We start from the raw sequence: 288,358 nt of genomic DNA, 5'->3' as shown, positions 1-288,358 counted from the left end.
GTTATCTCGTCCTGCAGAAAATAATCCATCATATAGCTCCACCGGAGGAAAATAACAATGTTACGGGGCTCGGGAAATGGAGAAACTGCTCCAAAAATGTTTCTTTGCAAACCTCAGATTTTTTTCTCCACTAAAAGAATAATAAAAACTGGACATGTTTGGTGTTGCTGTAATCATAGTGATGAGGAGAATCATATTACACGGTCAATTTTACCACAAAATGTACAAAAACAATTCACAATAAACAATGTCAGAATTGTTTTTTTCACAATTTCACCGCACTTGGAATTTTTTCCTCGTTTTCGAGTACACTATGTGGTAAAATTAAGGGAGTCATTGAAAAGTACAACTCGCCCCGCAAACATCAAGCCTCATATGTCTATGTGGACAGAGAGATAAAGAGTTATGGCTCTGGGAAGAAGGGAAGGAAAAAACAGAAACAAAAAACGAAAATGGGCAGCAGCATGAAGGGGTTAATTGCGCCTTTCTGCCACTTACAGGGAAAGTTAGAAATTAGTTGTGTCAGTTCAGCGTTATGTTCATGGCTTCTGATTTAGAGGAGTTGACTATAAAATTCCTTCCATGGCCGAATTCTCCGAATTCCTTTATTACAGAGGGAAATGAGATCATTGGTGTGAAACATAGAGCCACAAGTCACCTGTGTATAGAGCGAGTGTATAGAGCTGTGAGCCTATAGTGACCCACTAATATCGGGATTTATACGTAATGCCACCACTAAATGCTCCATCACCGGTGTGTATAGGAGAAGTGATGAGGGGCGCCCTCGCCCCGTCCCATTATTAATAGATGATGTGTCAGATAGAAGGCCGTCTCCCCTAATTATCAGTTTAGGGTCAGTGTATAAGGAGAGAATGATAGATGATATCAATATGTCGTAGGGTGACCTTCAAGAAAGTCCGGGCTCTGTGTCCAACGCTTCTTCAGTGTCGGCAGAAACAAGGCACATTCGGATCCCGGGGTTTCCGCATGTGACATTAATAACAATGTTTTCTCACGAGCTTCTCTGTCCTTAATAAAGCCAACCTGATGGTCGGTAACAATTGGGGCAGGTAGTGGGAGAGCCGGGCTGTAATCACTGTAGAGAATATTTTCACATCTACAGTAATTAGTGATATTGGATGAAAATTAGGGCAGACATTTGGTTCTTCTCCAGGCTTTCAGTAACAATGTTATGTCAGCCTCAAGTAATTAAGGGGCAGAGAGGGAGTCTTCTGAGATATTACTGAACACTTTTCCTAAAATGGTAATAACTGGGGTGCAAACATCTTATAAAATCTATTATTGCCTCCATCCGGCCCAGGGCTCTTCCCGATAGGGAATGATGTAATGGCCTCTCCGATCTCTTCCTCAGTGACAGCTTTGTCTAGTTTCTCCTGCTCAGGGGTCTGTAAGGAAGGAAGAGCAGCGTCCATAATATATTTGTCAGTTTTTCTTTCCAGAATATTAGGTGGCATGTCGTGGTATTATCCATGGATATTATAGAGCGAGCTATAATAGCAACAACATGCCTCAGCTATGTCAGAGGGGTTATGAATTTCTGGCCCGGGTGCCCCTTTTATTTTGGATACATATGTCCCTTGCATACATGGATATAACCTCCTTGTCAATGAGCGACCACATTTATCTGTGAATTCATACGAACACCTTCTCATGTGATCTTGGTATTTTCTATTGTTTCATCTATTAACCACTTTACCGCCTTTCTTTTTTTTCAATCGGATAAATTTTATTGAACAAAACAAAGAATTACCAACATTTTGTTTTTCATATACAAACACTGTGAGAAAAACAATAAAAAAAGAAAAAACAGTAAACAATACAACAACCTGTTACAATGATATAAATCCCAATTTTGCTCTATAGTAGAGGATTTACAGCAGTCAATAACGCTGTGCATCCTCTGTAGTCTCAGAGCGTCTCTCCCAAACCCCCCTCCAGCCCCCCTCTCTCTTTCTCCCTACAGTCAGGTTAGAAGTTGAGAGTGAGGGGGGATGGGACGATTACAGCACAGCAGAGATCAGAGCAGGGCCAGGAAGATGCCTGCAGCCCTGTGTGTCTTTGTCATCTCCTCCTGAGTCCTCATCATGGCTGCTCGTAAAGCACTGTCCTGGGAATGGATCTGTACAAGTGAAACCACAGAATCTGGTAAGTATACATGTATATGTGTATCTGTGTGTGTACATGTGCAATATATAGTGTGTGTGCCTGTATATGTGTATATAGTATGTGTGTGCATATATATATAATATAGTATGATTGTGTATATCTGTGGTGCATGTGAGTTTATATATAATATATATATACATGTACATACAGTATATAGTATGTGTATGTATATTATATTTGTATACTGCATGTGTGCACGATATTGTGTATATATATAAGCTGTATATGTATGTGAGCATACTGTATATACTGTATTCCCAGTAAAATATTCAAGGTCACTTCTTAACCATAATAGGGGAGTTAACCCCATAAGCCCAATCTACCACCTATGTAACCAGTGCATATGTATAATCCTTAATTTGTAGCCACTTAGATCTCCAATACCCGGTACCGGCTGTGTCCCACTCAGGCAGTAAATGAGAAAAAGTAAATGGATTAGCACTTACATTGGTGGTGGTCTGCTGTGCGTGGTCTCCCCAAGCTCCCCAACGTGCATTTCATCTCTTCATCAGGAGGTGAACGCTAGGGGGAAGGAGTGGGTGCCTTAAATAGGACAAGCGGCTAATGGCATGCGTGCTCTCAGATCTATAAGGGGTTCCGTGTCATGTCGGGGTCACTTCCGGTACTTCACTGCGCGTGCGCTCCCAACATCACTCATCCATCAGACGTCATGGATTGCGGCCGTGGAACATAAGCACAACATGGGCCGTCATGGAGATTGCGCATGCGCCTTGCCCCCAATGCCCGCTTTCCATAGCGTCAGTGAATGTGACGGCTTTGCACACGGCATAGCAGGAAGTGAGGAGTTTCATCAGTAAATAATGTGAGATCATATATATTAATGTAAAGAATAACCAAAAAAAGTGCATAATGACATATACTAGTAGTGATGCATCATTAATGCAATATTTTTACTGCTCAAGTAAAGTAAATAAGATGTAAGTGTAAAGTGCCCGGTATGAAACATAATAGTATACCCTAAATAAATGATAAAGTAAAAATAATGTGCTAACAATGCAGTAATTATCCCATTTAACAGCATAATTTTACATAAAACAAGACTATATTGAGTAAACATACATTTATAGTAAAGTTATATATGTAGAAATAAAGTGCATATAGTGACATAAGGTGTCCAGTGCATACCATACTAATATCTCACAATTAGTGTATAAACTAGTGCATATCACCAATAGCACACATAACACATGATAAACTATGAATAACCCCACAATTGATAAGAAAATCCCATCCTGTGACCCCACATGTCAGACTGCGTTCCATAAGGAAAAGAACAGCTGACTAGGCCACAGAATGTTTATGATGACTGCGTAGTCCTTACTAATTTTGATCCTCTTTTGCTTATTAGAATAAATCTTGTCCCATATAGGTCAGACCATATCCAGAAGTGGATCACATGCCGAGAGAGCCAAAAGGCTACCCAACCACAGTTAATAAATGGAACCTAGAATATGGTACAAAAGGAATAAATCATAGGCAAATCCCAAGACCAATTGGTTAAAATATACGAAACAATCATAAACCCAAAAAGATCACCCCCACCCACCCATAGTAAAAGAGACAAATCCCTCACAGAAAAGAACACACTTGCCATTGGCCACTTGTCCTATTTATTGCACCCACCCCTTCCCCCTAGCGCTCGCCTCCTGACGAAGGGACAAAACGTGCGTTGGGGTGCTTGAGTAGACCACACACAGCAGACCATCATCAATGTAAGTGCTATTCTGTTTATTTTTTCTCATTTACTGCCTGAGTGGGACACGGCCGGTACCGGGTATTAGAGATCTAAGTGGCTACAAATTAAGGATTATACATATGCACTGGTTACATAGGTGGTAGATCGGGCTTATGGGGTTAACTCCCCTATTATGGTAAAGTAGTGACTTTGAATTTTTTACTGGGAATAACTTTCTATTACATGTGTATGAATTACTCGGATTGAGTTTAATAAAGGTTATATATTTTTATACTGGCACGCTATACTGGACTTTCTCTTTTTGTGCTGATTGTTATCTCTAAAAGTAACAAGATTCCCCTTTTGCGTGAGCTTCTTTACTGACAGAAGATTGCTTTCAAGGCTGGGAACATAGAAAACATCCTTTTGTCATGATCCAGGTCTTGGTTTGTTTCTTGTTATTCTCTCCCCGGCCTGTTCATGAGGGGGTTAACTTTCTCTGCCTCGTTTTGGGATCTGTTGGGCTATTTCAGTCCACTGCTGCCTGCAGGCAGCGTCAGTTATAGTTCTTGCCCCTGGCTTGAGTGGCTGACCCCGTTACACCCTGATTTGTTCTCTGCCTGTTTACTGAGTTCCCGTGTCTGCCCACTCCTGTTACACCGCTCGTCTTAGTGTTTGCTCCCTGTGCTGTGACCCCTTGGTATTTGACCCGGCTTGTTCTCTGACCTGTTTGACTGTCTCATGTCTCTGGCATCTCTGCTCCCGACCACCTCCAACTTCTCTGGCTTGTATAAGACCATGTGTATTGCTTTTTCCTCTGGTACTGCGTTCCCTGTCCATTACTGACCTGGCTTCTATGACCACTCTTTCACCACCTAGTGGCACCTGCATTGCTGCACTGTGGTGGTACGCTGTGAGTTCAACCTTTTTTTCATCGCCAGCACCCCCTAGTGGAGGTTGCACGCTACTGCGCTGCAGCAGCTTTATTGAATCATAGAATCATAGAATCATAGAATCGTAGAGTTGGAAGGGACCTCCTGGGCCATCTGGTCCAACCCCCTGCTCAAAGCAGGATTCGCTAAATCATCCCAGTCAGATGTCTGTCCAGCCTCTGTTTGAAGACTTCCATTGAAGGAGAACTCACCACTTCTCGTGGCAGCCTGTTCCACTCATTGATCACTCTAACTGTCAAAAAGTTTTTTCTAATATCTAATCTGTGTCTCTTCCCATTCAGTTTCATCCCATTGCTTCTAGTCTTTCCTTGTGCAAATGAGAATAAAGTTGATCCTTCTACAATGTGACAGCCCTTTAGATATTTGTAGACAGCTATTAAGTCTCCTCTCAGTCTTCTCTTTTGCAAACTAAACATTCCCAAATCCTGCAACCTTTCCTCATAAGTTAGGGTTTGCAGACCGGTCACCATTCTGGTCGCTCTTTTCTGAACTTGCTCCAGTTTGTTGATGTCTTTTTTAAAATGTGGTGCCCAAAACTGGACACAATATTCCAGATGAGGTCTGACCAAAGAGGAGTAGAGGGAAATAATGACTTCACGTGATCTAGACTGTATGCTTCTGTTAATACATCCTAGAATTGCATTTGCCTTTTTTGCTGCTGCATCACACTGTTGACTCATATTCAGTCTGTGATCTATTAGTATACCCAAGTCTTTTTCACATGTGCTGTCACTTAGCCCTATTCCTCCCATTCTATATATGCTTTTTTCATTTTTATTGCCCAGATGTAGTACTTTGCATTTCTCCCTGTTAAAAACCATTCTGTTAGTTGCTGCCCACTTCTCCAGTTTATTTAAATCTTTTTGAATCCTCTCTCTCTCTTCTCTAGTATTAGCTATCCCTCCTAGCTTTGTGTCATCAGCAAATTTAATCAGTTTACCCTCAATTCCTTCATCTAAATCGTTGATAAAGATGTTGAACAATACAGGGCCCAGGACAGAGCCCTGTGGTACCCCACTTGAGACATTCTTCCAACTGGATGTGCAGCCATTTACGACCACTCTTTGGGTCCGATCACTAGGCCAGTTATGAATCCACCTAACAGTTGCCTTGACCATTCCATACTTAGTCATTTTTTCAATAAGGATTGTATGAGAGACTTTGTCAAATGCTTTGCTGAAGTCAAGATATACTATATCTACAGCATTTCCTTGATCCACCCAATCAGTGATACCGTCATAGAAGGAAATTAAGTTAGTCTGACATGACTTATTAGTTAGAAACCCATGCTGACTCTGTTTAATCACTTCATTCTTATCCAGGTATTGACATACATGTTGTTTAGTAATTTGTTCAAAGATCTTTCCTGGTATAGAAGTCAGACTCACCGGCCTATAGTTGCCTGGGTCCACCTTCTTCCCCTTTTTGAAGATAGGAACAACATTTGCTCTTCTCCAGTCTTCTGGCACTTCTCCTGTTCTCCAAGAATTTTCAAAGATTATGGAGAGGGGTTCAAAAATTTCTTCTGCTATCTCCTTCAGTACTCTGGGGTGTAATTCATCTGGACCTGGAGACTTGAATTCATTTAGGTTAGCTAAGTGTTTCCTCACTATCTTTCTGTTTATAGATATCCTGGATTCTTCTATTCCCTTAATAGGACAGTGAATAACAGTTGATGTTGCATTTCCTTTCTGAGAGAAAACAGATGCAAAATAGGAATTTAAAAGTTCAGCCTTCTCAACATCCTGTCTTACCATTTCATCATTTTCATCCTGTAAAAATCCTATAGCATCTTTGACTTTTCTTTTACTTTTGACATATCCCCAAAATCCTTTATTATTGCTTTTGACATCTCTTGCAAGCCTCAGTTCATTTTCAGCTTTAGATAATCTGATTTGTGCCCTGCAGGTTCTGCAGACAGCATTATATTCTTCTTTAGATATGCCTCCCTCTTTCCATTTTATAAACATTTTTTTCTTCCTTTTTAGCATGTGCTTAAGTTCTGTGTTCATCCATCCTGGTTTCCTTAAATGCTTCCTATTCTTCCCTCTTTTCGGAATTGTTAACAACTGTGCTTTGAGAATTTCATTTTTCAAGATTTCCCATCCTTCCTGGACATTTTTGTCTTTAAGGATATCCAGCCATTGGATCCCTCCAATTCTCTTTCTGAATCCCTTAAAATCTGCCTTTCTGAAATCTAACCTTGATGTCTGAGTCTTCACAGGTCTTCCACCTCTAGTAATCCAAAATTCTAAAATAGCATGGTCGCTACCTCCTAGGGTCCCAGCCACTTTTACCTCCTCAACCATTTCCTCCCTGTTTATAAGGATTAGATCCAAGGTAGCAGTTCCCCTTGTTTTCTCCCTTACCTTTTGGAAGATAAAGTTGTCAGCAAGAGAGGATAAGAATTTCCTTGACCTGTTAGTTTTGCCTGAGAGAGATTCCCAACAAATGTCTGGATAGTTGAAATCTCCCATGACAACTATGTCATATTTTTTGGAGAACTTGGCCATCTGATGCATAAAGAGTTCATCTATATCTTCGGCTTGCACAGGCGGCCTGTAGTAAATGCCTACAATGGTGTCCTTTCCATTGTTCTGTCCTTGTATTCTTACCCAAACAGTTTCCACAGAACTCCCAGTCTCTGAAGCTTCAATCTCTGTGCAGATATACGCGTTTCGAACATACAATGCGACACCCCCTCCTCGTTTATCAAGTCTGTTTCTTGCAAATAAGTTGTATCCTTCTAGTCTTGTATTCCAATCATGTGTATTGTCCCACCAAGTTTCAGTGATTCCAATGACATCATATTTCTTTTCCTGTGTTAGTAGTTCCAATTCTCCTTGTTTGTTGCCCATGCTTTGTGCATTAGTATAGAAACATTTTAGTTTGTGATTGGTTTCTCTTTCTCCAATATTTTTATTAATTAGATTCTTTCGTCTTTGTTCTTCCTTTCCACTTCTAATAGCAGAGTTCTCAATAGCATTTGTCAGGTGTATGGCTTTTTCTGGTCTTTTGCTTCCCTTCCCATGTTGTTCTAGTTTAAAGCTCTCCTTACAAGTGTAGCAAGGCGACTTCCAAATACATGCTTTCCAGTCTTCGTAAGGTGCACCCCATCTCTAGCAAGTAGTCCATCGTATAAGTAGTTCACTCCGTGATCCAGAAATCCAAATCGTTGCTGACGGCACCATCGACGTAGCCAGTTGTTCACCTGCAGAATCTTATTCCACCTCCTTGTTCCATGGCCATCCACTGGGAGGATGGAAGAGAAGACCACCTGCGCTCCCAGTTCTTTCACTTTCTTGCCTAAGTCTTCAAAGTCTCTGCAGATGATTTCCAGGTCGTTTCTTGCGGTGTCATTTGTCCCCACATGTAGTAGCAGGAATGGGTAGTCATCTGTAGGTCTGAAGAGTCCTGATATCCTGTCAGACACATCTTTAATTTTTGCACCTGGAAGACAGCACATTTCTCTTGTAGTTATATCCGGTCTGCAGATAGCGGCCTCTGTTCCTCTCAGCAGGGAATCCCCCATGACCACCACTCTCCGTTTCTTCTTCACAACATTTTTCTTTCTCCATCCAGGAGGACTCTGAGGGCGTACAAGGTTGCTGTTTGTTGGCAAAGTCTTATCCTGATGTATTTCTTCATCGTTTTCCTGCGTGAGAGCCTGGTACTGGTTCCTGAGCAGTATGGGTGCTGACTGCCTCCTGATCCTCCTGCTTCTCCGGGTCACATGTCTCCATTCCTCTGTTTCTTCAGGTGCACTTCGAATTTCTTCTCTTTCTGTAACATGAAGAGATAATTCTGCTCTGTCCAAGAACTCTTCACCTTCCTTAATGATCTTCAACGTAGCTAACCTCTCTTCGAGATTTTGCAACTTTTCCTCCAACAGGGACACAAGCTTGCATTTGTGGCATGTGAAGTTTGGCTTTTCCACTGGTAAATCTGTGAACATGTAGCACGAAATGCAGCTCACCAAATGGCTCCTGGCCTCTTCCATCTTGAGATTTCTTAAAAACGATGAAAGATGAGCCAAATTTCGGCGCGCGGTTTTTCCGATTTCCTGTTTTCAGCTGCAACGGCCAAAACCCAGTGATCGCTGAGCTCGCGGAGACTCTTCACTTATCCCAGAAGGCACTGGGAATATGCAAATGATCTCCTCAAGACTCTTCCCCTGGTTTTCCGATTTCCTCTTTTCAGCTGCAACGGCCAAAACCCAGTGATCGCTGAGCTCGCGGAGACTCTTCACTTATCCCAGAAGGCACTGGGAATATGCAAATGATCTCCTCAAGACTCTTCCCCTGGTTTTCCGATTTCCTCTTTTCAGCTGCAACGGCCAAAACCCAGTGATCGCTGAGCTCGCGGAGACTCTTCACTTATCCCAGAAGGCACTGTGAATATGCAAATGATCTCCTCAAGACTCTTCCCCTGGTTTTCCGATTTCCTCTTTTCAGCTGCAACGGCCAAAACCCAGTGATCGCTGAGCTCGCGGAGACTCTTCACTTATCCCAGAAGGCACTGGGAATATGCAAATGATCTCCTCAAGACTCTTCCCCTGGTTTTCCGATTTCCTCTTTTCAGCTGCAACGGCCAAAACCCAGTGATCGCTGAGCTCGCGGAGACTCTTCACTTATCCCAGAAGGCACTGGGAATATGCAAATGATCTCCTCAAGACTCTCCCCCTGGTTTTCCGATTTCCTCTTTTCAGCTGCAACGGCCAAAACCCAGTGATCGCTGAGCTCGCGGAGACTCTTCACTTATCCCAGAAGGCACTGGGAATATGCAAATGATCTCCTCAAGACTCTCCCCCTGGTTTTCCGATTTCCTCTTTTCAGCTGCAACGGCCAAAACCCAGTGATCGCTGAGCTCGCGGAGACTCTTCACTTATCCCAGAAGGCACTGGGAATATGCAAATGATCTCCTCAAGACTCTCCCCCTGGTTTTCCGATTTCCTCTTTTCAGCTGCAACGGCCAAAACCCAGTGATCGCTGAGCTCGCGGAGACTCTTCACTTATCCCAGAAGGCACTGGGAATATGCAAATGATCTCCTCAAGACTCTCCCCCTGGTTTTCCGATTTCCTCTTTTCAGCTGCAACGGCCAAAACCCAGTGATCGTTGAGCTCGCGGAGACTCTTCACTTATCCCAGAAGGCACTGGGAATATGCAAATGATCTCCTCAAGACTCTTCCCCTGGTTTTCCGATTTCCTCTTTTCAGCTGCAACGGCCAAAACCCAGTGATCGCTGAGCTCGCGGAGACTCTTCACTTATCCCAGAAGGCACTGGGAATATGCAAATGATCTCCTCAAGACTCTTCCCCTGGTTTTCCGATTTCCTCTTTTCAGCTGCAACGGCCAAAACCCAGTGATCGCTGAGCTCGCGGAGACTCTTCACTTATCCCAGAAGGCACTGGGAATATGCAAATGATCTCCTCAAGACTCTTCCCCTGGTTTTCCGATTTCCTCTTTTCAGCTGCAACGGCCAAAACCCAGTGATCGTTGAGCTCGCGGAGACTCTTCACTTATCCCAGAAGGCACTGGGAATATGCAAATGATCTCCTCAAGACTCTTCCCCTGGTTTTCCGATTTCCTCTTTTCAGCTGCAACGGCCAAAACCCAGTGATCGTTGAGCTCGCGGAGATGCTTCACTTATCCCAGAAGGCACTGGGAATATGCAAATGATCTCCTCAAGACTCTTCTCCTGGTTTTCCGATTTCCTCTTTTCAGCTGCAACGGCCAAAACCCAGTGATCGTTGAGCTCGCGGAGACTCTTCACTTATCCCAGAAGGCACTGTGAATATGCAAATGATCTCCTCAAGACTCTTCCCCTGGTTTTCCGATTTCCTCTTTTCAGCTGCAACGGCCAAAACCCAGTGATCGTTGAGCTCGCGGAGACTCTTCACTTATCCCAGAAGGCACTGTGAATATGCAAATGATCTCCTCAAGACTCTTCCCCTGGTTTTATTGGGATCTTTCTGCTTTGTGCTGAGGAAACTGGACAGTGGAGGTAGCCATATACTCCTTCTGAAGTTATGTAGTGACCATTAGCTAAGATGACCTTTTCTGACTTGCTTTCATTTAGGTCAGTGAAGAAATCCTTATTATTTGTCATATTGCTGCTTGAACCAGAATCTATACACCATATACACTTTGCAGATGAGCTTTTTCTGGCATTAAATACAACTTCAGGACATGCAGAATCTTCTTTTACAGCTGTTTTAACCCTTTGATGACTGTTCTGCTTTTTAAGCTGACTCATTCTTTCTTTCCAAATTCTGCAGTCTGCTTTAAGGTGGCCGGGCTTTTTACAGACAAAACATTCACAAGTTTCTCTTAGATTGCTCTTATATGTAGGGAAATCCTGTGTCTTTAATGCTGTTTCTGCTCTGGATTCATTACTGCTGCTTACATGCTGTGTTTTTCTCTTGAATTCATGCACAAGTTTGCCTTTAACATACTCTAGTGTCAGCTCATCATCTGGCCGTGCATCTAGTGCAGTCACGAGTGTGTCATAACTCTCTGGAAGACCACTTATTAGAAGTGCAGCAGCATGAAAATCTTTAATTTCTTCTCCAATACCCCTGAGACGGTTGTATTGCCAACTGTTTAGCAATAAGGTTCGGATACGGCTTTAAAGAAGGCTACTACTTGGATATAACACGATTTTATTATACAATGATTATAAAACACCAAATTAATGGAATGGCAGATATAATATTACCCTGTCTTGTTTACATAGAGAAATAAGCATCAATACATTACCAGGTAGCATTGCAACATCACTTCTCCACTGGAGGGACCCCACAGTGTCAGTGAGAAGGAAAATCTTGTCATCACAGAAACCGTGCACCCACGATAGCTTCTGGAAAATGTCCCTACCTCACTGACACAGGTCCACCTTTTTATACACAATATTCCCACATTCCCTCTGTGCAGTATGCTGAGTCATCAGAATCTGGAAACTGCACAAGACTTCAAGGTCTGTTTGCTATAGCCTCTTAGTGTGTTTGCACCAACCAGAGATTTGTTTGCCAATAGTATGTCAACCTAGACTCTGTTTGCCTCTGGTCAACTTGTCAAAGTTGCAAAGTTCAACATATGTTGCTTGTTGCAAAGTTAACTCTTCATGCTCATAGCATAATGCTCTAAGATGGTGGCATGACTTCCATAATCACCTATTCTGAAAACTGGATACCTATGTAATTCAGACACACACTCAGTCATGTCAAGATATGTATCACAATCGTTCCTCGATTATGGATGTCATGCACCACCCAATATTGACTATTATTGAGCACAAGACTTCCTTGTTCAAGCAGCATAAATATTCATTATCTATACAGTTGTTATTCCTATTGTCCTAGCTTATATGTAAGAATATACCACACAACTCTTATATTAGAATACCACACAGAATTAGTTGGAAAGCTTCTTTCCATCAACCACCCCCAAGTGAAGGTATTCACTCAAAGCAAATATCACTTGTGTGCAAATCAGGATAAGGAATCTTTGAAACACAGAGCTTCAAAGACCACAGTGCAATTCCTTGTCTTACGGTATTGACACAGAGCAAACGCTTTGTGTCTCAGTATCAAAAGTCCAGATTACACCCTAGTATTGCAATATAGTGTTTGGATTCAAGCAACCATATTTCATATTTGCAATACTTTCTACCCTTGGTCTAATGACCACACTATATCAAAGCATATAAACAATATATTACAATATGTAGGCTATAAGATATCCATATTTCATATTAGCACCACAACGGTCCACAATCTCTAGGGTGTTTCTTATATAGTCCTGCATATTCTTTCCATCATTTAGCTTAGACTGATACAGCTTTCTCATGAGATAAAGCTTATTGCTGAGATTTGATCTTTCATGCACTTTCTGTAACTCATCCCACATCTCTTCTGCAGTTGCACACTTGCACAATCTGATTATCATCTACACTGAGGGAGATCGTGCTTTGTGCTTTCTGATCTTTCTCATCCTTCTCTAGCCAATCATCTGGTAATGGATGAGGCACTTGATCCTGAGTGTATTTCCATGTACCTTCTCTTATGAGCATCTTCACCTTGAATTTCCAGGACTGGTAGTTCTTGTTAGTGAGGCTTGGCACTGAGAACTTGACAGGATTGCTGCTAGTGGACATCTTCTCTATTGCTCCGTGCTGCTTTTTCTTTGGGCTATAGCTGCTGTGTTACAGTTAAGCGTGTGACAACAGAACTTGTTTTTTCAGGAACAATATATGATAAGCTTAATAGATCAGGAATAAATCATTTGCGTGTCTCTATCTGCAGCATCTACAACAGGCTGCTTTTCTCATACACAGACACAGCAGGAAAACAGGAAGTACAGTCACATGCTCTTCCTGTCTCTGGGAGTTTTTTTTTTTAAACTTTATAAACAGCATACAAATCTAGCAACTAAACACTCATAGACTGTAACAGAGTTGTTGCACTAAACATATTCCAACAACTTGTGTAATGAGAGTGATGGAGATGGCAGGATTAGAGTTGATCATAGATGGGACTTCTCCATCTGTCTGTGACTTTTACAATATTTGTTTCAGGGTGAAGATCTGACCCATATTAATACTACAGAGACATATGTGAGAGATGATGAGTGGTGTAAAGAGGAGATTCCCACATATGACTACCCAGGTGAGTAGTAACCACTGAATGCAGAGAAGTCACAGATTCCTCTCAGTCACCGGCTGTGGCTGCTTTATCGGTGGTGTAGTCCAGCCGTATTACCATGGTCACCATTTTGCCTCTAGACCACAACATTAATAATAATAATTTTATTTTTATATAGCGCTAACATATTCCGCAGCGCTTTACAATTTTGCACACATTATCATCACTGTCCCCGATGGGGCTCACACTCTAAATTCCTTATTAGTATGTCTTTGGAATGTGGGAGGAAACCCACTCAAACATGGGGAGAACATACAAACTCCTTGCAGATGTTGTCCTTGGTGGGATTCGAACCTAGGATTCCAGCGCTGCAAGGCTGCAGTGCTATTCTCCTCTATCCAAAACTGTTCAAATGAGTTTGGGCATTGAAAGCCCTTTTTCTATAGAACTTACAACCTGAAGGATCCATCTACCTCAAAATGCTGACCGTTGCCTGCCCAGATCTGTAACTATAAAGCCAATTGACAGCGTACGTAGAATGTGCTGACAAGATAGAAAATCACTTGAAGAAAAATCTTATGCTGGGCCTGTAAGAGAAAGCGGAGGGTAACGATGCTGTTGGCTTCCTAGAACCCTGAGATATAATTTCAGGGCTGAAATCTCATCTCCCGAGATCTTGATACAGAGATCTCCATCTGTGCATGCGCCACCCCCCGGCGGCCATGTTCACGGACATGCGGCGGGTTCTGGTCTTTCACGAAATGTCGGCAGATCCCCCTTGCAGCGGTTGACATCCTGGGCGGCAGCAGTGGTGGTCACCCCGGGCAGCAGCAGCGTCCACTCCGGGCAGCAGTGCCAGGCACCCTAGCAGCACCAAACACACGCAGCGGCGCACTGCACATCGCAGCACCCCCTCATCCCACCCAGAGGCCAGCAGCATCACCCCACTCCTGCCTCCTCCAGCAGCAACCCTGGGACCCTGCTTCACCACAGCAATAAGATGCATGGATTATAAAAAGCACCACCATTTTATTAAAAAAAAAATTTTTTCCTATTTTTCTCCTCAAAATTTGGGGTGCGTCTTATAACCCGGAGCGTCTTATAATCCAAAAAATACGGTAACATGTTTATTTCCTCTTAAAACTCATCTGACAGAAAATATTGGCCCTTACAATAGTTTAGATTGCCAAGAGCCACCGAGCCCCATACTCTAATTACCCAGAGAGTTTTCACCACGATAATAGGAAACAAATGGACCTTACAAATTATTCTCCAATGTCTCCTGAATCCAACAATCCCCTATATATGGTTGTACACTACTTTCTGGGTACATGGTAGGGTTAAGAAAGGAATGAGCGCCATTTAGCTATTCATACACAGATCTTGATGGAATAGTTTGCAGACACGATGTATTGGGAGCACTGTTAGTGATCACCTGGCAGATCCAAAGATGGCCACCGTGAGAAGGCTTGGCTCTATCTACTCTATTTTCCAGATCCCATGATTGCCTTGCTCATCATACTTTAACCCCTCTACATGCATCTGGACTTACACAGAGACCCCTAGGCTTGAGCCATGGTGTTACCCGCTATTCTGTGGAGTGAGATGGCAAGAAGAATAGTCAGGTAGCTGGGTCATAACCAGGAGGGCAGAGAAAGTACAAAATCAGAAGACACAAGTGTAGTCAGTAAGCGGGCTGGGATTACACCAGGAAACAAATACACCAGCTGAGCACAGAGGACTGAGCCAGAGGAGAACAAGGCTGTATCTGGCAGATTCCGGGAATAGGCTTCAAGCTTTAGGAGGGTTTGGTGATTTCTAATTGGCTTAAGCAGGTAGCAGATTGCTACCAGATTGCTGGACAGCACACAAACCCATACTGCCAGGCTGGATGAAACTACTGGTCTCAGGCTCCCTAATCTTAGTGGCTGGACAGAGCCAGCGCCACCCAGAGCTTCTGGTTTTGACATCTCTTCTATTACCAGCAACGCCTACACCATAAATAAGGCGCTGCTTGGTGATGGAATCAAACATCACAGGAGCAGATTCCAGTGGAGAGGGGACACACCATCTGCAGATGCCCTAATATAACAAAATTACAGGAAACTAAAGCAGTAGAAATCCCCATAAAGTGGCTCCATTATGGAAATTATAACCCTCAGTGAATTATTCTATGGGAGTAGTGACACTTTACGGAAATTAGCTCGCACTGGATGTTGCAACATGAAAATTGCACATTTGCCATTTTATTACCCAGCACATAATGCCCAGATTGTGCTCCAGGAAACACACACCGTAAATTAAGTGGGTTCTTCTCACTATAGTAATGCCCAATATATGGATGCTAAATATGGTTTGGGTGCACTACAAGGCTCAGAAGTGAGTGGATATTTGACTTTGGGAGAGCGGATGTTGCTGGATTGGTTTATGGAAGCCATGTTGCTTTTCAAGAGCTTTTGAGCCACAAATATTGTGGAAACCTTTTGGTTTTCCTCTGACAGATGATGGACCTTAGTGGTGTCTTGTGTTTCCGTGAGATAAATAGAAGCTTTATTGGTATAATTTTCACCTATATAACATTGTTTGTTGGCTTTTTATTCCATGTTTGGGAAGCAAAATGAACAAACCATTGAACCCCATGATGCACTGGTTCATGCTATGAGGCTTTCGATTAGACTGAACTGTCATTGTCTTGGTGAATAATTCAATATTTTTAAAAAGCTTGTATTTTTTATGAATATTCTGAATTGAGAGTCCTCAGTGGTTGATACCTTTTAATGGCTAACTGAAAAGATGGTAACACATTGCAAGCTTTCGAGACTACTCAGGTCTCTTCATCAGGCATAGACTAATACAAAATCTGAAGAGTCACATATTTATGAACAATACGGCACATAAAAAATGCAATAGATGAGACAAGTGACGTGAAGCACAAATGATTATGGGAGAGGGAGAAACATAAATATTGGACCAGTTCATAGATAAGGAGTCTGGATGTTTTATTGAATTCTGAATATTTTTCTATCTACTGGCTAACACGGTACAAAGATATACATCTTTCCTGTATTTTTTATGGACAGCTTAAGTAGAAATCTTCAAAAGTATAAAATTTGAGGATATTTTATTCAAAATTATTAATTGGTTTTATTTTTAGCAGATGACTGTACCAGGAGATCAGAGGGACAGCTGACATCTTCAATTTTTAAATCTGATGATCTTGAGATATCACAGGATACAACTGAAGTTAATGCCATTACTCCAGATATACCATCATCCCTTCATAGCCAAGATCTGTCATCTGATACATTGAACCAGGTCCCATCTTTTGGTTCATTACCAACTACTAAGGAAAATCAAAGTCACAATATAAGCATTAAAAAATTAATTGATTCTAAAAGAATATATATTTAGCTCTGGTTGGGATAGCACGCGTGCAACAGATATTAAGTGCAACGGGATCAAGTGTTTTGCAGTTAGACAATGCATTGAAGCTGATGTTCCTCTCTTCTCTTCTTCACACAGGTATTTCATTCCATCATCCATGTATGCTGTCTGACAAGTGTGAACTGCATCATATATTGCCAGATATTTTTATGGTATTTCATTCCATCACTCCTGTGGTGGGTCTTTATTTTTTTTTTTTTAACTATTTGGTTTCTGCTTTGAAGTGTAGAAAGGTTTTTTCCCTTTCTCTGTTTGATGGCCTTGTCCAGCGTTAGTTATTTACCCTGCATAGTAATGCCTGCTCTGGCCTTGTGCTAATTGGTTAATTACTGATTGTGGCCTTTTGGTGGCTGAAGCTAGCAGACATTTCATTTCATATATATTTAGCTCTGGTTGGGATAGCACGCGTGCGGGCTCACGCGTGCAACAGATATTAAGTGCAACGGGATCAAGTGTTTTGCAGTTAGACAATGCAGTTGGACAGGGCAGGAGACAGGTAAGGTGCATAAGTTTTTCATGCACCCATGCTTCTTGGTCAGTCGTACTACATTTGCATTGATCATATCAACCTGCTGCTTTTTTGTCTTCACCTCTGCTTTCTAACAACTCGCCTGCCCTTTTACACATTCTGTGCACTCTCTGCATATCCACCCCTCTCTTTTCCCCTCTCCCATGTATAACTCTGAGGCTCTATTGACATTTCTTACCCACACCAAACCATCCAAAACCTCCATGCAGCACTCAAAACGTTCATACAAATCATCCCACCACCTGCTTTTTCTGTTTTTTCTCCTTTTAATAGTTGCAGGTGACATCTCCCCCAACCCTGGGCCTCCCTCCACCAGCATACGTTACTCTCCTCCATCTTCATATAGAAACCCTGCTAATCTTATTAACATTCAGTGCATGCCTTCTCCTCTCACTTTCCAATGTGCTCTCTGGAATGCACGGTCTGTGTGTAACAAACTGACTTACATTCACGATCTTTTTCTCTCTAATTCCCTTAACCTTCTGGCTATTACAGAAACCTGGATCCAGCATTCAGACACCACCGCTGCTGCCGCTCTCTCGTTTGGTGGGCTAAAATTTTCACATACCCCCAGACCTGAGAACAGACAGGGTGGAGGTGTTGGTTTGCTCCTTTCATCACAATGTGCTTTCCAGGTCATCCCCCCGGTTCCCTCACTTACATTTCCTTCCTTTGAAGTCCACGCCGTCAGACTCTTTAAGCCCTTCTCCTTACGAGTGGCGGTCGTTTATCGCCCTCCAGGCTCCTCCCGCCAGTTTCTAGACCACTTCACCACCTGGCTTACTCACTTTCTATCCTGTGACATCCCCACCCTCATCATGGGAGACTTTAACATCCCCATCAATGATCCGCTCTCCCAGTCTGCCTCTCATCTTCTTTCTCTAACTTCTTCATTCGGCCTCTCACAGTTTACTAATTCTCCTACACATGAGGACGGGAATACTCTGGACCTGGTTTTCTCCCGTCCCAGCTCGCTGCACGACTTTACTAATTCACCCCTCCCGCTCTCGGACCACAACCTTCTTTCCTTCTCTGTCAAGAATTGTCTCCTCACCCGGAACACCCCCACTTACCACACTTATCGGAATACACGTACCATTAATACCCAACAGCTTAGGGGCAATCTCCACACATCTTTAGCCCCCATCTCCACCCTCTCCTGTCCAGACATAGCATTGTCACACTTCAATAATACACTGAAGAATGCCCTAGATGAAGCAGCACCTTCTATATGCAGAAAGACCCGACACAGACAACGGCAGCCCTGGCACACAACGCAAACACGCTTTCTTCAGCGCTGCTCAAGGTGTGCAGAGCGGCAGTGGAGAAAATCTCTCTTAGCAGAAGACTTCATCCACTATAAGTTCATGCTCAAAACCTATAACTCTGCCCTTCATCTGGCCAAACAATCCTACTTCACCACCCTCATCACCTCACTATCCAACAACCCAAGACGACTTTTTGAAACCTTAAACTCCCTCCTGAAACCTAAAGTACAGGCCCCCATCACCAACCTCAGCGGTGAGGATCTGGCCACTTATTTCCTAGAAAAAATCAACCACATCCATCAGGATATCTCAGCCCTATCTCCTCAGTGCCTGGATCCCCTTCCCTGCCGCACCTCAAGCTCACTAGACATCTTTGAGCCTGTTTCAGAAGAAGAAGTTTCCAAGCTCCTCGCTTCTGCTCGGCCTACAACCTGCAACAGTGACCCTATTCCTTCACAGCTCCTGCAGTCTCTCTCACCAGTGGTCACCACTCACCTGACTAAAATATTTAACCTCTCTCTTTCTTCAGGTATATTTCCCTCCTCATTTAAACATGCCATCATAACCCCTTTACTTAAAAAGCCATCCCTGGACCAGAACTGCACTGCTAACTATAGACCTGTCTCTAACCTTCCCTTCATCTCTAAACTCCTGGAACGCCTGGTCCACTCCTGTCTAATCCGCTATCTCTCGGATAACTCTCTTCTCGACCCCTTACAATCTGGTTTCCGCTCTTTACACTCTACTGAAACTGCCCTCACTAAAGTCTCTAATGATTTAATAACAGCTAAATCGAAAGGTCATTGCTCCCTGCTGATTCTCCTGGATCTCTCTGCCGCATTTGACACTGTGGATCACCAGCTCCTCCTCACTATGCTCCGCTCTATAGGCCTCAAGGACACAGCCCTCTCCTGGTTCTCCTCCTACCTCTCTGACCGCTCCTTCACTGTATCTTTTTCCGGCTCCTCTTCCTCTTCTCGTCCCCTTACTATCGGGGTCCCGCAGGGCTCAGTCCTAGGCCCCCTCCTCTTCTCTTTATACACTGCCCCTATTGGACAAACAATCAGCAGATTTGGGTTCCAGTATCATCTCTATGCTGATGACACCCAATTATTATTATTATTATTTATTGTTATAGCGCCATTTATTCCATGGCGCTTTACATGTGAGGGGGGTATACATAAAAACAAGTACAATAATCTTAAACAATACAAGTCATAACTGGTACAGGAGGAGAGAGGACCCTGCCCGCGAGGGCTCACAATCTTCAAGGGATGGGTGATAATACAGTAGGCGAGGGTAGAGCTGGTCGTGCAGCGGTTTGGTCGATCGGTGGTTACTGCAGGTTATAGGCTTGTCGGAAGAGGTGGGTCTTCAGGCTCTTTTTGAAGGTTTCGATGGTAGGTGAGAGTCTGATATGTTGTGGTAGAGAGTTCCAGAGTAGGGGTGATGCGCGAGAGAAATCTTGTATGCGATTGTGGGAAGAGGAGATAAGAGGGGAGTAGAGAAGGAGATCTTGTGAGGATCGGAGGTTGCGTGCAGGAAAGTACCGGGAGACGAGGTCACAGATGTATGGAGGAGACAAGTTGTGGATGGCTTTGTATGTCATGGTTAGGGTTTTGTAATGGAGTCTCTGGGCAATTGGGAGCCAGTGAAGGGATTGACAGAGGGGAGAAGCTGGGGAATAGCGGGGGGACAGGTGGATTAGTCGGGCAGCAGAGTTTAGAATAGATTGGAGGGGTGCGAGAGTGTTTGAGGGGAGGCCGCAGAGCATGAGGTTGCAGTAGTCAAGGCGAGAGATGATGAGGGCATGGACTAGGGTTTTTGCAGATTCTTGGGTGAGGAATGAACGGATGCGTGAAATATTTTTGAGTTGAAGTCGGCAGGAAGTGGAAAGGGTTTGGATATGTGGTTTGAAGGAGAGATCAGCATCAAGGATTACTCCGAGGCAGCGAGCTTGTGGGACTGGGGAGAGTGGGCAGTCATTTACTGTAATTGATAGGTTCGTAGGGGGGGTCACGTGAGATGGGGGAAAGATGATGAATTCTGTTTTGTCCATGTTGAGTTTCAGATATCTAGTGGAGAAGAAGGATGAAATAGTGGACAGACATTGAGGGATTCTGGTTAGTAGGGAGGTGATATCTGGTCCAGAGATGTAGATCTGTGTGTCATCAGCATAAAGATGATACTGAAAGCCATGAGATTCTATGAGCTGTCCCAGGCCAAAGGTGTAAATAGAGAACAGCAGGGGCCCTAGGACTGAACCTTGTGGGACTCCGACAGATAGGGGGCGAGGTGAGGAGGTGGTGTGTGAGTGGGAGACGCTGAATGTCCGGTCTGTTAGGTATGATGAGATCCAGGAGAGGGCCAAGTCTGTGATGCCAAGGGATGAGAGGGTCTGTAATAATAGGGAATGGTCCACTGTGTCAAAGGCAGCCGACAGGTCCAGGAGGAGGAGGACAGAGTAGTGTCGCTTGCTCTTGGCAGTTAAGAGGTCATTGGTGACCTTAGTAAGGGCAGTTTCAGTGGAGTGGTGTGACCGGAAGCCAGATTGTAAGCGGTCGAAGAGGGAGCAAGAAGAGAGATGGGAGGACAGTTCAAGGTAGACGTGTTGTTCCAGTAGCTTGGAGGCGTATGGGAGAAGTGATATAGGGCGATAGCTAGATACAGAGGATGGGTCAAGAGAGGGCTTTTTGAGGATAGGTGTGATGGAGGCATGTTTAAAGCTTGAGGGGAAAACACCAGTTGTTAGTGATAGGTTGAAGAGATGGGTTAGGGTTGGGATGAAGACTGTGGTGAGGTTTGGGATGAAGTGGGATGGGATCGGGTCGAGTGCACAGGTGGTGAGATGTGATCTTGAGAGTAGAGTGGAGAGTCGATCTTCTGTAATGGTGGAGAAGTTGGTTTTGAAGGTGGAGGGCTGGGAAGTTGGGAGGAAGGGCTCTGGGGGTTGTTGACCAAAACTGTCCCTGATGTTATCAATTTTCTGCTTGAAAAATGAGGCAAAGTCTTCAGCTGAGATGAGTGGGGAGGGAGGAGGTGCTGGGGGGCGGAGGAGAGAATTGAAGGTGTTGAATAACTGTTTAGGGTTGTGAGACAGGGAGGATATGAGAGATGAGAAGTAGGTTTGTTTAGCTGTGGCGAGTGTGGTCTTGAAAGTAGTGAGGGACTGTTTGAATGCGATGAAATGCTCGTTGGAGTGGGATCTTTTCCATCTGCGCTCAGCAGCCCTGGAAGCTCGCCTCAGCTCTTTGGTCAGGCTGGTGTGCCAGGGATGTCTGTTGATTTTGCGAGTTTTGGTATGTGTAAGTGGGGCAGCGGATTCCAAAGCTACAGCTATTGTGGTGTTATATAGAGCGGCAGCGTCATCCGCATTGTGTAAGGAACTTATATCTGTAAGAGGGAGGAGGGATTCGGAGAATGAGTGTAGGTCAAGGTGTTTAAGATTCCTGCGAGGGTGTGAAAGTTTGTGGGGTGGGGATTGTAGACATGGAGTGAAGAGGGAAGAGAATGTGAGCAGGTTGTGGTCAGAGAGAGGAAGAGGTGAGTTAGAGAGGTTAGATAGGGAGCAGAGGCGGGTGAAGATGAGGTCCAGTGTGTGGCCATCTTTGTGGGTGGCTGTAGAAGACCATTGAGTGAGGCCGAAGGAGGAAGTGAGAGATAGAAGTTTAGTGGCAGCTGAGAGGGAAGTGTCAATGGGGATGTTGAAGTCGCCCATGATGATAGTAGGGATGTCCGCGGAAAGGAAATGAAGTAACCAGGTGGTGAAGTGGTCAAAGAAGGTGGTGGCTGGCCCTGGGGGGCGGTAGATGACAGCCAGTTGGAGGTTGGAGGGGGAGTAGATGCGCACAGAGTACACCTCAAAGGAAGGGAGGGTAACAGAGGGTGGCAGTGGGATTGGGGTGAAGGAGCAGGTATCTGACAGGAGAAAACCAACTCCTCCACCATGTTTGCTGCTGGGGCGGGGGGTGTGAGAAAGGTGGAAGCCGCCATACGAAAGTGCAGCAGGAGAGGCTGTGTCAGAAGGGGTGAGCCAGGTTTCGGTGATGGCGAGGAAGGAGAGTTTGGTAGTAACAAAAAGATCATGGATGTAGGAAAGCTTGTTGCAGACAGAGCGAGCGTTCCACAGAGCTCCTGTTAGTGGGACTGGGGAAGCGGGTGCTGGGTGAATGGGTATAAGGTTGGAGAGGTTACGGAAGGTTGTGATAGAGCGTGGATGGGAGGTAGAAATGACTGTGGGAATGTGGTGAGGAGGACCAGGATTTGGAGAGATATCACCAGCAGTGAGAAGGAGCAGAGAAAGTGTTAGCAGGTGGGAGCAGGAGAGGGCATGAGGGGGCTGTCTGTGTTTGGAGACAGAGGATTGTATGTTAAGGAACAGTTTTGAGGCGGAGGTGAGGTGGATGGGGAGGATTGAAGAAGAGATGAACAGTTCCTTACTAGGAGTAGGGATTAGGGGAATTAGCAGAAAGTGAAGGATTATTGGGGTGAAAGTGAAAACAAACAGAAACATTGTTTACAGTGACTGTGTCCAGTTCCCTTCAGTTCCAATTCTGGTTTTAATTCTTAAATTAATCTTCACACTTCTAGCACACACTTATAGCAATCACAATGCAGACTGAAGTCTATGCAGACTTGTACTCTGCAATATATGTACAACTAAGTGCAGTCAGGTGTGAAGCAGAGAGGAGTGGTCTCTGCTCATCTTGGCCAGACAATTAAGAGTGGACCAGATGTATATGATCAAGCCAGAGTAAACAAGGTCATAAATAACACTGGGGTTAGCTGAAAGGCATACCATGTGAATGCTAGGTGCAGAGGCAAGTCTATGTGCAAAGCTGGGTGACGCACTGTGTGTCCTTCATAGACAGACAGCAGGAGAGCAGGAGAGCTGGGTGGATGGACATACCATGTGAATGCTAGGTGCAGAGGCAAGTCTATGTGCAAAGCTGGGTGACGCACTGTGTGTCCTTCATAGACAGACAGCAGGAGAGCAGGAGAGCTGGGTGGATGGACATACCTGTCGGAAGAATAGAGATGCTTGTTAGAGTGCGATGGTGGCAGGTAGCAGGGCACAGTCTGTATACATCCTTCTGGTTTTAATTCTTAAATTAATCTTCACACTTCTAGCACACACTTATAGCAATCACAATTATACACTTCTTCCCCTGACATCACCCCTACCCTAATTCAAAATACCAAGGATTGTCTGTCTGCTGTCTCTAACATCATGTCCTCCCTCTATCTGAAACTAAATCTCTCTAAAACTGAACTTCTTGTGTTTCTCCCCTCTACTAACCTCACTCTACCTAACATCGAAATAACCCTGGAGGGTTCAACCATAACTCCCAAGCAGCATGCCCGCTGTCTTGGGGTCATATTCGACACTGAACTTTCCTTTACTCCGTACATCCGATCACTCAGTCGCTCTTGTCACCTGCATCTTAAAAACATCTCCAGAATCCGACCTTTTCTCACCTTTGAAACTGCTAAGACTCTTACTGTCGCTCTTATTCATTCTCGCCTGGACTACTGCAACTCTCTTCTGATCGGTCTCTCTCTTACCAAACTTTCTCCTCTCCAATCCATCTTGAATGCGGCAGCCAGGGTCATATTTCTGTCCAGCCGCTTCACCGATGCCTCCATCTTGTGCCAGTTATTACACTGGCTACCTATTCGCTACAGGGTCCAGTATAAACTCATCTCTCTCACCCACAAAGCTCTCCACTGTTCTGCACCGCCTTATATCTCCTCTCTCATCTCTGTCTATCGCCCTACACGTGCCCTCCGTTCTACAAATGACCTAAGACTAACATCCCCCGTAATCCGAACCTCGCACCTCCGCCTCCAAGACTTCTCTCGTGCTGCTCCAGCTCTCTGGAATGCACTTCCCCAGGCAATCAGACTGATACCTAGCCCTGACCTATTCAAGCGCGCTTTGAAAACCCATCTCTTCAAACAAGCCTACCACATCAACTACCCAGCAAGCTAACTTTGCCCTGTTCCCTTCTTCCAAATATTATTCTGAATCTGCACCCTACTATTCATCTGTCTCCACACCCTTCATGCACATGATAACTGCACTTGATACTTGTCTATTGCACTTAAACACACGGGCTGATGACCGGATCATGCAGCTTTATATGAAAATCCCTATTATAATTGCCAGACCTGAATTAACAAGCATTTTTCACCTACTGTGTCCCCCCATTTCCTTGTAGATTGTAAGCTTGCGAGCAGGGACCTCACTCCTAATGTCACTGTTTGAATTGTCTTAACTTGTATTGAATTTATTGTCTGTACATGTCCCCGCTTAATTGTAAAGTGCTGCGGAATATGTTGGCGCTATATATATAAATAAAAAATTATTAATTATTAAAAGAAAGGAGCCATTATCATATTCAGAATATGCAAATCGTTTTTATAAAAAGACTTTTCTTAAACAAGAAAAAATTCACATAACAGAGAATAGATTTTCCTGTTCAGAATGTGGGAAATGTTTTACTCAGAATTCACATCTTGTTACACATGAGAGAGTTCACACAACAGAGAAACGATATTCATGTTCAGAATGTGGGAAATGTTTTAACGAGAAATCAAATTTGGTTAGGCACCAAAGAACTCACACAGGAGAGAAGCCTTTTTCATGTTCAGAATGTGGGAAATGTTTTACCCGTAAATCACTGCTTATTAATCACCAAAGAACTCACACAGGGGAGAAGCCTTTTTCCTGTTCAGAATGTTGGAAATGTTTTATCCAGAAATCAGATTTGGTTAATCACCATAGAACTCACACAGGAGAGAAGCGTTTTTCCTGTTCAGAATGTTGGAAATGTTTTATCCAGAAATCAGATTTGGTTAGGCACAAAAGAACTCACACAGGAGAGAAGCGTTTTTCCTGTTCAGAATGTGGGAAATGTTTTACCCGTAAATCACTGCTTATTAATCACCAAAGAACTCACACAGGGGAGAAGCCTTTTTCCTGTTCAGAATGTTGGTAATGTTTTATCCAGAAATCAGATTTGGTTAATCACCATAGAACTCACACAGGAGAGAAGCGTTTTTCCTGTTCAGAATGTTGGAAATGTTTTATCCAGAAATCAGATTTGGTTAGGCACAAAAGAACTCACACAGGAGAGAAGCGTTTTTCCTGTTCAGAATGTTGGAAATGTTTTATCCAGAAATCAGATTTGGTTAAGCACCAACAGAACTCACACAGGGGAGAAACCTTTTTCCTGTTCAGAATGTGTGAAAAGTTTTACTGAGAAATCAACTCTTGTTACACATCAGCGAACTCACACAGGGAGAAGCCTTTTTCCTGTTCAGAATGTGGGAAATGTTTTAACTGGAAATCAGATTTGTTTAAGCACCAAAGAACTCACACAGGGGAGAAGCCTTTTTCCTGTTCAGAATGTGGGAAATGTTTTACAAAGAAATCAGATTTGATTAAGCACCAAAGAACTCACACAGGGGAGAAGCCTTTTTCCTGTTCAGAATGTGGGAAATGTTTTGTGAAGAAATCATCTCTTCTTAGTCACCAAAAAACTCACACAGGGGAGAAACCTGAATCATGTTCTTAATGTGGGAAATTTTTCTACTGAAATCAACTCTTAATAAACATCAGGGAAGTCATGCGGGGAGAAACTTTTTTCATGTTCAAAATTTTGGAAATATTTTAACTCAGAATTGTATATTCTTAAAGGTGTTGACCACTACTAGGAAAACCCCTTGTCAGTCCTCATGTTTGGCCATGTTACAATAAAAGCACTCATTGTACGAGAATGATCAGTACTAAATATATTGAACAGCCATGTCGGACTGAGCTGCCATCTTGGAAAAACTTTTGCTAACTAACTTTGCAGCTAATGAGATGACCTTATGGGAGCTCTAGCCAGAATGGAGACATAAAATGATATCAGAGCCATTAGCAGGTATGGTTGGCATACACAAGGGTTAATAGGGGTAGCTGCAGGGCATTGTGAGAGTAAATAATGGTGTCATATGATAGTAAGTAGTGTCTGTGATGAGGACAATGCAGTAGCAATATGTGAAGAGTTATGTGAGTAACAGCATTAGTTAAAAGGGACTGTAAAATATCAGTATTTCTATGATAAAAAAAATATATACCGTATTTTTCGCTTTATAAGACGCTCTGGATTATAAGACGCACCACAATTTTTGAGGAGAAAAATAAGAAAAAAATATTTTTTAATAAAATGGTGGTGCCTCTTATAATCCTTGCATCTTATTGCTTACCGGGGTTGGTGGCTGCGGTGTAGAGGGGTCCCAGGCTCGCTGCTGGAGGAGGCAGGCGTGGAGTGATGCTGCAGGCCGCATTCAGGGATGAGGGGGGGGCTCCGATGTGTGCTGTTGCTGCTGCAGAGTCTTGTGCTGGTGTCAGGTTTCTCCACTTGTCCGGCGGTTGGAAGCCGGTGCTGCGGGTGCTCCGGTGCGGCGTTGTGTGCCCATCGATGCCCGGGGCTCTGCCGACATTGTTCGACAGACCAGAGCCCCAGCATTTCCTCGGTTCCCTGTATATGTGCGCTGAAGTGCCGGTAAAAAAAAAATGGCCGCCGGCGCGTGCGCAGATGGGATCTCGGGACCAGTTCTCGAGAGATGAGATCTGAAATCTCATCTCTCGAGAGCTGGATCCCGAGATCCCATCTGCGCACGCGCGGCGGCCATTTTTTTGCAGGCACCACCGCGCGCACACAGGGAACCCAGGGAAAATGGCTGCCGGCGCGTGCGCAGGTGGAATCTCGGGACCCACCTCTCGAGAGATGAGATTTCAAATCTCATCTCTCGAGAACTGGGTCCCGAGATCCCATCTGCGCACGCGCCGGCGGCCATCTTTTTACCGGCACACAGGGAACTGAGGAAATGCCGGGGCTTTGGCCTGTCGCACAATGTTGGCAGAGCCCCGGGCATCGACGGGCACACAACGCGGCACTGGACACACCCGCAGCAGCGGCCAGCAACCGCCGGACGCCCCCGATCACAGCCTAGGTAAGGCATGTCCGCTTTGTAAGACGCACCCCTGTTTTCCCCCCAAATTTTGGGGGAAAAAAAGTGCGTCTTACAAAGCGGAAAATACGGTAGATTAAATTCTGACATACAAAGTCTAGTCCAGCCAACAGGCTCTGCTTAGTTTAGAGTATGACTGAGTTATTCTGAGTTCCTTGGTTCATACTTTTGTTCCTGCGTGTCAGATGTATAGGTCACTTGTCAGAACTGTCAATATGTGACTATTCTGAGATGATGGATGATTCTCCATAGGTTTAAGTTTCTCAGACTAAGGTAATGCATAAATAACTGTATGCATATTGTTAAAATAACTAGGGTTCACTTAATATGGAAGAAGTTATGAACATAGAGGCAAGCCACCATATGTGGTTGTAGTTTATAGGTCAAAATAGTATATAAAGCTGACCTAACTCTGTTCAGTCAGATCTCATATCCCTTGAGATTCTCGAACACACACAGAACAGCTGCTCAAGACCATATGTAAGAACCAAAATGCTTCTTTTTCTTCTTTTAAACTAACATTTGTATTTTGTGTGCTATGAACTTACTTTTCTTCATTTTTGTAATCATTTTTTGAATGAACTATTAAACAAGACTTATTTTATCCTCAATTCAACATTGCTTTTACTTTTTATCCTCACCGTGCACTTACTTGAAAGTAAGTAAGGGATATATTTTTCTTCATTTTGGCGAGCCTTAGCCAGACTGCTCTTTTGTGCTAATTTTGGCTGGCATTCCTTCCTCGATTGTACAAGGGGGGAGCACTAGAACTCTGCTATAAACACTTGTTGTACAAGCCTCCTCAGGAATTCCACTATTTCACGGCACAAGGATCAGACTGAACCTAAAGACGACGGGTGAGGATCGTACAGAGCTGCATGCGTCCTATCCAGACGGAGATCTGAGGATCACAGAGGACCATCCATTGATGGGAAAGACTCTCCATAGGTGAGAAAAATGGATTTTATACATGATTATTCTAAGAAAAGTAACATAGATTTCAAGTTTGTTCATAATCATACGGATGCCCAATTATGGTCTAGTTTGTATAATCAATGTGAGGCAGAAAATGTTAGAATTGACAAAAGGTTTTTCTCAGTAAGAAAATTACAAAGGAAACTTCAGAATGTTATGCAGCTTGTCCATGTGTATAATAGCTTAGTCTTTGAGAAAACGGAACCCAACACTTATAAAACATGCATTGTCACACAAGAAACTGATCACACCGACACACACAATGACACACAAGAGTCTGACGGGGATTACTTTGATTGTCCAAATTGTTTGATATTGTCAGAACATATTGAACAATTGGAAGATCAGATTGATACTCGGACAGAGTTATTGTCCAAATTACGACAAGACATAAAAAGGGTTTCTGCTAATAGAAGATCAACAGGTAAACAGGAGGACAGTGCTGCTCCCTCATCATTTGTACCAGACACACAAGATCCAGATGTCACAGTAGAGGATTTATGGGCAGATGACATACAACGGAAAAAATTACATGACAGAGCAGCACGCATTAATCTGAAAATACACGATCAGTTAATGAAAATTGTAAAAGACATTCCAAATTACAGCGATCAGATGGACGCCTTTTATAATGTGGACATTTTTTAATCAAACACAGACAAATTCAATCTTAATGATGAACAAAAAAATAAGATATTCAAAGTATGGCTACCTTCACATATGGGAAAAAGATTACAGATCACACCCAGATTAAATGATGAGAATGAAACACATAGTACAAAAGAAGACAGACTTAGACAATTGGTATTGTTTACAACCGGAGAAGACATGCCTACAGTTGATATTTTAGGGAGTTTACAAACAAATATTTCTGAAGACCCATTCTCTTTTTTGGTAAAATTTGAACAGGCCTATAGGATGGTAATGGACCTTAGACCTCACGAAGAGCCAGCATACATGATAAGATTTTTTGTAAAAAAGTTCAAGTACTTGGATCCTGCCTCAGTGCAATTGGCTAACACTCAGCCATCATTGCAAGAAGCAGCAGTTTTTATAGACAAAGTAAGGAGAGCCATGAAACAAAATCAGGTCAAGGTTAAAATAGCGGTAGTTCATGAGAAAGAAGTCAGCTGAAACCTAGATCCACAGTAATCTCCAAGAGTAGGGATTACATTGAGCATAGAGGTAAAAATACTACACAAAGGAACAATATCCATTGTTATTTTTGTGGTATACCTGGACACTTAAAGTGGCAGTGCAGGAAATTTTTGAGAGCAGAATCAGAGATGGGTACAAAAGGAACAGGTAAGCTTGGAAGGGAAAACGGACTCATGCCAAAATCATACACCACACCTTCTGCACCTGCATTACAATTATCTGCACCTGCTCATACTGCCAACAGACAAACACAGTCACCATATGCACCATTAATCAGACAGATCAGAGAAATGACAGTGAAAGAAACAGAGTCAAGGGATAGAATTCCAAGGTCTTTTAAAAAGGACACTGGTCTTCTCCCATCTCCTTCATCTTTCTGACAATCACAGACTATTCCTGTACCACATCCATTGGAATTTGTGACTCGAGTTACATTGGATGACTGTGGAAGACCATTTATCAAAGTAAGTTTAGCAGGCCAGAATGTTGTATTTCTCATTGACACAGGAGCTCAGTTAAGTGTTACAAACCTTGATTTGAAGCTAAACCCAGATTCACCAGTTTGTACAATTGTCGGTTTCAGTGGAAAAGGTGGAACTAAAGCGACCTTAGTTCCCAATGTGATTTTGGAAATACCTAGTTCTTTCAAAACAGAAATTGACATCTGGTATTGTCGTGATTCTGAAAATATACTTGGCACAGATTTTATGCAGAAATTCGGATGGGTAGTTGACCTAGGAAATCAAGTGATCTGGAAAGATTCCAATGGTTGTAAACCGGTAGTCATTGATCCTAATGATTATAGCCATGTTGGAAGTATTTGCTTGAATGATGTGGTGTCATCTGACCATTTGTGGCCTGACACTAATGATGACGAGGTATTGACAGAAATTGTACAGCTTTTTCCTTCTCTTTGGGCTCAGTTCAGGAATCAGGTTGGAACAATGAAAGACGTTATCGTGAATGTGGAGGGGCGTGATCCCCCGCCACAGCGTCAGTATAAATTGCCTCCAGAATCAATTGACTCTATGTCAAAGATCATACAGGAATTGTTAGATCAAGGTGTTATCCGAAAGGCTAATTCTGTAAGTAACAATCCTTTGTGGTGTGTTTTGAAATCTGATGGTTCTTATCGAATGATATTGGATTTACGGATGTTCAATAAGCATACACCCAATGTCGCACCAATTGTGGCAGATACTCATGACATGATGGCAAGGTTAAATGCAAAGGCCAAATACTTCTCTGTACTGGACATTAGCAATGGTTTTTTCAGTATACCTCTTGAAAAGAGTTGTCAGTATAAGTTTGCATTTACTTTCTTGGACGAGCAATATCTGTTTTGCAGGTTACCTCAAGGAGCACATTTGTCACCTAGTGTTTTTCATCAGGCATTGGCAAAGGTATTATCCAGATTTTCGAGGCCTGATTGCATTCTGCAATATGTGGATGATATTTTATTGTCTACAGAGGATAAAGAGACACATGTTTCTCTTCTGACAGAATTGTTTGAGTTGCTGCATGATGCAGGGTTGAAATTGAACACCAAAAAGGTCAAATTAATGCAGACTGAGGTCAGATTTTTAGGGGTGCTGTTGAGTCCAGGAAAAAGGCAGCCACTGCAGGAAAGAATTGAGGCAATTGCTTCCCTACCAATTCCGACATCACACAAGGCATTGAGACATTTTTTAGGTCTTATGAATTATTCAAGGGATTTCATTGAGAATTTTGCAGACAAGGCCAGATCTTTATATGATCTTTTGAAAGGTGAAAACAGTGATTACTTTGGTCCTTGGGGTGATGAACAGCAAACCTCATTTGAACAATTGAAAATGAATTTACAAAATGCACCTGCTTTGTCCACAGTAGATCCTTCGGCTCCATTTGCTTTGCAAGTGCATACATCAGGAACATCTGTTTCTGCTGTATTGCTGCAATTACAGGGAGAAGAGTGGAGAATTTTGGGCTATTTTTCAAAACTTCTCTCACCTGTTGAAAAAGGTTTTGAGACCTGTGCAAGACACTTGGTAGGTGTGTACTTTGCAGTCAAAGCAACCGAACATATTGTCGGGTTCAACAAAATCATTTTGCAAACTCCTCACTCTACACTAAAACTTCTCTTTGAGAATAATATCCCAGGTGTGTCACATCAGAGATTTGCTCATTGGTTATTGTCATTGTCTCCCAAACAAATTGAGGTAGATTACAAGGCCAAATATGTTCTTCCTCAGCTGATGCAATATGAAGGACAAACTCATGATTGTTTACAGTCTTTTCAGGATCCAAGTCCATCACTTTTCAGACGGAAAGCAGAGGTAACAGACGAACCAATTTTTGTAGATGGTTCCAGATTCTATTCAGATGGGCACTATTATTCAGGATATGCCATTTTTTATCCCAACAGAGGACAGGTTGTGAAGCACAAATTACCGAGTCATTTTTCAGCTCAAAGAGCAGAGCTAGAAGCAGTAAAAATGGTACTACAGCTGAATGAAGCAGATGATCAGTGTCCCATTGTGATCTACAGTGATAGCTCTTATGTTGTAAGATCACTGACAGATTACTTGTCAGTTTGGGAAAAAAGAGGTTATGTAGATTCATCTAATAAGACTCTTGTTCACAGTGACACACTGAAGACAATTTTCAGGATAGCATCAAAAAACCCTAATGGTTTTGCTATTGTCAAGGTTCCGGCCCATAAAAAATCTGATGATGAATTATCTGTTGGAAATGCAACCGCAGATATGCTAGCCAAAGAGGCAGCCCTGACAGGAGAAGAGGTGTTTGAACCTGAACCTCTCGAGGTTTCAGCAGTTCAAAGAACAGACACGCATATCCCTTCTTTTGCGGAAGAACAAGAAAAAGACTCATCTCTTGTTGCTTCCCGGGTTGATCCAAAACCTCCCTTTGTTTGTGAAAACGGGGTTTTGTGTCATGAATTAAACGGGGAGTTGCGTCCTGTTGTCCCAAGACATCTACAGGTTGAGTTCACAAAATACAATCATGAAAGTTTGGGTCATTTGGGCCAACAAAAATTGTTAGGCATTCTCAGAGAGAAATTTTACTGGGAAAAGATGGAAGAGACAGTGCAAAGTGTTGTTCAATCATGTCTCATTTGTGCCCAAATTAATCCAAGACCAAAAGGACAGAAACCGCCACTACTCCGAATCGCACCTGCAGATGGTCCATGGTCTACGTTACAAATCGACTACATTGGACCGTTACCATCAGGTAAAAATGGTCTCAGGTATGCATTGGTTGTGGTAGATGTTTTTTCTAAGTGGGTTGAAATTTTACCTGTCAGGAAAGATGATGCTTTGTCTACAGCTAGAGCATTAGTTAATCATGTCTTTTGTACTTGGGGGATCCCAAGAATGATCACCTCTGATCGAGGAAGTCACTTTACAGGAAAAATCATGCAAGCCGTTTGTGCTATTCTAGGGGTACGACAACAGTTTCATGTACCCTACCATCCACAGTCTGCTGGTATTGTGGAAAGGATGAATAGAACAATAAAATCCAGAATTGCCAAGATGTTATTGGACAAAGGCAATACTTGGGTTGATGCAGTACCTTTTGTACTGTTGAGTGTAAGAGGAACAACCTCTGCCACAACTCAGTTTACTCCTTTTGAACTGATGACAGGAAGAAAAATGCCATTGATTTTTCCTCATGAACCATTTTTGTCTACACCACAAAAAGATGCTGTTGCAAGGTCCAAATGGTTGCAATTGTTACAGGAAAATTTGAAAACGATTCTTCCACATGCTGCATCAAGAATGCAGAGAATGGAGCCACCATATGTATCCAAATTCAAGAAAGGGGCTCTAGTGATGATTAAAACTTTCAGGAAGAATGGACCTTGGGAAAGTAATTGGGAAGGTCCCTTTGAAATTATCGAAACCATGGGACAAGTGATGATACTTGTGCAACGAGCATCTAAGGTGGTTAAAAATACCCGCAGACAACAAAAATTGTGGGTACATGTTGATCAATGCAAACTGTATATTGCAAAATAATGATACTGCATTTCTTTTAGGAAGAAATGGATCCCAATAAGAACTGGAATACGAAACTCCACGTCCTTGATGGAAGGGATTCAACACCAATCCTTCAGGAGAAAAAGAAATTTCCCAGGAAAAGCTACTATCTGATGGGAATCACATTTCTGCTGTTTTGTACTGTTTCAACTGTGATCTACGCTGAAGATATTTCACACCATGGAACAAATACTAGTGAAGTGAAGGAACTTTTCAAACGAACTTTACATCCAAGGAAACCAAGAGGAATGAATCTACAAAGCTTAATAGATGAGGACATACCGGACGATTCAGTAGATATTACTGGAAACATTTGCATGGGTTTTGGTGCAAAATGCTGTATTGAGCTACACTTCATACATGACACTGACATAATATTACATGCAGCCACAGGACCTAAGACGAAGTTCACACAGTTACAAGGAGATTATATACACAATAATAAGACAGGCACATGGGAATGTAGTCCTACAGATGTGTTATTCTGGAATATAGCGATAAGAGGTGAAGAGAGAGCTGTGTGGTCAGGCGACATTACAAATGATATGATCGCAAAAGGGAAAGTTGAAACATCCAAAACAGATGCTTTGTTAAAGACACAACTTTTTGGGAAAGTTTTAGATTCTTCATTTCTTTCTATTACAGAAGGAGACGAGGATTGGGTAAAAACATGGAATTTTCAGATAACCAGAGAACCAGTACAAGTACAGGTATCTGTAGTTTTTACAGCATCAAATACTATAGCTCCAGAAGTAAGGGTTACACCACAAGCAGTATATAGTCAAGAAAATATGTCTCCTTTATTACTAAAATGCAGCACGAGGTTAGAGCTACCTTCAGAATCTTTGTTAATATGGACCAAAGATAAATCATTTTTGGGAAGTTTTTCAAATGGTCCAACAAATGTTATACACAGAGGTCAATCCGGTAACGTGAGATGGTTAAATAAGGATTTTATTTTTTCTGTAGATAATCCATCTACTAAGGATTCTGGACTTTACCAATGTTGCATTTTAACGAAATATAACTACAAACAATGTAGAGATGTAAAGGTAAATATATGGTCAGCAGTAGATAATGTATGCACACAGACAAGATTTCAACCATCTACTCCTTTTCAGATCAATCAGTTCCAAACTAAACCTCTGTTACGAGATGGAGTGTTTCTAACCATGGTATGGACCTTTAACATGTCTAACTGGAAAATCTCTTCTAGATATCCCCAGTGTCAACCACATCTCACTAACATGGAGATGGGAATAGAACAATGGTTTGGGAAAAGAACTTCAACACAGGTTAGAAGTAAGAGGGGAGTGTTAGAAGGTATTTTGGGGGGATTAGGAACAGTAGGAAGTTTAATTAACACTATGGACATTCATACACTTAAATCAGATCTGGAAAATATTGGGTATATTGGAGGAAAAGGGGTAAAGATTCAGAAAAGCTTGAATCAAGTCCTTGAAAAGATGGTTTTGAACACTGCTACTGTATTGGGATCTTCTGTATCACATCTTCAGGATGCTACTTTAGCTTTAATGGAAAGTGAACAGGAATCTCAAGTGGCCAAAACATGTCTAGAAATTCAGATTGAATATTCCACCAATCTGACAATGATTGCACAAGCCTTACAAAGTGGAATTACCCCTTTAGGGCTAATAAGAAATTTGCCCATAGAATATAACTTTGCGTTAAACCATACAGATTTGTGGGTAAATAAGTGGTTAGGATGTGAACAGAACATTTGTGTAGGAACATCATTGATTCCAGTGTCAGGAAGAGAAGAAACCCTGGTTCCTATAGGTGTTCTGGGAATTCCTGTCAGCCCTACACAATTGCTATATTATCAATTACAGTACACAGATTTTGCATTTGATGGTACAAACATTGAACAATTAGACATTTCGTCATGCTTAAATTTTGTTTCCAAGGTAATGTGTCTACCTGGACAGGATAAAGTCATTTATCATTCATGTTTCCATAATCATACTTCTTGTTATGCCAGAGTTGAGAATGTCCACACGATACATGACTTGGTGACACCAGTAAGCGCTAACAAAACTTGTTTCCAAGTCATGTCAGGAAAAGAAGCAGTTTCTGCATTCTTCTCATCTTGTGTACATGTCGAAAATCTGACAATGGGTTTATATTGTCTTGAGGGAAATGTTAAAACTCTCACAAAGAAGGAAGGAAGTAGTAATATTACGTCAATAGGCTCAAGACGTCTGAAAATCCTTCCGATCCAGTTCAATTTGTCACAAGTCAATAAATTCCCTTGGGATTTGTGGACAAATGAGATAAAGAAAGACAAGGGTTTATTAAATCTGCTGACAAAACAATTAAAAGAAGCTGAAATTGTATTTAGACATGAACAAGGTAATCTAAATGATATTGAACATGAATGGACGAGTATGTCAGGCTCATCTTGGTGGAGAAATTTAGGAAAATCTGTAACTAGTTGGTCACAGTCTTCAGCGAAAATGGCAGCAGGAAATGTATTGTCTAATCCGATTGTTATTTTATTTATCATAGTTTTGCTGTGTATAATATATCAAATAATTATTATGTGTAAAATTAGGAGAATTTATAAGAATATAAAGATAGAAATGAAAAAGGAAGATGATATTTTAAGAGAGATGTTAAAACGAAAAAATATAACTCTCTGATCTAATTTTTGTTTTTACAATAGGTTTGAAAATTCAGATGACATTCAGGGCAGATGTTGATACAAGGTTTTCAGAATAAAGAATGAATGTGATACGAATGGTGAGAGAATGAGTTAGGATTGATTATGATATTTCTCAAATCATAATCGGGGGGACTGTAAAATATCAGTATTTCTATAATAAAAAATATATGGATTAATTCTCTCATACAGAATCTAGCTAACAGGCTTTGCTTACTTTAGAGAAGTGACTGACTTATTCTGAGTGCCTTGGCTCACACAGCTGTCTCTCTCTTGTCAAATGTATAGGTCAAGATAGTCAAAGCTGTCAAAATGTGACTATTTAGAGATAATGAATGGTTCTAAAGATCTCAGACTTTAGGCTTAAATATCTCAGACTAAGGTAATGCATAAATAACTGTATGCATATTGTTAAAATAACTACGGTTCACTTAATATGGAAGAAGTTATGAACATAGTGGCAAGCCACCATATGTGGTTGTAGTTTATAGGTCAGAATAGTATATAAAGCCGGTCTAACTCTTGTTCAGGAGATCTCATATCCCTTGAGACTCTCGAACACCCGGACAGCTGCTCAAGACTATATGTAAGAACAATGCTCGTTTTCTCTTCAAATAATTATTGCATGTCATGAACTTACTTTTCTTCATTTTTGTAATCACTTTTTGAATGAACAATTAAAAACAAGATTTATTTTATCCTCAACATTGCTTTTACTTTTTGATTCTCAACCGTGCAAGAAGATATATATATATATTTTTCTACACACACTATGTGTATGACCTGTATACACCATACACTACACTATATACCGCACACGATGTGTATGACCTGTATACACCATACACTACACTCTATATACCACACACGATGTGTATGACCTGTATACACCATACACTACACTCTATATACCGCACATGATGTGTATGACCTGTATACATCATACACTACACTCTATATACCACACATGATGTGTATGACCTGTATACACCATACACTACTCTATATACCACACACGATGTGTATGACCTGTATACACCATACACTACACTTTATATACCACACACGATGTGTATGACCTGTATACACCATACACTACACTCTATATACCACACACGATGTGTATGACCTGTATACACCATACACTACACTATATACCGCACACGATGTGTATGACCTGTATACACCATACACTACACTCTATATACCACACACGATGTGTATGACCTGTATACACCATACACTACACTCTATACACCACACACGATGTGTATGACCTGTATACATCATACACTACACTCTATATACCACACATGATGTGTATGACCTGTATACACCATACACTACACTCTATATACCACACACGATGTGTATGACCTGTATACACCATACACTACACTTTATATACCACACACGATGTGTATGACCTGTATACACCATACACTACACTCTATATACCACACACGATGTGTATGACCTGTATACACCATACACTACACTATATACCGCACACGATGTGTATGACCTGTATACACCATACACTACACTCTATATACCACACACGATGTGTATGACCTGTATACACCATACACTACACTCTATACACCACACACGATGTGTATGACCTGTATACATCATACACTACACTCTATATACCACACACGATGTGTATGACCTGTATACACCATACACTACACTCTATATACCACACACGATGTGTATGACCTGTATACACCATACACTACACTCTATATACCACACACGATGTGTATGACCTGTATACACCATACACTACACTCTATACACCACACACGATGTGTATGACCTGTATACATCATACACTACACTCTATATACCACACATGATGTGTATGACCTGTATACACCATACACTACACTCTATATACCACACACGATGTGTATGACCTGTATACACCATACACTACACTATATACCGCACACGATGTGTATGACCTGTATACACCATACACTACACTCTATATACCACACACGATGTGTATGACCTGTATACACCATACACTACACTCTATACACCACACACGATGTGTATGACCTGTATACATCATACACTACACTCTATATACCACACACGATGTGTATGACCTGTATACACCATACACTACACTCTATATACCACACACGATGTGTATGACCTGTATACACCATACACTACACTCTATATACCACACACGATGTGTATGACCTGTATACACCATACACTACACTCTATACACCACACACGATGTGTATGACCTGTATACATCATACACTACACTCTATATACCACACACGATGTGTATGACCTGTATACACCATACACTACACTATATACCGCACACGATGTGTATGACCTGTATACACCATACACTACACTCTATATACCACACACGATGTGTATGACCTGTATACACCATACACTACACTCTATACACCACACACGATGTGTATGACCTGTATACATCATACACTACACTCTATATACCACACATGATGTGTATGACCTGTATACACCATACACTACACTCTATATACCACACACGATGTGTATGACCTGTATACACCATACACTACACTTTATATACCACACACGATGTGTATGACCTGTATACACCATACACTACACTCTATATACCACACACGATGTGTATGACCTGTATACACCATACACTACACTATATACCGCACACGATGTGTATGACCTGTATACACCATACACTACACTCTATATACCACACACGATGTGTATGACCTGTATACACCATACACTACACTCTATACACCACACATGATGTGTATGACCTGTATACACCATACACTACACTCTATATACCACACACGATGTGTATGACCTGTATACACCATACACTACACTCTATATACCACACACGATGTGTATGACCTGTATACACCATACACTACACTCTATATACCGCACACGATGTGTATGACCTGTATACACCATACACTACACTCTATATACCACACACGATGTGTATGACCTGTATACACCATACACTACACTCTATACACCACACACGATGTGTATGACCTGTATACACCATACACTACACTCTATATACCGCACATGATGTGTATGACCTGTATACATCATACACTACACTCTATATACCACACATGATGTGTATGACCTGTATACACCATACACTACACTCTATATACCACACACGATGTGTATGACCTGTATACACCATACACTACACTTTATATACCACACACGATGTGTATGACCTGTATACACCATACACTACACTCTATATACCACACACGATGTGTATGACCTGTATACACCATACACTCCACTCTATATACCGCACACGATGTGTATGACCTGTATATACCATACACTACAGTCTATATACCGCTCACGATGTGTATGACCTGTATACACCATACACTACAGTCTATATACCGCACACAATGTGTATGACCTGTATACACCATACACTCCACTCTATATACTGCACACGATGTGTATGACCTGTATATACCATACACTACAGTCTATATACCGCTCACGATGTGTATGACCTGTATACACCATACACTCCACTCTATATACCGCACATGATGTGTATGACCTGTATACACCATACACTACAGTCTATATACCGCACACGATCTGTATGACCTGTATACACCATACACTACACTCTATATACCGCACACAATGTGTATGACCTGTATACACCATACACTCCACTCTATATACTGCACACGATGTGTATGACCTGTATATACCATACACTACAGTCTATATACCGCACACAATGTGTATGACCTGTATACACCATACACTCCACTCTATATACCGCACATGATGTGTATGACCTGTATATACCATACACTACAGTCTATATACCGCTCACGATGTGTATGACCTGTATACACCATACACTACAGTCTATATACCGCACACAATGTGTATGACCTGTATACATCATACACTACACTCTATATACTGCACACGATGTGTATGACCTGTATACACCATACACTACACTCTATATACTGCACATGATGTGTATGACCTGTATATACCATACACTACAGTCTATATACCGCTCACGATGTGTATGACCTGCATACACCATACACTACACTCTATATACCGCACACGATGTGTATGACCTGTATACACCATATATTACACTCTATATACTGTACATGATGTGTATGACCTGTATACACCATACACTACAGTCTATATACCGCACATGATGTGTATGACCTGCATACACCATACACTACACTCTATATACCGCACACGATGTGTATGACCTGTATACACCATATATTACACTCTATATACTGTACATGATGTGTATGACCTGTATACACCATACACTACAGTCTATATACCGCACACGATGTGTATGACCTGCATACACCATACACTACACTCTATATACCGCACACGATGTGTATGACCTGTATACACCATATATTACACTCTATATACTGTACATGATGTGTATGACCTGTATATACCATACACTACAGTCTATATACCGCTCACGATGTGTATGACCTGCATACACCATACACTACACTCTATATACCGCACACGATGTGTATGACCTGTATACACCATATATTACACTCTATATACTGTACATGATGTGTATGACCTGTATACACCATACACTACAGTCTATATACCGCACACGATGTGTATGACCTGTATACACCATACACTACACTCTATATACCGCACACGATGTGTATGACCTGTATACACCATATATTACACTCTATATACTGTACATGATGTGTATGATCTGTATACACCATACATCACACTCTATATACCGCACACGATGTGTATGACCTGTATACACCATACACTACACTCTATATACCGCACACGATGTGTATGACCTGTATACACCATACACTCCACTCTATATACCGCACACGATATGTATGACCTGTATACACCATACACTACACTCTATATACCGCACATGATGTGTATGACCTGTATACACCATACACTACACTCTATATACCACACACGATGTGTATGATCTGTATACACCATACACTACACTCTATATACCACACACGATGTGTATGACCTGTATACACCATACACTACACTCTATATACCGCACATGATGTGTATGACCTGTATACACCATACACTACACTCTATATACTGCACATGATGTGTATGACCTGTATACACCATACACTACACTCTATATACTGCACATGATGTGTATGACCTGTATACACCATACACTACAGTCTATATACCGCTCACGATGTGTATGACCTGCATACCCCATACACTACACTCTATATACCGCACACGATGTGTATGACCTGTATACACCATATATTACACTCTATATACTGTACATGATGTGTATGATCTGTATACACCATACACTACACTCTATATACCGCACACGATGTGTATGACCTGTATACACCATACACTACACTCTATATACCGCACACGATGTGTATGACCTGTATACACCATATACTACACTCTATATACTGCACACGATGTGTATGACCTGTATACATCATACAATACAATCTATATACCACACACTATGTGTATGACCTGTATACACCATACACTACACTCTATATACCCCACACAATGTGTATGACCTGTATACACCATACACTACACTCTATATACCGCACATGATGTGTATGACCTGTATACACCATACACTACACTCTATATACCACACATACTGTGTATGACCTGTATACACCATATACTACACTCTATATACCACACGCGATGTGTATGACCTGTAAACACCATACACTCCACTCTATACACCGCACACGATGTGTATGACCTGTATACACCATACACTACACTCTATATACCACACGCGATGTGTATGACCTGTATACACCATACACTACACTCTATATACCGCACACGATGTGTATGACCTGTATACACCATACACTACACTCTATATACCACACGCGATGTGTATGACCTGCATACACCATATACTAAACTCTATATGCTGCACATGATGTGTATAACCTGTATACACCATACACTACACTCTATATACCGCACTCGATGTGTATGACCTGTATACACCATACACTACAGTCTATATACCACACACGATGTGTATGACCTGTATACACCATACACTACACTCTATATACCACACACGATGTGTATGACCTGTATACACCATACACTACACTCTATATACCACACACGATGTGTATGACCTGTATACACCATATACTACACTCTATATACTGCACACGATGTGTATGATCTGTATACACCATACACTACACTCTATACACCGCACATGATGTGTATGACCTGTATACATCATACACTACACTCTATATACCGCACACGATGTGTATGACCTGTATACACCATACACTACAGTATATACTGTATACACCACACATGATGTGTATGACCTGTATACACCATACACTACACTCTATATACCGCACACGATGTGTATGACCTGTATACATCATACACTACACTCTATATACCGCACACGATGTGTATGACCTGTATACACCATACACTACACTCTATATACCACACACGATGTGTATGACCTGTATACATCATACACTACACTCTATATACCGCACACGATGTGTATGATCTGTATACACCATACACTACAGTCTATATACCTCACACGATGTGTATGACCTGTATACACCATACACTACACTCTATATACCACACACGATGTGTATGACCTGTATACACCATACACTACACTCTATATACCACACACGATGTGTATGACCTGTATACACCATATACTACACTCTATATACTGCACACGATGTGTATGACCTGTATACATCATACACTACAATCTATATACCACACACGATGTGTATGACCTGTATACACCATACACTACACTCTATACACCGCACATGATGTGTATGACCTGTATACACCATACACTACACTCTATATACCGCACACGATGTGTATGACCTGTATACACCATATACTACACTCTATATACTGCACACGATGTGTATGACCTGTATACATCATACACTACAATCTATATACCACACACTATGTGTATGACCTGTATACACCATACACTACACTCTATATACCGCACACGATGTGTATGACCTGTATACATCATACACTACACTCTATATACCGCACACGATGTGTATGATCTGTATACACCATACACTACACTCTATATACTGCACACGATGTGTATGACCTGTATACACCATACACTACACTCTATATACCGCACACGATGTGTATGACCTGTATACACCATATATTACACTCTATATACTGTACATGATGTGTATGATCTGTATACACCATACATCACACTCTATATACCGCACACGATGTGTATGACCTGTATACACCATACACTACACTCTATATACCGCACACGATGTGTATGACCTGTATACACCATACACTACACTCTATATACCGCACACGATGTGTATGACCTGTATACACCATATACTACACTCTATATACTGCACACGATGTGTATGACCTGTATACATCATACAATACAATCTATATACCACACACTATGTGTATGACCTGTATACACCATACACTACACTCTATATACCGCACACGATGTGTATGACCTGTATACACCATACACTACACTCTATATACCCCACACAATGTGTATGACCTGTATACACCATACACTACACTCTATATACCGCACATGATGTGTATGACCTGTATACACCATACACTACACTCTATATACCACACATACTGTGTATGACCTGTATACACCATATACTACACTCTATATACCACACGCGATGTGTATGACCTGTAAACACCATACACTCCACTCTATACACCGCACACGATGTGTATGACCTGTATACACCATACACTACACTCTATATACCACACGCGATGTGTATGACCTGTATACACCATACACTACAGTCTATATACCTCACACGATGTGTATGACCTGTATACACCATACACTACACTCTATATACCACACACGATGTGTATGACCTGTATACACCATACACTACACTCTATATACCACACACGATGTGTATGACCTGTATACACCATATACTACACTCTATATACTGCACACGATGTGTATGACCTGTATACATCATACACTACAATCTATATACCACACACTATGTGTATGACCTGTATACACCATACACTACACTCTATACACCGCACATGATGTGTATGACCTGTATACATCATACACTACACTCTATATACCGCACACGATGTGTATGACCTGTATACACCATACACTACAGTATATACTGTATACACCACACATGATGTGTATGACCTGTATACACCATACACTACACTCTATATACCGCACACGATGTGTATGACCTGTACACATCATACACTACACTCTATATACCGCACACGATGTGTATGACCTGTATACACCATACACTACACTCTATATACCACACACGATGTGTATGACCTGTATACATCATACACTACACTCTATATACCGCACACGATGTGTATGATCTGTATACACCATACACTACACTCTATATACCGCACACGATGTGTATGACCTGTATACACCATACACTACACTCTATATACCGCACACGATGTGTATGACTTGTATACACCATACACTACACTCTATATACCGCACACGATGTGTATGACCTGTATACACCATACACTACACTCTATATACCGCACACGATGTGTATGACCTGTATACACCATACACTACACTCTATACACCACACACGATGTGTATGACCTGTATACACCATACACTACACACTATACACCACACACGATGTGTATGACCTGTATACACCATACACTACACTCTATATACCGCACACGATGTGTATGACCTGTATACACCATACACTACACTCTGTATACTGCACACGATGTGTATGACCTGTATACACCATACACTACACTCTATATACCGCACACGATGTGTATGACCTGTATACACCGTACACTACTCTATATACCACACACGATGTGTATGACCTGTATACATCATACACTACACTCTATATACCACACACGATGTGTATGACATGTATACACCATACACTACACTCTATATACCGCACACGATGTGTATGACCTGTATACACCGTACACTACACTCTATATACCGCACATGATGTGTATAACCTGTATACACCATACACTACTCTATATACCGCACACGATGTGTATGACCTGTATACACCATACACTACACTCTATATACCGCACACGATGTGTATGACCTGTATACACCATACACTACACTCTATACACCACACACGATGTGTATGACCTGTATACACCATACACTACACACTATACACCACACACGATGTGTATGACCTGTATACACCATACACTACACTCTATATACCGCACACGATGTGTATGACCTGTATACAACATACACTACACTCTATATACCGCACACGATGTGTATGACCTGTATACACCATACACTACACTCTATATACCGCACACGATGTGTATGACCTGTATACACCATACACTACACTCTATATACCGCACACGATGTGTATGACCTGTATACACCATACACTACACTCTGTATACCGCACACGATGTGTATAACATGTATACACCATACACTACTCTATATACCGCACACGATGTGTATGACCTGTATACACCATACACTACACTCTATATACCGCACACGATGTGTATGACCTGTATACACCATACACTACCCTCTGTATACCGCACACGATGTGTATAACATGTATACACCATACACTACTCTATATACCGCACACGATGTGTATGACCTGTATACACCATACACTACACTCTATATACCGCACACGATGTGTATGACCTGTATACACCATACACTACCCTCTGTATACCGCACACGATGTGTATAACATGTATACACCATACACTACTCTATATACCGCACACGATGTGTATGACCTGTAAACACCATACACTACACTCTATATACCGCACACGATGTGTATGACCTGTATACACCATACACTACACTCTATACACCACACACGATGTGTATGACCTGTATACACCATACACTACACTCTATATACCGCACACGATGTGTATGACCTGTATACACCATACACTACACTCTATATACCGCACACGATGTGTATGACCTGTATACACCATACACTACACTCTATATACCGCACACGATGTGTATGACCTGTATACACCATACACTACACTCTATATACCGCACACGATGTGTATGACCTCTATACACCATACACTACACTCTATATACCGCACACGATGTGTATGACCTGTATACACCATACACTACACTCTATATACCGCACACGATGTGTATGACCTGTATACACCATACACTACACTCTATATACCACACACGATGTGTATGACCTCTATACACCATACACTACACTCTATATACCGCACACGATGTGTATGACCTGTATACACCATACACTACACTCTATATACTGCACACGATGTGTATGACCTGTATACACCATACACTACACTCTATATACCACACACGATGTGTATGACCTGTATACACCATACACTACACTCTATATACTGCACACGATGTGTATGACCTGTATACACCATACACTACACTCTATATACCACACACGATGTGTATGACCTGTATACACCATACACTACACTCTATATACCGCACACGATGTGTATGACCTGTATACACCATACGCTACACTCTATATACCACACTCGATGTGTATGACCTGTATACACCATACACTACACTCTATATACCGCACACGATGTGTATGACCTGTATACACCATACGCTACACTCTATATACCACACATGATGTGTATGACCTGTATACACCATACACTACACTCTATATACCGCACATGATGTGTATGACCTGTATACACCATACACTACACTCTATATACCGCACACGATGTGTATGACCTGTATACACCATACGCTACACTCTATATACCGCACATGATGTGTATGACCTGTATACACCATACACTACACTCTATATACCGCACACGATGTGTATGACCTGTATACACCATACGCTACACTCTATATACCACACATGATGTGTATGACCTGTATACACCATACACTACACTCTATATACCGCACACGATGTGTATGACCTGTATACACCATACACTCCACTCTATATACCGCACACGATGTGTATGACCTGTATACACCATACACTACACTCTATATACCGCACACGATGTGTATGACCTGTATACACCATACACTACAGTATATATACCACACACGATGTGTATGACCTGTATACACCATACACTCCACTCTATATACCGCACACGATGTGTATGACCTGTATACACCATACACTCCACTCTATATACCGCACACGATGTGTATGACCTGTATACACCATACACTACACTCTATATACCGCACACGATGTGTATGACCTGTATACACCATACACTACACTCTGTACACCGCACACAATGTGTATGACCTGTATACACCATACACTACAGTATATATACCACACACGATGTGTATGACCTGTATACACCATACACTACACTCTATATACTGCACACGATGTGTATGACCTGTATACACCATACACTACACTCTATATACTGCACACGATGTGTATGACCTGTATACACCATACACTACACTCTATATACCACACACGATGTGTATGACCTGTATACACCATACACTACACTCTATATACTGCACACGATGTGTATGACCTGTATACACCATACACTACACTCTATATACCGCACACGATGTGTATGACCTGTATACACCATACACTACACTCTATATACCGCACACGATGTGTATGACCTGTATACACAATACACTACACTCTATATACCGCACACGATGTGTATGACCTGTATACACCATACACTACACTCTATATACCACACACGATGTGTATGACCTGTATACACCATACACTACACTCTATATACCGCACATGATGTGTATGACCTGCATACACCATACACTACACTCTATATACTGCACACGATGTGTATGACCTGTATACACCATACACTACACTCTATATACCGCACACGATGGGTATGACCTGTATACATCATACACTACACTCTATATACCACACACGATGTGTATGACCTGTATAAACCATACACTACACTCTATATACTGCACACGATGTGTATGACCTGTATACACAATACACTACACTCTATATACCGCACACGATGTGTATGACCTGTATACACCATACGCTACACTCTATATACCACACACGATGTGTATGACCTGTATACACCATACACTACACTCTATATACCGCACATGATGTGTATGACCTGCATACACCATACACTACACTCTATATACTGCACACGATGTGTATGACCTGTATACACCATACACTACACTCTATATACCGCACACGATGGGTATGACCTGTATACATCATACACTACACTCTATATACCACACACGATGTGTATGACCTGTATAAACCATACACTACACTCTATATACTGCACACGATGTGTATGACCTGTATACACCATACACTACACTCTATATACCGCACACGATGTGTATGACCTGTATACACCATACGCTACACTCTATATACCACACACGATGTGTATGACCTGTATACACCATACACTACACTCTATATACCGCACATGATGTGTATAACCTGTATACATCATACACTACAGTCTATATACCGCGCACGATGTGTATGACCTGTATACATCATACACTACACTCTATATACCACACACGATGTGTATGACCTGTATAAACCATACACTACAGTCTATATACCGCACACAATGTGTATGACCTGTATACACCATACGCTACACTCTATATACTGCACACGATGTGTATGACCTGTATACACCATACACTACACTCTATATACCGCACACGATGTGTATGACCTGTATACACCATACACTACACTCTATATACCGCACACGATGTGTATGACCTGTATACACCATACACTACACTCTATATACCGCACACGATGTGTATGACCTGTATACACCATACACTACAGTGTATATACCACATGTGATGTGTATAACCTGTATACATCATACACTACAGTCTATATACCGCAAATGATGTGAAAATAGTCATTTTTCATTAAGCTGGGGCTATATGTTGACTTTGGCCATGAAACAGCGGCTTCTATAATGCAGGTGAATGGGGTCGCATTGTGACCCGCTAGGTACCGCCACAAAGAATCAGAACCAGTTGGATTTTTTTTTAAACTTGATTGTCACAGTTGCAATACCTTGTGGGTCATAATGCGACCCCGTCAATGGAGCAGCAGCCTAGAGCAATTTTTGGCCGTTTGTGTCACAGTCAATGTCACCTTCTTTGATGTAAGGGACGTGAAAGGTATATAAATGCTATTCAAAACAATGTACATATTTTTTATGACATTTTCTTAGTAAATATTAATATAAAACTGATTAGCTGTGGTGCGGGGGGGGGAACCAACTTTAGGACCCCTTAAATCCCCAAATAGTCACTCTACATTATGGCTATGTGCCCATGTAGCGTTTCCGCAAAATTAATGAACATGCTGCGTTTTTTCCGCTTAGCGTTTCCGCAGCGGAAAACCGCACCATTAGCACAACATGTGCGGATCCCATTATGTTACATTGGATGCCTTTCTTAAGCGTTTCCTCAGCAGAAGCGCTTGTCTAAAAGCACTGCAGAAACGCTTAAAAAACGCAATGTGGGCACACAGCCTAAAAGAGAGATATATGACTGAACTGCAATACCAGACACAGCCCATAGACAAGAGGGCGCTAACAAAGCAGAACTTTTCACAATACCATTAATGTGGTGACCTCATATGTGCAGCCACTGGGAATGGAGAACCTGGTACCCCATGGATGATGGGGTCCTTAAGCCTCCTGCATGACCTAATATTAGCTCAATTATTGATCAAATCTAGCATCACAGATTAGGATTTAGTTCAGAAATAGCCACAAGATGTTCTGCAGCAGCTTGCACCTGCAAACCAAACCATATCACTAAGTAGAGGATATGGAGCATAGTCCTAATAGTCCAAAACTTTACCTACAACCTCTTCAACTTTTTTGGGAATATTTGCTGAATATGTCAATATTGGCCAAGATGTTCTGCAGCAGCTTCCACCTTTACAAAACACACACTGTATCATCAGGTTGAGTTGAGGCCAGGCCTTATAGTCCTACTTGGTAAAATATTGCATCATTTCTATCTGCAAACTGCAATTGTTCAACTTCTATGGGACTACAAGTCCCAGTACATCAAACACTACATGTGGCCAAGATGTTCTGCAGCAGCCACTCATCTACATTTACCAGCATGTCATAAAAAACTTGTCAACTAGACACAGTTTGCAAACCTCATAAAGTGCAACCTTGCCAAGATGTTCTGCAGCAGCAACGCAAGGTAACAATTTGTTAGCAGTCCAAAAGTTACTGTTGTGGGTCTATAATCCCCAGCAGGTTTCAGGTAAAGAGTAATAAGCTGTAGCTGCTGGAGAACTAGAAGTCCCAGCATATAAAGCTGGATTGATAGGGAAGAGTAGAAGTGCCTGTGGACTACAAATCCCAGGATATCTTAGATTCACTAGATGCATAATTTGGAGCTAACCATAGGGACCCTTGGAAGATGTTCTGCAGCAGCAACAAGGTAGTAGTACTCACACAGCTCTGCCAGAATGTCTCCTCCAGGATCTCCTGCTGAACATGGTCCTAAGGGAATGTGTGGGGATCTCTTGGTGCCCGGAGGTCCCCTGTCCTGCTCTCAGCTCTCTGGCTTCACACAGTCACCTGGAGGCTTCAGACAGCGTTCAGAGGCGTGTTTACATAGCACGCTGTACATGACAGCCTCTAAACCCTGTCTGAACTCCGGCACGCTGCTGGGTGCCATAGCAACGCCAGGGGTCTCAGCCTGCTCTGCAGTGTCCCGCCCGCCCCCTGTCAACTGTGTGTGGCCGCCTGGCCTGCCGGCCGCTCCCAAAGTTCTACTTCTTTCAATGTGCGCCCCTGCTTCTAGGGGGGCAGCTGCCCCACGGTGGGTACGCCCATGGCTGAGACTGGGAGTTCTAGTTCTCCCTGTGCCTCTGTTGCATAGCAATTATCTGACTGCAGGGGGTGGCGCCGCGCTGCAGCCCCCTCTCTTCAGAGACTGAGTCCCGCCTGAGCTGATTTCTCAACTTGGTTCATGGATGATGAGTATCACACAGGATAGCATTAGATATACAGCTCAGCAGACTGTATCACACAGGAAAGGATTAGATATACTGCTCAGCAAACTGTATCACACAGGATATGATTAGATACACAGGTCATCAGACAGTATCACACAGGATAGGATTAGATACACAGCTCAGCACACAGTATTACACAGGATAGGATTAGATACACAGCCCAGCACACAGTATCACACGATAGGATTAGATACACGGCTCAGCAGACAGTATCACATAGGATAGGATTAGATACATAGCTCAGGAGACTGTATACCACAGGATAGGGTTAGATACACAGCTCAGCAACAGGATGTGCCAAAGGAGAGGACATTTTCATATCAAGAATTCCACTCATTCCATCTGATTTGCCTTTTGATTCTAAATGCCTCCAGTTTCCAGTTCGACTGTCATTTGCAATGTCCATTAACAAGGCTCAGGGACAGTCCTTGAAAGTAGTAGGGATCGATTTGCAATCTCCATGCTTTTCTCATGGTCAACTTTACGTGGCCTGTTCAAGAGTTGGAACTGCCAAAAATCTGTTCATCTTTGCACCGAAAGGAAAAACCAAAAATGTTGTTTATCAAAAGGCTCTTGAATGAGTTGAAAATAAAATACTATCAATAGTTGGGTAATCATTTAATTTGTTTGGCAAATCTGTAGTGTTGAATATATGATGTCAAATGTTTTTATGTGCAATATAATCATTATAATTTGTTAAAATTACCCACAGTTAATTACTATGCCCAGGCAACGCCGGGCTCTTCAGCTATTAAAATATAAATAAAGTAACATTTTCACCTACTCACCAGGGCATTGGTCTAACTGTTACTAATATATACAGCTGTGTTCACAAGTTTACATACCCCGGTCGAATTTTTGCTTTCTTGGCCTTTTTTTTTTTTTTTTTTTTTTTTTTAGAAAATAAGATTGATAACACTAAAGCTTTTTCTCCACTCTTGGTTAGTGGTTGGGTGAAGCCATTTATTGTCAAACTACTGTGTTTTCGCTTTTTAAATCAGAATGACAACCCAAAACAACCAAATGACCCTGATCAAAAGTTTACATATACTGGTGATTTTGGCCTGAGAACATGCACAGAAGTTGACACAAATGGGTTTTGAATGGCTACTAAAGGTAACATTCTCACCTGTGACCTGCTTGTAATCAGTGTGTGTGCACAAAAGCTGAGTGAGTTTCTGGAATCCAGACAGAATCTTGCATCTTTCATCCAGCCACTTTTCTGGATTGTCATGGAGAAAGCAAAAGAATTGTCAATGAATCTATGGGAAAAGGTAGGTGAAATGTATAAAGCAGGAAAGGGATACAATAATCTATCCAAGGAATTGATAATGCCAGTCAGGAGCGTGCAAACTGTGATTAACAAATGGAAAATCAGGGGTTCTGTAAAAACAAAACCACGGTCAGGTAGACCAACAAAAATGTCATCCACAACTGCCAGGAGAATTGTTCGGGATGCAAAGAAAAACCCCAAAATAACATCAGCTGAAATACTGGGCTCTCTGAAATCTAGCAGTGTGGCTGTTTCAACATGCACAATAAGAAGGCATTTGAAGAAAAATGGGCTGCATGTTCGAGTCACCAGAAGAAAGCAACTACTGATCAAATTCATCAAAGTATCTTGCCTACAATACGCAAAACAGCACAGAGACAAGCCTCAAAACTTCTGGAACAAGGTAATTTGTAATAATGAGACCAAAATTGAACTTTTTGGCCACAACCATAAATGTTACATTTGGAGAGAGGTCAACAAGGCCTATGATGATGAAAGGAACACCATTCCTATTGTAAAGCATGGAGGTGGATCACTGAAGTTTTAGGGATGTATGCTCTACAAAGGCACAGGAAACTTGGTCAAAGTTGAAGGAAAGATGTTTTCAGCATGTTATCAGCAAGTACTGGAGGCAAATTTGCAATCATCAGTCTGGAATCTGCGCATGGTACGTACTTGGACGTTCCAACATGACAACGATTCAAAACACAGTGCCAAGTCGACCTGTCATTGGCTACAGAAGAGCAAAGTGAAGGATCTGGAGTGGCCATCTCAGTCTCCTGACCTCAATATCATTGAGCCACCCTGGGGAGATTTCAAGTGCCCAGTTTACTGGAACTGGAGGCTTTTTGACAAGAAGAGTAGGTAGCTTTACCATCTGAGAAAATAAAGAACCTCATTCACAACTACCACAAAAGACTTCAAGTTGTCATTGATGGTTGAGAGGGCAATACACGGTATTAAAAAATGGGGTATGTAAACTTTTGATCATGGTCTTTTGGATGTTTTGGGTTTTCATTATGATTTAAGAAGATAAAACACAGTAGTTTGACAATCAATGGCTTCATTCAACCACTAACCATGAGTGGAGAAAAAGTTTTGGTGTTATCATTCATATTCTCTGAAAAAATGCCAAGAAGGCAAAAATTCTGCAGGGGATATGTAAACATTTGAGCACAACTATATATACAATAGATAAAAGACAGTTTTCTAAATAAGATCCTGCTTGTTGGTTGTTTAGGGTTTTAGGGTTGAAATTTTCACAGTCCTCACACAATTTCACGGAGGATGACAAAGCCCTCTTGTGTACTACTCTGCCAGACTTGATTCAGTTGCACGTGGAGCATCACCCTGCATGAGAGCCATGATTGCAACCCACCTGTTGTTGGATAAGACATCTGACATCATTCTGGGCCACCAGCTGAAGATAATGGCACCCCATGTTATTACTTCCATTCTGACCCAGAGACAGCCAAAACACCTGTCTGCCGCCCGCCACCTACGTCTACAATGCTCTCTTCTGCTCTCAGACAATGTCACCATCTCCAGATGTGCTCTCCTAAACCCTACTCTCCTACATGTGCCAAGGTGGGAAGAGGATGAAGATCACATGTTTGACTCACTAGTGGAAGAGGTAGTCGACTCTGAGATGGCTCAACACGATTGTCTCTCATGAGGCAAGAAACCTCCGCATATGACTCAGCCACTGATGTACCTTTGGAAAATCCTGACCTGATGCTCTTTGTGGATGGATCAAGGCATGCAGACCAAGAAGGATGTTTCCACACTGATATATCAGTAGTCACAGAAGATACCGTGCTGCTAGCAAAACCATTGCCTCCATCCTTCTCTGCACAGGAGGCAGAACTGTGGGCCTTGACAGAAGCATGCAAGAGGTCTGCTCAGCGCAAAGCTACAATATACTCCGGCTCACGCTACGCTCATGGCATATGTCACGACTATGGATCAATCTGGAAGGGAAGAGTCTTCATCATGGCTAATGGAACACCTGTCAGGCACCACAAAGCCATACAAGAACTGATGAAGTCCTTATTGATGCCAGAAAGAGTTGCAGTGGTGAAGGTTAAGGCACATACTGGAGAAACCCCAAGGAAAGCAGTGGGCAGCAGACTGGCTGATGCAACAGCAAAAGAAGCAGCAATGCTACCACTTGACACAGAAACATCTCATCTGTACTCTAATGTATCCAGAAACAGAGGAAAATAAACAATCCTGGGAGAAGATACTCTCAACACTACAGAAGCAAGCATCCAAAGAAGCCAAAGAAGAAAAGGAGAAATGGACCCAAGATGGAGCCACACAGGATGAAAGACACCTAATGATGAACAAAGGAAAACCCTGCCTCCCAAGAGTCCTCTACCCTATGGTGGCCAAATGGGTCCATGGCACAACCCACGAGTCCAAAATCAAGATGCACAATCTTGTGCAACAGTACTACCATGCACCAGGTTTCTCAACAGTTGGCACAAATGTCACAAAGGGATGTCTTGTCTGTGCCCGCTGCAATTCAGGCAAAATAGGAAAGACACCCCAAAAGTGCACACCCAGACCCCTATACCCTTTCCAGCGCATACAGATAGACCACATACAAATGCCGCACTCAGGGGGGGTTTGAGTATGACTTAATGGTGGTAGACATTCTTAGGGTGGCCAGAAGATTTTCCGATGGAAAAACAGTGAGCTAAAACCACTGCAAGGAAGCTCCTTTCAGAGTTAGTGTGCAGGAATGGGCTCTCAGAGACCATAGAAATTGACCAAGGGCCTGCATTCACAGCCAATCTCGCAAAAGAAATATGGGAAGCCCAAGGGACAGGGTTAGCCCTACACACTCCATACCATCCACAGAGCAATGGTGAGGTTGAGAGGTTAAATGGGAGACTAAAAGGAAAAATGCTTAAAGCAGCACAAGAGATAGGGAAGCCATGGCATGAGTCTTCCCCTCGCACTGTTTAGTGTCAGACACACACCAGTTGGTCCAACCAAACTTAGCCCACATGAGATCCTGTTTGGAAGCACTCCCAGGCTAGGATTGTACTTCCCACAGCAGTTGTCTATGCAAAATGACACTATGACTAAGTTTGTGATTGAGCTGACCAAACACCTAACTAAAATACATTCTCAAGTTTTTTCATCATTCCAGATCCTGAGGACCTACACCTAGAAGGAGCCCACCAAATCATGACCAGTGACTGGGTCCTCACCAAGAGGTTCAACAGATGTACCCTCGAGCCCAGTTGCGACTGCCCGTTCCAAGTCCTGTTGACCCCTGCCACAGCAGTCAAGCTCGAAGGAAAGCCCACATGGATCCATGCTTAACACTTCAAGAAGGTGCCAGATCCAGAGGCCAGTGGCAGCTTTCACTCTTCATCCATCTAACACTTATCCTTTATCTAGCCCAAGGTGTAGCCAGTCACCAGAGGGCAGTCACCCATGAGGAGGGTATAGTGACCTTCTGGTACAATGTCTCTACTAGTGATGAGCGAGTATACTCGTTGCTCGGGTTTCCCCAAGCATGCTCGGTTGGTCTCTGAATATTTTGGCAAGCTCGGAGATTTAGTTTTCATCATCTCAGCTACATGATTTTTGGCTGCTAGACAGCTTGAATACATGTGTGGAATGCCTGTTTGTTAGGGAATCCTCTCATGTATTCAGCCGACGAAAACTAAATCTCCGAACACACCAAAATACTCGGAGATCACCCGAGCATGCTCGAGGAGACCCGAGCAATAATGCTACTCGCCCATCACTAATCTCTACCCCAAGAGTAACATATCAATTTGACTATTGCCTCATAGTAGAATGCCCAGGCCCCATGGCACAGTTTGACATCTCGTTAGGCACACAATTCATCTGTGTCACCGCTACTGAACCAGGGGACGGGTCAAACTGTGAGGATTGGTCACTTGTTGGGTGGCAAACTGGTGAAAGTGACTGGGGATATCAACCAGTCCAGGCCCTGCAGCAAAGAAAAAAATGGGGAGCCAGCCAATTAACCCACATGACTGACCAAAGCCCCTTTTAAGGCCAGAGGGGCCTTCCGGGTTTAATGCTCCCCATCCCTGCCATTCATTGCCCCAAGGAGGGTTGAATAGATCTGTACCTCACAATTGACAATCCCTCGGAGAATGACCAAGGGTTAAATGTACTAGGCTCAAGTACTAAACTTGGTAGGGATGGAGATAATCGAAATTGACCCATTTTGTCACTAAGAAACATTGATTCCAGGCACATCTCTGACACACAAACTGAAGATGTAGATGAACTGTTACAAGGAGCCCTTGTAACAAGGAGTCCTTTTAGATTTGACCTATGGGGATAAACTGCTCATAGAAACAGGATTCTCTGACTGCAACGTCTGGCTAGAATGGGTAAAATATACTGTCAACAATGCAAATCGCTCCTCCTGCATAGCCTGTACCACTGCTTGACCTCATTTAGACACAGTGCCTTTCCCAATAGACCCATTGGTAGATGAAGAGGGATTCACATGTGCACTATCACATGAATAACCAACCAGGTAACTCACAAAAATGCCAAGCTGTATCCCAATTATACCCACCTAATCAAGATAAGGAACCAATTGGCCATGGGATCACCCACTATCCAGGGAATTACACCTGTTTTGAACTTGAGGCTCCCAGGGTACATGTAGATAAGTTACCATCTGACTACTGTAATCATGTTATCCAGGTTCAGGAAGTAATCCCATACAATGATTCCTCGTTGGTAGGCCAAATTTACCAATTGCTTGAAGTGTATTGGCTTTGTGGTGACATGAAAATTAGGCCCAGACTGTACACCCATTGGAAAGGACGATGTGTTATGATAAAAGTCCTTATGCCCTTCCATATATTTGATCTACGCAGTTGGGATCAAGTACTCTGAGATGACCACCTACTCCAGAAGGTAAAAAGGGAACTACAAGGTTCTTTTGACCCCCATATCTACATAGAAGCCATTGGGGTCCCACAGGGAGTCCCTAACGAGTTCAAAGCTAGAAATGAGGTAGCAGCTGGAATTGAATCAATCATCCCTATGATTAGGATAAACAAGAATGAAAAATGGATAAACTACCTATTCTATAATCAGCAAAGGTGTGTTAATTTCACTAGAGATGCTATAAGGGGACTCATTGAGCAACCAGACCCCACATCCATCATGGCCTTCCAGAACAGGATGGCCCTAGACATGATCCTGGCATAAAAAGGTGCAGTTTGCAAAATGATAGATACTAGCTGCTGCACCTATATACCTAACCAAACAGCTCCAAATGAGAGCATAACCAGAGCACTTAAAGGCCTTACTGACCTATCAAAAGAACTAGCCCAAAACTCTGGGGTAAAGTATCAATGGGACACCTGGTTTGGGTGGTGGAATGGTTGGCAAAGAGCACTCTCAAAATTTGTAATAGCTATCCTATGTATTTTGATTTTATTAGCGTTAATTCTATGATGATAGCTCCATGCCTTAAGAAAATGATGACGAAAGCCATAGAAACTATGGTGATGACCATGCATGCCGACTTCGATGATCTTCTGGATGAAAGATGCTGCTGTGAAACCATGATAGGAATGCCATATTTACCTCCCCCGGAATATGTCTGCCTGAAACATGCCAATGAGGGAGAGAGTAGGATCTGACTTCATTCTGTACAGGTCCGTAAAGAGGGGGTCCATCTACTAGAGATGAGTCGTCTCGTAAGTGGTGAAGAAAACCATCGGTGCACTAGGACAGATCGTTAGGCTCGATGAGATTAGGGTTTTGATTTTGCTTATCTCCAAAGGGGGACTGTTAAGGATATGTATCCTGATTAAAGACTGAAGATATCCAAAAATGGACGCGCACAGACAAAATGGACGCTTTGCTGAATATGTATAAGAATCACAGATATTAATTAATGTGTGTACGTGCTCCAAGTCATACCTGTCATACCTGTCAACAGGGTTCACAACACTCAGGTGGACTCTAATATGACAACGTGTCCACTCAGCTAATAAGGAATGAAGTAATACTTAGGAGAAAAATAGAATCATAAAAGCTAATTAAAGCCCTCCCAAAAGATGGAGGACTTGGGGGTTTAACCACAGATTTACATTGATAATTGATAACCTATAAAACGATGTGCCTTCCGATCAATAAACGGATTTGTTGCTAGTGACTGTGTCGTCAATCACGAGTGGTTTTTCTCCATGCACCTAAAATATCTCTCAGAGATATAATTTGGCCACAGACAATCAAGAAGATCACACCCTAGTGAGACCCCTTGAGCAGTCCTGATGAAGACATCTGCAGCACTTCGAAATGCGTTGACTGAATAAAGGAAAAACTGCAAATACTTTCTGTCTGAACTTGGATCTATTATATGTGATACCAGCAGTGCAGATTATCCACAAATTCTCGTTATCTGTGATTTCTTGGTCTGATGATCTGTTGGACCTGCAGTAGCTGGATTTATAAGCCATGGAAATAGTGTTTATACACAACTAAATCAGATTAGCATAACCTTATTTAACATCTTCATCTCCTTCGGATAAAACCCTATTGCGCTGTTTTTCTCCTCCTAGTTTTATCCACATCCCCTTTGGGAACTGCTTCTGGAACGTCTGCTTCTGTCAACAGATGCCACCTTATTCATTCTACAGGCAGCGCTGGTAATGGAGGAGATGTCAGAACCAGAAGCTCTTGGCAGTGCCGGCTCTGTCCAGCCATTAAGATTAGGGTGCCTGGGACCTGACGTACCATCCAGTCAGGAGGTACAGGTGTGTGTGCTGTCCAAGTAACCAGCTCCCTAATTCCGCCAATTGGAGAGCACCACACCATATTATAGCTCGTAGCATATTTCTGAAAGCTGCCAGATACAGTCTTGTTCTCCGTTGCTTCAGTCCTCTGTACTCAGCTCCCAGCTTGTGTATTTGTTTCTTGTTGTGACCTTAGGCTTTTACTGACTACTTGTGTCTTCTGAATTTGTATTTTCTCTGCCCTCTTGGCTCTGACCCGACTACCTGACTATTATTCTTGTCGCTTCACTCCATAAAACAGCAGGTACCACCATGACCCAAGCCTAGAGGTCTCTGTCTAAGTCCAGATCCATGTAGAGGTTAAAAGGTGATGTGCAAGGAAATCCCTGGGATCTGGAAATGGAATATATAGCGCCAAACCTGCTAGTGGTGGCCATTTTTGAGCTGCCAAGTGACTACGAACAGTGCCCCCAATACATTATGTCTGCAAACTGTTCCAGCTAGATCTGCATTCAAATAGCTGAATGGCGCTCCTTCCCTTCTGAAGTCTGCCATGTGCCCACACACTAGTGTGCAACCGTCTAGAGGGTATTGTCAGATTCAATAGAAGTTAGAAAATGATTTGTAAAGTCCATTTGTTTCCTATTGACTTTGGAATTCTTCACAAAATACATCACCATAAAGTGACACGTCAAATTTGAAAAATGGCCTGATTAGGAATACAAAAAACCTGTGACTATAGACAATAACACATCTACTGAAATGATCAAACTGAACAGTCTTCATCAGTAAATAATGAGTAACTAGTGGTGAAACCTCTCTGGGGTAATTACAGTATGGGGCTCGGTGGCTCTTGGCAATCTAAACTATCAAAAGGGCAAATATTTTCTGTCAGATGAGTTTCTTGAAGAAATATTGGACATTTAGAGAAAACTTTCTATAATAGTGCAGAGCTGAGATGTCTTGAATTTAGATCTTACAGTGGCATTTAAAAGTTTGGGCACCCCTGGTAAAAATTACTCTTATTGTGACTAGTTAAGCAAGTTGAAGCTGGAATGATCTCTAAAAGGGCTAAAGTTAAAGATGACACATTTTCTCTATATTTTAGGCCAAAAAAATTATATATTGTCATTTTTTACATTTTAAAAATTACAATAAGTAAAATAGGCCAATGCAAAAGTTTGCATAGTTAGTACCTAGTAGCACTCCCTTTTAAAATATCACAGCTTGTAAACGCTTTTGGTAGCCAGCCAAGAGTCTTTCAATTCTTGTTTGATAGATCTTCATCCATTCTTCCTTGGAAAATTCTTCCATTTCTGTGAGATTCCTGGGTCGTCTTGCATGCACTGCTATTTTGAGGACTAGCCACAGATTTTCAATGATGATTGAATCGGGGGACTGTGAGGGCCATGGAAAAACCTCTAGCTATCGCCTTTTGAGGTAGTCTATTGTGGATTTTGATGTGTGTGATCATTATCCATTTGTAGAAGCCATCCTGTTTTCAAATTCAGCTTTTTTACACATGGTGTTATGTTTGCATCAAGAATTTGTTGAAATTTCATTGACTCCATTCTTCCCTCTACCTGTGAAATGTTCCCTGTGCCATTGTCTGCAACACAACTCCAAAGCATGATTGATCCATCCCCATGCTTAATGGTTGGAGAGATGTTCTTTTCCTGAAATTCTATGCAATTTTTTCTCTGCACATACCTTTGATCATTGCGACCAAAGAGTTTTATTTTAACTTCAACGATTCACAGGACTTGTTTCTAAAATGCATTGGTCTTGTTTAGATGTTCTTTTGCATACCTCTGATGCTAAATTTTATGGTGATGGTGCAGGAGAGGTTTTCTTCTGATGACTCTTCCAGGAAGGCCATATTTGATAAGGTGTCTCTGAACAGTAGAACAAATACCACAACTCCAGAATCTGCTAAATCTTTCTGAAGGTCTTTTGCAGTCAAGTGGGGGTTCTGATATGACTTTCTAGCAATCCTACAAGCAGCTCTCTCTGAAATTTTGCTTGGCCTTCCAGACCTTATCTTGACCTCCACTGTTCCTGTAAACTGCTATTTCTGAATTACATATTGAACTGAGGAAAGGACAACTTGAAAACGCTTTGCTATCTTCTTATAGCCTTCTCCTGCTTTGTGGGCCTCCACCATTTTCATTTTCAGAGTGCTAGGCAGCTGCTTAAAAGAACCCATGGTGGCTGTTTTTTCGCACAAGGTTAGAGTAGGCTATGTCTAAACCTGTGGAATCTGCATCAGCTGGCCTTTTCTAACATTGAGGGTGAACAAGCCATATCCCTTACAGGCAAATTAAGGTCTGAAACCTTGGTCAAAATTATCTGAGCACACAAATCTCCAAAGGTGCCCAAACTTTAGCATCGGACCATTTTTCTTTTTGTAATTTTTAAAATGTGAAAAAATTACAATGTGTATTACTTTTTAGCCTGAAATACAAAACAAATGTGTCATCTTTAACTTTAGGCCTTTTAGAGATCATTTTATCTTCAACTTACTTAACTGTTCACAATAACAGTAATTTTGACCAGGGGTGCCTAACCTTTTGCATGCCACTGTATATGAAAATAAAGTCCGTGGAGCCTCATTTAAGAGTCTCAAACACGGGACTAGCCAGATCTTCTCCAGGGAAGGACCCAGCCAAGGAGTGGCTCCTTTCGGAAACCACCATTACCACCATATTAAGTGGCCCTTTAAGTCAATATCCAGCTCTTTATGAGTTTACAGATATGACAAGGGAAATACCAAGGCCATCTGTACCTGAGCCCTGGACTGTACCTGTGTAAGGGGGTGAAGCACCGAAGGAGCTGAGGGGGAGTTGCAATCTTAGCTCCGTGCCCGGAACCATCGAGCAGGGCATTAGGTTCCCTGGGGGATGCTTTAGGGGACTGGACTAAAACCAGGAACAGGAAGAGGTCAGGACTGGGAGCGGGAGAACTGCGCCCGCTTTCAGCAGAGCAGAGAGAAGAAGCGGGAGGACACTGACGCAGGAGGGGAGAGGAGACGGGTGCAGCGGCTGGAGACTGAGAGACCGTGGACACAGGCGGTGGGCAGTGAGTACGTGAAGCCTGTCACCAATGGCAGGAAGGCTGTTGACTCCCCTCCTTGAGGAGACCTTGCCCCACAGACAGACCGCGTACCTCGACAAGACGCTCCCTTGCAGAGAGACCGGAACATATGCTGAGACGCTCCCCTGTGACCAAGGGGCGTTCAGTAACGAGACACTGACCTGCAAAGAGAGACTGTGTGAGGCAGGGCCCCTGACCCCGGTGGGAGAACACCGCTGTCGTAGCAGAGGCAAGGACCTTGAGCACAGGGGGATAGCGCCATTCTCATACCCCTTGGGCTCCCGCGTAAACCCCCCATACTACAGCTCGACTATTTCAAGGACCCCAGAGACAGAGGACATCAAGCACCGCTGATGCCTCGGTGCCAACGTGGGCCAAGAGTGATCCCTCCAATCAAGATCCCCAAGAACCGATAAGTTTTGCCTCATAAGAGAATAACTTTCCTACTGTTTGAACCCCGTATATTTCTCCTGCTGTCGCTATAACCCGATCACATTATTTTCTCTACTATACTGTAAGTTTTACCAGTATTATCCCCTGTAAATAAACCTCCACTTTTACTGTTGGTCTGCCTGTTCCGTGGTGACATATATATCTCCTGCACATTATTACACTTGGCGTAGTCGGCAGGATGTCACACGAAGACGCGGACAGAGCGGACCAAGCGGTCAGGGAAGGCCCCAAGACTAGCATCTCCCTGGGAGCCATGTTGCATAATCTGCCGAGGTTTATGGGGAACAATGTGATGTTATGGAACTGGACTGAGAGAACTCAGGGGTTACTGTGGATGCACCGCTTGGCCCCAGCAGTAGAGGAAGAAATAGCATTAATGACCTTGGAGGGGGAGGCCCAGGTCTCTGTCATGCATAGACCCCCCCAAGAAAGGGATACATTGGAAAAGGTGCTACGTATTCTAGAGGAGACACATGGGGACCCTACTGAAGTAGGGGAACTACGTATGCGACTGTTCCATCGGGTGCATAGACAGGGGGGGGACCATGACCCAGTTTATGAACGCCCTACAAGAGCTGCACACTGCTATTAAAAGAAACAATGGGGTAGGTGTAGGGTCAGTAGACGTGGTGCTCAGAGACCAGATGGTGATGGGGTTACGTGACGGAATGATGAAGCAGGCTATGCGAGAGCGCCTGCAGGTGAAGCCAGGCATGACCTTTTCTGAAGTAGGTAGTGAGGTGCGCACACGCGAGCAAGAGCAGGATGTGACAGGCTCAGAGGGAAAGGTGCGGAGCGGGGAGGCAACTACCACTGAAGACAAAGTCCCCTCGATGGGTGGAAGACCTGAGGATGGAAGTCAGTCAGTTCCGAGAAGAAATGGCGACTTCCAGGAGAACCCAGGCAGAGGGGCCCGGGCCACGGATGCGGGGAAGAGGAGCTGTTCCCCGAAGAGAAGCTGCAGATACCCTGAGAGGACGTCCCCTCACATGCTATATACTTGTGAAGAGCCCGGTCATATCGCCCGGTGGTGTCCCCAGCGGAGCCGACTATACCGCGGTTCCCGTTAAACTAGGGGGCTCCGAGCATGAGGGACACACTGCCCGGAGCGTGAAGAGCAGAGGAGGAGTGAAAATAGTCCCACCAGCCTTGTTTCCATGTGCCCCTTGGTCTGGGCCGAAATCATGGGAGAGCTGTGCGATGCCTGGTAGACACCGATTCGCAAGTGACCACCATGCCTGAAAATTTTTTTCGTAGACACTTCACAGATGTAATAAAAAAGAAGAAGCGGGCGGCACCGCTGTTACCGTGCTAGGATCCGTGGCTTGCAGCAGGTGGTGAGCTCACATGGAGGATTCCCGGGTGCTTGACCTCATAACAAATCACTTGTGGTTTCCAAAGAAAGAAGGTCGCACTCTGCGAGATAATAGTGAAGATTTATTGACACATAATTACATGTCACGTCGGGGATGTGATAACAAGAGTGTCAAATGGCTGACAATGACCGTTTCACGCTACTCGAGCGCTTCCACGGGTCAAAGTGCAGGGGGAAATGACGGATTCTTAAGCAAATCATGTCATCCAGTCACTCCTCCTACCTCAGCCGCTGTATAACTAACAAGTAAAACAGACAGGTGCTCAGTGCAAACATATAAAAAACACACATATTTCACCGCTGCAGCGGGAACAATAATCTTACATATAAAGACAAATATTACAAGGACTATTGAGTGATTATCAACATAACTAAAGGACCCCTATTATCAAATTAACCCTTCTGGGTAATCTGTTCCAAAGGAAACAGCTTATTAATATAAATCCGAGAGCTGCATGATACTAAATCCATAGGAAGTGTGTGCTTCCATACATTATGATCTAATCAAGATATATATATGCAATTTTACCATGGCTCCAGCAATTAAAATAAAAAATTACTGACACCTATCTTTTGGCCATTTATGTCACAATGATGTTCTAAGCCCATTGTATTGTCCTTGTTAAAACGATTTTAGGGCAAATTATACCGCATGATTCAGAACTAACCAATTAAGGAAATACCTATATATTTTTTTAATTATATTTTTTTATATTTTTTTATGAGATATGTATTACTTAACACCAATAATTTACATTATCCCCTAGATATTTGTCTATTTGTCCTTAATTTATAACCTGCCAGTATTTACGGAAAAAGAAATGCATTATTTAAATCAGTTATCACAAAAAAATGGCCATATCTATTTTATCATTGAAACCTATGGGACCAGTTGCCCGTGTATCCATAATCCATTTGGATTCCCGCTTCAATAATAATTTATTCAAATTCCCTCCTTGTGGGGGTAACATGACTTTTTCAATACCAGCAAAAGAAAGGACACCTGGATCCATCCCATGTACAGTCCTAACATGATCAATAAGATGTGGCACTCCTTTTCCCGTTGTTATCGACTTGAAGTGTTCCCGAAATCGAACATAGAGTGGACGTATTGTCTTTCCTATGTAAAAAAATCGACATGTACAGAAGATGACATAAACCACATGATCGGTCTTACATGTAATTAGACTGGACACTGTATGTCTAACCGCACCTATTTGTAGTATATGGTCAGTGCAATGATATCTACAATAAGGACATTGTCCACATTTATAATTTCCCTTAGGTATTCCTTGATTCAACCATGTATCACGTGGAGTTATTAATCGGTTCTGCACTAGAACATCCCTAATCCTTGTACTACGTTTGTTAGAAATAAGTGGTCCTCTTGACACTATATCAAACAGCTCTCTATCTTGTTCCAAAATGTGCCAGTGTTTCCTAATTACCGATCTAATCTGCCTATCCATCGGACCATAACGGAAACAAAAGGTGAATCTCTTTTCCTTCTTACTCTCTTTACTCTGTTGATAAACTACACAGCTCCTACTGTCATCCCAATGTGATCTCACTTGTTGAAGTGTGGTGTCCAATAAATGGTCAGGATATCCTCGTTGCCTCAATCTCTCATATAGTTCTCTGGATTGTCGTTCCCGACCCTCCACTGTATTATTCAAACAAAATATTCGCAAAAATTGACTATATGCTACTGAATTAACGGTATGTGTGGGATGATAGCTATCAAACCGCAATATGGAATTGGTGGCTATAGGTTTCCTAAAAACCGAAGTACAAATAGTATCATCTTTGATCTCCAACAGGACATCTAAAAACTCTAATTTAACACCTCCGAATTTATGGGTGAATACCATATTCATTTGGTTCACATCATTGAGATAATTAACAAATTCCACAAATATATCTTCTGTACCGTCCCAAATTATGAACACATCGTCCACATATCTGAGGTATAGTCTAATATGTCTAAAATATTTTTGCATGTTGTAAATATATTTCTCCTCGAAAGCTCCCAAAAACAGATTCGCAAACGTACAAGATACTGGTGTACCCATCGCTGTTCCCACATTTTGACAATACCATTTTGAATCAAAAGTGAAGACATTGTGTGTTAAAATAAAACTCAATGCATCACAGACAAAATCAATAAAACACAGATGTGCTGCGGCCTGAGTGAGGCCCAGTCATTAAACTTACGGCGGCCAATCAGCTACCCATCCCAGTCGCAGGGGTGGTGTGGCTGAACATAGAAGTCTGTCGAAAAGATGTGGGGAGAAAAGGAGTAATAGTAGATGGAGAAGCTGCTTGGGATCATACTGTAACCTTGGGCATGAACGTGCTTAAAGACTTCGGAAACCTACTGCTCAACCAGATCAATTCTTACGACAGTGGAGTGACCAGACTCCACAGAAGAAGGTCTTTCAACAACTGATTCGGGCAGCACGGGTCCGGGAAATATGCAGCAGTGGAAAAGAACTAGGCAAAGTCATCGTCCCTGCTTCCTTGAACTGAGTGTTACCCCCGTGACAGACTGTGCTTCCCCTGCCGGTGCGAGCAGGAGTCCCACTAGAGGGAGCGGAGGTACAGGTGGAGCCTAGCCCGGCTGATCAATTGCCGTCAGGGATACTAGTTGCACTGACCCTGGCCACTGTGCGAAACGGCACCGTCCTCGAGCGCTGTGTGAACTTGGGAGAGACTGACATGACCCTGGCTCCCCGAGCAGAGTTGGCCCACATTCTAGGTGTACCGGACGAGCTGGTGCCCTCCGAAACAGTGCAGCTGACTGCCAAAGCAGAAGACCCATGGTTGGTGACTGTAAAAGCGGAGGTCGCCCCGGATCCCAGGGTGTTACAAGAATGCCGACGGATACTTGAGCAAATGGAAGGTAAAGGAAACTGCACCCTGCTGTGTCTTCTGAATCATTCCTGCGTCACCTGCCCTGCACCACACTCACCACCAACATCACCTTTATCATCCTAGCTGCCCTGGGATACAGCTCTACCCATGGAGAGCATTGCAGCGTTGGTTCCCTGACCGAATACCACGGGTGGCGTCACAAACACTTTATTACAAACTTTATTATCCCTTTTTCACTATCCCTTTTATAGGACGCCCAGGGCCACAGACCGGGTCACTGCTGTGATACTTCCCCTTTAAGAAGCGGCCTGGAACCAAGTATCCCCACTGCCCTGGTGGGCGAACCATAAGCACTTGTCCTTAGAACTTTACCAACAGTATAGCACGTTGCACTTTATCTAAAGCCAATTCTGAACATGCACTGCTGAGACACACCAGTCACTAGGATTAAAAATCCTTCCTAGTGATGCTAAGCCCCCTGCTGTTGTTAACTTGTACCTTGCTACTTCATAAAGCCTTGTGTTTAAACTTTTAAATATAAATCTTTTTAAAATAATTTCAATAAAATATTTCATTTTATAATATCCATGTCTATGCCTCACTATCCCTCCAAAACCATTGTTTGGGATTTTTTTTGAGTAAACGTGAACAAATGTATATTACAGCCATTAACCACGCACAGCTAGGAGATATATCATTGTACAAAAAAAATGATAATGGAAAACTCTTGTTATCATCTATAATATAATGCTGCAAGCGTCACTCTGTCCAAAGCCTTTATAGACTGCGCAAGCGTGACGCGCCTGCGCAGTCTGGCTCCAGACAGAATGAGGCAGCCAGTGGTGAGGAGTGTGTATGGCGTCGGAGATGGCGGTACGCATACACACTGCATACCGCTATGTCCGGCGCCATACTTACCTGACCGGGAGGAGCGTTGCCACGGCGCTTCTCTTCGGCCGGAGACCGGGGCAGGAGTGCGACCGGAATTGCGCATGCGCATCGTGCGATCCGGCGCCATTTTACTGAAGACACATTTGCAGTGTGTCTTCAGCAATATGGCGCCGGACAGCGCTATGGGCATGCGCGTACTCCGGCGCCAGACTCCTCCCCCGGCCTCCAGCAGAACGTGACATGCAGCGCTGGAGCACAGTGAAGAAGGGTGAGTATAAATGTTTTTTTTTGTATGTGTGTAGTTTAATAGGGGTGAGGGGGACCATGCATACAATGAAAGGGGGAGAGGGGACCATGCATATCACAAAATGGGGGTGAGGGGACCATGCATACCATGAAAGGGGAGTGAGGGGACCACGCATACCACGAAAGGGGGGTGAGGGGACCACGCATACCACAAAAGGGGGGTGAGTGGACCACGCATACCACAAAAGGGGGTGAGTGGACCACGCATACCAGGAAAGGAGGGTGAGGGGACCATTCATACCACGAAAGGGGAGTGAGGGGACCATGCATACCACAAAAGGGGAGTGAGGGGACCATGCATACCACGAGAGGGTGAGGGGACCATGCATAGCACGAAAGGGGGGTGAGGGGACCACGCATACCACGAAAAGGGGGGTGAGGGGACCATGTATACCATGATTGAGGGGCGAGGGAACCATACATACCAGGATTGGGGGCGAGAGGATCATGCATACCAGGTTTGGGGGGTGAGGGGTAGCATGCATACCAGGATTGGGAGGTGAGGGGTAGCATGCATACCAGGATTGTGGGTGAGAGGACCATGCATACCAGGATTGGGGGATGAGGGGGCCATGCATACCAGGATAGGGGGGTGAGGGGACCATGCATACCAGGATAAGGAATAGTGTGCCATGCTTACCAGGATTGGGGGGGTGAGGGGACCATGCATACCAGGATAGGGATGAGGGGTACCATGCACACCAGGATAGGAGGGGGCAGCACAAACCAAGATGGGAGACCATATACCAATAAAAATGCCCGCCACCCAGGCGTAGAACGGGTTCATAGCTAGTGTATAATATAACGCTGTAAGCGTCACTCTGTCCGAAGCCTTTATAGACTGCGCAAGCGCGACGCACCTGTGCAGTCTGGCTCCAGACAGAAGAAGGCATCCAGCGGTACAGGGAGTGTATATGGCACCAGAGATCGCGGTCCGGGTAGACACTGAATGCATACCACGATCTCTGGCGCCATACTTACCTGACCGGGAGGAGCGCTGCCGCAGCGCTTCTCTTCTCGCCGGAAACCGGGGTTGGAGTGCGAGTCAGAATCGCGCATGCACATAGCGCTATCTGGCGCCATTTTACTGAAGACACATTTGCAGTGTGTCTTCAGCAACATGGCCCCGGATAGCGCGGTATGAGTATGCGCATACTCAGGCGCCACACTCCTCCCCCCGGCCTCCGGCATAAAGGGACGGCACTGGAGCACAGGAAAGAACGGCAAGTATAAATGTTTGGGTTTTTTTTGTATGTGTGCAATTTAATAGGGGTGAGGGGGACCATACATATCAGGATAGGGGGATGAAAAGTAGCATGCATACCAGGATAGGGGGTGAGGAGACCATGCATATCAGGATTGGGGGGTGAGAGGTAGCATGCATACCAGGATAGTGGGGTGAAAGGACCATGCATACCAGGGTTGGGGGATGAGGGGTACCATGCATACCAGGATAATGGGGTGAAAGGTACCATGCATACCAGGATTGGGGATGAGGGGACCATGCATACCAGAAATGGGAGGTAACGGGTGCCATGCATACCAGGATTGGGAGGTGATGGGACACCATACATCCTACAACAGGGATGAGGGGGGACCTTGCATACCAGGATTGGGGGTGAGGGGGCTATGCATACCAGGATTGGGGGATGAGGGGTACCATGCATACAAGGATAGGGGGATGAGGGGTACCATGCGTACCAGGATTGGGGATGAGGGGTCCATGCATACCAGAATTGGGAGGTAAGGGGTGCCATGTATACCAAGATTAGGGATGAGGGGACCATGGATACCAGGACTGGGGGATGAGCGGGTACCATACATCCTATGATAGGGATGAGGGGGGACCATGCATACCAGGATTGCGGGGGTGAGGGGACTATGCATACCAGGATTGGAGGTGAGGGGACCATGCATACCAGTATTGCCGGGTGAGGGGACCATGCATACCAGGATTGGGGGGTGAGGGGACCATACATACCAGGATTGGGGAGAGAGGGGACCATGCATACCAGGATTGGGGTGTGAGGGGACCATACATACCAGGATAGGGATGAGGGGATACCATGCATACCAGGATAGGGGGGGTGAGGGGAACCATGTATACCAGGATAGGGATGAGGGGTGCCATGCATACCAGGATGGGAGGGGGGCAGCACATACCAGGATGGGAGACCATATACCAATAAAAATGCTCGCCACCTGGGCGTAGAACTGGTTCAATAGCTAGTACAAATATACTTGCACAAAAAACAGAGGAATACACCGGTAAGTGGAGGATGGGGAAAAACCAAAGTAAGAGAAGAAGGGGAATTAGCACACAACCTAAACTACGCAACTGTTATAGATAAACCCACCAAAAGCTTTCTCAAATAACCACCTACCAACAATCTCCAGTTAGGCAGCAAACGCAACTCTGACAATGAGTGCTAGCCAGGGCCCAGATTATACAGGAGATGGAAGTGGCTAACGGTGCACAGCTGAGCCTTAATGCATGAAAGCATCCAGGAGCTCTCAACTGAGCAGATTAACCCTTGCACTGCTAAAAGAAACCTGCACTGTTTAATATGAAGGTGACGTGCTTCTAATCAGTGCAGGAGTAAAAGAAATCATATGCTGCAGTCGTCTGAGTCCTCCCATGTAAACCCATGACTGTACCCCCCTTCAAGGGACCTCCAGAATCTCAGAACCGGGCTTATCAGGGTGTGCCACATGAAATCACAGAACAACCTAACACTATCAAATTGCATAGGATCAGAGAATATAGCGGCTTTAGAAGGCTGGGGAAGTATCAATCTTTGGAAGGATGAAGCCAGACATGATGGTTTCCTCTCATGCATTAGCTCTCTTGTCCGTTCCTGAAGCCTGACGTCGATCCGGGAGACCTGCACGGCGTTCACAGGCCCAGAGAAGCAGGAAGCATCAGCAGGATACAGAGACACAGCCGAGTGGCCGGGGCGGTGAATATGACGGCATCCCTGCCGGGAGAATGGAAAAGCACCATGTACGCTGGCATTGCTGTTACAAAGGCAATAAAATCATTACCTTCCGCATTCTCTTAGTGACCTATCATAATATTTTTTTCAAGTGATTTTAAACTCGCCACTACATTATACGCACGCTGACACTTGGTTTTGAAGTTTACAGATCTGGGCAGATAACGGTCAGCATCTTTTAATCCCAGAGGGTAGGTGGATCCTCCAGGTTGTAAGTTCTAAAGAAAAGGGCTTTTAATACCCAAAGTCATTTGAACAATGTGGGGTGGAGAAGAATGTTCTGGTCTACAGTGAAAATGGTGATCACACTATCGTGATACCACCGGACTACAAGACCAGTAAAGCAGCCGCAGCAGGTAGAGAAGAAACTGTGACTTCTCTACATTTTGTGGTTACTACTCACCCGGGTAGTAATGTGTAGGAATCTCCTCTCTACACCGTTCATCACCCATCACATATGTCTCTGCTGTATTAAAATGGGTCAAATCTTCACCCTGAAACAAATATTGTAAAAGTCACAGACAGATGGAGAAGTCACATCTATGATCAGCTCTAATCCTGCCATCTCCACTGTTCTCATTACACAAGTATAAAACATATAATAATGGTGGATAAAACAAGACTGAGCACAAGACCTTCACAGCCGTCTACACATCATAGGGGAGGTCTCATGACACCTTCTCTCCATCTACCTGATGATCCTGAGGAACGCTAGGATCTTCTTGCTTACAATCCTTTGGAAGAAGAGCACGGGGACATCTCTCTGGTGTTGTCCTCATACTGGATAGATCTGGAGGAAACACATACAGAATCTGAATTCATTCTTTACATACAGATAATTATAGGCCATGTGCATTTAGTCCTGTCTATTACCTGGTGATGTGAGGGGCTGGGGAACCTCCATCATGACGTTCTTGTACAGATCTTTGTGTCCTTCTAAATACTCGCACTCCTCCATGGAGAAATAGACGGCGACATCCTGACACCTTATAGGAACCTGACACATACAATGATACCATCATCCCCCGATCCCTTCAGAGTGTTACTGTATAATGTCCCAGCATTCCCAGCAGTGTCACCTCTCCAGTCAGCAGCTCAGTCATCTTGTAGGTCAGTTCTATGATCTTCTGGTCATTGATGTCCTCATGTAAAAGGGGGTGAGGTGGAGGCCCCGTGATTGGGCTCAGGGGTCTTCCCCATCCCTCAGACACAGGGTTCTGACAGCGTTCAGTAGAGGTCTTCTTCACCACTGTGTAATCCTGGTTATGGAGAGACACATTAATAAATCTCACTACAGACATTTCCAGAGTCCTCACCTCTCCAGTTCTGTCCATCTGTTATTCCCATAGATAAGAATGATGTAATGTGACGTCATCATAATCTCTCACCTCTCCAGTAAGCCGGAAGAGGATCTCTAGGGTGAGGTGTAACATCCTCTCCGCCATCTTGTCTCTGTCCATATCCATCTTTGATGGGTAAATCAGGAAAATTCTCTTATACAGAAGATCTTCACTGAGAGGATCCGATATTGTAGAGACCTGAATGAGAAGAAGATGAGCCGATGTAACATCATAAAAATCCTGTGTAATAATACAATTACTGGAGATAATAAGGGAAACATATGAGGACATTTATTATTTTACCATACATGTATTTAGCTTTCTTCTTTACACCTACTAATAAATCCTACCGTATTTTTCAGACTATAAGACGCACCTAGGTTTTAGAGGCGGAAATTAGAAAAAAAATTTAAGCAAAAAATGTGGTCAATTCTGTACTAATATTCCCTATCCTGGTATATATACAGCATGGCTCCCTCATCCCCATCCTTATATGCATGGTCCCCTCATCCCTAGCCTGGTAGGCATGACCCCCTTATCCCTAGCCTGGTAGTCATGGCCCCCTCATCCCATTTTCTTTTTCTTAATTTTATTTTTCTCCAACTTTAAAGAAGCCTATATTAGACCCGCATGTACCCACTTTGTTTACGTGGATCCTGCTGTTATACCATTGTATGAAAGTGAACTCTCCTTCTCTTCTGTTGATTTTTTAGGAATTCTTCTCTTTATTGCACTGGACCTTACTTTTGTGTTATCTATGATTCCCCCCATACTTGGATATGACATCTGTGTAGTGTATGCCTCGCACTTGGGGTCCTCTAATGGAACAAAAGAATTACCCTATATACCAGCCTATGTTGGTGTGCATCTTTATCGTATATATACTGTACATTGGATGGCTATCCTTTTGAATTTTCATATTATCAGACACGAAAAAAATTCTTATAGTGTTTGTTTATGTACTTAAAGGATTTATTATGGTGACAAGTGTCACCTTTCTGTATCTATTAGGCATACAGATATTTCTTGAAAAAGGCTCCACATGGTCGAAACGTTGAATGAATACTGTCTGCTTTCCTTTTTGGATGAACTTTATCTCATTTTCTGGGTCTTTTGATTAAAGTATTCTTTACAAATCATATTCTTTGAGTGCCAAAGTTTATCTATTTATATGAGAAATAACTACTTCATGATGAGGACGACATCTTCATCTTCTACTACGGCTCTAGAAACATATTTGTCCAGAGTCGGTCACTGACTCCATCCCCACCGACCGTCTATATGAAGGTTTCCCGTCTTCCCCGCACTGTAAACTTCTATCACGTTAGATCTCAGGTCTGAGTCACACACAGAAGTTTGAGGCTTTTATAAAAGCTTGTTTGTATAATGTTTTATTTTTAAAATTTTTGCTTTAGCTTCTATATATTACATGAAAAACACAAAAAATAAAAAAAATTGGGGATAGCGGTACTGTGGGAACATTATACTGTGTGGGAAAACCACGAAAGAGGCTGTAAGGCATCAAGAATGGGGATAAGTGAGGATTTATTATCTAGTGGTTTGGATGGTAGCATATTGTGTTGGGCATCTTGTAAGATCATAATGTATGTTGGGGATGGTGGTACTATGGGAACATTATACTGTGTGTGGGGGGGATGGTGGTACTGTGGGAACATTATACTGTGTGTGAGGGATGGCAGTACTGTGGGATTATACTGTGTGGGAGGATAGCAGTACTGTGTGCACATTATACTGTGTGTGGGGGGATGGCGATACTGTGGGAACATTATACTGTGTGTGGGAGGATGGTGGTACTATGGGAACATTATACTGTGTGTGGGGGGATGGTGGTACTGTGGGAACATTATACTGTGTGTGGGGGGATGGCAGTACTGTGTGCACATTATACTGTGTGTGGGAAATGGCGGTACTGTGGGAACATTATACTGTGTATGGGGGAAGGTGGTACTATGGGAACATTATACTGTGTGTGGGGGGATGGCAGTACTGTGGGAACATTATACTGTGTGTGGGGGATGGCGGTACTGTGGGAACATTATACTGTGTGTGGGAAGATGGTGGTACTGTGGGAACATTATACTGTGTGTGGGAAATGGCGGTACTGTGGGAACATTATACTGTGTGTGGGGGATGGCGGTACTGTGGGAACATTATACTGTGTGTGGGAAGATGGTGGTACTGTGGGAACATTACACTGTATGTGGGAGGATGGCAGTACTTTGTGCACATTATACTGTGTGTGGGAGGATGGTGGTACTGTGGGAACATTATACTGTGTGTGTGGGGATGGCGGTACTGTGGAAACATACTGTGTGTGGGAAATGGCGGTACTGTGGGAACATTATACTGTGTATGGGGGATGGTGGTACTATGGGAACATTATACTGTGTGTGGGGGGATGGCAGTACTGTGGGAACATTATATGGTGTGTGAGGGATGGCAGTACTGTGGGATTATACTGTATGTGGGAGGATGGCAGTACTGTGTGCACATTATACTGTGTGTGGGAGGATGGCAGTACTGTGTGCACATTATACTGTGTGTGGGGGATGGTGGTACTGTGGGAACATTATACTGTATATGGGAGGATGGCAGTACTGTGTGCACATTATACTGTATGTGGGAGGATGGCAGTACTGTGGGAACATTATACTGTGTGTGGGAAGATGTTGGTACTATAGGAACATTATACTGTGTGTGGGGGGGTTGGTGGTACTGTGGGAACATTATACTGTGTGTGGGAGGATGGCGGTACTGTGTGCACATTATACTGTGTGTGGGGGGATGGCGATACTGTGGGAACATTATACTGTGTATGGGAGGATGGCGGTACTGTGGGAACATTATACTGTGCGTTGGAAGATGGTGGTACTATGGGAACATTATACTGTGTGTGGGGGGATGGTGGTACTGTGGGAACATTATACTGTGTGTGGGAGGACGGCAGTACTGTGTGCACATTATACTGTGTGTGGGGGGATGGCGATACTGTGGGAACATTATAATATGTGTGGAAAGATGGTACTATGGGAACATTATACTGTGTGTGGGGGGATGGCAGTATTGTGTGCACATTATACTGTGTGTGGGAAATGGCGGTACTGTGGGAACATTATACTGTGTGGGAAAACCACATAAGAGGCTATAAGGCATCAAGAATGGGGATAAGTGAGGATTTATTATCTAGTGGTTTGGATGGTAACATATTGTGTTGGGCATCTTGTAATATCATAATGTATGTTGGGGATGGTGGTACTATGGGAACATTATACTGTGTGTGGGGGGGATGGTGGTACTGTGGGAACATTATATTGTGTGTGAGGGATGGCAGTACTGTGGGATTATACTGTGTGGGAGGATGGCAGTACTGTGTGCACATTATACTGTGTGTGGGGGGATGGCGATACTGTGGGAACATTATACTGTGTGTAGGAGGATGGTGGTACTATGGGAACATTATACTGTGTGTGGGGGATGGTGGTACTGTGGGAACATTATACTGTGTGTGGGAGGATGGCAGTACTGTGTGCACATTATACTGTGTGTGGGGGGATGGCGATACTGTGGGAACATTATACTGTGTGTGGGAAATGGCGGTACTGTGGGAACATTATATTGTGTGGGAAAACCACATAAGAGGCTGTAAGGCATCAAGAATGGGGATAAGTGAGGATTTATTATCTAGTGGGTTGGATGGTAACATATTGTGTTGGGCATCTTGTAATATCATAATGTATGTTGGGGATCAATCAATCAATCAAATTTATTATCGCCAAGTACATATTACATATATACAAGGAATTCTTTGTGTCAAAGAGGCAACATAATATATAACAACAGATACAACAAGTAACATCTAACAAGACAGATACAATATATAGTCTACACATGAAGATTTAATTGTTGAACAGAGAGTGGATAGAAGCTGTTCATATGGCGGTTGGTGCTGCATTTGGGGACTCTGAAGCGACGTCCTGAAGGGAGTAGTTGGAATGAGGAGTGTCCCGGGTGAGAGGGATCGGATGAAATTTTCAATGTGTGGGATCGAATATTCTTATCATAAAGATCCTGGATTTTAGGCAGGGGGAACCTATAATTCTCTCTGCTGTTCTGAAAGTCCTTTGTAAGTGGAGTTTGTCATGCGCAGTGGCTCCCCCATACCAGACTATCAGAGAGGAACAAATCACAGATCTGATGACAGCATTAAAGAATAAGATCAGCAGATTCTTAGACAAACCATATCTTTTCAGCTGACGCAGGAAGAACATCCTCTGTTGTGCTTTTCTTATAACAGCATCCACGTTTTTCCCCCATTTAAGATCATGAGAGATGATAACACCAAGGAATTTGGTCTCTGTGACCCTAAGAACCACTTCGTCATGGATGTAGATTGGAAGTATCTCATGTTGATCTTTCCTAAAATCCACAACCATCTCAGCAGTTTTTTTAGTGTTGAGTACAAGATTATTGGCTTTACACCAGTCACATATTCTTTTCACCTCACTCCGATACAAGTCTTCAGCATTTCCCCTGATGAGACCAATCAGTGTCATATCATCGGCAAATTTCAAGATTTTTACTGAGTCTGCTGAAGAGATGCAATCATTCGTATAGAGAGAAAACAGTAACGGGGACAAAACACACCCCTGAGGTGCCCCGATGTTTGTGACCAAGGTGTCCGAAGTGAATGCTCCAACTTTTACACTCTGTATCCTGTCTGTCAGGAAGTTATAAATCCACAAGCATAAGTTGAGAGGGACTCCAAGAGCTACCATTTTCTTATGAAGTAAATTCGGATTAATGGTATTGAACACTGAGCTAAAGTCCATGAAAAGAATCCGGACATATGAGTGCAGTTCATCTGTATGATCCAAAATGTACTTCAGTGCCAGATTGACAGTGTCGTTTGCCGAACGATTCTCCTTATAGGCAAACTGAAGCGGGTCCCATAGCTTCTGCGTGAATTTTATCAGGTGGGACATCATAATTCTTTCGAAGACTTTCATAGCTACAGATGTAGCTATGGGATGGTGGTACTATGGGAACATTATACTGTGTGTGGGGGGGATGGTGGTACTGTGGGAACATTATACTGTGTGTGAGGGATGGCAGTACTGTGGGATTATACTGTGTGGGAGGATGGCAGTACTGTGTGCACATTATACTGTGTGTGGGGGGGATGGCGATACTGTGGGAATATTATACTGTGTGTGGGAGGATGGTGGTACTATGGAAACATTATACTGTGTGTGGGGGGGATGGTGGTACTGTGGGAACATTATACTGTGTGTGGGAGGATGGCAGTACTGTGTGCACATTATACTGTGTGTGGGGGGATGGCGATACTGTGGGAACATTATACTGTGTGTGGGAGGATGGCGGTACTGTGGGAACATTATACTGTGTGTGGAAAGATGGTGGTACTATAGGAACATTATACTGTTTGTGGGGGGGATGGTGGTACTGTGGGAACATTATACTGTGTGTGAGGGATGGCAGTACTGTGGGAACATTATACTGTGTGTGGGAGGATGGCAGTACTGTGTGCATATTATACTGTGTGTGGGGGGATGGTGGTATTGTGGGAACATTATACTGTGTGTGGGAGGATGGCAGTACTGTGTGCATATTATACTGTGTGTGGGGGATGGCAGTACTGTGTGCACATTATACTGTGTGTGGGAAATGGCGGTACTGTGGGAACATTATACTGTGTATGGGGGATGGTGGTACTATGGGAACATTATACTGTGTGTGGGAAATGGTGGTACTGTGGGAACATTATAACATTATATTGTGTGTGGGGGATGGCGGTACTGTGGGAACATTATACTGTATGTGGGAGGATGGCAGTACTGTGTGCACATTATACTGTGTGTGGGGGGATGGCGGTAGTGTGGGAACATTATACTGTGTGGGAGGATGGAGGTACTGTGGGAACATTATACTGTACGTGGGAGGATTGCAGTACTGTGTGCACATTATACTGTGTGTGGGGGGATGGCGGTACTGTGGGAACATTATACTGTGTGTGGGGGATGGAAGTACTGTGGGAACAATACACTGTATGTGGGAGGATGGCAGTACTGTGTGCACATTATACTGTGTGTGGGGGAATGGCAGTACTGTGGGAACATTATACTGTGTGTGGAAGGATGGAGGTACTGTGGGAACATTATACTGTGTGTGGGAGGATGGCGGTACTGTGGGAACATTATACTGTGTGTGGGAAATGGCTGTACTGTGGGAACATTATACTGTGTATGGGGGATGGTGGTACTATGGGAACATTATACTGTGTGTGGGGGGGATGGCAGTACTGTGGGAACATTATACTGTGTGTGGGGGATGGCGGTACTGTGGGAACATTATACTGTGTGTGGGAAGATGGTGGTACTGTGGGAACATTATACTGTGTGTGGGAAATGGTGGTACTGTGGGAACATTATACTGTGTGTGGGGGATGGCGGTACTGTGGCAACATTATACTGTGTGTGGGAAGATGGTGGTACTGTGGGAACATTATACTGTATGTGGGAGGATGGCAGTACTGTGTGCACATTATACTGTGTGTGGGAGGATGGTGGTACTGTGGGAACATTATACTGTGTGTGGGGGGATGGCGGTACTGTGGGAACATTATACTGTGTGTGGTGGGATGGTGGTACTGTGGGAACATTATACTGTGTGTGGTGGGATGGCGGTACTGTGGGAACATTATACTGTGTGGGGGGGATGGCGGTACTGTGGAAACATACTGTGTGTGGGAAATGGCGGTACTGTGGGAACATTATACTGTGTATGGGGGGATGGCGGTACTGTGGGAACATTATACTGTGTGTGGTGGGATGGTGGTACTGTGGGAACATTATACTGTGTGTGGTGGGATGGCGGTACTGTGGGAACATTATACTGTGTGGGGGGGATGGCGGTACTGTGGAAACATACTGTGTGTGGGAAATGGCGGTACTGTGGGAACATTATACTGTGTGTGGGGGGATGGCGGTACTGTGGGAACATTATACTGTGTGTGGTGGGATGGTGGTACTGTGGGAACATTATACTGTGTGTGGTGGGATGGCGGTACTGTGGGAACATTATACTGTGTGGGGGGGATGGCGGTACTGTGGAAACATACTGTGTGTGGGAAATGGCGGTACTGTGGGAACATTATACTGTGTATGGGGGATGATGGTAGTATGGGAACATTATACTGTGTGTGGGGGATGGCGGTACTGTGGGAACATTATACTGTGTGTGGGAAATGGCGGTACTGTGGGAACGTTATACTGTGTGTGGGGCATGGCGGTACTGTGGGAACATTATACTGTGTGTGGGAAGATGGTGGTACTGTGGGAACATTATACTGTATGTGGGAGGATGGCAGTACTGTGTGCACATTATACTGTGTGTGGGAGGATGGTGGTACTGTGGGAACATTATACTGTGTGTGGGGGGATAGCGGTACTGTGGAAACATTATACTGTGTGTGGGGGATGGTGGTACTGTGGGAACATTATACTGTATGGGGAGGATGACGGTACTGTGGGAACATTATACTGGTGTGTGGGATGACGGTACTGTGGGAACATTATCCTGTGTGGGGGATGGTCATACTGTGCGATCATTATACTGTGTGGTGGATGGCGGTACTGTGTGAACATTAAACTGTGTGGGGAGATGGCGGTACTAGGGGAACATTTTTGTTCAATTTTTATTTATTAAACATAAAAAAGGAACAATCATACAGTAATAAACTGTAGAGAACATTACAAGTTATAGGCATACAGACAGTGCAACTTTTCAATTTCCTTAGCTCCGTCAACTTAGAGGAAGTGCACAACTATAGAGTTATAATAAGAGTCCTGAGTATTTTCACGATTTCACTCAACAGTCCACAACTTTTTGTAGCAGAACCCTCTGTAGCCGGATACAGGACTCCACTATTGTTCCAATTGCATTTAAAGTATTTAGGAAGTCCTCCGTATCTGTTAAACTTATTAAATAAGGGAACAAATTAGTAGTCATAGCGGAGCTATAAATAAGCCTCTCGGTCAAGTCCCTCAACATTTATCAAAAGAAGAGGGTGCGAACCTTATTGTAAATCAGAAAAACAACTAAAACATCTTAACATCTATATTTACCTATGGAGAGCGAGAGATTATACAAAGCATACCAGGAAACATGATAAAGAAGAGTAGAGAGAATAGAATAAGAAAAACAAGGGAGAGAGAGAAAGCAGGAAAAAAAAGGAAGAAAAAAAAGGGGGGGGACCTCTCTACAGCATACTGAGCGGGTTAATTTTTGTGAAGTAGATCTCTGTGAGATGATCAAAATCAAAAGGGAGTGGATTTAAGTTCAGTACAGGTGAACTTACACTATCCAGATACAGTTTGATCTAGGGGTGCCTCAAATGCTTCATTAAATCTCGGAGAATCAAGAAATAGGACCCATTGACTCCAGGTACGAAGCAATCCATCCCTGGCACCAGTCATCTCCATAGTAAGGTCTTCCATCTTGTAAATCCGACCCATTTCTTCACAAGGGGAACATTATAATGTGTGTGGAGGGATGGCAGTACTGTGGGACCAATATACTGTGGGGGGATTATGGTACTCTGGTACATTATACTGTGTGGGGGGATGGCGGTACTGTGGGAATAATATACTGTGTGTGGGGGGATGGCGGCACTGTGGGAACAATATACTGTGTTGGGGGATGGCGGTACTGTGTGGGGTATTATACATACTGCATAAGGGTATAATGGGGGCACTATACTGTGTGGGGCCAAGAAAGTGGCCTTGTACTATGAGAACTGTGACATGCAGAAGTAGTGCTGACTGCTCTTGCTTTAAAAGCATCCAGCAACTAGAGGGGTTAACACAGTCACAGGAAACAGGGAGTGGTTAGCAGAGCCCCAGTGGGATTGTGGGGAACTTGACTTTCTGGCAGCAGCTGATGGGATGAGTGGTGTATGATCTGTCTCACAAAAGTTCAGGCAAGTGAACTATTGGGACACAGGAATCCATTACAGAGTGGAGCTGGGCTAACCCCTGTACTGCTAGTTGAGAAAGTCTATCAGGAGCAGGAAGATAAGTCAAGGATTTTGTCACAGAGATCAACTCCCTCAGCAAACCCTCCCCCTCCATCTCACTGTGTTAGAAGGAATGATGTGTACTACTGTGCCTTTGTAAAGAGTCTTGATCTGTGCTGAACTGTGCTATTAAAAGGAGACTGTTAGCCAATGTGCCTCTAAGAAGCAGCTGTACTGTTTATGAAGCCTGTGCTTAAGAGACTTGAATTGTAGTGAAGGTAGTATGATATTAAACTACACTGTTCATCTGCTCACGAGGACGCTATCAATTGTATCTGTGTGAGCAAGTGGATCCATCTTGTGCCTGAGGGAGCTGCCTTGCATGGTCGCCCTGAGTAACAGTTCCCCCAGAGTTCCAAAGAATTCATGGAACCTGTTCTACCCCTATCTGAATCTAGCGGCATACACGTACTATTGGTGGCCCGTACAGTGAATTCTGAGCGGGAATTAACACGTAGAGGAAAAAGAGGCAAAGTGACTAGAAAATACAGCAGCACAGCACCTTCAGTTAAAGGGGACCAGCCCTAAAGAAAACTCACTAGCAGCAATGGATGTAGAAATAAATATGGACAGGATCAGTGAACTGCTTCTTCAGTTAACATGTGAAGAATTGAGAACAGTAGCAGAACATATAAAGATGTCAGAAGAACAGATCTCTAATGCACGCTCCCGCAGACAACTTGTAGCCACCATTAATACACAGATGAGCTGGGGAGAAAGAAGCTGAATATGTCATGGGGAGGTTTCTCCAGGAGATAGCACAGTTTTTAACCCGTTTGGAAGATGAAGGGGCGGCGCCAATTACCAAGAGAGGGAATCTCCTCCGCAGACAGAACTACAGGAATTGAAAGAACAACTTAAAGCCTTTACAACAACCCTGCAGAAATCTACCCAGCCCTCTGAAGGTGTGACAGACTCTGACAGAGCCTTTAACCTGCATGGGTTTGATAAATCAGGAAAACAGTACTCTCCAACACCACAAATCACCATAAAGAAAGAGTTCAAGATCCTGGGACAGATTGGAGAGTGTGAGCAGAAAGAGCAACTATCTTATAAGAACTTGTTGCACCAGATTAATGCAGGATTACAGAAAAGCTACCAGCCAGAGGAAATCTTTGAGGTGGTGGTGAAAGCGATCAGCCCAGGACTGAACCTCCGCAGCATGCTAGAGATGAAAAGTCAATTGACCCTACTACAGCTGAAGATGATTTTAAAAGATAAAGAAGAGAGTACTTCAGAATTACTTCCAACCACCAAATGAGTCAACTGAAGTAGGAGACCCCCGGTTGCCAGTCCAAAGATCATGATTAGAACCTTCCAGTACCACCGCCAAGAGTGAACCTTAAACCACCAACAAAAGGGAGGACAGACAGAGCTGACTGGGAAAAAGTAATAGGAGAACTGCGAGCTGAGCTGATGGAGGTGAAAGAGTTGATTTGCTCCAGGCCAAAATCTGTATCTCTCAGACTCAGGAGTGGGTTCCAAAACAGAAGATACCCAGCTTGTGAGGCATGCCGTTCATCAAATCAGAGTGTGGTATGTGTCCACTGTTTAAGATGTGGTGAGGAAGGACATTATGCCAAGGAATGCCAATGGTCACAGTCATTTTGGGTTAAAAGACAGGAGTTTGCCAGTGTGGGGCGACTGGTATCCATGCCACGTAGGAGGCCCCAGAAGCAAATCCAAATCCCACCTGCCCCCAGAATGGCACATGAGGTTAAATGGCTGCTTCAACACTATCCCCAAGTATGCTCCTGTCTACAACAGCTGCAAGAGAGACAGGGGCATCAGTTATGTTAGACCTCTGCCCGGTACAGAGATCTAACATCATACTCCTGGGAGCAGGATTCCTCGGTCAGTAAAGATGGTCTCATCAGCCTAATCGGTGAAAGGTGCTATATACAGTGCCAGCTAGATGGACTCTTCGTAAAAGCACTGTGGGACACAGCCTTTAAATGCCTTTTAAATGAAGAAGGGAGAAGACTCCACCTGCCACATCCCTGCCTTTGGTTGCTAAAGGAACTCTTAGGACCAGTGTAAATGCATGGCAAAGCCATCAACCAGACCGAAATTTCTTTCATAGGCTAGGTGGAAGTGACTTTCCAACTCAGGGCCATGAAGGACAGTAACACCATTGAGCTTTTGGTACCTTTTCTCGTGACCAGTGATCAGAACATGGCAGAGGATACTATCCTGGGTAATAATGTAATCAGTGAGGTCATTACGAAACACAAGTCAGGGACACTGATGGTGAATGCAATTGCCACATCGGTCGCCATACCTAATGCTGTGGCATAAAATGTGATTCATAGAGTAAAGAAAGCACAGAATACAATGGACCTGAAAGAAGTAAAGGTAAGCCTGCGTCCAACTATCATCCCTGCAAACTAAATTGTGGGAGTGAGGTGTGAAGTCCGGGTGGAACCGGGAAGAAAAGTCCAGAAGAGACTGTTTGTGCCAAAAGACTCCTCTGAACTTCCAGAAGGCCTAGTTTAAGGTAAAACTGTGCTTTCGATCCCTACTGGTGGGTTTGCCTGAGTGACAGTGAAAGTGATGAATACCGCGGTACACAAAATTAGACTGGATCCAAAGACTGTGTTACGTCACATCAAAACTGTCAAAGCAGTAAATCCAGCCATGTGAGACTTGCCCAGTGGTCTACTGTGAATTCAATCCCCCACCAAGGGGAGGAAATTGTTCAACCCACCTGGGATCCCCCAGTACCCCTAGAACACTTGTATGCTGAAGATCTAGCAGTGGCAAACCAGATGCTGAGAGAAGAGTGTCATGCATTCTCTAAAGATGACTCTGATATAGACTGTAGTCCATCGTTGCAGTTGAAAATCAATTTGAAAGCTACGAAACCAGTAACCAAAAGTTACATGTCGGTGCCGAAACTATTACACCGTGAAGTGATAGAGTATTACAAGATCTAATCAACAGAAGTTGGCTCCAAAAGTCGAAGTCGTCTTATTCCTCACCTATTGTCTATGTTAGGAAGAAGGACGGTATGTTGAGACTGCTGTGATTACCGTGAACTAAACCGAAAGTCAGTACCTGATCGACACCTGATACCAAAGATCCAAGATATGTTGGGTAGCCTATCAGGAAGTACCTGGTTCTCTGTCCTCGATCAGGGTAAAGCATACCACCAAGGGTTTGTTGAGTAGTCCAGTAGACCCTTGACAGCATTCATCACACCAAGGTGATTATATGTGTTACACCGCTCCGTCATACTCAATTGGCCTCCGCTCCCACGCCGCAGCCGGCCTCCGCTCCCACGCCGCAGCCTCTCTCCACCAGACAGCCACGGCGGTCACCTCTGAAGGGCTCGCGGCCGACGCCATCCCTGCATGCAATGCGCATGCGCCATAGGCCGCGGCTCCCTGCTGCTTCTTGTGCTCCGGCTGTGCCCTGACCCGGAAGCACCTTCGGACCAATGGCAGACCAGACGGGCTATATCAGGCCGCTTCCCCCTGAGGGAGGCGCCTGATCTTTGTGTTACCTTGCACACTGGGCCCTGCTTCCTCCTGTGCTCTCTACAGTCTCTCGGTGCCGTCCTCAGTGTTTCCTGCAGCAGACTCACAGCCTGTCTTCCGTGTTCGCTAACAGTTATTCTCAGTCCTGCTCCAGTGTTCCTGTTTCCTCCGTCTCCTGCCTCCGGTGTTCCTGATCCATCCTGCTCCAGTCCTGCTGTCCTACTCCAGTCCTGCCTCCGGTGTTCCTGTTCCATCCTGTTCCAGGCCTGCCGTCCTACTCCAGGCCTGCCTCCGGTGTTCCTGTTCCATCCTGTTCCAGTCCTGCCGTCCTACTCCAGTCCTGCCTCCGGTGTTCCGGTTCCATCCTGTTCCAGTCCTGCCCTCCTACTCCAGTCCTGACTCCGGTGTTCCAGTTCCATCCTGCTCCAGTCCTTCCGTTCTCCTTTATTCCTGTCTGCTGTGTTCCAACTCTGTCATGTCATCTACACTTAAGTTCCTCCACGTTCCAGTCTATAGTCTTACTCCATTCCTGTCTCCTGTGTGCCAGCCCTGTTCTGTCATCTACACTTCAGTCCCACTGTCCTACTCCAGTCCATCCTGAGCCGCCCCTCTCGGTACCGGCTACTGAGGTACTCAAACCCCTGGGCCTGCTCCTAACGGTCTCTATATAGGGGTCGGTTCCACCTGGCAGCTCGCCCGGGGCCCCTCGGTGCCACGGTCCAGAGGGTCCACTCCTGGAGATTCTGGCTCCTGACCACCCACGCTAACAATATGAGTGGATCTGCATACCATTTGGGCTCAGTTCAGCTACAGCAGAATTCCAGAGGAGCAGCGAGACATGTTTAGAAGGATTGAGGGATGACATCTGCCTGCTGTACTTGGATGACAATGTGATACAAAGCAAAACCCTCCAGGAGCATGTTGAAAACGTGAGGACCGTACTTCAGCAGTATCAACAACATGGAGTTAAGTTGACCCCAAAGAAGTGTGGAACTGTTAAAAAGGCAAGTCCGATTTCTAGGGAAAATTGTGTCCAGAGAAGGATATACCATGGACCCAGCAGAAATCGCTCCGGTACTGGCCTTAAAAGACAACCAGCCCTCTACTGTCGGGGAGTGAGGCAGAGCATAGGATTCCTCTCCTACTATCGCACTTATATCTGGAACTTCTCCAGGATTAACGCCCCACTATATATCCTCTTGGGGGGGACAACAGAGTCAACAACACCCATAGAGAAAAAGAAGAATGTGGACAGGACCGGACTTAAAAGAAACAATGACATTTCGTCTCAGCAGCCTATTCTCTGGACAGACCACCAGGAGGTATCGGATGAACGAGTGGACTACCTGGTAAAACCACCCATATTGGGATAAATTGTTCTTCATTGTAATGCTTCTCAAGTTGGACTGGAAGCTGCCGTGTATCAGCATCAAGATGGAAAATTGAGAGTTATTGGTTATGGTTCCAGAACATTGACAGATGCTGAGAGGAATTACCATCTACATACCGGAAAATTGGAGTTCTTGGCATTGAAATTGGCTATTATCTCTATTACAGCAAAGAGTTTGAGGTTTACATAGACAACAACCCCTCGACCTATGTTCTCATTACAGCCAAACTGAATGGGATGGGTCAGAGATGGGTAACTCAACTAGCTGACTTCAATTTCAGTATTATATATAGCCCAGGGAAATGCAATGCGAATGCTGACAGATTGTTGAGAATGCCACTAGAGCCTGAGGAGTAAATGCAAGAATGCTCAGAGGAAGTCAATCTGGAAGCTATTGAGAGACCTACCCAAACAGTACAAGCTCATTAAGAGGAAGAAACACCATTGTGGTGTCCGTTGATGGTGGAAACCACTGTAAAAGAACAAGATCACACCCTGTCCATTCAACAACTACCCAAAGGAACAATCCATAGTGCACAACAAGATCAGATAAATGGCAGAATACTACCTTATGTGGACCAAACTCGGTTTCCAAGTAAAAGAGAGATAATGAGTCACCAGCAGTATCAATTTTAAATAAAGAATGGACAAAGCTCTACTTCAGTGAAAGCAGTATCCTGTATCGTAAAAGAGGACAAAACCAGCAGTTGGTACTACCCACGGTGTTCTGTAGGTTGGTCTTCAAAGAACTCCATGAAAACATGGAACACCTGAGAGTGGAAAGAACAACAAACTTGATCCGTGAACCTTTCTTCTGGCCGTACATGCAGAGAGGTACGTGACCAGGGAGTGTGGGTGTCTGAAAGATAAACATCCCAACACATCAACCCGGGGATCTATGGGCAACATCCAGACTACGTATCCATTTGAGATGGTCTCAATAGACTTTTTACATCTCGAGACGTGCAAGGGAGGTTACGAATACATCGTGGTGGTGATGGACCATTTTACTCAATTTACTCAAGCATATGCTACCTCTAATAAATCTGGTTGAACAGCGGCAGAGAAGATCCTCAATGAATTGCGCCTTTTTGACGGTGCGCCGACGCAACCAAACTGCAGCAGGTTGCGTTTGGCGCAGGTCGGCGCACCGTCAAAAGGACGCATGCGCCGCCAAACGCATACTGCGCATGGCCTGCGCCCCCTGTGATAAAGATAGGGGACGCATGGCGCATGCAGCGTCATGCGCCGGTGGGCGGAGCTACCGGCGGGGGTGCGGCAGGGGTGGGGCTTAGTGGCGGCCTTAGAAGTACTATGATCGAAAATGTTATGCAGCAGAATTAACACCGGGAAGATGGGTGCTAGTCATGAACAAACGTGAAAAAGGTGGTCCAGGAAAACTTTGTTCATACCGGGAAGACAAGGTGTGTGTGGTCGTAAGGAGCAAAGCCGATGACAGTCCAGTGTATGAAATCCGATTGGAAACGGGGGACAAGAAAACCAGAATAGTCCATCGGAATTTACTACTACCCTGTGATTATCTCCCAAAACAACAAGTCTCCCCAGAAGTAGACCAACATCGACCAAGATTAACTAAGGAACTACCACAGACTGAAGCTCCGAAGGTGGATAGTGACCCTGAGAGTTCCCATGAAGAAGAGCACATTGTTGCATCTCTCGGCCCGGCAAGGAGAGGGATGTACTATCCTCAGGAGAGTAAACTAAGTCTAGAGGCTCCAGAGTTTGTACCAAGAATTACAGATGAAGTCCAATTCTGTTCTGATGATCGAACACCGATCACTGCAGAGACCAGCGACACTCAGGAGGAGCGGTATTTCCAGACTGTGTGGAAACAGATGATTCCGGAGAAGCACAGGAACTTACAGAGGCAGAGTGGAGCTGGGCTAACCACTGTACTTCTAGTTGAGTACAGTGTGGATAAAAATCAATGTTTTTTTTAAAAAAATCAAAAAAATCGGATTTTTTTTATTTAAATCGGATTTTTTTTATTTAAATCGGATTTTTTTCAATAAACTGCTTTTTGGAGGAAAATATTTTACCATCCAAAGGTTCTTCCATCATGAGATAAAGCTGAGTTGTTTAACTCAGTAGAATAAAGGCTGTATATGTGTAACATTCACAATGCCATGCTCTTCCAGAGGTTTCTGTAGGATTAGTGGGCAGTTTCTCTCCTATATTATCACAGACGCTCGCTTTACTTACGCAGTTCTCAAAACTGAATTTGACTCCGCAGAGGTCCCAGCCTCTTCTTCACGGCAAAAATGTTACAACATGAACAGAGTTGAGAAAAAGACCTTAATCCTATTGTTCTACAAACCTATGAATACAGAATCAACCCCTTCAGTGCCAAGTCCAAGAAGTTAGACAATATGTTTCTGATTGTTTGGAGTGGAATAGATCTGCACAATACAAGAAGAATGTGAATCTAAGTGTGAGGAGGAGGAAGGGCAAGCAGACAAGAAAATGAAAGTGAAACTTTGAGCACAATACTGCAGCATAGCCACAGACAGACAAGTCTGGATCTGTTTGTGTGTACGATCTGAGGTTTATTACATTCTTTCCTTATAATGGCAGCAGGCCGTAAAAGAGACCCAGTTTGGGAATATTTTAATGAAGCTCCTTCGCCTATCGGTAAGGCAGGCATGCGTGCAAAATGCAAACGATGCAACAAAGAGATGCAAGGCCTGGTGGCGCGAATGAGGCAACATCATGAGAAGTGCGGTGATGAAGATGACCAAAGAAACACTTCTGAACAGGCAGGATCTTCAGGTTGGTAAACATTTTTATTGAATCCTATTTCTAAAGACTGAACTGTCATGTGTGAGAAAAATTATATTTCTTATTATTACTGCATGTTACTGTCATTTGGTACAGTTATGAAGAAAAACAAATATTCCTTTTGGGGCAGGGGCAGTGATGTGTTGTGTACAATAAGCAGAAATTGTATAAACAATAAAATAACAGCATTGACTTTTTTTGTTTAGGGGAAATGGAATTCATGGATTCTGGAAACTATCCACCTCCAAGATCACCATCATCCTGTTCTACAGTTTCAGAGTTATCCATCCAGGATAGTGCTTCATTAGCAGCAGCAGCAGCATCATCATCAGACACCCACAGCCACATATCACCATCACCCAAAAGGAAGAAAAAACCTTTACCTCCTGGAACCACCATAGATAGGTTTGTGATAAGAACTAGCAGATTAGAAAAAGAGTTGATTGATGAAAAAATTGCCCAGTTTATTTATGCAACAAACTCTTCTTTCCGTCTGACTGAGAACCCACATTTCATTAATATGGTTCAGTCACTGAGACCAGGATACAGTCCACCCAGCAGAGCTGATGTTGCAGGGAAACTGCTGGATCAAGTGTATGACAGAGAAATGGAGCAATGTGCAACAGCTCTGGAGGGTAAAATTGTTAACCTAAGTATTGATGGGTGGAGTAATGTCCACAATGATCCTATTGTATGTGCTTGTATAACAACAGAAGAAGGTAAAGTCTTCCTTGCACAAACAACTGATACGTCAGGGAATGCACACACAGCAGAATACTTACAAGAAGTGGCAGTAAAAGCTATAACGACATGTGAACAAAAATTCAAATGTCTAGTATGCAGTTTGGTCACTGACAATGCTGCAAACGTATCCAAGATGAGAAGAGATTTAGAAGAGCAGGGAGGGAATACAAAGCTGCTAATAACATATGGTTGCAGTGCTCATTTGCTGCACCTCTTAGCCAAAGACTTAAGTGTTCCAGAACTAAAGGCTAATGTTGTTGAAATTGCTAAATACTTACGTAATAATCATTTTGCTGCAGCAGCTCTGAAAAGGATGGGTGGAACCAAGCTAACGCTCCCACAAGATGTTAGATGGAACTCTGTGGTGGACTGTTTTGAGCAGTATATCAAAAACTGGCCTATTCTGATGACACTTTGTGAAGAAAATCGAGATAAAATAGATGGCACTGTCACGGCCAAAATCCTCAACATTGGGCTTAAGAGAAATGTTGAACATATGCTGAGCTTCCTGAAACCCATCTCTCAAGCTTTAAACAAAATACAGAAAAATAGCTGTTTTATTGCGGATGCTGTTGAAATTTGGAAGGAACTGAGTGAACACTTAAAAACAGAACTACACATGGACAGAATTAAATTACAAGCAGTAAACAAACGAATGGGACAAGCACTGACTCCAGCTCATTTTTTGGCAAATATTGTCAATATCCAATATCAGGGTCAAAACCTAAGTGCTGAGGAAGAGGAGTTAGCTATGACATGGGTATCCAGCAATCATCCATCTTTAATGCCAACTATAATAAACTTCAGAGCTAAGGGGGAACCATTCAAGAAATATATGTTTGCTGAAGATATTTTAAGGAAGGTCACACCAGTAAACTGGTGGAAGTCACTTAAGCGCTTGGATTTAGAGACTGTTCAAGTAATGATTTCACTTTTAACAGCAGTAGCTTCTTCTGCAGGCGTTGAAAGAATATTCTCTTCCTTTGGACTCATTCATTCTAAACTGAGAAATCGGTTGGGACCCAATAAAGCAGGAAAGCTTGTTTTTCTTTTCCAGATTCTGAATAGGAACAAAGAAGAAGATGATGATGAAGATGACGACAAGTAAACTACAGAGGACAGCAGGGACAGTAGTATTTAAGTTTTTCATGTGTCGGCTGGGCTGACAGTCTAAGTTTCTTAAAATATATATATATTTTGTTTAGCGAAATTAGTTAACAAACATGGATGTTTGTTTAAGCAAATAACTTATGCTGTAATGTTGTTATTGTTTCAGTTGAATAAATCTATTTAAATTGTTATTAAGGTCAGGATTATTTTTCTCCTTCCTAAGTACAACAGAACAGTGGTGTCCAAATATGAATGATTAACCCATTAAACTGGGGAGAAAAACGTCATTTAAAAAGTGATTCTAAAAATCTTCATTTACTTGCATGTTAAAGTAGCAAGAACTAGTTTAGGTAGAAACTTTGATTTAAATCACTGATTTAAATCAAGCCTTACTGACTAGTGATTTAAATCGTGATTTAAATCGTGATTTAAATCAGTTAGATTTAAATCAAATCCACCCTGGTTGAGCATCTGAGGAAGTACGAGAAATGAGTGAGGTGAAAGAAACTCCTGCAACCAAAGAACCTGTGGTATCTGAGGAACAACTCACCAGGAGAATGTTGACTTGAGAAGTGAGTAGGTCTGTGATGCTGATGTATGAGACACTTGGTAAACCTAGTCAAGTGCCAAGGACTATCGATTAGAAACAGGTATCTTTGCCCATGGAACAGGTATGTGTTGTGAGTTCATTTTCCCCTTCACCATTGAGGTCTGATGAACTCCCTCTTCTGGTGAAGGAAGGTAGTGAGGCTGATTACCAAGCATCTGGGCAGGATGATGATGACTGGATGACGGGAATTGCTGACTGGATATAAGGCAGCCGACGCCCTTCTGCCTTGCTGGTGATCTCTCTGAGGGATTCTAGGAGACCAGTCTGATTCCTGCTCCTCAAAAGCTAAGTTTTCTGCTTTTGTGTTTTGGTTTTGTTTTGCCTTGTTTTTCTGGATTTCTGCCCTTCCCTGCTGGGGTGAGCTGAATTCCTTTTTGCTCTGTCTTCAGAAAATACCTGAGTACTGATATAGTCTTTTTGAAGCCTAGCGTCTTCAGGGCTTTTTTCCCTATCAGCTGTTGGCTCTTGTTTTGATAGGGTTTTGGCGGATTACAGACAGCAGCTTTTCTATCCTGTCCTATGTAGTTAGCTTGGGCCCCATCGTTTGCTCAGCCTATCTTTCTATCTGTGAGTGTTTTTTCATCTTGCTTCACCGTCATTATGTTATGACTGTGCAATTAAACTGAGCCCGGGGTGTAAATTTCCCAAGGGTCGGCTCTTCAATTTATCTGTACCCGAGCACAAGGCTATGCGATCCTATATGAAGGAAGTGTTGGAGAAGGGTTATATTAGACCATCCTCTTCACCCTTAGGTGTTTTTTTTTTTCGTGGCGAAAAAGGATGGTTCATTAAGGCCTTGTATTGATTATCGTGCCCTCAACAAAATTACTGTTAAATATCAGAATCTGTTACCCCTGATTTCGGATCTATTCTCTAGAGTTAGAGGTGCTTGCTGGTTTACCAAGCTTGACCTCAGGGGGGCGTACAATCTTATCCGCATTAAGCAGGGGGATGAATGGAAGACGGCGTTTAATACTCCGGAGGGACATTTTGAGTACCTGGTGATGCATTTTGGGCTCACTAATGCCCCTTCTGTCTTCCAGTGCTTCATGAACGATATTTTCCGAGACTTTGTGGATAAATTTTTGATTATCTATCTGGATGATATTTTGATCTTCTCCAAGGATTGGGATTCTCATGTGGAACATGTTCGGACTGTGTTCCGGATCTTGAGGGAGAATTCCCTGTATGTCAAAGGATCGAAATGCCTTTTTGGGGTACAGAGGATTTCTTTTTTGGGATTTATTTTGTCTCCGTCAACTATTGAAATGGACCCGGCCAAGGTACAGGCCATTTATGATTGGGTTCAGCCCACTTCTTTGAAGGCCCTCCAGAAGTTTTTGGGTTTTGCTAATTTTTATCGGAAATTTATAGCAAAATTTTCTAGTATTGCCAAGCCATTGACTGATCTGACTAAGAAGGGTGCTGATGTGTTGAATTGGTTTCCGGAGGCTGTTTCTTCCTTTCAGGAGCTGAAGCAAAGATTCACTTCTGCCCCGGTTTTGCGGCAACCTGATGTCTCACTCCCGTTCCAGGTAGAGGTGGACGCTTCTGAGATTGGTGCAGGAGCTGTTTTGTCCCAAAAGGATCCTGTAACATCTAAAATGAATCCCTGTGCTTTCTTTTCCCGAAAGTTCTCTCCATCTGAACGTAACTATGATGTGGGGAATCGGGAACTTTTAGCCATGAAATGGGCATTTGAGGAGTGGAGACATTGGTTGGAGGGAGCTAAACATCAAGTCGTGGTCCTCACTGACCACAAGAATTTGATTTACCTGGAGTCGGACAAACGCTTGAACCCTAGACAGGCTAGGTGGGCCTTGTTTTTTACACGTTTTGATTTTGTGGTCTCTTTTCTTCCTGGCACTAAGAATGTCAAGGCTGACGCTCTCTCTAGGAGCTTCTTTGCTGATTCTCTTGTGGTGACCAAGCCTGCTACCATCTTAGGCGAAGGGGTAGTTCTTTCTGCCATCTCGCCCGATTTGAGACATGCTCTGGAAGAGTTCCAGGAGGACAAACCTGAGCGTTGTCCCAGTGGGAAGTTGTATGTTCCTGACCAGTGGAAGAAGAGAGTGATGTCTGAAGTTCATTGCTCTGCATTGACTGGTCATCCAGGTATTTTTGGTACTAGAGATCTGGTGAGTCGGTCTTTTTGGTGGCCCGCCTTGTCTCGTGATGTCAGGAATTTTGTGCAGTCCTGTGGGACTTTCTCCCGGTCTAAACCTTGTTCTCGCTCTAGTGGGTTGTTGATGCCTTTGCCGGTCCCCAGGAGGCCATGGACCCATATTTCAATGGATTTCATCACTGATATGCCTGTCTCTCAGAGAATGTCTGTTATTTGGGTGATTTGTGATAGGTTCTCTAAGATGGTTCATCTTGTACCACTCCCTAAGTTGCCATCTTCCTCTGAGTTGGTGCCCCTGTTTTTGCAACAGGTGATTCGCTTGCACGGGATTCCTGAGAACATTGTATCTGACAGAAGAGTTCAGTTTGTGTCTAGATTTTGGAGGACTTTCTGTTCCAAGCTGGGAATTCAGTTGTCCTTCTCCTCTGCTTTTCACCCTCAGACCAATGGGCAGACGGAGAGAACAAACCAGACCTTGGAGTCGTATTTGAGATGTTTTATTTCCGCTGATCAGGATGACTGGGTTTCATTTTTGCCCTTGGCCGAATTTGCTTTAAATAATAGAGCTAGTTCTGCCACTTTGATGTCACCTTTTTTTTGTAACTTTGGGTTTCATCCTCGATTTTCTTCAGGGCAGGTGGAGCCTTCTGCCTGCCCAGGTGTTGACACTGTGGTGGAGAGAATGCACCAGATCTGGGACCAAGTGGTGGATAAGTTATCTCTCTCCCACAAAAAGGCCCAGCAGTTTTCCAACCGACATAGGACCATTGGTCCCCAGTTTAAGGTTGGTGATATGGTTTGGTTATCATCAAAAAATATCGCTATGAAGGTGGCTTCTCCTAAGTTTAAGCCAAGATTTATTGGACCTTACAAGATTTTGGAGATTCTTAATCCGGTCTCTTTTCGTTTGGCTCTTCCTGTCACATTTAAAATCCATAATGTGTTTCATAAGTCCTTGTTGAAGAGGTTTGTTGAACCAGTAGTTCCTGGGGTGGCACCTCCGGACCCTGTATTGGTTGAAGGTAACATGGAATATGAGGTAGAGAAGATACTGGATTCCTGTCTGGCTAGACGGAGACTCCAGTATTTGGTTAAGTGGAAGGGTTATGGTCAGGAGGATAATTCCTGGGTCTCTGCCTCTGATATTCATACCAAAAGATTGGTGCGTGCATTTCATCGGGCTCACCCTGATCGCCCTGGTGGCGTGGTTGAGGGTTCGGTGACCCCTCCTCAAGGGGGAGGTACTGTTGTGAGTTCATTTTCCCCTTCACCATTGAGGTCTGATGAACTCCCTCTTTTGGTGAAGGAAGGGAGTACTTGAGTACCGATATAGTCTTTTTGAAGCCTAGCGTCTTCAGGGCTTTTTTCCCTATCAGCTGTTGGCTCTTGTTTTGATAGGGTTTTGGCGGATTACAGACAGCAGCTTTTCTATCCTGTCCTATGTAGTTAGCTTGGGCCCCATCGTTTGCTCAGCCTATCTTTCTATCTGTGTGAGTGTTTTTTCATCTTGCTTCACCGTCATTATATGTTGGGGGCTGCCTATTGCTTTGGGGTCTGCTCTGGGGCAGCTTACATTTCCCTTTCTGTCTTTAGGCTATGTAGTTCTCCGGCTGTGATCGAGGGGTCTAGGGCACCGTAGGAACCCCCCACGGCTACTGCTAGTTGTTGTTGATAGGTTCAGGGGTCTGTAATCCGACAGCTGCCAACTTCTCTGGTTTTCTGGACTTAGCTAGTATTTCTGTTTTTGCCTCCTATGGTGACTCATTCATAACAGGTATACCCACTTGAGTGGTATTCAGTACTGAAAGGCAGTAAGGAAGATGTTGCCTGGTGGAAAGACTTGTTTTCATGCTCTGATTTTTGTTAAAAGACTTTGTAGAACCAAAAAACTGTTAAGGCCTAGTAATAGAGAGAGAGCTGGTTGAAGACATACAAAAAGCTCCAGCTGAAGAGATGCTGTTTTTTTTCTTATAGGAGTCCTACAAGAAAAAGGTTGCGAGAATATATTGTTACTAATGTTTATGAATGTTATGCCAATATGTATATGAAGTGACACGATGCCCACTACTGTCTTAGAATTGGTCAAATCGATAGATTGAGGCAAATGTTAAAGACCACATTCAAAAAGGAGCGAAGAGTGTGACATGCAGAAGTGCTGATTGCTGTTCCTTCAAAAGCATTCAGCAACTAGAGGGGTTAACACAGTGACAGGAGACAGGGAGTGGTTAGCAGAGCCCCAGGGGAATTATGGGGAACTTGTTTACTAATCTGGCAGCAGCCTAAGGGATGAGTGGTGTGTGATCTGTCTCAGAAAGCTTCAGGCAATTGAACTATAGGGACACAGGATTCCATTACAGAGTGGAGCTGGGCTAACCCCTGTACTGCTAATTGAGAAAGTCTATCAGGAGCAGGAAGATAAGTACTGAGGGATCATCTCCCTCAGCAACCCCAGTTCCTCCGTCTCACTGTGCTAGACATAATGCTGTGTAACACTGTGCCTTTGTAAAGAGTCTTGATCTGTGCTGAACTGTGCTAGTAAAAGGAGACTGTTAGCCAATGTGCCTCTAGGAAGCAGCTGTACTGTTTATGAAGCCTGTGCTTAAGAGACTTGAATTGTAGTGAATGTGCTGTGATATTAAGCTACACTGTTCATGGAGGACTCCATCAATTGTATCTGTGTGAGCAGGTGGATCCATCTTGTGCCTGAGGAAGCTGCAGTGCATGGTCGCCCTGAGTAATCGTTTCCCCAGAGTTCCAAAGAATTCATGAGACCAGTTCTGCCCCTATCTGACCCTAGCGGCCTACACGTAACAGAACAATCCGTTTCCTCCCTTCCTGTCTTCCATAGCTGAGTCATATGTATCTATGAAACAGAACAAAAAGGCAACGATTCTTATAAAGAGGCAACGGAAACACCAAGAGGGGTTAATGCTGGAGGGGTTAATGTCCCCCGCGCTCAGTAATGTGGAATCTCCAGCACTTACCTCCACCCGCAGAGCCGCACTCCACATAGAGAATAATGGAGCCTCCAGCACCGACCTCCACCCGCAGAGCCGCACTCCACATAGAGAATAATGGAGCCTCCAGCACTGACCTCCACCCGCAGAGCTGCACTCCACATAGAGAATAATGGAGCCTCCAGCACCGACCTCCACCCGCAGAGCCGCACTCCACATAGAGAATAATGGAGCCTCCAGCACTGACCTCCACCCGCAGAGCCACACTCCACATAGAGAATAATGGAGCCTCCAGCACCGACCTCCACCCGCAGAGCCGCACTCCACATAGAGAATAATGAAGCCTCCAGCACCAACCTCCACCCGCAGAGCCGCACTCCACATAGAGAATAATGGAGCCTCCAGCACCGACCTCCACCCGCAGAGCCGCACTCCACATAGAGAATAATGGAGCCTCCAGCACCTACCTCCACCCGCAGAGCCGCACTCCACATATACGGCTGCTCTGTGCGCACAGGACCTGTGATGAGGTCACAGGAGGGGAGGAGTCAGGGGTCACATGATCAGGGGCCTCAGTGAATGGTTGTGGTGGTTTAATACTAGACCTGGTGGTCACACATTCAGCAGTTTCCTCTGTGACAGGATGTGCTGCAGAGGACTGGAGAAGCGGGAAGAAGGAGAGAAGAGCCCTAGATGTGAAAAGTCACCATGGTATCTGGACAACATGGAGACAAAAAGAAAGAAACTACTCAGAGAGGAAGTCGCCTTTAAGGTACCTAGATATAAGTGTTTAATTGTTGATTCTCTGTCTCATCAATACTGTGGCTCTTGTGTGGTCCACAGTCTGATAATGGCTGATAACAACTCCCAGCATCACCTTACTATTCTTAAGGACATACTGAGAGTTGTAGGTTCATGAGATACTAATGTATATGGACCTGACTTGACATTACAATTGATTGCTGTACTAAGCATGGTGATGTATTCATGTACTGATGGTGGTTCCGGTGATGTATTCATGTACTGATGGTGGTTCTGGTAATGTATTCATGTACTGATGGTGGTTCTGGTGATGTATTCATGTACTGATGGTGGTTCCGGTGATGTATTCATGTACTGATGGTGGTTCCGGTGATGTATTCATGTACTGATGGTGGTTCTGGTGATGTATTCATGTACTGATGGTGGTTCCGGTGATGTATTCATGTACTGATGGTGGTTCTGGTGATGTATTCATGTACTGATGGTGGTTCCGGTGATGTATTCATGTACTGATGGTGGTTCTGGTAATGTATTCATGTACTGATGGTGGTTCTGGTGATGTATTCATGTACTGATGGTGGTTCCGGTGATGTATTCATGTACTGATGGTGGTTCTGGTGATGTATTCATGTACTGATGGTGGTTCCGGTGATGTATTCATGTACTGATGGTGGTTCTGGTGATGTATTCATGTACTGATGGTGGTTCTGGTGATGTATTCATGTACTGATGGTGGTTCCGGTGATGTATTCATGTACTGATGGTGGTTCGGTGATGTATTCATGTACTGATGGTGCTTCCGGTGATGTATTCATGTACTGATGGTGGTTCCGGTGATGTATTCATGTACTGATGGTGGTTCTGGTGATGTATTCATGTACTGATGGTGGTTCTGGTGATGTATTCATGTACTGATGGTGGTTCTGGTAACTTATTCATTTAGCGATGATGGTTCTGGTGATGTATTCATGTACTGATGGTGGTTCTGGTGATGTATTCATGTACTGATGGTGGTTCTGGTGATGTATTCATGTACTGATGGTGGTTCTGGTGATGTATTCATGTACTGATGGTGGTTCTGGTGATGCATTCATGTACTGATGGTGGTTCTGGTGATGTATTCATGTACTGATGGTGGTTCTGGTGATGTATTCATTTCGCGATGATGGTTCTGGTGCTGTTTTTATGTACTGTTGATGGTTCTGGTCATGTATTCATGTACTTATGATGATTTTCATATTATATTAATGTATTGATAGTTCTTGTGATGAATACAGCACCAGAACCATAATCATTACATGAATACCTCACCAGAACCATCAATACTACATGAATACAGCACCAGAACACCTATCACTACATAAAGAGGTAAACACAATCGCCATCCATACAGGAATATGAGAGCAGAACCACTGTCCATAGAGGAATATGGCACCTAAACGACAATCAGTTTAGTTACAAACTGTATTTGTTGCATGATTGGGTCTGTTTATCTCCATTGGATTATCCACCAAATGCTGCCCACCTAATTGAAATCAAATAGCCCCAATTACAATTACGTAATATTAGTTTCCATGACTGTCCATGAGTTTGATACTTAACCCCTTAAGCCCCAAGGGTGGTTTGCACATTCATGACCGGGCCAATTTTTACAATTCTGACCACTGTCCCTTTATGAGGTAATAACTCTGAAACGCTTCCATGGATCCCGGTGATTCTGACATTGTTTTCTCGTGACATATTGTACTTCATGTTAGTGGTAAAATTTCATTCAAATAACTTGCATTTATTTGTGAAAAAAATGGAAATTTGGCGAAAATTTTGAAAATTTCGCAATTTTCCAACTTTGAATTTTTATGCCCTTAAATCACAGAGATACGGCACACAAAAAACTTAGTAAGTAACATTTCCCACATGTTTACTTTACTTTACATCAGCACAATTTTGGAACCAAAATTTTTTTTTGTTAGGAAGTTATAAGGGTTAAAAATTGACCAGCGATTTCTCATTTTTTCAACACCATTTTATTTTTAGGGACCACATCACATTTGAAGCCACTTTGAGGGGTCTATATGATAGAAAATACCCAAAAGTGACACCATTCTAAAAACTACACCCCTTAAGGTGCTCAAAACCACATTCAAGAAGTTTATTAACCCTTTAGGTGCGTCACAGGAATTTTTTGAATATTTAAAAAAAATGAACATTTAACTTTTTTTCACAAAAAAAATACTTCAGGTTCAATTTTTTTTATTTTACCAAGGGTAACAGGAGAAATTGGACTGCAAAAGTTATTGTGCAGTTTGTCCTGAGTACGCTGATGCCTGACAGGTGGGGGGGAACCACTGTTTCGGCGCATGGCAGGCTTCAGTAGGGAAGGAGCGCCGTTTGACTTTTTCAATGCAAAATTGGCTGTAATTCATATCGGACGCCATGTTGCGTTTGGAGAGCCCCTGATGTACCTAAACAGTGGAATCCCCCCAAGTGACCCCATTTTGGAAACTAGACCCCCCAAGGAACTTATCTAGATATGTGGTGAGAACTTTGAACCCACAAGGGCTTCACAGAAGTTTATAACGTACAGCGGTACAATTAAAAAATCATATTTTTTCCACAAAAATGTTCTTTCACCCCCAATTTTTATTTTTCCAAGGGTAACAGGACCCTAAAAGATATTGTGCAATTTGTCCGGAGTGTGCTGATACCCCATATGTGGGGGTAAACCACTATTTGGCGCATGGCAGAGCTCGGAAGGGAAGCAGCACCATTTGATGTTTTTGGCTGGAATTGAGATCGGACACCATGTCGCGTTTGGAAAGCCCCTGATGTACCAAAACAGTAGAAAGCCCCCACAAATGACACCATTTTGGAAACTAGACCCCCCAAGGAACTTATCTAGATGTGTGGTGAGCACTTTGAACCCCCCAGTGCCTCACAGAAGTTTATAACGCCTGGGCGTGAAAATAAAAAAATCGTATTTTTTCCACAAACATGATCTTTTAGTCACCAATTTTTTCATTTTTTCAAGGGTACCAGGAGAAATTGGACCCCAAAAGTTGTTGTCCAATTTGTCCTGAGTACGCTGATACCTCATATGTGGGAGAAAACTACTGTATGGGCACACGTCGGGGCTCGGAAGGGAAGTAGTGACGTTTTGGAATGCAGACTTTGATGGCATGGTCTGCGGGTGTCATGTTGCTTTTGGGTAGCCCCTGATGTACCTAAACAGTGGAAACCCCCCACAATTGACCCCATTTTGGAAACTAGACCCCCTAATGAACTTATCTAGGTGTGTGGTGAGCACTTTGAACCCCCCAGTGCTTCACAGAAGTTTATAACGACCGGGCGTGAAAATAAAAATATCGTATTTTTTCAACAAACATCATCATTTAGTCCCCATTTTTTTTATTTTCCCAAGGGTAACAGGAGAAATTGGACCCCACAAGTTGTTGTCCAAATTGTCCTGAGTATGCTGACACCCCATATGTGGGAGAAAACTACTGTATGGGGACACGTCGGGGCTCGGAAGGGAAGTAGTGACGTTTTGGAATGCAGACTTTGATGGAATGGTCTGCGGGTGTTATGTTGCCTTTGGAGAGCCCCTAATGTACCTAAACAGTGGAAACCCCCCACAAATGACCCCATTTTGGAAACTAGACCCCCTAAGGAACTTATCTAGATGTGTGGTGAGCACTTTGAACCCCCAAGGGCTTCACAGAAGTTTATAATGCCCAGGCATGAAAATAAAAAAATCGTATTTTTTCCACAAACATGATCAATTAGTCTCCAATTTTTTTATTTTCCCAAGGGTAACAGGAGAAATTGGACCCCAAAAGTTGTTGTCCAATTTGTCCTGAGTACGCTGATACCTCATATGTGAGAGAAAAATACTGTATGGGCACACGTCGGGGCTCGGAAGGGAAGTAGTGACGTTTTGGAATGCAGACTTTGATGGATTGGTCTGCGGGTGTCATGTGCGTTTGGAGAGCCCCTGATGTACCTAAACTATTGAAACTCCCCACAAGTGACCCCATTTTGGAAACTAGACCCCCCACGGAACTTATCTAGATGTGTGGTGAGCACTTTGAACCCACAAGTGCTTCACAGAAGTTTCTGGGCGTGAAAAAAAAAATCATTTTTTTCCACAAAAATGATATTTTTGCCCCCAATTTTTTTATTTTCCGAAGGGTAACAGGAGAAATTGGACCCCAAAAGTTGTTTTGTAATTTGTCCTGAGTAGGATGATACCCCATATGTGGGGGTAAAACACTGTTTGGGTGCATGGCAGAGCTTGGAAGGGAAGGAGCACTGTTTGACTTTTTCAACCCAGAATTGGCTGGAATTGAGATCAGACGCCGTGTTGCATTTGGAGAGCCCCTGATGTGCCCAAACAGTGGAAACCCCCCAATTATAACTCCAACCCTAACCCCAACACACCCCTAACCCTAACCTGAGCCCTAACCCTAGCCCTAACCCTAATGGGAAAATGGAAATAAATACATTTTCTTTTAATTTTATTATTTTTCCCTAACTAAGGGGGTGATAACGGGGGGTTTTATTTACTATTTATGGCGGTTTTTATTTTTGGCAGCTGTCACACGCTAAAAGACGCTTTTTATTGTAAAAATAGTTTTTGCATCACCACATATTGAGAGCTATAATTTTTCCGTATTTTGACCCACCGAGTCATGTGAGGTCTTATTTTTTGAGTTGACATTTTTATTGGTACCATTTTCGGGCACGTGACATTTTTTGATCGCTTTTTATTCCGATTTTTGGGACGCAGAATGAACAAAAACCAGCGTTTCATGAATTTCTTTTGGGGGGGTGCGTTTACACCGTTCCGCGTGCGGTAAAATTGATAAAGCAGTTTTATTCTTCGGGTCAGTATGGTTACAGCGATACCTCATTTAGGTCTTTTTTTATGTTTTGTCGGTTTTATGCAATGAAAACTATTTTATATAAAAAATAATTATTTTTGCATCACTTTATTCTGCGAGCTATAACTTTTTTATTTTTTCGCTAATGATGCTGTATGGTGGCTCGTTTTTTGTGGGACAAGATGACGTTTTCAGCAGTACCATGGATATTTATATGCGTCTTTTTGATCGCGCGTTATTGCACTTTTTGTTCGGTGGTATGATAATAAATCATTATTTTTTGCTTCGTTTTTTATTTTTATTTTTTAAGGGGTTCGCTAAAGGGGTTAACTAATGAGACAGTTTTATAGGGCGGGTCGCTACGGACGCGGCGATACCAAATATGTGTACTTTTATTGTTTTTTTTTTATTTTGAAAAAATGGATTTATTGGGGAATATTTTGGGTTTTTTTTAACTAATTTATTTGGCGATTTTTTTAAAATTATTTTTTAACACTATTTTTTTTTTTACTTTATTACATAGTCCCAGGTGGGACATCACTGTCCTGTGACAGATCGCTGATCTGTCACATCACAGATCACTGTGACAGATCAGCAATCTGTCACAGGCAGTCCTGCAGACTTCCTCATGCCTGCGCTTTGCAGGCAGTGAGGAAGTCAGCTCCCTACAGGCCCCCGAAGGCCCCCGTCGCCATCTTGGATCCGGGGGCCTGTAGGGAAGGAGTCCCCCGCAGCAGCGCTGCACATTGCGCTGCCGTGGGGGCTCAGGGGAGCACGGAGGGAGCCCCCTCCCTGCCGATGCTTCCCTTTAACCCCCGGTACACCGCGATCGCGTTTGATCGTGGTGTACAAGGGGTTAACGTGTCAGGGGCGGTCCGTGACCACGTGGGCGCCGCTGATCGCATTAGACGTACTATCCCGTCCCTGGGAATTAAGTCCCAGGGCACATGGACGGGATAGTACGTCTAATGGCAGAAAGGGGTTAATATATAGAATGTGTGAGGCAGTGACAGGAGTCATATGTGAGGGTGGCTATGTGTCCCCCAGGACACGATCAGAAGCGTATTAGATCCGCTGGAGTGCCTTGTCATCACAGCAGCCTGCCTGTGAGTCACAAGGCAGAATAAAAGTAAGTTTGAACCTGGTCTGTTTCCTCCAGCCCAGATCTTATAAATGGCTTATGGCCACAGATTGGCGTGAAGGGAAAAAACCCTGTAGGAAGAGTTTGGATGTTTCAGTTTTGGTCTTGCAAGCAGACAGAGCAGGTGGTCTGAAGAGCACTCCCTGTGTGAGGCAACATAGGGCCAAGCGGAGCCAAAAGGTCTGGCACTCCCTGCAAACACGGCTGTACAGTCGCTCACAGCAACTAGCCCGACTGTCTTTTTGTTTTTTCCGGCTGCAATCCGGAGGATACAGTGTGTGTGCACTGTGTGAGTTTTTGAACATTAAGCACGTTTTGTTTTTGAACTTGCTTGGTTACTGCCTCATCACTGCACATCGTGGACACCACTTCTTTACATATGGTGGTGAACGCAGGCAGTGTGAACTGAGGCATACCCAAAGTGTGCTGCATGTCGTATATTAGGCCTGCAATGCTGCAGCTTAAGCCAACTGATAAGATGGAGGAAATAATGAGACAGTTGGCCACCTCTCATGTGCGACAGCAGAAGTTGCAGTAGTAACAGCAGCCAACCAACAATTTAATTCTCAGCAGATTGTGGCTCTAAGAGAGGCACGTTCCCCAGCAACCATATACCGATCTGAAGCCCGGTACAAGGTCCGCTCAGCGCTGAGAAAGATGGCACCTGAGGAAGACATGGAAGCTTTTCTACCCATCTTTGAATACACTGCAGAGCGATAGAGCTTGCTGGTGGCTCAGTGGGCTGAGGTGGTGTCCAACTTCTTGACAGGAGATGCACAGAAGGCCTACCTGGACCTCATTCGGGACGATGCCCTGGACTATGGGAGGCTGAAAGTTGAAATCCTTGCCCGACTGGGGGTTAATACATATGTGCAGGCCCAACGGGTGTTCTAGTGGTCCTTTTCTGAGACTCGCCCTGCCCGATCTCAGGCATATGACTTACTGCAACTGGTTAAAAAATGGCTCCAGCCTGAGACTTTAACCACGCTCCAGATGGTAGAGAGGGTGGTGGTTGACCGGCTGGTGAGGGCCCTGCCAGCAGCTATACAGCTTTGGGTGGGGCAAGGACACCCGGACACTCTGGACAAGGTGGTAGGACTGACTGAGCAGTATACTCAGGACTTTATACGGGACACTGCCCCACTTTGGCTGTCACATAAGACCCTGTCAGCTAAGGAGCCTGGGAAAAGTCCACAACCCTCCACCGGGACCAAAATGGATCATTCCCTTACTGAGGGGATATCTCGAAAGGAGAGTGTCAACGCCCCTGTGTCCCCTAAATTGGCCCCAAGGTTCCCTCCTGCCACAGTTGTTAGGTGTTGGTGAAGCCAAGAGCCTGGGCATGTGGTTGCTAATTGCCCCCTAACAACCGAACCCATGGACTGCGGGTATACCTGCCGTGTATCTATGTATGCCCAGCCAGTCTGCACTGCCACTACAGACCCTGCTGGTACCGAACCTCAGCTGTGCGAGGTGCTCATTAATGGATACCAAACGGACGCTCTCTTGGACTCGGGGAGTTTGGTGACCCTGGTACACGGGTCCCTGGTTGCTGGGGAAAGGAAGGTGGGGGTAGTGTGCATGCATGGGGACCTCCGAGAGTACCCAACTGAGGAGATCAAGTTCTCCACCCCGTGTGGGGAGATAAAACTGGAGGTGGGAGTGGTAAAGACTATTCCATATGGGACTGTATTAGGAAGAGATTTTCCTCTGTTCTGGTCCCTCAGGGAGACCAGGGTTAACCCTCTCAGGGTAAATAGTATTCCAGGGGCAGAACCCGAAGATTCCAAGTTAGGGATACCTAACGTAGGGGTCACCAACATAGGGACAAAGTGTAACTCCGATAGGTTTCCCCTAGAGGTATTGGCAGGAGAAGTTGAGGAGAACCCACCAATTCCTGAGCTGGAGGTGTCACCTGGTAAGTTCGGGACTGCCCAGCTCCAGAATCCCACTGTGACCCAGGCCAGGGAAAAAGTAATTGAGGTGAACGGGGTGGGTCAATGACCAGGAGCAAAGAAGGAGTTTCCCCAGATGATGATCAACCATAAGTTACTGTACAGGGTTGATAAAATCAGGGATGAGGTGGTAGAACAACTGGTAGTGCCTCAATCCTATTGTCGGGTGGTGCTCGACATGGCTCACACTCACATGCTGGGAGGGCATTTGGAGGCCATAAAGATGCTAGAGCGCATATTGCATGTTTTTTTTTTTTTGGCCAGGTGTCTACGTTGAAGTCAAAAGGTACTGCAACATCTGTCTGGAGTGCCAACTAACCTCACCCACCAAGAACTACCGGAGTCCATTGGTGCTGTTGCCCATTATAGAGGTACCTTTTGAGTGGATTGCGATGGATCTGGTAGGACCATTAGTAAAATCTGCCAGGGCCACCAGCACTTATTAGTAGTCATAGACTACGCCACCTGGTATCCAGAGACGATACCACTCCGCACACTTCGGCTAAACTAATAGCCCAGGAACTGTTTACCATGTTCTGTCGCCTTGGGTTACCCAACGAGATCCTTATCGATCAAGGAACTCCATTTATGTCTAAGGTGACCAGGGAGCTGTGTAAGGCTAGTTTCACACTAGCGTATGGAGGAGCTGCGGACGGCTGTGGGCTTCGCCCCCTGCCGCGCCTCCTCCATTCAGCTCTGCCTCTGTCGGCATGCGGCCTGCGTACCCTATCTTTAGCATTAGGTACGCAACCCATGCAGATGATTGCAGATGCCTCCACATGCGTCTTTTTGATGGTGCTGCAACCTGTGCCAGACACAACGTGTTGCATTTTGGTGCGCTCGCCGGACCATCAAAAAGACGCATGCGGAGGCATCTGCTTTCATTGGCACAGCCTGCGTACCTAATGCTAAAGATAGGGTACGTAGGCCGCATGCCGACAGAAACGGAGCTGAACGGAGGAAGTGAAGCAGGGGGCGGAGCTTCACGGAGGAAGCCCGCAGCCATCTGCAGCTCCTCCATACGCTAGTGTGAAACTAGCCTAAGATACTCCAAATTAAACGGCTACGTACGTCGGTGTACCACCACAAACCGACGGGTTGGTGGAGAGGTTTAATAAGACCCTCAAAGCCATGCTAAAAAAGGTGGCCGGCAAGGATGGGAGGGATTGGGACATGGTACTGCCCTATCTGAAGTTCGCCATCTGCAAGGTACCGAGTGCCAGAATCTCAGAGGCAACCAAAGCGGCTGAAGTGAAGCAAATGCTTCAATTGGGAGTCATTGAAGAGTCCCGGAGTGAGATGGGCTAGCCCCATTGTGTTAATACCTAAACCGGATGGGTCGTTTCGCTTCCGTAATGACTTCAGGAAGTTAAATGAGGTGTCAAAGTTTGACCTCTATCTAATGCCCCGGGTGGACGAGCTAATTGAAAGACTGGGAAAGGCCCAGTACTTCACCATGCTCGATCTCACCAAAGGATGCTGGCAGGTTCCCCTGACAGAATCAGCTAAAGAGAAGACTGCATTTATCACGCCAGAGGGTCTGTTTCACTATGTCGTCTTGCCCTTTGGGTTACATGGGGCTCCGGCCACATTCAAAAGGCTGATGGACATAGTGTTAGAACCGCATCAGAAATACATATCGGCCTATTTCTGTAACTGTCATAGAGGATAGATTAGTGAGCAATTGTGTGCGTTTTCCATTTAAATCAACATGGGCCATGATTGTCAAGCGTACGGTGCGTCCTGTCGATCTCCAGCTCCTTATCAACATGATCACCTATGATATTGCTGAATAATATCCACAGTGTTGGCATAATCGCTTGTGCATTGATGCTTTTAGGTATACCCCTTATCCTGATATTATTGTTATTTTCTTGGTCATCAACCACATTAAACAGACTGTTTATTTGCTGGCTGTGAAGATATATTTTTTGTGGTTCCATGACAATTGTGTACAAGATAATTGTGTACGGACAATTGTGTACAGAAAATTGTGTACAGGCCAATTGTGTCCAAGGACAATTGTGTACAAGGACAATTGTGTACAGGGCAATTGTGTACAAGGACAATTGTGTACAGACAATTGTGTACAGGGCAATTGTGTACAAGGACAATTGTGTACAAGGACAATTGTGTACAGGGCAATTGTGTCCAAGGACAATTGTGTACGGACAATTGTGTACAGGGCAATTGTGTACAAGGACAATTGTGTACAGACAATTGTGTACAGGGCAATTGTGTACGGACGATTATTTACAGACAAGTATAGGGAAAACAAAAAATTAAACGTCCAAAAAAAGAAAATACTATATTCATCATTGATTTTAACGTAAGATTGCTTATTGAATAACAGTTTCAAAGCTTCTTCTATTCTTATTCTACAAATATTGCTGGTCTTGTCTATCGTGCCTGCATGTTGCTGATCGCTCGTAGATACCGCAGCTTGTCTCCTTGATTGTGATAATCAGCCACTTTCACACGCAGTCGTTCAGCTAGCTGGACATACTTGCTTCGTGGATTCTCAACATTCAGTACCTCAGCATTCTGGGCTGTAAAGGGCATGTCACACTAAGAGATATCGCTAGCAATATCGCTATAACTAGTGACGTTATAGCGATATTGCTAGCGATATCTCTGTGTCTGATACTTACCAGCGACCGGCTCCCCCGCTGCTTATCGCTGATCGCGCGAGAACGTCCAGGACTGTTTCTCGTCGTCAGCTTCCTGTGGCGCTTCCTGCTGTGAGGACGAGCGACGCGTGGAGCCGGGCGGGAGGACGCAGGATCGCCTGGTGTGACAGGTAAGTAGCGATCCCCGTCCCCAGCGATGTCGCTAGTGAGATCTGCCTATGTGGCAGCTCACTAGCGACCACTTAGCGATGTACCAGCGATCCTGACCGCGTCATATCGCTGGTCGGGATCGCTGGTACATCGCTAAGTGTGACAGTACCTTAAGTCTATGAATTGCCATGTCACTAATGAGTCCGTTGAACAGTTTCCACACGGTAGGATGAGCACAAAGAAAGAGTGCTTGTAAGGCGTTATGAAACCCCTCGCAGCAATTCGTGGTCTTGGGGGCAGAGGCCAAAGCGTCAGCATAATGATTCCAGACCTCTGGAGTAAACCTTGCGTTTCGAAAGCGTCCATCTACTCCTGGCCCCCTAACGTAGGTATGCTCAAAGTAGGAGAGGAGCTGATTGGTAGCATCATCATCAGGGAAGATTTGGGCTAGTTCGTCATACCTTGCACTTACTTCGGCTGGTGGGACAAACGCCAAGGAGGCCAAAGATTTTACCTTGAGATTGAACTCTCCATCCTCAGCCTCAAATTCAGCCTTTAGGCCCAGCTCATTGACCTTTCGAATAATGGACTGGCTCAGATGAAAGAAGCAGCCAGAAATCGCTGCAGCTGGAAACTCATCTTGGAAAGCTGACATTGCTGCCATCTCAAAGTCAAGAAGAATTTTCTGGGGATTTGCACCTGGCATCAACCCTTTGAGCGCCGTGATCATTCGACGATAGGTTGGACCAGTCTTGTTTGGCAGCAGGCAGTAGATCAGGGGAGGATAGGAGTTGCCGACTTTTGCATGGAGAGAATACAGCTGAAAGAACATGGTTGGCACCACCTTGAACGTTCCATCGCCAAACCATGTGTCTCCTCTTTCGAAATAAGGCAACAGTTCATTGCTACCAATGACAAGAATCCTTTGGGGGTCATCTCTTGCAGAGTCATATAAAATGATGTCGCTGTATTCCTGGGGGATAGCAAAATTGATGCTTTGAGGAGGAGCCAGCATGGTGTTTGCTCGCTGCCTGACCCGACGTGTATTTCGCTCAACGTCACTTCGCTTGGGCATTCGAGACAACACATCATCAGACCTGTCTCGAAGAACCTGTCCAACAATGCTTCTAGTAGATGCTTGAGAGCTGATTGCTTCTTGTCTCAGAGCAGCCATTGTAGCTCTGGCTTCAGCTTGAACTGGATCTGCAGAGTGACTGTGCTCAGTCGGCTGTTTAACAATCGCGGCTCCAGATGTGTGCATGCGTGCGGGACTCTTGAATTTGTTGACTTGCCTGCACCGCCATTCTTTGATGCTGTCATCACGTGTCCTGTGCAGGATATACTCGTGTCCCCCAAGCCTAAGGACATCTTTGTCTTTTTCAGACTTGCTCATAGTAAAAGTCATGGTGAAAGTTGCAAGGGGTGAGTAATGAAACCGAAAGTAAGCGTCAGTGTGAAAGTGGCCTGTACAATTATCTTTGTCTTTTTCAGACTTGCTCATAGTAAAAGTCATGGTGAAAGTTGCAAGGGGTGAGTAATGAAAGTGAAAGTAAGCGTCATTGTGAAAGTGGCCTGTACAAGTGGCCTGTACACAACAAGTAAAAGTCATGGTGAAAGTTGCAAGGGGTGAGTACTGAAACCGAAAGTAAGCGTCAGTGTGAAAGTGGCCTGTACAAGTGGCCTGTACACAAATAATTGCCTTGTACACAATTGTCCGTACACAATTGCCTCTTGTACACGGTTCCATGACCTTGTACACAATTGCCCGTACACAATTGCCTTGTACACAATTGCCTTGTACACAATTGTCCGTACACAATTGCCTTGTACACAATTGTCCGTACACAATTGCCCGTACACAATTGCCTTGTACACAATTGTCCGTACACAATTGCCTTGTACACAATTGTCCGTACACAATTGCCCGTACACAATTGCCTTGTACACAATTGTCCGTACACAATTGCCTTGTACACAATTGCCTTGTACACATTTGCCTTGTACACAATTGCCTTGTACACAATCGCCTTGTACACAATTGCCTTGTACACAATCGCCTTGTACACAATTGCCTTGTACACAATCGCCTTGTACACAATTGCCTTGTACACAATTGTCATTGTACACAATTGGCCTGTACACAATTGTCTGTACACAATAGTCCGTACACAATTATCTTGTACACAATTGTCCTGTCACCATTTTTTGTTTATGAGTGTTATGATGGCCAAAAACTTGTACGACACCATCCTCCTCTAATCGCAGTACCTGGTCAGTAAGTTGTGACAGACTAGAAGTGAGGGAACATATTTCATTTTTCTATGTGGTCTCCAGCGTTTGTATATATTGCACCATGCCTTATATAACAGGGATAGACAGAATATGTTTCAAATCAATTATGGAGTTCTCCATATCAGAAGCCCCTGTGGTTGGTGTGGGAGAGTTTAATTCCCCTCTGAAGTAAGCATTGCTCAGTATGTAGGCTTCAATGAGAGGATAGGGAGATTTGTGGAACCATTTTAGTGTGAGGTCGAGATTAAGAGAGGAAAAGTTGGTGCAGGATTTTCAGGTCTGAGTTGTCTGCATCATGAGAGTTAAAACTGCTTTTTCCATGCTGAGGTAAGGCAGTAATGGCGTCAGAGTAGGAAGATGAGTCCATCTGTAAGAAACGCTGCATACCAGATGTGCTAACAGAGGTGGAGGACCTCAGATTAACCTATGATCTAATCTTATTTTTTCCCATAATGGACAGCATGTTGGAGGCTGTAAATTGCTTAAAATTCCCACCAGAACACAGTCTGAATAGAGAGTTCTAAGTGTTTGCATCTTCCCGGTGTGATGTCCAGGCTGCGCTACTCCTGCTGATGTTCAATACGTCCGAAGGCGGAAACAGTGAAGCCAGTGCTGATTGGGTGCAGGGCTAGTGTGATGTAACAACATAGGTGAGCAATGGTAAGGTGAGACCTGACACTGCTACAACAGCACCTGCATGGAAGTTGAGTAAGAGTGTTTTTATTTTAAGGAGGCCAAACATTAGGAATGACAAGAGGTTACCTAGTAGTTGCCAGCTCCTTTAAGAAGATACATTTTTTTGGTTAAAACATTGACATTCTGAACATGAAAAAGGCTTCTACCCTGGGTGACTGCTTAGGTGACCAAGAAAAGATGATTTCTTCACAAAACATTTCCCACATTCTGAACATGAAAATGAAAAAGGCTTCTCCCCTGTGTGGGTTCTCTGATGATTATTAAGAGTTGATTTCTGAACAAAACATTTCCCACATTTTGAACATAAAAAAGGCTTTTCCCCAGTTTGAGTTCTCCAATGGTCATCAAGGTGTGTTTTCAAGTTAAAACCTTTCCCACATTCTGAACATGAAAAAGGTTTCTCCCCTGTGTGAATTCTCTGGTGGCTATCACGAGCAGATTTTTTTGATAAAACATTTCCCACATTCTGAACATGAAAAAGGCTTCTCCCCTGTGTGAGTTTTCTGATGCTCATTAAGATTTGATTTCCGAAGAAAACATTTCTCACATTCTAAACAGGAAAAAGGCTTCTCCCCTGTGTGAGTTCTCCAATGGCTATCAAGATTCACTTTCATTTTAAAACATTTCTCACATTCTGAACAGGAATAAGGCTTCTTCCCTGCGTGGGTTATTTGGTGAATATCAAGAAGTGATTTCCATTTAAAACATTTCCCACATCCTAAACAGAAAAAAGACTTTTCCACTGTGTGTGTTCTCTGGTGGCGATAAACATGCGCTTTTGTGTTAAAACATTACCCACATTCTGAACATGAAAAAGGTTTCTCCCCTGTGTGAATTCTCTGATGGTTATCACGAACCGATTTTTTGATAAAACATTTCTCACATTCTGAACATGAAAAAGGCTTCTCCCCTGTGTGTTTTCTGATGCTCATTAAGATTTGATTTCCGAAGAAAACATTTCCCACATTCTGAACAGAAAAAAGGCTTCTCCCCTGTGTGGGTTCTCTGGGGGCTTTCAAGAAGCGATTTCCAGTTAAAACATTTCTCACATTCTGAACAGGAATAAGGCTTCTTCCCTGTGTGGATTATTTGGTGACCATCAAGAAGTGATTTCTGTTTAAAACATTTCCCACATTCTAAACAGAAAAAAGTCTTTTCCACTGTGTGTTCTCTGGTGGCGATCAACATGCCCTTTTGTGTTAAAACATTTCCCACATTCTGAACAGAAAAAAGGCTTCTCCCCTGTGTGGGTTCTCGGGTGGCTATCAAAAAGTGATTTCCGGTTAAAACGTTTCTCACATTCTGAATATGAAAATGGCTTCTCCCGTGTATGAATTCTCTCATGCATAACAAGATCGAATTTCAGGTTAAAACATTTCCCACACTTAGAACAAGAGAATCTATTCGCGGCTGTGTGAATTTTTGGATGTTTAAGAAAAGACTTTTTGAGAGAAAAACTATTTCCATATTCTGAACGTGAAAATTGCTTCTTTGCATTAGAAGCAGTTCGTTTTTTAATGCTTATATTGTTACTTTGATTTTCCTTTGTAGTCGGTAATGAATCAGAAAACAGGACCTGTCTGAAAGGATCAGATGACAGATCCAGATATCTGGAGTAATGGCATTCACTTTAATTAAATCCTGTGGGATCTCAAGATCATCTGATTTAAAAATTGAAGATGTCAGCTGACCCTTTGATCTCCTGGTAGAGTCATCTGCAAAGAATAAAACTAATTATCATTTTTGAATAAAATATTTTTTAACATTTCTACTTAACCTGTTTGAAAAAGCAAGATATGTAAACAAATTTAATTATTCACCAAGGCAGTGATAGTTTATAGTCTAATAGAAAACCTCATAGGATGAACCAGTGGATCGTGGTGTTCAACTGTTTGTTCATTCTCCCTCTCAAATATGAGAACAAAAAGCCACCAAACAATATGATGTTGGCAAAAATAACATCAATAAAAACTTTTACTCGTCTGACAAAAAACTCATTCAGGTCCATCATCATCTATCAGTATAAAAACAGTTTCACACTTTATCAGTGGCTAAAAGGCTTTTGAGAATCAATATGGCTTCCATAAACCCTTCCAGCAATATCCTCTCTTCCAAAGTCAAATCTCCCCCTCGCTTCTAAGCCTTGCAGTGTCCAAAACTACATTTAACATTCATGTATTTGGCATTACTATAGTGAGAAGAACCCACTAAATTTACAATGAATGTGTCTCCTGGAGCACAATCCGGGCACTATGTGTTGGGCAATAAAATTTGTAATTTACACTGAGGTAGCACTGTCATTCAGATAGGGGATTTCCTTACTATGTTCCTCACAGTGGAAACTGACAGGTTAAATCTCTGAGACAACTTTTTGTATCCTTCCCCTAAAAAGCTATGTTGAATAATCTTTGTTTTCAGATCATTTGAGAGTTGTTTTGAGGAGCCCATGATGCCACTCTTCATAGGAGAATCAAACGCACCAACCAACCAATCAAAGGACCTCTTAACCATAAAGAACCAGACAGGGTGTATTTATTAAATTATATTTTATTTTATTTATACAGGTGGTTACATTAAAACCAATTAAAACCAAAAAGAGTGCACGTATAGGAACAGTTTCCACAAAGTTGTAAAATAATGAGACCCAATTTATATATATATCAAATATGCATACCCCACATGTTATAGAATAACAATTTGAAAAGGATTGTAAAAAAGGTGCAAAAGTTACATAAAAATTATTATAATACATAAAAAATAAAAAACAAAAAAAGTGCAATGTGCAAAATTGTCACACAGTGAATCATATATAAGAAAAAATATTTTAAAAATAAAAAACACATGAACACATATGCTTTTAAACATCAATTGTGTATATTCACAAAGCTTCCATATATCCAAAGTAAAGTGCAGAGTGCCTGTGCAATAGAGTCATGCACAATATGTGAAGCAACCAGTGCCACCTTTTCATTAAAGAATTACAGCTCTTTACATATACAGAGGTATGCCATAGATAGATCCTTTACCTATAAGGGTCACCACGTTCCTATTACACGCTCCCCGACGCGCGTTTCGGAATCCTTCCTTCATCAGGGGGTGGCTACATAATGGATCCGGAGGTTTTTATATGTGGAAGCTTAATCACGCCAATCTGCTTATTGGCGCTGATTATGATAGCGGTGCATCGGGTGTGGGGGTGGCGCATGCGCAGTCCGGAGGTCCCACAAACCCGAGCGCCGGACCACGTGACCGGAACACACAGGCACTAAGCCCGGCGTTGCCAAGGTCATGAGGATGCAGCAGATCAGGACGTGGGACACGGAGCACGCATGCGCACCACCAGGAGCAGCGCATCAAATGTGATAAGGCAGAGATTCCACCATCAATCCATTATATTATATCCCTCAATTGATAACAAAGGTTACCATACACCGTACAAAAATATAAATATATAGATTCCAATACATTATATAATAAGAAAACTTTTATAATATACAAAAATAAATAATTGAACAAATTAATAATATAAATCCATCAATAAATATAGAAGTGTATATATATATATATATATATATATATATATATATATATAATATTACATATACAATAACAATAAAATAAAAAATAAATAAAGATAAAAAATAATAAATAAAGAATAAAAATAAACAATAATGATAATATAATAAATATAATATGATAATTAATAATTAAAGAATAATTAAAAAATACAAAAGGACATAATGTATAGTATATAATAATCCTAACCAGTAAATAATATATAATCATAATATATATATATAATTGCACATTCAATATAAATACAAAAATAAAATTAAATAATAACTAATATACACACAATATAATAAAAATTAATAATAGATAATTACACAACCAAGTAATTTTTAGAAAAATATTTTTTATATATATATAAGTCACATAATAAATAATGAAAATTATACAATAAATTATATAGTCCAATAGTATCGGAAAAAATTGAGATATGAATATCCAACAGGTAAAATCTTCATGACAGCTTCTTAGTTCCACAAAGTATCCACGAATCCAGAGAAGCATTACTTTTAGAAGATCAAGAAATATAAAAGATCACCTAGTGAAGAGTCACTACGTATTTACTCCATCCCCTGTTAACTTTTTATCGAGTGTAAAAAAACCATTGGGTTCCAAACCATGTGGGAAATGCGTGGCATGCCCCAATATGAGTAGGGCACTAAATTTTTCGAATTCAAAGGACACATTGACGTATGGGATTAAACATTCGATAACTTGTACAACTAGAGCAGTTATCTATTATGCTACGTGCCCTTGCTCTTTAATATATGTTGGAATGACCATACGTCAATTGAAAATCCGTGTTAGAGAACATATATTGGGGATAATAGCCGCTAAAGAAATTGATGACATTTCAACATTAAAAACTATCCCTAGACACTTCAAGGCTTACCATAATTGTGATGCTTCATTATTAAAAGTGATAGGGATAGACATGGTACAACCTAATGAGAGAGGAGGAAAAATAGGAAATCTTTTAGCCAAAAAAGAAATTAGGTGGATTTGGACATTGGATACTGTGTCTCCCAGTGTTTGAATGAGAATTTGAATTTTACTCCTTTTTTGTAAACCTTGCCTATTTTAGTTTTTAAACCAATTTTAATTAATAATAAGTCGTTTCGTTTTTAATTATTATGTTATTTATTTTTTTATAGATTTATTTTATTCTATATACGGTCAAATAATATCCTGGCTGCAATGATAATAAACTTCTTTGGATTCGTGGATACTTTGTGGAACTAAGAAGCTGTCATGAAGATTTTACCTGTTGGATATTCATATCTCAATTTTTTCCGATACTATTGGACTATATAATTTATTGTATAATTTTCATTATTTATTATGTGACTTATATATATATAAAAAATATTTTTCTAAAAATTACTTGGTTGTGTAATTATCTATTATTAATTTTTATTATATTGTGTGTATATTAGTTATTATTTAATTTTATTTTTGTATTTATATTGAATGTGCAATTATATATATATATTATGATTATATATTATTATTTACTGGTTAGGATTATTATATACTATACATTATGTCCTTTTGTATTTTTTAATTATTCTTTAATTATTAATTATCATATTCATATTATATTTATTATATTATCATTATTTATTGTTTATTTTTATTCTTTATTTATTTTTTATCTTTATTTATTTTTTATTTTATTGTTATTGTATATGTAATATTATATATATATATATATATATATATATACACTTCTATATTTATTGATGGATTTATATTATTAATTTGTTCAATTATTTATTTTTGTATATTATAAAAGTTTTCTTATTATATAATGTATTGGAATCTATATATTTATATTTTTGTACGGTGTATGGTAACCTTTGTTATCAATTGAGGGATATAATATAATATAATGGATTGATGGTGGAATCTCTGCCTTATCACATTTGATGCGCTGCTCCTGGTGGTGCGCATGCGTGCTCCGTGTCCCACGTCCTGATCTGCTGCATCCTCATGACCTTGGCAACGCCGGGCTTAGTGCCTGTGTGTTCCGGTCACGTGGTCCGGCGCTCGGGTTTGTGGGACCTCCGGACTGCGCATGCGCCACCCCCACACCCGATGCACCGCTATCATAATCAGCGCCAATAAGCAGATTGGCGTGATTAAGCTTCCACATATAAAAACCTCCGGATCCATTATGTAGCCACCCCCTGATGAAGGAAGGATTCCGAAACGCGCGTCGGGGAGCGTGTGATAGGAACGTGGTGACCCTTATAGGTAAAGGATCTATCTATGGCATACCTCTGTATATGTAAAGAGCTGTAATTCTTTAATGAAAAGGTGGCACTGGTTGCTTCACATATTGTGCATGACTCTATTGCACAGGCACTCTGCACTTTACTTTGGATATATGGAAGCTTTGTGAATATACACAATTGATGTTTAAAAGCATATGTGTTCATGTGTTTTTTATTTTTAAAATATTTTTTCTTATATATGATTCACTGTGTGACAATTTTGCACATTGCACATTGCACTTTTTTTGTTTTTTATTTTTTATGTATTATAATAATTTTTATGTAACTTTTGCACCTTTTTTACAATCCTTTTTAAATTGTTATTCTATAACATGTGGGGTATGCATATTTGATATATATATATAAATTGGGTCTCATTATTTTACAACTTTGTGGAAACTGTTCCTATACGTGCACTCTTTTTGGTTTTAATTGGTTTTAATGTAACCACCTGTATAAATAAAATAAAATATAATTTAATAAATACACCCTGTCTGGTTCTTTATGGTTAAGAGGTCCTTTGATTGGTTGGTTGGTGCGTTTTATCCTTAGTAGTGTGTAATCACTAATTTTACTAACACTGGTGGTATATAATTTTTATTATCATTATTATTTTTATGGTTACTAAGAATTGATTGGTTTATTATATTCCAGTGCTGGTGTGTTTTTTCATAGGAGAATCAAATAGGAGAACTACTTGCAAGTGGCCACCTTAAATATCTTTTCTCATGATTGGATACACCTGGCTATGAAGTTCTATGCTCAATGAGGTTACAAAACCAATTTAGTGCTTCAGGAAGTCAGTAAAAAGTAGTTAGGAGTGTTCAAATCAAGAAAATGATAAGGGTGCCCATTATTTTGCACCGGTCAAATTTTGTTTAAATGCAGATTGCACATTTTCTGTTAGTACAATAAACCTCATTTGAATCCAGAAATATAACTGAGTCCATCAGTTATTAGATATATGAGACTGAAATAGCTGTTGCAAAAAACAAAATGTAATATATAAATAAGTGTTTAAAAAAAAATGCATTCACAACAATGCCCTCTATCACCATAATTATAAATGCATAAATTGTTTAGTATAAACATATGGACAATTTGCAGCAATAAAGTCCGATCAGTCTAATAGTCACTTGTAGGTATGTAAACAATCCCAATGATTACCATGCAAGTCCATAGATGAGGGAAGGCAATTGCTGGATCACATGAAAATTACCTAAGCATACTCACACTGCCCACAGAACCCAACGCGTGTCCCTGCTAACCTGCAGCTTCATCAGGGGAAGTAGCCAGGAATGATATCAAGTCCCCTTTATAGTATAATTGCAATTGTAATCACTACAGCGCATGCCGACACCTGAGTGCAGCGTCAGCTGTGTGATGAAGATAACCTGAGTCCAGAATGAGTCATGACGCCTGCGCAGTAGATAGCATTGTATTCCTGAGAGATTGTGAACAAGACACTAGCAGTTCAAAAGCCAGAGACCAGGAACCAGGAGGTGCCCCACATGTATAAAGCTGCTGCTCTGTAAGCCAGGCAGGGAGGGGGGAGGGTGGTTTTTAACTCTTTCTCCTCACATAGCCCAGCACCCAAGAATGACATCAGTGCTCCATAGCATAAACTTATGCTATCAACCTGGAAAACTAAAGTGATAATAGAGCGCCAGTACCTTGCAGCAGTGTCCATGCTCAGAATCACATGTAATGCAAAAATCAATGGAAATACTAAAAAAAAAACCAATATATAATAATAATAATAATAATAATAATAATAATAATAATAATAATAATAATAATGCACTAATGACATGGAAACTGCACCTAAAAAACTGCAGCGTTGGTTGCTGTGAATATTTTTTCATCTTTGATATTTTCCCTACTGTTTATATTGGTTACCTGATTGTTGTAATCCATGAAACTGCATTACCCTTTTGATGTATTTAAAGGTATATATATCTCTTACTGATTGTCTGCGTTTCCACCATTTTAGGATACATTGTTCACATGCTGCAGTTTCCATGTCATTAGTGCATTATTATTATTTTTTTCTTTTTTCTTTTTAGTATTTGCATTGATTTTTGTATTACATGGGATTCAGAGCATGGACACTGCTGCAAGGTACTGGCGCTCTATTATCACTTTATTTTTCCAGGTTGATAGCATAAGTTTATGTTATGAAGCACTGATGTAATTCTTGGGTGCTGGGCTATGTGAGGAGAAAGAGTTAAAAACCACCCTCCCTGCCTGGCTTACAGAGCAGCAGCTTTATACATGTGGGGCACCTCCTGGTTCCTGGTCTCTGGCTTTTGAACTGCTAGTGTCTTGTTCACAATCTCTCAGGAATACAATGCTATCTACTGCGCAGGCGTCATGACTCATTCTGGACTCAGGTTATCTTCATCACACAGCTGACGCTGCACTCAGGTGTCGGCATGCGCTGTAGTGATTACAATTGCAATTGTACTATAAAGGGGACTTGATATCATTCCTGGCTACTTCCCCTGACGAAGCTGCAGGTTAGCAGCGACACGCGTTGGGTTCTGTGGGCAGTGTGAGTATGCTTAGGTAATTTTCATGTGATCCAGCAATTGCCTTCCCTCATCTATGGACTTGCATGGTAATCATTTGGATTGTTTACATACCTACAAGTGACTATTAGGCTGTGTGCACACGCTGCGGATTCCGCTGCGTTTCCGCAGCGGTTTTGGCCGCTGCGGACACGCAGCAGTTTTAGCTGCGGTGTACAGTACCATTCATTTGAATGGGAAAAAAAAAACCGCTGTGCCGACGCTGCGGAAAAAACCGCGCGGATTTGCTGCGGCTTTGAATCCGCAGAAAGAATTGACATGCAATTCTTTCTGCGGAAACCGCTGCGGGTTCCTATCTCCACCATTGTGGAGATAGTGAATCCGCAGGACCAAACCGCAGGCAAAACCGCAGATAATCCGCAGGTCTTTGGACCTGCGGATTATCTGCGGTTTTTGCAAAATCCGTGCGGATTAATCCGCAGCGGATTCCGCAGCGTGTGCACGTACCCTTAGACTGATCGGACTTTATTGCTGCAAATTGTCCATATGTTTATACTAAACAATTGTATGTCAATAAAAGCCTTTTTCACTTGGACATTCTGCTGTTGCGTGCATGTTATCCTGTGTCTCTTTTCTTCCTTTTTTTCATATGATCTGACAGCCGCGCTCCCCCTCCCCCGCCGAACCCCGGGACAATAACTCGAGTATAAGCCGAGAGGGGCACTTTCAGCCTCAAAAAATGGGCTGAAAATCTCAGCTTATACTCGAGTATATACAGTAATTATAGACTTTGTCTTTGTGACCAGGACAATGAAATATTCAGTTTTATGTATTTGCATATAGAAATCGAAATTATTCATAATTTATTTTTGCTGATACAGTTACAAAAACATTGTATATGCGTTTAAAATTGGCCAAGATGAGCAAGAGTGGTTTAGAAGTGAGTAGCTTTTGTCGATTTACAATTATACTGCAAATCACTTTCATGAATCAACCCCCAAATATAGTCTAGTCTCCCATCATGTTCTCGGTACACTGTCCTTGGTAGCTTCGTTCAAAGTCCTTTATATCCTGATGAAAGCGCTCGCCTTGCTCTTCTGAGTAAGCCCCCATGTTTTCCTTGAATTTGTCAAGATGAGCATCCAAAATATTTACTTTGAGAGACAGCCTAGATCCCATTTTTCCAAAGTTCTTTATCAGAGTCTGAACCAGTTGCACATATCTCTCATCCTTGTGATTGCCCAGGAAACCATGCACTACTGCAGCAAAGCTGCTCCAAGCGGCTTTCTCTTTTCTAGCCAGCTTCTTTACAAATTCTTCCATCTCTAAAATCTGCTTGATTTGTGGTCTGATGAAGGTACCAGCTTTTACCTTTGCCACAGACAGCTTAGGAAAGAGATCTTGTAGGTACTTGAAGGCTGCCAATTCTTTGTCGAGAGCTGTGGCAAATTGTTTTATCAGGCCTAACTTGATGTGCAGGGGTGTCATCAGCACTTTCCGTAGGTACACAAATGGCTCCCACTTCACGCTATTATTTCCCACAGAAAACTCAGTCCTCTGTGGCCAGCGTTTGACTTGGTGAGACCAAAGTCTCTGATGAGATTATTAAGGTCTTTTTGGTTGGGGTAGTAAGGTGTTCTTTCTTTTTCAAAACTTTATTCTGGATCTGCATTGTCTTCCTCACTCTCACACTGCCTACATTGTCCTGAAGATGGCTGAACTACTTCTGGAGAAATGGGTACAGGCGGCTTGGGGCAGTGTGAAACTGGAGCAATGGAGGAAGGAATGTCTGGATAGGTGATAGGACGCACACACTTGCCAGTTTGACGTTTGGATGGGTCCACCATATAGAAGTAATAGTTGTTGACGTGGTCAGAAGGCACTCGCCAAATTCGTGTGATAGCCAACTTCATTGCCCTTTTTTCTCCTCTGTACCAGCATGTAAGGTATTAAACATAAGAATAAAATATTTGTGCATTGAACTGTATGATATACAATTATACATGTTCTTCTATAGCAGCAAAAAATTTAAATCTTGATGTCTTAGCTATCAACAATTGTTCACCTTACCCTCAAGAGTTCTCTTGCAGTATTCACATGTGAAATGAGGTGCCCATGGTTTGTCTTGATCCCCTACAGGCATGCCTAAGTAGGTTCTGTAGGCTTCATATATCTAAGAAGATGCCGCCACGTTGTATCTTTTAGCTCGTGTTTTTATAAATTCGCTACAAATGTAGAAAAATGCATCAGCCGGATACTTACAACCTCTTGATGCCATCTAAATTAAATGCAGGTATGTATCGACTGTAACACAAAGAGAAATAGACAATTAAGGATCCTATATTTATATTACTTATAAGGCTGGCACCTTGGCAGGTTGGCGTGAGCGAGGGGGTTGTGGCCCCACTGTGCCACAAACCAGACTACCCTGGAAGGGGTGTAACTAATGCAGCTACCTCGGTCTGGAGCCTCTGATGGTGAGGTCAGGCTTGTGTGGCAGGTAGCTGCCAGGTGCCACTCCAGGCTGGTGTCTGGCTGTGGCTGCTGATCCCACTGGGGAACAGGACACTAGGACAAATGCGGGTGACAGGCACGACTGGCAGATAGGCAGGTGAGCACAGCAGGCACGGCTGGTACTCTGGCAAGCGGGCACGGCTGAGACACAGGCAGGCACGGCTGAGACAAAGGGACACGGGCAGGAAGGAGTGGTGTATAGCAGGGTTCCCCAACTCCAGGCCTCAAGGCCCACCAACAGATCATGTTTTCAGGATTTCCTTTGTATTGCACAGGTGAAGCAATTATCACCTGCGCAATACTAGAGACTTGTTCACACAGGAGGTGCAGTGTTATGAATGAGTCACCGGAGGAGGAAAAAACAAAAATGCAAGCTAAGTCCAGAAAACCGGAGAGGTTGGTAGCTAGCAGATTGCAGACCCCTGATCCTATTCACAACAACCAACAGTAGCCGTGGAGCGTTCCTACAGTGGTCCTAGATGCCTCTTCACAGCCGGAGAACTAAATAAGCCGAAAGAAAGGGGAAATCTAAACTGCCCCAGAGCAGACCCCAAAGCAATAGACAGCCCCCAACATGTATTGTCGGTGAAAACAGATGAAAACACAAACACAGACAGAAAGACCGGCAGAGCAAACGATGGGGCCCAACTAACTAGATAGGAAAGGACAGAAAAGCTGCTGGCTGCAATCCGCAAAAACCCTACCAAAAATGTCCCAACACGTCTGATAGGAAAAACGGCCCTGAAGTCACTAGACTTCAAAATCCTGATATCAGCACTCCGATATATTCTGAAGACAGAGCAAAAGAGATTTAACTGATCAGGGACAAAAAATGGAAATTCAGCAGATTCCCAGCCGGGGCTGGCAGAACACAAAACTAAGCAAATCAGACAAAATCTCATGGAACAATAACAGAGCAAAACTTAGCTTTAGAAGACAGGAACTGAACTGGAGGCCAGAGCTCAGAGCAGAGAAATCACCAGCAAACCTACAGGGCGTCGGCTGCCTTATATCTACTCAGAGATTCCGGATGTCCAATCGCAATCCACCTGTTCAGGTGACAGGTTTCTCCCATCCAAATCAGTTTCACCACCTCCTTTCACCAGCAGAGGGAGTTCATCGGACATCAAAGGTGAATGAGAAAATGAGCTTGCAACAGTGCAGGTACTGGCAAGAAGGAGTGTATGAAGGAACAGGTTTGGACCTGTTCACATTGGAGAAGAATCGCAAAACTGTGGAGAGGAGTTGCAGTTAGCAGCAAGAGGTACTGCAGCAGCATCAGAAGCAGAACCAGCAGAGCCACAAGGGTACGGAGCACAGGCAGAGCCGCAAGAGGGCAGAGCATCGACAGAGCTGCCATAGTCTAGAGCACAGGCAGAGTCGCAAGGCAGACAGAGAGGACACAAGGATAGACAACAGGGAAAGGAGCCACAGACAAGGAGACAGACAGACAGAGATAGGACTGAGTACAGACAAGGTAACGGTATGAGACAAGGTACAGGAACAAAGACACAGAGACCCGGATATACTGCCTCCTGGGAAGCAGAGAGGACAGGTATGAGACAAGTCAAGGAACAATAGCGTAGGGACCAGAATATTCTGCCTCCTGAAGGGCGGACGGACAGGTACAAGGTAAGGCTAGGAACAAGGACACAGAGACCAAAATATTCTGCCACCTGAAAGGCAGACGGACAAGTACAACACAAGGCTAGGAACAAGGACATATATATATATATATATATAGTAAAGCAGCGTTGTCCACGCTGTGCAGTTATGAGGCAGTGACCAAGCAAGTTCAAAACAGAAAGATTTTTAATGTCCAACAAAACTAATTCAGTGCACAGCATGCTGTATCTTCTGGATCGCAGCTGGGTAAACAAAACGCCAGTCCAGGGCAGTTGCCATGAGCAACGTACTGCCGGGTATGCAGGGAGGGTTGCCAATACCTTTGGCTCCACTGGCCCTGTGTTAACTCACACAGGGCGTGCTCTGCAGATCACCTGCTCTGTTTCCTCACCAGAGCAACACTGACCAAATCAACCCTTCCTGTAGGGTTTTTTTTCCTTTTCCAACCTGTGGCCATAGGCCACTCATAAGACCTGGGATGAAGGAAATGGACAAGACCCCACTACCTTCCTGCAGTCTGTTTAAAAAATAAAAGCCCATACCGGGTTTTTCTAAACAAACTCCTTGGTCCAAATAGCTTGACCAGGTCCGAACTTACTTTTTATTCTGCCCTGCGAGTCACAGGCACATTGCTGTGATTACAAGGCACTCCGGCGGATCTAATACATCTCAGAGCACATCCTGGGGGACACATAGCGACCCTCACATATGACACCAGTCACTGCCTCACAATAAATATATATATATATATATATACTGTATATGATTGCATGTATGACATTTACAGTAAGTTTCTTGACTTAGAAACTCTATTCAGCTGACGTACTGTGAGGACATAGGTGTTACTTTTGTGAATGCTTAGTTGGTTTTCCTAGTCTAACGTACAAATAAAGGAATCATCACTTTCTCTTCTCTGGTAACGTAGATAAGGATTGCTGACAGTTAAGCATATTCCAACATATGTACTATTTTCATAATAACACTATTATGGTAACAAAAAAATCAAGAAAGAATTGGTACCAAAATCATGGTACCAATAATCATGCTTTATTGAAATATTAAAACAGAGTGCGCAAGAAAGATAGTGGTAATATAATGAGGGACTGGAAGTCCCTCTGCCCCGATGCGTGTTTCTTCAGTGAAGCCTCCCGAAGAAGCTGTGCGAAACGTGCGTCGGGGCAGATGGACTTCCAGGAATCTTCCCCAACACATATTGGTATGTAACCATTTAGAAGCTGTGCGAAACGCGCGTCGGGACAGAGGGACGTCCAGGAATCTTCCCCAGCACATATTGGTATGTAACCATTTATTATATACTCCATTTCTTCTCATTTTATATGGGTCAGCACTTTTCAATAGGGTTATTTGGGAGTGTTTAACATGCTAGGCATATTCCAATCACTTAGATACAGGTACACCCATTGTGGGTACATGGTTTATTAGGGAATATTTTTGTAGCTGTTTTTCTTCCCTCAACCGATTTTCACGGTTGCTGTCGGTCTTAATATACCCATCCCTAATTTTGATTTAATGATCATCATATGTTTTACTATGGAGATATCTCACAGTGCTGTGGGGTGAGGTTCTATGGACTCCCAGTCCTTCATTATATTACCAGTATCTTTCTTGTGTACTCTGTTTTAATATTTCAATAAAGCATGATATTTTTACATTGTATACACCAATTCTTTCTTGATTTTTTTGTTACCATAATAGTGTTAGTATACTGTGGTGTATCACCCGTTAAGGGATTGAAAGTAATCATTTGGCCAATATTTGTGATTATATGCACTATTTCGCAAACTTTGTATTTTGAATGCCCTTCTGTTGTTCTATTTAAACTCAAAGAATCTGTATTGGAGCAGACAGGTGACTGCTCACATCTGGTGCACCCGTCATTCTCTTTCCATGTCGGCGTGATCAATAAAGAACTAATCATCTTACTTATTCAGGTCTGGACGATTTCTAATTGGAAGACTAAAACTCCACTGACAGAAAATCTACTCCCCCCCCCACTTTCCCAAAAAAACATATTGCTAGCGCATCCCCAAATTGCACAAGTCACTTCCCTCTCCCCCCTCAGGACGTCCAATAGTCTTGGGGTTGGGTTCACTGACTCAGCCCCTGTCGCGGTATGTGGCCTGGCTCCTGAAGGATGCGCCTTCATATATGAAGGATAGAGGCGATGTTTTGAATTCTATTAGGGATATTGGCTGGCGGGAGGACTATGCATTGGCTTTTATAGATGTGGAGAGCCTCTATATGAACAGTCCTCAGGAATACAGGGCTCCACACACACACAGAGTGCCACATACACAGGGCTCTGTACACACACAGAACTCCGCACACACACACAGAGCTCTGAACACATTGGACTGTACACACACAGAGCTCCACACACAGGGCTCCTTACACACACAGAGCTCCGCAAACACAGTGCCGCATACACAGGAGTTCGTACACAAAGTGGTCTGTAAAGACACAGAGCCAAACACTCATACAGCTCTGTACACACAGGACTCCATACACACACGGCACTGCACAAGTCCTACATACAGGGATCCGCTCCGTACACCTCGTACACGCGCGGCTCCACTCCGTACACCTCGTACACAGATGGCTCCGCTCCGTACACCTCACGCACACGCGGCTCCGCTCCGTACACCTCGTACACAGATGGCTCCGCTCCGTCCACCTCGCGCACATGCGGCTCCGCTCCGTACACCTCGTACACACGCGGCTCCACTCCATATGCCTCGTACACAGGCGGCTCCACTCCGTACACATCGCGCACACGCGGCTCCGCTCCGTACACCTCGTACACATGCGGCTCCACTCCATATGCCTCGTACACACACGGCTCTGCTCCGTACACCTCGTGCACACGCGGCTCTGCTCCGTACACCTCGCACACACACGGCTCCGCTCTGTACACATGCGGCTCCGTGCCATAAACACCTCGTACACACAGAGCTCCGCTCTGTAAACCTCATACACACAGGGCTCCGCTCCGTACACCTCATACACACAGGGCTCCGCTCCGCACACCTCGTACACACGCGGCTCTGCTCCGTACACCTCGTACACACGCGGCTCTGCTCCGTACACCTCGTACACACACGGCTCCGCTCCGCACACCTCGTACACACACGGCTCCGCTCCGCACACCTCGTACACACGCGGCTCCGCTCCGCACACCTCGTACACACGCGGCTCCGCTCCGCACACCTCGTACACACGCGGCTCTGCTCCGCACACCTCGTACACACGCGGCTCCGCTCCGTACACCTCGTACACACACGGCTCCGTACACCTCGTACACACACGGCTCCGCTCCGTACACCTCGTACACACACGGCTCCGCTCCGTACACCTCATACACACAGGGCTCTGCTCCGTACACCTCATACACACATGGCTCCGCTCCGTACACCTCGTACACACACGGCTCTGCTCCGTATACCTCGTGCACACGCGGCTCCGCTCCGTACACCTCGCACACACACGGCTCCGCTCTGTACACATGCGGCTCCGTGCCATAAACACGTCGTACACACAGAGCTCCGCTCTGTAAACCTCATACACACAGGGCTCCGCTCCGTACACCTTGTACACACACGGCTCCGCTCCGCACACCTCGTACACACGCGGCTCCGCTCCGTACACCTCGTACACACGGCTCCGTACACCTCGTACACACATGGCTCCGCTCACCTTGTACACACGCGGCTCCGCTCCGTACACCTCGTACACACACGGCTCCGTACACCTCGTACACACACGGCTCCGTACACCTCGTACACACACGGCTCCGCTCCGTACACCTCGTACACACACGGCTCCGCTCCGTACACCTCGTACACACACGGCTCCACTCCGTACACCTCGTACACACACGACTCCGCTCCGTACACCTCGTACACACGCGGCTCCGCTCCGTACACCTCGTACACACACGGCTCCGCACACCTCGTACACACACGGCTCCGCACACCTCGTACACACGCGGCTCTGCTATATCCACCCTGTAAAGCCTCCTGACCCCACACAAACTTCCCCTCATCCAGCACCATGACAACCAGCACAGCAGAGTCCTACATACACTGAGGCCCCTGATCATGTGACCCCTGACTCCTCCCTTCCTGTGACCTCATCACAGGTCCTGTGCACACAGATCAGCCATAGAATTGTCCACACACACGGAAGTCTCAAATCCCTTTCTTGCAGGGGCCGCATTTCATCCTAGATCCATAGAGCTGAATGGAGGAGCGATGTTCCTTCTGTCTGATGTTAATTGATGGTGATCTTTGTCCAACGTCCACTTTACCGAGTAAATCCCACCAGGACTGCAGCAGGTAAAGACCCCGATATCCACAGGTGTCCCTTCTAATTGAGGGGAAAGTGGCAAAAAAAGAGCAACTTATCCAGAGGGAAAAACCACTGTACATGGAGACATTGGCCTCATATATCTCCTGTCTTGTTCTTACAAACAATCTTTTCTAAAAGCCTCAAACTTCTATGTGTGACTCAGACCTGAGATCTAACGTGATAGAAGATTACAGTGCGGGGAAGACGGGAAACCTTCATATAGACGGCCGGTGGGGATGGAGTCAGTGACCGACTCTGGCCAAATATGTTTCTAGAGCCGTAGTAGAAGATGAAGATGTCGTCCTCATCATGAAGGAGTTATTTCTCATGTCGCGTGTAATGAATATCTCCTGCAGTATTGCTAATGCCGATTCCAGTGTCGGTAAATGAGACGAGAATTAGCGTTATGGAAGATGAGTCTATGAGAAACATTTTTAGCTGCCGACTCCGAGGAAGAAACTGCTTGTTGTCTGTGGCCTAAATATATAGGTTTTATTAGTAAATGTAAAGAAGAAACTAAATACTGTAAAATAATAAATCTCCTCATATGTTTCCCTTATTATCTCCAGTAATTGTATTATTACACAGGATTCTTATGATGTTACATCGGATCATCTTCTTCTCATTCAGGTCTCTACAATATCGGATCCTCTCAGTGAAGATCTTCTACATAAGAGAATTTTCCTGATTTACCCATCAAGGATGGATATGGACAGAGACAAGATGGCGGAGAGGATATTACACCTCACCCTAGAGATCCTCTTCCGGCTTACTGGAGAGGTGAGAGATTCTGATGACGTCATATTACATCATTCTTATCTATGGGAATAACAGATGGACAGAACTGGAGAGGTGAGGACTCTGGAAATGTCTGTAGTGAGATTTATTAATGTGTCTCTCCATAACCAGGATTACACAGTAGTGAAGAAGACCTCTAGTGAGCGCTGTCAGGACCCTGTGTCTGAGGGATGGGGAAGACCCCAGAGCTCAATCACGGGGCCTCCACCACATCCCCTGATACATGAGGAGATCAATTACCAGAAGATCCTAGAACTCGCCTACAAGATGATTGAGCTGCTGACTGGAGAGGTGACACTGCTGGGAATGCTGGGACATTACACAGTAATGCTATGAAGGTATCAGGGGAATGACTGTATCATTGTATGTGTCAGGTTCCTATAAGGTGTCAGGATGTCGCTGTCTATTTCTCCATGGAGGAGAGGGAGTATTTAGAAGGACACAAAGATCTATACAAGGACGTCATGATGGAGATTCCCCAGCCCCTCACATCACCAGGTAATAGACAGGAATAAATACACATGGCCTATAATTATCTGTATGTAGAGAATGAATTCAGTCCCTGTATGTATTTCCTCCAGATCTATCCTGTAAGAAGACAACACCAGAGAGATGTCCCCGTCCTCTTCTTCCACAGGACTGTAAACAAGAAGATCCCAATGTTCCTCAGGATCATCAGGTAGATGGAGAGAAGGTGTCATGAGATCTCCCCTATGATGTGTAGACGGCTGTGAAGGTCTTGTGCTCAGTCTTGTTTTATCCACCAGTATTATATGTTTTATACTTGTGTAATGAGAATGGTGGAGATGGCAGGATAAGAGCTGATCATAGATGGGACTTCTCCATCTGTCTGTGACTTTTACAATATTTGTTTCAGGGTGAAGATCTGACCCATATTAATACTACAGAGACATATGTGAGGGGTGATGAGAGGTGTAAAGAGGAGATTCCCACATATGACTACCCAGGTGAGTAGTAACCGCTAAATGCAGAGAAGACACAGATTCTTCTCAGTCACCGGCTGTGGCTGCTTTATCGGTGGTGTAGTTCGGCCATATTACCATGATCACCATTTTGCCTCCTGACCACAACATTCTCCTCCACCCAAAACTGTTCAAATGATTTTGGGCATTGAAAGCCCTTTTCTATAGAACTTACCACCTGGAGGATCCACCTACCCCCTGGGATTAGGAGATGTTGACCGCTACCTGCCCAGGTCTGTAAACTACAAAGCCAAATGACAGCGTATGTAGAATGTGCAGAAAAGTTAGAAAATTACTTAAAGAAAAATATTATGATGGGTCTGTAAGAGAAAGCGGAGGGTAATGATGCTGTTGGCTTCCTAGAACCCTGATATCTTATTGGATGAATGTAGCTTCTCTCCCTTCTGTGCTGCTGAATGTGCTCATATGGTCCCTACAAGACCAGGTCCAGTCTTTCTGGCCAAACTTTACTTTTATGATCAACTACATTAAATGTGCGGTGAGGCCAAGTGTGAATTTCCCTTTATCCTGACTTTTCAATTTGTATTAACCCCTTCACTACCAAGGGTGGTTTGCACGTTAACTACCGGGCCAATTTTTACAATTCTGACCACTGTCCCTTTATGAGGTCATAACTCTGAAACGCTTCCGTGGATCCCGGTGATTCTGACATTGTTTTCTCGTGACATATTGTACTTCATGTTAGTGGTAAAATTTCATTCATATAACTTGCGTTTATTTATGAGAAAAACGGAAATTTGGCGAAAATTTTGAAAATTCCGCAATTTTCCAACTTTGAATTTTTATGCCCTTAAATCACAGAGATATGGCACACAAAAAAGTTAATAAGTAACATTTCCCACATGTTTACTTTACATCAGCACAATTTTGGAACCAAAATTTTTATTTGTTAGTAAGATATAAGGGTTAAAAGTTGACCAGCGATCTCTCATTTTTGCAACACCATTTTATTTTTACGGACCACATCACATTTGAAGCCACTTTGAGGGGTCTATATGATAGAAAATACCCAAAAGTGACACCATTCTAAAAACTGCACCCCTTAAGGTGCTTAAAACCACATTCAAGGAGTTTATTAACCCTTCAGGTGCGTCACAGGAATTTTTTGAATATTTAAAAAAAATTAACATTTAACTTTTTTTCACAAAAAAAATTACTTCAGGTTCAATTTTTTTATTTTACCAAGTGTAACAGGAGAAATTGGACTGCAAAAATTATTGTGCAATTTGTCCTGAGCACGCTGATACCTGATATGTGGGGTGGAACCACTGTTTCGGCGCATGGCAGAGCTCAGAAGGGAAGGAGCGCCGTTTGACTTCTTCAATGCAAAATTGGCTGGAATTCTGATCGGACGCCATGTCGCGTTTGGAGAGCCCCTGATGTACCTAAACAGTGGAAACCCCCCACAAGTGACCCCATTTTTGAAACTAGACCCCCTAAGAAACTTATCTAGATATGTGGTGAGAACTTTGAACACACAAGGGCTTCACAGAAGTTTATAATGTACAGTGGTACAATTAAAAAATCATATTTTTTCCACAAAATGATCTTTTCACCCCCAATTTTTATTTTCCCAAGGGTAACAGGACCCTAAAAGTTATTGTGCAATTTGTCCTGAGTACGCTGATACCCCATATGTGGGTGTAAATGACTATTTGGGCACATGGCAGAGCTCGGAAGGCAAGCAGCGCCATTTGACTTTTTTGGCTGGAATTGAGATCGGACACCATGTCGCGTTTGGAAAGCCCCTGGTGTACCAAAACAGTGGAAACCCCCCACAAATGACCCCATTTTGGAAACTAGACCCCCTAAGGAACTTATCTAGATGTGTGGTGAGAACTTTGAACCCCCAAGTGCTTCACAGAAGTTTATAACGCCCAGGCGTGAAAATAACAAAAAAAATTTTTTCCACAAAAATGATATTTTTGCCCCAAAAATTTTATTTTCCTAAGGGCAACAGGAGAAATAGGACCCCAAAAGTTGTTTTGCAAATTGTCCTGAGTAGGCTGATACCCCATATGAGAGGGTAAAACACTGTTTGGGTGCATGGCAGAGCTTGGAAGGGAAGGAGCACCATTTGACTTTTTCAACGCAGAATTGGCTGGAATTGAGATCAGATGCCATGTTGCGTTTGGAGAGCACCTGATGTGCGCAAATAGTGGAAACCCCCAATTGTAACCCTAACCCTAGCCCTAACCCTAACCCTAGCCCTAACCCTAATGGGAAAATGGAAATAAATACATTTTTTTTAATTTTATTATTTTTCCCTAACTAATGGGGTGATAACGGGGGGTTTGATTTACTATTTATGGCGGTTTTTATGTTTGGCAGCTGTCGCACGCTAAAAGACGCTTTTTATTGTAAAAATAGTTTTTGCATCACCACATATTGTGAGCTATAATTTTTCCATATTTTGACCCGAGTCATGTGAGGTCTTATTTTTTGCGGGACGAGTTGACGCTTTTATTGGTATCATGTTCGGGCACGTGACATTTTTTGATCGCTTTTTATTTCGGTTTTTGGGACGCAGAATTTACAAAAACCAGCGTTTCATGAATTTCTTTTGGGTGGTGCGTTTACGCCGTTCCGGGTGCGGTAAAATTTATAAGGCGGTTTTATTCTTCGGGTCAGTATGGTTACAGCGATTCCTCATTTAGGTCGTTTTTTTATGTTTTCGCGCTTTTATGCAATGAAAACAATTTTATATAAAAAATAATTATTTTTGCATCGCTGTATTCTGCGAGCTATAACTTTTTTATTTTTTCGCTGATGATGCTGTATGGTGGCTCGTTTTTTGCGGGACAAGATGACGTTTTCAGCGGTACCATGGATATTTTTATGCGTCTTTTTAATCGCGTGTTATTACACTTTTTGTTCGGCGGTATGATAATAAATCATTATTTTTTGCTTCGTTTTTTATTTTTATTTTTTAAGGGGTTCGCTTAAGGGGTTAACTATTGGGACAGTTTTATAGGGCGGGTCGTTACGGACGCGTCGATACCTAATATGTGTACTTTTATTGTTTTTTTGTTTTTTTTTTTATTTCCAAAAAATGAATTTATTGGGGAATATTTTTTTTTTTTTTTTTTGTTATAATTTATTTGGCGATTTTTTTTTTTTTTTTTTTATTTTTTTTTAAATTATTTTTACACTTTTTTTACCTTATTACAATGTCCCAGGGGGGACATCACTGTCCTGTGACAGATCACTGTAACAGATCAGCAATCTGTCACAGGCATTGAAGAAGGCTTCCTCATGCCTGCGCTTTGCAGGCACTGAGGAAGCCAGCTTCCTGCAGGTCCCCGGAGGTCTCCGTCGCCATATTGGATCCGGGGACCTGCAGGAAAGGAGCCCCCGGCAGCAGCGCTGCACATTGCGCTGTCGTGGGGGGCTCAGGGAAGCAAGGAGGGCGCCCCCTCCTAGCCGATGCTTCCCTTTAACCCCCGGTACACCGCGATCGTGTTTGATCGCGGTGTGCAAGGGGTTAACGTGTCGGGGGCGGTCCGTGACCGCCCCTGACACATTGTGCCGGGTGTCAGCTATGATAATTAGCTGACACTCGGCCGCGATCAGCGGCGCTCACCACGTGGGCGCCGCTGATCGCGGTGGCGTAATATTCCGTCCATGGTAATTAGGTCCATGGTCACATGGACGGAATATTACGTCAATTGTAGGTAAGGGGTTAAAACTAAGTAATTTCAAGGAAGATTGTGATAAACTACAGGACAAACAATCTTGCACCTGCGCATAGAACAGCTTTAGCTTTGCCTCCCCCATGTCCCTCCTCTTTCATTTTCCTCCTTTGGCGTTGTCTGATGAGCTGAGCGGTTGACTGGCAGTTCAGCTCATAAGATACTGCCAAAGGAGGAGGGTGATGGGGGCAGGAGCATATATAGATGCTCACTGCGCAAGTGCAAGATTCCCAGCCCCGCAGTGTGAATACATAATAACACACTGCGGGGCGGGATCAGGGGCCTCCAAAACACGCAGGCTTCATAGCCTGATGTCAGTTCCCGGGCAGTGCGCACTGTGCATGCCCAGGAACTGTTGGAACAACGCAGGCACCCCCCCGGCATCCAACACAGGAGGAGGCAGTGGTGGGACGCTACAGGGGGCTTGATGGACAGCTGGGAGGCGGCTTAAACAGAGGCACACACCATACCTCTTTGTCTGAATCCAGGTATGAGGACCTAGGTATAAAAGTCAATATTTCGCTGTTAGTGGGGATTAGAAACAGAAGAGCCACCTTCACAGAATGCAGCCTTAGTGCTGCTGAAGGGGGCTCTTTTAGTTAAAAACGCCCTGGGGGGGAGACAGGTTCCCTTTAATGTGAGTAATGTATGTGAGGGGTATTTGGAATAGCTGGCTTATACAGATAATGGGTTCTAAACTTTATTGAGATAGTACTAATTATATGGACATTTGAACCTTACATAATTAACCCCTTAACTCCCAAGGGTGGTTTGCACGTTCATGACCGGGCCAATTTTTACAATTCTGACCACTGTCCCTTTATGAGGTTATAACTCTGAAACGCTTCCATGGATCCCGGTGATTCTGACAATGTTTTCTCGTGACATATTGTACTTCATAAACAAACATTTTCGGGCCAATATACCATGACGGCGCCAAAAATCATGAAGAGATCCAATATGAGAATAAAATATCAAATTTTATTGAAAAAACATTAAAAATATTATAAAATTACAAAAATGCCCAACAGGAGGCGCTCAAAACATTCATGTGCGTGTTTCGCACTAGCTGCTTCTTCTCTTGTTGGAAATTATTTATAATTACTTATGTGCAAGGATGCACATTTGTCTGTGTGACTATAATAACTAATGGCATGAATGTTTTGAGCAGAGTCAACTTTTGTGGTCCAATTTCTCCTGTTACCCTTGTGAAAATGAAAAATAGCGTGCTAAAAAATTATTTTTTCTTTTCACTGCTCTGCGTTATAAACTTCTGTGAAGCCTCTGGGGGTTCAAAGTGCTCACCACACATCTAGATGGTGAGATTGGGTATTAACCCTTTGAAGGGGATGTTCACCTAAATATGGGTAATATCTTGGGGTTATTATCCTTGTTCATATGTATGTACCAGACATCGCTTATTTTATATTGTTTATCTCTGAGCCATATCCATGAGCCGACATGGATGAGAGACTTTGTGATATACGATCGCTATTATTATGATGCTGTAAATCATGAATGTTAAATATAATGATGGTCATATGACCGGAGTGCAGGATCCCCGAGACCGGAAGTGACGTCGGTCACGTGATCGGAGCCTGTCCCGTGACTTGATAGAGTGCCTGGGGCTGAGGTGTGGAACGCATGCCAGCGTGGACCGCAGATGGAGAGGAAGTGGAGCATGTAATAACAGCACGACCCGAGTGTGTTTACCGCCGATTATAGGTAGGCGGAGCCTGATAATGGGATTGATTAAACAGGGGTTATTTAAATCCCCTGTCTAAGAGCGCCGGTTATGCCTTATATCATCATGGCATCCGGCATGATGAACTGTGCAAACGGGGAAACGCGTCGGGGTGGCCTAAACATACGCTAAGTTCCAATTATTTGCATCATTGTATATTGCTCTATTTTTCAAGGCCTTATGTCCCTACGATTGAGGGGCTACCTATTGGTATTACCATATGTGAATAAGTCTTTTATCAATGAGGGAGACCATTGCTCCCTGGTTAATGAATATGCCGCTATGTGTGTAGCATTTTTTGAGGTGGCCTAAATATATGTTAAATTTCAGTCATTTGCATTATTATATATGGCTCTAATTCAAAGGCCTTATGTCCCTATGATTGAGGGGCTGTTACATTGATATTATCATATATGAATAAGTCCTTTATTTATGGGGGAAAAATTGTTGCTCCTAGGATGTGAAAATGCCGCTGTGTGTTTAACATTTTTTCTGGATTTGGATCATCGTGGCAATTATGGGCCTTAATGTTGTTTGGCCTTTTTTGTTGCCTGCTAATTCTGGGTGTGAACCTACTAAATGAAATGTTATATATTGTGTAAGGATCTATTCCTTTCATTTCTTTTCTTTGCTATATTGTTTTCCCTCCTATATTGATAGGGTGATATTAGCGGAGAGAGGGACAGTCCACGTTGAGTGGGGGCGCCAAAAAATCGTTTCTTAGGGTGCCAACCTCCACGGCAAGGAAGGAGTCAGTGAGGCATATTGCAGGGTTATTGCAGGCAATTTTTGTGTGATAATATTGTGGGTTATATGGGTTTTTTTTTTTTTTTACCCTATGCGTTTGGAAAGCCCCGGATGTACCAAAACAGTGGAAACCCCCCACAAATGGCACCATTTTGGAAACTAGACCCCCCAAGGAACTTATCTAGATGTGTGGTGAGCACTTTGAACCCCCAAGTGCTTCAAAGAAGTTTATAACGCCCCGGGGTGAAAATAAAAAAATCATATTTTTTCAACAAACATGATCTTTTAGTCCACAATTTTTTTATTTTCACAAGGGTACCAGGAGAAATTTGACCCCAAAAGTTGTTGTCCAATTTGTCTTGAGTACGCTGATACCCCATATGTGGGAGAAAACTACTGTATGGGCACACGTCGGGTCTCGGAAGGGAAGTAGTGACGTTTTGGAATGCAGACTTTGATGGAATGGTCTGCGGGTGTCATGTTGCCAAGGGCTTCACAGAAGTTTATACCGCCCGGGTGTGGAAATTAACAAATCATATTTTTTTTCCACAAAAATGATATTTTTGCCCCCAATTTTTTATTTTCCTAAGGGTAACAGGAGAAATTGGACCCCAAAAGTTGTTTTGCAATTTGTCCTGAGTACACTGATACCCCATATGTGGGGGTAAAACACTGTTTGGGCGCATGGCAGAGCTTGGAAGGGAAGGAGCACCATTTGACTTTTTCAACGCAGAATTGGCTGGAATTGAGATCAGACGCCATGTTGCATTTGGAGAGCACCTGATGTGCCCAAACATTGGAAACCCCCAATTCTATCTCCAACCCTAACCCCAACACACCCCTAACCCTAATCTCAGCCCTAACTCTAGCCCTAACCCTAATGGGAAAATGGAAATAAATAATTTTTTTTTAATTTTATTATTTTTCCCTAACTAAGGGGGTGATAACGGGGGGTTTGTTTTACTATTTATGGCGGTTTTTATGTTTGGCAGCTGTCACACGCTAAAAGACGCTTTTTATTGTAAAAATAGTTTTTGCATCACCACATTTTGAGAGCTATAATTTTTGATGTGCCTAAACTATTGAAACTCCCCACAAGTGACCCCATTTTGGAAACTAGACCCCCCCATGGAACTTATCTAGATGTGTGGTGAGCACTTTGAACCCCCAAGTGCTTCACAGAAGTTTATAATGCCCGGGCGTGAAAATAAAAAAATCATATTTTTTTCCACAAAAATGATATTTTTGCCCCCAATTTTTTATTTTCCTAAGGGTAACAGGAGAAATTGGACCCCAAAAGTTGTTTTGAAATTTGTCCTGAGTAGGCTGATACCCCATATGTGGAGGTAAAACACTGTTTGGGCGGGCGCATGGCAGAGCTTGGAAGGGAAGGAGCGCCGTTTGACTTTTTCAACGCAAAATTGGCTGGAATTGAGATCAGATGCCATGTTGCGTTTTGGAGAGCACCTGATGTGCCCAAACAGTGGAAACCCCCCAATTATAACTCCAACCCTAACCCTAATCTCAGCCCTAACCCTAGTCCTAACCCTAGTCATAACCCTAGCCCTAACCCTAACCCTAATGGGAAAATGGAAATAAATACATTTTCTTTTAATTTTATTATTTTTCCCTAACTAAGGGGGTGATAACGGGGAGGTTTGATTTACTATTTATAGCGGGTTTTTATTTTTGGCAGCTGTCGCAGGCTAAAAGACGATTTTTACTGGAAAAATAGTTTTTGCATCACCACATATTGAGAGCTATAATTTTTCCATATTTTGACCCACTGAGTCATGTGAGGTCTTATTTTTTGCGGACGAGTTGATGTTTTTATCGCTTTTTATTCTGATTTTTGGGACGCAAAATGAACAAAAACCAGCGTTTCATGAATTTCTTTTGGGGGGTGCATTTACACCGTTCCGCGTGTGGTAAAATTGATAAAGTGGTTTTATTCTTCGGGTCAGTACGGTTACAGCGATACCTCATTTATGTCTTTTTTTATATTTTGGCGCTTTTATGCAATAAAAACAATTTTATATAAAAAATAATTATTTTTGCATCGCTTTATTCTGCGAGCTATAACTTTTTTATTTTTTCGCTGATGATGCTGTATGGTGGCTCGTTTTTTGCGGGACAAGATGACATTTTCATCGGTACCATGGATATTTATATGCGTCTTTTTGATCGCACGTTATTGCACTTTTTGTTCGGCGGTATGATACTAAATCATTATTTTATGCTTGTTTTTTATTTTTATTTTTTAAGGGGTTTGCTAAAGGGGTTACCTAATGGGACAGTTCTATAGGGCGGGTCGTTACGGACGCGGCGATACCAAATATGTGTACTTTGATTGTTTTTTGTTTTTTTTATTTCCAAAAAATGAATTTATTAGGGAATATTTTTTTTGTAAAATTTATTTAGCGATTTTTTTTTTTTTTTTTTTTTAATTATTTTTACACTTTTTTTTTTTTTTTTAACTTTATTACATTGTCCCAGGGGGACATAACTGTCTTGTGACAGATCGCTGATCTGTCATCACAGATTGCTGTGACAGATCAGCAATCTGTCACAGGCATTGAAGCAGACGTCCTCATGCCTGCGCTTTGCAGGCACTGAGGAAGCCAGCTCCCTGCAGGCCCCCCGAAGGTCCCCGTCGCCATCTTGGATCCGGGGACCTGCAGGGAAGGAGACCCCCGCAGCAGCGCTGCACATTGTGCTGCTGTGGGGGGCTCAGGGAAGCACGGAGGGAGCCCCCTCCTTGCCGATGCTTCCCTTTAACCCCCGGTACACCGCGATTGTGTTTGATCGCGGTGTGCAAGGGGTTAACGTGTTGGGGGCGGTCCGTGACCACCCCTGACACACAGTGCCGAGTGTCAGCTGTGATAATCAGCTGACAACCGGCCTCGATCAGCGGCGCTCACTCTGCATGGCTGAGTGCCCCTGGCGGAGCCAATGAGCATTGCCACGCGGCTTTGGTGCGGAATTCAAATCCCCTGCCGGCTGAGCCATTGAGCGGTGCCGTGCAGGATTTGAATGCATGTATGGCCCTCTCACCGCCCTATCCTGGTATGCATGGTCCTCTCACCTCCCTATCCTGGTATGCATGGTCCCCTCAACCCCCTTTCCTGGTATGCATGGTCCCTTCACCCCCCTATCCTGGTATGCATGGTCCTCTCACCCCCCTATCCTGGTATGCATGGTCCTCTCACCCCGCTATCCTGGTATGCATGGTCCTCTCACCCCCCTATCCTGGTTTGCATGGTCCTCTCACCCCCTTTTATGGTATGCATGGTCCCCTCACCCCCCAATCCTGATATTCATGGTCCTTTCACCTATCTTGGTATGCATGGTCCCCTCACCCCTGAATCCTGATATGCATGGTCCCCTCACCCCCCTATCCTGGTATGCATGGTCCTCTCACCCCCTTTCCAGGTATGCATGGTCTCCTCACCCCCCAATCCTGATATGCATGGTCCTCTCCCCCCAATCCTGGTATACATGGTCCCCCTCACCCCCCAATCTTGGTATGCATGGTCCTCTCACCCCCTTTCCTGGTATGCATGGTACCCCTCACCCCCCTATCCTGGTATGCATGGTACCCCTCACCCCCATATCCCGGTATGCAATCTACCCCTCACCCCCCTATCCTGGTATGCATGGTCCTTTCACTCCCCAGTCCTGATATGCATGGACCCCGAACCCCCCTATCCTGGTATGCATGGTCCTCTCACCCCCCTATCCTGGTATGCATGGTCCTCTCACCCCCCTTTCCTAGTATGCATGGTACCCCTCACCCCCCAATCCTGGTATGCATGGTCCTCTCACCCCCCACCCAATCCTGATATGCATGGACCCCTCACCCCCTATCCTGATATGCATGCTCCTCTCACCCCCCTCTCCTGGTATGCATGCTATCTCTCAAACCGCATCCTGATATGTATGGTCCTCTCACCCCTATTAAACTGCACACATACAAAAAAAATAAAACATTTATACTCACCTTTCATCCCTGTGCTCCAGCGCTGTCACATTCTGCCAGAGGCCAGGGGAGGAGTGTGGCGCCGGAGTATGCGCATGCCCATACTGCGCTGTCTGGCACCATATTGATGAAGACACACTGCAAATGAGTCTTCAGTAAATTAGCACCGGATAGCGCTATGCGCATGCGCGATTCCAGCACCACACTCCTGCCCCGGTCTCCGGTGAGAAGAGAACAGCAACGCTCCTCCCAGTCAGGTAAGTATGTAATCCCCCGCCCCACAACGTTCATTAGCTCAGCCGGCAGGGCGGGGGATTTGAATCCCGTGCCGCTCATTGAATCCCGGCCGCCATATTGGAATACCCATAACTTGGGTGTTTCAATATGGCAGTGCCATTTTTTTCACAGCTTCCGTTCGCCGTGCATTGTGGAAGCGACACAAGCGCCGGAAGTGTGCGACAGAGTCTATTGATAATTATATATTAGACTCACTGAGGGTTATAATCGATACACAAATGGTCAAAATTGTTGGTTCCCCTCATTTAATGACAGAAAAACCCACAATGGTCACAGAAATAACTTGAATCTGACAAAAGTAAAAAAAAAATCTATGAAAATGAAGAAATGAATGTCAGACATTGCTTTTCAACTATGCTTCCACAGAATTTTTTAAAAATAAAACTCATGAAATAGGCCTGAACAGAAATGATGGTACCCCTGAAAACAATGTGACAAAAGGGACATGTTAAATCAAGGTGTGTTCACTAATTAGCATCACAGGTGTCCACAATCTTGGGATCAGTGAGTGGCCTGTATAGAGGCTACAGATACTCACTGTGCTGTTTGGTGACATGGTGTGTATCACACTCAACATGGACCAGAGGAAGCAAAGGAAAGAGTTGTCTCAGGAGATTAGAAAGAAAATTATAGACAAACATGTTAAAGGTAAAAGTTATAAGGCCATCTCCAAGCAGCTTGATGATCCTGTGACTACAGTTTCACATATTAATCAGAAATTTAATATCCATGGGACTGTAGCCAACCTCCCTGGACGTGGCCGCAGGAGAAAAATTGATGACAAATCAAAGAGACGGATAATATGAATGGTAACAAAAGAGCCCAGAAAAACTTATAAACAGATTAAAGGTGAACTTCAAGCTCAAGAAACATTAGTGTGAGATCGCACCATCCATCATTGGTTGAGCCAAAGTGGACTTCATGGGAGACGACCAAGGAGGACACCAATGTGGGAAAAAAAATCATAAAATACCAGACTGGAAATTGCCAAACAACATGTTGACAAGCCAGAAAGCTTGGGAGAATGTCCTATGGACAGATGAGACAAAAATTGAACTTTTTGGCAAAGGACATCACCTCTATGTTCACAGATGGAAAAATGAAGCATATCAAGAAGAGAACACTGTCCCTACTGTGAAACATGGAGGAGGCTCTGTTATGTTCTGGGGCTGCTTTGCTTCATCTGGCATAGGATGTCTAGAATCTTTGCAGGGTGAAATGAAATCTCAAGACTAAAATTGTTGGTTTCTTATCTAAATGCAAAAAGGAGAATCTAATTCCCAAAGGACTCTGGATTACAAACCCAATTCTTCATACCTACAATACCCATTATGCACAAAACCTTTGTCACAGGACTTCTGAGAGACTAAGGAACCACCTTTTACATGTCTGCTACAGCATAAGGAGTAAAGTCCAGGGGCAATTTGAAACTCTGAGGAAAACACTAACAGAAAGCACAGAGCAAAAATTACAACAATACTACAACAAACTACGGACCTTTCTGGTTCATAACAAGGAAAAGAAACTACACAGACTGTGTCTCAATTCAGGACTGTATACAAACAGATACAAAACAAATCCAAAACCTGACAACTTGGACAACCACTCCATTCCATGAACATAAGGATGAGTGACCTCATGGAGATCAACATCCAACACTGCGGAGACACCATCACATGTTTCTCAACGCAGTGATCTAGAGCAATGCCCCCATCCCTTATGGGAAATATGCAAAAGCATGTAAATCAACAGCCGCGGAGACACCATCACATGTTTCTCAACGCAAGCAATGACTAGCCAGGTCTTTCCCCGGGAAGGAACAACCACGGGAAGGGCAGTCTCCAATAAAGGAAACCACCTATGCCAAAACATGGTATCCATCCACAGACAGCTGTTTCGGGGTATTGCCCCTCATCAGTGTGGAGTAGGAAACTGGCTAGTAGGAGCAATGCCTAGTGAAAGGCTATGAACATAAGGATGAGTGACCTCATGGAGATCAACATCCAACACTGCGGAGACACCATCACATGTTTCTCAACGCAGTGATCTAGAGCAATGCCCCCATCCCTTATGGGAAATATGCAAAAGCATGTAAATCAACAGCCGCGGAGACACCATCACATGTTTCTCAACGCAAGCAATGACTAGCCAGGTCTTTCCCCGGGAAGGAACAACCACGGGAAGGGCAGTCTCCAATAAAGGAAACCACCTATGCCAAAACATGGTATCCATCCACAGACAGCTGTTTCGGGGTATTGCCCCTCATCAGTGTGGAGTAGGAAACTGGCTAGTAGGAGCAATGCCTAGTGAAAGGCTATGAACATAAGGATGAGTGACCTCATGGAGATCAACATCCAACACTGCGGAGACACCATCACATGTTTCTCAACGCAGTGATCTAGAGCAATGCCCCCATCCCTTATGGGAAATATGCAATAGCATGTAAATCAACAGCCGCGGAGACACCATCACATGTTTCTCAACGCAAGCAATGACTAGCCAGGTCTTTCCCCGGGAAGGAACAACCACGGGAAGGGCAGTCTCCAATAAAGGAAACCACCTATGCCAAAACATGGTATCCATCCACAGACAGCTGTTTCGGGGTATTGCCCCTCATCAGTGTGGAGTAGGAAACTGGCTAGTAGGAGCAATGCCTAGTGAAAGGCTATGAACATAAGGATGAGTGACCTCATGGAGATCAACATCCAACACTGCGGAGACACCATCACATGTTTCTCAACGCAGTGATCTAGAGCAATGCCCCCATCCCTTATGGGAAATATGCAAAAGCATGTAAATCACTCCATTCCAGACACAAAAGCATCTAACTGTGTCATCAATCTCTCAGATTATAAACCCAACAAAGTGGAACTGGCCGAGCTTTCTAGAGGACTCTCATTTTGTCCCACTAAGGCCCTAGATAAAACTGAACTCTGCAGTGATATGGAACAGTATTTCAGGAGACTGCGCCTGAGGGAATATTTCAATGATACAGAAGATTCAGAAAACACTCAGACCGAAGGAAAAGGGATCGTAACAACTAGGAAAAGGTCAGACTGGACACCTCCACCTGGACGCAACCCTCATTTGGATAAATATGTAGACTCCTTCAGACATTTGATAAAATCCACAATCATAGACACTAACAGGAGACAAGCATCCAACATCAGTGCCCAGGAGAGAAAGGCCATACAGTCTTCAAAAACCAACAAAGAAATCATCATTAAACCTGCTGACAAGGGAGGTACAATAGTCATGATGAATATGTCAGACTACATGAAGGAAGCAAACAGGCAACTTATGGACACACGCTACTATAGAAAATTGGAGTCGGATCCTACACAGGACTATTACAAGGAACTAAACAAGTTGGTTTCTTGTCTGCCTGACCAGTCCATAAGAGCTGGCGATGACCTGATACCAGAGACTCCAAGAATAGGGACATTCTACATGCTTCCCAAAATCCACAAATCTGGAAATCAAGGAAGACCAATTATTTCATGTGTGGGCACCCTCACTGAGCAGGTATCTGGATGGGTAGAGGGTATTCTTAAACCACTGGTGAAGGATACATCCAGCTACATTCAGGACACAACTGACCTATTGAATAAACTAGCAGCAATAGGTCCTCTACCAGAAGGAACCATCCTGGCCACCATGGATGTGGAATCTTTGTACTCTAATATCCCACACCAAGATGGTTTAAATGCCTGCAAATTCTTCATGGAAAACACAGGGACTGATGCTGATGCTGTGGTGAAACTTATAAAATTCATACTCACCCACAATTACTTTGAATTTGACAACAGGATCTATCTACAGGAGACTGGCACAGCTATGGGAAGTAAAATGGCTCCACAGTATGCAAATCTTTTCATGGCCAAGCTTGAAAGTGACTTTTTGTCCTCATGCCCCATCAGGCCCCTGGCCTACTACCGCTTCATTGATGATATTTTAATCATCTGGACGGAGTCTGAGCAACAGCTAAAGACGTTCCACGAACAGTTTAATCAATTTCATCCCACCATCAATTTAACACTCAACTACTCCAGTAATGAGATTAATTTTTTGGACACCATCATTAAGCTAAAAAACAATGAAATAGAGACATCCCTGTATCAGAAGCCAATCGACCGTCCAACATACCTTAAATGGGACAGTTTCCATCCAAAACACATAAAGAACTCTATTATCTATAGCCAAGCCATCAGATACAATCGTATATGTTCCAACCCCATGGATAGAGACAAACACCTTGGTCGCCTCAAAAAGACCTTTTTGAATCAGGGTTACCATCCAAGAACAATTGAAAACCAAGTTACAAGAGCCACCAGATTGTCAAGGAATCACCTGCTACATTACAAAGCTAAAGAAGAAAATAACCAAGTGCCTCTAGTAGTCACCTACAACCCAAATCTGGAGGTGCTAAGGGGAGCTGCATGGAAATTACAACCTTTACTACAAAAAGATGCCCGATTAAAATCCATTTTTCCAGACCCCCCACTGCTGTGTTTTAGGCAGCCCCCAAATTTAAGAAGCATCATTGTCAGAAGCTCCCTGTCCTCTCCAACAGCTGCCAGAACCTTTCCTTGCAACCAGAAAAAATGTAAAACCTGTCCATTTATAATGACCACGGACAAGATAAAGATCCCCAACTCACATCAGGACTACAAGATCCCAGGTACATTCACCTGCATTACATCTAATGTGGTGTACTTAATTATTTGTACTAAATGTCCAACTGGAGGTCTGTATGTGGGGGAGACAGGGCAAAAGCTTAGAAAAAGGATGAATGCTCATCGTCACACAATAAGAGAAAAAAGAATGGATCTACCTGTGGCAAAACATTTCTGTATCCCTGATCACAGCAGCGTGGATATGAAATTACTGGTATTGAAAGGTAACTTCAATTCTCAGAGAGAGAGACGAGTTTGGGAGTACAAATTTATGACAAACTTTGACACTCTCAGTGCTGGAATGAATGTGTCGCATGGATTTATGTCTTTTTACATCAATTAAGGAATTTCCTTTTAAAACCTTGTGGGGGCATTACAACACAGAACTAGACCCCAATCAGAGGACCATAAAACATCCGGACTCCTTATCTATGAACTGGTCCAATGTTTATATTTAGGTTTCTCCCTCTCCCATATTAATAGTTCTGCTTCACGTCACTTGTCTTATCTATTGCATTTTTTCTAGGCTGTATTGTGCATAAATATGTGACTTCAGATTTTGTATTAGTCTAGCCTGATGAAGAGACCTGAGTAGTCTCGAAAGCTTGCAATGTGTTACCATCTTTTCAGTTAGCCATTAAAAGGTATCAACTACTGAGGACTCTCAATCCTGAATATTTTTCAAGACTATCAAGGGATTCTAGAGAGAAATGTGCTGCCCAGTGTCAGAAAGCTTGGTCACAGTCTCAGGTCATGGGTCTTGCAACAGGATAATGACCCAAAACACACAGCTAAAAACACCCAAGAATGGCTAAGAGGAAAACATTGGACTATTCTGAAGTAACCTTCTATGAACCCTGACCTAAATCCTATTGAGCATCTTTGGAAAGAGCTGAAACATGCCGTCTGGAAAAGGCAACCTTCAGACATGATGGAGCAGTTTGCTCTTAAGGAGTGGGACAAAATACCTGTCGAGAGGAGCAGAAGTCTCATTGACAGTTACAGGAATCATTTGATTGCAGTGATTGCCTCAAAAGATTGTGCAACAAAATATTAAGTTAAGGGAACCATCATTTCTGTCCAGGCCTATTTCATGAGTTGTTTTTTCTTTTTTAATTCTTAGGAAGCATGGTTGAAAAGCAATGTCTGACTTTCATTTCTTCATTTTCATAGATTTTTTTTATTACTTTTGTTTTTTTTCAACCATAAACTTTTTATTAATTTTAAAGTCATATTTAACAACCATTTAGCCTCCAATCATTGTACATTGTTACAGAAATTTCCTCAAAACATTAATCGGCTAAATATAATAATAATTTAAGATAGTTAAAAATAAATATACAGTTTATGGGCAGTTACAATCGTTTATACAGTCTTCCAATCTGTTATCTTTAATATTAATAGTAAGCAATTATCTCTTTTCTGGTTTCAGGTTTCAAAATTTAACAATCATTATACAACATTGAAACCCCAATGATTGAGCCTCCCTCTCTACACCAGACAGCTTGAACTCCTATAAGCCCCTTGACTTAATCTCGCCTAGAATCAGAGTAATCCAGCCATTTCCCCCAAGTAACTTCAAACTTATACCCTTTATTATTACTGATTGCTATCATCTTTTCCATACTACAATTATATCGCATCTTAGCCCTTATTTCTTGAACAGTAGGAACCTGCGAAGTTTTCCATTTGCTCGCAATACATCCTCTAACCACAGTCAAAAATTGTACAGTTATTATTGCATCGTTATGATCCATATCTTTCAGGCCTATGGACAGCAATGCAGTTTCGGGCCCCATCTCCACACCATAGCCCAGTATCGAGCTTAAACATTGTTGTGTCTCCGCCCATACAGGCTGAATCAGCTCGCACTCCCACCAAATGTGCAGCAACGAGCCCGACTGTTTATTACACCTCCAGCACCGGTCTGATAATTGAGGATAAATTTTCTGTAAACGCTTTGGCGTATAATACCATCTATATAAAATTTTTCTTGATATCTCCAAATGATTAATACAATGGGACATTTTTTTGTGTATTTGGAAAGAGTAATCCCATTGTTCTTCCCGAAAATGTGTTTTTAAATCAATTTCCCATTTCTCCACAAATGGTAGGGAGCGCGAACCGCCCACGTCATTCAAGACCTCATACGCCCTAGATATTCCCCCTTTTGTATCTTTGTTGACTTCAAAGAAGTTTTCGTATGGTGAGACCAAATCCTGATGATCTGTTTTAATACTTGTTAACAGGTGTCTAATTTGGAGGTATTTATAAAAATCCCTCTGATGTACCCCGAACATTCTAACTAGATCACTAAACGGTCTAAGGACCGAGTTACTCATAATATCTCCAACTTTTAATAGTCCCTTCTCAATCCAGTCTCCCAAATCCAAATTTTGGATCAAGTTACCCACTACATTCATAGGAAGCTTATGTATTCTTGTAGGGAGTAATTTTTGTCCAATCGTCTGCATTAACCAGGCGTTTGCTCCTACTCGTATCGTAGGGTGACTTGGCAATTGCACCTTTTTGGCCAGTCTGAGATGCTACATATACGAGGCCATAGAGGGATGCCCCACTATTTGCGTTTCCAATTTTACCCAAGCCTTTGTAGAGTTTTCATCCCACCAACATCTTAGCTGATCTATCAACGTAGCCCGATAATATGCTCGTACACATGGGCAACCCAGCCCCCCCCTTCTTATTGGCAAATACAAGAATTTCGCTGATACTCTTGCTTTCCGTTGGTTCCATATGTAATTCATAAAAACAGACTGGATTTTTTGTAGTGTGTGCAGTGGGACTTGGACAGGCAAGTTGCGAAAATAATATAAAATTTGAGGTAATACCATCATTTTTACCACTGAAATCATGCCTAACCAGGAAATCATTGCTTTGGAGAATGATTGCAACTCCTTATGGATATTCTGCAGTAAACGTGTGTAATTTGTTTTTCCAAGATTTTTGATTGGGTAGGTTAATTGAATCCCTAAGTATGGAATTGAGTCAGCTCTCCATGTCAAAGGATATTGTTCCATTAGTTTCTGCTTTGTAGTCTGTGGGATACCCATGTCAAGGATTAAACATTTACTTAAATTAATTTTGTAATAGCTAGCTTTTCCGAATTGGGTAATGAGTCTAAATATGTGGGGCAGGGATACTTCAGGATTCGTGACACATAATATAACGTCATCAGCAAATAGACCTATCTTATTTTCCATAGTACCTACTTTGATCCCGGAGATTTCTTTCTCCAATCTTATAGCCTGTGCGAATGGTTCCATCAATAAGATGAATATCAGTGGGGAGAGAGGACACCCCTGCCTCGTTCCGTTTGTGAAAGTAAACCCAGGAGACAGATACCCATTTGCATATACCTGGGCCAAAGGCCCAGAGTATAAAGCCATGATGGAAGACATAATGGGTCCCCCGAATCCAAAACATCTAAGCCTCCTTTCCATAAATCCCCAGTGGATTCTGTCAAACGCCTTCTCCGCATCCAATGACAGGAGCAGAGAAGGCACCCGACTCCCCTCCACCTCAGCAATCAGATCTATAAGGCGTCTGGTTCTGTCACTTGTTTGTCTATTTTTGACAAATCCAACCTGATCCCAGTGGATCAACTCGGGAAGGATGTCCAGAAGTCTCAAGGATAGTACTTTAGCAAATAGTTTAACGTCCATGTTCAAAAGCGAAATTGGTCGAAAGTTTGCCGGAGTATTTGGATCCTTTCCTGGTTTGGGTAGGGTAATAATATGAGCCTTCAGCATTTCTGCTGGAAAGGCACCATTCTTGGTGGCTTCTTTGAATACTCTCGCCAAGTAAGGAGAGATCAGATTTTTATATTTTACGTAATAGTTGTTTGGGATGCCATCTGGTCCAGGGGCCTTATTTAGCTTCAAAGTATCAATGGCTCTATGAATTTCCAATATTATGAATTCCTGGGATAATTTTTCTATCTGTATGGGTGATAACATGGGTAAGATTATTGAATCTAAAAATCTCCCTATTTCTGCATCACTTGGTTGGTGGGTTTGAATATCTCCTTTTAAATTGTATAAAAATTCATAATAGTTGGCAAATTCGTTTGCAATTCTCTGAGGATCTATTATTTTTCCCTTATTGGGGCCGTTTAAATATGGGATACGGGATTTTGCTACACGTATTTTCACCTGTTTGGCCAATAATTCCCCAGATTTATTTCCATGCCAATAATATTTCATTTTGAGTTTTTGAAGGGCTTTCTCGTATGTATGTAAATTAAGCTCATGTAGCCTTTTGTGAAGGTCTGAAATCTCAGCCGCCCTTGTTGGAGAGTATGATCTTTTGTGCAATCTATGTAATCTTCCCAATTTGGTTTGAATATCATATACTGTATTTTGCGTAGATTTTTTATAATAGGAAGCCTGCTTTATAAAATGCCCCCTCATGACTGCCTTATGTGCACACCATAGTGTTGCGTCCGACACTTCTCCATTATCATTTTGTATAAAATAATCTTGAATGGGTTGTAGCGTTTGTGAAGCATAAGTGGGGTGGTTCAGGATATAAGTATTGAGCCTCCAAATTGGGGATCTATCTATGACATGCTTCTCTTCTATTTCCAATGTGATAGGAGCATGTTCGCTCCAGGTTATAGTACCTATATTAGCGGTTAATACTCGCGGGATTATTGTTTTATCAACTAGAAAAAAAACAATTCTCGTGTACGTATTATGCGGGTGAGAAAGAAAAGTATAATCTCGTGTAGATGGGTTTTTAAGTCTCCAGATATCATACAGTTCTTGCATGTGACACAGTTTGGCAAGTGGGCTGGGATTGAGTTTATTTGATCTGGTTATAGTATCCATATTGGGCCACAACGCTACATTAAAATCCCCTACTATTATAAGAGAACCTTGCTTGACTTTAATAGCTTTTGCTATTATTTTCTTAATGTGAGTATATTGTCCTGTGTTGGGGGCATATATGGTTACCAGTGTGTATGGGATGTTGTTGATTAAACACTGTAGTATAATGTATCTTCCATGAGAATCTATAATTTGGTTAGTTAGGGAAAAGGCCACCGTGTCCCTTATTGCAATCGACACCCCACCTTTTTTCCTATTTGCCGGTGCTAAGATCAGGGCTGTGGAGTCGGAGTCGGAGTTAGTTTTGGTTGGAGTCGGAGTCGGTAGAAATGTACCGACTCCGACTCCAGCTTTAAAAAAATGTATTAATATTTCATAATTGAACTTTCATATGAATTTTATAAATGTTACTCAAATATATATGTTCTATCAAACTATGAACAACAGTGATAAGCAGTTCTGCTGGAGATAGAGACATTTCTTACTTCTTGTGTGTCACTGTTCTCCACTGCCCTTATCTAATCTTATACTTGGTTAACCTCATGCTGCCCCAACCCCCCTACTTACAATGTATGAAACTGAAAGTGAAAATGTGTTGCAAATTCTTAGTAGTAAAGCTCCTCTAGACTAGATCATACTAGGTGTGCGTCTTCCAAGCATCTCACAGCTGCCTGCTACTCAGAAGAGGAAGACTGTAAGAAGTATTATCCTTTCAATAAACTTTGCATCAGTTAACTGTGAGTACATGAGGAATAATAACAGTATTACTGACCACTATATCAGTTGTACGACCTGGCAATAATTTTGTACAATTGTTTTTAGGAAAAACAATTGTCATTTGGATTGTGAATGCAGAATTAAAAACCTGAGAATGTCAAAGAAGCATCACATTAAATCAGCTGTATTTGAACATTTCACCATCACTCAAGATAGAAAACATTATGTCTGTCAGTGTATGACAAATGATCCAGACGAAAACAAATGCTGTGAAGCCAAGATGAGTGCATATTCAGGCAAAGATAAAAATGCTCCTACCAGAGCTTCTAATCTAAAGAGACATTTACAGCGCTTTCATCCAGAAGTACTGAAAGCAGTGGATGAGAGACTGCATCCAAACCAATGAACCAGTGCCCAGCTCTTCCAGCCAAACAAAGGAGCAGAGAACTTTGCAGCCATCAGTTGCAAGATATTTTGTCAGTGACAAAGTTACTGTGACAATGACAGTAGATACATTTAAAAAACAGATCATAGAGCTTGTTGTAAAGGATAGTGTGCCTATTTCATTATTTTCATAACCAGCTTTTATGTGTCTAAATGGGGAAATGGCCCGCAAGCTTGGTGTTTCTCTGGAGAGAGAGAGAGAGTATTAGAAAATTAGTAATCGAAGAAGCTTTTAAACAAAAGGAAGAACTTAAAAAAACTCTCAAGGGACACTCTCTGTTTCTTAAAATGGATGCCTGCACACGTCACAGAGTGAACTATTTTGCCATCAATGTCCGATTTGTTTGTGACAAAAATGAAATAGTTACCAAGACATTGGCAGTAAAAGACACCAAAGCTCATCACACAAGTGAGTTTCTCCAGGTCTTGGTGGAAAAGGTTCTGCAAGACTATGAACTTAAAAAAGAGCAAGTTCTTTCTGTCGTAACTGACAATGCTTCAAATATGATAAGTACTATTAAGCTAATGAGAGTAATGATGGTGACCAGCAGCTAGAAGAACATTCTGGGTCCACAGACACAGAAATGTTTGAAATAGAGGAACACAGTATTGTAACTGAGGAGCAAACTGAAGTTGCTTCAGATGAACAGCAACATGATAGTTTAGATGATCTTGTTGAAACTGTGTCAATATGTTCTTTCATTCATCACATGCGCTGTGTTGTGCATACGCTACAACTGGCTATAAGAGACAGTCTGCAAGAAGGACATGCTGCTGCACTGATTGGCAAGGTGAGAAAATTGGCTACTGTTGCCAGAACCCCTAAAGTTGACTCAATTTTGAAGAGACGTGCTGGAAAAGGGGCAATTATTGATCAAGCCACACGATGGGGCAGTACTTACTTAATGATTCAGCGCTTGGTTGAACTGAAAACCTTTCTTGTAGACATAGCTAACCCTCAACTGACGCTAAATGAAAGTCAGTGGAATCAGGTGACTGAGCTGTAAAAATTGCTAGAGCACCCATTTACAGTGACTAAAAAATTACAAGCAGAGGACTTAACTCCAGGTATTTTCTTAAAGGAGTGGAAGAACCTGATGTTTCGCCTGTCCCAAAGAGGAGGGTTAATTGCAAGTGGCATTGCTACATCAATGAAACAGAGAGAGGAGCTACTATTACAAAATAACATTCTTTTGGCAGCTGTTTATGTAGACCCAATGCATCGGATTCTTCTAGATGATCAACAGCTAAGTAAAGGAAAAGAAGCTCTGTTTGAAATAGCAGTAAGGATGAAAGGGTTGCAGAACAGTCAGGAGGAACAAGAAGAATTTGGTCGTCCTGCCACATCTTCACCCTCATCATCAACTGATGAAGAATTTAATTTCGAAAAATATTTGGATCACAAGGACCGTGCAAAGCGTTCCCGCATAGAAGAAGAGTCATCCCCATCAAGGAACACAGCCAGTACATTTCAGCAGAATTTTTCATGTGCACTAAAAGAAATTGAGAAATTTGACCGTTCATCAAAAATAACAGTGCAACAAGCGATTCCTCTGTATCCTGACATTGTCAGAGATGTTGCCCGAGTGGTTACTGCTTTGCCACCAACACAAGTTAGTGTAGAGAGGTTGTTCTCTGCTCTCAAAATAATTAGATCAGATTTGAGGGCATCCATGAAGGAGGATCTGACAGAGGCAATACTTTTTCTGAGGACAAATTTATAGATTTCTTCTTATTAACTGCATAAAAGTGTTTATTGCATATTTACTTACAGTTTAGAAAAGTTTCTAAAAGTTATTTGCTATATTCTAATTTATTCTAATAAATGTAGTTTTTGCTCTAAGTGGTCTGATTACTTATATGATGGTGAGAAACTGAATAAGCACAATGTTTAATATTTTACAACAGTAAATTTGTTGTTATGAATTGGCCATTTATGAAGGAGTCGGAGCCGGAGTCGGAGCCTGATAAAAGCCAGGAGTCGGAGTCGCAACTGTGGCTTACCGACTCCACAGCCCTGGCTAAGATCACATGAGGGAATCTTTAATGTTTTAATCTACTCATATCTTCACTGTTTAAATGAGTCTCCTGTATACACAATATGTCCGCATTGGACCTCATTGCCTCCTTCCATAGTATTGACCTCTTATAAGGGGAATTTAAGCCATTGACATTTACAGATAAAAACTTAATCACCATCTATGAGTGTGACCAAGAATGCTAAGTGCCGCTGCTGTGTATAAGGTATACTGGTGGGACTAACCAAACATACCATAAAACATCCAAACTCATACTTATCCTGGGCAATGGCGCCCGCTTGAACAAATTGCTTCTCACCCCTTTTCCCCACCTCTGTAGATCCAACTGTGAAGTACTGCCACTGTGAATGCAAAAAACAGTAAACACAAATAACATTCAAACTAATAACAATGCCCTCTAAGGCACACATACAGAGAGCCTTTGTAGGCTGCCTGTCAACGGTATCGGGGGGCCCAGCATAAGCTTAATAGGCCACAAATAGCCTGGGCCCTGACATAAGACCCAAACTTGGACCAGTACCAGAAGAAGTACCAAATTTGGAGAAAAACAGCACAAAAAAACCAGAAAATTTGGGAAGCAGTAAAAAATCAAAAAGGCTGCATGAAAAATCTCCATATAAGGAAAAAATAAAACAAACACAAAACCAAAAGCCAGAGTTCCAAAGATCCTGGTGAATGATCCATGTCGAAGTCCCGATAGCCGTAAGTTATGGGGTCCTGCCATAAATGACCCCCGGCTTCTCAGACCCGGAGAGTCCTACCCCAACAGGTTTTACTGCTCTCAATTTGTATAACCAAAAAGAACGAAGCCATCAAAGTTCCCCTGATAAATATCAACCACCAGAGGACCTCCTCCAGATTTCCGTTTTCTGTTCCAGAAGACTAAACCAGTTCCTTGTTGCATGCTGCTCACTAGGGTGACCGCAAAAAATCGATGTCGGAATTTTGTCCGTCTGGACCCCACAAAACGATTCCCCTTTCCAGATATTGAGAGAGCCAAAATTTGAGCTTGATCAAACGACGTTAACCCGTGCCGCTCGTCGCTCAAAGTTTGAAAAAATCCAAATTGAGGTATTTTAAGATTTAGGTATTTTGCATAGTCTGTTAGACTATAAAGAATGTGACAACAACATTGCAGAAATAGCCCTGACCAAATTTTTGAACCATTTGTGGTATTTGAATGCAGAGTTGGTGGGATTATCGTTTTTTGATCCCACCATTACAGACAATGAAAAGTTGTTAATGGCTAATAAGTTGCTCAGTAGCACAGATGAACCATCAGAGCACGCTAGGGTTGTAAATCCAAAAGTTAGGAAAGAAAAATTAAAAGAGGTAGGAAGTAACCGACTTTAACGACCTTCTGACAAAAGATGAAGAACAAAAGCAATATGTCCTGCAAGTTGTAAGCAAATGCCGAGCATTATATTCTGACATTTCAAAAACTACTTTAACAAAAGCTCTAGAATAGATTAGATAACTATGTAAAATTATCAACTCATGTAGGTTAGCATGCTCTGATGGTTCATCTGTGCTACTGAGCAATTTATTAGCCATTAACAACTTTTCATTGTCTGTAATGGTGGGATCAAAAAACGATAATCCCACCAACTCTGCATTCAAATACCACAAATGGTTCGAAAATTTGGTCAGGGCTATTTCTGCAATGTTGCTGTCCCATTCTTTATAGTCTAACAGACTATGCAAAATACCTAAATCTTAAAATACCTCAATTTGGATTTTTTCAAACTTTGAGCGACGAGCGGCACGGGTTAACGTCGTTTGATCGAGCTCAAATTTTGGCTATCTCAATATCTGGAAAGGGGAATCGTTTTGTGGGGTCCAGACGAACAAGATTCTGACATTTTTTTCCCCCCCCATATGAGATCCGGTCACCCTACTGCTCACGCTTGAGACCATTCCTCCAGGATTGGTCGTAGAAGTGTGTTTTTCCCCCTCAGCTCCCCATCTTTGAGAGGGAGATTCCATTCTTTACAAAGGCGCAAAGCTTGCTCCAAATTGTTCGCCACATGCTTGCGTCCATCTTTCGTTATTACCAACTTCACTGGGAACCCCCACTTGTACGGGATATTATGCTCTCTTAGGATCCCCGTGCATGATGAAAATGTTCTCCTGCGTGCTAGAGTGAAAGCTGACAAGTCCGCAAATATAATTATGTCTTTAAAGCGGTCAGGCAGAGATGGTGGACTTCGAGCAGCTTCCATCACCTTTTCTTTTATATGAAAAAAATGGATTCTTACTATAACATCTCTCGGTATTGCGGTTGGGAGTCGGTTTGGCTTGGTCAGTCTGTGCGCCCTGTCCATAATCAGATCGAGCTGTGAGGTCTCCGGCAACAGACATGAGAAAAAGTCAGTAAGAAATTCTTTAAGGTCTTCAGTCTTCACCGTTTCCGCAATGCCCCTCAAACGGACGTTGTTGCGGCGAGATCTGTCTTCCATATCTGCTATTTTCAGTTTTAATGCATCCACCTCTTCATCCGTGGACACCACTGTGTCTACCACCTCATTGTGCGCAGCGGTTAACTCCGCCATCTTATCTTCTATGTGGGACGTGCGTTCCTCCAGAACATTAATGTCCTTTTGCATAGATCTAAGCATATTTTGCATATCTTTTTTAAAGGTAGACATTATTTCAGACATAAGTTGTCTCATAGTGTGCTCGTTTAGTGGTTCTCCAGCAGAGGTAAATACATTGCTTTGTCTGAATTCTTTAGAGACGCTTGAGGCCCTTGAGCCACTTCCATGAGGGGAAGCCTGGCGCTGGATTTCTGATTCCTCCCCACCGCTTCCATCCCTCTGCGCCGTGGAGTTTCCAGAATCAATCCCCTCCCGGTCCTCCCTGCTATACTCGGGTAAATTGCTCGCCTTATTTTCCCCCTCCGCATGCCTCCGTGGGGCTTCTCCCACCTCTCCCCTTATGCGTGGGGCGGATGAGCGCTGTGTCTCTATGCCGCGTCTGTGCTTCCCAGCGCCATTTTGTTCACTCTCCGCCGCCGGGTAAAACTGGTTGAGTTTGAGGGGGCTTTTCCTACCCTTTCCTCTGTTGCTGCGAAGGTCCTTCATGGCCCCACACTTCCCACTGCTATCCGCAGTCTTTCGGGTCTGGAGCCGTTGCTGTACAAAGCTGTGTGCCGCTTTATGGGGTCAGTATGCACCGGAGAAGTTCTACTCTGCTTCTGTCTCCATGTGCAGCAGGCCACGCCCCCCATGACGGCAGACTTTTATACCCGTGTATTACTATGAATAGCTCTATTACCTGTCTATAACCACAGTATTTAGTCTGAAGGATCGCCAGCTGTCCCATCTCCTGAGATATGAAGTTGTATTATCAGTGGATGAAGCAATTATCTTCTCTGATAATTGTCATTCACCAGTGCTATGATCTCAGTCAATGACCGACATTTGGAGTTTTTCCAATACCCTGCAATTTTAATTCTACTAGCTATGAGGATGTGTGTAATCACTGTCCTGAACTCGTGTGGAATTAAATCCAGGTCAATGGCCAGAAGGGCCTGCTCTTTCCCAATTTTTATTGGGATGCCGCTAATTTGAGACACTAAATGGGAGATTGCGTCCCAGAGCTGCTCTACTTTACCAGACATGTAACATATCTGCGTTGGCGTCTCCGCTCCTCCAGCACACATCTGGGGTGTTGTGGTAGATCTTAGACAATCTGTATGGTGTGAAGTACCACCTGTACAGCAGCGTTCTGGCATTCTCCAGGTGATTGGTGCACTTAGGGACACACTCTATCATTGAGAAGGACATTTGCCGTTGACCCGGGGTGATCCCACACTACAGATCAATCTGCCATTTGTGGAGATACGAGTCCAGACAGGGGAAGGTCTCCTCCAGCATACGCTTATAGCTTATGGACAGCGCTCTTACTTGCCGTGCTGGGGCGAGGAGCATTGCATATAATTTGGAGGGTTATGAGAATATTATATATTTTTTTCTCTGTAGAAAATGTCTTATTTGTAGATATTTATAATGATCTCTATGTGGTTGCTGATATTTCTCTCTGATCATAGAGAAGGATAACAATATTCCTTCCTCGTACATGTCTCCGATCAGTAGGACTCACAGTGATTTCCAGGTTTGAATTTGGTGGTCTGGAATACACCGCTCCAAAGTCTCTATGGGGGCTTTAGAGAGCGCCAAATTGATAGTGTGCATTTTATTGATTAGAAGGCTCCACACTCCCAGTGCCGCTTTCACTGTTGGTGGCAGACACAATTTTTTAATATCACCAGGGTTAGGCCCGGTAAAGATATCAGTAAAAAAACAATGCAACAATTGGGGATTTTATGAGATGTTTCGCGATTTCTATCCAATGTCTGTTATCCTTATCATTCCACTTCAACCTCAGTTATTCAAATATGGCTGCCCTATAATACCTCACCACTGAGGAGCAGCCCATTTCCTCATCTTTTATTGGGATACATAGTATATCTGCTTTAACTCTGTGCTGTTTGTGACGGAGTCAGTTTCTGCTGAGTTGATTTCTAGAGTGGACCCTCTGGGTCGTGGCACACACCCGCCTAGAGCGAGCTGACCTTGTGAGGAACCACCCCCTATACAGGGAGTGTCAGGGGCAAGACCAAGGGCATTGCTAGAACCAGACGGCCGGCTCAAGGAAGACACAAGTGCGAGTGTCTGGCAACAGGGAACATGCAGGGTGTCATGATCCCAGTGCAGGTTTTTGAGCTGCACGTCAGGGGTTAATGTTGTGAGTTCATTTTCCCCTTCACTACTGAGGCCCGAGGAACTCCCTCTTCTGGTGAAGAAAGGTAGTGAGCCTGATTGTCAAACACCTGGGGCTGATGATGATGACTGGCTGAGTGGAGTTAATGACTGGATATAAGGCTGCCGACGCCCTTCTGGCCTGCGGGTGATTTCTCTGTGGACTTCTAGGAAACCAGTCTGATTCCTGCTCATCTAAAGCTAAGATTTCTGCTTTGCCTTTTTGCATTAGTGTTTTGTTTTCCTTGCTTTTCTGGATTCTGCCATTCCCTGCTGGGGTTAGCTGAATCTCCTTTTGCCTGTTGCTCTGTCTTCAGAATATTCCTGAGTACTGACATAGCTTTTTTGAAGCCTAGCGTCTTCAGGGCCTTTTTACTGTCAGTTTGTTGGCTCTTATTTTCATAGGGTTTTTTCACGGATTGCAGACAGCAGCCTTCCTGTCCTTTCCTATCTAAGCTAGCGTGGGCCCCATCTTTGCTCAGTCTATCTTTCTGTCTGTGTTTTGTTCTTTCTTCTTGCTTTACCGTCATTATATGTGGGGGGCTGCCTTTTACTTTGGGGTCTGCTCTGGGGCAGTTTAGATTTCCCTTTCTGTCTTTAGGCTATGTAGTCCTCCGGCTGTGATCGAGGGGCCTAGGGCATCGTAGGAGCCCCCCACGGCTACTGCTAGTTGTGTTGATAGGTTCAGGGGTCTGCAATCCGATAGCTGCCAACTTCTCTGGTTTTCTGGACTTAGCTAGCATTACTATTTTTGCCTCCTACGGTGACTCAATCATAACAGAATCACCCGCCATACCGCAGATTCTAGGGTACTCAATAGCAGGAAAGAATTGTATAAAAAAAAAAGAAAGTGTGTATATTTTTTCCTCTATATCTCTGAGGCCGTAGGGGGAATTTCTTTTTTTTTTTTTTCTCTCTCAATGGAGATAAAGCAATTGTCTGATCGTGTGGAGCAGCTCGCTGCGGAAGTGCGGGGAATTTCCGCCTACCTTGCTCATTCACATGCTGCTGAACCAAAGATTCCTACACCTGATGCATTTTTTGGGAATCGGTCTAAATTTTTGAATTTCAAAAATAATTGTAAATTATTTTTTGCCTTGAAGCCTAACTTGTCAGGGAGCTCCGCGCAGCAGGTTAAAATTGTCATCTCTTTGCTGCGTGGCGATCCCCAGGATTGGGCGTTTTCTTTGAAACCAGATGATCCTATTCTGACTAATGTGAACGCATTTTTTCAGGCCTTGTGGTTGTTGTATGACGAACCTAATGCCATTGATCATGCTGAAAAGACCCTGCTGGCATTGAACCAGGGTCGTGATTCTGCAGAGTTGTACTGTCAAAAGTTCCGAAAGTGGGCGGTACTTACTACCTGGAATGATAATGCCTTGGCTGCTCTCTTTCGGAAGGGGTTGTCAGAAGCCGTAAAAGATACTATGGTGGGATTTCCTGTTCCCTCTGGTCTTGACGATTCTATGTCTTTAGCCATTCAGGTTGATCGGCGTTTACGCGAACGCAGAGCTGCACGAGAGGTGTTGCCACCTGTTGAACAGATGTCTGAACCTATGCAATGTGATAGAGTTTTTTCCAGAGAGCAGCGTCAGGAGTTCAGAAGGCATAATAAGTTGTGTTTTTTCTGTGGAGATGCCTCGCATATTATTTCTGTCTGTCCTAAACGCGAGAAACGCTTTGCACACACGTTTTCTGTTGGTGGTGTTCAACCTAAGTTTCTTCTGGCTATTACTCTGATCTGCTCCTTGTCCACATTTTCCGCCAAGGCTTTTGTGGATTCGGGAGCAGCTCTAAACCTAATGGACTTGGATTTTGCTAAACGTTGTGGATTTCCGATGGCACCTCTGCAGACGCCTATCCCTTTGAGGGGGATTGATGCTACTCCTTTGGCTAAAAATAAACCTCAGTTTTGGACCCAGGTGGTAATGTGGGTCGCCCCAGACCATCAAGAAAATTGCAGGTGTTTGGTGTTACATAATCTGCATGATACTATTGTTCTGGGGTTTCCCTGGTTACAAATTCATAATCCAGTTTTGCATTGGAAATCTGTGTCTGTGGTGAGTTGGGGTTGTCGGTGTGCCTTTAGTGAGGCTCCGGTGTTTTCCACCTCTCCTCAGTCGCATGATGTTCCTGATTATTTGGCGGACTTTTATGATGTATTTAGTGAGAATGAGTCTGCGTCTCTGCCTCCTCATAGGAGTTATGACTGTGCTATTGAACTGAGCCCGGGGTGTAAATTTCCCAAGGGTCGGCTCTTCAATTTATCTGTACCCGAGCACGAGGCTATGCGATCCTATATTAAGGAGGCGTTGGAGAAGGGTCATATTAGACCATCCTCGTCACCCTTAGGTGCCGTTTTTTTTTTTTTTTGTAGCCAAAAAGGATGGATCATTAAGACCTTGTATTGATTATCGTGCTCTCAACAAAATTACTGTTAAATATCAGTATCCGTTACCCCTGATTTCTGATCTATTCTCCAGAGTTAAAGGTGCTTGCTGGTTTACCAAGCTTGACCTCAGGGGGGCGTATAATCTTATTCGCATTAAGCATGGGGATGAATGGAAGACGGTGTTTAATACCCCGGAGGGACATTTTGAGTACCTGGTGATGCCTTTTGGGCTCACTAATGCCCCTTCTGTCTTCCAGTGCTTCATGAACGATATTTTCCGAGATTTTGTCGATAAATTTTTGATTATCTATCTGGATGATATTTTGATCTTCTCCAAGGATTGGGATTCTCATGTGGAACATATTCGGACTGTGTTCCGGATCTTGAGGGATAATTCCCTGTATGTCAAAGGATCTAAATGCCTTTTTGGAGTACAGAGGATTTCTTTTTTGGGATTTATTTTGTCTCCGTCAACTATTGAAATGGACCCGGCCAAGGTACAGGCCATTTACGATTGGGTTCAGCCCACTTCTTTGAAGGCCCTCCAGAAGTTTTTGGGTTTTGCTAATTTTTATCGGAAATTTATAGCAAAATTTTCTAGTATTGCCAAGCCATTGACTGATTTGACTAAGAAGAGTGCTGATGTGTTAAATTGGTCCCCGGAGGCTGTTTCTTCCTTTCAGGAGCTGAAGCTAAGATTCACCTCCGCTCCGGTTTTGCGGCAACCTGATGTCTCACTTCCGTTCCAGGTAGAGGTGGATGCTTCTGAGATTGGTGCAGGAGCTGTTTTGTCCCAAAAGGATCCTGTAACATCTAAAATGAATCCCTGTGCTTTCTTTTCCCGAAAGTTCTCTCCATCTGAACGTAACTATGATGTGGGGAATCGGGAACTGTTAGCCATGAAATGGGCATTTGAGGAGTGGAGACATTGGTTGGAGGGAGCTAAGCATCAAGTCGTGGTCCTCACTGACCACAAGAATTTGATTTACCTAGAGTCGGCTAAGCGCTTGAACCCTAGACAGGCTAGGTGGGCCTTGTTTTTTACACGTTTTGATTTTGTGGTTTCTTTTCTTCCTGGAACTAAGAATGTCAAGGCTGACGCCCTCTCTAGGAGCTTCTTTGCTGATTCTCCTGTGGTGACCAAGCCTGCTACCATCTTAGGCGAAGGGGTAGTTCTGTCTGCCATCTCGCCCGATTTGAGACGTGCTCTGGAAGAGTTCCAGGAGGACAAACCTGAGCGTTGTCCCAGTGGAAAGTTGTATGTTCCTGACCAGTGGAAGAAGAGAGTGATGTCTGAAGTTCATTGCTCTGCTTTGGCTGGTCATCCAGGTATTTTTGGTACTAGAGATCTGGTGAGTCGGTCTTTTTGGTGGCCCTCCTTGTCTCGTGATGTCAGGAATTTTGTGCAGTCCTGTGGGACGTGCTCCCGGTCTAAATCGTGTTCTCGCTCTAGTGGGTTGTTGATGCCTTTGCCTGTCCCCAAGAGGCCATGGACCCATATTTCAATGGATTTCATCTCTGATATGCCTGTCTCTCAAAGGATGACTGTTATTTGGGTGATTTGTGATAGGTTCTTTAAGATGGTTCATCTTGTACCACTCCCTAAGTTGCCGTCTTCCTCTGAATTGGTGCCCCTGTTTTTACAACAGGTGGTTCGCTTGCACGGGATTCCTGAGAACATTGTATCTGACAGAGGAGTCCAGTTTGTGTCTAGATTTTGGAGAACTTTCTGTTCCAAGCTGGGAATTCAGTTGTCCTTCTCCTCTGCTTTTCACCCTCAGACCAATGGGCAGACAGAGAGAACAAACCAGACCTTGGAGTCATATTTGAGATGTTTTATTTCTGCTGATCTGGATGATTGGGTTTCATTTTTGCCCTTGGCCGAATTTGCTTTAAATAATAGAGCTAGTTCTGCCACTTTGATGTCTCCTTTTTTTTTGTAACTTTGGGTTTCATCCTCGATTTTCTTCAGGGCAGGTGGAGCCCTCTGCCTGCCCAGGGGTTGACACTGTGGTGGAGAGAATGCACCAGATCTGGGACCAAGTGGTGGATAAGTTATCTCTCTCCCAGGAAAAGGCCCAGCGGTTTTCCAACCGACATAGGACCATTGGTCCCCAATTTAAGGTTGGTGATATGGTGTGGTTATCATCAAAAAATATTGCTATGAAGGTGGCTTCTCCTAAGTTTAAGCCTAGATTTATTGGACCTTACAAGATTTTGGAGATTATTAATCCGGTCTCTTTTCGTTTGGCTCTTCCTGTCACATTTAAAATCCATAATGTGTTTCATAAGTCCTTGTTGAAGAGGTTTGTTGAACCAGTTGTTCCTGGGGTGGCACCTCCGGACCCTGTATTGGTTGAAGGTAACATGGAATATGAGGTAGAGAAGATACTGGATTCCCGTCTGGCTAGACGGAGACTCCAGTATTTGGTTAAGTGGAAGGGTTATGGTCAGGAGGATAATTCCTGGGTCTCTGCCTCTGATATTCATGCCAAAAGATTGGTGCGTGCCTTTCATCGGGCTCACCCTGATCGCCCTGTGGCATGGATGAGGGTTCGGTGACCCCTCCTCAAGGGGTAGGTACTGTTGTGAGTTCATTTTCCCCTTCACCATTGAGGTCTGATGAACTCCCTCTTCTGGTGAAGGAAGGTAGTGAGGCTGATTACCAAGCACCTGAGCTGGATGATGATGACTGGGTGACGGGAATTGCTTACTGGATATAAGGCAGCCGACGCCCTTCTGCCTTGCTGGTGATTCTCTGAGGGATTCTAGGAGACCAGTCTGATTCCTGCTCCTCAAAAGCTAAGTTTTCTGCTCTGCTTTTTGCATTTGTGTTTTGGTTTTGTTTTGCCTTGTTTTTCTGGATTTCTGCCATTCCCTGCTGGGATGAGCTGAATTCCTTTTTGCTCTGTCTTCAGAAAATACCTGAGTACTGATATAGTCTTTTTGAAGCCTAGCGTCTTCAGGCCTTTTTTCCCTATCAGCCTGTTGGCTCTTGTTTTGATAGGGTTTTGGCGGATTGCAGACAGCAGCTTTTCTGTCCTGTCTTATTTAGTTAGCTTGGGCCCCATCATTTGCTCAGCCTATCTTTCTATCTGTGTTAGTGTTTTTTCATCTTGCTTCACTGTCATTATATGTTGGGGGCTGCCTATTGCTTTGGGGTCTGCTCTGGGGCAGTTTATATTTCCCTTTCTGTCTTTAGGCTATTTAGTTCTCCGGCTGTGATCGAGGGGTCTAGGGCACCGTAGGAACCCCCCACGGCTACTGCTAGTTGTTGTTGATAGGTTCAGGGGTCTGCAATCCGATAGCTGCCAACTTCTCTGGTTTTCTGGACTTAGCTAGTATTTCTGTTTTTACCTCCTACGGTGACTCATTCATAACATTTGACCTGCACACCTGGGGTTAATGATTGTGGCCTCTTTTTGGTTCTGGGAGAGCTTCTTAAACCCCTGGGAAGCTCCAATCCCTGCCAGTTATACTTTTACCTTTGGCCGAGTGTGCTGACCTCTGTGTGCCTGTGCCTGTTCGTTGTTATAGCTTGTTTATATGGTTCTGACCCGGTTCTGTTTCCCATTGTGAGTTTGCCTGTTGATTCTGTACTGCGCTACTATCTCTGTGTATGACTCATTGCCTGTGATCTGAAAACTCTCTGCTCGCCCCTCTTGTACCTTGCAGCTATCTCTGTGTATTACTCATTGGCTACGTCCTGACTATCCTCCCTGTCTATGCCCCTTGGTAACTTTATCTTGCAGTTACCCTGCTAGGAGTTCTCTTGCAGCTCCTAGCTCTCTGGAGTTTAGGCCACGCCCCTAGCAGTCAAGTGCTTCAGGTTCTGCTGTTCTGAAGTACGCATCTACTCGGCTGCTGCCCGCTCCACAGGTATCTTTGAGCACAGTTCGCTTTACTCAGGACACGCGCACTGGCTCAGTGAGCAAGTTCAGTGCTGTGTTCCTGACACAGGGTACAAGACATAACAAAGCGTGGTCACAGGGTTTCTTCAATAAAGCGTGGTCTTAGTGTTTAATCAGGAACAAGACATGATAACAAGGAAAAAGTGATATATAGCAAGGTGCGTGCGTGGACATGCCGAGGTCCAAGGCATGATTCGTGCTAGGTGGCACGCCAAGGTTCCAGCAAGGGCTAGATGGCATCGGACTCCAGACATCTGGCAACGATCGACAGGCTCAGGACATCAGGCTGTGGACATCAGCTCCGAACATCAGGCCGCAGTCATCAGGCTCCGGACCTCTGCCAGCGATTGGCAGGCTTCGGGCATCCGACAGGCAAGCCAGGTTTCAGGCAAGGAGGCACGCCAGAGTTCAAGACATGGTGTGTGTTAGGAGACACGCCATGGTCCAAGGCAGGGTTCAAGGCAGGATGCTTGCTAGGAGACACACCAGGGTCCAAGGCAGGGTTAAAGGCAGGGTGCGTGCTAGGGGGCACACCAGGGTGTAGGCTAGGCCCTGTGCATGCTAGGTGGCACGCCAGGGTTCATGGCAGGTCCTGCGCATGCTTTAGAGAAGGACGGGGAGGTATGCCAAGGAGCAGGCTAGGGCTTGCATGTGCCAGGAGGCATGCTAGGGTTTAGGCTAGGGCCTGTGCGTGCTAGGAGGCACGCCAGGTTTCATGGCGGGACCTGCGCGTGCTTTAGAGATGCACAGGGAGGTATGCCAAGGAGCAAGCTAGGGCCTGCGCATGCCAAGAAGGCACGCAATGCACATTGCAGTGACAGCGTGAGTGCAAGGAAGCACAGAGAGCATGGCTGGGGCACTGGCTAGCTGGTCGGGCTGAGGCTCAGAGAGGTGGGCAAGACTGAGGCGAGCATGGCTAAGGAACAACAGGCGGACACAGCTAAGTCACTGGCTGACGAGCACGGCTGAGGCACAAGCAGGCGGGCAGGCTAAGGCGGGCACGGCTGAGGCACAAACTGGCAGATGAGGCAAGGCCAGGGGCATGCAAAGGGCACGTGGAGAAACTATGCAAAGTAAAGCACAGAACAAGGAGCAGAATGTAGGCTGAAGCACAGAGCTTGGTACAAGAAAGAGAAGCAAAGCATAAGCTAGAGCCCAGAGCCGGGTCAGAAACATAGAGCAAAGTACAGACAGGTAGCATAGCGTATGCTGAGGCACAGCCGGGGACAAGGGAAAAGTGGAGCATATGCCAGAGCACAGAGCCGGGTATATGGCAAAGAACAGAGTACAATACAGGGCTTGTGCTAAAGGAGCACGGGAAGGCAGAATACAAAGATAAGGCATAAAGCAGAGTACATGGCCAAAGCGCGTACAGACCGTACAGTGAGGCACAGTACGGAAACAGGCTTGTGCAAGAGAGCACGATAGGACAGGGTGTAGGAGAGAAGCAGAGCTTGTGCTAAAGTAGCGCAATAAGACAGAGTATAGAGAAAGCACGCAAGGCACAGGACACGAGGCAAGATACAGGACTTGAGACAAGGTACAAGATATCAGACGAAGACAGGACACCAGAGGAAGAACAGCACAAAGGACAAACACAGGACACTAGACAAAGTACAAACACAGAGCGTGTGCGAAGAACCACAACAGGGCAGAGGGCAGGGGCACAGAATACAGGGAGCGGTCTGATATTGGGTATTAGTACCTGGACTTCCGGATCAGGACCATGAGTGGCACTTCCGGGTCAAGTCCTCCAGAACCATAGAGCGGATTGCTGGATCAGGTCCTCCTGGACCATAGAGCCGATCACTGGGTCAGGTCCTCCTGGACCATAGAGAGGATCACATGGTCGGGTCCTCCTGGACTATAGAGAGGATTGCTGGGTCAGGTCCTCCTTGACCATAGAGAGGATCACATGGGCGGGTCCTCCAGGACCATTGAGAGGATTGCTGGATCAGGTTCTCCTGGACCATAGAGCCGATGACTGGGTCAGGTCCTCCTGGATCATAGAGAGGGTCACATGGTCCGGTCCTCCTGAACTATAGAGAGGATTGCTGGGTCAGGTCCTCCTGGACCATAGAGAGGATCACATGGTCGCGTCCTCCAGGACCATAGAGAGCATTACTGAATCAGGTCCTCCTGGACCATAGAGAGGACTGCAGCAGGCAGAGCAGAGACGGGCACGCACACAGCAATGGCATGCAGCCATGAGGTAAAGCACACATGCGCACAGCAACGGCATGCACACTAGCGATGTCGCACAGCCATGAGATGAAGCACATGTGCGCACAAGCAATGGCGTATATCCATGAGGTAGAGCACGAGTGTGCACCAGCAACAGCAGGCAACCATGAGATGAGGTGCGCATGCACACTGCTCCAGGGTTCATGCAGCATTACAGACCTGACAGGCATAACAGTGAGGTGCGCGTCCACACTGCTCCAGGGGTCATGCAGTATATCAGACATGAGGGGCATGACACTGTTTTTCCTGCCATATTTATTTTAATATGATTGTAACTCTGAGTATTTTCATGGGGACAGTGATAGGGAGGTTGCGGAATACATACAATATCTGGGGGACTATGAACATTTTTACTGACGTTATTCTTCCTAACCAGGACATGTGTTTCATGCCCAGCATGTCGCCTTTGATCTTTTCTCTGAGAGTCTCATAATTTAATGAGAGCATTCCATCTACTGAGGGGGCCAAGCAGACTCCAAGATATGTTATATTTTCATTATCCCACTTAAAAGGGTACTTAGCTTTAAGGTAAGTTTTACAGGGTGGGCAGCACGGTGGCTCAGTGGTTAGCGCTGCAGCCTTGCAGCGCTGGGGTCCTGGGTTCGAATCCCACCAAGGACAACATCTGCAAGGAGTTTGTATGTTCTCCCCGTGTTTGCGTGGGTTTCCTCCGGGCACTCCGGTTTCCTCCCACACTCCAAAGACATACTGATAGGGAATTTAGATTGTGAGCCCCATCGGGGACAGTGATGAAAATGTGTGCAAACTGTAAAAAGCGCTGCGGAATATGTTAGCGCTATATAAAAATAAAGATTATTACAGGGTGTGGTGCGAGGGTGTAAGATTTAGAATTTGGCATTTGGGGAGATTTAATTTATAGTATGATACTTGGGTAAAAGAGTCTATCACTTCCCTTACGCTATTGAGCGACTCTTCGGGATTAGTAAGGGATAAGATAATGTCCTCCGCGAATAGCCCGATTTTGTGCTCTACATTACCAGTTTTAATACCGGTTATCCCAGGGTGTGATCTAATTTTTTCAACTAAGGGTTCGATTGTTAGTGCAAATATTAGAGGAGCGAGTGGGCATCCCTGCCTCGTTCCATTAGTGATATCAAATGTATCTGACATCATGCCAGAAATGAGGACTGACGCCGACGGGTTAGAGTATAAAGGGGTGATTGCTCGAAGTATATTATCATCAAACCCAAATGTTTACAGCACTTTGAACAAGAACCCCCAATGGACTTGATCGAACGCCTTGCCAGTATCTAAAGAGTGGAGCATAGAGGGAGTCTGTCTCCCTCCGGTTATATGGATGGTATCAATCATCCTCCTTGTGCCATCCAGGGTCTGTCTAGATTTAACAAATCCCACTTGGTCTTTATGCACTAAGGCCGGGATTATTTCTGAGATCCTATTAGCTAGGATTTTGGAATAGATTTTAACCCTTTCCTACATTAGACGTACTGTTCCGTCCATGTGACCTGAGACCTAAGTCCCAAGGACGGAATAGTATGTCATAGCGATAGCTGATCGCGGCCGGGTGTCAGCTTATCAAAACTGACACCTGGCACTGTGTCAGGGGTGGTCACGGAACGCCCCGGCACGTTAACCCCTGGCACACCGCGATCAAACATGATCGCAGTGTACCGAGGGCATAGGAGGGAAGCGCGCAGGGAGTGGGCTCCCTCCGTGCTTCCCTGAGACCCTCGGAGCAGCGCGATGTGCTGCGCTGCTCTGGGGGCCTCCTTCCCTATAGCTCCCCGGATCCAATTTGGCGGCGGGGACCTTCGGGGGCCTGCAGAGAGCCGGCTTCCTCACTGCCCCCAGAGCGCAGGCATGAGGAAGCCTGTGCAGTGCCTGTGTCAGATCGCTGATCTGTCACAGCAATCTGTGATGTGTCAGATCAGCGATCTGTCACATGACAGTGATGTCCCCCCTGAGACAGTGTAATAAAGTTAAAAAAAAAAGTGTAAAAATAATTTATAAAAAATCGCTAAATAAATTTTAAAAAAAAATATTCCCTAATTCACTTTTTGGAAAAAAAAAACAATCAAAGTACACATATTTGGTATCGCCACATCCGTAATGACCCGCCCTATAAAACTGTCCCACTAGTTAACCCATTTATTGAACCCCTTAAAAAATAAAAAACGAAGCAAAGAATAATGCTTCATCATCATACCATCGAACAAAAAGTGCAATAACGCGCGATCAAAAAGACGGACATAAATAACCATGGTACCACTGAAAACGTCATCTTGTCCCGCAAAAAGCGAGCCACCACACAGCGTCATTAGCGAAAAAATAAAAAAGTTATAGCTCGCAGAATAAAGTGATAGTTTTCATTGCATAAAAGCGCCAAAACATAAAAAAAGACATAAATGAGGTATCGCTGTAACCATACTGACCCAAAGAATAAAACCGCCTTATCAATTTTACCACACGTGGAACAGTGTAAACGCACTCAAATTCATGAAATGCTGGTTTTTGTTCATTCTGCTTCCCAAAAATCGGAATAAAAAGAGATCAAAAAAGTCACATGTCCGAAAATGATACCAAAAGAAACGTCAACTTGTCCCGCAAAAAATAAGACCTCACATGACTCGGTGGGTCAAAATATGGAAAAATTATAGCTCCGTTTTTTTCACAAATAAACGCAAGTTGTTTGAATGAAATTTTACCACTAACATGAAATACAATATGTCATGAGAAAACTGTCAGAATCACCGGCATCCATGGAAGCGTTCCAGAGTTATTATCTCATAAAGGGACAGTGGTCAGAATTGTAAAAATTGGTCCGGGCATTAACATGCAAACCACCCTTGGGAGTAATGGGGTTAAGATCCGTATTCAATAATGATATCGGCCTTAAATTGACTGTTCGGTCAGGGATTTTTCCTGGTTTGGGGTTGGGTATTACTGTTGCCTGTATTATCTCTTTTGGAATTTTTCCAATTTGCTTAAATTTTGGAAAATTGTCGTCATGTGAGGGATTAGTATAGTAACATAGTTATTAAGGTTGAAGGGAGACTTTAAGTCCATCTAGTTCAACCCATATCCTATCCTAACTTGCCCTAACATGTTGATCCAGAGGAAGGCAAAAAAAAACCATGTGGCAAACAGTAAGCTTCACATTGGGGAAAAAAAATTCCTTCCCGACTCCACATACGGCAATCAGACTAACTCCCTGGATCAACGCAATATTAAGGAAACTAGTGTATATACCCTGTAATATTATACTTTTCAAGAAAGGCATCCAGGCCCTTCTTAAATTTTAGTAGGGAATCACTCATTACAACATCATATGGCAGAGAGTTCCATAGTCTCACTGCTCTTACAGTAAAGAATCCGCGTCTGTGAGTATGCTTAAACCTTCTTTCCTCCAGACGTAGAGGATGCCCCCTTGTCCCCGTCACAGGTCTAAGAGTAAAAAGATCATTAGAAAGGTCTTTGTATTGACCCCGCATATATTTATACATTGTAATAAGATCACCCCTAAGCCTTCGATTCTCCAAACTAAATAACCCCAAGTGTAATAACCTGTCTTGGTATTGCAGACCCCCCAGTTCCCTAATAACCTTGGTTGCTCTTCTCTGCACCCGCTCCAGTTCAGCTATGTCTTTCTTATACACCGGAGACCAGAACTGTACACAGTATTCTGTAAATTCTTTATTTTAAAATTTTTGAAGTTTTTGAACATCACCATTAAACACAACACCAATTCTCAGGTACAGTTGGCGACATATTAAATAGTGTCTGGTTTAGGGTGAGAAGGGAGGAGAAAATAAGGAAAAAATAGGTAGGGGAGGAAAGGAAAAAAGAAAGGGAAGGGGAAAAGGGTACATATTCATATACAATATCAACAACATTAACAATAACAACATGTGGTTGACAACATGAGCACAATCATTGAATCATTGAATGGGTGCACTTCAGAAAATAACGCATCTCCAAGTATTACAATTGGGCTATCTAATATGGTGTAGTGAGGCTAGGAGCCCCAAAAACAGAAGCCACCTAATTCAGTAGAACTTAACAAAACAAAAAACTCTAAAATGTTCCTAAAGAGGGTTGTCTTCTAAGTATCTATTCCAAGGGGCCCAAGTCGACACGAAAGCTCTATGATTATAAATTTCCCAGCTAGACAGCTCCTCTAAACGATAAATCTGATTTATTTTCGCATACCATTCTCCCAACGTGGGAGGAGCTACATCCTTCCAATGGGTAGCTATCAACTGTCTCGCCGCACTCAACATCAGTGGAAGAAGCCCATGTTTTTTTGGTAAAAAATCTTTTGACGGGCATGAAAGGAGAGCTTCCGTGGCTCTAAGATCAACCTTTATTAATCCTAATTTTTTGAGAACTTGCTCAACTCCCTCCCAAAAAACTCGCAATCTAGGAAACTGTACACAGTATTCTAAGTGTGGTCTCACTAGTGACTTATATAGAAGTAAAATTATGTTCTCCTCATGAGCATCAATGCCTCTTTTAATGCATCCCATTATTTTATTTGCCTTTGCAGCAGCTGCCTGACACTGGCCACTAAATGTGAGTTTGTCGTCCACCCATACACCCAGGTCTTTTTCAGTGACAGTTTTGCCCAGTGTTTTACAATTAAGCACATAATTATACATCTTGTTCGTTCTACCCAAGTGCATGACCTTACATTTATCCCCATTAAAGCTCATTTGCCATTTATCAGCCCAAGCTTCTAGTTTACATAAATCCTCCTGTAATATAAAATTGTCCTCCTCTGTTTTGATTACCCTGCAGAGTTTAGTGTCATCTGCAAATATTGAAATGCTACTCTCTATGCCCCCTACAAGGTTATTAATATGTTAAAAGCGGGCCCAAAACTGACCCCTGTGGTACCCCACTGCTAACCGTGACCCAGTCCAAGTGTGCTCCATTAATAACCACCCTTTGTTTCCTATCCCTGAGCCAGCTCTTAACCCACCTACACACATTTTCCCCTATCCCCATTGTTCTCATTTTATGTATCAACCTTTTGTGTGGCACCGTATCAAAAGCTTTTGAAAAGTCCATGTACACCACGTCCACTGCATTCCCTTGGTCCAGTCCGGAACTTACCTCTTCATAAAAGCTTATCAGATTAGTCTGACAGGAACGGTCCCTTGTAAACCCATGTTGATATTGGATCATAAGGTTATTCTTCTCCAGATACTCCAGTATAGTATCTCTTTGAAAAACCTCCAGGATTTTACCCACAGTTGAGGTTAAACTTACTGGCCTATAATTTCCAAATTCAGTTTTTGTCCCCTTTTTGAATATTGGCACCACATTTGTAATACGCCAGTCCTGTGGTACAGACCCTGTTATTATGGAATCTTTAAAGATTAAAAATAATGGTCTATCTATGACTGTGCTTAATTCCTCGGGGGTGTATCCCATCCGGGCCCAGGGATTTGTCAATTTAATGATTTTTAGACGCCGCCGTACTTCCTGCTGGGTTCAGCAGGTGAAATTTAATGGAGAAATTTTATCCCTGATCATGTTATCCGTCATGGGATTTTCTTGTGTAAATACTGTTGAAAAAAAGTCATTTTGCATATTGGCTTTTTCCTCATCCTCATCCACCATTTCACCCAGACTATTTTTAAGGGGGCCAACACGATCATTTTTTAGTTTCTTACTATTTTTGTAGTTAAAGAATATTTTGAGATTATTTATACTTTCTCTGGCATTGAGTCTCTCTGTCTCAATCTTTGCTGTTTTGATTTGCTTTTTACAGAATTTATTTAATTTTCTGTATTTATATAATGCCTCATCACTACCTACTTGCTTTAATGTATGTATATCTTGTAATTTTTGTAATATTCGCTCGTTAGTCCATCAGTGCCGGGGGACTTGTTATTTGTCATAACTCTCATTGTTTGCTGTATTTCTCCTTGGGATATTGGTTGGTTTCATATATGTAAAGTGTTCTCTGGTATCTTAGGAAATTTTATGTGCTCCAAGAATTGATTTATTTGTTGGGTGGTGGTATTGTGGTATTTTCCTGTAGATTATAGAGGGAGGAATAGTAATGTGAGAAGGTATTGGCGATTTCCTTGGGGTTATATATTATACTTTTTTGGTCATCCTGTATGTGGGATAATCTTTGTTTTGTCATTTTGGCTTTAATTTTGTTGGCTAATATTTTCACTTTGTTTCCCTTCCAATAATATTTTTGTCTTTGCTTTTCCTTAAATTATGCTCACATTTGTGCTGGAGCAGTTGATATAATTCATACCTTAGATTTTGTAATTTTTGGAGAATTGTGTTTGTGGGGCTACGTTTGTGCGTCTCTTCTGGAGCGGCTATATTTTGACTAATTTCCTCTATTTGGTGTAGTCTCGATTTTTTTTTTTTTTTTTTTTTTTTAAATTTTGGGACGCTATTTGGAGCAGTTTATCCCGGATGTAGGCCTTGTGAGCACACCACACTGTAGATACGGACACATCAGGTGTGTCATTAATTGCAAAGAATTCTGTCAGTACATACTGTAGTTGGGGCCTAATTTTATGGGAGGTAATTAGGTAGTTATTTACCCTCCATGGGGAATATATCGGGTAGTTGTATCCCTCTATAATTTGGCAGGAAACCTGGGCGTGGTCCGACCAGGTGATGTTCCCTATCGTGGCTTTTTGGATGTCCTGCAATAACCATTTATCTGTGAACATTAGATCGATTCTGGAGTAACCTCTGTGTGAGTGTGAATGGAAGGTGTAATCCCGCTCGGAGGTGTACAGAACCCACCAGATATCATATAATTTTTTCCGCTAGGAGGATCTGAAAGAGTGATCAGGTATTTTCTTTCTTTTGAGAGGGTATCGATTTATCAATGTTGGGACAAGGGGTGATGTTAAAGTCCCCGCAAATTAAAAGGATGCTTTTTTTTTTTTAACCTTTGCTACTACCGCCAGGGTGTCCTTAAGAAAAAAAATTTGCTTGAAGTTAGGGGCGTAAATAGAGACAATTGTGTAGGTTTTGTTGTTTATGGTGAGGACTAGGATGACGTTTCTGCCCTCATCGTCCACGCTGGTGATTAGCTGGAAGACGACGGTGTTCTTTATCACCATTACTACTCCTCTTTTTTTATCAATTGCATGGGAGTGGAATACGTTTGGGAAGTTTCTATTCTGCAATCTATGGGCATCAGTGCTGTTTAGGTGGGTTTCCTGAACACACAATTCATCTGCTTTAAGGGATTGGGCCTCTTTCCATAAATGGGATTTTTTTCCATCATCCATGATGGCACCATGAGAGAGAGCATCCGGTTTCAGGATAGGAAACCTTCAAGATCAAAGGGGCGGCTACTCTCCACATCAGTTGGTTTCCTGCCCTTGATGGGGAACCCTCAAGATGAAGATCTTGAAGAAAGAGTTTGCCTGGGTTGGATGGTTTTGGCAGGCGTTGGTCTGCTGCATCCATCACCAGCTGCCGGTAGTCACCTCGGCGGTCATGTCTCACCATGTCCCCCTGAGCGAAGCATGGCTACAATGTCCGGGTGAAGTTAGGAGCCTCGGCGGAGACATTTGTGTTCCCTCCCTGATGCCGGCAACCCACAAGATACTTTGAGGTCCTCGGAGGTCACATTTAATGTGCCCTCACTGTTCGCAAATGGTGGCCATGCAGCCTGTGAAGCACATTGGTGCCCGGGCAGAATAAAGCTCCTCAGAGGCCACGTTTATACCCTCCCTGTTGATTATATAAAGCCAGACACCATGAAACTGCCCTGTAGAAGAAGTATCTGCAACAGTAGTTTCAGGGTGGCGTTGATGCTTCCTCTGGTGAGAACAGGTCCATGTGGGGCCACAGGTATGATGACGGCAGCGGTGCTCAGCCTGGACATTCTCTCGGTCTGGTGCCGCTTCTCTGCAGCGCAGTGGCGATGTCTTGGCGGGGATCATGGCATTGGTGGCATGGGAATGCCGGGAACAGGACACAGGTGCGCAGTGGAAGAGATCCGGACGCGTACCAGAAGTGAAGGCCAGGTGCGTGCAGGAAGCGCGTACACCCGGATGGTAAGGAGCCGGGCATGTCAAGAGCAGGCATCCGGAGTGTCGGGAGGGAGCGCGCAACGGATGTAGTCCGTTGCGCTCCGGAAGTAAACCCGGGTGCGTGCAGTCCTCAATGCGCGCGCACCGGAAGGAGCCTAGCGCGCACTGGAAGTGGTTGCTGGGTGCGCACCCAGACGCATGCGTGGGGTATTATGAGCCCAGTAAGCTCAAGCGGCCGGAAGGTGCAGTGATCAACCAGGTGATCAATTAATCAAAAAAGGAAAAAAGAGGAACGCTGGATATTTAAGTGGTCAAAAGTGTTGGTGTGGCGAGAAAAGATGGAGCGCTTTTCACCAGAGCACTTGCAGCCACACCAGGAGGTGCAAGAGAGGCGGACGCACTCAAAATAAAAGAGCCAGACAGGCCACAGCAGCAGTGGGAGCCGCTTGGGCAGCGTACAGGTGGATCATCATGGTTCTAACAAGGAGATGTCCATAGTCTTGCTGGGAGACATTGTGAAGACCATTCAGCCTCCGGGTCCGGTACCCGTCTTTTGAAGCGTCCAAGTGGTGAGTGAGATTTGAGCAAGTTCAGCATGCTAATGTCTGTTCTTTTTCTCTTCTCTTGTTTCCAACTCTCCCCTCTTTTACATACATTGGTGGGGTGGAGTACAGGTTGTCCTTAAGAAAAGCAAGTCTAAAACTAAGAATAAGGAATGTCCCCTATGTAAAAGTCACTTAAGAGCATCCTGGGATAAGAGATTGTGTCAGGACTGTATTGATGAGACAGTAGCAGAGGAGACACCCTCTTTCACTGAAAACCTCCACAGGATCAGAGGAGGATTCAGATAGATCTCGTTACTCGGAAAGTAGCTCAGATGTGGAAGATACATTTCCAGTGGAAGCTACAGACAAGACTTATAAAAGCAGTCCGGTCTACCATGGAGCTGGTAGATGAGAAAGCAAAAAAAGACGGTCCAAGAACTCGTGTTCGGTGGTCTGCAAAAGAAAAGACGTAAAGCCTTCCCTATTAATGAAAAACTGCAGGGGCTCATAAAAAGAGAATGGGAAAAACCAGAAAGGAGGACCCAAGTTATCAATTTTCTAAAGAGGAAATACCACTTTGAGGAAGTGGCATCTTCATCCTGGGATAGAGCTCCAAAAATTGATGTAGCAGTCTCAAAAGTCGCCAGAAAGTACTCTCTACCCTTTGAGTATTTGGGTTCCCTAAAGGAACCTCTGGATAGAAAGCCAGTTGTCTTAAGATGGCCTGGGAGGCCTCGGCAGGAACATTAATGCCGGCCTTTGTGGCCACTTGTGTAGCTAGATCCCTAAAGATATGGGTTGATAACCTGGAGGATCAATTAGATCAAAGAGTTCCAAGGGAGACTATCTTAGAGGCAATAAAGGCCATCAGGGCAGCGGCAGTATTTCTGGCTGGAGCTTCAGTGGATTCTGCAAAGCTGGCACCAAAATCAGCAGCATTGGCTAATGTGGGACGCCGTGTGGTATGGCTTAAATGCTGGCCGGGGGACAGACAGGCAAAGATGAAACTTTGCTCTCTGCCGTGTGAAGGAAATTTCTTGTTCGGCCCGGCATTAGAATCATAGAATGGTAGAGTTCGAAGGGACCTCCTGGGCCATCTAGTCCAACCCTCTGCTCAAAGCAAGATTCACTAAATCATCCCAGACAGATGTCTGTCCATCCTCTGTTTGAAGACTTCTATTGAAGGAGAACTCACCATCTCTCGTGGCAGCCTGTTCCACTCATTGATCACTCTGTCAAAAAGTTTTTTCTAATATCTAATCTGTGTCTCCTCCCATTCAGTTTCATCCCATTGCTTCTAGTCTTTCCTTGTGCAAATGAGAATAAAGGTGATCCTTCTGCAATGTGACAGCCATTGAGATATTTGTTGACCGCTATTAAGTCTCCTCTCAGTCTTCTCTTTTGCAAGCTAAACATTCCCAAATCCTGCAACCTTTCCTCATAAGACAGGGTTTGCAGATCAGTCACCATTCTGGTCGCTCTTTTCTGAACTTGCTCCAGTTTGTTGTTGTCTTTTTTAAAATGTGGCGCCCAAAACTGGACACAGTATTCCAGATGAGGTCTGACCAAAGAGGAGTAGAGGGCAATAATGACTTCACGTGATCTAGACTGTATGCTTCTGTTAATACATCCTAGAATTGCATTTGCCTTTTTTGCTCCTGCATCACACTGTTGACTCATATTCAGTCTGTGATCTATTAGTATACCCAAGTCTTTTTCACATGAGCTGTTGCTTACCCCTATTCCTCCCATTCTGTATATGCTTTTTTCATTTTTATTGCCCAGATGTAGTACTTTGCCTTTTTCCCTGTTAAAAACTATTCTGTTAGTTGCTGCCCACTGCTCCAATTTATTTATATCTTTTTGAATCCTCTCTCTCTTCCCTAGTATTAGCTATCCCTCCTAACTTTGTGTCATCAGCAAATTTAATCAGTTTACCCTCAATGAGGTGTTGGAAAAGGCCGGCGACACGAAGAGAAATTTTCCAAAGCAGCCATTTCAGGCATTCCGGAGCTCCTTTCAGAAGGGCTCGAAGTTCAGAAGACAGCAGTATAGAAATCGAGACAAACAACTCTGACAAGTGATCCAGAGGAGGGAGAGGTTTCTACTTCGGGAGCCCTCCAAAGAGACCAAAAAATCCTCCCAGTGACTGTCCTCAGGTGGGAGGGAGGGAGGCTCTCTCACTTCCTCTCAGCCTGGAAGAGGATTTCACCCAGCATCTGGATCTGACAAATTGTGGGATCGGGTCTGGAGTTAAGGTTCCAAAACTGGCCACTGCAAAGATATATGCAGACCCCAGTACAGCCTTCACAAGAAAAACAACAAAGCCTGGAAGAGGAGGTAATCTCGCTCCTAGACAAACATGTCCTGGAAGAGGCTCCGGTAGAAAAAAGAGAGGTTTTTACTCCCCCCTATTTCTTATAATAAAAGGACAATTCTAAATCTGAAAGGCCTCAACAGGTATCTGATAATCCCGTCGTTCAAGATGGAGACGATAAGATCAGCAGTAAAGCTCCTCTTTCCTCAGTGTTATATGGCAGTCCTGGACCTCAAGGACACTTATTACCACGTCCCGATCCGGCAACAGGATCTGGCAGGTTTCTCAGGGTGGCAGTCCAGATGGGGTCACAGTTATGTCACTTTCAGTACAGGGCTCTGCCCTTTGGATTAGCGATAGCCCCTCGAGTATTCACAAAGTTGATTGCAGAGGTCACAGCGCATCTCAGATAAAAAGATACTCTGATAATACCTTATTTGGACGACTTCTTGATAGTAGGAAGAAATTTCCCTCACTGACAAGAACAAGTCAGAATAGTGATGGAGACAATACAGATGCTGCGATGGCAGCTGAACCTCAAAAAATCCAAGCTGTAACCAGCATTGGTACAGAATTTCCTGGGGCTAACAGTAGATTCAGTGGTGCAGGAGTGTCGCCTCCCAAAGGAAAAGAAGAGAATCAAACAGTTAATTATGACAACAATAAAGAAACTGGAAATTATGCTAAGAAGAGCAATGTCATTGTTGGGGTCTCTAACCTCCTGCATGCCAGCGGTGAAATGGGCCCAGTTCCATACAAGGGAACTACAATGGTGTGTGCTGCAGACCGACCTAAAACTTCAGGGGCAGTTAGAGCGAAAGCTTATCCTCCCGGACTCTGTGCTCCAATCACTCAGGTGGTGGTTACAAATAGTTATCCCCAGTCTAATCTCTATCATCTTTGAATATCAAAAGGCTCTTTGTTAATAGATATACAACAAATGACCGGTCATTTACATTCCTTTGTAAAAGAAGGAAAAAGATGCAGCACTCACCCAGATTTGCAGTGCAGTGTTTCTTTATTCAACCATTAAAGGTCACACAATAAAGGACGGGCAGATAACATGAGGCATGCGGTGCTCAGGGACCTGTTGAAGCGTCTGTGTACGCGAAACGGCTGTTGTCCGTCTTTTTCTCCGTCCGCATGCCTCATGTTATCTGCCCGTCCTTTATTGTGTGACCTTTAATGGTTGAATAAAGAAACACTGCACTGCAAATCTGGGAGCGTGCCGCATCTTTTTCCTTTTACAAATTTAGCATGTTTTTTCTGATGCTGAGCACCGTTATTCCCAGCAGTGTTTTACACACTGTGTGCCTGTGATTGATCCTCGACTTGTTGCTGGTGGATTAGAGCCTTGGTGCCGTTCATCTGGGCTTTCTTTGAATTGAATTTACATTCCTTTGTTCAATGGGCCATCTGGTTGAACATTTAAGTTTCAATGACCTTCTGCTAACCTCCCTGAAAGTAAGGATTTATATAATTAGCATTGATTAATTGTAGTGTTGAAACCATTAAAAATAACTCTTACTATACAATTACTCAACACCTAGTTCCCAGAATGTGCTTCAGGAGATACCCACAGTAAATTAAGTGGGTTCTTCCCACTTTAGTAATGTGCTTTGGGCACACTGCAAGGCTCTGAAGCGAGGAGATTTGACTTTGGGAGAGCAGATATTATTGGATTGGTTTATGGAAGCCATGTTGCTTTTCGATAGCCTTTGAGTCACTACTACTGTAACATGGAAACCTCTGTTTTTCCATTGAAAGATGATGAGCCTGAGTAGAAACTTTTATTGGCATAATTTTCACCTACATAACATTGATGGCTTTTTATTCCATACTAGCTGAAGAGCCCGGCGTTGCCCGGGCATAGTAACCAACTATGATTAATTATAACAAATTTTAATGATTATTTTGCACATAAAAACATTTCACATCATATATTCAACACTACAGATTTGCAACACAAATTAACTAAACGATTACCCAAGTATTGATAGTATTTTATTTTCAACTCATTCTAGAGCCTTTTGATAAACAACATTTTTGGTTTTTCCTTTCGGTGCAAAGATGAACAGATTTATGGCAGTTCCAACTCTTGAACAGATCACGTAAAGTTGACCATGAGAAAAGCATGGAGATTGCAAATCGATCCCTACTACTTAAATCGATCCCTACTACTTTCAAGGACTGTCCCTGAGCATTGTTAATGGACATTGCAAATAGCACTTGAACTGGAAACTGGAGGCGTTTAAAATCAAAAGGCAAATCAGATGGAATGAGTGGAATTCTTGGAATGAAAATGTCCTCTCCTTTTGGCACATCCTGTTTCTGACCTGTGTATCTAACCCTATCCTGTGCGATAATGTCTGCTGAGCTGTGTACCTAATCCTCTCCTGTGTGATACTTTCTGCTGAGCTGTGTATCTAATCCTATTGTGTGTTACTGACTGCTCAGCCATGTATCTAATCCTATCCTGTGTGATACTGACTGCTGAGCTGTGTATCTAACCCAATACTGTGTGATACTGACTGCTGAGCCGTGTACCTAATCCTATCATGTGTGTTACTAACTGCTCAGCCGTGTATCTAATCCTATCCTGTGTGATACTGACTGCTGAGCCGTGTATCTAATCCTATCCAGTGTGGTACTGACTGCTGAGCCGTGTATCTAATCCTATTCTGTTTGAACTGGAAACAGGAGGCGTTTAAAATCAAAAAACAAATCAGATGGAATGAGTGGAATTCTTGGAATGAAAATGTCCTCTCCTTTGGCACATCCTGTGTCTGGGCTGTGAATCTAACCCTATCCTGTGTGATAATGTCTGCTGAGCTGTGTACCTAATCCTCTCCTGTGTGATACTTTCTGCTGAGCTGTGTATTTAATCCTATCCTGTGTGATACTGACTGCTGAGCCATGTATCTAATCCTATTCTGTGTGATAAGGTCTGCTGAGCTGTCAATGTAATACTATTCTGTGTGATACTGTCTGCTGAGCCGTGTATCTACTCCTATCCTGTGTGATACACTGCTCAGCAGTCAGTATCTAATCCTATGCTGTGTGATACCATCTGGTGAGCCGTGTATCTAACCCTATCATGTGTGATACTGACTGCTGAGCTGTGTACCTACTGCTATCATGTGTGTTACTGACTGCTCAGCCGTGTATCTAATCCTATCCTGTGTGATACTGACTGCTGAGCCGTGTATCTAATCCTATCCTGTGTGAAATTGACTGCTGAGCCATGTGTCTAATCCTCTCCTGTGTGATACTGACTGCTGAGCCGTGTATCTAATCCTCTCCTGTGTGATACTGACTGCTGAGCCGTGTATCTAATCCTATCCTGTGTGATACTGGGTTCCCCCTGCAGTCTGTGTCAGAGAGTGGTCTGTGGTGGCATGGTAATAAATTGTGTTATTTGCAGCTTTACAGAAGGACAATAAAACCATAGAAATGATAATAATAGGCAAAATTTTTTGGTTAATTGGAATGCGCGGGGTTAAAATTTGGCCTCACAACATAGCCTATGACGCTCTCAGGGTCCAGACATGTGACTGTGCAAAATTTTGTGGCTGTAGCTGCGACGGTGCAGATGCCAATCCCGGACATATACACATACAAACATACACACACACTGAGCTTTATATATTAGATTTGGAAGGCAGAATGAACAACAGTTGATCACCATGCTCTACTAGTTCATTCTTCGAGGTTTTCTATTAGACTGTGAACTGTCATTGTTTCAGTGAATAATTCAATATTACATAACTTGCCATATTTTACAGACAGTTTAAGTAGAAATGTTCAAAAATTATAAATTTCAAGGATATTTAATTCAAAAGTAATAATCATTTTTTTGCTTTGCAGATGACTGTACCAGGAAATCAGAGGGACAGCTGACATCTTCAATTTTTAAATCGGATGATTTTGAGATTCCACAGGATACAATTGAAGTGAAAGCCAGTACTCCAGATATATCCTCATCCCTTCACAGCAAAGATCTGTCATCTGATCCTTTGAAACAGATTAAGTCTTCTGATTCATTACCGACTGCTAAGGAAAATCAAAGTCACAAAATAAGAGTTAAAAAACTAACTGCTCTAAAAAGAAAGAAGACATTTTCTCATTCAGAATATGGAAATAGTTTTCCCATTGAAAATTCTTTTCTTAAACATCAAAAAATGAACACTGCAGAGAATAGATTTTCTTGTGCCAAGTGTGGGAAATGTTTTAACAAGAAATCAAATCTTGTTAGTCACCAGAGAACTCACACAGGGGAGAAGCCATTTTCATGTTCAGAATGTGGGAAATGTTTTAACCAGAAATCAAATCTTGTTAGTCACCAGAGAACTCACACAGGGGTGAAGCCTTTTTCATGCTCAGAATGTGGAAAATGTTTTAACCAGAAATCAATTCTTATTAGTCACCAGAGAACTCACACAGGGGAGAAGCCTTTTTCATGTTCGGAATGTGAGAAATGTTTTAACCAGAAATCAGATTTTGTTCAACATAGGAGAATTCACACAGGGGAGAAGCCTTTTTCCTGTTCAGAATGTGGGAAATGTTTTAACCGGAAACAGCATCTTGATAGACACCAGAGAACCCACACAGGGGAGAAGCCTTTTTCCTGTTCAGAATGTGGGAAATGTTTTAACCGGAAATCGGTTCTTGATTACCACCAGAGAATTCACACAGGGGAGAAGCCTTTTTCCTGTTCAGAATGTGGGAAATATTTTACACACAAATCAAATTTTGTTAAGCACCGAAGAACCCACACAGGGGAGAAGCCTTTTTCATGTTTAGAAAGGGAAAAATGTTTAAACCAGAAATCAGATTTTGTTAAGCATCACAAAACAAACACTGTAGAGAAGCCTTATTGCTGTTCAGAATGTGGAAAATGTTTTAAACAGAAATCAACTTTGGTTACGCACCAGAAAATTCACACAGGAGAGAAGCCTTTTTCCTGTTCAGAATGTGGAAAATATTTTGTGAAGAAATCATCTCTTCTTAGTCACCAAAGAATTCATTTAGGAGACAAGCCTGTTTCATTTTCTTAATGTAGTAAATGATTTACACAAAAATAGACTCTTAAACATCAGAGAATTCACACAGGGGAGAAACCTTTTTCCTGTTCAGAATGTTGAATATGTTTTAACTGAAAATTGTGTTTTCTTAAAGTGGTTGTCCGCTAGTAGGACAACTCTTTGTCATTCTTTATGTATGGCATTGCTAAAACAAAACCCTCAAACTCACTTTCCTTGCTAGCTCTGTTCCCGCGGGGTCAGCACTTGTGTTTCTGAGGCTCACTTGAGGTTGCTAAATTACATGAACCCTTCGCCCAATCAGTGCCAGCTTCACTCTCCTTTTCTGTAGAAGTATTGAACATCAACAGGAAGCCAAGGCTACGGCGGCTTTCTGCCTTCTTCCTGATGTTCGATTTGTCCAAATGTAGGGACAGTGATGTCAGCGCTGATTGGGCACAGGGCATATTTGATGTATCAAGCTCATATGAGCTCTGGGAACACAAGTGCCGACATTGCTGAAATGGCACCAGCATGGGAGTTTGAGTGTTTTTATTTTAACAGAACCAATAGTGATGAGCGAATGTGCTCACCACTACTCGGTACTCGCTCGAGTATCGCTGTGCTGGGTTGCAATGCACCCTGATAGCCTTTTGCAAAGGATTATGGTTAGTTAAACCCCCATTTTTCCTCCAGTCCACCATTTTCCTTCTGCCTGCATTCAGGAAGTATCTCATTTCTCTTCTCCCCTTGTGACAACATCGCTGGTATGTTTCCTGTATCCAATTCCTGTCTCATACCAGCCTGCTTAGTTAGTTCTCCCCTGCTCAGCTAGTAGTGCAGATGTTGATTTATTATGTATATACGTATTCCTATGTACCCCGTACTGACTAAGTGTATATATGTTTGTATTGTAGTTTCACAGTGCCAATATACCATCACATTCAATAAAGCACATATTCAACCTACAGTTTTCTTATTGGATCCCCGGTATAGCAGTTTAGCTGCCTGTATAAGCTACATGAATTCTGCTTCATTTAGTGAGGACAGAACAATGAAACAGTGGCCATCCAGCTAGTCAGAACTCAGAGAAAGAAGAGTCTTCCATCCTGCAGGGCCAGTAAGACAGCCTTCCATCCAGCATTCAGGAACTAGTGAAACTGCAGCCACCCACCTAGTGAGACTGTCTCCTCAAAGACTGTATCCATTAGCAGCACAGTTGCCATTGCCCGCGCAAATGCTGAAGCCGCCAAAATGCGAGAAAGCTTTGCTGTAGAAGAGATGGAACTTAAATTAGAGAACGCATGCTTAGAAGACCAAGAGAGAAGGTCACGCATAGAAAGAGAGAGGATCAAGAGAGAAGGTTATGCTTAGAGAGAGATGAGTGAGAGACAAAGACACAGAGAAGGCACGGTTGGATGCGGCCTTAGAGACCCTAGCAGTAAAAAGAGAAGCTGCAGCAGCACTAGCTGAGGCAGACTCACTAAAAGCCATGCACAACCCTGAGCTGCATAGCCGAAGCAGTACATCAAGCCTGAAGTTGCCATTGCATGATTAGCCACAAAGCACATCTCAGTATGTTAATGAACTTCCTGATCCAAACTAGAACCAAGAACATGACACATCCAGTGAAGCGAGTGAGAGTCATCATGAGGCTCAGCTCCAGGAAAACGGGGAGCAAAGCAATTCGGCTAATGACTACCTTGCCCCTCACCAGGTAACCAATGTGAATCAACTTGCTGACACACCACACGTCAGACCGAAGCAATATGACACTGGCTGGTGCCACCCTGAGGATGCTAACAGGTATGAATGCACCTTGCATCACTAGGTGACCTACCTTGACACAGCCAAAGGTGTTAACTCTATAGTACAAACAGCAGATCCCATACAATAGATCTGAAATACCGATGCCAAATGTGGCAATCCATCACACTCACTTGAAATGCATAGCACATCTTATACCAGAACTCGACCATCAGGCCCAGATAATACTGCTGTTGGGAAGAGAATATCCTACAGGTCCATAAAGTGAGATGTCATATCAATGGGCTCCACAATGCTCCCTATGCCCAAAAGCTAGACCTAGGATGGGTCATAATAGGAAACGTATGTGTCATGATCCAGGACGGGGTTTCGCTTTGGCCCGTCCTGGTCAGACTGGGGGTTAATTGTTCTGCCTCTCTCTGGCAGAGGGCTGCTATTTAATGTTCACTGGACCTAGGTCCGGTGTCAGTTATACTCCTGCCCTCGGCTGAGTAAGTTGACCTCTTGTATACATGTGCCTTGTGCCTGATAACTTGTTGCTTGTTTGGTTGTGATCTGGTTCTGTCTCTGTTACGAGTTCTGCCTACCCCTCTTATACCGCACCGCTCTCTCGTGTTTGACTCTCTGCTTGTGACTCGACTGCTCTCTGCTCGTCCCTTTGGTACCGCACCGCCCTCTTGTGTATGACCTTTGGCTTTGTCTGATCTCCCGTCTGTTTAACCCTCCTGTACCTCGTTTGCCCGTACTGTGTATGACCTCCGTTTTGCCCGACTCTGAGTTTTCTACCTTCTCTGAATGCAGGACACTAAGCCCCGCCCCCTAGCAGTCACATGACCGTAGGTCCTGTGCCGGCTTGTTAAACTTCAGCATTCAGGTCCTGTGCATCTGTACTTTCAGGCTGTTCTTGTCCCCAGGGGTCCCTACAGTGCGGGTGAGTCCCTGCTCAGCGGAGGCTGTACGCCGGCGCTGTCAGGATCTTGATATTATGCTTGTTACATATGTACGCCCCATCTTCTGTGACAATCATGCTGACAAATACATTGGAGAAAGTACGCCCATCTCTGTTTCAACCTTGCAACAACAAGTTCCATGTCAAGGAACTACCACACAGTATTCAACTACCCAATCATTTAATAGACTTTACTCATGACAACAGTATGGTGTCAGGAAGCTATGAAGATCAGTTGGGGTGCACAGTATTCCAGAGAACTAAACAAGATAACCAAGTAGCAATGTTGGTAGAGGACGTTGTTCTTAGAGGTAATGGACAAGGGACTTGTTAAAGATGAGACCAACTGCTGGGTCGCACCTCTTCCCTTCATAACCCACAGTCCACATCTACTGAACAACAGAAATCAAGCACTAAAACGTTTCTCCTCTCTTAAACATAATCTGCAAAAGAAACCAGAGATGAAAGATCACTTTTTCTTCTTCATGTCAAAGATTTTTGAGAACTGCCATGCAGAACTAGCTTCCACTCTCAAAGACTCTGAAGAATGCTGGTTCCTACCCATGTTTGGAGTATACCACCCCAAGAAACTGGGCCAGATTAGAGTGGTGTTTGACTCCAGTGCTAAGTTTGATGATGTCTCCCTGAATGATGTACTACTGACAGGACCAGACCTCAATAACAAACTGCTGGGAGTACTTATGCGCTTCTGTAAGGATTCAATTGCCATCGTCGCTGACATCTAGCAAATGTTTCCTTGTGAGAGAGAGAGACAGGAACTTCCTAAGATTCCTTCTGGTACAGAGACAATGATGCTACTAAAGAGGTCACAGAGTATCGCATGAGAGTGCACATCTTTGGCAATAGTAATTCACATGCAGTTGAAATTTATGGACACAAAAGGTCAGCTCAAGAAGGAGAAATAGAATACTGATCAGATGTCAGACAATTCATAGAAAAAGACTTTATGTTGATGACTGTCTGAAAGCCATGCCTTCAAATGAGAATGCCATCAGTCTTCTCAGGAGAGCCCAAGAGATGTTTGATTGATCTAATCTCAGGCTTCGCAAAATAGCCTCAAACAGCCAAGAAGTCATTAAAGCATTCCCTTCACAAGACTTGTGTAATGATCTCAGAGACCTGGACCTGGGGTCAGACCCCACACCAATGCAATGCAGCCTCTGGCTTCTCTGGAACCTGCAGTCAGACACTTTCACCTTTCAGGTCAGCCAGGAAGAAAAGCCTTTCACACGCAGAGGTGTTCTGTCTACCATCAACAGCCTGTACTATCCCTTGGGTTTTGCAGCTCCTGTTACTCTACAAGGCAAAGCCATACTAAGAGGCTTAACTAAGGAAACATCTGACTGGGATGCACTTCTGCCACCTGATAAGAGAATCCAGGGCTAAGTATGGAAGAACTCTTTAGCAGCCCTCTCCAACCTGAATGTGTCAAGACCATACACCCCTGTGCCATCTACAGAAATACAAAGCCAAAGATTGTATGTATTTGCAGATGCTTCTGTCAAAGCAATTGCTGCGGTTGCCTATCTCAAAACTGTAGACTCCAAATGTCAGAGCCACATTAGATTCGTTATGGTGAAGGCCAAACTTGCTCCACAGCCAGAGCACATTATAACAAGGTTAGAGCTTTGTGATGCAGTCTTAGCCGTCGAGTTAGCAGAGTTCATCGCATCCGAGATGGGCATTGACCTTACACAAGCCAAGTTCCACTCAGACAGCAAAGTAGTCCTGGGATATATCCACAATGAAACGAGACGATTTTACGTTTATATCAACAACAGAGTGCTACGAATTAGGAGATATGTTCAACCAAAACAGTGGCATTATATTCCCACGGACCAAAATCCTGCAGATCACGCAACTAGAGCAGTTGACACAAGTCGACTAGGAAGCACAACATGGCTCTCAGGACCAAAACTATTGCACACTGAGGAACGTTGTCCAAACACCTTTGAACTAGTAGGAGAGGACTCAGATGCCACCTGATAAGAGAATCCAGGGCTAAGTATGGAAGAACTCTTTAGCAGCCCTCTCTAACCTGAATGTGTCAAGACCATACACCCCTGTGCCATCTACAGAAATACAAAGCCAAAGATTGTATGTATTTGCAGATGCTTCTGTCAAAGCAATTGCTGCGGTTGCCTATCTCAAAACTGTAGACTCCAAATGTCAGAGCCACATTAGATTCGTTATGGTGAAGGCCAAACTTGCTCCACAGCCAGAGCACATTATACCAAGGTTAGAGCTTTGTGATGCAGTCTTAGCCGTCGAGTTAGCAGAGTTCATCGCATCCGAGATGGGCATTGACCTTACACAAGCCAAGTTCCACTCAGACAGCAAAGTAGTCCTGGGATATATCCACAATGAAACTAGACGATTTTACGTTTATATCAACAACAGAGTGCTACGAATTAGGAGATATGTTCAACCAAAACAGTGGCATTATATTCCCACGGACCAAAATCCTGCAGATCACGCAACTAGAGCAGTTGACACAAGTCGACTAGGAAGCACAACATGGCTCTCAGGACCAAAACTATTGCACACTGAGGAACGTTGTCCAAACACCTTTGAACTAGTAGGAGAGGACTCAGATGCTGAAATCCACCCTCAGGTGTCTACACTTCATACAATGACTTCTGCTATCCATCTTGGATCCCACAGATTTGACAAATTTTCAAGGTGGAAGTCACGTGAGCCATTACCTGCCTGATTCATATAGCTCGCTCATTCAAGATCACCAGAGCTTGTGACACAGAAAAATTTAAAGGTTGGCATCTCAGTAAAAACACCTACAGTATGTTGCCTCCGACTTGGAATCTTCCAGAAATCACATCATCTCCACTGTTCAGAGAGAAACCTACTCTGTGGAAATCCAATGACTCATTAACAAAGCTCCAACACCAGCGAGCAGCGCATTGAGAAAACTCAACCCATTCATCGACAACAATGGCCTGCTGAGAGTAGGAGGCCGACTCAAAGAAGCTAAAATGGAGTTTAAGGAGAAATTCCCTCTTATTCCCGGAAAATGTCATGTTGCCTACTTAACACTACCACAATCTAGTCAAACACCAAGGAAGACTATTTATAGAAGAAGCCATCAGAACTGCTGGTCTGTGGATTGTCGGTGCAAAGAAACTCATCAGTAGTGTCATCTACAAATGCATTACCTGCCGTAAGCTTCGTGGTTCGACTCAGACCCAAAAGATGGCTGACCTACCAGCAGATAGTCAGCCCAGACCCTCCGTTTATCAGCGTTGGTCTTGAATTGTTTGGGCCTTGGTCTGTTGTTACTCATCACACGAGAGGCGGACAAGCCAATAGTAAACATTGGGCTGTCATGTTTACCTGTCTGTCAATCAGTGCCGTCCACATAGAGCTCATTGTCACTTGACACTTCAAGCTTCATCAATGCTTTGAGACGTTTCGCGCATGGTCATTCAGCCCACCTCATTCCTCACACATGGGTGGATCTTGGGAGCGAATGATTGGTCTAGTACGGAGAATTCTTGACTCCACTATTCTTCAGGAAGGAGCAGCGAGACTTACCCATGATAGCCTAACCACCTTCATGGCATAAGCCGCAGCTATAATCAATGCAAGACCCTTGGTTCCAGTCCCTAACAACCCCGAGGAGCCCTTGTTATTGACTCCAGCTATTCTCATCACCCAGAAAACAGGACTATCCAGTGCCCCTCCAGGAGGATTCGATGCTAAGGACCTCTACAAGCACCAATGGAGACAGGTACAAAGTCTTGCAAACACATTCTGGGACAGGTGGCGCAAACAATACTTGTCTACCCTGCAGCGACAGATGATGTGGCAATCTACTAGGCTGTTGTGAACACTTTTGACCTGGCTTCTGAGTTTGGGCTCCCTCTGGTGGTTGCTGCTGGTCTGGCTGACAGAAGTCAATCACCTGAGGAGGATGATTGGAAGTCAGGTGTTACAGACTGGAGAGATTTAAGTGAGCAACTTTCCCTCAGTGGTTGCCGGTGATTTGGTTTTCTTCCTGAGCATTTTGGAAGTCTGCTTACCTCCTGCTTTGTCCTGCATCTTTCAGATAAGTTATTTGTCTGCTTGAATCTTTTTGCATTTGATCCATTTTTTGCTTTTCTCTTATTTCTGCTTTGCTGGTGTGGGTTCAGCCTTGTTCCCTGCTGGGATCTGTGCTGGACCCTGTTCCATAAGCCACAGCTCATGTCAGTCTTTTCAGTATTTCTAATCCCCTGTTATAGCAGTATCTTTTGCTTTGCCTCCAGTTCACGCCAGGGTTCTGATTTAGTGGGGGAGAGGTCATGTGGCCTCAGTATTTTTGCATATCAGACGTGCTGGATTTTTTCTTAGGGTTTTTGCGTGATTGCAGACAGTATCCTTTCCTGTCCTGTTCTATCTAGTCAGTTTGGGCCCCATCATTTGCTTACTCTATTTTCTGCCTGTGTTTTGTGCCTCATCTTGTCTCACCAGCAATATATGTTCGGGGGCCATCTATTCCTTTGGGGTTCTACTCCGGGGCAGCTTAGCTTTCCCCTTTCTCTCTTTAGGCTTAGTTAATTCTTTGGCTGTGCCGAGGCATCTAGGGCATTGTAGGTACGTCCCACGGCTAATCCTAGTTGTGTTGTCAGTTTAGGGGTCTGCAATCTGCTAAGTTACCAACCTCTCTGGTTATCTGGTTGCCTAGCTTATTCCCTGCTATCCTCCTCGATTACCGAATCATAACACCAGGCCTAATCTAGGCATTGGTGACCTCGTCCTTGTGAAAGACTGTCAAGTGCAGTGGCCACTTGGTCTAGTGACCGTGACATTCCCGAGTAAGGATGGAAACATCCGCAAAGTTGAACTGAGGATGGCCAAAGGGAATGAACTTAAGACATTCTCCAGACCAGTAACTAAGCTGGTCCTATTGTCTTCAGAGAAAAAGAATAGTGACATCCGTTTGATGCCAGACGGGGAGTGTTCTGTCTCCGTCATTTAATTCATAACCCCTGATTATCTGCTTGTTAATATTTTCAGTGTTTTGTGGCTCCATCTAGTGACCAGAGTCATAACTGAAGTGTTGTTGTGTGTTTACTTTCACTTTGCTATTTCCCTCCATTTGCAGTGCATTCTGGTAAGGTTGCAATGCACCCTGGTAGTCTTTTGCAAAGGATTATGGTTAGTTCAGCCCCCATTTTCCCTCCAGTCCACCATTTTCCTTCTGCCTGCACTCAGGAAGCATCTCATTTCTCGTCTCCCCTTGTGACAGCTTCGGTGATATGTACTTATGTTTCTTGTATCCAATTCCTGTCTCATATCAGCCTGCTTAGTTAGTTCTCCCCTGCTCAGCTAGTAGTGCAGATATTGACTTATTATGTATACTGTATATGTATTCCTATGTACCCCGTACTTACTGAGTGTATGTATGTTTGTATTGTAGTTTCACGGTGCCAATATACCATCACGTTCAATAAAGCATAGATTCAACCTACAGTATCCTTATTGGACCCCGGTATAGCGATTTAGCTGCCTGTATAAGCTACATGAATTCTGCTTCATCTAATGAGGACAGAACACTAATAAACATAAAAATTACACTGAAGTCTCTTGCTGCATTAGCCTTTGTGCCAATTGAAGATGCGAGATGTGTTTTTGATAAGCTTGCTGCCACATTCCCAGATGAAGAATCCTATATTGAGGTGCTCACATACTTTTTTCTACATATATTGAGGGTGCAGCTGGTAGAGTTCCTCAATTTCCTATATGAATATGGAATCATCATGATGCAGCCCTGCAACAGTCACCAAAAACCATAAACTGTTGTGAGGGATTTCACAATGCACTTAATTCCATTTTCCACGGCAGTCATCCCAGTTTGTGGTTCTCTTTGATGGATTGCAGAAGGACCTGGCTTGCCACAAATTAACACTGGCTAATGCACAGGCAGGTCGCCTTGAGATAAAAAAAAAAAAAGTATGAGGCGCAGTATCACATGGTTGCAACTTCTGTAGAGGACTATCACCAGGTGGAAGATAAACTAAAGTACTTAAGGAGAATAGCTAATTTGCAGTAAAATGGCTAATTTGCAAGTGTGCAATGATTGCTTAACCGGAGTTGTTGTTATTAGACCTTTTTCACCTCTTAATGACCACTGATACGCCTTTTAACAGTGGTAGTTAAGGGTACTTACACCACAGCACCGTTACATCACGGCGCTATGGAAAAAGTAAATGGTGCCCCCCCAGAGTCTGTTTTTGCTGACCCTGCTTTTGTGATCGCCGTTATTAACCGTATAACGGTGACCGTAGAAAGACACAATTTTGCATTTAAATTCTCTCTCCTCTGACATGACCGGACATCCCCCCGATCCCCCGGTACCTCCCGGTGGACCTCGTGGTTCTCCGGCCCTCCGGCCGGCAGATTCTGTTCATTCAATGTGCATTTTGATCACTGTGATAAAAACCCTATCACAGTGATAAAAATAAAAAATAGTAAAAACCCCCCCTTTATCACCCCCTTAGTTAGGGAAATATAATGAATTAAAGAAAATATATTTATTTTCATTTTTTCGTTAGGGTTAGAATTAGGGTTAGGGATAGAATTGGGGCTAGGGTTGGAATTGGGGTTAGGATTGGAATTAGGGCTAGAGTTAGGGTTGGAATTAGGGTTAGGGCTAGGGCTGGGATTCGGGTTAGGATTATAGCTAGAGATTAGCATTAGGGTTAGGGTTGAGATTAGGGTTAGGGGTGTGTTAGGGTTAGGGTTGGAGCTTGAATTGAGGGGTTTCCACTATTTACCAACTTTCTCCTGTTACCCTTGGGGGCTAAAAAAATCACTTTTGTGGAAAAAAAGATTTTTTATTTTCACAGCTCTGCGTTATAAACTTCTGTGAAGCATTTGGGGGTTTAAAGTGCTCACCACACATCTACATAAGCTCTTGGGGGGTCTAGTTTCCAAAATGGTGTCACATGTGGGGTTTTTTCACTGTTTAGGCACATCTGGGCCTCTCCAAATGCGACATGGCATCCAATCTCAATTCCAGCCAATTCTGCATTGAAAAAGTCAAACGGTGCTCCTTCCCTTCTGAGCTCTGTTGTGCGCCCAAACAGTGGTTAACCCTCACATATGGTGTATGGGCGTACTCAGGACAAATTGCACAACAACTTTGGGGGTCTAATTTCTCCTGTTACCCTTGTAAAAATAAAAAAAAATTGGTTCTGAAATAATTTTTTTGCAAAAAAAGTTAAATGTTAATTTTTTCCTTCCACATTGCCTCAGTTGCTGTGAAGCATGTAAAGGGTTAATAAACTTCTTGAATGTGGTTTTGAGCACCTTGAGAGGTCCAGTTTTTAAAATGGTGTCACTTTTGGGTATTTTCTGTCATGTACACCCCTCAAAATGACTTTAAATATGATGTGGTCCCTAAAAAAATGGTTTTGTAAATTTTGTTGTAAAAATGAGAAATCGCTGGTCAAATTTTAACCCTTATAACTTCCTAACAAAAAAAATGTTGTTTCCAAAATTGTGCTGATGTAAAGTAGATATATGGGAAATGTTATATATTAAGAAATTTGTGTGACATATCTCTCTCTTATTTAAGGGCATAAAAATTTAAAGTTTGAAAATTACAAAATTTTAAAAATTTGGGCCATATTTCATATGTCATGAAGAAACAATCTCAGATTCAGTGGGATCCTTTAAAGCGTTCCAGAGTTATAACCTCATAAAGTGTCAATGGTCCTTATTGTAAAAATTGGCCTGGTCATTAAGCTGCAAAATGGCTCTGTCACTAAGGAGTTAACAAACTGTTCCTGTTCAGGACTATCGCCAGCTGGCTAATTATTTTCAAGTGTGCATTGATTGTTTAAAAAACTGAAATTTGCCCATGTCTTTGGGCAAATTTCTGTGGGCATTTTTCACATATCATGTGCACCTCAAATATCATAGATCTGAAACTTTGTGATGCTGCAATTGGCAATTTTCTGTGTGGGTAACTTACCGTGTGGGCAATTTTCCATGTGGGCAATTTTCTGTGTGGGCAATTTTCCTTGAGGGCAATTTTCCGTGTGGGCATTTTTGCTGTGGGCATTTTTCTGGTCACCATTAGCAGGGCAGGCCTTACTGTCAATGCATAAGAAAACAGAATGGGAGTACAAAAATAGAATTAGTCTTACCGGTAATTTGGTTTCTAGGAACCTTCCATGACCGGAACATCGGAGGATGTCTCCCCGCCCTAATAGGGGACAGGAACACAAAGAGGTTAAATACCCCTCCCCTTCCTGCAACCACCAGTGTTTTCCTGGACACACTAGCATGTATAGTTACCACATAAGTGCAGGAATCATCCATAACATCAGATAGGTGTCATGATCCATGCTGGATTGTGACAGATAAAGGCACTAGAGGTGTGATTGCTGGCTCTTACCTATAAAAGAGTGTCAGGTGGTTGCAATTACTGTTGGTGATATTGGTCATTTCCAACCAAGTCTGGTGAAGGAAGGAGCTATCGAGAGGAGTTCCTTGCAGCTCAGGAGCGCTCTGGTGTAAAGTCTGGTGAAGGAAGGAATTACAGAGAGGTGTTCCTTGCAGCTCTGACAAAGCTTGGAGATGTAGCAGCTATTTAGGAGGAAAGCTGCATTCTGGTGCTGGACGCCGTTGCTGGGAGCAATAGCAACAGAGCAAAGCTAAGTGGTGTTACCCCTGTTTATACCTTTCCTTTTGTGTGTTTCAGTGCAGTGGTGGGACTAGTTTCTGCACCGTCCATTTCACTAGAAAGGGATAGGTGCAGGGCGAGCTAGGGTTCTTAGGTATCCGGCTCGGCAACAGGTGAGGAGCCTGTATAGGGACTGTTAGGAGTGTAGAGACTGACTTAGGGTGTCAAGGTAGCTATTTTGGGAGGGCTAAATTAACCCTACACGGTTGATCCAGTGATTTCCAAATTACTCCACAGTGTTGCTAGCAACTCAAATGACCACACGGAGAAAGGGGGTCTCTGTACGGGAGGATCGAGGCAGATCACTAAGCCCCTTTATTTTAGTCACATCTTTTATAATCTTTTGCTTAATTATGCAAGGTTCTCAAGTACCAATAACATCATGGTAATGCTTCACTTTGTAAGCCAATAATATTGCAAGAAAACCGGAAACTACATATATGTCCGTCATAGAAAGTAGTATAGTGGCATATTCTTCAGAGTTTTACACTCCCGCCTCCCTTATCTTTGCACCTGATGAGAACAGTCTGGTTTCATGACAGCCCTTGCCACTTACAAAAATTTATCTTACAGCAACAAAAATGAAGAAACAAAACCTTCAGAGAATGGACAAAACGAAACTTCATCTCTGATTTTAGTATTAACCCTTCACAAGGGGAGTGCAGGAGGTCTCCACATCCCCGTTCCCTATCGCAGGGCTCTCCATTGTATCGGTTTCCCTGGTGTTTCCCTTTATTATTTAAATTCGCCCTACTGGAGGCGGCGTATCCAGATACGCGTGTAATTCTGAAATTCGCCTGCTGGAGGCGGTGTATCCGGCTGCACGTTATAATATTTAAATTCGCCCTACTGGACACGGTGTATCCAGGGTCACGTGTGTCAGAGAAAGTCGCCCTGCTGGAGGCGGTGTGTCCAGTCACACATTGACCATCACAGTAGGGAGGGAAATTAGTGCTGTCGTGGAAGGTTCCAAGAAACCGAATTACCGATAAGACTAATTCTATTTTCTCCAGTCATCTTCCACGACAGCAACATTGGAGTAATACCAACAACTAATTTCTCTAGGGAGGGATCATGGCCTGCAGAACTTGTCTGCCAAATGTTAAATCCCTACTGAAATTTAACCTGTAATGTCCGGTGAACGTGTGGATAGATGACCAGGTGGCGGCTCTGCATATCTGCTCTGAGGAAGCGTTCCCCCTCTCTGCCCATGATGTTGCTATCGCACAGGTAGAATGTGCCTTCAGTGAAACAGGTGGAGAAAGATTCTGTGATGAGTAAGCTAGGCAGATAGCCTGTCTGATCCAGTTCGCGATCGTGTTCTTTGCCGCCTTTTTGCCTTTATTTATTTTTTCCTTTATTTATCTATTTATCGAACTGGATGAATAGATTCTGGTCGATCAGCCAGGCTTTCAGTCTGTTGTAAGTAAAAGAGGACCACCCTGCGAACGTCGAGGGTGTGATAGGTCTCTTCCTAATGGTTGGAAGGGTTTGGGCAGAATGAGGGCAGCACAATATCCTGATCCCTATGAAAGTTTGAGACCACTTTAGATAGGAAGGAGTTATCTAATTTCAGGATAATACTATCCACAGTGAGAGTCAGATAAGGTTCCTGTATTGACTGTGCCTGCAATTCTCCTATGCGCCTGGCAGTAGTGAACGCAACTAAGAAGACTGTTTTGAGGGTCAGGTTCTTTATGGTCATAGATGCTAAAGGCTCGAATGGATCCTGGGTTAGTCTGTTAAGCATGATATTCAGATCCCAAGGAGGAACCTGACTATGGAGCTTAGGACGAATCCTGGCTGCTGACGTCATGAAGCGTTTGATCCAGCGGTGGCTGGCCAAGTCAAGATCAAAAAAGGTACTAAGAGCTGATACTCGCACTTTCAGTGTGCTAGGAGTAAGCACCATTTCTAGACCTTTTTGTAAAAAGTCTAAGATTTGTGCTACATTGGGATGGAAGGGATCAGGGGTGTTTGGGGAGCACCAGGATGAACATCTTTTCCATACCTTGGCATAGATGGCATTAGTTATTGGCTTTCTACTTTTCTGGAGGGTTCGGATCACTTTATCCGAGAGTCATTTGGCTCTCAGAATTTCGGCCTCAGTAACCATGCTGCCATGTTCAACTTGCGTAGATCCGGGTGTAGTAGAGGACCCTGGTGAAGGAGGTTGACTTTTTGAGGTAGAAGCCAGGGGCCTTCCTGAGCCATATCCAGTAGGGCACTGTACCAGCTCCTCCCGGGCCACAGAGGGTCGATTAAGAATGTGGGGACTCTGTCTGTCCGGATTTTTTGTAACTTTTTTGCCAGCATGGGTATGGGTGGAAAGGCATATGTGAGATCTAAATTCCACGGTTGGGCGAAAGCATCTATTCCCTATGCCCCGTCCGTGTGGTAGAGGGGGAAGAACGTCTTCACTTTCACATTTTATCTGTTGGCAAATAGGTCCACCTCTGGAGTCCCCCATCTTGAGGTTAGGGACGAGAAGACTGCTTGGTCCAGGCACCACTCCCCTGGATGGATGTCTTTCCAGCTGAGGAAGTCTGCCTGGGTATTGTCTGACCCTTTCAGATGTACAGCTGTGACCGATAGAGGGTTTTTCTCTGCCCAGGAAAAAATCCTGGCTGCTATTACCTTTAGACCAGCGTACTTCGTGCCTCCCTGGTGTCGGAGGTAGGCCACTGTGGTCATGTTGTCCGAGTAGACACGGATGTGGTGATTTTGGATCAGTGATGATGATGCTTTTAGAGCCTCTTCTACAGCCTTTAGTTCTCTCAGGTTTGAGGAACTGGCACTGATGCTTGAGAGCTATTGTCCCTGGAAGTAGGATTCCTCACTACTGCACCCCAACCCCGTTGGCTGGCACCTGAACACAGTGTATTCAGGAAAGCTGGTCCGAGCTGACCCCCTTCTGAAGGTTTCAATAGTTCAACCACCACCTCAGGGCCAATCTTACATGACCAGGGAGGGGAATCCTTTTGGTCAATGGATTCTGTTGTTTTCTGGAATGTAGAAGTACGCGGCTTTGTAGAACTCATGTATGGCCTTGAGCCCAGGAAACCGCCTGGATACATGCAGTCAGAGAACCAAGGACAGACATTGATTCTCTTAGGGTTGGTGCCCTCTAGTCCCTGAATCTGGTTATTCTGTGGACAAGGTCAACCTGATGATCCTTGGGTAGAAATGATGTCCTTTTCCTCGAGTCCAAAAGAACCCCCAGAAACTTCCTCCTTGTGGAAGGATGAATTTCTGATTTCTCCAGGTTCGGGATCCAACCCAGGGATCTTAATATCTCCAGAGTCTTTGCCACGTCTATCTTCAGACAAGGGATAGATGGTGCAATGATGAGAAAATCATGCAGATATGGGATAATGCATGTCCCCTGGCGAAGGATGAAAATTACTGCTTCCACCATGATTTTGGTAAAGACTCGCGGTGCCGATGAGATGCCGATTGGTAGGACATTGAATTGGAAATGGCTGACCCGGTGACCTTGAGACAATGCGAATCTGAGGAATTTCCTGTGCTCTGGGTGGATTGTCACATGGTAGTATGCATCTCTCAGATCCTCTGTCGCCATTACCCAATTTCGTCCGATTAGCAGGATTGTTGACCTGATTGATTCCATTTTTAATTGCCTGTATCAGACCGATTTGTTTAATGACTTCAGGTTTATGATTATCCTGTTCTTCCCTGAGGGTTTTCGTTACTACCAAGAGACGTGAGTAATGGCCACTTCCTTCTTCCTGTCTTGACACCCAGGAGGTCACCTTTGAACGGAGCAGATCTTGTAGGTCCTTTAATAGGGAGTCTTAGAGATGTGATGATTGTAGGGAGGTCACCGTTAAGCACTGCGGGGGAGGACTCTCGAATTCTATCTTCAGTCCATCTCGTATGGTATGGAGGACCCACTGATTTGTAGAGATGTATTGCCACAGGGTGAAGAAGAGTGAGAGTTGACTCGTGACCGGAGTGCCATCAATGCTTGTCTGGGGTCTGTTGTTGGTGAGGGACAAGGATGTTCTTGCCCTTGCCTCCTTTGGGATAACTCCATCTCCCTGTTTTTCCTTTTCCCCTAAACTCTCTCTGCGAGGTTTGGTCACAGGGGCGAACAAAAACGTGCGCCGAATTTTGGCTCATGTTTCATCGTTTTTAAGAAATCTCAAGATGGAAGAGGCCAGGAGCCATTTGGTGAGCTGCATTTCTTGCTACATGTTCACAGATTTACCAGTGGAAAAGCCAAACTTCACATGCCACAAATGCAAGCTTGTGTCCCTGTTGGAGGAAAAGTTGCAAAATCTCGAAGAGAGGTTAGCTACGTTGAAGATCATTAAGGAAGTTGAAGAGTTCTTGGACAGAGCAGAATTATCTCTTCATGTTACAGAAAGAGAGGAAATTCGAAGTGCACCTGAAGAAACAGAGGAATGGAGACATGTGACCCAGAGAAGCAGGAGGATCAGGAGGCAGTCAGCACCCTTACTGCTCAGAAACCAGTACCAGGCTCTCACGCAGGAAAACGATGAAGAAACACATCAGGATAAGACTTTGCCAACAAACAGCAACCTTGTACGCCTTCAGAGTCCTCCTGGATGGAGAAAGAAAAATGTTGTGAAGAAGAAACGGAGAGTGGTGGTCATGGGGGATTCCCTGTTGAGAGGAACAGAGGCCGCTATCTGCAGACCGGATATAACTTCAAGAGAAATGTGCTGTCTTCCAGGAGCAAAAATTAAAGATGTGTCTGACAGGATATCAGGACTCTTCAGACCTACAGATGACTACCCATTCCTGCTACATGTGGGGACAAATGACACCGCAAGAAACGACCTGGAAACCATCTGCAGAGACTTTGAAGACTTAGGCAAGAAAGTGAAAGAACTGGGAGCGCAGGTGGTCTTCTCTTCCATCCTCCCAGTGGATGGCCATGGAACAAGGAGGTGGAATAAGATTCTGCAGGTGAACAACTGGCTACATCGATGGTGCCGTCAGCAACGATTTGGATTTCTGGATCACGGAGTGAATTACCTTTACGATGGACTACTTGCTAGAGATGGGGTGCACCTTACGAAGACTGGAAAGCATGTATTTGGAAGTCGCCTTGCTACACTTGTAAGGAGAGCTTTAAACTAGAACAACATGGGAAGGGAAGCAAAAGACCAGAAAAAGCCATACACCTGACAAATGCTATTGAGAACTCTGCTATTAGAAGTGGAAAGAAAGAACAAAGACGAAAGAATCTAATTAATAAAAATATTGGAGAAAGAGAAACCAATCACAAACTAAAATGTTTCTATACTAATGCACAAAGCATGGGCAACAAACAAGGAGAATTGGAACTACTAACACAGGAAAAGAAATATGATGTCATTGTAATCACTGAAACTTGGTGGGACAATACACATGATTGGAATACAAGACTAGAAGGATACAACTTATTTGCAAGAAACATACTTGATAAACGAGGAGGAGGTGTCGCATTGTATGTTAGAAACACGTATATCTGCACAGAGATTGAAGCTTCAGAGACTGGGAGTTCTGTGGAAACTGTTTGGGTAAGAATACAAGGACAGAACAATGGAAAGGACACCATTGTAGGCATTTACTACAGGCCACCTGTGCAAGCTGAAGATATGGATGAACTCTTTATGCATCAAATGGCCAAGTTCTCCAAAAAATATGACATAGTTGTCATGGGAGATTTCAACTATCCAGACATTTGTTGGGAATCTCTCTCAGGCAAAACTAACAGGTCAAGGAAATTCTTATCCTCTCTTGCTGACAACTTTATCTTACAAAAGGTAAGGGAGAAAACAAGGGGAACTGCTACCTTGGATCTAATCCTTATAAACAGGGAGGAAATGGTTGAGGAGGTAAAAGTGGCTGGGACCCTAGGAGGTAGCGACCATGCTATTTTAGAATTTTGGATAACTAGAGGCGGAAGACCTGTGAAGACTCAGACGTCAAGGTTAGATTTCAGAAAGGCAGATTTTAAGGGATTCAGAAAGAGAATTGGAGGGATCCAATGGCTGGATATCCTAAAAGACAAAAATGTCCAGGAGGGATGGGAAATCTTGAAAAATGAAATTCTCAAAGCACAGTTGTTAACAATTCCGAAAAGAGGGAAGAATAGGAAGCATTTAAGGAAACCAGGATGGATGAACACAGAACTTAAGCACATGCTAAAAAGGAAGAAAAAAATGTTTATAAAATGGAAAGAGGGAGTCATATCTAAAGAAGAATATAATGCTGTCTGCAGAACTTCCAGGGCACAAATCAGATTACCCAAACCTGATAATGAATTGAGGCTTGCAAGAGATGTCAAAAGCAATAATAAAGGATTTTGGGGATATGTCAAAAGTAAAAGAAAAGTCAAAGATGCTATAGGATTTTTACAGGGTGAAAATGATGAAATGGTAAGACAGGATGTTGAGAAGGCTGAACTTTTAAATTCCTATTTTGCATCTGTTTTCTCTCAGAAAGGAAATGTAACATCAACTGTTATTCACTGTCCTATTAAGGAAATAGAAGAATCCAGGATATCTATAAACAGAAAGATAGTGAGGAAACACTTAGCTAACCTAAATGAATTCAAGTCTCCAGGTCCAGATGAATTACACCCCAGAGTACTGAAGGAGATAGCAGAAGAAATTTTTGAACCCCTCTCCATAATCTTTGAAAATTCTTGGAGAACAGGAGAAGTGCCAGAAGACTGGAGAAGAGCAAATGTTGTTCCTATCTTCAAAAAGGGGAAGGTGGACCCAGGCAACTATAGGCCGGTGAGTCTGACTTCTATACCAGGAAAGATCTTTGAACAAATTATTAAACAACATGTATGTCAATACCTGGATAAGAATGAAGTGATTAAACAGAGTCAGCATGGGTTTGTAACTAATAAGTCATGTCAGACTAACTTAATTTCCTTCTATGACGGTATCACTGATTGGGTGGATCAAGGAAATGCTGTAGATATAGTATATCTTGACTTCAGCAAAGCATTTGACAAAGGCTCTCATACAATCCTTATTGAAAAAATGACTAAGTATGGAATGGACAAGGCAACTGTTAGGTGGATTCATAACTGGCTTAGTGATCGGACCCAAAGAGTGGTCGTAAATGGCTGCACATCCTGTTGGAAGAATGTCTCAAGTGGGGTACCACAGGGCTCTGTCCTGGGCCCTGTATTGTTCAACATCTTTATCAACGATTTAGATGAAGGAATTGAGGGTAAACTGATTAAATTTGCTGATGACACAAAGCTAGGAGGGATAGCTAATACTAGAGAAGAGAGAGAGAGGATTCAAAAAGATTTAAATAAACTGGAGAAGTGGGCAGCAACTAACAGAATGGTTTTTAACAGGGAGAAGTGCAAAGTACTACATCTGGGCAATAAAAATGAAAAAAGCATATATAGAATGGGAGGAATAGGGCTAAGTGACAGCACATGTGAAAAAGACTTGGGTATACTAATAGATCACAGACTGAATATGAGTCAACAGTGTGATGCAGCAGCAAAAAAGGCAAATGCAATTCTAGGATGTATTAACAGAAGCATACAGTCTAGATCACGTGAAGTCATTATTTCCCTCTACTCCTCTTTGGTCAGACCTCATCTGGAATATTGTGTTCAGTTTTGGGCACCACATTTTAAAAAAGACATCAACAAACTGGAGCAAGTTCAGAAAAAAGCGACCAGAATGGTGACCGGTCTGCAAACCCTGTCTTATGAGGAAAGGTTGCAGGATTTGGGAATGTTTAGTTTGCAAAAGAGAAGACTGAGAGGAGACTTAATAGCTGTCTACAAATATCTAAAGGGCTGTCACATTGTAGAAGGATCAACTTTATTCTCATTTGCACAAGGAAAGACTAGAAGCAATGGGATGAAAGTGAATGGGAGGAGACACAGATTAGATATTAGAAAAAACTTTTTGACAGTTAGAGTGATCAATGAGTGGAACAGGCTGCCACGAGAAGTGGTGAGTTCTCCTTCAATGGAAGTCTTCAAACAGAGGCTGGACAGACATCTGAGTGGGATGATTTAGCGAATCCTGCTTTGAGCAGGGGGTTGGACCAGATGGCCCAGGAGGTCCCTTTCAACTCTACGATTCTATGATTCTAGGATTTTTTTGTTCGGGAATAGATTTTTTCTTATCTGTAGCCTTGTCCAGGATATCATCCAGGACAAGCCTGAACACATAGTGGCCCTGGAAGGGGATGGCGCATAACTTGGATTTGAAGGTAAAGTCGCCCCCCCAAGATTTTAGCCACGGTGCTCTCCTACATGAGTTGGGAGAGGACGACAGATTTAGTCGCTACCTGGACAGACTCAGCAGAGGCATCGGCTAGGAACCCCGTTGCCTTCTGAAGGAGGGGAAGGGAGTTGATCATTTCCTATCTTGAGGTGCCCTGTGTCAGATGATCCTCAAGTGTGTATAGCCAAAGAAATAAGGATCTGGCCACGAATGTTGAGACTTTATTTGTTTTCAGTAGATTTGTAGAGGTGTCCCAGGACTTCCTTAACAAGCTCTCTATTTTCTGATTCATAGGATCTTTGAGCTGGGAAGAGTCCTCAAAGGGAAGGGCTGCTTTTATGGCTACCCTGGACACCTACTTTTGTGGTTTCCCATAAGGAGCTATCCCCGTCTAGGGGGAATTATTTTTTAAGTTCTGAGGGCACGCTAAGGCCTTTTTCAGGGAGGCCCCACTCATGGAGCATAAGATTCTGTACATTTTTATGCACAGGAAATCCATTTTGATTTTTGGACTGCAGACCCACAAACATTTCGTCCTGTACCAAGTACATAAGTTCCTCCTCCTCAACCCCCATAGTGCTTCTCACCATACTGATCAGTTCACCCATGTCCTTGGAACTAAAATAATATATTTTTTGTTCCCTGATTTAGGGGTAGAAGTGGAAGTGAAACCCTCATTCTCTCAAATGTCCTCCGAACCCGAGGACCGAATCTCGCCTGAGTCAGATTCTACAGGAGCCTTCTTCCTTTTCCTAGAAGGAGGTGGTTGTGGTACCGGGATCTGGGAGAAGGTAGCCATGGAGGACTGGACTTCCTCTTTTATGAGGGTTCTGATGCTATTCAGGAGAATGGGCTGCTCGGAGTGTAAGACCTCATCCATAGAGGACTGGCAGAGCTTTTTCCCATATGTAGAGGGGAGTCTGGCAGCACACATCTTACATTTGCGGCTGTTTTCTTAGGGTCAGAGAACTTTTCTCCCTATAAGAGAGAGAATATATATTAAACCACTGTGGGTATACCTGGAAAGCCGAGGCCAACAGCTGCTACTTACAGTAGGAGGGGGGACTCTGGGCTCTGCGGATGCACAGAAGGAGGGTTTGTCACTGTCTATGCCAGTCTGTCCACAGTCAGCCTCAGACAGAATATCTTACCTGGTGACTCCCTCACCCGGATTTTAAAGAATTTGAGGGTCCAGCGTAAACTTGTGCTCCTCCCCCTGGCCCAATGGGGGAACCACCGTAGGAACACCACATGATGTGGCCGCTGGTCCAGGGAGTCAGGCGCCGACCGGCACGAGTGTTCCAGAGTGGAACGCATAAGGAGGAAATCGGAAGTTACGCACACTCCACAGGAAGTGACGTGCGTTCCAGCGTGAAACGCACAGGGGATGAACCGGTAGTGGAGACGAGCCACTTCCGGCAAGCGCGCGCTCCCTGGGGTCAGCAGCACGGGCGAGAAGGATACCGGGGAGCTACTGGAGGACCCCGGCTGCACATCACCACCCCGCTTTACTCCCGCGGGGAGCAGGAGAGGCGGGAGGGTCCCGAATCCGGCAGATGCGAGGAGACAGGAGCAGCCACCGGAGGAGAGCAGAGCCCCTGACCTCGGCTGCCCAGCATTTTCTTCTGAAGGTAATGTGGGGTGCCCCCAATCGCTGGCCACGGCAGCACCATCAGAGACCTCTTCATGCCCCATAGGGGACAGGAAAACACTGGTGGTTGCAGGAAGGGGAAGGGTATTTAACCTCTTTGTGTTCCTGTTCCCTATTAGGGCAGGGAGACATCCTCCGATATTGCTGTCGTGGAAGTTGACTGGAGAAATAAATAATGTGAAGTGGATTTTCCTGTGCACATCCAGTATGTGGGTTCAAAGTCGGGATGAGCGAGTATACTCGTTAGGATTGGTACTTGGCAAGTAATGTGGTACTAGTGGTACTCAAATCCTGGCGAGTATTTCATTACTCGCCTCGCAATATTCGGCACAGCCCGCATAGTCCCCGCACAGCCCAGCACAGTCCCCTCACAGGCCGGCACAGCACCCGCACGGTACCTGCACAGGCCAACACACCCAGGCATAGTTCCTCACAGTACCTGTAAAGCCCAGCACAGTCCCACACAGTACCTGCACAGCCCGCACAGTCCCCGCACAGCCCAGCACAGTACCTGCAAAGCTCAGCACAGTCCCTGCATAGCCCCCGTGCAGTACCTGCACAGCCCAGCACAGGCCTACACAGGCCAGCACAGCCCGACAGTCTTCGCACAGTTCCTGCCCATTACTCACATTTCCCATAGACTTACATTGGACTTGCTACTCGTTACGAGTACCTGAGTATTAGGAGGTGTTGTGAGTTCATTTTTCCCTTCACGATTGAGGTCTGATGAACTCCCTCCTCTGGTGAAGGAAGGTAGTGAGACTGATTACCAAACACCTGGGCAGCTAGATGATAACTGGGTGGCTGGAATTGAGGACTGGATATAAGGCTGCCGACGCCCTTCTTCCTGGCTGGTGATTTTCCTGCTGGATTCTTGGAGACCAGTCTGATTCCTGCATCTCAAAGCTAAGTTTTTCTGCTCTGCTTTGTACTCTTCAGTTTTGTTTTTGTTTTGCCTTGTTTTTTGGGAGTTCTGCCATCCCCGGTCGGGGGTGAGCTGAATTCCATTTTTGTCTCTGATCTGTTGATCTTTTGCTCTGTCTTCAGAATATACCTGAGTGCTGATATAGTCTTTTGAAGCCTAGCGACTTCAGGGCCTGTTTTTCCTATCAGTCGGTTGGCTCATTTTGATAGGGTTTTTGCGGATGGCAGACAGCAGCTTTCCTATCCTGTCCTATGTAGTTAGCTTGGGCCCCATCATTTTCTCAACCTATCTTTCTATCTGTGTTAGTGTTTTCATCTTGCTTCACCGTCATTATATGTTGGGGGCTGCCTATTGCTTTGGGGTCTGCTCTGGGGCAGTTTAGTTTTTCCCCTTTCTGTCTTTAGGCTATGTAGCTCTCCGGCTGTGATCGAGGGGTCTAGGGCACCGTAGGAACCCCTCATGGCTACTGCTAGTTGTTGTGGATAGGTTCAGGGGTCTGCAATCCGATAGCTGCCAACCTCTCTGGTTTTTCTGGACTTAGCTGGTATTTTGTTTTTTCCTCCTTCGGTGACTCATTATAACAGAATCACCAGCCATACTGCAGATCCTAGGGTACTCAATAGCAGGAGAGAAATGTAAAGAAAAAAAAAAGTGTCAGAATTTTTTTTTTTTTTTGTGTGCATATTTTTTCCTCTATATCTCTGAGGCCGTAGGGGGAATTTTTCTCTCAATGGAGATGAAGCAATTGTCTGAATGTGTGGAGCAGCTCGCTGCTGAAGTGCGGGGAATTTCCGCCTATCTTGCTCATTCACATGCTGCTGAACCAAAGATTCCTACTCCTGATGTGTTTTTTGGGGATCGGTCTAAATTCTTGAATTTCAAGAATAATTGTAAATTATTTTTTGCCTTGAAGCCTAACTCGTCGGGGAACTCCGTGCAGCAGGTTAAAATTGTCATCTCTTCGCTGCGCGGCGATCCCCAGCATTGGGCGTTTTCTTTGAAACCTGATGATCCTATTCTGAATAATGTGAACGCATTTTTTCAAGCCTTGGGGTTGTTGTATGATAAACCTAATGCTATTGATCAGGCTAAAAAGACGCTGTTGGCATTAAGCCAGGGTCGGGATTCGGCAGAGTTGTACAGTCAAAAATTCCGAAAGTGGGCGGTCCTTACTACCTGGAATGATGGTGCCTTGGCAGCCCTCTTTCGGAAGGGTTTGTCAGAAACTGTAAAAGATACTATGGTGGGATTTCCTGTTCCCTCTGGTCTTGACGATTCTATGTCATTAGCCATTCAGGTGGATCGGCGTTTACGTGAACGCAAAACTACACGAGAGATGTTGCCACCTGTTGAACAAATGTCTGAACCTATGCAATGTGATAGAGTTTTGTCTAGGGTGCAACGTCAGGAGTTCAGAAGGCGTAATAAGCTGTGTTTTTTTTGTGGAGATGCCTCGCATATTATTTCTGTCTGCCCTAAACGAGAGAAACGTTGTGCACACACGTTTTCTGTGGGTGGTGTTCAACCTAAGTTTCTTCTGGCAATTACTCTGATCTGCTCCCTGTCCACATTTTCCGCCAAGGCTTTTGTGGATTCAGGAGCAGCTCTGAACCTGATGGACTTGGATTTTGCTAAACGTTGTGGATTTCCTATGACACCTCTGCGGACGCCTATCCCTTTGAGGGGTATTGATGATACTCCTTTGGCGAAGAATAAACCTCAGTTTTGGACCCAGGTGGTAATGCAGGTCGCCCCAGACCATCAAGAAAATTGCAGATTTTTGGTGTTGCATAATTTGCATGATACCATTGTTCTGGGGTTTCCCTGGTTGCAAATCCATAATACAGTTCTGGATTGGAAATCTTTGTCTGTGGTGAGTTGGGGTTGTCGGTGTGCCCTTAGTGATGCTCCTGTTTTCTCCATCTCTCCCCAGTCGCATGATGTTCCTGACTATTTGGCTGACTTTTATGATGTATTTAGTGAGAATGAGTCTGCATCTTTGCCTCCTCATAGGAGTTATGACTGTGCAATTGAGCTGAACCCGGGGTGTAAATTCCCCAAGGGTCGGCTTTTCAATTTATCTGTACCCGAGCACGAGGCTATGCGATCCTATATTAAGGAGGCATTGGAGAAGGGTCATATTAGACCATCCTCTTCACCCTTAGGTGCTGGGTTTTTTTTCGTGGCTAAAAAAGATGGTTCATTAAGGCCTTGTATTGACTATCGTGCCCTCAACAAAATTACTGTTAAATATCAGTATCCGTTACCCCTAATTTCTGATCTATTCTCCAGAGTTAAAGGTGCTTGCTGGTTTACCAAGCTTGACCTCAGGGGGGCGTATAATCTTATTCGCATTAAGCATGGGGATGAATGGAAGACGGCATTTAATACTCCGGAGGGACATTTTGAGTACCTGGTGATGGCTTTTGGGCTCACTAATGCCCCTTCTGTCTTCCAGTGCTTCATGAACGATATATTCCGAGACTTTGTGGATAAATTTTTGATTATCTATCTGGATGATATTTTGATCTTCTCCAAGAATTGGGACTCTCATGTGGAACATGTTCGGACTGTGTTCCGGATTTTGAGGGAGAATTCCCTGTATGTCAAGGGATCGAAATGCCTTTTTGGGGTACAGAGGGTTTCATTTTTGGGATTTATTTTGTCTCCGTCAACTATTGAAATGGACCCGGCCAAGGTACAGGCCATTTATGATTGGGTTCAGCCCACTTCTTTGAAGGCCCTCCAGAAGTTTTTGGGTTTTGCTAATTTTTATCGGAAATTTATAGCTAATTTTTCTGGTATTGACAAGCCATTGACGGATTTGACTAGGAAGGGTGCTGAATTGGTCTCCGGAGGCTGTTTCTTCCTTTCAGGAGCTGAAGCGAAGATTCACTTCTGCTCCGGTTTTGCGGCAACCTGATGTCTCACTCCCGTTTCAGGTGGAGGTGGACGGTTCTGAGATTTGTGCAGGAGCGGTGTTGTCCCAAAAAGATCCTGTGACATCTAAAATTAATCCTTGTGCTTTCTTTTCCCGAAAGTTCTCCCCATCCGAACGTAACTATGATGTGGGGAATCGGGAACTGTTGGCCATGAAATGGGCATTTGAGGAGTGGAGACATTGGTTGGAGGGAGCCAAACACCAAGTCGTGGTCCTTACTGACCACAAGAATTTGATTTACCTGGAGTCGGCCAAGCGCTTGAATCCTAGACAGGCTAGGTGGGCCTTGTTTTTCACACGTTTTGATTTTGTGGTCTCTTTTCTTCCTGGCACTAAGAATGTCAAGGCAGACGCCCTCTCTAGGAGTTTCCTTGCTGATTCTCCTGTTGTGACTAAGCCTGCTACCATCTTAGGCGAGGGGGTAGTTCTTTCTGCCATCTCGCCCGATTTGAGACGTGCTCTGGAAGAGTTTCAGGAGGACAAACCTGAGCGTTGTCCCAGTGGAAAGTTGTATGTTCCTGACCAGTGGAGGAAGAGAGTGATGTCTGAAGTTCATTGCTCTGCATTGGCTGGTCATCCAGGTATTTTTGGTACTAGAGATCTGGTGAGTCGGTCTTTTTGGTGGCCCGCCTTGTCTTGTGATGTCAGGAATTTTGTGCAGTCCTGTGGGACTTGCTCCCGGTCTAAAACTTGTTCTCGCTCTAGTGGCTTGTTGATGCCTTTGCCGGTGCCCAGGAGGCCATGGACACATATTTCAATTGATTTTATCTCTGATATGCCTGTCTCTCAAAGAATGACTGTTATTTGGGTGATTTGTGATAGATTCTCTAAGATGGTCCATCTTGTACCACTCCCTAAGTTGCCATCTTCCTCTGAGTTGGTGCCCTTGTTTTTGCTGGGAATTCAGTTGTCCTTCTCCTCTGCTTTTCACCCTCAGACCAATGGGCAGACGGAGAGAACAAACCAGACTTTGGAGTCGTATTTGAGATGTTTTATTTCTGCCGACCAGGATGATTGGGTTTCATTTTTGCCCTTGACCAAATTTGCTTTAAATAATAGAGCTAGTTCTGCCACTTTGATGTCACCTTTTTTTGTAACTTTGGTTTTCACCCTCGATTTTCTTCAGGGCAGTTGGAGCCTTCTGCCTGCCCAGCTGTTGACACTGTGGTGGAGAGAATGCACCAGATCTGGGACCAAGTAGTGGATAAGTTGTCTCTCTCCCAGGAAAAGGCCCAGCGGTTTTCCAACCGGCGTAGGACCGTTGGTCCCCAGTTTAAGGTGGGTGATATGGTTTGGTTGTCATAAAAAAATATCGCTATGAAGGTGGCTTCTCCTAAGTTTAAGCCTAGATTTATTGGACCTTACAAGATTTTGGAGATTATTAATCCGGTCTCTTTTCGGTTGGCTCTTCCTGTCACATTTAAAATTCATAATGTGTTTCATAAGTCCTTGTTGAAGAAGTTTGTTGAACCAGTAGTTCCTGTGGTGGTGCCTCCTGACCCTATATTGGTTGAAGGTAACATGGAATATGAGGTAGAGAAGATACTGGATTCCCGTCTGGCTAGACGGAGACTCCAGTATTTGGTTAAGTGGAAGGGTTATGGTCAGGAGGATAATTCCTGGGTCTCTGCCTCTGATATTCATGCCGAAAGATTGGTGCATGCCTTTTATCGGGCTCACCCGGATCGCCCTGGTGGCATGGATGACGGTTCGGTGACCCCTCCTCAAGGGGGAGGTACTGTTGTGAGTTCATTTTTCCCTTCACCATTGAGGTCTGATGAACTCCCTCCTCTGGTGAAGGAAGGTAGTGAGACTGATTACCAAACACCTGGGCAGCTAGATGATAACTGGGTGGCTGGAATTGAGGACTGGATATAAGGCTGCCGACGCCCTTCTTCCTGGCTGGTGATTTTCCTGCTGGATTCTTGGAGACCAGTCTGATTCCTGCATCTCAAAGCTAAGTTTTTCTGCTCTGCTTTGTACTCTTCAATTTTGTTTTTGTTTTGCCTTGTTTTTTGGGAGTTCTGCCATCCCCAGCCGGGGGTGAGCCGAATTCCATTTTTGTCTCTGATCTGTTGATCTTTTGCTCTGTCTTCAGAATATACCTGAGTGCTGATATAGTCTTTTGAAGCCTAGCGACTTCAGGGCCTGTTTTTCCTATCAGTCGGTTGGCTCATTTTGATAGGGTTTTTGCGGATGGCAGACAGCAGCTTTCCTATCCTGTCCTATGTAGTTAGCTTGGGCCCCATCATTTTCTCAACCTATCTTTCTATCTGTGTTAGTGTTTTCATCTTGCTTCACCGTCATTATATGTTGGGGGCTGCCTATTGCTTTGGGGTCTGCTCTGGGGCAGTTTAGTTTTTCCCCTTTCTGTCTTTAGGCTATGTAGCTCTCCGGCTGTGATCGAGGGGTCTAGGGCACCATAGGAACCCCCCACGGCTACTGCTAGTTGTTGTGGATAGGTTCAGGGGTCTGCAATCCGATAGCTGCCAACCTCTCTGGTTTTTCTGGAGTTAGCTGGTATTTTGTTTTTTCCTCCTTCGGTGACTAACAAGGAGGTACTCATAATGAGTACAGCGAGTCCGAATACTTCACTACTCGCTTATCCCTAGATCAAAGGCTTATTGGGGTGCATATGACTTGGTAGCAGGGCAGGCCTTGCATTCAATGCATAAGAAAACAGAATGGGAATACTAAATGAATAATGTGAAGTGGATTTTCCAGTGTCCATCCAGTAAGTGGCTTGAAAAAGCTTATTGTTGTACATGTAACTTTGGGGCAGGCCAGGCCTTGCATTCAATGCCACATTTTTTAAGGAAGCCCTCCTGTACCTCTTGTGAAAGGGTTATTGTGGTGCGTCGTAATTCTTGGCTGCCCTTCCACTCACTGCATAGACAATAACAGTTTAGGACACCCACTGTTTAATGATGACCCTTTAAGAAGATTAATGCCGCCTGATGCCCCTGTAAAAATAGGCTCTGTAACTTTAAGAGTCCCTCCTTCATAAATAAAACAAGATGTGTCTGCTTATGTGTCACACACCACATGGCCAGCTAGGGTTGTTAAATGTTACAATGACATTTCCCAGTGAATGCATTTGTGTTGGTTGAAAGCAATGTTAAAGTTGAAAAACGCTTCAAAAACACTGCATCTGAACATAGCCCAAATGGGGGAGGAACATTTTGGTCTGGGGTTAATTATTTTGCGCTATATGCAAGTCATTAACCTCGAAAGGATCTACCTTAATATTTTTCCCAATAAAATCCCTTTTGGTTTCGTTTTAGTGTGTTTTTTGGTGCACCTGTAAAAATAGCATACCCCTCTTTAAAAATTGTTTAAAGCTGTGAAATAGGAGTCAGGAATGCTTCCAGGAGCGATTCCCATGATGTCCCCGTGTCATTTGAGCAGTGTTTCCATCATTTCCAGATGTTTTTAGACCTTTAAAAGGACCCCCGGGTGGATCGCAGCAAAAATGATCGGGTCTCCCTTAGACTTACCGTATATACTCACGTATAAGCTGAGATATTAAGCCCATTTATTGGGGCTGAAAGTCCCCCTCTCGGCTTATACGCGAGTCATATACCAGGGGTTGGCCGGGCGGGGGTGTAGGAGATCATACTCACCTCTCCTAGCATGTCTCTTGCAGCCCCCCGTGTTTATTCCATCTTCTCGGTGCTGTTCTTCCTGCTTTCAGCGGTCAAGTGGTGCCGCTCATTACATATGCGCATATGTAAAGAGCGGCTCATTACATATGCACATATGTAATGAGCAGCACCACGTGACCACTGAAAGCAGGAAGAACAGCGCTGAGAAGATGGAATAAGCACTGGGGCTGCAAGAGACATGCTAGGAGAGGTGAGTATAGCGGAGGGAGCCATATTCACCTGTCCCCCGTTCCACCGCTGCGCGTCGCTCTGCTGTCTTGCTTCCTCTGGCCGTGACGTTCAGGTCAGAGGGCGCCATGACGTAGTTAGCAGGCACCCTCTGCCTGAACAGTCACTGTGCAGAACTGGCAATGCTGAGGAGCAGCATCTGCAGCAGCAGGGACGAGGTGAGTATATAGGTTTTTTTTTAATTGAGGCAGCGGCAGCAGCAGCATTATAAGGGGCCACTAATAACTGTGCATCATTGTAAGGGGCTGCTCACTGTGCAGCATTATAAGGGGCCACTAATAACTGTGCATCATTGTAAGGGGCCGCTCACTGTGCAGCATTATAAGGGGCCACTAATAACTGTGCATCATTGTAAGGGGCCGCTCACTGTGCAGCATTATAAGGGGCCACTAATAACTGTGCATCATTGTAAGGGGCCGCTCACTGTGCAGCATTATAAGGGGCCACTAATAACTGCATCATTGTAAGGGGCCGCTCACTGTGCAGCATTATAAGGGGCCACTAATAACTGTGCATCATTGTAAGGGGCCGCTCACTGTGCAGCATTATAAGGGGCCACTAATAACTGTGCATCATTGTAAGGGGCTGCTCACTGTGCAGCATTATAAGGGGCCACTAATAACTGTGCATCATTGTAAGGGGCCGCTCACTGTGCAGCATTATAAGGGGCCACTAATAACTGTGCATCATTGTAAGGGGCCGCTCACTGTGCAGCATTATAAGGGGCCACTAATAACTGCATCATTGTAAGGGGCCGCTCACTGTGCAGCATTATAAGGGGCCACTAATAACTGTGCATCATTGTAAGGGGCCGCTCACTGTGCAGCATTATAAGGGGCCACTAACAACTGCATCATTGTAAGGGGCTGCTCACTGTGCAGCATTATAAGGGGCCACTAATAACTGTGCATCATTGTAAGGGGCCACTCACTGTGCAGCATTATAAGGGGCCACTAACAACTGCATCATTGTAAGGGGACGGTCACTGTGCAGCATTATAAGGGGCCACTAATAACTGTGCATCATTGTAAGGGGCCGCTCACTGTGCAGCATTATAAGGGCAGTAGCTTTGGCATTTTCCACCCTAGGCTTATACGCAAGTCAATAAGTTTTCCCAGTTTTTTGTGACAAAATTAGGAGGGTTGGCTTATACATGGGTCGGCTTATACACGAGTATATACGGTACATTGGGCTCATTGTTCTGGCCGACTACCCGAGTATTCCAATTTGTTCGACCCGAACAACGAGCACCTTAGCATTTTAGTGCTTGCCCATCACTAGTTGGCACCAATGACACGGCAAGAAAGAACCTACTGACAATCTGCAAGGACTTTGAAGAGTTGGGGAAGAAAGTAAAGGAATTGGATGCACATGTAGCTTTTTCTTCTATCCTTCCAGTAGACAGGCATGGCACCATGAGATAGAACAGGATCCTTGATGTGAACAAATGACTAAGATGATGGTGCAGATAACAAGGATTCGGAATCCTGGAAAATGGTCTAAATTGCCTGTACAATGCACTTCTCGACAGAGACGGACTACACCTCAGCAAACCTGGGAAACACACATTCGCCAGAAGACTCGCTTCACTCATCAGGAGGGTGTTAAGCTACAAAACCTGGCAAAAATTATGGAATCACCGGCCTTGGAGAATGTTCATTCAGTTGTTTAATTTTGTAGAAAAAAGCAGATCACTTACATGGCATAAAACTAAAGTCAATTCAAATGGCAACTTTCTGACTTTAAGAAACACTAAACGAAAGCAAGATAAAAAAGTGTTAGTCAGTAATGGCTAGTTTTTTAAACCAAGCATAGGGAAAAAATTATGGAATCACTCATATCTGAGGAAAAAATTATGGAATCATGAAAAACAAACAAACAAAAAAACACTCCAACACATCACTAGCATTTTGTTGCACCACCTCTGGCATTTATAACAGCTTGCAGTCTCTAAGGCATGGCCTTAATGAGTGTCAAACAGTACTCTTCATCAATCCAACTTTCTTTGATTGCTGTTGCCAGATCAGCTTTGCATGTTGGAGCCTTGTCATGGACCATTTTCTTCAACTTCCACCAAAGATTTTCAATTGGATTGAGATCCGGACTATTTGCAGGCCATGACATTGACCTTATGTGCCTTTTTTCAAGGAATGTTTTCACAGTTTTTGCTCTATGCCAGGATCCATTATCATCTTGAAAAATGATTTCATCATCCCCAAACATCCTTTCAATTGATGGGATAAGAAAAGTGTCCAAAATATCAACATAAACTTGTGTATTTATTGAAGATGTAATGACAGCCATCTCCCCAGTGCCTTTACCTGACATGCAGCCCCATATCATCAATGACTGGGGAAATTTGCATGTTCTCTTCAGGCAGTCATCTTTATAAATCTCATTGGAAAAGCACCAAACAAAAGTTCTAGCATCATCACCTTGCCCAATGCAGATTCGTGATTCATCACTGAATATGACTTTCATCCAGTCATCCACAGTCCATGATTTCTTTTCCTTAGCCCATTGTAACCTTGTTTTTTTCTGTTTAGGTGTTAATGATGGCTTTCATTTAGCTTTTCTGTATGTAAATCCCATTTCCTTTAGGCGGTTTCTTACAGTTCGGTCACAGACGTTGACTTCAGTTTCCTCCCATTCGTTCCTCATTTGTTTTGTTGTGCATTTCCTGTTTTGGAGACATATTGCTTTAAGTTTCCGGTCTTGACACTTTGATGTCTTCCTTGGTCTACCAGTATGTTTCCCTTTAACAACCTTCCCATGGTGTTTGTATTTGGTCTAGATTTTAGACACAGCTGACTGTGAACAACCAACATCTTTTGCAACATTGCGTGATGATTTACCCTCTTTTAAGAGTTTGATAATCCTCTCCTTTGATTCAATTGACATCTCTCATGTTGGAGCAATGATTCATGTCAGTCCACTTGGTGCAACAGCTCTCCAATGTGTGCACACTCCTTTTTAGATGTAGACTAACGAGCAGATCTAATTCAATGCAGGTGTTAGTTTTGGAAATGAAAATTTACCTGGTGATTCCATAATTTTTGCTTGGTCTGAAAAAGTAACCATTACTGACTACCACATTTTTTGTTCTTGATTTCTTTTAGTGTTTCTTAAACCCAGAAAGTTGCCATTTGAATTGACTTTAGTTTTATGCCATGTCTGTGATCTGCTTTTTTCTACAAAATTAAACAACTGAATTAACATCCTCCAAGGCCGGTGTTTCCATAATTTTTGCAAAAAATAGAGGTAACCAGCTCACCTGCTTTCTTGGCTAGTAGTGGTGTGTGGAAGCTCGGATATTTCATGAAGCCGCACGTGGAGTAAATCAATTATGAAAAAGTTTCCAGCTTCCAAATATACAAAAATTTATTCAAGGCATAAGAACAAGGATAAACAGACATGCCCCATCATAGTGGAAAGACACAGCAATGCGTATCAAACAATATGTTCTTTTTCAAGCTGCTTTGGGGTGAACATAATGGGAGATATATACTACCACTCACCAATCAAGTTACAACACACATGGTGTATAATCACAAAAAAATTACATACCAAAAAAAAAACAAAAAACAAGCAATAGTTAAAAACAATCTAATATAAGATGTATTACCAGGTATGGCAAAATATATACATGAACAATTACAATGTGCAACAAAGAGGAAAAAAAAATATATGTACATATCAATACTGAAACATAATATCTTTGCGTGCATTCAATCCATTTGGGACACAGGTTTTAAGCTGAAACATCCAGAAATCTTCTCTCATCATAAGGCGTCTTTTAAGATCACCGCCTCTCAACGGAACACATACTTTCTCAATTCCCATCACTTGAAACGAAGATATATTTCTTTGATGTTGGAAAATTAAATGTTTGGAGGCAAAATATATATTCCGATTGGAGCTGCCAAGAGAAATTATGTCAGTTATGTGTTCAGAAATTCTTATTTTTAACTTTCTCATAGTACAACCCACATAATTCAGTTTGCAATCTGTGCACATGATCATATATACAACATTCTTAATATTGCAGTTGATAAACTGCCGAATTTTAAATTGCTGCACATTTTTACTATCTGAAAAAAAATGTATTACCTGAGAATGTGTACAAGTCCTGCATCTGGCTTCACCACATTTGTAAAATCCTTCATGTTGTAGCAAGGTGCGCTTATTGCTTTGGACATCTGAAAACCTGGGAGAAATTATATTACCTAATGTGGCTGCTTTTTTAGCCACTATATAGCAACACTCTGACAAAATAGCTGACAGAGTATCATCCTCATGTAAAATTCATATGTTTTTACGAATAATTCATTTAACGGCATTAAATTGTGGACTAAATTTAATGGAACACACCAATTTCTATTTTTTGTATTATCCATACTATTATGACCACATATTTTTTGTGAATTCGATAAATCCTCTCTTTTTATTATTCACAATTTTGTTAGCTCGATCCAATGCCCAATGAGGATAACCTCTTTCTTTGAGTCTATTACAACAAGAATTAATTTCTTGTGTCAGCATCAGTGTGTCACTACATTTTCTGGTAATTCTGGTGAGTTCCCCCACCGGAATTGCTTTTATAGTATGCTTGGGATTACTACTCCTGGCATGTAAGATATTATTCCCCGCAAGTGGCTTACAATGTGTAGAAGTAATGATGGGAGAGCCTGAAATACTTTGTAATTTCAAATCTAAAAAAGAAATACAGGTGGAATCCAACTGATAAGTAAAACGCAAGTTGCAATCATTATTGTTTAAATACCCAACAAATTCTGGTATGGCCGACACATCTTCCCCCCAAATAAAGAGGGCGTCATCAATGTATCTGCCATACCAGAAAATGTCGGGCACAAACACATTCTCTACAGCATATAAAAATCTTTCTTCCCAATATGCCATAACCAAATTGGTGATGGAAGGTGAGTGTTTTCCCCCCATTGATACTCCCTTACACTGGAGATAATAATGATGGTTGAACAAAGACTAATTGTGCTTTGAAATAAAACAAATTGCCAAAATGATATAGTCACTTAAATCCTTGGAATAAATTTTTGTATATTTGGAAGCTGGAAAATTTTTCATTATTGATTACATAATTTTTGCCAGGGGTTGTAGAAGAAGTGGGGACGGGAAGAAAAACGTTAGACACGAACATGAAGCCAGAAAATATACTGATAAAGGATATGAGTTGTGGCAAAAAAGACCCAAGACAACATACTCCGAAAGTAGGTAAGAAAATGTCTAAAACAATCCACAGGGAGGAGATTGGAACCAAACAAAATCCTCTCAACTGCATGCTCGCAAATGCCAGAAGCCTGACAAACAAGATGGAAGAACTAGAAGCAGAAATATCTACAGGTAACTATGACATAGTGGGAATATCCGAGACATGGTTAGATGAAAGCTATGACTGGGCAGTTAACTTTCAGGGTTACAGTCTATTTAGAAAGGATCATAAAAATCGGAGAGGAGGGGTTTGTATTTATCTAAAGTCTTGCCTAAAATCCACTTTAAGGGAGGATATTTGCGAAGGGAATGAAGATGTCGAGTCCAAATACATGGAGGGAAAAATAGTAACAAAATTCTCATTCGGGTCTGTAACAAACCCCCAAATATAACAGAAATCAAGGAAAGTCTACTACTAAGGCAGATAGATGAAGCTGTAACCCATGAGGTCCTTGTTATGGGGGACTTTAACTACCTGGATATTAACTGGGAAACAGAGACCTGTGAAGCCCATAAAGGCAACAGGTTTCTGCTAATAACCAAGAATAATTATCTTTCACAATTGGTGCAGACTCCAACCAGAGGAGCAGCACTTTTAGACCTAATACTATCTAACAGACCTGACAGAATAACAAATCTGCAGGTTGTTGGGCATCTAGGAAATTGCGACCACAATATTGTACAGTTTCACTTGTCTTTCGCTAGGGGGACTTGTCAGGGAGTCACAAAAACACTGAACTTTAGGAAGGCAAAGTTTGACCAGCTTAGAGATTCCCTCAATCTGGTGACTGGGACAATGTCCTCAGAAATAAGAATACAGAAAATAAATCGGAAATGTTTAAGAACATCCTAAATAGGCACTGTAAGCGGTTTATACCTTGTGGGAATAAAAGGACAAGAAATAGGAAGAACCCAATGTGGCTAAGCAAAGAAGTAAGAGGGGCAATTAACAGTAAAAAGCATTTAAATTACTAAACCAGGATGGCACCGTTGAAACCTCTAAAAAAACTATAGGGAGAAAAATACTTTATCTAAAAAACTAATTTAAGCTGCCAAAAAGGAAACAGAGAAGCACATTGATAGGGAGACTAAAACTAATCCCAAACTTTTTTTTCAACTATGTCAACAGTAAAAGAATCAAAAGTGTAAGTGTAGGCCCCTTAAAAAATTGTGAGGAAAGTATGGTTGTAGATGACGAGGAAAAAGCTAAATTTATTAAACACCTTCTTCTCCACGGTATTCACGGTGGAAAACAAAATGCTAGGTGAAATGCGAAGAGACAAAGAAAACCCTATTTTAAGGGTCACCAATCTAACCCAAGAAGAGGTGCGAAACCAACTAAATAAGATTAAAATAGATAAATCTCCGGGTCCGGATGGCATACACCCACGAGTACTGAGAGAGCTAAGTAATGTAATAGACAAACCATTATTTCTTATATTTAGTGACTCTATAGCGACGGGGTCTGTTCCACAGGACTGGCGCATAGCAAATATGGTACCAATATTCAAAAAGGGCTCTAAAAGTGAACCTGGAAATTATAGGCCAGTAAGTCTTACCTCTATTGTTGGTAAAATATTTGTAGGGTTTCTGAGGGATGTTATTCTGGATTATCTCTATGAGAATAACTGTTTAACTCCATATCAGCATGGGTTTATGAGGAATCGCTCCTGTCAAACCAATCTAATCAGTTTTTATGAAGAGGTAAGCTATAGACTGGACCAAGGTGAGTCAATGGATGTGGTATATCTTGATTTTTCCAATACTTTTGATATGGTGCCACACAAAAGATTGATACATAAAATGAGAACAATGGGGATAGGGGAAAATATGTGTAGGTGGGTTAAGAGCTGGCTCAGGGATAGGAAACAAAGGGTGGTTATTAATGGAGCACACTCGGACTGGGTCACGGTTAGCAATGGGGTACCACAGGGGTCAGTATTGGGCTCGTTTCTTAACATATTTATTAATGACCTTGTAGGGGGCATAGAGAGTTGAATTTCAATATTTGCAGATGACACTAAACTCTGCAGGGTAATCAATACAGAGGAGGACAATTTTATATTTAAACTAGATACAGAACACATGACACATGTACAAAAAATGAACAGGTCAGTAAGACCCTGTTCACACCACCCAAGAACTAAGACACAGAAAAAACACACAGTATGACAAATGTGCATAAATACTCTGTTGTAAAATATATGTAACAGTAAGCAATTAAATACCCTGGTTTTGATAATACATCTTTTACTAGCACTTGCCGCTTACTGTTACATATATTTTACAAGAGTATTTATGCACATTTGTCATACTGTGTGTTTTTTCTGTGTCTTATATGTAAACTAGAAGCTTGGGCTGATAAATGGCAAATGAGTTTTAATGGGGATAAATGTAAGGTCATGCACTTTGGTAGAACAAACAAGATGTATAATTATGTGCTTAATTGTAAAACACTGGGCAAAACTGTCACTGAAAAAGACCTGGTTGTATGGGTGGACGACAAACTCACATTTAGTGGCCAGTGTCAGGCAGCTGCTGCAAAGGCAAATAAAATAATGGGATGCATTAAAAGAGGCATATTATAATATTACAGGGTATATACACTAGTTTCCTTGATATTGCGTTGATCCAGGGAGATAGTCTGATTGCCGATAGTGGAGTCGGGAAGGAATTTTGTTCCCCAATGTGAAGCTTACTGTTTGCCACATGGGTTTTTTCCTTCCTCTGGATCAACATGTTAGGGCAAGTTAGGATAGGATATGGGTTGAACTAGATGGACTTAAAGTCTTCCTTCAACTTTAATAACTATGTTACTATGTTGCTAAGTAACTGGCTTAGTGATAGAAAGCAGAGGGTGGTTATAAATGGTCTCTAACTGGGTCGCTGTGACCAGTGGGGTACCGCAGGGGTCGGTGTTGGGACCTATTCTCTTCAACATATTTATTAACGATCTGGTAGAAGGTTACACAGTAAAATATCAATATTTGAAGATGATACAAAACTATGTAAAGCAGTCAATACAAAACAAGATTGTATTCTGCTACAGATGGATCTGGATAAGTTGGAAACTTGGGCCGAAAGTTGGCAGATGTGGTTTAACATTGATAAATGTAAGGTTATACACATGGGAAGAAGGAATCAATATCACCATTACACATTGAATGGGAAACCACTGGGTAAATCTGACATGGAGAAGGACTTGGGGATCCTAGTTAATGACAAACTTACCTGAAGCAGAAAGTGCCATGCAGTGGCTGCCAAGGCAAACAGGATCATGGGGTGCATTAAGCAAGGTCTGGATACACATGATGAGAGCATTATACTGCCTCTGTACAAATCACTGGTTAGACCACACATGGAGTACTGTGTACAGTTTTGGGCACCGGTGTTCAGGAAGGATGTAATGGAACTACAGCGAGTACAAAGGAGGGCAACCAAATTAATAAAGGGGAAGGGGGAACTACAATACCCAGAGAGATTAGAAAAATTAGGATTATTTAGTCTAGAAAAAAGATGACCAGGGGCGATCTAATAACCATGTATAAGTATATAAGGGGACAATACGAATATTTCTCCGAGGATCTGTTTATACCAAGATAGGTGACCATCAAAAGGTGGAATTTTCTGTGTCTGGAGGAGAGAAGGTTTTTCCACCAACATAGAAGAGAATTCTTTACTGTTGGGGCAGTGAGAATCTGGAATTCCCTGCCTGAGGAGGTGGTGATGGCGAACTCAGTCGAGGGTTTGAAGAGAGGCCTGGATGTCTTCCTGGGGTGAAACAATATTGTATCTTACAGTGATTAGGTTCTTTAGAAGGACATAGATCTGGTGATTTATTCTGACGGAATATAGGCTGAACTGGATGGACAAATGTCTTTTTTTGGCCCTGCTAACTATGTTACTATGTTACCTTTTGCTCTGTGTCCTCTCATTATATGAGCTATTCATTTATAAGTGCCCAGTATCTACTGACCTTATAAACTGATATCAAGTGATATATCTAAAATTCGTTTATAAATATCTATGTCTGGGTTTATCTGATACTCAACAAATACATTGCACTTAATCTCATTTCAACCTTGATAGTGACACTATCTTAGGATACGTTTTACTCTGTGATGGCACTTTTGCACGTAGTCACTAGATGGAGCTACAACATGTGACATTTGACATGATTTTTTTATATCTACACATAGTTTACTCAAATTATATTTTCTTGTCTTAACTATATACTATTTCACATTATAAGCTGTGTATTTTTGTAATTATTTGTATGTATACATGATTGATTACCACTTCTGTCTGTGTAAAAACAATCCCCTTTAACCCTTTTCCAACATCTAGTGTAAATATACGCCGATGTCGCACTCCCTCCCTTTGATGTGGGCTCCGGCGCTGAGCCCATATCTTTTACGGCACATGATGGGCCAGAAATCCCGCCCATCGGTGACTCTGTCACGTGACCACATGTCACTGATGGGTTGGCATAACAACCAGAGGTCTCCAGCTGACCTCTATAGCTGTCACCGACAGATCCTATGAGCGTTGCCCGATGGTCGGCGCTCATAGCAAGTGAGCAACTCTGCTACATGTAGGTGATCTGATCATCGCCTGTATGTAGCTGAGCTGATCGAGTTATGGCAGCTACTAGACTCCCATGTAGACCATTGAAGTATGCATGTGGATACATGGGGGGGGTCAGTGGGCGTCCCGGTCCGCTAGCCAAAACCCCATAAACCAGGGATCGTCCTGCAGAACTCCTGTTCTCCTTTTAACGTGGGCAAAACGCTACTCAGACAACACAGGGTGAGGGTAAACAGTGTGGCAATGCTTTATTAATGACAAGCGTAGGAAGATGACAGTCCATTCAGTCCATACAAGGTACAAGGCCAGTTGATCCGAGGATCACAATCTGGCTTCATATTCCAGGGTCGACTACTCCATCGGTGGCACGCAGAGAGGAGGTAACAACATGTGTAGGAAGATGACAGTCCATCGAGTCCATACACGATACAAAGCCAGTTAATCTGAGGATCACAACCTGACTTCTCCAAACATATCCATGGTTCAGCGATGGTCAGTGGAGTAGATCTGTATTCTTCCAATTGAGGCTGCAAACCCCCAGGTTGTTTCCTATAGAATGATAGATCCGTGTCCCTCGGGATGGAGTCATGATGTAAAATTGCTGCTGTATCGTCTCTGGTCCTTTGGATGTATGGATGTCTTGGCAGAATCTCTCTGGCTGTTTCTCTCTCTGTCTCTTTATACAGAGGCATGTAACCTATTTTTAGACTTAACAAGTGTCCCTCATTCAGTATTTACATGAAGGATAAGAATGGAGATGAGATCAAGTAGCATTACTTCATTATTTTAACTATTTGCATAGTTTTTCCCCTCTGCTTTAGAAGTCATATCAGCAAACATCACAAGTGATCGAGGATAGGGGCACATTCTAAGTCAATATTACTTAGATTACACAAACAAAAGTCTGTTTTCTTGACCAACCAGAAATCAACACTTAATAAAGAAAGCCAACATACAGATAATATTCTATTATTTGTTTGCTAAAATAGTCATCTGGTTAGTTAAGATACAATTCTGTATGTCTTCACAATGCCAAAATTAAAAAAAAGTTTTTAAAAATATTAAAAAGTTCAAATTACCCCCCTTTAGCCCCATTTAAAATAAAACAAAAAAAAAAAATCAGAAATATACACATTTGGTATCGCCGCATTCAGAATCGCCCAATCAATATAAAAAAAGATTGAACCAGATAGCTAAACGGCAAAATGAGAGAAATGTCAAAACGCCAGAATTACATTTATTTGGTCGCCGCAACATTGCAATAAAATGCAATAACGGGCGATATAAAGTTTGTATCGTCACCAAAATGGTATTCATTAAAAACGCCAGCTCGGCGCACAAAAAATAAGGCCTCACCCAACCAGAGATCATGAAAAATGGAGCCGCGACAGGTATCGGAAAATGGCGCAATTCTTTTATACTTTACCTAATAAAGAGGAGTTATTTTTACTGATAAATGTTTGTTTTGGGTAGTTTATTTTCTGTTGGTATTTGGCTTTTCCTATAAAACTCCCATATAATATTCCATCCTTGAACGCCCGCCGTGCGCATCATGTTTTTGTACAATTTGTCAATAATATATATAGGTTCTCCCCGTCAGATATTTTTCGTGGTTGATATACTATTTTCCTGTAATTCATTTCTCACTCTAGGTATAATAATGACTTCTCTCTGTGTGGGATTTTTGATGTTTAAAAAGGTTGAAAACTAGTTGGAAACCCCTTCTCATTCCTTATGTTTGGTCCTGTTAAAATAAAAACACTTATACAAACCTCCCATTCTGGCACCGTTTCAGCTGTGTCGGCACTTGCGTCCTTGGGTCTCTTGAGTATTTTATGTTATGTGAGCCTTGTGACCAGTCAGCACTGGCGTCACTGTCCCCACTTTTGGACAAATCGAGCATCATGAGGCAGTCAGAGAGCAGCCGCGGCCCTGGCTTCCTGTTGATGTTCAATACCGTCCAAAGGTGGAAACAGTGAAGCTGCCGCTGATTGGGTGCAGGGCTCATGTGATGTAAAACTCACATAAGCCCCGGGACAGTGAGTCTTGACACCACTGAAATGGAGCCGGCACACCAGAGGAGTATGAGAGTTTTTATTTTAATGAGGCCAAACATGAAGAATGAGTTCATTGAGAAAAAAAAAAATATATATATATATATATATATATATATATACCCACAATTCACCCCCTGAAGGTTAGTCAGAAGGTGACTAATAGAAAAAAACATATACCCCACGTCTCATTATATAGGGTGAGGTTACGTATACACACTCGCTCTCCAAGCCTCTCATTTCTATGGGTTTCACCATCCTCACCAAAGGCGACTCATCAAGATACTATTTAATAATATTGACCTATATTCTAGCGAGACTAGAAGAAGAAAACCCTAAAATCATATATCTTGTTATCCGAAACAGTCAGAAAACTAGCCACATATTGGCAGATACCAGACTTCAAACTATATACTTTGTAAGTTTATAAGATACTCCAGTGTCAGGAATAGACAGTATGTGAAAATACAGTATATACCACTCACCTTCTGACTAACCTTCAGGGGGTGAATTATGGGTATAGTTTTACATTTGTAATCAATAAAATTTAGTTTTATCCTTTTGTCAGCAAACATGAGGAATGACGAGAGACAACCCCTTTAAGAAGATCCAATTTTGGTTAAAACTATTCCAACATTACGAACATAAAAAAGGCTTCTCCCCTATGTGACATCTCTGATGTTTATTAACAGATGATTTGCAAGTAAAATATTTCCCACATTCTGAACATGAAAAAGGCTTCTCCCCTGTGTGAGTTCTCTGGTGGCTATCAAGATTCCCTTTCTGGTTAAAACATTTCCCACATTCTGAACATGAAAATCGCTTCTCCCCTGTGTGAGCTCTCTGGTGCTTAACCAAATATGATTTATTTTTAAAACATTTCTCACATTCTGAACATGAAAAAGGCTTCTCCCCTGTGTGATTTCTCTGGTGCCTAACTAAATCTGATTTTTGTGCAAAACATTTCCCACATTCTGAACATGAAAAAGGCTTCTCCCCTGTGTGAGTTCTCTGGTGGCTATCAAGATGCACTTTCTGGTTAAAACATTTCCCACATTCTGAACATGAAAATCGCTTCTCCCCTGTGTGGGCTCTCTGGTGCTTAACCAAATATGATTTATTTTTAAAACATTTCTCACATTCTGAACATGAAAAAGGCTTCTCCCCTGTGTGAGTACTTTGGTGGCTATCAAGATAACGTTTCTGGTTAAAACATTTCCCACATTCTGAACAGGAAAAAGGCTTACCCCCAGTGTGATTTCTCTGGTGCCTAACTAAAACTGATTTTTGTGCAAAACATTTCCCACATTCTGAACATGAAAAAGGCTTACCCCCTGTGTGGGTTCTCTGGTGGCTATCAAGAACCGATTTCCATTTAAAACATTTCCCACATTCTGAACAGGAAAAAGGCTTCTCCCCTGTGTGAGTTCTCTGGTGCTTAGCACAAGCTGATTTACTGTTAAAGCATTTTCCACATTCTGAACATGAATAAGGCTTCTCCCCTGTGTGGATTCTCTGGTGCTTAACACAATCTGCTTTATTGTTAAAACATCTCCCACATTCTGAACAGGAAAAAGGCTTCTCTCCTGTGTGGGTTCTCTGGTGTCTATAAAGAACATATTTCTGGTTAAAACATTTCCCACATTCGGAACATGAAAAAGGCTTCTCCCCTGTGTGAGTTCTCTGGTGCTTAACACAATCTGCTTTATTGTTAAAACATTTCCCACATTCTGAACAGGAAAAAGGCTTCTCCCCTGTGTGGGTTCTCTGGTGTCTATATAGAACATATTTCTGGTTAAAATATTTCCCACATTCTGAACATGAAAATGACTTCTTTGCTTTAGGAGCAGTTTTTTCTTTAATGCCTCTTTTGTGACTTTGATTTTCCTTAGTAGTCAGTAATGAATCAGAAGACAGAACCTGTTTCATAGGATCAGATGACAGATCTTTGCTGTGAATGGATGATGGTTTATCTGGAGTAACAGCAATCACTTCAGTTGTATTTTGTAGGATCTCAAGATCATCAGATTTAAAAATTGAAGTTGTCAGCTGTCCCTCTGATCTCCTGGTACAGTCATCTGCTAAGAGAAAAACAATTATTTAATAAAATATAATTGAGTCAGAGAATGACTAAGGGTTAGGCCAGAAACGCGCAAGAATGTTACATGATTTTAGAATTTTTCTGGACTACGTTTTTTTATAAGAATGAAACAAAGAAGAATTTTCTTATTGAAATTCAGTTTGCTGATCCAATTTTCTTTTCTAATTCAGCCGATGGTCAAACGGAATCTGGATCCTAACTGCAGTATCGGAGGCTATCTACCACATAACACACGGTGAGACTATTCCCTTTCTTTTGTTGGTTTCTAACATTTAGGATCCCTGTATTTAGCAACTTTATAGTGAAAAGAATCCACTTAATTTATGGTGTGTGTCTCCTGGAGCACAATCTGGGCACTATGTGTTGGGTAATAAAATGGCAAAAGTGCAATTTTCATTTTCCTACATCCACTGCATGTTAATTTCCGGAAAGTGGCCATGGAGTCAAAATATTCACTCCTCTTACACACGTGGTCAAAATTGTTGGTACCCCTCATTTAATGATAGAAAATGACACAATGGTCACAGAAATAACTTGAATCTGAGTAATAACAACGGGGCATGTCTGGATGAAGAGCTGAGCTGGCGCAGGAATCGCTAGCTTCGTACCCCAGCAGGCCATCGCAGCTTAAAGTAGCAAGTAGCAGCAGGGAAAATCCACAATATCACTCACCGCGGCTCCAAGCAGGGTCTGGGCACCAATGGGGCGCATCACCAGGCGCTAGGGAGCAGCACCAGGTAGAATACCGGTCTTTGGCAGCACTCAAGCGTCTGGCAGCGGTGTGGAGCGCTCTGGGGGGGGTCTGGACTCCTGACATCAGGTCAGACCTAACCGGAGAGGACCCTCAGCACAGAGGAGCAGGCAGAGGAGGAATACCCCCCCGAAGAAGCGGAAAAGCAAAACGTGCGTCAGGGCCTCGGCATGACTTACAGAACCCAAAATATGGGTAAGAGGGTGTGTTTTTACCTTGCATTTTTTGACTGTCCTTTAAAATGTGGTCAGTTAATGACCTATAGGGCTCCTAGCAGGACAGTTATCATCTGGTGTTGCTGAGTATTTCACTATTAATAAGCATTTTTCTATTGTTTTATGCCAGATGTATACTCTTTGTCCTGCATGGAATATCCTCTGTGTCATCTCTTTGCCCACTTGTGGGTAACTGGGTCATTAGTTATATGTGTTACACATCAGCACACCATTGCCCAATTTACTTACCTTTTCTAGCCTGTATTGTCGCACCATGGTTGCATCATTGTCCACTGGTTTTTCTTACGGTTCTCTTTCACTATATGTGTGGTGTAATTTACTTGTACATATATGAGCCCGGATTTTTGCAATATTTAAATAAAGTCTTTGTTACATTTTGGCATAAATAGGGCTTTGGTCTTCTCTGTTGATTTATTTCACACATAAGCATTTGATGTACATTCTAGGGATGTAAGCTCCCATATATTCTCTATTGCTTCTCATATTTCATGGAGAGTATCTTGCTTTTTATACAAATATGTTTTTTACATCTATCTTTGGTTCTTGGTATGTTCTCACAGGAGGAACCTGGCAGATCCTCACCCAGGGGCCTGGAGAAGCAAGACACCAAACTGCAAGGGCACAGCTCCACCCCCATCACTGAGGAAACACTAAAGTCCCTGCTAAGAGATCTAAAGCAGGCTATACATAGTGATATCACCTCAGCCTTCACTGCACCACACCGCATTGGGCACATAGGGGACACAACAGCCCACATTGAGGAGAAGCTGGAGGAATTCACCACACCCCACAACCACTTAGTGGATTTTCACAATGAGGCAGATGAAGAGATCGCAGCCCTAAAACTGAAGCTGGCGGACTTGGAGGACCGCTCCAGGTGCAACAATCTACGCTTCAGGTGGATACCAGAAAGCGTTGCTGTGGACGCATTGAAGCAGTTCCTAATGGATTTCTTTACCGCATTAATCCACAAGTCGGAACAGCGAGACATAATACAGCGCACAGGATCCCCAAACCCAAAAGTGCCCCCGCCTCTGCACACAGGGATGTAATTGACTGGCTTCATTTTTATCATTTTAAAGAAGCCATCAGTAAAGCAGCAGCGGGCGGACTGGAGCTCCCAGAGAGATTCAAGAGCATCCTGGTTTTCACTGACCTCTCCGCCATCACCCTGAACAGAAGGAGGGAATTCTCCACAGCCACCAAGATCCTAAGGGACAACAGGATCGCGTACAAGTGGGATTACCCTGTGAAGCTGATCGTCACCAAGAATGAAGCCAGGTCGTGACTTCCCCCTTTAGGCCATGACTCTGCTGCAAAAGTGGCTGCTGGCGAAGGTGGATGAGGATACCAGCTCCCCGCTAAAGAAGCCGCCCACCCTGATGAGGGAGTGGACATGAACAAGAAAGCAGAAGACTTATTCTTCACCATGGTCTGCAGAGGCACAAGAGGAGAATTTTTTGTTTCTTTCAATACCCCCAACTATATACTGGATAGCGGAGCATACATACAGTTTTACATAAAATTAAAATTTGTTTTATGCTATTCCCCTTTTTTTTTTCCTACTTGTCTAGTGGTGACATATAGATTTTATCTGTAATCTGTATATGGTTCTTCATATTTCCAGAATTAATGTAAAACGACTGCATAGTCCATTTAAAAGTTACCTTATATGGAAAGAGGCCCAATCCTTTAAAGCAGATGTATTGTGTGTTCAGGAAACCCTCCAGAATAGCACTGATGCCCACAGATTGCAGAATAGGAATTTCCCAAACGTATTCCACTCCCATGCAATAGATAAAAAAAGAGGAGTAGTAATTGCGATAAAGAACACCGTCGTCTTCCAGCAAATCACCATGTAATGGACGATGAGGGCAGATACGTCATCCTAGTCTGCACCATAAACAAAACCTACACAACTGTCTCTATTTACGTCCCTAACTCCAAGCAAATTCTGTTTCTTAAGGACACCCTGGTGGTAGTAGCGAAGGTTAAAAAAGGCGTCCTGTTAATTTGCGGGGACTTTAACATCACCCCTTGTCCCATCATTGATAAATTGATACCCCCTCAAAAGAAAGAAAACACCCGATCACTCTCTCAGACCCTCCTAGCGGAAGAATTATGTGATATCTGGTGGGTTCTGCACGCCTCCGAGCGGGATTACACCTTCTATTCACACTCGCACAGAGGTTACTCCAGAATCGATGTAATGGTCACAGATAAATGGTTATTGCAGGACATCCAAAAAGCCACGATAGGGAACATCACCTGGTCGGACCACTCCCCGGTCTTCTGCCAAATTATAGAGGGGTATAACTACCCGATATATTCCCCATGGAGGGTAAATAACTACCTACCGTATATACTCATGTGTAGGAATAGGTTTAGCGTGCACTCGGTCTTATTATGAACGAGGTGCTGGTGTAACGGACCTGGTGGTCCCAATATAGAGTAATTATATAATTCACCGCACACTCTTGTGGATTATCATGCCAAATAGTTTAAATTTTATTAACACACAATCTGGGAGCGTAACAGAATAATGCAATGGAAGCGATATAAAGAACGTTTCGGCTCCACCGGAGCCTTTATCATACAATCGCTGTAAAATAAAAAGAAACATATAAGTAACAAAAAATTTTTGCAGAATAAAAGTAAGAATATGAACAAAAAATAATAAGAAGGTCATCCTGGTGCATACTTGTACACTAATCCATGGATCACAGCATGTAGAGCACATGTTAAACAAAGAATTTACATATATACCATATACCGTATACATATATATACATACACTGATTAGACTGTCAAGATAACAGGTAACAAAATGAGGTATAATTAAAAGCAGAAAGAGGTATGTAATTACCTTAATCCAGTGCCATACAAGAGAAGGGTATAGAGAAGAGGGATGAAAATCCCTGTGGTGTCACAGAGACTGCAAAGAATGGTGAAAATAATTAGCATGTGTGAGACACAGTACTGAAACCATAGAAAAGGAACGTATGGTACCTAGTCATATGCTAAAATCCTTATAAAGGTGCCAGATCACCATCAATGGCTAGTGGGGACCTGCAAATGTTAGATAAAGAGTATGTGTGTTCAGTTAAAATAAGCCCATAGCGCCTAGGAGCAGTCACAAGGCAGAGCATGAGTGGTGGAGAGTCTTTACCTGCAGGGGTTGCTGTCTAAAGCGGCGCTCCCGCACCTGGCTGAGTCGGCGTGTGTGCCTGCATGGCTCCTGGTGTGACGCTGGACCGGAAGTGAGCGGCCCAGACCGGAAGTGACGTCATGCAGCTGCTGTGTGCATACTATGGTCGTTGCTAGGGCAGCTAGAAGCTTGGCAACACATATATAGCAAATGGTGGTAGCTGTGTGTGCGTTCCTGCATAGGAGAAATGGCACTAGCCTTCTAAATAGTGTGGATGAAGTATAAGTATAGCCAATATGTACAGGGCTATTGGTGAGGGTATAAATGGGCACATTATGCAAGGTGACAGGATAAGGTATAACTATTGTTGGTGATATTAACCTTTCATGGAGAAAAAAATTGTGTAGAGGAGGATATGAAAAAAATAAAAATAAAAAAAATCCAAAAAACTGAGCATAAATGCAAAATAAGAGTCAGGGGGTGGGGCAAACTCACCTATGATCACAGTAATTTAGCGGTTCTGTAAAATAACAGAGAAAACGTTAATAAATGTTCTAAGTAGCCAATCTATCTCTCTATTAAGGCCCTTAGGGGCCAAAGTGTCCAATTTGTGAATCCAATAGGTCTCACGTGATTTAAGCAATTTAATATGATCATAGGTGCTAATTATTTTCACCATTCTTTGCAGTCTCTGTGACACCACAGGGATTTTCATCCCTCTTCTCTATACCCTTCTCTTGTATGGCACTGGATTAAGGTAATTACATACCTCTTTCTGCTTTTAATTATACCTCATTTTGTTACCTGTTATCTTGACAGTCTAATCAGTGTATGTATATATATGTATATATGTAAATTCTTTGTTTAACATGTGCTCTACATGCTGTGATCCATGGATTAGTGTACAAGTATGCACCAGGATGACCTTCTTATTATTTTTTGTTCATATTCTTACTTTTATTCTGCAAAAATTTTTTGTTACTTATATGTTTCTTTTTATTTTACAGCGATTGTATGATAAAGGCTCCGGTGGAGCCGAAACGTTCTTTATATCGCTTCCATTGCATTATTCTGTTACGCTCCCAGATTGTGTGTTAATAAAATTTAAACTATTTGGCATGATAATCCACAAGAGTGTGCGGTGAATTATATAATTACTCTATACTCGTGTGTAAGATGAGATTTTCAGCACATTTATTTGTGCTGAAAATGCCTCCTTGGCTTATACACGAGTCAATGTGAAGAAAGCCAGCTGGGGAGGAGGAGCGGCGGCAGGAGCAGGTGGCTGGGACATCATACTCACCCTGCTGTGCCGTCGCTTAACGTCCCCCTGCATCCTCCATTGTCCTAGAGCTGACAGGAAGAAACTGTCAGCCCTAGGACAAAGGAGGATGCAGGGATGTTTCAGCGACAACACAGGAGGGTGACTATGAAGGAGGAGGATAGGGGAGCATGGGGGAGGACTGGGGAAGGACAGGGGAGTACAGAAAAGCACAGAGGAGGATGGGGGGAAGCATGGAGAAGGATGGGTAAGCACAGTGGAGGACTGGGGGAGTACAGGGGAGCACAGAAGAGCACGGAAGAGGATGGGCGAAGCACGAAGGAGGACAGGGGAAGCACGGAAGAGGATGGGGAAGCAGAGGAGGACAGGGGAAGCACAGAGGAGGACTGGAAGAGTACAGTTGTGGCCAAAAGTATTGACACCCCTGCAATTTTGTGAGATAGTATTAAGTTACGTACCGGTAACGGTATTTTTCGGAAGCCCATGACAGCACCACGAGAGAGGGGATCCGCCCTATAGGAACAGGAAACCTACAGATACAAAAAGGGCGGCACCTCTCCCACGCATCAGTTGGATTACAGAGCTTGAGAGGCTACCATGGTTAGTACACAACATATAATATATACAACCTATCTACCCTATTTACCAGAATTATTTTATACCATCTCCCCCATAAGGTGACTTTATGAACAATCTTCTAAAGGAGTGCACCCCTATATGTGAACAAGGGAGGGAACTAAGGGTGCTGTCATGGGCTTCCGAAAAATACCGTTACCGGTACGTAACTTAATACTTTATTCGGACTCCCATGACAGCACCACGAGAGAATTACAGAGATGTAAACTAACTAAGGGAGGGACTACAGCCTGCAGCACCCTTAGCCCGAAGGTGAGGTCTGAGGAGGCCCCCCATGTCTAACCGATAGTGGTTAAAGAAGGTGGAAGGAGATGACCAGGTGGCCGCCTTACATATTTGATCAATTGATACTCCAGATCTTTCTGCCCAGGATGATGCCATGGCCCGAGTGGAATGCGCCCTCAGATTCTGTGGAGCTGGCCCGCCACCTGCTGTGTAGGCAAGAGAGATAGCCTCCCTAATCCATCTTGCTAAAGTGCGTTTTGATACTCTGTATCCTTTCCTGGGACCTTGGAAGGATAGGAATAATGCGTTTTCCTTCTTCCAAGGATCCGTGGCTGCTAAATATGTAAGTAAGCACCTCCTAATATCTAATGCCTGAAGTTTCTGCTCTTTAGGGTTGGTTGGATTAGGGAGGAAGGAAGGCAGAACTATCTCCTGTGTCCTGTGGAATTGTGTTGCTACCTTGGGAAGGTATGCTGGATCTGGCCTTAGGATTACCCTATCTTGTAAGAACTCTGTGTAAGGGGGCAATCTGGAAAGTGCCTGTATGTTGCTCACCCTACGTGCGGATGTTATCGCTACCAGAAATGCTGTCTTAAGAGATATAATCTTTAGTGAGGCAGAATCTAAAGGTTCAAACGCACTTTCCGTCATGGCTGTAAGGACTAAGTTTAAGTCCCACGGCACACATCTGTCTTTGTGCATAGGTCTCGATCTGGCCGCTGCTCTGATGAACCTTGCTACCCAATAATTTTTTGCAATATCACCTGCAAACAGGGCCCCTAAGGCTGAAACCTGCACTTTTAATGTACTTGTGGAGAGACCCAATTCGAAACCTTTCTGGAGAAATTCCAGAATATGTTTTCGTTGGAATTCCGTCTCTGACGTCAAAGTGAAAGGTGGACAGGAAACGTTTCCAGGTCCTAGCATAGATGTTAGTGGTAGTTAATTTTCTGCTCTTTAGGAGGGTGTCAATTAAGTTCTTGGAGAACCCTCTATCTTTTAATAGTGACCTTTCAAACACCACGCCGTCAAATGAAGTCCCGCTACTTGTGGGTGGCTGACTGGCCCCTGGTAGAGGAGATCCGGAAGGTTCGGCAGTACCCAGGGATCGCCTACCGACATGGTCCTCAACCATGCGAACCAGGTCCTCCTGGGCCAAAAAGGGGCAATTAGTATGACTTTTGCCCGATCCTCTCTGATCTTCCTGACTACCAGAGGAAGAAGATTCAATGGCGGGAAGGCGTATGCCAGAGAAAAGTCCCATCTTATCAGGAGGGCATCCACCGCCAGGGGATTTTCCCTGGGGTTCAGAGAGCAGAACGATCTTTCTTTTCTGTTTTCTCTGGTGGCAAAGAGGTCTACCTCTGGCTGACCCCATCTGCGGACAATCTGGTGGTAAATATCTTTGTTCAAAGACCATTCTCCTTGTCCGAGTGTATCCTCACATGATGGCCCTGTAGATACATAATGAGTTTTTTGACTGCCCATTCTATCGCCAATAGCTCTCTCTGGTTGGATGAGATTTCAGAATCAGAATCCCACTGTCCCTGTAACACTATGTCCCCCATATGGGCTCCCCAACCAAAGGAACTTGCGTCTGTGGTTATAATACGGGTTATCTGTGTTATCCAGGGCACCCCTGATGCTAGGTTCTCGCTATCGAGCCACCATCTCAGTGATGTAACAGCTGAGGGGCTTAGCAACATTCGACCTTGTAAGGAGCCTTCCAGGGCCCTGCTATTAACCAAGACGTCGTTTTGAAGGGCTCTGGTGTGGAATTGTGCCCACCTAACTGCTGGGATGCATGAAGTTATAGAGCCTAACAGGGACATGGCCTGTCTGAGGGTCATAGATGGATTATCAATTGCCCGAAGAACCTGCTCCTGTATCTTTTGTAATTTATCTAGTGGCAGCAGGCACTGCTGAGTCTCTGAATTTAGTAATAAGCCTAGAAACTTCTGTATTTTCAAGGGCTGGAGTCGGGATTTCTCGTAGTTTAAAATCCATCCGAGGTTTTGTAACCTGGATCTAGCTTTTTCTATCTGGGATCTACAATGACCCACTGATTTTCCCACAATCAAGAAATCGTCTAAATATGGAATGATTAAGACGTCAACCTCCCGTAAATGAGCCATAACTTCGGCCACTATCTTTGTAAATACCCTGGGTGCTGCCGAGAGACCAAAGGGAAGGGCTCTATACTGATAATGACGCACTGTGCCATCTACTGAAACTGCCACCCTCAGGAACTGTTGGAAGTCTGTATGGATAGGTACATGATAGTACGCATCTTTCAAATCTATGACTGCCATAAAACAACCTTTAAACAATATTTTTATTGTTGTATTAATGGACTCCATTTTAAATGTACGATTAATCAAAAACTCGTTAAGGGAACGAAGGTTTATAATCGTTCTGAATGTCTTATCAGGTTTCTGGATTAGAAACAGGGGAGAGTAAAACCCTCTTCCTCTTTCAGCTTCTGGAACCTCTACCAGGACATTTTTTTGGCATAGGCTCAAGACTTCCGCTTCTAAGGCCGCTTGTTCGAGATGAGAAGATCTTAAGGGGGTTAGTTTAAAGGTATCCCGCGGGATCTGGGTAAATTCCAATCTAAGCCCGGTGGATATTACCTTGCGCTCCCAGTCACTATTTGTAATCTGTGACCATGCCGGGAAGAAGGATGACAGTCTACCCCCCACGGGAATTGCTAGTCATTGATTTGGTCTCTTTTGATCTCTCGACGAGCGTGTGAACATATAGCCCGTACCTCTTCTCCTTCTGTCTTCCCATCTGGGGCGATCTCTAAAAGGCGAAGAGTTGCGCCTTCTCCCCTGGGCAAATCTCCTTCTACCAAATGGACGACGGTAGGACGCAGACGAAAGGTTTGGGAATTTTTTCTTGTCGTCTCCCGCCTTCTCGAGCAGCTCGTCTAGGACAGCGCCGAACAAATATTCGCCCTCACATGGAATCGCACAGAGCTTTGCTCTGGACTGAATGTCTCCCTGCCAGCACTTTAGCCACAGGGCTCTGCGAGCTGCATTAGAGAGACCTGCTGCTCTGGCGGCCATTCTCACTTCATCCGCTGAGGCATCTGCTAGGAAGGCTGCTCCCTCTTGGATGGTCGGTAGGGCCCCAAGAATTGTCTGTCTTGATGTACCCTGTTTTAGTTGTGACTCCAACTGGTCTAACCAGACCATCATGGACCTGGCCGTGCACGTTGAAGCCACTGCTGGTCTTAAGGACCCGGCCGCCATTTCCCAGGTGTTTTTAAGGAAAGTATCAGCCTTTCTGTCTAGGGGATCTTTAAGGGATCCCATGTCCTCAAAGGGCAGCGAGGATTTTTTCGATGCCTTTGCGATGACTGCGTCTAATTTGGGGGCTCTGTCCCACGTATTCAATGCCGGATCGTCGAAGGGGTATCTGCGTTTGAGGGCTGGTGGTAGTGACCCTCTTTTATCCGGCTTTTTCCACTCTCTGTGGATCAGATCCTGGATTTTTTGATTTAACGGGAAGACTCTCCGCTTCCTCTGTTCCAGCCCACAGAACATGACATCCTGCATGGACATTTGGGGCTTAGGCTCCTCTACCTCCATTGTCCCTCTGACTGCTTTGACCAGCTTGTCTACCCGGTCAAGAGGCAGACAAAATCGCCCCGAGTCCTCTTCTCCTGAGGAAGACGAGGGAGATGAAGCCTGGGAGTCTCTGCTTTTTCTCCACTCTACCGAGGAATCCGACTCCGCCGGGACCTCGCCCCTTAGACTTTCCGGCTGGGATAAGGACTTTAGGGTTTCCCTCATTTCTGCCCTGACAATGTCCCTTAAACTCGCCGCTACCGCGGGCGACTCTTCTGCCACTGTCTGCTGAATACAGGGGGGGCACAATTTTTTGAGGCACGCGTCCGGTAACGGGCATGCACAGAGTGCGCATTCCCTATGTTTAGTCTTACTTGTAGCTTTTTTCCCCTAGAAAAAAACACAGAAGGGGGGTCCCGTCACTGAGTGAACTTTCACGAAGATCACTTACCAGTGCCACAATCAAGTACCGGAGAATGAGGGGGATTTCTTTCAGCCAATGCTCCTGTCTGCCTGGAGGAGCTCTTACGAGTGGACTGGTCACTTCGTCCCGGCCGCTCATTACTGTCACGGGACACTTTCTTTTTCTGTTTGACCTGCCGAAGGTCATCCAGGGGCGGCAGTGATGTTTGCCGCTGCTGTCGCCCTTGCTTCTGCCGCTGCTGCTGTTCTCGATTACTCTCCATTACCACTGCTGCTGCTGTACGCTGCTGCTTGTAATAATGTGGCCAAGGCAAGGTAACCTGCCGGGGTCCTGCCTAAATACCCCTCCTCCGGTCAGCAGTATCTATGCCGCACCCCTCCCCTCCTTAACAGGGCTCCCTACCCCAGCTGGCACCGGACCCGGTCCGAAAGCCGACGCCATCGGTGTTTCCGATGGGCGCCGCCATCTTGGATCCTTCGCGCATGCGCAGTGGCGCGCTGACCCGGAAGCGCATCCTCCGCCCGCCCCCTGACGTCACCGCTACCCCGGGAAAGACCGGAAGCCACGCGGGACGCCCGGGAGCCCCGGAAGCAGCGCCACCCGGTCACAGCCCCCTGCAGCCGCGCGGCCTAATCCCGGAGACGGACATCCTCCGGACGCCGCTCCCTGCTGCACACGCCACCGCCGTGACACCCATCCTGGGCCACCGTGGCGTCCTCCAGGAGATCCGCACCAGGCCGAGGTAGGAGACCCCCTCGCTACCGGTATCGGCTGGCCGGCCTGGGATCCGGTTCTTCTGTAGGATCCCGTCCCCTCAGGAACAGGAAACCAAACTGATGCGTGGGAGAGGTGCCGCCCTTTTTGTATCTGTAGGTTTCCTGTTCCTATAGGGCGGATCCCCTCTCTCGTGGTGCTGTCATGGGAGTCCGAATAAAATACGCAGTTTCTTCCTGAAAATGATTGCAAACACAAATTCTTTGGTATTATTATCTTCATTTAATTTGTCTTAAATGAAAAAACACAAAAAGAATAGTCCTAAAGCCAAATTGGATATAATTCCACACCAAACATAAAAAAGAGGGTGGACAAAAGTATTGGCACTGTTCGAAAAATCATGTGATGCGTCTCTATTTGTGTAATTAACAGCACCTGTAACTTACCTGTGGCACCTAACAGGTGTTGGCAATAACTAAATCACACTTGCAGCCAGTTGACATGGATTAAAGTTGACTCAACCTCTGTCCTGTGTCCTTGTGTGTACCACATTGAGCATGGAGAAAAGAAAGAAGACCAAAGAACTGTCTGAGGACTTGAGAAACCAAATTGTGAGGAAGCATGAGCAATCTCAAGGCTACAAGTCCATCTCCAAAGATCTGAATGTTCCTGTGTCTACCGTGCACAGTGTCATCAAGAAGTTTAAAGCCCATGGCACTGTGGCTAACCTCCCTAGATGTGGACGGAAAAGAAAAATTGACAAGAGATTTCAACGCAAGATTGTGCGGATGTTGGATAAAGAACCTCAACTAACATCCAAACAAGTTCAAGCTTCCCTGCAGTCCGAGGGTACAACAGTGTCAACCCGTACTATCCGTCGGCGTCTGAATGAAAAGGGACTGTATGGTAGGAGACCCAGGAAGACCCCACTTCTTACCCCGAGACATAAAAAAGCCAGGCTGGAGTTTGCTAAAACTTACCTGAAAAAGCCTAAAACGTTTTGGAAGAATGTTCTCTGGTCAGATGAGACAAAAGTAGAGCTTTTTGTGCAAAGGCATCAACATAGAGTTTACAGGAGAAAAAAAGAGGCATTCAAAGAAAAAGAACATGGTCCATACAGTCAAACATGGCGGAGGTTCCCTGATGTTTTGGGGTTGCTTTGCTGCCTCTGGCACTGGACTGCTTGAATGTGTGCATGGCATTATGAAGTCAGAAGACTACCAGCAAATTTTGCAGCATAATGTAGGGCCCAGTGTGAGAAAGCTGGGTCTCCCTCAGAGCTCATGGGTCTTCCAGCAGGACAGTGACCCAAAACACACTTCAAAAAGCACTAGAAAATGGTTTGAGAGAAAGCACTGGAGACTTCTAAGGTGGCCAGCAATGTGTCCAGACCTGAATCCCATAGAACACCTGTGGAAAGATCTAAAAATGGCAGTTGGAGAAGGCACCCTTCAAATATCAGGGACCTGGAGCAGTTTGCCAAAGAAGAATGGTCTAAAATTCCAGCAGAGCATTGTAAGAAACTCATTGATGGTTACCGGAAGCGGTTGGTCGCACGCGATCGTGCCGCCATACTGGTACTGCTGTTTGCGGGAACGCAGTTCTCTCAGAGCAGTATTAGTATAGCGCATACCGGGAAGGCGTTAATAACACACCTGATGTGTCCATATCTACAGTATGGTGTGCTCACAAGGCCTTCATCCGAGGTCAACTGCTCCAAATAGCGTCCCAAAATAACACAGCGATACTACGCCAAATAGAGGAAATCAAAATATAGCGGCTCTAGAAGAGACGCACAAACATAGCCCCACAAACGCAATATTCCAAAAATTACAGAATCTAAGGTATGAATTATACCAACTGCTCCAACACAAATATGAGCATAATATATGGAAAAGCAAGGCCAAATATTATTGTCAGGGAAACAAAGCAGGAAAAATATTAGCCAACAAAATTAAAGCCAAAATGACTAAAGATTATCCCACATACAGGACGACCAAAAAAATATAATCTATAACCCCAAGGAAATCGCCAATACCTTCTCACATTACCATTCCTCCCTCTATAATCTACAGGAAAATATTGCAATACCACAACCCACCACCCAACTAATAAATCAGTTCTTGGAGAACATAAAACTTCCTAAGATACCAGAGAACACTTTACATATATGAAACCAACCAATATCCCAAGGAGAAATACAGCAAACAATGAGAGGAATGACAAATAATCAGTCCCCGGCCCTGATGGACTAATGAACGAATATTTTAAAACGTTTCAAGACGTACTAATCCCTCACATGACGTCAATTTTCCAAAATTTTATGCACATCGGAAAAATTCCAAAAGAGATGATTCAGGCAACAATTATACCCCTCCCCAAACCAGGAAAAAACCCTGACCTAACCATCAATTTAAGGGCTCATACTCACTTGCGAGAGACTCGCACGATTCTCGTGTGAGTCTCTCGCATGAAAACCTGGCACTGTCGCTGGTACTCGGACCGGAGCATGCAGCTACATGTATTTCTATGCAGCCGCACGCTCCGGTCCGGGTGCCGGCAGCAGAGCCAGGTTTTCATGCGAGAGACTTGCACGAGAATCATGTGAGTCTCTCGCAAGTGAGTATGGGCCCTTAGGCAGATATCATTATTGAATAGGGATCTTAAAATCTATTCCAAAATCCTAGCTAATAGTTGGCGTCAGTCCTCATTTCTGGAATGATGTCAGATACATTTGATATCACTAATGGAACGAGGCAGGGATGCCCACTCTCTCCTCTAATATTTGCGCTAACAATCGAACCTTTAGCTGAAAAAATGAGATCACACCCTGGAATAACCGGTATTAAAATTGGTAATGTAGAGCACAAAATCGGGCTATTCGAGATTTCATTATCTTATCCCTTACTAATCCCGAAGAGTCGCTCAATGGAGTAATGGAAGTGATAGACTTTTACCCAAGTATCATACTATAAATTAAATATCCCCAAATTCTAAATCTAACACCCTCCGCACCACACCCTGTAAATCTTACAGCTAAGTACCCTTTTACGTGGGATAACGAAAACATAACATATTTTGGAATCCTCTTGGCCCCCTCAGTAGATATAATTTAAAGAGAGCATTCTGAAGATCTCAGACAGAAGATCAAAGGCGACATGCTGCGCATGAGACAACACGACATGTCCTGGTTAGGAAGAATAGTGTTCGTAAAAATGTTCTTAATCCCCCAGGTATTGTACGTATTCCGCAACCTCCCTGTCCCCAAGAAAATACTCAAAGAGTTACAAGCAATCATATTAAAATACATATGGCAGGAAAAACAGCACAGAGTTAAAGCAGATATACTATATATCCCAATAAAAGAGGGGGGACTGGGCTGCCCCTCAGTGGTGAGGTATTATAGGGCAGCCATATCTTAACAACTGAGGTTGATGTGGAATGATAAGGATAACAGACATTGGATAGAAATCGAGAAACATCATAAAATCCCCAAATGTTGCGTCTTTTTTTACTCATATACTAACCCCGGTGATAATAAAAAATTGTGTCTGCCACCAACGGTGAAAGCGGCGCTGGGAGTGTGGAGCCTTCTAATCAAACTGCATACTATCAATTTGGCGCTCTCTAAAGCCCCCATAGAGACTTTGGAGCGGTGTATTCTGGACCTCCAGACTCAAACCTGGAAATCCCTGGGAGTCCTACTGATTGGAGACATGTACGAGGAAGGAATATTGTTATCCTTCTCTACGATCAGAGAGAAATACCAACTACCACAGAAAGATCATTATAAATATCTACAAATAAGACATTTTCTACAGGGAAAAAAAGATATAACATTCTCACAACCCTCCAAATTATATGCAATGCTCCTCGCCCCAGCACGGCAAGTAAGAGAGATGTCTGTAAGCTATAAACGTATGCTGGAGGAGACCTTCCCCTGTCTGGACTCGTATCTCCACAAATGGGAGACTGATCTGCAGTGCGGGATCACCCTGGGTCAATGGTGGACGTCCTTCTCAGTAATAGGGACACACTCTAAGTGCACCAGTCACCTGGAGAATGCCAGAACGCTGCTGTACAGGTGGTACTTCACACCATACAGATTGTCTAAGATCTACCACAACTCCCCAGATGTGTGCTGGAGGAGCAGCGACACCAATGCAGACATGTTACATGTCTGGTAAAGTAGAGCAGCTCTGGGACGCAATCTCCCATTTAGTGTCTTCAATTAGCGGCATCCCAATAAAATTTGGGAAAGAGCAGGCACTTCTGGCCATGGACCTGGATTTAATTCCACACGAGTTCAGGACAGTGATTACACACATCCTCATAGCTAGTAGAATTAAAATTGCAGGGTATTGGAAGAACTCCAAATGTCCGTCATTGACTGAGATCGTAGCATTGGTGAATGACAATTATCAGAGAAGATAATTGCTTCATCCACCGATAATACAATTTCATATCTCAGAAGATGGGACAGCTGGCGATCCTTCAGACTAAATACTGTGGTTATAGAGAGGTAATAGAGCTATTCACAGTAATACACGGTGTGAGGTAACGCTGTCATTCAAGTAGGGGATAACGCGCTCAGCAGCCACAAAATCAGATCCGGCACAGGTTTTCAATAAAGCATAACACGGTCCATGCGGTTTATTCCTCCTTCATAAACCCATAGAAGCAACATAAACAGCATTACAGCATAGCGTCCATTATAGCTTCACTCTGGTTAAGCCTGTGGTCACACAGGTTACTCAATGTCCATACTCAGGCTCTTCAGCCTCATCATAAGCTCACCCACGTCAGGGTTTCCTCATGGCTGTTTCTCCAAGCAACCAAAACTTTGCAGTCCTCTTCCGTTGCTCCCAGCAACAAGGCTACAACAATGCCCATAGCTTTCTCCACCAAATTTGAGGTAGCGCTGTCATTCAAGTAGGGGATACTTGCTCAGCAGCCACAAAATCAGATCCGACACAGGTTTTCAATAAAGCATAACACAGTCCATGCGGTTTATTCCTCCTTCATAAACCCATAGAAACAACATAAACAGCATTACAGCATAGCGGCCATTATAGCTTCACTCTGGTTAAGTCTGTGGTCACACAGGTTACTCAATGTCCATACTCAGGCTCTTCAGCCTCATCATTATCTCACCCACATCAGGATTTCCTCATGGCTGTTTCTCCATGCTGCAGACATCCACTCTCTCCTCTGGGACTCTCAGATGCTGGCAGCCATGACACACAGCCACTCCACAGGCTGTTAGCCAGGAGATACTTCTCCCAGCAGGACCTTTCACACAGGACCAACCAGGCCCCTGCATTTACCCCATGTAACCTGCCCTGGCCACATTATATGGTCTATAGCCACACCCACCAGGTCACATGACTATGACCTCATCACAGGTCCTTCAGGCATTTTCACAATCTTTACCACAGTGCTTTAAACACACCCCCTGGGTGGGTTTGTAGGTAACCAGGTCCGCCCATCTCTCTAGTTACCTGGAGACTTCTCCCTTACATAGTGAAACAACACCTCAGCAGTATCACTACTGATCAACACATAAGTCTCCATCCCAAAGCCACCCACTTTGAGATACATAATGGCCATTCAGTATTCTGCCATTCATCCTTTCTCCTGGGAAATACCCACACAGCGCCCCCTAGTGGACACAGTGGTTACTACACCACATACCTCCCCCCTCTGTTCAAACTTGTGGGGTTGAACACACAACATTACATCAGACTCTCGAGACCGGGCACTCATTAGACATTGCCCCACAGGTCGAGAGAACCATCTCCATCTATCATACGGCCTTATCTCTACGTTAGGCCTCCCCCGCCCCCAGCGGTCAGAATATCGGCCCTGATCTTTGGCCCTCCAGTTACAGTCTGTCTGCGTCATCAGACACTGTCTAGTCACCACATTCCTCTCCCTGTTAGTTCCGTTCCCCGACCAGCTCCCCCGGTTGGTACGGTCATCAGTCTTAGTTGGGCCTACTGTCTGGCCTGAGTCTGACTCATTCAGGGTCTCACAGGAACTGCGGTCTCTCAACGTCATCCTGCCAGTCGAACTACCACTTGCTGACATTCTTCGGCCATCTGCTCTGTCACTTCTTGGCGGAACCCTTTGGGTCCTTACATCTTGGGTTGCAGGCGGCCGCCACCTGGTATTCCGTACTTCTTTATTAATTCGCCGGCGGTCCAGCCTCAACTGCTCAATTTCTTGCAGGTACCCCACTTAATACTCCACGAGCATCCGAAAGTCTCTCAAGCTCTCCACGGAGCCAACCACCATGATGGGAATCCTACCCACTTCACTGGATATCTGGTCTTCATTATCAGGAGGGATCCTCACCCTCACCACACTGGAGATATTCACAAGGTCTTGCATTACCTTCCCGGATCTTCCAATGAGTCTCCCAATCAGAGCTTTGGGTACCGGAACCACATCTTTCCGCAAACCCATTCGATTCATAGCCTCCCTTGCTAACTCTAGGCATCGAGCAGCCTTCACATTACTCCGCCTAACCAGCTGTTTGGTGTGAAGACATTGCAGATGCATGTTTTTCAGGACAACCACCCGCTTTGCTGTGTCTTCCCTGGTTGATATTATCACCAACTGCCGAGTCTCAGGCACCCAGTGCACCTTACACGCTTTGACCGCCTCTATGAAAGCCTCATGTACACCTTCCTCAGCACAGACTTCTTGCATGTCTTCTGGCACATCAATCACAAACTCGAAGGTTGTGGCCTTGCTCTCTTCCAGACGAGGAGGCTCTGGCTTAACCATGGACACTTCCCTCACTACAGTTGCCCCTACCGGGTGACTGTCTTCTTCAGTTCTCTGCTCCTCAACCTCACGAGATCTCATCTCTTCACGACCGTCTGCCAAGACTGGCATCGGCAGCTCCATTCCACCACCAGTCGGACCCGGCCGCTGTTCATCACTGTCCAAGTTCTTCTCCCGCCGAAGACCACTTACAGTTTCTTAGAGCTCTAAGACCTCTTTCTCGAGCTCCTCAACCCTGTGCTTGGCCATTTGTCTCAGGACTCTTTCCCGTTTGACATGTTCTTCCACTTCTTCCCTAAGCGTCTTGTTGACATTTTGCCACGTTGATAGGTGACCTCTGAGACTATTCTGTGCTCTCTTTCTCTCAGAGCCACAGTCACCCCCAGAGTCTGAGTCACCCCGGCCTGTCGAGTAATCCTTCCAGTTACCCACTAACTGTGTTTTCCCCCCAGTCGTCTCATCTCCCAGCCCACCATCCGTCATATCACGAGAAGTCAGGTCCGTAAGTTGGGCAGATGTACTTTTTCTTCTGGTCAGTTCCAACTCTGACCTGTCCACGTCAGGAACAGTCACCGTCTCAATATCTGTTAACCCAACAGTAGAAACGTCTCCAACCTCCTGCCATATGTCATCAAATGCGACAAAGTCCCAGCCCCTCTCCAAGGCATAGACTAAGTCAGGGGGTATCCCGCCCCCTTGGCACACACTACCTTTGGTCCCCTCAAACATTACTCGGTCTACTGCATAGTTCACAGTGACTCCATGTTTACAGCGAACCCTGGCGTTTTTCTCGGTCAGAGATAAAACGAGCGGAGTTCCTGTCAGAGTCACCTGACTCTCTGAGTCCAGTCTACCAGAGACTCCTTCCCGATGCAGCATCACGGTACACACCTGTGGCCCGTCATTATCCGGAAAATACATGCTGTACTCCTCAAAACTCATACAGACACACTGCGGTTCCCCAGACATACCCACAGAGGCAACCAGTGCTGTCATTTCCTGAACCACCCCAATTTGCGTCACCGCCCCCTTCTGAGATGCCACCCACTTTTGGAATACCACCCCGATTTGGGTCACCGCCCCCTTTTGAGACTTCCCCATGTCCGTTATACCGGTTTTCTCAGACCACAGTTCACACAACAGTTTATGTCTTAACGATGCCACACAAGTCCTTGCTGGCACCACCACAGCTCCTGCTGTCACCGATCACCAACACCACCGGCTGCTGTTCACACACAATGGCTGGTGTCCTCTTCGTAACTCTGCCGAGTTACAGGAAGCCGCTAGTCCCCTTCGTAACCCCGCCGAGTTACCGGAAGCTGCTTGTCCCCTTCGCAACCCCGCCGAGTTACAGGAAGCCGCTTGTCACCTTCTTGACTCCCACTGAGCCACCGCAGGCTGAGTTGAGAAAAGAAGAAAGAAAAAAAACACACCACAAAAAACTCACGTGTCCTGTCTGTGTGCTATTCAGAACGTACCATCTCCGCCTGAGACCGTCCAACACACAGGGCACACCGGGTGCTATTCAGAGCAGTCCTCCTCCCAGGGTTTCCCAACACACCGGCCTCACCAGGTCCAGGGGCTCAGCGGGTGCTCTTCAGGACATCCATCTCCTCCTGAGACTGCCCAACACTCACGCCTCACCAGGTCCAAGGTCATACCACCTGCTCCAGGGATCCGATTCTTCTCCCAGAACCTCCCAACACTGACCCTCCAGGACCTTGCTCACTGAACCCTCCAGGTCCACAGTCTTTCCCACTGACCCAGGTCAGTACAACACGAACACCTGTCCATTACCTGAGTCGGCCACACAGGTCTTCGGATACCTCTTCTCCACAGAGGCACCCTATAGCAATCACCAGTCTCTTTCTCACTGACCCCGGTCAGTACAACACGGTTTTCAAGACCGTCACCTGCTGGCCGCGCAGGTTCTCGGACCTCCCTACCGCAGAGGTATCCTATAAGTCTCTTTCTCCTGGGGAAATGGCCGCACTGGGCTCACCGATCCGGACAGTGCCTTACTCACTAGGCTGCCCCACAGTTCCAGAACCACAGCCGGGCAGTGGCTTCCCCAACCGTCAGCCCTCCTGGCTCAGCGTTGCCAGCACTGCAACATGTGCCTTCAGAAACCGTTGCTCTTAGCAACCAAAACTTTGCAGTCCTCTTCCGTTGCTCCCAGCAACAAGGCTACAACAATGCCCATAGCTTTCTCCACCAAATATGAGGTAGCGCTGTCATTCAAGTAGGGGATACTTGCTCAGCAGCCACAAAATCAGATCCGACACAGGTTTTCAATAAAGCATAACACAGTCCATGTGGTTTATTCCACCTTCATAAACCCATAGAAACAACATAAACAGCATTACAGCAAAGCGTCCATTATAGCTTCACTCTGGTTAAACCTGTGGTCACACAGGTTACTCAATGTCCATACTCAGGCTATTCAGCCTCATCATTATCTCACCCATGTCAGGGTTTCCTCATGGCTGTTTCGCCACGCTGCAGACATCCACTCTCTTCTCTGGGACTCTCAGACGCTGGCTGCCATGACACACAGCCACTCCACAGGCTGTTAGCCAGGAGATACTTCTCCCAGCGGGACCTTTCACACAGGACCAACCAGGCCCCTGCATTTACCCCATGTGACCTACCCTGGCCACTTTATATGGTCCATAGCCACGCCCACCGGGTCACATGACTATGACCTCATCACATGTCCTTCAGGCATTTTCACACTCTTTACCACAGTGCTTTAAACACACCCCCTGGGTGGGTTTGTAGGTAACCAGGTCCGCCCATCTCTCTAGTTACCTGGAGACTTCTCCCTTACATATTGAAACAACACAGTGGTTACTGCACCACAACGGGTATAAAAGTCTGCTGTCATCACCCCTTCCCTTTCCTATAATATTTAGCTATGTTCAATTATTATTATATTCTGTAACAATGTACAATGATTGTAGGCGAAAAGGTTGCTAAATATGACTTTAAAATTAATGAAACGTTTATGGTTAAAAAAAACAAAAGTAATAATAAATAAAAAATCTATGAAAATGAACAAATGAAAGTCAGACATTGCTTTTCAAGTATGCTTCCTCAGAATTAAAAAAAAAAATAATAAAACTCATGAAATAGGCCTGGACAGAAATGATGGTTCCCTTAACTTAATATTTTGTTGCACAACCTTTTGAGGCAATCACTGCAATCAAGCGATTCCCGTAACTGTCAAGGACACGTCTGCTCCTCTGGACAGGTGTTTTGCCCCACTCCTCAAGAGAAAACTGCTCCATCGTGTTTGAAGGTTGCCTTTTCCAGACGGCATGTTTTAGCTCTTTCCAAAGATGCTCAATAGGATTTCGGTCAGTGGTCAAAGATGTTACTTCAGAATAGTCCAATCTTTTCCTCTTAGCCATTCTTGGGTGTTTTTTGCTGTGTGTTTTGGGTGGTTTTTTTTTCTAAACCTCACAATAGCCACAATATTATAGGCATAATCAACAAGAATATCAACACTATTATATGCTTTATGTAAAAATGGAGGCAGGTCACTGAGGGATTAGTGATCTGTCATAAGTCAATACAAATGAATATGTAAGCAGAGCTCCACATAAAGCCCCGCCCACAGCCCCACCGACAGGCCACCCACAGCCCCGCCCCAGAGCACAAGAATCTCATTAACTGAAAACTACAAATACAGATTAAACAACAACCACAAGACAGATTTCATCACCAGGATTATCAGGGAGCTACAGACTCTCATAAGTGGCACAGGACAATCCCACCACAATCAAACTATCATACAGAATGAACAGGTAAAAAAGGCATTTTTTATTCTATGTTACATCCCCAACAACAACGTATGTATGAGGGGAGAACTCCAACAGTAAACCGGAGTTGCACTCATTTATGGTGGACCATTGGAGCTACTATGAATCCTGACCAGAAGATTAGAGAAAGTATTAGCGCCCCCCATTTCAGGAGAGATTGTGCAGTAATCTGAATTTCTTAGGATCGAAAACAATGTAATTTATGACGTGGAGTGAATCCATGAAACCAGGGCTCGAGCCATGCCAACACATCTCCTGCAGGAGTGAATAAATGTATATCACAGCCATCAGCCACGCACAGCTTAGAGATCTATCATGGCACAGGTGTAATGATTTTCCTGTAGTTTATCACAATCCTCCTTAAATTAGTTAGTTTAAATACAAATTAAAAAGTCAGGATAAAGGGAAATTCACACTTGGCCTCACTGCACATTTAATGTAGTTGATCATAAAAGCAAAGTTTGGCCAGAAAGACTGGACCTGGTCATGTAGGGACCATATGAGCACATTCAGCAGCACAGAAGGGAGAGAAGGTAGATTCCTCCAATAAGATATCAGGAATCTAGGAAGCCAACAGCATCATTACCCTCCACTTTCTCTTACAGGCCCATCATAATATTTTTCTTCAAGTGATTTTCTAACTTGTCAGCACATTCTTTGTACGCTGTCATTTGGCTTTGTAGTTTACAGAACTGGGCAGGTAACGGTCAGCATCTTCTAATCCCAGGGGGTAGGTGGATCCTCCCGGTGGTAAGTTCTATATAAAAGGGCTTTCAATGCCCAAAGTCATTTGAACTGATTTGGGTGGAGGAGACTGTTGTGGTCTAGAGGCAAAATGGTGATCACATGATTGTGATATGACCAGACTACACCACCGATAAAGTAGCCACCAATGGTGACCGAGAAGAATCTGACTTCTATGCATTTACTGGTTACTACTCACCTGGGTAGTCATATGTAGGAATCTCCTCATTACACCACTCATCACCCCTCACATATGTCTCTGTAGTATTAATATGGGTCAGATCTTCACCCTGAAACAAATATTGTAAAAGTCACAGACAGATGGAGAAGTCACATCTATGATCAGCTCTAATCCTGCCATCTCCACCGCTCTCATTACACAAGTATAAAACATATAATACTGGTGGATAAAACAAGACTGAGCACAAGACCTTCACAGCCGTCTACACATCACAGGGGAGATCTCATGACACCTTCTCTTTACCTACCTGATGATCCTGAGGAACATTGGGATCTTCTTGCTTACAATCCTGTGGAAGAAGAGGATGGGGACATCTCTCTGGTGTTGTCCTCTTACTGAATAGATCTGGAGGAAACACATACAGGGACTGAATTCATTCTTTACATACAGATAATTATAGGCCGTGTGTATTTAGTCCTGTCTATTACCTGGTGATGTGAGGGGCTGGGGAATCTCCATCATGACGTCCTTGTACAGATCTCTGTGTCCTTCAAAATACTCCCACTCCTCCATGGAGAAATAGACGGCGACATCCTGACATCTTATAGGAACCTGACACATACAATGATACCATCATCCCCCCAATCCCTTCAGAGTGTTATACTGTATAATATCCCAGCATTCCCAGCAGTGTCACCTCTCCAGTCAGCAGCTCAATCATCTTGTAAGTGAGTTCTAGGATCTTCTGGTCATTGATGTCCTCATGTATCAGGGGGTGAGGTGGAGGCCACGTGATTGGCCTCAGGGGTCTTCCCCATCCCTCAGACACAGGGTCCTGACAGCGCTCACTAGAGGTCTTCTTCACTACTGTGTAATCCTGGTTATGGAGAGACACATTAATAAATCTCACTACAGACATTTCCAGAGTCCTCACCTCTCCAGTTCTGTCCATCTGTTATTCCCATAGATAAGAATGATGTAATGTGACGTCATCAGAATCTCTCACCTCTCCAGTAAGCCGGAAGAGGATCTCTAGGGTGAGGTGTAATATCCTCTCCGCCATCTTGTCTATGTCCATTTCCATCTTTGATGGGTAAATCAGGAAAATTCTCTTCTGTAGAAGATCTTCACTGAGAGGATCCGATATTGTAGAGACCTGAATGAGAAGAAGATGATCCGATGTAACATCATAAAAATCCTGTGTAATAATACAATTACTGGAGATAATAAGGGAAACATATGAGGAGATTTATTATTTTACAGTATTTAGTTTTCTTCTTTACATCTACTAATAAAACCTATATATTTAGGCCACAGACAACAAGCAGTTTCCTCCTCGGAGTCGGCAGCTGAATACGTTTCTCATAGACTCATCTTCCATAACGCTAATTCTCGTCTCATTTCCCGACACTGGAATCGGCATTAGCAATACTGCAGGAGATATTCATTACACGTGACAGGAGAAATAACTACTTCATGATGAGGACGACATCTTCATCTTCTACTACGGCTCTAGAGACAGATTTGGCCAGAGTCGGTCACTGCCTCCATCCCCACCGGCCGTCTATATGAAGGTTTCCCGTCTTCCCCGCACTGTAATCTTCTATCACGTTAGATCTCAGCTCTGAGTCACACACAGAAGTCTGAGGCTTTTAGAAAAGATTTTTCATTTGCACAAACACCATGAAAATAATCTGAACCTAAAGTCTCCATGTACAGTGATTTATGAGGTTTATTTCTGGCCTTATACTTTCCTATATTACTAGAAAAACACCAGAAAAAAACATTAAAATATTTTATAAAGAAAATTGGTTCCAACAATTCTTGCAAAAAGAAAAAAAACATGGAAAAAGCAGAAGACACATTTTATTTTTTCACAAAATAAACAATTGTTTTAAAAAAATTAACTCTTTTGGGCCCCAGAACATAGATGTACACCGCAGGGACGGCACAGGAGCGGCTGCAACAAAAACCCTGGCAGTTTAACCACTTGCTGCAAACATGGCGTCTAAGAAGGTGTGACAGAGTCCGGCTGAATGCCCTCCGCCCCCGAGTACTCGATAGTATGGGGCGGCCAAGTTACTACGATACTTACATGCCTAATAATGGGGTCTGTGATAAAGAAACTTGGCGCTCAACTTTTGAAGATATGAGGTAATTGTAATGCAGTCAAAACTGTAGTACAGTGTCCTGACATTTTGGTGAAACCGTGACCTTCATCAGTGTACTAACAATGGAAACAAAGAAGGCAAACGAAATAATGAAATCTAACATCTATATACAGCTCTGGCAAAAATTAAGAGACCTCTGCAAAATGTTCAGTTTGTCTAATGTTTCTCTTTATAGGTATATTTTTGAGTAAAATGTAAATTGCTCTTTTATTCTATAAACTTCTGACAACATGTCTCTGAATTTTCAAGCAATAAATTTTGTATTTTATTTTAAAAAAATGAGAAACGGTCAAAATAACAAAAAATGCAGTGCTTGCAGACCTCAAATAATGCTAAGAAAACAAGTTCATAATCATTTAGAAGCAACAATACTAATGTTTTAACTCAGGAAGAGTTCAGAAATCAATATTTTGTGGAATAACCATGATTGTTAATCACAGCTTTCATGCGTCTTGGCTGCTTTCCACCAGTCTTTCACACTGCTTTTGGGTGACCTTATGCCACTCCTGATGTGCGACTTCAGCAGGGTTTTTATGCTCCTCGGAACCAGCGCCTGCCATTCAGTGTTGCGGTTTTCCCCCCTCCCCTTCCTGGGTCCATGTGGCGGCGTTAGAAGCAGGCACCACGCGCAGTGTGGGGACGACCATTAGCCGGAAGTCAGCGTCCTCCCAGGAGTGCCGATACCGGGAGTGAGGCATGCAATCTACTGACATAAATTCCGGGACACCCAGATACCGCGCTCTGGAGGGAGAGAAGACCGGGGAGCTCCGTTAGGCCCCTGGTCGGGGATCCCTGGCCTACTTTGCCCTCAAGAGGGTGCGGGAAGGCCAGAGAGGGGTCATGAGGTCACCCGAGGGGATGACAGGAGCAGCGTCGAGGAGGAAGCAAGACGCAACCACCTGGCATTCTTGTACAGGTAAAATCCTGTCCACGCTACTGCGGTTACCGGCCACCACAGTATACGGACCTCTCCCTGCCCCATGGGGAACAGGAAAAACACTGGCAGGTGGGAGGGCCTTTTAACCTCTCTGTGTTTCCTGTCCCCATCAGGGCAAAGAGGCAACCTCCATATACCATCGTGGAAGGTGACTAGAGAAATATACCTATAAAGAGAAAAATCAGACAAACTGAAAATTCTGCAGTGGCCTCTCAATTTTTGCCAGAGCTGTAAAATATATATGTAAACACATTATATATATATATATATATATATATATATATATATATATATATATATATATATATATATATATATATATATATATATATACACACACACACCGACACACTGCTCAAAGAAATTAAGGGAACACAAACTGCCTGCTGCAAATGAAATAGTGTTCCCTTTATTTTTTTGACCAGTATAAAATATATCAGGAAAAAGGGCAGCACTACCAAAATAATACAGCAGGTGCAAAACCTATTCAGCGATGTCCAAACAGCCAAAATCTTTGTCAAAAACGGGTCACCGTTGAAGCGTTGCCACCTGAGGATCAGTAAAGTATCCACTTTTTTCACATTTAATTTGAGTGCTGCCTATTTTTTTCCCTTTTTTTATATATATATATATATATATATATATATATATACATATATATATATATATACATATATATACACATATATATATATATATATATATATACATATATATATATATATATAGTGATGCAGTGACCCCTGTGACAGCTAGGGGGCGCTGTATGGGCTTCCCAGGACATGCATGCAGGCATTTCCTTTATTGCGATGGGGAAATGGTGAGCGGCAGCATGGTAAATGGCCGATATGTATCACAGGGGTGGGTGCCCTGTGATGGAAACCGGAAGTTTGTTTTAAGCAGATCTATTGCTGATGGTTCTGTTTATGTTGGGAGGCTTCCAGGTGACTTGGAGAGATGGGTGGGTCTATACCTCAGCTGTGGGTGTGGTTGTGTACCATATAATGTGCCTGAGGCCTGGTCACATGGGGTGAAGAGTGCATGGACCTGATTGGTTCATGGGGAAGGTCCTGGAAGGCCTAGGTGTTGGAAGGTGTGCTACCTTCCTGAAGAGCATGAGGTAGGCTCTGGACCTGGTGAAGTCGGTGTGTTAGGAGATCCAGGGAGTAGGATCGGATCCCTGAATAGCACCTGGTGAGGCCTGTGTGTTGGGAGATCCTGGGAGTAGGATCAGATCCCTGAAGAGCACATGCTGAGGCCTGTGTGTTGGACGGTCCCAGGAGGGGACGGACGTCCTGAATAGCACCCAGAGTGGCCAAGTGTGAGCAGAGTCTGTGACGGCCTGCATTGGGGGTGTTGACATATGCAACAGATCAGGACTTATTATAAGTGAAGGGAGGACTTTACACTAGCCTGACAGTAGATGGTGATAGTGTGAAGTTATATCTTTGCTGTATTGTGGGAAGGGAAATTCTTTATTGTTGTTGTTATTTTTACTTTCGCTTTTGAGTGTATTATGGCAGCAGCACGGACTGTGTGCTACTGAATTCTTATCTCATGTTTACCCATATAAAGTAAATACTGCTTACTCAAGATAACTTGCTCAGTGAAGTTCAGTTATGTACTGTGGCCATTCTCAGATTATACACTCTGCTACAGGGGGAGCTGCTGACCTTCTGCGGGTCTGGACTATCTGGAGTCCCCTGGTCACAAGGATGGTGACCCCAGCAAGGCAGCCTCCCTGGGAGAGAGGACTAACAAAGAGTTGGCATCTGGAGCATGAGCTCCTGTAAGGTAGCTCCACAGACTGTTGGTGCTTGTTTTGTTCTATGAACATTAATGAACTGTTTGGCGTGCAGTCGCCCACCATCACTGGACAGAGAGGTCCAGCGTGTTTAGAGACTGCAAGGAAAAGCCATACCCTGTAAGTTACTCTGGACTATGTATTAAGCCTGTGAAGTGTAACATGGCCTACGGTATGGTTTATGACTACACAATAAACTGCATAGACTGTTTACGTGGAAAGTGTTCCTCTGTGCCTCAATATCGCAGTCAATTGAGTGTCCCCCAACACAAATAGTAAGCGCTAGCTTACATATGGTGCTAGACTGCGGGCAATGGTCCAGGAGGCACATGTGAGGTGTTTTGCTGTGACTTGGCAGGGTCACAAAGTTTTTTTTCTCAAGTCAGCTTGCGGTGGCTTGGTGGGGTCATGAAGGTGTCAAGCGTCTGGCTGTAACTCGGCGGGGTTATGAAGGTTGCTGTGGATTGGCGGGTCCATAAATACAGCGCAGCGGAAGCGTGCACGGACTTGTGGCAGCGGGAGCTGCAGTTGCAAGTTGCAGCAAGAGGTTCTGCAGCAGCAGGAGCTGCAGTGACACCAGCAGCTGCTTGTGAGTGGCATCCAGAGGTACCGGTGATTTGTGGCTACAGCAGGAGCTGTGGCAGTGCCAGTAGGAGCTGGTGAGGTGCCCTACGGACATGAGAGGTTCAGAATGTGCAACCTCTTAAAGGGCCAGTGCCAGTCCCAGAAAGACATAAGGCTGTGTGAACTCGGACCTGAGACAGCTGTGTGGGAGTCCACGGAGTGTATCCCAGAGAGGGGTGGTGTCCCAAAAAGGGGGTGGTAACCCAAACAGAGATGATTGCTCAAAAGGGGGTGGAGTCCCAAAAAAGGGGTGGTAACCCATACAGGGATTATTGCCAAAAAGAGGTGGAATCCCAAAAGGGAGTGGTATTCCACAATGAAGTAGCTGCTCAAAAGGGGGTGGAGTCCCAAAAGGGGGCGGTAATCCAAATTGGGGTGGTTGCAAAAAAAAGGCGGCGGCAAAGGCACCATTGGACTGTATCCAGGAGCAATGAAGTTCTGTCATGGTTAGGACATGGTTAATGTCCTGTTCTCACAGGGTTAACTTTTGCCAGCCTCTCTTTGGATCTGGGAGGGGTATTTATACTCACTCCAAACTAGCATTCTCTGTCAGTTATACTGCTGTTCTGGTGTGTCTGACCCCTGGTGTGCGTGTACTCTGCGTTGTTTGTTTGCTTCCTGTGTATGACCCGGCTTGTTCCTTCACTCTGTACTCCGTCTCTCATTATGGTACTATTGTCTTTTTTGGTTCTGACCTCCTGGCCTGGCTATCGTTACTCCATTACAGTTTACCCCTATTATACCGTCTAATGCCCGTTCTGGTTTTCTGATCTATTGCTACGTCCTGACTATCCATTCTGTCTAATCCTTTGGTACTGTATTGCTATCTCGTGCTTTGACCTCGGCTTGATCTGGTTTCTGTCTCTGTCTATGCCCCTTGGTAACATTGTCCTGTAGTTAGCTTTCTAGGAGTTTCCCTGCAGCTCCTAGCTCTGTGGAACTTAGGCCACGCCCCCAGCAGTCACGTGCTTCAGGTCCTGGAGCATGCATTGTCACCACTGCTGCCCGCTCCGCAGGTTTCTTTGTGCACAGTCTTCGTACTCAGGACACGCGCACTGGCTCAGTGAGCAAGTGCAATGCGGTGTTCCTGACAAGTTCCTGCTATGCAGGCCCATGCTATACTGTGGGTATTTTGGTCAGTGAATTGACACTACACATTTAGAATACTGTGAACAGTTCTGGTCTCCGGTGTATAAGAAAGACATAGCTGAACTGGAGCGGGTGCAGAGAAGAGCGACCAAGGTTATTAGGGAACTAGGGGGTCTGCAATACCAAGACAGGTTATTACACTTGGGGTTATTTAGTTTGGAGAATCGAAGGCTTAGGGGTGATCTTATTACAATGTATAAATATATGCGGGGACAATACAAAGACCTTTCTAATGATCTTTTTACTCTTAGACCTGTGACGGGGACAAGGGGGCATCCTCTACGTCTGGAGGAAAGAAGGTTTAAGCATACTCACAGACATGGATTCTTTACTGTAAGAGCAGTGAGACTATGGAACTCTCTGCCATATGATGTTGTAATGAGTGATTCCCTACTAAAATTTAAGAAGGGACTGGATGCCTTTCTTGAAAAGTATAATATTACAGGGTATATACACTAGTTTCCTTAATATTGCGTTGATCCAGGGAGCTAGTCTGATTGCCGTATGTGGAGTCGGGAAGGAATTTTTTTCCCCAATGTGAAGCTTACTGTTTGCCACATGGGTTTTTTTTGCCTTCCTCTGGATCAACATGTTAGGGCAGGTTAGGATAGGATATGGGTTGAACTAGATGGACTTAAAGTCTCCCTTCAACCTTAATAACTATGTTACTATTTTACTATGTTATGTTACAGTGCCCCTTCTGGCTGGATGTAGAACGGGTGAAGGGATTGTTAGACCCGGGGAGTTGGGTGTCTGTGCTGAGGACCCATCCTGGACGTTCTGTCTCACCTGGGATGGGGAAGAGAGTGAATGACTTTGGTGGGGACGATAAAAGACCTTTGACAGCATACCTCTACATTGACACGACTGAGAGTTCCACGTATCACGAAGTGATGGTAGTCCTGGACTTACTGTGTACTATGGTAATAGGGCGGGACTTGGAAGCCCTGTGGGACTGGTGGACAAAAGGAAAAGTGTCTGTAGAAATAATGTGTATAGGAGGTAATGGTGTAGAGTGCTCCCCCTAGAGTTGACAGTCCTAAGTTAGGCATGACCAAAGGAAATGGTGGACGGGCCCAACTTAGTGACATGACGGTAGCAGCCATGCCCGAAAGTATGACCAGAGAGAAGGGTGCGTCTGCCCAACTTACGGACATGATGTCACCTGACGTGTACCACAGGGTGACTGATGTGGTGTGGTAATTAAAAAGAGTGGAGCTGACACCAGAACAGAGAGCAACTTGAGGGTTTACCGTACTGTGGGGTGTGACACAGGCACCGGGGGTGACTGTGATGTGTTATTGCCATTAGCAACCACTTGGGCTGAAGACAATGTTTCTGGCAGATGGAAGCTCCGGGAGTGGAGTCCAACACCGTTAGAAATGGGGACCGCTGCTTACAGGACTGACCGATCGGGTGGTGGTGACTCCGATTCAGACGGTGACGACAGTGGAAAAGAGTGCAGTAAGACTGAATCAGGTCTAAATGGCAAGTTTTCCTCCCGTTGCCGGAGGGGTAAAGGCTGGAAAGGGGCTGAACAAACTGCACTCTCTGACAAGTTGGAGAAAAAGGAAAAGATGTCCGATTTGAACGATATCACCCGACAACTAGAGGGTCAAATTTACAAACTGACTTTAATGTAAAATGTCTGTAAGAGCTGTATGTTAAAGTATGATGTTTCTAGAACCTTCTAGAAATCCCCCATTGCCACAAACTGAGGAGATGAGCCTGTCATGTAGCTGCAACTTCCCCCTCCTTATCAGCTCTGTGCTTGCTGGTAACATGAAACTGTCCATTTCCTCTCGAAGCCTCAGTGTAGTAGTCCCTCCACCCCCCCTCCCTGCACATCTAAAGCATTTCCTTTGTTCTCAGATCTGTGGCTGAATGAAATTATGGGTGATATTAAAGAGACTGTACTGCAAACACCATACACCGTCGAGATATAATAATCATATCACTGTGTAGGCAATGAAGCCAGCTTTCTAAACCCCTAAGTTTCACGATTCTCGGACTTCCATAAACTGAGATATGGATTGCTCCCAAATGGAGTGTCCTAAGTATGGCATGCTTGGAGTTGCTTCACTCTAATCGGTAAATTGCAAACAATGATGCCCTATGTGTGCTGGTACGGGCTTTTCTCGTTTAGATATAGTTATTCTAAATTTGTAGCCAAATCATAACTTGGAGAGAGGGAGGTTGGACCTCTCCAGACCACCCATTTCATGAGGTCACAAACCCTAGTCTATAGGTATTCCCTAGCAAATTCCAGTCAGTTGTAGCTACAGAGTCCGTGCTGACAAGACGTGCCGATGAGTGGAGACGTGTGGCTCCGCCTTCTCCCTTCACATGGTCTGCCTGATATCGACTGAACACATGTGAGTGTTACTTTCTGTCTTTTAATCCCTTTGTTTTTTATTTGTAATTGTACATATTTAATGTCTCAACTTTATAGCAACTTTTATCTGTATACTCACTGCCCGACTTTGGGGAATAAATCGTAAAATTATCAGTTTGACTCAATGCTCTAAGAAATGAACTATGCGCCTTTTTTAGATAATCGCTACTAATTTCAGGGGTTTGCCGCAGACCCTCTTAATTAACTCTTTAATTAAGTAAAGCGTGGCTGGTGGCAGCGTGGTGTGCACGGCTGGCTAGGCTAGCTGGCAGTACAGAAGGGTCTTACATGCTAAATGAGGGGCTGCGGCCACAGCATTGATAATTCCCTTACTGCAGTAGTCTAGCGGCCCGTGCACAACAAGCAACCCGTCCGGCGACTAATTATCCTAGATGCAGTTCCCTGACTGACCTGAGGGTAAGGGGGAGCCGGAGAGCTGCGAGTTCCAAAGTGGGATATACATAAATCCCCGCAGTTCTTGGAAGGTTGTTAGCAGTGGTGGGGCATCCAAAATACCGCCCATGCGGTAAATTGTTAGAGGAAGATTAGTTTGGTGTATTTTTGTCACGTGGTGCCGGTGGTGGAATAATTAAGATAAGCCCCCACTGTGCCTGTGATAGCCGTGTGCTAGCAGTGCGTCACGTCCATCCGTCCGCTGACCTACTGCTGCCAGCGGTGGGATCGTGACGTTTTGGTGGCACCGGCCGCGTCGTTCATCACAATTTGGTGGCAATGGCATGCCTCCTGCTTGCGTTGATCATATATTGGTGGCAGCGGTGGGATGTTCGTCACATATTGGTGGCAGCGGTGGGATATTCATCACATATTGGTGGCAGCGGTGGGATGTTCGTCACATATTTGGTGGCAGCGGTGGGATAATTCTAGAGCATTAGTGATTTGGTTTGAGCAATCATTCCTCTCACTAAAAACCTGCACGGTTCCTGCGGGAATCCTGCATCATTGGTTTTGGAGAAAAGACTCAGTGGTTACTAGTCCTGAGACATTTTTGTGTACTTGCAAGTATTCCCTCCCTTTCTCTTCATTTTTCTTTTCTTTTATTTGGCAACCATGGCGGCAAAAGGAGAACACTGGTACAGACAGCAGAAAAAGGAAAACCTTGCTGCAGTATGCACGTACCGAGGCATTGATGCCACAAACAAAACCAGAGATCAATTGATCGCGGCTCTGGTGCAGCTGGACAACACCCAGGGTCTAGCGGATGCAGAAGTTGGCCCAAGTAACTATGGGGCTGCAGCAAAGGCTCCACTCCTGTGCGCTGGCCTCACATCCAACCAGAGCGGGCTGAACCCCTACCTGCAAGCGGCCTTGGACGCACTCCCTGCCGAAGACCGTGACGTTGTGGTGGCACCGGGCGCGCCGTTCGTCACAATTTGGTGGCAACGGCGTGCCTCCTGCTTGGGTTCATCACATATTGGTGGCAGCGGTGGGCTGTTCGTCACACTGACCAAGGAAATGGGCGCGTGGAAAGAGCGAGTTGACAATTTTCACCAGGTAGAAGCGCATGTACGAAACTTGGAGAGAAAGTGCGAAGAGATCTGTCAACAGCTGGCGAAGGAGTGTTTGAAGGTGGCGAGTATGGAAGTCACCAACTCCGCACAGTTGGAGTGGGTGCGCCACCTGGAGTCCGAGTTTGTGGCAGTCAAGCAGGCCCTGAGACAAACGGCTGAGCACAGAGTGGATGAGCTGGAGAAGGAAGTCTCTGAGCACAGAGGTCACCTGCCAACATGGCAAAGTGTGAATAAGGCCTTAAGAGAAGATGTGGAAGTGCTCAGAGAAGCAGCAAGAGGACAAGCTGGTGGTCGAAGACTTACAGCGGCCATGTCCGAGTGATAACAAGGCGGAGCTGCCAATGCCCATCTTGGCAAGGGGTCTTGAAGAGTGTAAATCTCTGGAAGATTTTGAGCTAAGAGCTGAACAAGACAGTCACCCGGTTGTAGCAGATGTCTTGAGGGAAGTGTTTGAGGTAAACCGGAAGCCATCTGTCCATGAAAAGAGTGAGGCTTCGCGCTTTAAGTGCGTGATGGAGGTACCCGAAGACATGCAAGAAGCATGTGCCAGCAAGGGTGTGCATGAGGCCTTTAAAAAGGGAGTAAAAGCCTATAGTGTGAACTGGGCACCAGAGACGAACCAGTTGGTGATACTGGCAGAAACGGAAGTCACAGAGAAGCGAGTGGCTGTCCTGAAGGATATGCATCTACAATGTTTCTGCACGAAACAGATGATCATGTTGGGTAATATGAAAGCTGCTCGACGCCTGGAGCTGGCGAGGGAAGCTCAAAGTCAGCTGGGTTTTATGGAAGACATAATTCCGGTACCCAGAAACCTGGTGTGGAAAGTCATTGGAAGACTTGGAAAGGTGATGCAGGAGATGGTGAATAGATCCGGTGTGAAGAGAGTGAGAATTCCACCTGATGGTGAAGTCCAGGTAGCTGGTGAAGATGGCATGGTTCCATTCATTGTTGTTGGCTCAGTGGAAAGCCTTAGTAACATCCGAATGCTCCTGGAATATCAAGTGATGTACCTACGAGAGGTAGAGCAGCTGATCAGGAAAAAAATGCAGATTAAAGTACAGCTACAGGAGTTTGAAAGAAGAGGGTGACCGCTTCCAGCCCGAGAGATAGAGAAATGAGGGGCTTCTCTGGAGACTGGCAGTACGCGGTCTGAAGCAAAGAGGGTTAGAGGTGGTAACTCCTCTGTTAACTCAGAGTAGCATGGGCAGAAGACCCAGTAGTGGACATAGTGTCAAAGGGTCAGACTCAGATCAGCCAGCTAGCTCAACTGGACGTGGGTCTCATGACCGCAACAAATGTGGGAGGTGGCCATGGAGAGAAAAGGGTCTGGTGACACAGTTGGACTGTGACTTAAGGGCCAAAGCTCAAGGTCGACATAAGGACCGCTGGGGGTGGGGGAGGCCTAACAGATTGACTCTGAAACGGGAAAGGACAAAGTCCAATAATGTGTTGATCACAGAGAGGGATACAGTGACAGTGATGGACTACGTCTCAGAGCTGACGCTCAAAGACGATTGAGAGGTCCCTCTCGACTGGTAGGGCAAGGTGACATGGGTGCCCGGCCTCAAGGCCCCTGGTTTGTGACAAGTGTTCAACCCCACAAGTTTGAACAGAGGGGAGTATGTGATGCAGTGACTCCTGTGACAGCTAGGGGGTGCTGTATGGGCTTCCCAGGACATGCATGCAGGCGTTACCTTTATTGTGATTGGGAACTGGTGAGTGGAAGTGTGGTAAATGGCCAATATTTATCACAGTGGTGGGTGCCCTATGATGGAAGCCAGAATGTGTTTTAAGCAGCAGATCTACTGATGATGGTTCTGTTTTATGTTGGGAGGCTTCCAGGTGGCTTGGAGAGATGGGAGGGTCCAGTCACCTACAAACCCACCCAGGGGCGTGTGTGAACGCCCAAAGATAAAGCCTGTATGTGTGTGGCTGTGTGTAAAAGGAACTGTTATTTAGGTCATGACCATGTAATCTATACCTCAGCTGTGGGCATAGTTACATACCATATAATGTGCCCGAGGTCTGGTTACATGGGGTGAAGAGTGCATGGACCTGATTGGTTCGTGGGGAAGGTCCTGGAATGCCTAGGTGTTTGAAGGTGTGCTACCTTCCTGAATAGCATGTGGTGGGCTCTGGACCTGGTGAAGCCGTGTCTTGGGAGAACCTGGGAGTATGATTGGATCCCTGAATAGCACCCGGTGAGGCCTGTGTGTTGGGAGATCCTGGGAGTGGGATCGGATCCCTGAAAAGCACATGCTGAAGCCTGTGTGTTGGACGGTCCCAGGAGGGGACAGACGTCCTGAATAGCACCCGGAGTGGCCAAGTGTGAGCAGAGTCCGTGACGGCTTGCATTGGGGAGCTACTGACCTTCTGTGGGTCTGGACTATCTGGAGTGCCCAGGTCACAAGGACGGTGACCTCAGCAAGGCAGCCCCCTGGGAGAGAGGACTAACAAAGAGTAGGCATCTGGAGCAGGCGCTCCTGTAAGGTACCTCCACAGACTGTTGGTGCTTGTTTTGTTCTATAAACATTAATGAGCTGTTTGGTATGTGGTCGCCCACGGTCACTAGAAAGAGAGGTCCAGCATGTTTAGGGACTGCAAGGAAAAGCCATACCCTGTAAGTTACTCTGGACTATTTATTAAGCCTGTGAAGTGTAACATGGCCTACTGTATGGTTTATGAATGCACAATAAACTGCAGACTGTTTAAGTGGAAAGTGTTTCTGTGTGCCTCAATATCGCAGTCAAGTGAGTGTCCCCAAACACAAACAGTAAGCGCTATCTTACATTATATAATATATATATATTTTCATAAATATCTAATATATACATTTAACAGGTACATCTTCTTGACCCCAACAGGTTACACTGCTTGTGTTGCCCATAGAAACCAATCACTATGCTTCTTTACTTTCACAGAGCTGTTTAAAAGATGAAAGCTGAGCTGTGATTGGTTGCTATGAGCAACAGTTTTCCTTGTAGTTGTGGTAACTGAGGCCTATTATTCTTATCATTTCTATGGTGTTATCCTTCTATAAAGCTGGAAATAACACAAAACCAGGGATTGAAGCTTGAGGAAGGTAATTTGCATATTCCAGGTGACTTCTGGGAAAAGCGAAGTTTCCCTCAGCAAGAAGATCGTTGGGTACAGCCGGGACCAGCTGCTTGGAAAGCATCGCCAAACCAGGGATTGAAACTTGAGGAGGTCAATTTGAATATTCCAGGTGCCTTCTGGGTAAAGCGAAGAGTCTTCCTCAGCAAGAAGATCATTGGGTACAGCCGGGACCAGCTGCTTGGAAAGCATCCCCAAACCAGGGATTGAAACTTGAGGAGGCCAATTTGAATATTCCAGGTGCCTTCTGGGTAAAGCGAAGAGTCTTCCTCAGCAAGAAGATCATGGGTACAGCCGAGACCAGCTGCTTGGAAAGCATCGCCAAACCAGCGCGCAAATTTTTGCCTCTAGCACATTATTGCAAGGAAGCTTGGCTGATTGAGTACATTACAAAGGAAGGAAAAAAACAGCAGATTACACAAGGTTACAGACAGTAGATTACGCAAGAAGAAAGACATGCAGTAAGTCAGTAAGATCTAGGAGCAACATGGTAGATGTGACAACTACATGGTGAACTGCAACATGTGCTACATGTTCACAGATCGACCAGAAGAAGAATCCAACTTCACCTGCCAGAAGTGTAGACTACAGGCCCTTTTAGAAGAAAAGTTGCGGGGTCTGGAAGAAAGAATTGCAACTTTGAAACTCAAAGAAAATGAAGCCTTCCAGACAGAACCGAAGCATCTCTACTGGTCACAGAAGGTGAAGAAAGTGTCAGAGAAGCTCCAAAAGCAGACGAGAGGAAGCATGTGACAAAAAAAGCAAGAAGACCATAGAGACATCACCAACCACACAACTGAGAAACGGATACCAAGGCCTTGGGGAGGACGAAGATGGCACACCTAAGGATGAGGCATTACCAGCAAACAAAGAAGAAAAGGGCAAATAGCAACACCCAGAAGTGACAGCAAAAAGTACAGCCAAGAAGCGAATTAGAGTTATAGTGGTGGGAGACTCACTACTGAGAGGCATAGAAGCAGCCATCTGCAGACCGGACATAACCGCAAGAGAAGTATGCTGCCTCCTAGGTGCGAAGACCAAGGATGTGACCGATAGAATACCAAAGCTCATCAGTTCTAAGGACGTCCACCTATTTCTTCTCATACACTTTAGCACCAATGACATGGCAAGGAAGGACCTACCGACAATCTGCAAGGACTTTGAAGAGTGGGAGAAGAAAATAAAGGAACTGGATGCACAGGTAGTTTTTTCTTCTATCCTTCCAGTAGATGGGCATGGCACCAGGAGATGGAACAGGATTCTTGATGCGAACAACTGGCTAAGACGATGGTGCAGACAACAAGGATTCGGATTCCTGGACCACGGTGTGAATTACCTGTACAACAGACTCCTCGCCAGTGACGGACTACACCTCAAGAAACCTGGGAAAAACACATTCGCCAGAAGACTCACTTCACTCATCAGGAGGGCGTTAAACTAGAAGAAGCGGGGACGTGAAGAAAAACGTTAGACATGAACATGAAGCCAGAAAATATACTGATGAAGGATTTGAGGTGTGGCAAAAAAAGACCCAAGACAACATGCTCGGAAGGGAGGTAAGAAAATTTCAAAAACAATACACAGGGAGGAGACTGGAACAAAACAAAATCCTCTAAACTGCATGCTCGCAAATGCCAGAAGCCTGACAAACAAGATGGAAGAACTAGAAGCAGAAATATCTACAGATAACTTTGACATAGTGGGAATAACCGAGACATGGTTAGATGAAAGCTATGACTGGGCAGTTAACTTACAGGGTTACATTCTGTTTAGAAAGGTACATAAAAAAATCGGAGACTAGGAGGGGTTTGTCGTTATGTAAAGTCTTGTCTAAAGGCCACTTTATCGGAGGATATTAGCGAAGGGAATGAGGATGTCGAGTCCATATGGGTCGACAAACATGGAGGGAAAAATAGTAACAAAATTCTCAAGGGGTCTGCTACAAACCCCCAAATATAACCGAATTCATGGAATGTCTACTACTAAGGCAGATAGATGAAGCTGCAAACCATAATGAGGTCCTTGTTATGGGGGGACTTGAACTACCCGGATATTAACTGGGAAACAGAGACCTGCAAAACCCATAAAGGCAGCAGGTTTCTGCTAATAACCAAGAAATATTATCCTTCACAATTGGTGCAGAATCCACCCAGAGGAGCAGCACTTTTAGACCTAATACTATCTAACACACCTGACAGAATAACAAATCTGCAGGTCGTCGGGCATCTAGGAAATGGCGACCACAATATTGTACAGTTTCACTTGTCTTTCGCTAGGGGGACATGTCAGGGAGTCACAAAACACTGAACTTTAGGAAGGCAAAGTTTGACCAGGTTAGAGATGCCCTTAATCTGGTTGCCTGGGACAATGTCCTCAGAAATAAGAATACAGATAAAAAATGGGAAATGTTTAAGAACATCCTAAATAGGCACTGTAAGCGGTTTATACCTTGTGGGAATAAAAGGACAAGAAATAGGAAAAACCCAATGTGGCTAAACAAAGAAGTAAAAGGGGCAAGTAACAGTAAAAAGAAAGCATTTAAACTACTAAAGCAGGATGGCACCGTTGAAGCTCTAAAATACAATAGGGAGAAAAATACTTTATCTAAAAATCTAATTAAAGCTGCCAAAAAGGAAACAGAGAAGCTCATTGCTAAGGAGAGTAAAACTAATCCCAAACTGTTATTCAACTATATCAATAGTAAAAGAATCAAAAGTGAAAGTGTAGGCCCCTTAAAATATTGTGAGGAAAGAATGGTTGTAGATGATGAGGAAAAAGCTAATATATTAAACACCATCTTCTCCACGGTATTCACGGAGGAAAATGAGATGCTAGGTGAAATGCTGAGAGAAAAAGAAAACCCTATATTAAGGGTCACCAATCTAACCCAAGAAGAGGTGCGAAACCGGCTAAATAAGATTAAAATAGATAAATCTCCGGGTCCGGATGGCATTAACCCACGAGTACTAAGAGAGCTAAGTAATGTAATAGACAAACCATTATTTCTTATATTTAGTGACTTTATAGCAATGGGGTCTGTTCCACAGGACTGGCGCATAGCAAATGTGGTACCAATATTCAAAAAGGGCTCTAAAAGTGAACCTGGAAATTATAGGCCAGTAAGTCTAACCTCTACTGTTGGTAACATATGTGAAGGGTTTCTGAGGGATGTTATTCTGGATTATCTCAATGAGAATAACTTTTTAACTCCATATCAGCATGGGTATATGAGGAATCGCTCCTGTCAAACCAATCTAATCAGTTTTTATGAAGAGGTAAGCTATAGACTGGACCAAGGTGAGTCACTGGACGTGGTATATCTTGATTTTTCCAAAGCGTTTGATACTGTGCCACACAAGAGGTTGGTACACAAAATGAGAATGCTGGGTCTGGGGGAAAATGTGTGTAAATGGGTAAGTAACTGGCTTAGGCCGGTTTCACATTAGCGCTTTTTAAGCGCACGCACGGCCGGGGGTAGCTCCGCCCCCGAGCCGGCTCTCTGCCCGGCGTGCCCGCCCCTTGCTTGTAGCGCCGCCTACTAGCGGACAGCGGCGCCTGCGATCGGCGCACCCTATCTTTAGCATAGGGTGCGCAGATCGTGCGCAGGCCGTGCGCTAGTTGCTCTTTGACCTGCGCTGCGCACTTTTGACGGTGCGCCGTGCGCGCCAAAATCGAACTTTTCGGATTTTGGCGCGCACGGCGCACCGTCAAAAGTGCGCAGCGCAGATCAAAGCGCAACTAGCGCACGGCCTGCGCACGATCTGCGCACCCTATGCTAAAGATAGGGTGCGCCGATCGCAGGCGCCGCTGTCCGCTAGTAGGCGGCGCTACAAGCAAGGGGCGGGCACGCCGGGCAGAGAGCCGGCTCGGGGGCGGAGCTACCCCCGGCCGTGCGTGCGCTTAAAAAGCGCTAATGTGAAACCGGCCTTAGTGATAGAAAACAGAGGGTAGTTATAAATGGTATATTCTCTAACTGGGTCGCTGTGACCAGTGGGGTACCGCAGTGGTCGGTTGGGACCTATTCTCTTCAACATATTTATTAACGATCTGGTAGAAGGTTTGCACAGTAAAATATCGATATTTGCATATGAGACATAGCTATGTAAAGAAGTCAATACAAGAGAAGATAGTATTCTGCTACAGATGGATGGGGATAAGTTGGAAACTTGGGCCGAAAGGTGGCAGATACGGCTTAACAATGATAAATGTAAGGTTATACACATGGGAAGAAGGAATCAATATCACCATTACACACTGAACGGGAAACCACTGGGTAGTTCTGACATGGAGAAGGACTTGGGGATCCTAGTTAATGATAAACTTACCTGGAGCAGCCAGTGCCAGGCAGCGGCTGCCAAGGCAAACAGCATCATGGGGTGCATTAAAAGAGGTCTGCGTACACATGATGAGAGCATTATACTGCCTCTGTACAAATCCCTGGCTAGATCGCACATGGAGTACTGTGTACAGTTTTGGGCTCCAGTGTTCAGGAATGATATAATGGAATTATAGCAAGTACAAAGGAGGGCAACAAAATTAATAAAGGGGAAGGGGGAACTACAATACCCAGAGAGATTAGAAAACTTAGGATTATTTAGTCTAGAAAAAAGATCACTGAGGGGCGATCTAATAAGCATATATAAGTATATAAGGGGACATTACAAATATCTCTCCGAAGATTTGTTTATACCAAGGAAGGTGATGGTCACAAGGGGGCATTCTCTGCGTCTGGAGGAGAGAAGGATTTTCCACCAACATAGAAGAGGATTCTTTAGAGTTAGGGCAGTGAGTATCTGGAATTCCCTGCCTGAGGAGGTGGTGACGGCGAACTCAGTCGAAGGGTTCAAGAGAGGCCTGGATGTCTTCCTGGAGCGTAACAATATTGTATCTTACAGTTAATAGGTTCATTAGAAAGATGTAGATGTGGGGATTTATTCTAAATATAGGCTGAACTGGATCAACAAATGTCTTGTTTTGGCCTTGCTAACTATGTTACTACGTTACAATTTATTACTATGCCGACACAGACCACCCTCTGACACAGACTGCAGGGAGAGCCCAGAATCAGAAACTTTTTTTTCTCTGGCATGAAGCATCCTCATTAACTTAAAAATTTAAACAGATTAAAAAAGAAACACAAGACAGATTTATCAAACCCAGGAAACATTTTAATCAGTGTAACAGCGCCAACCTGACACTGCCTGGTTGGCTTTAAACTTATTTATAAAGCTTCAACTAATACCACCCTAAATTAGTCCTTCTTTACAATTTTCTAACTCACTGGTATTACACTCAGGGGGTGATGCCGCCGCTGCCGAACTAAAATGCTCTGTGCTGCGGGGACACTGCGCCACCACAGTATACAGATGGGAGGGAACCTGGAGAGCAACTAACAGAATGGTTTTTAACAGGGAGAAATGCAAAGTACAACATCTGGGCAATAAAAATGGAAAAAGCATATACAGAATGGGAGGAATAGGGCTAAGTGACAGCACATGTGAAAAAGACTTGGGTATACTAATAGATCACAGACTGAATATGAGTCAACAGTGTGATGCAGCAGCAAAAAAGGCAAATGCAATTCTAGTATGTATTAACAGAAGCATACAGTCTAGATCACGTGAAGTCATTATTTCCCTCTACTCCTCTTTGGTCAGACCTCATCTGGAATATTGTGTCCAGTTTTGGGCACCACATTTTGAAAAAGACATCAAGAAACTGGAGCAAGTTCAGAAAAGAGCGACCAGAATGGTGACCGGTCTGCAAACCCTGACTTATGAGGAAAGGTTGCAGGATTTGGGAATGTTTAGTTTGCAAAAGAGAAGACTGAGAGGAGACTTAATAGCTGTCTACAAATATCTAAAGGGCTGTCACATTGTAGAAGGATCAACTTTATTCTCATTTGCACAAGAAAAGACAGCAATGGGATGAAACTGAATGGGAGGAGACACAGATTAGATATTAGGAAAAACTTTTTGACAGTTAGAGTGATCAATGAGTGGAACAGGCTGCCACGAGAAGTGGTGAGTGCACCTTCAATGGAAGTCTTCAAACAGAGGCTGGACAGACATCTGACTGGGATGATTTAGCGAATCCTGCTTTGAGCAGGGGGTTGGACCAGATGGCCCAGGAGGTCCCTTTCAACTCTACGATTCTATGATTCTATGACATACAGGTCTATCCTACATTCAGGGGGAGATGACACACAGGTATATTCTATACACAGGAGGACATGACACAAGTATATACTATACACAGGAGGAGATGACACACAGGTATATACTATATACAGGGGAGATGACACACAGGTATATACTATACACAGGAGGAGATGACACACGGGTATATACTATACACAGGAGGACATGACACAAGTATATACTATATACAGGAGGAGATGATACACAGTTATAGACTATACACAGGAGGAGATGACACACAGGTATATACTATATACAGGAGGAGATGACAAACAGGTATATACTATATACAGGAGGAGATGACACACAGGTATATACAGGAGGAGATGACACACAGGTATATACTATATACAGGAGGAGATGACACACAGGTATATACTATATACAGGAGGAGATGACACACAGGTATATACTATATACAGGAGGAGATGACACACAGGTATATACTATATACAGGAGGAGATGACACAGGTATATACTCTACAAAGAAGGAGATAACACAGGTATAGACTCTACACAGGAGATGACACACAGGTACAGTGGGGAAAAAAAGTATTTAGTCAGTCAGCAATAGTGCAAGTTCCAACACTTAAAAAGATGAGAGGCGTCTGTAATTTACATCATAGGTAGACCTCAACTATGGGAGACAAACTGAGAAAAAAAAATCCAGAAAATCACATTGTCTGTTTTTTTTTTCATTTTATTTGCATATTATGGTGGAAAATAAGTATTTGGTCAGAAACAAAATTTCATCTCAATACTTTGTGATATATCCTTTGTTGGCAATGACAGAGGTCAAACGTTTTCTGTAAGTCTTCAGAAGGTTGCCACACACTGTTGTTTGTATGTTGGCCCATTCCTCCATGCAGATCTCCTCTAGAGCAGTGATGTTTTTGGCTTTTCGCTTGGCAACACGGACTTTCAACTCCCTCCAAAGGTTTTCTATAGGGTTGAGATCTGGAGACTGGCTAGGCCACTCCAGGACCTTGAAATGCTTCTTACGAAGCCACTCCTTCGTTGCCCTGGCGGTGTGCTTTGGATCATTGTCATGTTGAAAGACCCAGCCACGTTTCATCTTCAATGCCCTTGCTGATGGAAGGAGGTTTGCACTCAAAATCTCACGATACATGGCCCCATTCATTCTTTCATGTACCCGGATCAGTCGTCCTGGCCCCTTTGCAGAGAAACAGCCCCAAAGCATGATGTTTCCACCACCATGCTTTACAGTAAGTATGGTGTTTGATGGATGCAACTCAGTATTCTTTTTCCTCCAAACACGACAAGTTGTGTTTCTACCAAACAGTTCCAGTTTGGTTTCATCAGACCATAGGACATTCTCCCAAAACTCCTCTGGATCATCCAAATGCTCTCTAGCAAACTTCAGATGGGCCCGGACATGTACAGACTTAAGAAGTGGGACACGTCTGGCACTGCAGGATCTGAGTCCATGGTGGCGTAGTGTGTTACTTATGGTAGGCCTTGCTACATTGGTCCCAGCTCTCTGCAGTTCATTCACTAGGTCCCCCCGCGTGGTTCTGGGATTTTTGCTCACCGTTCTTGTGATCATTCTGACCCCACGGGGTGGGATTTTGCGTGGAGCTCCAGATCGAGGGAGATTATCAGTGGTCTTGTATGTCTTCCATTTTCTAATTATTGCTCCCACAGTTGATTTCTTCACTCCAAGCTCGTTGGCTATTGCAGATTCAGTCTTCCCAGCCTGGTGCAGGGCTACAATTTTGTTTCTGGTGTCCTTTGACAGCTCTTTGGTCTTCACCATAGTGGAGTTTGGAGTCAGACTGTTTGAGGGTGTGCACAGGTGTCTTTTTATACTGATAACAAGTTTAAACAGGTGCCATTACTACAGGTAATGAGTGGAGGAAAGAGGAGACTCTTAAAGAAGAAGTTACAGGTCTGTGAGAGCCAGAAATCTTGATTGCTTGTTTCTGACCAAATACTTATTTTCCACCATAATATGCAAATAAAATGAAAAAAAAAACAGACAATGTGATTTTCTGGATTTTTTTTTCTCAGTTTGTCTCCCATAGTTGAGGTCTACCTATGATGTAAATTACAGACACCTCTCATCTTTTTAAGTGGTGGAACTTGCACTATTGCTGACTGACTAAATACTTTTTTTCCCCACTGTATATGCTATATACAGGAGGAGATGACACAGGTATATACTTTATACAGGAGGAGATGACACAGGTATATACTATATAAAGGAGGAGATGACACAGGTATATACAGGAGGAGATGACACACAGGTATATACTATATACAGGAGTAGATGACACACGTATATACTATATACAGGAGGAGATGACACACGTATATACAGGAGGAGATGACACAGGTATATACTATATACAGGAGGAGATGACACAGGTATATACTATACACAGGAGGAGATGACACAGATATATACTATATACAGGAGGAGAGGACACACAGGTATATACTATATACAGGAGGAGATGACACAGGTATATACAGGAGGAGATGAAACACAGGTATATACTATATACAGGAGATGACACACGGGTATATACTATATACAGGAGATGACACACAGGTATATACTATTTACAGGGGGAGATGACACAGGTATATACTATATACAGGAGGAGATGACACACAGGTATATACTATATACAGGAGGAGATGACACAGGTATATACTATATACAGGAGGAGATGACACAGGTATACACTATATACAGGAGGAGATGACACAGGTATATACAGGAGGAGATGACACAGGTATATACAGGAGGAGATGACACACAGGTATACACTATATACAGGAGGAGATGACACACAGGTATATACTATATACAGGAGGAGATGACACACAGGTATATACTATATACAGGAGGAGATGACACACAGGTATATACTATATACAGGAGGAGATGACACACAGGTATATACTATATACAGGAGGAGAAGACACACAGGTATATACTATATACAGGAGGAGATGACACACAGGTATATACTATATACAGGAGGAGATGACACACAGGTATATACTATATACAGGAGGAGATGACACACAGGTATATACTATATACAGGAGGAGATGACACACAGGTATGTACTATATACAGGAGGAGATGACACACAGGTATGTACTATATACAGGAGGAGATGACACACAGGTATGTACTATATACAGGAGGAGATGACACACAGGTATATACTATATACAGGAGGAGATGACACACAGGTATATACTATATACAGGAGGAGATGACACACAGGTATATACTATATACAGGAGGAGATGACACACAGGTATATACTATATACAGGAGGAGATGACACACAGGTATATACTATACACAGGAGGAGATGACACACAGGTATATACTATACACAGGAGGAGATGATACACAGGTATATACTATATACAGGAGGAGATGATACACAGGTATATACTATATACAGGAGGAGATGACACAGATATATACTATATACAGGAGGAGATGACACAGGTATATACTATATACAGGAGGAGATGACACAGGTATATACTAAATACAGGAGGAGATGACACAGGTATATACTATATACAGGAGGAGATGATACACAGGTATACACTATACACAGGAGGAGTTGACACAGATATATACTATATACAGGAGGAGATGACACAGAGGTATATACTATATACAGGAGGAGATGACACACAGGTATATACTATATACAGGAGGAGATGACACACAGGTATATACTATATACAGGAGGAGATGACACACAGGTATATACTATATACAGGAGGAGATGACACACAGGTATATACTATACACAGGAGGAGATGACACACAGGTATATACTATACACAGGAGGAGATGACACAGGTATATACTATATACAGGAGGAGATGATACACAGGTATATACTATATACAGGAGGAGATGACACAGATATATACTATATACAGGAGGAGATGACACAGGTATATACTATATACAGGAGGAGATGACACACGTATATACTATATACAGGAGGAGATGACACACAGGTATATACTATATACAGGAGGAGATGACACAGGTATATACTAAATACAGGAGGAGATGACACAGGTATATACTATATACAGGAGGAGATGATACACAGGTATATACTATACACAGGAGGAGTTGACACAGATATATACAGGAGGAGATGACACACGTATATACTATATACAGGAGGAGATGACACAGGTATATACAGGAGGAGATGACACACAGTTATATACTATATACAGCAGGAGATGACACACAGGTATATACTATATACAGGAGGAGATGACATACAGGTATATACTATATACAGGAGGAGAGGACATACAGGTATACACTATACACAGGAGGAGATGACACAGAAATATACAGGAGGAGATGACACACAGGTATATACTATATACAGGAGGAGATGATACACAGGTATATACTATATACAGGAGGAGATGACACACAGGTATATACTATATACAGGAGGAGATGACACACAGGTATATACTATATACAGGAGGAGATGACACACAGGTATATACTATATACAGGAGGAGATGACACAGGTATATACTATATACAGGAGGAGCTGACACACAGGTATATACTATATACAGGAGGAGATGATACACAGGTATACACTATACACAGGAGGAGATGACACAGAAATATACAGGAGGAGATGATACACAGGTATATACTATATACAGGAGGAGATGATACACAGGTATATACTATATACAGGAGAAGATGACACAGGTATATACTATATACAGGAGGAGATGACACACAGGTATATACTATATACAGGAGGAGATGACACACAGGTATATACTATATACAGGAGGAGATGACACACAGGTATATACTATATACAGGAGGAGATGACACACAGGTATATACTAAATACAGGAGGAGATGACACACAGGTATATACTATATACAGGAGGAGATGACACACAGGTATATACTAAATACAGGAGGAGATGACACACAGGTATATACTATACACAGGAGGAGATGACACAGGTATATACTATATACAGGAGGAGATGACACAGGTATATACTATATACAGGAGGAGATGACACACAGGTATATACTATATACAGGAGGAGATGACACAGGTATATACTATATACAGGAGGAGATGACACACAGGTATATACTATATACAGGAGGAGATGACACACAGGTATATACTATATACAGGAGGAGATGACACACAGGTATATACAGGAGGAGATGACACAGGTATATACTATATACAGGAGATGACACACAGATATATACTATATACAGGAGGAGATGACACACAGGTATATACTATATACAGGAGGAGATGACACAGGTATATACTATATACAGGAGGAGATGACACACAGGTATATACTATATACAGGAGGAGATGACACAGGTATATACTATTTACAGGAGGAGATGACACACAGGTATATACTATATACAGGAGGAGATGACACACAGGTATATACTATATACAGGAGGAGATGACACACAGGTATATACTATATACAGGAGGAGATGACACACAGGTATATACTATATACAGGAGGAGATGACACACGTATATACTATATACAGGAGGAGATGACACACAGGTATATACTATATACAGGAGGAGATGACACAGGTATATACTATACACAGGAGGAGATGACACAGGCATATACTATATACAGGAGGAGATGATACACAGGTATAAACTATATACAGGAGGAGATGACACACAGGTATATACTATATACAGGAGGAGATGACACAGGTATATACTATATACAGGAGGAGATGACACAGAGGTATATACTATATACAGGAGGAGATGACACAGGTATATACTATATACAGGAGGAGATGACACACAGGTATATACTATATACAGCAGGAGATGACACAGGTATATACTATATACAGGAGGAGATGACACACAGGTATATACTATATACAAAAGGAGATGACACAGGTATACACTATATACAGAAGGAGATGACACAGGTATATACTATATACAGGAGGAGATGACACATAGGTATATACTATATACAGGAGGAGATGATACACAGGTATATACTATATACACGAGGAGATGACACACAGGTATATACAGGAGGAGATGACACAGGTATATACTATATACAGCAGGAGATGACACAGGTATATACAGGAGGAGATGACACACAGGTATATACTATATACAGGAGATGACACACAGGTATATACTATATACAGGAGGAGATGATACACAGGTATATACTATATACAGGAGGAGATGACACACAGGTATATACTATATACAGGAGGAGATGACACACAGGTATATACTATATACAGGAGGAGATGACACACAGGTATATACTATATACAGGAGGAGATGACACAGGTATATACTATATACAGGAGGAGATGACACAGATATATACTATATACAGGAGGAGATGACACAAGTATATACTATATACAGGAGGAGATGACACACAGGTATATACTATATACAGGAGGAGATGACACAGGTATATACTATATACAGGAGGAGATGACACAGGTATATACTATATACAGGAGGAGATGATACACAGGTATATACTATATACAGGAGGAGATGACACACAGGTATATACTATATACAGGAGGAGATGACACACAGGTATATACTATATACAGGAGGAGATGACACACAGGTATATACTATATACAGGAGGAGATGACACAGGTATATACTATATACAGGAGGAGATGACACACGGGTATATACTATATACAGGAGGAGATGACACAGGTATATACTATATACAGGAGGAGATGATACACAGGTATATACTATATACAGGAGGAGATGACACACAGGTATATACTATATACAGGAGGAGATGACACACAGGTATATACTATATACAGGAGGAGATGACACAGGTATATACTATATACAGGAGGAGATGACACAGGTATATACTATATACAGGAGGAGATGACACACAGGTATATACTATATACAGGAGGAGATGACACACAGGTATATACTATATACAGGAGGAGATGACACAGATATATACTATATACAGGAGGAAATGACACAGATATATACTATATACAGGAGGAGATGACAAAGATATATACTATATACAGGAGGAGATGACACAGATATATACTATATACAGGAGGAGGTGACACAGGTATACACTATATACAGGAGGAGGTGACACAGATATATACTATATACAGGAGGAGATGACACAGGTATATACTATATACAGGAGGAGATGACACTCAGGTATATACAGGAGGAGATGACACAGGTATATACTATATACAGGAGGAGATGACACAGGTACAGTGGGGAAAAAAAGTATTTAGTCAGTCAGCAATAGTGCAAGTTCCACCACTTAAAAAGATGAGAGGCGTCTGTAATTTACATCATAGGTAGACCTCAACTATGGGAGACAAACTGAGAAAAAAAAAATCCAGAAAATCACATTGTCTGTTTTTTTTTCATTTTATTTGCATATTATGGTGGAAAATAAGTATTTGGTCAGAAACAAAATTTCATCTCAATACTTTGTGATATATCCTTTGTTGGCAATGACAGAGGTCAAACGTTTTCTGTAAGTCTTCACAAGGTTGCCACACACTGTTGTTGGTATGTTGGCCCATTCCTCCATGCAGATCTCCTCTAGAGCAGTGATGTTTTTGGCTTTTGGCTTGGCAACACGGACTATCAACTCCCTCCAAAGGTTTTCTATAGGGTTGAGATCTGGAGACAGGCTAGGCCACTTCAGGACCTTCATATGCTTCTTACGAAGCCACTCCTTCGTTGCCCTGGCGGTGTGCTTTGGATCATTGTCATGTTGAAAGACCCAGCCACGTTTCATCTTCAATGCCCTTGCTGATGGAAGGAGGTTTGCACTCAAAATCTCACGATACATGGCCCCATTCATTCTTTCATGTACCCGGATCAGTCGTCCTGGCCCCTTTGCAGAGAAACAGCCCCAAAGCATGATGTTTCCACCACCATGCTTTACAGTAGGTATGGTGTTTGATGGATGCAACTCAGTATTCTTTTTCCTCCAAACACGACAAGTTGTGTTTCTACCAAACAGTTCCAGTTTGGTTTCATCAGACCATAGGACATTCTCCCAAAACTCCTCTGGATCATCCAAATGCTCTCTAGCAAACTTCAGACGGGCCCGGACATGTACAGGCTTAAGCAGTGGGACACGTCTGGCACTGCAGGATCTGAGTCCATGGTGGCGTAGTGTGTTACTTATGGTAGGCCTTGTTACATTGGTCCCAACTCTCTGCAGTTCATTCACTAGGTCCCCCCGCGTGGTTCTAGGATTTTTGCTCACCGTTCTTGTGATCATTCTGACCCCACGGGGTGGGATTTTGCGTGGAGCACCAGATCGAGGGAGATTATCAGTGGTCTTGTATGTCTTCCATTTTCCAATTATTGCTCCCACAGTTGATTTCTTCACTCCAAGCTGGTTGGCTATTGCAGATTCAGTCTTCCCAGCCTGGTGCAGGGCTACAATTTTGTTTCTGGTGTCCTTCGACAGCTCTTTGGTCTTCACCATAGTGGAGTTTGGAGTCAGACTGTTTGAGGGTGTGCACAGGTGTCTTTTTATACTGATAACAAGTTTAAACAGGTGCCATTACTACAGGTAATGAGTGGAGGAAAGAGGAGACTCTTAAAGAAGAAGTTACAGGTCTGTGAGAGCCAGAAATCTTGATTGCTTGTTTCTGACCAAATACTTATTTTCCACCATAATATGCAAATAAAATGAAAAAAAAACCAGACAATGTGATTTTCTGGATTTTTTTTTCTCAGTTTGTCTCTCTTAGTTGAGGTCTACCTATGATGTAAATTACAGACGCCTCTCATCTTTTTAAGTGGTGGAACTTGCACTATTGCTGACTGACTAAATACTTTTTTTCCCCACTGTATACTGCATAAGGGGCATAATGGGGGCATTACACTGTGTGGGGGGCATCATATATACTGCATAAGGGGCATAATGGGGGCATTACACTGTGTGAGGGCATCATGTATACTGCATAAGGGGCATAATGGGGGCATTACACTGTGTGGGGGGCATCATATATACTGCATAAGGGGCATAATGGGGGCATTACATATACTGCATAAGGGGCATAATGGAGGCATTACACTGTGTGAGGGCATCATGTATACTGCATAAGGGGCATAATGGGGGCATTACACTGTGTGGGTGGCATCATATATACTGCATAAGGGGCATAATGGGGGCATTACACTATGTGGGGGGCATCATATATACTGCATAAGGGGCATAATGGGGGCATTACACTGTGTGGGGTCATCATATATACTGTATAAGGGGCATAATGGGGGCATTACACTGTGTGGGGGGCATCATATATACTGCATAAGGGCCATAATGGGGGCATTACACTGTGTGGGGGGCATCATATATACTGCATAATGGGCATAATGGGGGCATTACACTGTGTGGGGGCATCATATATACTGCATAAGGGGCATAATGGGGGCATTAAATTGTGTGGGGGCATCATATATACTGCATAAGGGGCATAATGGGGGCATTACACTGTGTGGGGGCATCATATATACTGCATAAGGGGCATAATGGGGGCATTTCACTGTGTGGGGGGCATCATATATACTGAATAAGGGGCATAATGGGGGCATTACACTGTGTGGGGGCATCATATATACTGCATAAGGGGCATAATGGGGGCATTACACTGTGTGGGGGCATCATATATACTGCATAACGGGCATAATGGGGGCATTACACTGTGTGGGGGCATCATATATACTGAATAAGGGGCATAATGGGGGCATTACACTGTGTGGGGCATCATATATACTGCATAAGGGACATAATGGGGGCATTACACTGTGTGGGGGGCATCATATATACTGCATAAGGGGCATAATGGGGGCATTACACTGTGTGGGGGGCATCATATATACTGCATATGGGCCATAATGGGGGCATTACACTGTGTGGGGGGCATCATATATACTGCATAAGGGGCATAATGGGGGCATTACACTGTGTGGGGGCATCATATATACTGCATAAGGGGCATAATGGGGGCATTACAATGTGTGGGGGGCATCAAATATACTGCATAAGGGGCATAATGGGGGCATTACACTGTGTGGGGGCATCATATATACTGCATAAGGGCCATAATGGGGGCATTACACTGTGTGGGGGGCATCATATATACTGCATAAGGGGCATAATGGAGGCATTACACTGTGTGGGGGCATCATATGTACTGCATAAGGGGCATAATGGGGGCATTACACTGTGTGGGGGGCATCATATATACTGCATAAGGGGCATAATGGGGGCATTACACTGTGTGGGGGGCATCATATATACTGCATAAGGGGCATAATGGGGGCATTACACTGTGTGGGGGCATCATATATACTGCATAAGGGGCATAATGGGGGCATTACACTGTGTGGGGGCATCATATATACTGCATAAGGGGCATAATGGGCATAATGGGGGCATTACACTGTGTGGGGGGCATCATATATACTGCATAAGGGGCATAATGGGGGCATTACACTGTGTGGGGGCATCATATATACTGCATAAGGGGCATAATGGGGGCATTACACTGTGTGGGGGCATCATATATACTGCATAAGGGGCATAATGGGGGGCATCATATATACTGCATAAGGGGCATAATGGGGGCATTACACTGTGTGGGGGCATCAGATATACTGCATAAGGGCCATAATGGGGGCATTACACTGTGTGGGGGGCATCATATATACTGCATAAGGGGCATAATGGGGGCATTACACTGTGTGGGGGCATCATATATACTGCATAAGGGGCATAATGGGGGCATTACACTGTGTGGGGGGCATCATATATACTGCATAAGGGGCATAATGGGGGCATTACACTGTGTGGGGGGCATCATATATACTGAATAAGGGGCATAATGGGGGCATTACACTGTGTGGGGGTATCATATATACTGCATAAGGGGCATAATGGGGGCATTACACTGTGTGGGGGCATCATATATACTGCATAAGGGGCATAATGGGGGCATTACACTGTGTGGGGGGCATCATATATACTGCATAAGGGGCATAATGGGGGCATTACACTGTGTGGGGGCATCATATATACTGCATAAGGGCCATAATGGGGGCATTACACTGTGTGGGGGCATCATATATACTGCATAAGGGGCATAATGGGGGCATTACACTGTGTGGGGGGCATCATATATACTGAATAAGGGGCATAATGGGGGCATTACACTGTGTGGGGGGCATCATATATACTGAATAAGGGGCATAATGGGGGCATTATACTGTGTGGGGGGCATCATATATACTGAATAAGGGGCATAATGGGGGCATTACACTGTGTGGGGGGCATCATATATACTGCATAAGGTGCATAATGGGGGCATTACACTGTGTGGGGGCATCATATATACTGAATAAGGGGCATAATGGGGCATTACACTGTGTGGGGGGCATCATATATACTGAATAAGGGGCATAATGGGGGCATTACACTGTGTGGGGGCATCATATATACTGAATAAGGGGCATAATGGGGGCATTACACTGTGTGGGGGGCATCATATATACTGAATAAGGGGCATAATGGGAGCATTACACTGTGTGGGGTCATCATATATACTGCATAAGGGGCATAATGGGGGCATTACACTGTGTGGGGGCATCATATATACTGCATAAGGGGCATAATGGAGGCATTACACTGTGTGGGGGGCATCATATATACTGAATAAGGGGCATAATGGGGGCATTACACTGTGTGGGGGCATCATATATACTGCATAAGGGGCATAATGGGGGCATTACACTGTGTGGGGGCATCATATATACTGCATAATGGATATAATGGGGGCATTACACTGTGTGGGGGGCATCATATATACTGCATAAGGGGCATAATGGGGGCATTACACTGTGTGAGGGGCATCATATATACTGCATAAGGGGCATAATGGGGACATTACACTGTGTGGGGGGCATCATATATACTGCATAAGGGGCATAATGGGGGCATTACACTGTGTGGGGGCATCATATATACTGCATAAGGGGCATAATGGGGGCATTACACTGTGTGGGGGCATCATATATACTGCATAATGGATATAATGGGGGCATTACACTGTGTGGGGGGCATCATATATACTGCATAAGGGGCATAATGGGGGCATTACACTGTGTGAGGGGCATCATATATACTGCATAAGGGGCATAATGGGGACATTACACTGTGTGGGGGGCATCATATATACTGCATAAGGGGCATAATGGGGGCATTACACTGTGTGGGGGCATCATATATACTGCATAAGGGGCATAATGGGGGCATTACACTGTGTGGGGGCATCATATATACTGCATAAGGGGCATAATGGGGGCATTACACTGTGTGGGGGCATCATATATACTGCATAATGGATATAATGGGGGCATTACACTGTGTGGGGGGCATCATATATACTGCATAAGGGGCATAATGGGGGCATTACACTGTGTGGGGGCATCATATATACTGCATAAGGGGCATAATGGGGGCATTACACTGTGTGAGGGGCATCATATATACTGCATAAGGGGCATAATGGGGGCATTACACTGTGTGGGGGCATCATATATACTGCATAAGGGGCATAATGGGGGCATTACACTGTGTGGGGGCATCATATATACTGCATAAGGGGCATAATGGGGGCATTACACTGTGTGGGGGCATCATATATACTGCATAATGGATATAATGGGGGCATTACACTGTGTGGGGGGCATCATATATACTGCATAAGGGGCATAATGGGGGCATTACACTGTGTGAGGGGCATCATATATACTGCATAAGGGGCATAATGGGGACATTACACTGTGTGGGGGGCATCATATATACTGCATAAGGGGCATAATGGGGGCATTACACTGTGTGGGGGCATCATATATACTGCATAAGGGGCATAATGGGGGCATTACACTGTGTGGGGGCATCATATATACTGCATAATGGATATAATGGGGGCATTACACTGTGTGGGGGGCATCATATATACTGCATAAGGGGCATAATGGGGGCATTACACTGTGTGAGGGGCATCATATATACTGCATAAGGGGCATAATGGGGACATTACACTGTGTGGGGGGCATCATATATACTGCATAAGGGGCATAATGGGGGCATTACAGTGTGTGGGGGCATCATATATACTGCATAAGGGGCATAATGGGGGCATTACACTGTGTGGGGGCATCATATATACTGCATAAGGGGCATAATGGGGGCATTACACTGTGTGGGGGCATCATATATACTGCATAATGGATATAATGGGGGCATTACACTGTGTGGGGGGCATCATATATACTGCATAAGGGGCATAATGGGGGCATTACACTGTGTGGGGGCATCATATATACTGCATAAGGGGCATAATGGGGGCATTACACTGTGTGAGGGGCATCATATATACTGCATAAGGGGCATAATGGGGGCATTACACTGTGTGGGGGCATCATATATACTGCATAAGGGGCATAATGGGGGCATTACACTGTGTGGGGGCATCATATATACTGCATAAGGGGCATAATGGGGGCATTACACTGTGTGGGGGCATCATATATACTGCATAATGGATATAATGGGGGCATTACACTGTGTGGGGGGCATCATATATACTGCATAAGGGGCATAATGGGGGCATTACACTGTGTGAGGGGCATCATATATACTGCATAAGGGGCATAATGGGGACATTACACTCTGTGGGGGGCATCATATATACTGCATAAGGGGCATAATGGGGGCATTACACTGTGTGGGGGCATCATATATACTGCATAAGGGGCATAATGGGGGCATTACACTGTGTGGGGGCATCATATATACTGCATAATGGATATAATGGGGGCATTACACTGTGTGGGGGGCATCATATATACTGCATAAGGGGCATAATGGGGACATTACACTGTGTGGGGGCATCATATATACTGCATAAGGGGCATAATGGGGGCATTACACTGTGTGGGGGGCATCATATATACTGCATAAGGGGCATAATGGGGGCATTACACTGTGTGGGGGCATCATATATACTGCATAAGGGGCATAATGGGGGCATTACACTGTGTGGGGGCATCATATATACTGCATAATGGATATAATGGGGGCATTACACTGTGTGGGGGGCATCATATATACTGAATAAGGGGCATAATGGGGGCATTACACTGTGTGGGGGCATCATATATACTGCATAAGGGGCATAATGGGGGCATTACACTGTGTGGGGGCATCATATATACTGCATAAGTAGCATAATGGGGGCATTACACTGTGTGGGGGGCATCATATATACTGCATAAGGGGCATAATGGGGACATTACACTGTGTGGGGGCATCATATATACTGCATAAGGGGCATAATGGGAGCATTACACTGTGTGGGGGAATCATATATACTGCATAATGGATATAATGGGGGCATTACACTGTGTGGGGGGCATCATATATACTGCATAAGGGGCATAATGGGGACATTACACTGTGTGGGGGGCATCATATATACTGCATAAGGGGCATAATGGGGGCATCATATATACTGCATAAGGGGCATAATGGGGGCATTACACTGTGTGGGGCCATCATATATACTGCATAATGGATATAATGGGGGCATTACACTGTGTGGGGGGCATCATATATACTGCATAAGGGGCATAATGGGGGCATTACACTGTGTGAGGGGCATCATATATACTGCATAATGGATATAATGGGGGCATTACACTGTGTGGGGGGCATCATATATACTGCATAAGGGGCATAATGGGGGCATTACACTGTGTGGGGGCATCATATATACTGCATAAGGGGCATAATGGGGACATTACACTGTGTGGGGGCATCATATATACTGCATAAGGGGCATAATGGGGGCATTACACTGTGTGGGGGCATCATATATACTGCATAAGGGGCATAATGGGGGCATTACACTGTGTGGGGGCATCATATATACTGCATAAGGGGCATAATGGGGGCATTACACTGTGTGGGGCCATCATATATACTGCATAATGGATATAATGGGGGCATTACACTGTGTGGGGGGCATCATATATACTGCATAAGGGGCATAATGGGGGCATTACACTGTGTGAGGGGCATCATATATACTGCATAATGGATATAATGGGGGCATTACACTGTGTGGGGGGCATCATATATACTGCATAAGGGGCATAATGGGGGCATTACACTGTGTGAGGGGCATCATATATACTGCATAATGGATATAATGGGGGCATTACACTGTGTGGGGGGCATCATATATACTGCATAAGGGGCATAATGGGGGCATTACACTGTGTGGGGGCATCATATATACTGCATAAGGGGCATAATGGGGGCATTACACTGTGTGGGGGCATCATATATACTGCATAATGGATATAATGGGGGCATTACACTGTGTGGGGGGCATCATATATACTGCATAAGGGGCATAATGGGGGCATTACACTGTGTGGGGGCATCATATATACTGCATAAGGGGCATAATGGGGGCATTACACTGTGTGAGGGGCATCATATATACTGCATAAGGGGCATAATGGGGGCATTACACTGTGTGGGGGCATCATATATACTGCATAAGGGGCATAATGGGGGCATTACACTGTGTGGGGGCATCATATATACTGCATAAGGGGCATAATGGGGGCATTACACTGTGTGGGGGCATCATATATACTGCATAATGGATATAATGGGGGCATTACACTGTGTGGGGGGCATCATATATACTGCATAAGGGGCATAATGGGGGCATTACACTGTGTGAGGGGCATCATATATACTGCATAAGGGGCATAATGGGGACATTACACTGTGTGGGGGGCATCATATATACTGCATAAGGGGCATAATGGGGGCATTACACTGTGTGGGGGCATCATATATACTGCATAAGGGGCATAATGGGGGCATTACACTGTGTGGGGGCATCATATATACTGCATAATGGATATAATGGGGGCATTACACTGTGTGGGGGGCATCATATATACTGCATAAGGGGAATAATGGGGGCATTACACTGTGTGAGGGGCATCATATATACTGCATAAGGGGCATAATGGGGACATTACACTGTGTGGGGGGCATCATATATACTGCATAAGGGGCATAATGGGGGCATTACACTGTGTGGGGGCATCATATATACTGCATAAGGGGCATAATGGGGGCATTACACTGTGTGGGGGCATCATATATACTGCATAAGGGGCATAATGGGGGCATTACACTGTGTGGGGGCATCATATATACTGCATAAGGGGCATAATGGGGGCATTACACTGTGTGGGGGGCATCATATATACTGCATAAGGGGCATAATGGGGGCATTACACTGTGTGGGGGCATCATATATACTGCATAATGGATATAATGGGGGCATTACACTGTGTGGGGGGCATCATATATACTGCATAAGGGGCATAATGGGGGCATTACACTGTGTGGGGGCATCATATATACTGCATAAGGGGCATAATGGGGGCATTACACTGTGTGAGGGGCATCATATATACTGCATAAGGGGCATAATGGGGGCATTACACTGTGTGGGGGGCATCATATATACTGCATAAGGGGCATAATGGGGGCATTACACTGTGTGGGGGCATCATATATACTGCATAAGGGGCATAATGGGGGCATTACACTGTGTGGGGGCATCATATATACTGCATAATGGATATAATGGGGGCATTACACTGTGTGGGGGGCATCATATATACTGCATAAGGGGCATAATGGGGGCATTACACTGTGTGAGGGGCATCATATATACTGCATAAGGGGCATAATGGGGGACATTACACTGTGTGGGGGGCATCATATATACTGCATAAGGGGCATAATGGGGGCATTACACTGTGTGGGGGCATCATATATACTGCATAAGGGGCATAATGGGGGCATTACACTGTGTGGGGGCATCATATATACTGCATAATGGATATAATGGGGGCATTACACTGTGTGGGGGGCATCATATATACTGCATAAGGGGCATAATGGGGGCATTACACTGTGTGAGGGGCATCATATATACTGCATAAGGGGCATAATGGGGGACATTACACTGTGTGGGGGGCATCATATATACTGCATAAGGGGCATAATGGGGGCATTACACTGTGTGGGGGCATCATATATACTGCATAAGGGGCATAATGGGGGCATTACACTGTGTGGGGGCATCATATATACTGCATAAGGGGCATAATGGGGGCATTACACTGTGTGGGGGGTATCATATATACTGCATAATGGATATAATGGGGGCATTACACTGTGTGGGGGGCATCATATATACTGCATAAGGGGCATAATGGGGGCATTACACTGTGTGGGGGCATCATATATACTGCATAAGGGGCATAATGGGGGCATTACACTGTGTGGGGGGCATCATATATACTGCATAAGGGGCATAATGGGGGCATTACACTGTGTGGGGGCATCATATATACTGCATAAGGGGCATAATGGGGGCATTACACTGTGTGGGGGCATCATATATACTGCATAAGGGGCATAATGGGGGCATTACACTGTGTGGGGGGCATCATATATACTGCATAATGGATATAATGGGGGCATTACACTGTGTGGGGGGCATCATATATACTGCATAAGGGGCATAATGGGGGCATTACACTGTGTGAGGGGCATCATATATACTGCATAAGGGGCATAATGGGGGACATTACACTGTGTGGGGGCATCATATATACTGCATAAGGGGCATAATGGGGGCATTACACTGTGTGGGGGCATCATATATACTGCATAATGGATATAATGGGGGCATTACACTGTGTGGGGGCATCATATATACTGCATAAGGGGCATAATGGGGGCATTACACTGTGTGAGGGGCATCATATATACTGCATAAGGGGCATAATGGGGGCATTACACTGTGTGGGGGCATCATATATACTGCATAAGGGGCATAATGGGGGCATTACACTGTGTGGGGGGCATCATATATACTGCATAAGGGGCATAATGGGGGCATTACACTGTGTGGGGGCATCATATATACTGCATAAGGGGCATAATGGGGGCATTACACTGTGTGGGGGCATCATATATACTGCATAATGGATATAATGGGGGCATTACACTGTGTGGGGGGCATCATATATACTGCATAAGGGGCATAATGGGGGCATTACACTGTGTGAGGGGCATCATATATACTGCATAAGGGGCATAATGGGGGACATTACACTGTGTGGGGGGCATCATATATACTGCATAAGGGGCATAATGGGGGCATTACACTGTGTGGGGGCATCATATATACTGCATAAGGGGCATAATGGGGGCATTACACTGTGTGGGGGCATCATATATACTGCATAATGGATATAATGGGGGCATTACACTGTGTGGGGGGCATCATATATACTGCATAAGGGGCATAATGGGGGCATTACACTGTGTGGGGGCATCATATATACTGCATAAGGGGCATAATGGGGGCATTACACTGTGTGGGGGGCATCATATATACTGCATAAGGGGCATAATGGGGGCATTACACTGTGTGGGGGCATCATATATACTGCATAAGGGGCATAATGGGGGCATTACACTGTGTGGGGGCATCATATATACTGCATAAGGGGCATAATGGGGGCATTACACTGTGTGGGGGGCATCATATATACTGCATAATGGATATAATGGGGGCATTACACTGTGTGGGGGGCATCATATATACTGCATAAGGGGCATAATGGGGGCATTACACTGTGTGGGGGCATCATATATACTGCATAAGGGGCATAATGGGGGCATTACACTGTGTGAGGGGCATCATATATACTGCATAAGGGGCATAATGGGGGCATTACACTGTGTGGGGGCATCATATATACTGCATAAGGGGCATAATGGGGGCATTACACTGTGTGGGGGCATCATATATACTGCATAAGGGGCATAATGGGGGCATTACACTGTGTGGGGGGCATCATATATACTGCATAATGGATATAATGGGGGCATTACACTGTGTGGGGGGCATCATATATACTGCATAAGGGGCATAATGGGGGCATTACACTGTGTGAGGGGCATCATATATACTGCATAAGGGGCATAATGGGGAGCATTACACTGTGTGGGGGGCATCATATATACTGCATAAGGGGCATAATGGGGGCATTACACTGTGTGGGGGCATCATATATACTGCATAAGGGGCATAATGGGGGCATTACACTGTGTGGGGGCATCATATATACTGCATAATGGGATATAATGGGGGCATTACACTGTGTGGGGGGCATCATATATACTGCATAAGGGGCATAATGGGGGCATTACACTGTGTGAGGGGCATCATATATACTGCATAAGGGGCATAATGGGGGACATTACACTGTGTGGGGGGCATCATATATACTGCATAAGGGGC

At 43.7% G+C, this 288,358-nt stretch overlaps 2 protein-coding genes across 2 annotated transcripts; one reads left to right on the top strand and one right to left on the bottom strand.

Annotated features, from left to right (window-relative positions):
• Positions 1-51,585: 51,585 nt before the first annotated feature.
• Positions 51,586-184,200, top strand: LOC141074004 (uncharacterized). Its single transcript, XM_073561520.1, has 7 exons — positions 51,586-51,590; positions 129,671-129,820; positions 129,950-130,129; positions 130,213-130,336; positions 130,420-130,517; positions 130,716-130,806; positions 182,079-184,200. The coding sequence occupies exons 2-7, from the start codon at positions 129,743-129,745 to the stop codon at positions 183,266-183,268; spliced, it is 1,761 nt and encodes a 586-aa protein (XP_073417621.1). The 5' UTR covers positions 51,586-51,590; positions 129,671-129,742; the 3' UTR covers positions 183,269-184,200.
• A 38,174-nt stretch (positions 184,201-222,374) lies between these two features.
• Positions 222,375-256,680, bottom strand: LOC141074046 (uncharacterized). The gene is made up of 7 exons (XM_073561564.1): positions 256,675-256,680; positions 249,845-249,994; positions 249,536-249,715; positions 249,327-249,450; positions 249,146-249,243; positions 248,857-248,947; positions 222,375-226,283 (listed from the first exon to the last, which is right to left on the bottom strand). Exons 1-7 carry the CDS (start codon positions 256,678-256,680, stop codon positions 224,842-224,844), a joined length of 2,091 nt encoding a protein of 696 aa, XP_073417665.1. The 3' UTR covers positions 222,375-224,841.
• Positions 256,681-288,358: the final 31,678 nt, after the last annotated feature.

The sequence above is a fragment of the Dendrobates tinctorius genome, unplaced genomic scaffold (genome assembly GCF_039654945.1).
Source record: "Dendrobates tinctorius isolate UK_male_01 unplaced genomic scaffold, ASM3965494v1 ptg000322l, whole genome shotgun sequence".
Lineage (NCBI taxonomy): Eukaryota > Metazoa > Chordata > Amphibia > Anura > Dendrobatidae > Dendrobates > Dendrobates tinctorius.
Note: the sequence above shows the minus strand (reverse complement) of the source record. Positions and strands in the feature narration are given on the sequence as shown.

Coding starts and splice junctions, on each gene's coding strand:
- LOC141074046 (XM_073561564.1), bottom strand. Junction 248,948..249,145: donor ATGTTCCTCAGGATCATCAG/GTAGGTAAAGAG, acceptor TATTTGTTTCAG/GGTGAAGATCTGACCCATAT. Junction 226,284..248,856: donor TCCTACATATGACTACCCAG/GTGAGTAGTAAC, acceptor TTCTCTTAGCAG/ATGACTGTACCAGGAGATCA.
- LOC141074004 (XM_073561520.1), top strand. CDS start 129,743: ATGGATATGGACAGAGACAAGATGGCGGAGAGGATATTACACCTCACC. Junction 130,130..130,212: donor TTGAGCTGCTGACTGGAGAG/GTGACACTGCTG, acceptor TGTATGTGTCAG/GTTCCTATAAGGTGTCAGGA. Junction 130,807..182,078: donor TCCCACATATGACTACCCAG/GTGAGTAGTAAC, acceptor TTTGCTTTGCAG/ATGACTGTACCAGGAAATCA.